Source organism: Cimex lectularius, unplaced genomic scaffold (genome assembly GCF_000648675.2).
Source record: "Cimex lectularius strain Harlan isolate CLEC.00 unplaced genomic scaffold, Clec_2.1 scaffold17, whole genome shotgun sequence".
NCBI lineage: Eukaryota > Metazoa > Arthropoda > Insecta > Hemiptera > Cimicidae > Cimex > Cimex lectularius.
Genome location: NW_019392640.1, coordinates 1,077,572 through 1,321,364, shown reverse-complemented (window position 1 = coordinate 1,321,364; position 243,793 = coordinate 1,077,572). Strand labels below are relative to the sequence as shown.

Genomic DNA, 243,793 nt, shown 5'->3' with positions numbered 1-243,793 from the left:
TGAGATTAAAAATGCTGCAGTTTATGGAATGAACAAAGTACAACCATTGGCTCTCTCTCTCTCAGTTTAAAAATTAAAAAAGAACATTCTTAGGCCATGACTGATTCAAATTTAGTTCATCCTTATCTTGGATATCATTTTTACCTTATACATATACTTCTTAAAGAATATTATTCTTCATTATATTCATGTATGAATATTCAAAACTAATCTATAAATTTTCATTCTTATGTGGTTACAAAGTTCTCCCCGTGTCATGTTTATTTGCAGTCAACAAGCGATTGTTGGTGATTGTTCGTACGACTGCCAATCTTTACCTACTTGTGCAATATTTCACAGCCATTTTAATTCAAATGATTGATTTTGAGCCGTATCACTAAACATTGTAATAGCTACGGGCACGAGTTGTATTCAAAAATCCAAGTTATAAAATTTTTTAACGTAGCAAAAAGTACGTCACAAATGTTAAAACTGAAACATAAGTTCAGATTATGTAGATTAGAGAAAATATTTCATTTTTTATATAAATCTCTTACCTTAATATTAAAATTCTATAGAAATGGATGGAAATAATAATAATAAAAATTTAACTTCCTTCTTTTTTTAAATATATAATTTTAGACTTTACAATTTGTACCTGTACATATAGTTTTGAGTATAATAATTAATAACAACTCTCATTGACGGTGGCAATAATACCAATGTAATAGAATTTCCTGAGAGAAAGAGAAAAAATGTAATACAATATGGATATTTCATATAAATTCTTATTTCCACAAATGAGGGTGAAATTAACATTATACTGTTAATCAATAACAATAATAATAAAAATTATTTGACTAGGCGAATGCTATAAAAAATTTAATAATAAAAAACCGAAACCAAAAATGGGATGTTGATATACAAATCCCAGTGCAATTAAGATGTACACCAAAATGACACCTCCCTGCTATTACATTGGCACAATGTATAAAATCAATTAGTATTGTTAAGTACAGGGAAAAAGGACAGTTTAAATTAAATAAAAATGATATATAAAAAATAATTTACTTCTTTTTAAAAATTTGTTCTGGGAATCGTATAGAAATGTTTCTAATAAAAAGGATGACCGGAACAATTAAAGAACCCTTCCGGCTAACCAATGAACCCTCATTTTTTTTTTTTTTTTGGGTTAAAAAAAAAGAGATCTGGATTCTAAACATTCACACAAATTTGATAGACATAGGTACTTACCGAGTGAGCAAGTTATATAAAATTACCAGTAGTACATCTTAATTAATAGCTTTTTAATGGGGAAAATACCTGCACAACAATAATTCATGATCAATATTTTTTCCTAAAGACATGTAATTTATTGCACGGCAATTGGAATAAGTCCTTCGAATAAATAAAAATTGAAACAATTAATATTCTAAACATATAACAAATTGAGTCGTTATAACAAAAAAAAAAAAAAAATTATGTACATAAAATATTTATACAATAATTCATTGTTAAAGTGATGTCTGTCACTAAGTTTTGTTGTACTGTGGCAGAAGTCAGTACAAAGAAAGACTTTTGTTTAAAAAAATCATTTAGTTAATAAGGTTCGCGAAAATGTTTATGATTCAATCAGTTTTGCAGTTTTCAAGACAATACACTCAACACATAACAAGAACACGGTGTAATTGCACTCGACATGAGAGTTTCAAGCTCTGGAAAGTGACACCAATCTAAAAACATGCTATACAGATATTTCATAGTTCATGTCATACACGCTCGCTCGGTCCGGAGTCGGAGTGGTGCCCCTTCTCTGGTCCTGGGTTGCTTGCATTTCCATAGAATCAGACATTTCCAGCGCCCTGACGAATGACATGGGCCGCCTCCTAGTGTCCTGGGGAGTGACAGGCGTCGTCATGTTTTTTCTTTTGACCTGTGGCGATTGTTGAGGCGGGTAGACGGCCACGCCACCTCTTGGCGGTGCTCCTTGGTAGTAGCCGCGTTGAGTCGGGCTCGTCGGATTAGACCTATAATGATGGTCATAACTTGGTATCCTCTGTGTTGTGTAGGTGTTCGGAGACGTGTCCTTCCAAGTGTAAACACCCCTTTGTGGTGAGCCAGCTAACTCTCTTATGTTATCGACGGTATTGTTAGTCCTTGCATAATGCTGGGACTCTCCTCGTAGCAGTTCTCCCTCTGAAAGAAAACGTCTCTGTGGACTCGCCTCACCTCCACCCCCTCTAAACTCGTAATATGTCCCACCAACTCCATTACCATTTCCCGAAACTCCTATAAAATCGGGCCTTCTGGGCTGAGTCGGCGTACCTGGATTGGACCTAGAATTTTTTTCGTTTTGATTTTTCAGACAATTTATCACTTTTGGGCTACTTAGTTGTACGACTTGATTACCTCCTAAGGGGACTAGATATCGCCAAAGGCGTTGGCACTCCAATAGCTTTTATACGCTGATGCATCGTCGGTGAAGGGGCCACTCCTAAGCCTCTTTCAAGATCTGGGGTATGGCTCCGAGAGCCTGCCATATCCATTCTACAAAAATAAAAATGCATAAATACACTGATAGATCTGGTTAAAAGAAAAAAACCCTGCCTAAATAAAAAATTAATAATGCAACACTTAGTGAACCCATTCTGGATGATGAGCATGATATCACACTGTTGTTTCGCTCTGTGAGGTACTGAGAGCATGGCATTAAGCTCACCCCACCACTACTCAGACATTACATGTTTTATATGCATTCAATCTCTTCACTTTTAGTCTGAAGTTCAAGAAGCATTGTGTTGATTAAAAGAGGAAACAACTGTTTCCACTCTCACAACCACTAAAAATAATTAGTTAAACAGCACACTGCTTCTATGAATTTGAATCTAAAAATGAGGAGTGCAGAGCGCGATATCACTTTCTCAGTACCTGAGAAGAGGTAGAAATAAGCATCATGTCACACTCTCAGTACCAACACAGTGGTGGGGGAAGAATGCGATATCATGCTCTCAGTACCTGTAAAGAAGTAGGGATGAGCATGATGTCACACTCTCAATACCTACATAGAGGTGAGGGAAGAGCGTGACATTACACTCTTGTACCTCAATGGGGGAATGGATAGCGCTGACTCTCCTGAATGGGTTATGTATTACCGAGTTGATGCAAAAATAATGCAGGTTTCTGATGTCTGTAAAAACAAGCTACAATTTAACTTCAACAAAATACATTTAATTGAAATAACTTCCAGTACTATCTAAACATTTTTGCCAACGCACAACCAATGCAACAATCCCAGGAGAGTAGAAACTAGGGTCTCTGGAATCGGCGAATTCCCAAACTGCATTTTCAAAGTTATTACGGCTGATTATTCGGAGATCGTGAGATGTGGTCTGGTGTACGTAGGTTTTAGAAAAACATTTTCTTTATCGTGCCAATGTTTCGATCTTTATCATCTTCAGGGCCTGGGATGTATAAACATTGTATAAATTTAACAAATACATGTAGGATGTGGAAAAAAATGAATTTATACAATGCAAAAAAATATTTTTTATATTCAATCAAAGTATTTCTACTCACTCAAAGTGTTTGTTTTCTGCGTAATTGTGACATTCTTGCATGTCGTGTTGAGAGTGCCAGTGAGATATTGCTGTTTTTTGTTTATATACGTTGAATTTTGAAGGGGTGGGGAAGGACTAAAAGGAAGAAAGACATTTTTATGTGAGGAGTCGGCTTCTTTGAGGTGAAAGGAGCTGATGACGGGAAAGACTGGTAATGGTTCAGCCAGATTATCCTATATAGACGGGGATAATTAGGGAAAGGGAAGCCAAATTGTTGAAAAAGTAGACTATGTAAAAATGTTTGATGTTTGGAATGTGATGATTGTTTTATATGTTATGTTTTGTGTGATGGGATGATGATATAAGTATGTTATCGATATTGAATTTGGTTAATGATATTGGCGTAGCTGCGACTAAGTTTACATGTGTCTTCTGTAATTGATGCTCTGTTTATCTCTGTTGATGTAAAGCATTTCTAAAAAGTTACATTTATGTTTGTTTTGTTCTGTGTGCAATATTTTTGGATTGTTGAAGTCAAAATTATGTTTGTGTGAAAAATGGTGGGTAGCGAGTGCTGTAGGATTTTGCTTGGGTTTTTTGCAATCATAGATATGTTGCTTTACTCTCTTATCCAGATATTGGGATGTAATACCGATGTAAGTTGCCAGACAATTTAAACAATTGATTCTTGTAAATCACGTCAAATTTATTTGTTACTGGTGTGGGATCTTTAATTTTGGCAAAAAGCGTGTGAATTGTTTTATAATTTTTGAAAGCTATTTTAAAGTTATCAGAAGAGAGAAATGTTTTTAATTTATGTGATTGGCCGTGAATGAATGACATGGAAATATATGCTGGTTTGTCTGTATTTGATCGGTTTAATATAGTATTATTAGTAATAGTGGATGGTGTTAGTGCTGAGTTGTTTCTAAAACCTATGTCACACCAGACCGCATTTTACGATCTCCGAATAATCATCGACTAACAGTCACTAATCACCACACACGTTATTCCGGCTTCTGAACCATTTCTCACACAAAAATTTGTTGAGATGTTTAAAAAGAGATAATCTATAGGAGAAAATCCAGTGAGTATGGTAAAGCTTCGTAACCCAACTCATGTAGTTATTCAAGTCCGTTGTGTTACATGTAGGCGTGCGTTGTTGTGAAGGAGAATAGCTGATTGATTAATACGGGCCATAAATGTCGCAGTTTTGTCTGTTAATTTCATTACAGTACTTTTCAGCAGTGATGGTTTCACCCGGACTGAGGAAGCTGTAATGAATGAGTCTTGCAGATAACCACCAGTGACCATAATTTTTTTTGTAAGCTTGGCTTTGAGAAGTGCCCTGGTTTTTCACTCTTATCTAGCTACTGTCCAGAATGCTGTCAATTGTCGTGTAATATACATTTTTCGTTACACGTTACTCTATGACAGAAAAGTAGATTATTTTTGTTCTGTACAGAAAGCATCCTTTTAGCAGTAGTTCAGATCATGCACTTGGCGAGCTTTTTTATTTTCTCAAGAGTCGAATTAGTCAACACCAAGTTCTTTCACCATTTGTCGAGTAGTTTTTGTGGGGTCAGCTTCATCTATAGACTTTAACTGGTCGTTGTCAAGATCAGGACACCGACTACCTTCTTTTCTTATCTCCATTCTCGAATTTTTTAAACCAACACTGCACTGTGGATTTATTTATGCTTTCTTGTCCCCAAATGCCCTTAATGTTTCGAGCGGTTTGCATTGCACTTCACCCAAGTTTGAATTCATAGAAATAAATTAGCTAAAAATCGCTCTAAGATTTCATTTTGTTTGAAGGAACAAAAGCGAGATAAATAGGCTTTAAAATGATGTGTATCCCTTAGCCTAATGGATTAATTTTGTTTACACAATAGGTATTAAAAGTGAAGCGAAAAGGAAAACCTGCATTTATTTTGCATCAACCCAATATTTCAACTTTTGGGATCCTCTTAAATACAGTACAAAAAGCAAAATACATACTGATCAAATAATAAAAAAAAATTTATCTACTTTGTTTTGAGAATACTCATGTATAGTAGAAGTAAGCATCGGGGACTTTGGTAACTGACTACCCCCAAGCTTATTCAGGCATATTTGTTCCATTCTCCCCACACTTTGCCAAATTTATTTGGTTTCAGTGCCATCACTTGACTTGAATTTGAAATGCAACTTTTCGCCACTATCATCTAGACCATCGGTACCCAAAATTTTTCTATTTCCAGCACTCCAAGTCAAAACAAACGTCTATCTCAGTGTGAATTTTATGATAATAATAGCAATTCGTTTCCAATTCAGAAAAGCACTGATATATCTAAATCTTTTATTTTGTTTGCAATTGTATTTAACTAATAACCAAAGCTTCTGACTTTCTTGTGAAATTGAAAAATTTGTCTTTTGAAAAGCAATTAAGCATTGAATAGCAAAAATATAAAAGTGAATATATTTTTGGTCAGTAATATAAAATGCAATTGCAGCTGTATCGTTAACATCCACATTGAAATTGGATGTTAGTTTTTAGGGTTTTATATAGAGGGGGTTCAGTTTATAGGTTTTTGTAAATATAAAAATAATACTTTTTATAGAAAATTTCTGCAGCACCCTTGTAGCACAGCCATGGCGCAAAGTTAGGGAATCACTGATCTAGAACAAGCACAAGGTTCTATTTTTCCATCCATGTGACTTATCTCAAACAAAGAGTTCCGATTCATTCTAATAAATGTGCCATTTCAAAACAAGTGGGAATAGTTAAAAACAATTCAGTTTCAGTTCATTGTACAGGTGTACAAAACACTCGAGGCAGCTTTGGAGTGCTGGAAGGTATAACAATCGCATGACTAATAAATAAAAGAATATCACGAAAATTATAACACCAAAAAAACAAGTCACTAAGGATTGGGACCCTTCAAATTTACGTTAATTTGAATTAATCAGATGTTCAATCGTTTTGCAATTTGATTAAACTCTGAAACATTTTTTTTCATGTGTATATGTACAAAATATACATATATTTTGTCTAATTTAGATTTTAAAATATTTTACCTTGTTCGTGGTCTTGGTGGATAGTTGCGCGGAGAATCTGCATCAACTGGTGGAAGGTAGAAGTTTGTCTTGGACCCATGCCTGTGAAGAGGAGGAGTCGGCTCGCAATCTTGCGACTGCGAAGCTGTCGGTTCCATCATTTCGTCACAGACGTCACGCCCCGGCGATAGCTACAAAAGAGAAATCGAACGTTTTTTTTTTTATTAAACAAGACAAATTCAGATTTTGCGTTATTAAATTATATCAACATGCATTGCCATTTTATAACTGAAACTAAAATCCCCTCCCAAAAAAATTATATATATTGGGGGGAAAAAAAAAAATTAAGCTAATGTGCAGAGCTTAACCGCCAAATATAGAATACCTATACTGCTAATCAATAAGCTCAGTGTACCCCCTTAAAAAAGCCAACTTTTTTTTTAAAGCATTATGCATGAGAGCTACAGTGGAGTCTGAAATATATAATGTAAACATACATCTCTTTCAGGTATTCTTTGGTGGTCTACGCCGGCATTCCCTTGCTGCACCACACAAAAACCAATATAGAGCCTGTATTTTTATTAGTAATTTTAATGTAAACTTATAATTTAACCACTAATCATTTTACGCTACATTATAAAATAATATTTAAGCTTGTTAAAGCTAAATCAAAATTATAACAAAAAAAGCTGTATTGAAAAAATGTAAGATAAATAATAATTCATTGTAAAATTGTAAGTTTATCAAAGTTAATAGTTATTTTAAAACTTACATCAGGTTATAAAATACTAGAAATAACTGTGGCTCAATGTTAATTAAATAATTTATCAATTATTTATTCTTATAGAATAATTACACATTTCAGGCTGTCAGTGGGATGTTGATGATTATCATGATGAGTGCAAGTGTGTTCACTGTTTCATATTTAAAATGTATAATTTACAATTTGTCCAGTTAAAGCATTTCTTATAACATTTAAATCTTTTTAGAATCCGATGCTCGGTAATAAATATTTATCTAAAGCTGAAGTTTACCTCGACAATTAAAAAAAAAAAATTCTGACGGCTTTGAATTTCACCTGGACACAAACAATTTCAACATTCTGGATATATATCTTGCTTTCTTGACTGATCAGCATTAGACAAGAGAAGTATATTAAAAAGAAAACAAAAACAATCAGCTCGTCCTGTCAAAAAAATCAAAAGATAAGTCACATTTTTATGCTATGTAACATCTACAACTGCATAAATTAAAATTTTTCATAGTACAATATACCGTTATTATTTTTCTTGGACAAGTGGCAAAATTCTTCTTACGTTACTTCAAACATTTCTTTTTTTCTCTCTCTAGAACATTTAACATATTTTTAAAAGTTTATAGCTAATGAGATTTCAAAACCAAAGCTAAAAATAAGTAAAATTATTAGAACGGGTACAGATCTCGTCCTCTCTATACTAAACTAAACTCATAAATTCATTATGGTTGAAGCCATCATTTTTAATACTGAAGTATCAAGAAATTTGTCGTGTTAATATAAAATAATAATAAAATACAACAGAAATAATGTAAACATTTTAGGGGCATGACCTCCCCCAGCATGATTTATTTTACTTGTTCATTGAAACGCTTTAGCCCTTTTGAGGTAAATTCCCTTCAAAATTTGGCAGGTATTATCGTTTTCAAGAAAATTAAGTAAATGGAAGGAGAAAAGCAAATAAAGTTGTATTTATTTGAAAATTTCACAAAAATAATTCATTATGTATATTTAAACATACTAACCAAAACAAACAAAAAATTAAATAAAAATTATAATAATGATGATTACTGTTTTATTTAGTTCAACTCTATGTACATACATACACCAGAGTTCAGAATTGACCAAAAAATATCTATAATATATAATGACAACAAAAATATATCGTATATAAAATTGAAGTCACTAGGCAGAGGTGAAAGAATAGAAAGATAGAAAGAGTAGAGGATTTGGAAGAGGAGAAAATCAAAATTAACTCATACCCCATGAAACACAGAAGGGTTTTACCTAAAAAGGAATGAATTGAAGAAGTTTGAGAGAGGCCATATGGTAAACAACAAAAGGGGGGAGAAAATGGTTCATGAAGAGGACGGGAAAACCGTGGGTAAAACCTCAGCCCAATAGATAGTCTGAGGGTCCACCTAGACCTCGTAAAATGCAAAAAACAACGAGAAAGACATAACTCGTTACAACTCCTGGGGGCGTCTAAGGCCGATCGAGATTGCTTGTCATTGGGCCTGGGTGCCTCCAAGTCCAAACTAGCTAACTCATCACGAGTCCCGAAAAGGTTGAAGTCCCGATGAAAACGATATACTCCACAAAAGCTTGACTAAGGTACTGAGTTTTTCCAAATTCGCCCTATCCTTGATTTTTTATATACATGACCTGTTAATTTTGCATTCAATTTAAATTAGTTTTCACCAGACAACTGAAATTTAACAAACTACGAATTTCTTGACTTAATTTCAACATAATGATACCTGGACATTTCGACATTCATAAAAAAAACTTTAAATATCATTGAACAATAAAAAATTAATTTTGCCCATCTTATTTCAAACACAACATGGATTAGAAAACTGCACAAGCTATTTAACAAAAAAATTTACCTAAAATTTTTCAGAAAATTTAATATTTATTTAAGCCAAATGTTTAATTTTTAAATTCCGATATCAAAATAGTTCTCATCTGTCATGTCAAGGTTTAAAAACTTATCTCACATGATGGTGATGGTTCAGTAAAGCATAATAAAAGGAAAGCGTAATTATGGGATTACGAATGACAAGCTATAAACATATTTTGCAAGAGTTGATAGATGTAGCAGTGCATTTGTATGAATTGGACACATCCTAGGCACTTGAATCAATCAATCATGCAATAATTTTTTTATTATCTCCAAAAAAATAAAATAAAATAAACGAATCCATGCGAGCCACTTTAAAAAAATACAATCTAACAAAGACTAATTGATGACAAAACTGCATTTAACGATACCTCTCCGTATACATATTCAATATTGTTATATTAACTGTGATATAAGAACACAGGGTTTCCTTAAAGTAATGACTTTTAATGCTGTTTTTGTTTTGTTTTTTAGGCTAAAAATTATTTCCCAGGTTGAATAGGGAAGTTAACTTTAGAAATTTTATCAAAGCCAGCTTGCACAAAGATATGATTGTCATTATTCGCTTTTCTACGATCACTTTGTTAACAGCTCTAAAACAAATTAAAGAAACTAATTTAAATAAGAAAACGGCATTTTCAATTACCTTATTGTAAGCATTGGGATTATTGCTTCGGACACCATTGCTGGTATCCATGTATGTTTTCACCTGTTGGCTGTCATGCGTTATCGTCGATATCGACGGACTCTCTTTTTTCTTCCCAGTGTATTTGTTCGGTTTCAATAGACTGAAAAGTAAAAAAAAGTATTTAAAAAAATTAATTAGAACTTTGAACAATTTGCGAAGATTTACCTGGGAAACTGAGGGCCGCACAATACGTAAAAGCAATTCGTCCAACAACCGTATGAAAACGGATTATAGCCACCTTTGAACTTCCCAGTTACTTGTTCGTTTGTAGTTCGGCCTCTTGCAACCAATACTATATGGAATCCCGTGAGGCCAAATATTGGAATAAATAATACAACTATTAATGACACTATGCCCAACCTGTAGCATTTAATTAAGGAAAATGTTTAAAATTATTAAAATATAAAAATTAAAATTTTATAAAACAACCTAAAAAGCAATTAACATAAGTAGAGAAGTTTGTCTTTAATTAAAAAAAAGGATACGATATGATTGATGTTAATTCATTAAGTTTATCCTTATGAATCAAAATATAAATTAAACAACATGTAAAAATTGATGTCATGTGAATGCTGAGAGTGACTAAGAAGAAAAAGAAATATCGGTAATTCCTCCTTCCGATGCAGTTGTTGACCCAAGGGCAGTGGTGGTCAAACGTCTGGAAAAAAGTTCGTTATTAGTCCGCCATATGTTTTACACAGTTGCCTCAACAACGTGAGTAAAATAAAATTAAAAAAAAAAAAAAAAAAAAAATCGACCAAATAAGGCAACTGTTACAATTTATTTTACCTCTATACAATGGTTGCACACACTGCAGTGCGAACACCTCGGCGGCCGATAAAATTTACACGTGACGCACCATTTCATCCTTACGCTTATACCGTTAATGTCAATGCTTTTGTAAAGAGGGGAGCGTAAATCATCTTCCCTATCTTCGTCTGGTGAGGCTGGAAAAACAAAACAAATATTCATATAAGTGGCTCAGTAGCATAAAAACAATTATGCATGAATATGTTATCAAAAATATACATTCAACTATATGCACATATAAATGAATCATTTATACATATGAGGGGATTAATTTATGAATTGATTTCCACACAAATATACATATAAATGAAAATATGCAATCACATATTTCATCTTTATTGATGTATTCAATGTCTTAAAAAATTAAATGTACTTTCATTAATTTTTATTAGTCCTAATTAATTATCGTACAATTTGATATATATTCGATTTGAAGATTATAAAAGAAACTCGCCGTAGCAAGCACAAAATTTCAAATAACCATTAATGAAAATCCATTTAGCCAAACAGTGCATAAATGCCTGTTAGCAAATGTCCATAGACAATCTTAATTGTCTGTCTAGCATTATGTTTAGCGGAAACATTTCCATTTACGGAAGATTTGAAGAATGCGGTTGAAATATGCACAGGAAAAAGGAGCAATTTTTTTTCCTTCAGCCCTTATGCAGCACCAGAAGTAAATAACATCATTCAAATTCTCTTAAACAATCACTGGTGCAGACCAGCAATAATATAGCATACTTTAAATGGAATATCATTCAGTGGCCTACACCATCAGATTTCTACAAATTCAATTAGACAATTGGACACGAGGCCCAAACTATCGCTCTCATCATAATTACTGTGATATGTGATGTATGTGTATATCAAAAAAATTGTAAAAAGAAAAAATAACCTTTCTGAAACCCTTCCAGGTTTGAAAAAGATCAATAAACTGCTTGGCAAAATATATCAATCTGTGCATGACTTGACAACATAGTCCATAATAATGCATCGTCGATCAATGTAAAGCCACATTATAGATGTATGGGGGATATGCCATAAACCTGGAGAGCCGAAAAAAGGAGTAGTATTACTCATTTGGTTAAAATTGTAAAATTTCTTGCTAAGGTCTGATGAACTTGAGCTAAGCGAATTCCAAAATTATTTTAAACAATTCTGCCAACTTTTTTGGTGGGTTTGGGTAATATTTTTACCGTCGGCCTCTTTCTCGATTCTGGGTGATTTCATTGTTGGTGCCGGTTTAAAGTTTTATAGTTTAGATATGTGTTTATATAATCTTAATTATTTACAGGAACGGACTGCAGGGGCAGAGTAGTTAAGGCGACCAAATCGAATTTGTCACACTAGCTATTCTAGGATCAAATCCTGACATAGCACTTGAAATTTTATTTGAGATTAATTTGGAAAAAGTATTGTAAAGTGGTTTGACCCCTCATCCATGACACTCAAAGGGCAGTAGCTTTCCAGTTGGCCAAGAATTATTAATTATCATAAGAAATAGCGAAAGACCTACATAACAATATAGCAGCCTTTCTTAAGAGTTTTTATTTTTCAAATTAGTTTATTACTCTTTAATCTCCTAAAATATTTTCTTGTTAAAAGATTGTTAGATTTATTTTTATCTCCATTCAAATAAAAACTACAATGGTAAAGAAACAATTAGTAATAGAAATCATTGTAAGAGCTGCATAATCGGAATGACTTCACTCTCTTATCTTTGTACATAGCCTGATTTAGTGACAAAGTTAACAAAGATTGGAGCTGTTTTAATATCAAAAGCTTTTGAAAATGATTTCCCCCTTGATATCTTTATTATTGAGGCAGGGTATGATTAAAAGAAATTACGGACATTTGTTATGGACTTCAAGTAAGTGAAAATAAATTATAGACCAATTTTTGTTGTAGTTGATTTATTTACAGCACAGGTGGAATTAGATGAGACAGCCTTCCCTGGGATATATTCCGTGATGGAGAAGAGTCTTTAAAAAAATGTATATAACTGACAACATAAATTAAAAAAAAAAAAAATCAATAAAAGAAGTCTGTAAAATTGTGATAATTTGATTAACTTTTCAAAATGAAGGGAAATGCCAATATCTTTCCTCTTCAGTGGAATATTTTGTCTTTTAATAACAGAAGACATGCCAGATAAAACATGATGGAAGGGCTATTTTGTTTCCTTAGAACTGACTTTTTCAATACAGACTATAATATAAAATTCGCGATGAAATATTTATGAATGAAGTATGTTTTGACTCACCTTTCGGAATGACACCGGGGTCCATGAAAGTTGCTAAAGTAAAATTTGCTAGCACAAAGAATGTAATCGCACCTTGCATTGCCGGTACCCATGGGTATTTGTGTATAAAGAACTGGCACCTAAACATACAGAAAAAATCATTATATAATAGAAATATATATTATAACTGTAACAGCTGATGACAATAACAAAAAATTTAATGCCTATTAAAAGTGACCGCATGAGAAAGTTTTTAACAGAAATTTGCTGAAAAAAGTTTGCTTACATACCTCAAAGTTCATCAATCGCAATTAAGATTTATTTTTATCCTTCATTATGTACACAATGTATATAAATTGTTTCAGACATCAATTGAAATTGATTTTATTTTCTCAAAATGCAAACATCTTAATTAATTCAAAGTTTATAATCATTTTTATGAAATTATCTATTTCAAAATAAAACAAAAAAGGTTTTAGATTGACAAAAGTTTAGATTCTAACTTAAAATAAGTAAGCAAAGTATAGTTAGGAAATAAATGAAAAATAACCAATTCACAAATAGCCAAATTGTGATCTATCAAATTAAAATCGAATAAACCAAATCATGCTTTAGTAGCTATAACTTACTCTTATTTAAATTATTATTATTAGCCTTACACTGATAATTCTTGGCATTAGGCAGTTTATTGGATTGCATACAATATACGTATTATGATGAATGGGAAGGAAAAAACTCGCTTTGAAAAATAATATAAAATTTCCAACTTTTATAATGTAAAATTGGAATAATACTATATTATTGCTATACAGTAATAGCTGTATTTTTAAATAATAACATTGCTTATTAGAAAAAAAAAAAATCTTAGTGGAGTGGATTAGGAAGCAATACAGGCAATGTACTTATAACAAAGATTTATTTAAACAAATTAGCCGAGAATTTTGTTTCTGTGTTATTTTGAAAATATTTCCAGGAGGTTAAAAAAAAGGTGAATTATTTTTTCGACAACATTGTAACAAATTTATACCAGGGACACAATAAACACATGCTTTAATGAATAGTCATAAGGCCCATTTGCTAATGTTTGAGATTAAAAGATTGATTCATTTCAAGAGAAAAACACGTACAGAATATGTACGGGTTAAAATTGACTTACACAACGGACATTTACAAAACTGAAAAGGCTAAAATTCTTTATAGTTTAAAGGAAATAAATTATAAGAATTATTGTACATTTGAACAATTATATATAATATAACAGTAATAAAAATATTTGTTCATTCTAAGCATAACAAGTTTTTGGCCTCGAGTAAAAGGCAGTATGAATTAACATGTCATGCATATTGAAATAAACTTATAACTTTGAGTTGCACGTCATTCATACACAACCTTGTGACCCAATAACACACAAGTGACTCCTTGTTTTGTACAACGTGCTAAATACTTTCCGTGAAATGACTTGCAATAGGGGGATTTATAAACGTTACATGTTGCAATGCGCTTTGATTGTTAAATATGTCTTCTTGAACTTAAAAATTTATATGAACATACAAATAAGGAGATATCAGTGACAACATATTATCATAAAGAACATCTACATGGCCAAATCTAGACAGTTGTTCATTCAAGAAAATGAAAATGTATGTTCAATATTATACAGAAAATCTAATTTTTAAAAAAATCAATGAATGGAGAAGTTATCAGTGATATGAAATTTGCATTTTCCCCTTTTAAATTAAAATTTGAGAATTTATTCTATGCATGAAAATACAACAATAAAAACTTTAAGGAGATCCTTTCCATGGACATTTGTGACATCGTTAATGTGATCAATGGTGAAAATAATGAAACAATGTCAGAACAACTAAATGATAGATCACATCCTTTACACTTAAAATCGATGACTGTAATCAGAAGTCAGAAAATTTTAGAAGAAAACGATGTATTCAGTGTTTTGTGAATCTATCTCTTGAAAAACAGGGAATTTATTTTTAAAAAAAATTTGCAACAGAAAGTATACACATAAAAATAACACTTAAAAAAAAAATAAAAATAAACACCCTTTCATTTTAAAGGATAAGATCAAGATTTTGAAATATGCAATATTATGTGATATATTACAGTAAGAAAAAAAAAGTAAAAAATAAGATTTTCTATTGAATTTATAGCCTGTAATATTTAAGACATCGAAAATGTGTGAGGATAATCGTATGCATGTAAATAGTGAGAGGGCACTATCAGGCATAGAGGCCAAAGGATCTGTCTAGAAAAAACCCATTGCCGTGAGTCAATACTTCCTTTTAAATTTCCACCTTTATTTACTCACTACATTTTTACTGTTTTTTATAAGTTTACATTTTTTGTTAATAAATTTATTAATCAATCAAAAAAATTTTGTTGCAGTTTCATAAATATAGATATATTGTTTATTCTTTCTGTATCATTTTTATCACACTGTTACAACAATCCATATGCCTAGAAGTATTTGTGACAATATAACATCATGATGATCATTTTCACTTTAAAACTGCCAACTCTAATCCATGGTAATTTAATTCAAGTGAAACAATGTCTTGATTTATAAAAGTTTATTTTTTTTAAATAAAAGTTTTACATAAAGAAACAAACAGGAAATTTGTTTGATTTACTTCAACGGTGGGTATAAATTGAAGATTGTCTTAATATTTTTTATCTATTAGAGTGGTTCTTTTGGGCCTGTCAAGGATCAGATTACTGACTACTGCTCTCTGGCTGCAGGAGTATCACAGAGGAGAGCGCTTAGACCAATCCTATGTATCCTTTACACAAATATCCTGACTACTGATCACTATCCTTACATCCTTTGTTGATGATTCAGGAGTACTATCCTCTGACCCCGATTCTACAGTTGCTTCGGAAGCTATGACATATCTCACTGATGTAAACAATGAAAAAACGAAAATCAATTCAAGCAAATACATTTATACTTTGAAGAAAATTTCCCATCACAATCTATAATAATAATGTTCCTATCCACAAATCTGACGGCGTTCATTACTTTGGATTCCACCTGGACTCACTCTTAACATACAACCAGCTTATATGACTAACAATTCCTAAACAGACGCTACATTCTACTCTACAAATGACCTGCTGTTGATCAAAAAACAAGCTTACAATCTGAAAACAAAGCGACAAAGAATGGAGAATATCAAACTGCCAAAGGACACAAAACACCTCTTCAGCAAACAGGAACTGAGAGGTTTGCTGTATAAATCCATATTCACAAAAATGGGATGAAAACCACGGTTCTCTGGAATTAATGGCACAAAAGAATTTTTCGCTTCGATATCCTGGATTCGCTCAAACCACTGCATTTACAATGCTACATGTATAAAATTAGCAATTGAGCTACTCCAAACGGCAAGACGTGTGCCAAACCGGAAAATATAAAGCATATAATTTTCCCATTCCCGTTCGCAGAATATGAAGTGGGAATATAGAAATTTTTCAACAGGGTGTATATGCTGAGTAATTTTGAGCAACCATTTTTCTTGCTTTTGTGAAAATGTGGAAGCGATAATGCATTTTTGAGAGAATGTGACATGGTAATTATGTGTAAAACTATTTATTTCATTGTTCTGTGTTCCTGGTTTTAATTAATTAGTTTATTTATTATATGATGTGTATGAGTACCATTGTTATATGCTTAAAGCAAAGCAATATTTCTAAAAATCTGCAAAGCACTACAACTGATTTGGACGTACATAATAGAATTCCTAAGACCTTAGATCAATTGTAAATTTCCATATTTAGTCTCCACTATCACCCTCCACACAGACCTTAAAATCCCATTTATCCAAAATTTAATTCCTCAAAAATTTACCGATTTCCAGAGTAAAGCGTATCCCCCCCCCCATAGTCTTGCCCAAGCCTTATGCAACAAATCCTATAAGCCGTCTCAAGCAGAAATGGGACATTTTGAAGGATAGTATCAACAATCAAGTAGCGAGTGAAATGTAATTGGATAATAATATTGATTACCACCCCTCAATACGATATATATCCTCAAACTACATGTTATTATTAGTAATTGCAAATTGTAAAACAGTCACAGAAGCACTTTAAACTTAAATTTTACCACTTGTGACAATATTTATTAAAAAATAAATAAATAAATAAAATAAGACAGAAGATACATCAATGACATGACATGATAAACATCATATAATTTAAGATGGTTACAAAATATGCCTTAACATAGCAAATCAATTTCTTGTTAGTTACATTCAACCTAAACATAATAAAATTAATATTGCATCATTTGATTGTTAGCTTGATTGGGAAAACAATATGAAGATGTTATCAGTGACAACAGAAAGACAGATCATATCCTTTAAGTTAAAAACTGATGGCATGAATCAGTAGTTATATAACTTGAGTTATATACAAATAAACAATGTCAATGGAATATGTCGATACAAATATTTTTGAAAACGTCTTAAAAATATATGAAGATATTAGTGTAGATCATAGATAAAATTTGAAAATTACACTTTTTTTTTAAATTAATATTAATTGTAAAAAATTAATAGTAAAAATATTGGCGAGACACCAGCAATAACAAGACAAAAGGAGGATGCTATGATTTTAACATAAAATTGGTGGGTGTTATCAACAGATGAAGTTAATGAAGCAAACTTGAAATTTCAAATTTTTACAACCTATCAAAAGCCAGGCAATACATGCAATATGTAAAATGACACTGATGAAACATTAGTGATAACATGATGGCATGATCATATCCATTAGATGTAATAAAATATATATTTTAAAAAAAAGAAAGAAAGAAAAAGATGAAGCTAATCAATGAGCCAACAACTAAAACTTTTTTTAAAAATCTTTGCACATAAAGTGAGGCAATGTCTTCAAATTTACAAATTATCTTTAAACTAACAATGGATATATAATTAAAAATGAATTTGAAGATCAGAATAAAAAAAAGTATGGAAGTTTATTTGCTTTTGTTTTGAAAAATTGCTTTGTCATCAACTTGAAGCAATCTCTAGAAATTCCAGGTTTTTTTTTCAACTTATAGATAAAATTAAAAAACACCAGACAATACATGCAATATATGTAAAATGACATCATTAGTGATAACACAATGACGTGATCACTTCCATTAAAAATAAAAAATAATGGATCTAAACACTGAATCCACAGCCAAAACATGTTTAATTTATTGTTTACATGGAATGTGAAGCAATCTGTTCTATTTTTCAATTTCCTTTAAAACAAAAACGGATATATTACATAAAAATTCTAGCGAAAACAAGAAAAAAATTAGAAATAAAACACAATGGAGATGTCAGCAATAACATGACAAAGGTTCATATCCTTAACGCAAAAATGGTAGCTGTTATCGACAGATTAAGTTGATTTGTTTTTGCTTTAAAAAATTGTCTTGTCATCAACGAAGCAATCTCTAGAAAGTCCAATTTTTTTTTTTTTTTTTTTCAACATAGATAAAATTAAAAACAAACACCAGACAATACATGCAATATATGTAAAATGACATCATTAGTGATAACACCATGACGTGATCACTTCTGTTAGACTTAAAAAATAAATAATGGATGTAATCACTGAATCCACAGCCAAAACATGTTTTATTTATTCTTTACATGGAATGTGAGGCAATCTATTCTATTTTCAAAATTTCTTTTAAAACCAAAATGTTAAGAATTCATATTGATTAGATTTTTTAAAAAAGAAGTAAAGTATGGAGATGTCAATGAAAAACCTCATGAATTTCATATTTTTCCCTGGGAAAATATGAACGTGGTGCATCTATCAATAGAAATATAACAGGTTTAATAACTTGATAATTTTTGACTATTGGAGCGATCCTATCAATAAGCAATAATGACATTTGTTGATTTAATTGGGAAGCTTACAAAAAGGTTGGAGATATCAATGACAATATGAAGATCACATTATCGTTTAAACTTTAAACCGTTGAGACTATAATCAATAGGAAGTAAAAAGAAAGAATGGTTTTTGAAGTTTTATCTCAGTCAAATGGAGAAAATGAGATAATTGATAGGGAGTATTTTTGTGTCTTGTGAGATGAGAGAGGAAAGACAGGGAGAAAAGGTCGATTAAAACCCGGCTGAAAATCGGAAACGTCCGTCGAGAGATAACGCAACGCGCCAGACCGAAAATAGACACCACGACCCTATCCAGATTTCTGGAAACGACCCCCTTTTAGATTTAGGTTACCGGACAAAAATATCAGAAGAAGAAAAAAAAAAGGGCAGGGCTTCGAGTAGAAACTAGGTCCACCAAAAAGCGTGGCCAGGCGGACCGCGGGGTTGTTTACAAGGAGGTAAACATAGTAAGTGGTTCGCAAACTTACGGGAAGTAGAAAAATAGCGAAGTCGTGACGAGTAGGATGGCCCACGCAAAAGTCGCCGGAATGTATCTCGTCTTCAAATTGCATGGCATTCTGGTGACGGTTTGATCGTTGGATGTCGGTGACAGAAGGGTGGCGGTGCCCTCTCAAAGGAGTTGTGCTCTTCCCGCAGAGTCGAAGTCGAACATGGCCGCGCCTCCTTTCGAGAAGGACGACACGGGATTAAAATCACGTCTCGCGCCCGCGGTGTCCGGGGTCCGCCTCGCCGACTACCAGCATCGCCGCCCGCTCCGCCCCAATCCCTGACATCCGATCGACGAGAGACCAGGCATCCGAACGAGAAACTCGAGACTTGGGATCGCGCTGCTCACTGAGACTCAATATGAGACGGAGAGATACACTTGATACCGACGACTCACTGCCATCTGTTCTACACAGAGAACGCATGAATAACCTCCGCTCCGTCTCCATCCGCCGGGGACGAGACATGAACATTTTTCCGTCCCTTCACCAATCTCTTACCCTAAATAATAATAACCATTAATCTTAAAGACCCTTTATTATTTAAATAACCATACAACAATGATTTACTAATGGATTGATTTTTCCATCGATATAAATAATCGATTCATTTTTATACATTTTAAGATTTATTCAAAACCACGTGATATATATAATGTACATGTAAAAAAAATATAATAACACGAATAAATTAAATTTTAATTAGAATATCAACCCAAGAACAGATCGTTTCCGTAGATTATCAAGCCTTGCAATCCATGTGAATTTCCCTCTATGATTTAAATTATTTTAATATTATGGGGGGGAGACATGCATTATTTTGTTTATTTATTTTAAAGGTACGATTAGGTCTTTAAGCCCTCTTGCATGTATGTTTAGATTATAAATAAATTTAGTTTTATAAACATGATGTACATGTATTAGTTGGGGTGTGTATTACACTATAACCTGCACTGCTACTGTAAATACGTCAACCGGTAGCCGAAAAACTATTAGGGGTTTAAACCCCCTCTCATTTTAAAAGAAATAAATTTAGTTTTATAAACATAAGTATGTATAAGGAGGAGCTGGCAGAAAACACCGCAATATGATTAAATTTTTACAGGCTAGTAAACTCATGTATCTTTAGCAGTCCGATTAACAGCAAATATAATCACCGGTCATCTATTTATAGTTCTATTAGGAAACTTAATTATTAACAGAGAATGTTACCTCTCAAGCATAATAACAATTACACAAATACTATTAATAATATTTGAACTTGGTGTATCATTAATTCAAGCTTATGTATAACTAAATGTGTAGAGGTTAGTGACTTAATCGATATCTGAATAGCTATGTATAACTAAAGTTCTTCTGTGGTGTACAAGTGTAAATACAGATTCACTTTGTATTACATTAATAATAAAGTCTGGGGAGGGGTATTGGAGCAAGTATTGTGCAAGGGATCTGTTTTAGGTCCCACTTTATTAAACATTTTCATAAATGATACAAAAGACATTAAGATGTAGCCCTGTATGCATGATACTGCATCACTATGGACCTCTAACCAGAAAGAGGTGTTTCAAATTACAATAAATTGTTGATAATAACAAACCCCTATTAAAAATGAATAATTAAGTGAAAAACATAATCGGTTATTTGAATTATGTCACTAATAGTACATCATGAATTTAATTTAGTACTCCAATCTGAAGGAAATGTCTGAACATATACATCATCTATAAGCTTGTAATCAGAAACTAATAAAATTAACAATTATTGATAAAAAAGAAAAAATAGTTTTATTACCTGTCCGTAATTTTTTGTTTTGTTTTATCTTTTATTATAATTTGTTATGGTTTTATGATTCCCACGTTAGCCAGCGCAATTGTATGATTGTTGCATTGTATATAATTTTTGGAGGAAGATGTGCATGAAAAAAAGGCCAGGGTCGACAGTGGGGAATTGAATCAGTATAACTTTAACCACTCGGCTAGTGCAGTCGCCCTATTTTCAAGTATAAAAATGATTGGAATAAAGGATTTTTACAATTGGTCAATGTAGGAAGAAAAATATTTACAAAAAACTTGGAGAAAATATATTTTTTATATGTCTTCTTTTGTACATTAAATACAGTCAATAAACAAAACAACTTCTATTTACAAACTTATTTTATAACGGCCTGAATGTTTAGCATTGATAATAAAATTATTTAATAATTAGTAATTTTTTACAAATTAATTATCTTGTGTAAGCTAACTGAGAGAGATCCATTAACTACAAATTGATTTGACCTAAAACTTTCTGTAATATTAATTTGAAAAATAAATTATGTTCTTTGGTTTAAATTTGCCAGTATAAATGTTCATATAGGGGTGGGGGAAATGTGGAGCAATATAAAAATAATGTCCTCTAATACAATTAGAGGTTATTAAAATTAAGTTGATACTGATAAAGTGTCTAAACATTTAAACTTTTCCAACGTAATTATTAGTTATAAGTATTTGCATCAGGGACTCTACCCAGCTTTCCAATGTTGCTGTTATTGTTGTTTTGGTTTTCAAGCCTCCTGGAATCGGATGAAAAAGGCGCTGCACCCGTGTCACATGGGATACTCGGGATCTGCCATCCTTGCGAAGAAAACCCCTGGAAGAATCACACATTGTTTTTTTGGTTTTTATAATCAACTGGAAACTTACATGATAAGTTGAAGTAGGCTGTGGTTTCAAAGGAGATGGAAGCTGCTCAGAGGACTTGGGCGATTGATCGCCGTCAAGAAGTGAGTAACCTGATTTACTCGCTATAGTTGGGTGGTAAGCATTCAAATCCAAAGATTGAACTGAGGCTATCTCTATCAAAACACAGTTGAAAAAATATTTAAATCTTTATTTATTAAAAAATAAATAAATAAATAAAATAAATACATAAATCAATTTTTAAAAAATTGGGTTGTCCCGAAATAATGCAAGTTTACAGTTATAAAATAAAAACAAATAAATTATTTTAATTTTTTTTTAAATTAAACTATCTTTTATCACTCTCAATACACTTCTCCCCACGTGATGGCAACTTTTATCTACCCTCTGAATAGAATTTTGAGTCTTTATTATTAACAAATTCTATAAACGCATTTTCTGATGTATTTTGATCAATTAATTGTTTATGTTGTAAAACATTGTCCAGGTGTCTGAAAAAATGGTAGCTGGTAAACGAGAGGTACAGAAAATGGGAAAGGTGACACAGAACCTCATAACCAAGAGCCAACAGTTTTCGTGTTGTTACATGTGAGACATGAGGCCAAGCATTGTTGTGTAACGAATCAGGCTTTTCTGATTGACAAAAGAATGCTTCAATAATGCAAATGAAGCCTACCAAAGAGTCACTATCACTTTTTTTGGTGAGTTGAGGGCTTTGGAAAATGTGGTGCTGCTTCTCCTTTGTTGAGCCACTGTACAGAATGTACATTCCAGAAAAGGTACATTTCTGTTTCGGCAAAGAAGTGTAGGGCAAACTTCAAAACTAACGATGATTTTTTTGGCGGTCGTTTAATGCATGAGGAACCTTTGGAAGAAGAATCTTTCGAGTTTTTTCACCTTTCCAATTGCCTTAATCTGGCTAGCGATGGTCAGTTTGCTAACTGAAAAATTCTCTGTAAGTTCCCGAACAGTTGTTCTGATATTTTCTTCAACGAAAGTTCACAGAACATCATCATCTAGGGAAGAAATCCTTCCATGACCTTCTTTGTCTTCAAGGCTTCAAGTTTCCCTCTACAAATTTTTTAAACCATCTCTGAACAGTACTCTCACTCACACTGCCAACGATCCAGACTTCATTAATGTTTCTGGTCATTTAAGCACCGTTTTTACCAAGTTTAAACACATAAACAAAATTACGTTAAAATCATGTGTTAACATCTTAGTAAAGTAAAGAGTAAAGAATAAAGACCTTGTAATGTAAGGCCTAATTTCAAATGGCCTTGTACCAATAAAAAGTAAATATCAAAATTTTACACCCGTTTGTCGTGCAATTCTTTGTTATGCAGGTCAAGTTTAGGGCTATCGCGAATATGAAGAGATAGAAAATGTTCACCGTTTTTTGTTCGTAAGTTGTTTGCCCTGCCATCATCAACTCCTAATTATATGTTGTATATTGAAACTGGCATAGAACTGTTGTTTGTTTATTCTTTAAGGTTACATTTTAATTTTATTTTGAAATCGCTTCAAGCTTCTGATTCTCGCCTGGCAAAAATCACATCACTTGAAGATATTAAGGGTAACATATCCTGGTTCAAATCATGGAATTCTCTGTGGAGAGGTATATTGTGGCTTGGTTCTCTCTGGATAATTTTGCAGCATGGTCTGAAATGTTTTCCAATCTTCTTCATATTATGGGGGCTCGTCATCGGGAGAGTTGTATTTCTCGTGCCATGGATTCAAATAGATTCCAACTCTACAAGGAGTTGAATCATTCCCTAACTCCTTGGAATGTTTTTTCTGCTCCAGTAAATGATGCTCCATTCTCTTTTTTTCGCTGGTGGTTTAAAATTCGAGGGGAGTTGTAGTTCCTGAATTTCAGGCCTTGGGTTGGGGGTACTCCTGCCACTGCAGTGTACTCTCTATGCAACTCAGGTGATTGTGAGGATGCATTTCATTTTCTCGCTAGATGGTCGGTCCTTAACGAATTGAGGTATCTGTATGTGGGTAAGGGTTTTCTGATGAGGGCAGAGCTTATAGCCCTTATTAGTTGGAATCCTTGCTTTGGTTCTTTGAAGTGTCATTTTTATTATTTTCAAAGCTTATCGCATTTCAATCTTGTAATTTGAAAATCCTGTAAATAATTGTAACCTCTGAAGTTGATATTGTAAATTCTCCTTTTCTTATAATAACATAATTATGTATATTCTTGGAATAGTAATGCAATCCAAACTCTAGCTGACGGTCTTAATACCATGCCTTAATAATACTATTTTTTTATTTTTAACTCTAAATTTCTTTCATTTTGTAAATAAAGTATATCTATCTAAGACCAAGTAATGAAATGCTACTGAGGTAAACAAACATTTTTGTTTGGAAGAGGGCTAAAAAGTGTTGACATTCGTACAAAATCCATCAACATAAACAATAATAAATCAAACATAAACAGTTAGGGGCGTCGGTGGCCGCAAGGTTTAGTCTTTGACACGGCGCTCATCACTGTAAGGTAAAGGTCCCGGCTTCGAATCCAGCGGCCCTGTATTCGAACCCGACATACTTAAAAATGGGCTTTTTTTTTCAAAAACACCGGCACCATGAGGGTTTATATGACCTCTGCTGTTGCGAACCCTCGTTAAAAAAAAAAAAAAAATAATAATAATAATAATAAAAAAACATAAACAGTTTATTATATAGAGGAACAATTGAAAGAAAACATGAAAACCAGCATTATTTTTCGGACAACCCAATATTTTTTTTTTTTTTTAAATATAAATCTCGCTGAACTATCAACAAAAATACACATCTACTGGTTCTTCCTTGCAAACTTGATTAAAATGACCCTCAATATTATGTATACATGGTAGCTGGTAAGCAGAAAAGTTTGTGTGGTTTTTTATTTGTTGATGTTTTAATATAGTTGAATCACATAATGCCAAGAGGATAATGTGCAAGTTCATAAAGAAAAAGTGCCTTAAACAGTTCACTATAAATGATAAAATATTGTCTTTATTATCTAAATTCGTGCCTGTTTATTGTATGAATTAAGCTCGGTACTAAGGCGGCCGAGATGGCTAGTAAAATTTGCACTGTGTTGGGTGGTGTAGGATTAAGTGAGTGCACTGCAGTAGTCCAAAAAGATTACTTCTGGGAATGAGGAAATTGAAGATGAACCGCAGTTTGGTAGACCTGTCTCGAATAAGCTGAGAAAGCTATCAAACTTGACTTGAGTTGGACACGTTTGGAGCATTAAAAAGTAGTGATGAAACCATTCATTTTGTGAACAATCATCCTAATAAATTGACCGACGGTAACAAGCTTCAACATCTAAATATTTGCATTTAATGAATTTCTCAGCATAATGTAAAAACGTTTTTTAACTTGTCACATGATGAAAAATAGAGTACGCCAAGTAACCAGGAGGTCATACCATTGACGTAAGAACCAAATATTCACCAATAAAATCGTATTTTGTGTTTGGTGGAGTATGGCATGTATTGTCCATTACTTCCTCCTGCCATATAGCCAGACCATCACCACAGAAATTTACTCAAGCCAACTGCAACGAGTATCTCTTGTCTTGGCCAAGAAACAACCTGCTCTCATTTCTCAATTTTCCATCAGGATAACACGAGACCTCATACGGCTAGAACAATGGTAATGCAGCTTGGTTGGGAAGTCCTACCACACCCTCCATACCTGGCCCCAGCTGTCTTTCACCTTTTCTTAGCAATATAGCACAATTGGGACTTTGATAATTGCCAACAGTTGGAGAATGAAAGAATGAAACTTTAAGTCCTGGGATCCAAACTTCTATAAGAAGGGTATAACTCATTGGGAGAAGTTTATAGACACCAATGAAGATTATTTCAATGAATAAAATATTTCTAAACTAATTTTAATTGTGTCAATTATTAAACCATTTAAACATAAAGTTTTTTGGTTACCCAGTATTTATCTTGTAATATTAACTTATTTCATATATCATAGTATATTACATACCTATTGATTGTAATGTGGATGTATTCAAATCCTCACAAGTGCTCGTTTCACCACCAGAGAGGTCAGAGAGGTCAAAGTCGTAATTGATAGATGTAAGCGTTTGGTCTGGCAAAGACGTCAAATGCCAATCTGGCGATTCAGGCGATTCTATTTTTGCCGGGGGCTTTACATCGGCTTCATGACTAACAATCTAAATCAGAATTCGGCTTAGAAAAATTTCTTTTTAAACATATTGACATAAAATCTGTCTATACTTGTGGAGCGAGAGGGGGTGGAAGATTAGGTACAAACGGGTCTTCAGCATCTAAGTCAGTGGGCTCTTTCAAAGGTCTCAGTTTCAACGGAATATTTTCCTTAAGTTCATTTATCTTATTCAACATTTCTTCCTGTAAAACAATATTTCTTAAAAAATAAACCGAAAAAATTATTTCTTTTTTACTCACCTCGAATTTCTGATTCTTTGCTTTTAGCATTGCAATCTGATTTCTAGCCACCTCCTGCCTTTTTCTTATATCGGCAAATATAACCATATTCTCATTCATTAAATGCATGCCCTTTGAATAATATTACAGCTAAATCACAAACACAATGTTTACAAAAATTATCAAATTAAAAACTTACCTCGCACATGATTAGAGCAGATTCCCAAGTACTTGAAGGCAAAATTTTCCCTTCCATGTACTGCTGAAATTCGTCTTCCGGCATATTCAACGATTCAGCTGTTAAATTTTCAATAAAAGAGACTGCACAACACTGTATAAAAAAAATCATGGGCTATTAAATATTTACTTTATTGTTAATTTTTAAATCATCTTTAATATTTTCACCAGGTTTGTAAAGTAGTAACCACCCTCTCCAGACATGAGGCGACTTGCATTACAAAATCTAACAAAACAAGGCACAGAACAACAATTATGTACTTGCATCAGATGTAACATCACAGACTTATTTTTTAAGTAATTAAATAAATTATGAATTTCTTAAGTTTTTTTTCTAAATATAGCTATAAAAACGGATGGAGGAATTACAAGGGCCAGGAACTGGTAGGAATAGCAAGAAGTACCGATTACTGATTTATATAAGCTCAAATTTACAAAAGCATGTACATACATACATGCGAGCACAGATCCTATCACTTCTCGCAGTCCACTGGCAATCCAAACTTTTCTAGTTTTCAATAAATTACACATTCATGCTGATAAATACATACAGTCTCAACACTCACTAGGATGCACAACAATATCAGCACTTTATATAATAACCCTCACACACTCTTAAATGCATTATTTCTTATTTACATACTCATTGCACCCCTCAACTAGGTGGTACACCCCTAGCAACTTTTCTCGGCATGATGGACACAAACACAGCCTTTAACCCACAGCAAGTGCCTGTGTGCCAACCTCACAGGCCTATTCTTTATCAGGTGAGGATGACACTTCTGTATGAGTCAGATCCTCCGAGGGCCACCTAGTTCAGTGCTCTTGTTAAATGTCCCTTACACGTCAATATTGATCACATAAGGTGAAAAAAAGAGTATTGACATTGATATTGAAGCAATATTGATTAAATCCAGATTTTCTGATTTCAGGGCGTCATTACATAAAAGTTCTCTAGGTATTCAGACAACACTTCTCTCCAACAAGAGCACAACGGAAGACCTATCACAACAAGACAAGATGAAGTACTACGACCCCTATGACAAGAGTTAAATTAATAATTTTTTCAACCAATTTATTCTATGTCCCTTTCAGGATTTTAAAGTCAGGGGACAAACTAAATACGAGCTAGTACATGTGAAAACCTTTATTTAAATTTAAACATATTGGTAGAGGGCCTTGGTGGCTGCAACGGTTTAGATGTTGGCATGGCGCTCATCACTGTAAGGTAAAGATCCCAAGTTTGAAACCAGCGACTCTGCATACGTACATACAATTTTTTGGGGGGCTTTTTCGAAAACACTGGCACCCCAAGGGTTCAAATAACTCATAGTTGAAATACCCTCGTTAAAAAAAATTAAAAAAAAACATGTCAGTAAGTAAAGCCCCTTCCATAAGCTGTAGCCTCAGAGGGGTCTTATTATCTTCATATATGTTTAATAGTCATAATTAACGGTATTATTTTAATTAGTTGTACTGTTTATCTGAGGTCTTGGTTAAGATGAAAAAGTTAGTGTCACGAGCAAGATTCAAACCCATCAACCTTAGATAAAAAATATAATTAATTAAACTTTATAACATAATAATCACAGGAGTAATTACTTCACTACCACCTCCCCACCTGGCCACTTCATAAATAGATGAGAATTGAATGTTGATTTCAACATGTGAAAATATGGCAAAAAGAGGAAAAATTTGAAAAGTTGTAGGTTGAGATGAGTTGGTATCTAAGTCGCGATAGCTCAAGTGATTAGAGCAGCAGCATATTGAGCCAAAGGTTGTGGGTTCGTATCCCACTAACACTAATTTTTTCATCTCGACTAAGATCTTAGATAAAAAGCATAATTAATTAAAAAGTTAATATCTTCTTTGGCCTACCTACACTCACTAGTTTGGGTAGTTGTATTTATGGAAGTGTGAGATGACAAGTCAATTAATGAATGATAAAATAATTAATGAAAATGTGATGAAATGCCATTCTTCCCAAAGAGGTGATTGGATAAAATAATAAAAGTTTAACATTTAACACACAGGCCTTAACACAAATTATTGTTGTACTAGCTAAAAACTTATTTTTTGAAATCAATGAGGATATCGGGATTTAATCAAGTTCTATTTTAGTTTTTACATTTTAATAATTACCTTGTCACATAATTAATGTTGCTCTTGAGACGGGCTGGATTTGCTTTTAAAACTATGAAAATTAAAGCAGGCAAAAATTCATCGGCGGATGCCGGGCCTCCAACGCATTTCTGCATCAACATCAGGATCTTCCGACAGCACCTTACCACACATCTTAACTTGTCCTGTGGAGCTTTTGCCGAATCCATCCCCAGCAGATCTAGAAAAGATGAACATTTTTATTATAGTATTGTTTAAAACCAAAATTTACACATGCCTGTTATTGCTGAATACACTAAGTCATGAACTTCTGTACTTGTCTCGCTTATCCTGCAATCTACATGAGTCGCACTAACCCAATTCAACTGACGTATTCTAAAATAAACCAATAAAATAATAAATATGGAATGAAAGAATGATAAAATGCATTATTGTAGACCTTTTTTGGATGTTAAGGTCTTTTTCTTCATCAGTCGTATTGGCGGGGCAAAACAAGGAATGGTAAAGGCAAGTCATAGCATATTTTTCAGTGTAGTCTAATAGCTGCTCCTTCTGTTCGTTAGTGACCCCTTAAAAACAAAATAAAAATAATAATTTCACTAAGAGATATTTTTATTATTACTTACCCGAATAAACTTGCTCTTCATCCATCCTTTTATTCAAGATTTGGTAAAAATTTTGTGTCCGCTCTGAAACATCTTCGATCGAAGTCATCGGATTTTCAGCCTCACAAATTATTTTTTTATAAAACGTTTTAATACACTTGTGTATGTCTGTTTCAACTTTGGCACCTACGGTGTTGAAAAGTTCCTGACAACTCTGATGAATCGCCTCAGCCTCTTTGGTGTCCGGACCGAACAGAGCTTCAACTCTGCCCTCTAATAAAATAAAGCATTTATAAATAATTTGTCCCTTTCTGTTTGTTTATATTTTTACCTTTGGAGTTTGGCGACATCCCGAATACTTTTATTTTAAGGAGCTTGTTTTTCTTCTCTGTTTGTAAACGTTTCTTCTCTTCAAATTTTGTAAATCCTGTCACGGGAGATTTCTGCTGTATCTCCCTGTTGAATCGGAACAATTTTAAGAGAATAAAAATTCAACAATTCATTTAAAAAACATACTTTTCAAATTTCGCTTCCTTTTCTCGCCTCTTTTGGATTTGCTCCCTGTTGCACTGTGAGCATAATCCATCCCATTCTTCATTGCCATAATATTCCTTACAGGATTTACATTTTAAGTATGATTCATCGATTCGTAAGCTCGCTTTTTTCCTTGCATACATTTTGAATATGTATTTCTTAATACACTAGGACTCCTATGGGGCAAAACAAAAACACAACCTAATACATTTCAAGTACATATGTATCTAAGTATATTTGATTGTTTTTTAATTTTTTTAATATACTTTTTATATGTATAAGATAGTAAAAAAATAAAGTCTATGGATGTATAAAACATACAGACTCATAAAATAGTTTTATTTCTAAAAATAATTATGAATAAAGCTATGTATTAAGTAACTGCTGTTGGTTTAGTTTACGTATTTGATAATTTATTATCTAACATTTTGACAGTATTTAAAACATTTCTTCCTGCTTTTTTCTAAGTATTCTAACACTTTCTCCTTGAAGTTGCATGATGATTATTGCAATTCTAGTATAAATGTAGATTATTGAATATCATATTTTCTTCTGCTCAGATGTATTCAGATGTATCTGATAGTGCATTTTCCAATGTTGTAGAAGGTCTATGACCCTGAATGTTGCTCTGCAGTCCATTAGTATAATAAAAATCTCAGGATTTCTTCTGCTTCTTTGTACTTACTTTTACAAATCAAATTTTTTTCAGATGCTGTTCCAGTAAAAAAAAAAGTAAAGAGTAATTCCTACCATACAGGAGGGCTTAACGTCCAACTACCCAACACAACTACACAATATTTTCTTCATATTATTCACAATTAAAAATCCATGTGTTATGGTGGGGTTTGAACCCAGGACCGATAGCAAATATGAGTCAGATGCCTTATCCACTTATTTGAATTCTTACATAATATTCAAATTTTCTTTTTCAAATTATGGCATTTCTTTCATCCTGTCTGCAAGTAGAAAGCAGAAGATCTGTGTCCAGTAAGAAATGACTTGTGAATTAAAGTATTATCTTCTCTCCTATTTATTCCATTCTCCTTCATGTTTCCTCTTGAATTGGACTCCATTCCTCCAAACAATTGATTGTGATATTTCTTCTTAGTATCTGCAAGGTGAAAAAACTGTGGTTTTGTCGTTTTGATCAAGCTGGTCCATACATCTAAATAAACATGTAGAGATTGTGTCCAGTGAGATATCATTGTTGTCAGTTTGTTGTAGAGAATCTGAAGTGGGATATCTAGAAACTAAGCTATTCTCACGAAGCATTCTTATGACTGTTTTAAAGCTCACCCTTACTTACAGTCCATTTGTAGTTGACTACCTATCAAGGAAACGTTAAATTACAGTTCCGTAGAGTGGTAAGAGAAATAAAACAATGTCTCCAGCCATTTTATTTTGTGGTTGTCCACAAATTCTCTTCGATTGAGACTTCTTGTAGCTCTAAACCACTGTAGACCATCTACGATGAACCTGTAGAACACGTTGAACACAGGACTTGGGTTACGTAAGGCTAATCCCATCGCTGGCCAAAGAATTTGCCTGGATGAGATCTTCTTGACTTAAAACCACGCTTTTAAGAAAAAAATAATAATTAATTATTCAAATTTATTTATTTGTTTAAACGAAGATTCACAACAGATTCACAAGATTCACAACTCTCAGGGTGTCAGTGTTTTTGAAAAAAAAAAGCTCATTTGTAAGTATGTCGAGTTGAATGCAGGGCTGCTGGATTTGAACCCAGGACGACATTAACCTTACAGTCATGTTTACCATGTCAATATGCTGATATCATCAAAACAAAAATTTCAAAAACCAATTAACTCATTCGACAAGTTGGCTCTAGAAATTAACTGATTTTTTTTTTTTTTTTTGTGTCTTTGGGTGTAAACACAATAGAACTCTCCAATTATCTGGATTATTAGGACCAGGCATGGATATTTTTTTATGTATTCTGTAGTTGAGTGCAAAATAATAAAAATAATTTTACTTCTGAAAAATATCAATAAAAATTATTTGTTTGAGGCCCTTCATCGTTTCCGTGCAGCAAAGACCCACATCCGTTTGACCATGAGAAGCTGAAGGTGGTCACACTCAGGCTGTCACTCCGTTCACTTTAAGTAATTGGAACACCTCACTAGATGAAAGGCCCTTATCCACTTCGGCAATAATTCATAATCATCTTGTTCATCCAATTCTGTCCCATTTTGTATAAGATCGTCATCAGTAAGAATGTGGAACCTGGGGGTCAGCATAATCACATGATAGCCGGTCGCTTCCTTTATACTGCTGAACATACAGGAATTTGATTAAAAATACCCCACATGTGCTATGTTGTTACTTTAGCACTCTTCTCCCTCTTTCTCCCCTTTTTTTCTTGTAGTTTCTCATTTCTTTTTCTTTCTGTACCTCATCGTTAGTTGAAACATCTTTCAATTTGGCCCAGGATCTTCTTAACTTTGTTGCTCCACTAAACCCCATGCTTGCGTGACCATGTATGTGCAGTCTTTAATATTGATTTTTTTGATGGACCACAATGCCTTCATTTCACCTTCTAGCAAAAGATTTCTTATCAGATTTCTTAGCCAGATGTAACAGCGTTTCATAATTTCAGTCACAGATATTGGTTGTAACAAACTGTGAAATAACTCAACCAACTATTTTTGTTTTGATTTCTCCTTTTAAAACTTAATTTTGTATCTTAAGAGGTATGGATGTTTGGAGTTTGGATAATTGGACTGTACCGGCAGTCAGTATGGTTTTGTTGATAATGTGATCAACAGAATTTCACCGCAGTCATGTAAAAATTGTCTCAATATAGCTAATTTAAATTAATTCATATATGTGTCACATTTCTATTTATTTCATAGAGACAAGGTGATTTAGATTTTATAATTAGTCTTAGAGTAAAAAAAAAGAGGATTTCCACGATTAGGGTAGAGATGGTCAGTCTAGAAGTCCATTCCGTGTAGAAAAGAGACAGAAAGAAGTGTGAGATCCTGAAAAGAGTTTTAAAAAAGTGTTGGAATCCCTAAAAAAGAGTGCTTTGGTCCACAGCAGATGAACTGTAAATATAAAGTAAAGTCTTCCAAATGGTCTGGCATACGGTTTGCATGAAATTATTGGTTAAATTTAAAAAGTTTTAATTGTTTGTTTTAAAATCTAAAAAGGAAATTTAATTTGTCTTAATTGTTATTTTCTTGTGTAATTAATAAATGATTTTAAGACGAATTAAATTTTATTATAAAAAGGCACCCGGTCAGTTTGTATTCAGGTTCGAACAAGACCTCTGGGGCTCTTTTCCTAATAAAAAGGATTCAGAGTTGGGCCCTTCTGGGACAGACCATAACATATGTATTTAGTAGTCATTGACCATATTAAATATTTTAATTAACACTTTTTTAAAATTTAAATTTGTAAGTCTACCACAATGGGTTATGGATGCCTTGAAATTATCTGGAATAATTACTTTGGACTAGGTGTCCATGTGATGTCTGAGTCGAGGGCCAGTGGATCCAGCGTCCAGGGGGCAGGGAGAGACAACCAGTGCCTCTTCATATATATATATTTTTTTAAATTAAATTCACGACAGTCCTTTTAGATGGATGTAAACGGCTAATTATACTTTTTATCTAAGGTCTTGGTTGTGATGAAAAAGCTAGTGTCATGAGTGGGTTACGAGCTCATGACCTTTAGCTATGCCGCTGCTCCAACCACTTGAGGTATCGGGACTTCTGGACTATTAATTAATTAATAACTAATTACTGTAATTTGCATCTCAGTTTCACTTATCTTTAGAACTGATTACAGGGCAACCTGGTTTGTACAATTTTGTTAAAAAATAACTTGCAATGTCAATTCTTTTGATTTCAATAATTGTTGCAATTTAAGATCACAGGCGATTGTCTCCAGTGAATGTTTATAATGAAATGTTTCTCAATGACAAGATCTTGTCAAAGTTGTCTTCTTTTGGTCAAGTGATAGATAAAATTCTAGGCTCTTGGAAATTGATTGAGTCATCAAAGGTAATAGGATTGTAATTTACATCTGTCTCTGCTTTCAAACCGAAAGAGAAAACGTGTTCGATTTTAAACGAAAACTAGGAGGGGAAAATAAGTTTTAAATTTTCAATATTTGTTTCCTCACATCTAGTAAATTAACAATATAAAAACCAAAAATACGAGTTAAATACCGTCAATTATTGTTGATCGTGTGGCATCGAGCCGAACCGGTTTCCTATCTCCAGAGATGATGAACCCTGGTCGCTGTCACTTTTGAAAAAATGTCACTGGAGGCCCAGTCATTCCGATGATGATCAGCTGGAGAGGAATTCCTGTGCAGGTTGATCCACCCGTGCGTGAACGATTCGAAAACCTTATCGGTACAATGGTGAATGGGGAGTCCTTATCGGCAGGTTGTTTCCTTTTCTCAGTCATGCATTTTTCTAGTTCAACAATCTCTAGTTTTCTTAAGTTAAATTTATCATTTTGTTTAATTACAAGCTTCTTCCTGATTTCGTAAGCAAATGTAATTTAAAACAATTAGGGAATTTTTGATGAGCTGAAAGATGTGCAAGCAAACAATTTGCTTCAAAAAGACCAATTTTCTAGTTTAAGCAAACTAAGATCCTTAATCAATAAATAAGGATACACAAGTCTCTCTCATCCAGGCAGAATAGATATCTTATTGTATTAAATAACTCTGTTTTTATTGGTGAAAGCAAAAACTATACAAAAGTTTCTACTACATAGCTGTGGTATACAGATAACTCTAAAATGAAGGAATCTGATCAGGTGGTTTTTATTTATGCCCAAAACATGAACAATCAAACACAAGGAAAGTACACCTCAGTTCAAGCTGAAATACATGCCATCAATTCTTGTGCATTAGACAATCTTAAAAGAGGCAAAAAAATCCTCATAAGATTGGATAGGCAAGCGAATAAAAACATTAGCATGTAACAATAAAACCTCATCAAAGTGCTTTTATATTTCAATGATTTTATATTTCATACTGTACAAAATTATTACAATTTATTTCATTTACTGGTTCAACTAATTCTCGCACTTTAGTCATATTACATATTTACAAAGAGCATTATTTTCATTAAATATGTATCTAATTATTGTAGTTTCAATTGTCTTTCAGCTTTATTTTGTTTCCTCTGCCTTATTTGGTTAGTAATTATGTATTTCATTTTTGTTGTTTAGTTTTTACTCTTTAATTGTATTTTTATATTTATCATTTTTATTTACCATTTATATTATTACCATGCATATACGTCCTTATTCTTTTTATATATATTATTTGTATTTTTATATCATTTATATTTTTTGTTATTGTAAAATGTCTTTTTTATAGTGGATTTCGATCAGTAAATAAATACAATTAATCAGTGAATGCATCCAAAATCTCCAACACCTGGGGAAAAACAACAACAACCTGATAATATCTTGGGTACCAGGATTAAAAAGGCAGGCTGACCAGAGGAAGATCTGTAAGACCATATATAGGCTGAACCTCTTCTTGGGATAATACAAACAAACACAGAATCCTACATCCCAGAATGAATCTAAAAAAGACAAAAGAGGCACAGTAAACTTATGCTAAAACATAACCTCATCAAGACTGGCAAATTCGTTGACACAGTTAGAAAGGGTTAAACTCAGAGGAGTGATAGGACTATTAACCAATCACTTGCATCTGAGAAAACATCTTCACAACATGGGTATATACAACGAAGATCCCATATAAATTAAGCAATGAGGAAGAAGAAATAGCAACGTATATCATCTTCAAATGTGAACCAATTACTCAATAGAGACGAGGGATGTAGCAATGACAGTCAGTGACTTAGTATTCCTTAAAAGAAGGATCAAACCGATAGACTGAACTAAGTAACTTGGAAAATACAATAAGCCAGGTCTGCAGTGCTTGAGTAATATAAACCCCATTTCCTAGTCTCCTTTCATCATAATCATGCTGGGTACATACTCCGCAAATTGTTATTAGCCTGATTTAGTCTAACAGAAGACTATACACATTTATATTAGTTTACATTATTGATAGTATTGACCAGCAGTTGTGATTTATTACTTTCTCACTTGTTGAGTTCCACGCCATAATCAAAGATATCAATCACACTTTTCATTCCTCACGATTATCTTCTTCATTCCGGTATCAACAGACTCCAAAAAATAGTTAATAACATTATTGAAGTGCCCACGAATAGGCATATTAATAGTTCTTTACAAACCATTAGGTCATATCTCCTAGTTATTTAAAATAATTAGATTGCTACTTTTGTCTTTTTTATTATAATTGAAAGTTTTAAGTCTATCTCTGTCTAGTAGAATAGATTATTTGTTCTGATTGTTTAGTAAGTATATAATTATAATAAATTAATGTTAGGTTTATACTCTATAAATAGGCTTTTAATAATATTGTTTTTCATTTAATCTTTTACAAACATATAATTTAACTAAATGTATTGCATTTTGGGCATCTATCTGTTTAAATAAATAAATAAAAATATATAAAAAAATTCGTTAGGATTAAAAAGAATGCCGTTATGCTGCTTATAGAACACTGAATGTTAAGCTGAGTGTCATCACCGTACAAATGACATTAGGAGAAATTAAGAACTAATGGAATGCCATTTAGGAACATAGTAAAAAGTAAAGGTCCAAAATAGAGCCTTAGGGTACACCAGCTGAAATTGAGAGAGAAGGTAGAATTTGAAATCTTTCCCCTTTCAGTTCTGACAGACAGATAGGAAAAGGTTTTTTTAGTTCGGGTAATTAAAAAAAATTAAGGAAAACTTGGATTATAATGTTTTTATTTGTTTCTAGTAATTGAGAACAAATAGGCCTAGTCTTTGTCATGACATCATGTTATGATCTCCACATGTGACGACATAGCTGTAAGGCTGTCCGGTTAGGTTTTTACAAATGCTAGAACCTTCCGAGAGGTTGGTTGAAAAATACCTTTTGGCCAAGAATTAAGAAGTGGAGTGAACTGTAGTGCCAGATTGCCGGCCTTTAATTTAATATTGTAAGTCTCTTTTTTTATCCGAATCTGAGTATAGTGCATACGTTATAAAAGGTCTAAAATGGGCCCAATATCCGAGTACGTATTCAAAAATGAATACAAATACCACGACACCCCTGATGGTCAGGACTGTTTCAAGAAACTTTGGTACGTTACGAAGTACTCAACCTTGTACGGTCTCGTGGGGTCTTCGATAGAGATCCTACTCAACTCGCACCCAAAGGGCTACGCTGCGACCTTCGCTCGATACGGATTTCTGACAGGATCACTGGTCGGCAGTGTGGTCACTTTCTCATCGACATCTTGCATGTTCACCAACTTGAGAGGAAAGGACGACAGGCTCAACTATGGCCTGGCAGGAATAGCCACCGGCGCGTTCAACGGGGCATGGATGAAGAGCGTTAAAGTCGGCTCGTACAGCGCTGTAGTCTTCGCTGTTGCAGGCATCGTCCTGAAGGATTTTGTCATTAACAAATGGGAGCTATTCCCCGACGCTGGTACTCCAAAAGAAGTTACCCATACCTACTCTTCATTCAGTAAGGATTTCACACTTACAAAAGATCCTGGCAGGACATGGAAGACCCCCAATGAAGTTTAAAAAACATAAAAGCCAGTTTTAAAAAAATGCTAGTAATCTGTTGTTGCAATTTAAGTGTACTGTTGTAAATAAAATTAAAACAAAATGATTTTGTTTTAATTGACCCATTTTTTAATTTTTTGACAATATTTATTCAACCAGTTTCCATTATTTTAATTAAAATAAACTCATTAAATCTTAACCCTTTTAGCGGAAAAGGAATTGATCTGAGAATGGATTGGTAAACTTTGTATGATGGTGTTTTTGTTCTTTTCTGACATATAATAATTAACAGGCCTTGTCTTTGTGTCATTGACATCATGTTATATGCTTTCTCCAAATGGAAGAAAAGGAACTGTACTGATAATATTCATATACATCCGTACATAGGTTGTATCCAACCAGTGATAGAAAATACCTTGATGTCACCTTACTGACATTACTTTGTTGGCAACATGATAAACAAAATTATGCAGGCTAAAAGGGATGCAATATCGCTCTAATTAGATAATAGTAGAGCTGTAGAACAGTCATGCCCTGAATGAAAACCGAATTGGGGGTTCAGCACTCTTTTTTTCCGATGTAGGATAAAATTTGACTATTCATAATCCTCTCCAAAATTTTGGACAAAATTGGAAATTGTCCACATGATAAACAAAAATTATTTATTTTGGTGAATTTTTGGAAATAGACCAGAGATTCCCAAACTGTGCACTGTGGCTGTGCTGCAAGAGCGCCACAAAAATTTTCTATAAAAAATATTCTTTTTATATTTACAAAAAAAAAAAAAACTAAATCCCCCTTTATAAACTCTAAAAACTAAGACCCTGGTGGCCATCCAATCTCAATGTGGATGTTAATGAGGCAGCTGCAATTGTTTATTTTATATTATTGGCCACAAAAAGTATTCACTTTTATATTTTGGCTATTAAGTGCGCAATCGCTTTTCAAAAGGTAAGTTTTTAATTTCACAAGAAAGTCAGTAGTTTTTTTTTAATTTATTTAGAAATTGTGAGATGTGGTCTGGTGTGATGTAGGTTTCAGAAAAACATTTTCTTTATCGTGCCGTTTTGATCTTTATTGAGATCATCTTCAGGGCTCAAAGTGTTTGTCTTCTGTGTAATTGTGCCATTCTTGCGTGTCGTGTCGAAAGTGCCAAAAAAAAGTCAGTAGTTTTGATTATTTATTAAATAAAATCACAGACAAAATAAATGTTTTAGATAAATTAATAGTTTTCTGAATTGGAAATGAATTACTAGTATTATCATGAAGTTCTCACTGGGATAGATCAAGATTTGGGGTGCCACAGAAATATTCCGATAAATTAAGGGCGCTGGAAACAAAAAGTGTGGGAACCATTGAGTTAGACAATGACATGCATTCAGATATTAAACAAAAATTTATTAAATGTGTAAGATGACGTAAGTGGAAGAATAATTGATAGGAATTGAAGAAGAATATTCATGCGCCACTACATCTGATTAAGCTCCAGCTTTAAGCTTGTGCAATTGAGAAAAAAAATTAAGCAAGGTAAAATTTGGATGTTTTTATTTTTTTAATATGTAATTAAGAACCAATTTGTCTTGTCTTTGGCTCATGACTTACACTGAGAATGTATTGATAAACTTTGCAAAATTTAGTACCAACAATAAAAAAAATGCAGTCAGGTTTAGTAAATATGCTGTCTATGTTGTGGTACAAAAATACATATTGACATTATTTTGTTGACAATATGATGAACAATTCCACTGGCTTATAAACATTTGCAATAACACTCTAATTAATAGGTAATTAATTAGACGTCTTACAGTTTGTGACTCACTGTAAGATTTTGTAAAATCTTTAAGCTTAGACTATTCAGCTAATATATTATTCAAGGTGCAATTTGGACTATAGTGTTTTTATTTTTTTCTGGTGTGTAATTGAGTATCAACTGGGCTTGTCTTAGTGTAATAACATCATCTAACACTGCTTAATTAATTATATATTAAAAACTATAGGATAAACATTCTACAGTTTTTCTCCAGAATGTCAGCCAACTGGCTGTGGTGAAACCAAGACTCATAAAAAAACCTGAATTTTGCTCGGTCTAAATGACAATTTATGCCAAATTTGGCCACCAGACCTGTACTCGTTGCCGTATCTTGATGATTACAAAAGATATTCTTTACCTTAAAATAATGGCATACTGAACCAGGCTATTTAGGGCACATTGATTCCTTTGTGATGATACAGAGCCATCCAAACTGTTCTGATTACATTGACCATTTTAGTTTTCATTTTGACCTTCAATAAGGCCACAATTTTAACTAAATCTATCAAGCTCAAAACCATAAAAGCACAAATTAAAGAAACCTTCATATGCACTTTGGATTTGCACAAATAAAAATAATCTACTTAATTACAATTTTTAATTAAAAATAACATTTGAAATAAAGAAAAACTAGCACTAAGAATAGTGCATTTGAATGATTTAATCATGTAATCAATATAAAATAAATTAGTTATGACAAGTCAAGTTATATTGTTTAGTATTTGCCCATTTTATAATCATATCAAGTTTATATTTAAATTATTTTTAGTTTTTAATACATTCAATTTGCCTATTTTAAATTTTTGAGCAAAGTTGGCTCAGAATATGCCATACTAGCTTTTACCCACGACTTTGTCCATGCAGGACTCTGTTTTAATGTACGTTTCTAGTGCAATGCAGGTGCTAGTACGACTTTCTAATATAATGTCTCGTTTCTAAAATTCCTCTCTTCTTCAGTTCACTTCAGTCTATACATGGTAAAAAAATGTCCAAATTAGTCCCTTAGGGATGTAATTTCAAAAAATCCTTCCTTAGCTGCTATTCATGTCATTATAGGAATGCATAGTCGAAATTTCAACCCTTTAGATCCAGGGGTTTGATCTGTGCGTTGTCTCACTCAGTCAAGGAACTGTTTTATATATAAAGGGTGGCAGTTAAGTATATACTTATCTGTGCCTAATTTTAGGCCGAATCATCGTAGATGTTTCTGCACCCTTGAGGCAAAACTGGATAAGCAAAAAACACAACTTTCCAGGATTGTGATTTTAAAATTTAGACCTTTGGTTAAAATTCAATTTTTGTAGTACCTTTTAATTTTTTGTTGTGCTCACATTTCATTAAAGTCAATGTATCGTAGTTGTCGTAATAAATAGGTTGTTTTAATTTATTTAAGTATATTTATTATCTCATTATGCATTGCACTTGCCAGTTATTATACCACCACGCATGCAAGTAAAATGTCCAAAATGTTGATGTAACTTTTCAAGCTCTAAATTCCTTCATTAAAAGGAAATGGTTTCCTTTTCAACTTAATCATTTTTGTAGTGACTTCATTTGGTCAAAATTTGATTTATCTAGTTTTGTCTTATCTCCAGATTCATGTGCACCAAATAATGGAAGTGTCATGCATTGGATCCATATAGGGAGCGAATAGGCATACCTTAAGTTACTTATCTCTTTGAAATATAGGGTGGTACTCCAAATGTAAGATTGAGTGATCTTTTGCAGATAATTGTTATATGTTATAATTGTTAAATGTTGTTATGCTAGATGTTGGGAGCTGAATGGGCTAACAACACTGTAGTATGCTCACTGATAGAAAGTTTAATTTAAATTAATCCCTAGTATAGGACTTCATATAAAGCAGCCAATACAATGAAATAAATTCAATTTTATTAACTCTGATATAAAAATTTATAAAAGTTTAAAACCCAACTACATTACGAAGGTCTAGTATATTTCCCCCAGATATGGAGCATAAAAACGGATGCTATAAAAAGAAGCGACATTACTAATACTGGTACAGGACCGCTGCAAAAGAAAAACAAAACAAAAAATTATTTAAACTACCACTAAGAAAAAATGAATATGACAACAATTACACTTTGATTCCTGGGGAGTCGTCGGTATAGAATCTCCACATCCCTGCACTGTTATCGCCTCCACCATGACGACCTCTTGAAGCAGTGCTTGAATTTGTCTTCCTGAAGTTTTTATTACAAATTTAAATTTAGTTTTGTAATTGATTATTAAATTTTGTTACCTATGCCTGGCACTATTTGTTGATCTCCCATTTTTACTCGATCCTTTGCTCGACACCGATGACAAGCCACTTACAGATGGCTTAAAAACATTAAAGTATTATACAATTAAACTTGTAACAATCGACTAGTTTGATAATAAAAAAAGATGAAGAGTAAGAGATTGAAAAAAAAGATATAATAAAAAAAAAAGTTGGCATAACAGACACATTCTTGCATCTTGAAAGAGACCATCTTCAAAACAAGACTTTTTTGATTCGAAATAAATAATAAATTTAGTAAAATAACAAGTTTACCTAATAAATATGGATATTTATGTATATTAATAATTTTAAAAAAGTTATGATTATGACCAATTTTGGTCAAGTTGGTAAAGTGTTAACAGTAAATTTGTATTCCCTATTTTAGTTTACGTACAGCTTTTGATAAAAACTCACCATTATTGCAGATAGTCATAAAATGCATCCGCTGTAATAATTTATAACCAAAATAATAAAACTTCCTCTCTTTTTTATTGAACAATCATAATAAATGTGGTGATCTAGTCACCATATGATGTGTGAAATATGAATAAAAATCATAACAGCACACAAAATCTAGAACTAGAAAGGATGTGAAAATATCCAATATATAATAAATATTTTGCTCAATATAACAAAGCACAGTAAAACTGCAATATACATAGGACTTGTAATACTACAATACAATACAAGTGTAAATGGAACATGTGAAAAATAGATTATTTACTATAATAAATAATTTCACATCAGGGGTGTGTTGAAATTAAGTGAATTAATAAATAATTATCTTAAATATATCTTCAAATTAAATGAAATATTAATAAAATAGACTTGATAAACATTCAATTTATTTACAAACATAAAAACTCCCTGTCCGTTTGTATATTCAATTAATTGTTATTTAAATCTATAAAATGGCTTTGCTGGTTTATAAATCCATAATGCAGCTATGGAAAACAATATTGGGCTTCATTATTCACATCTTGCTTATGTCTTTAACAACTTTAAAGCTTTTGCACGATCTCTGTGGTCCACTGAAACATCAATGCAGCACAATTAATCAGTAATATAGACTATTTTGCTTAATTTTGAAGTAAATTTGAACTGATAGTGTTGCCAGTACATTGTACAACTTAAAATTGTTTATAATTTAAAAAAATCTATTAACCTAATTGTTCTTTTTAAGATTTAGCTAATTTACATGATAATTATTGATCCACTATTTTTAATAAACCATTCGTTGTTATGCATTACTTGACTAATACTTGCAGCATGCTGCTAAATTTCTTTACAACACTTAATTAAACAAATTGGTTGACATAAAAAAACACAATTGAAATGAAAAAAAAAAAAAAATAGATTTCATATTTAGCAATTTAAAATGGTTTCTACATCTGATGGTGATTGTGTGTCTTATTGAAATTGTGATCGGCCAAGAAACTTTCTAAGATGAAAAGACTTACTTCTCTTGTAATACATCCTTTACTGGCTTTGTGAGGCAAACTTCACTTTGATACATTTGCTAAATACTTTGTGGGATAAACTTATCACACTTGTAGTACATTGGCTAGATACTTTCTGAGGTAAATTTATCACACTTCTAATACATCCACTGGTGACTGTAGCTTACTTGTTACGCTTGTGATAAATCCTTAAGATATATTTACATTCACACTTGAGATATGTTAGCTAAGGGTAAACTTATCCAACTTGTGATACATTCTGTGGTGATGTTGTTAACAACTTTACACTTGTGATATCTTAGCTAGATATTTTATGTGGTTAACTTATCCAACTTGAAATAACACCTACTGGTGACTGGAAATGGGGGGATAATTATACCTCTCCTAGTGACTTTGTGAAGTACACTTCACACTTGGGATACATTAGCTACATACTTTGCGCCAGTACCCAAGGCCAGTTCAACATAATGCCACCTTCTCGCAGACCAACATCCAGCATACCACACTATTACAACACTTGTGGTAAGTCTGATGGAGAATTTGTGCTAGCAATGTGAGATTTCAGTTGGTGACACATAAATTCTAAATGGAATTTAGGATGGGATATAGATTAAACCAAACATTTCCATAATTAAATATTGTGTTTTTACAAATAACACTATTACACATATATACAATCAGCTAGACAAGCAATATACAATTTTAAATTACAATAGTTTTGTATTATATTTTATATAAGAGACAGTCTTTATAAAAAAAAAAAAGAAAAAAAAAACATGATATGGCAGTTTTGATTATTTTAGTGTTCCAATCTCATTGTGAACAGTTTAAAATGTGGAGACAAGACACATAAATTTTTATATACTTTTTTAAAGCAAACGACAATTCATATTATTGTTCAAGTTAAAACATTTTTATTTTGTTACTTTTACGTAACTGCAATACTGTGTACTGACATAATTTTTGAAATTTAATCACAAAAATAAAAATAATTAAATAAAAAGACAAAATAAAAGTAACACAGTCTTTCAGCTATAACCTAAATGTCTTTAAATAATTATAACTATACATTTGTTATGAAAATTGTTCTAAATTAACATTTGGGTTAATGCCCTCCATTCCAATAAAAGGCTGGCAAATATAAATAAGTTCATTACAAACAGGGAAGTATGCACACATTTGACAATTTGGTTAAAGCATGGTATAAAAGGTCCTCAGTCAGTTTCTGTTGTTCTTTAAATGATTTTTGTTCATTTTAAAAGTTTGCCACTCAAACTCATTGTAATGAATCAGTTTGACGAAACTGACATAAAGGCCTGTTAAGAAGGGATGGTCAAGTTGGCCTCACTTCCATTGAGCCGGGGATCGTCTGCGTACATGTGATTGGTGGGCTGATCACCTTTCTCTAATGCTGTACAAAGAGAGATTAAATTAATGGAGTTAGAATTTTGTGACAAATAATCGTCAACAACAAAACAAAATTTTGGTTGAATGGAATTTGTGTATTGTAATTGAATGGAAGTAGTGTTTGTTGTATGGGTTTGTTTACACATTTATTAATTTAAGTAACTAGAAATAAAGTTGTAGTCACAAGGTAATTACGAGGTTTAATGAAAGGTGATTTTAAACAAAGGTATTTTAACTATGAGGTTATATGAACCCTCAGGATGCTGGTGTTTTTGTAAAAAAGCATGTCAGGTTCAAAACCAGCGGCCTTGCATTGGAATCCAAGACCTTTACCTTACCGTGACCATTGCGGCCAACGATGCCTATAGTATGTGCGTATATTGAATAATGAAGGATGTAAACCACCCTCCATCCAATTGTTATTTATCTTACAATATAAATATAAAATGTACTATTTGTGACTGCCTGTAAGTATGGTGATGATCATAAGATTTTTTAATAATACCACTACCTTCGCTTTCAATTATCGCCATCTCTTTATCTTCGATAATGTAAAAGGATGTGATGAGGAAACATATCGCCCCAATAATTTCTATGAAACATGTCGTGAACAGTGCGTATTGCAAAGTCCGGAAATCGACTTCAGTCTTGTTGTCTTCAGCCTGGACCATATTTTCAGTCTCTGTCGTCTGCTTCAGAGCATCTGAAATCTGTGGTAGAATGTTATTATTTGTTTGTTCAAAAATTTATCGATAGACGAATACTTACGACCCCAACTAAATACGGGCTTCCTGCATCACCGAGGGCATGAGATATAAGTATTTGGAAAGCTTCTGCAGATGATCGTCTTGTAGGGAGTACAACATACTGGAAATCATTTACAAATGTATAAGACAAATATTATTTCTTTCAACAAATATAGATGTTTGTTTGTCCAGAAAAAATTTGATTTTTTCTTTTTCATTGAAAATATTTTAACACTTACCAATGTTATATCAGCCACTATGGCCCAGTTAAAATTTATAAAGACTTGTGCCAGAAAAATTAAAATGTAGCATTGTAAATCATCGGGAGTGATTATAATGGAAGGAATTAAAAATGAAAGACTCAGAACGAGCGAAACTGAACAAACCAATGCATCAGCTTTTACACCAATGTACTTCCTTCCCTTGTTAGCTAAAATAGTTCCAAGAGGCACACCCACAGCTCCGGCAATCATTGCTGTCAGTCCAAAAATTGTAGATACTCTAGAAATAGGAGAAATGTAATTTCCCATACAATTTCTTCAGTATGATACCCTGCCAGCTAACAGCTAGCTATGCCACAAACATAACACAACCACACAGACTTTAAGAAAAAAAAAAAAAAAAAATCCATTCTAGCAAGACAAGTTCGAGGAAAGTCGAATGTACATTGGCTACAATTACAGACAATACATTGGTTCATTTAACTAGACCTTATGCATGGAACGTAACTATATTAGCTTAATACGCACTTAAATTAAACATTTTTCAAAAATTAACACTTTTGATTAACATCAGGATATACTGATGAATTTAGTGCTTGACAAGGATTAGTGTTTATCTAGTGTAAATAAAATCTATCATTTATTATTGCAAGATAGTCTTAGTAATGTAATTTCAACAAATTATTAGAACGGCGTAAATAAAGGCAATCGTTATCATTGGTTGTTTGAAGAAACATTAAAATTTTGAATATAGACACATTAGATAAGGTGCAAAATTTTATATAACTTTTCTTTTTATGCTGGATTTCTCTGTGCTGAGATTGTATTTTTATAATTCATAAATAAATAACATATAAAAAAGCTTGATACAAAAAATAAAGCAGTTTCCTTACCAACAGTATATCTGCAACAATGGCCCAGTTAAGGTTCAGTGAGACAGAACCTAAAAATACAAGGAAATAGACGACAGTGGTGTTGCTATTGGCGAGGACTAGGGCTGCAAAAATGAACGGCGCACTTATAAAAAGCCCGAACGAGCAGATGAGGGGGTCCGCCGAAGGGTACCTGTTTCGCATCCGCGTCGCTAGCATTGAGCCCAAAGGTACACCAACAATGCCCGCAAGCATGGATATTGCACCAAAAATCAGTGAGACTCTGACAAAAATGAGACGTAAGACAGTGATCAGAAAGCAAATGCGCTGAATTAGAAACTTTACTTACTCAGTGGTATTATCGACTTGCGATCTTGAGATAATTTTTTGGCCGAGGGCGATAAATTTGGGAGCCCACCAAGCCAAAGCTCCTGTTACAAAGGCTACACAGGTAAAACCAAGGGTTGAGAGCATAAAGCTCTTACTGCAAGAAAAAATCAATATTTACCAAAATAATTGTAAAATAATGATTGATTTTATCATAAAAAATTGCAAAAGTAACATTAAGAATTGTTCTTTAAGAACTTTTGGTTATTTTTTTTAACAAAGACATACAGCAGCCAAAAATAGTGAAATGAGAATGAAAGAAATTTCTAATTGTTTAGTTATATTATCATTATTAACTACTAAAAGTTTCACCAGTTTACTTACTTTTTTAATAGAGATTTTACATCTTTATAATAATTTCCTGCTTGGAGAGACCCACGCCCTTCTATTTCCCCTCTTGGAGGGTCTGACATTACAAATATGATGAGCAAGACTGCTATCAATCCGAGGCAGGGGGTGAACCTCAGACCGAACCGCCAGTTCCCGAAGAGTGAATAGCCGCTTGCTCCAGTTATGTAGCCAAGACCACTGAAATCAGATTATTAGAAATATCTATTATACAATATTGTTTTGTCTGTTGTTTACCTTCCGACCGGTATGGCAAAATAAAAGATGGCTAACATCTTGGAGCGAAGATCGGAAAGGAAGAGGTCGCTGATTATGGTAGGTGATATTGTTGAATAACTTGCCTCACCGATGCCAACCAATGCTCGGAAGAGCAAAAACAAACGATAATCCTAGAAAACCACAATTAGATCAGACAAATTTCATACAAAATTTATTTAATATTGAGGTTGTGAGGCGATGACCTGTAACTTGATTGTCTATGTATATGATAAATAATATTTCACAAAAATCAAGTAAGGTTTGATTGAGATAGAGGAAAAGTGAGAGATTGAGGGAGAAGAGAGGAGAAAATGATTGATCAAGGGAGGAGAGAAAAGGAAGAATGAGTGATTGATTAATTTGTAAGAAAGAAACAAAGAGAATGACTAACTTCAAATAATGAAGACAATTAAACATTTACCTGCATGAATGAGCCAATTAAAGTCATCAGAGTCCATAGAGCCACGCCAAAGGCCATAAGCCACCGACGGCTGTACCGGTCACCGAGGTAGCCAAAAAGTGGGGCGAAGATCATATAACTGATGACAAAAACCGTCTGCAGGAGGCCTCCATAGGAATCGCCAATGTTAAATTCATTCTGCACTTCCTTCAGAATGCCTGAGAAAATGTTTTGTTGCTTTTGAGAAAGAAAACATACGGTAATATATTATTATATTTTTCCCTAACAGCCTACTATGAGGGTACTCATGGAGGATCTTTGTTTTAGAGTAATTTTAAACAAAATTTATCTATCAACAAAACAAAAACAGTTGAAATCAACCCATCTCATATAATTATAATTGAGACTATTGGGTTATGAAATGTCTGTTATAATTATATTAGCATCCGAAGGACGTGGGTTCGAATCCCACTCATGACACCAACTTTTTCATCTCAACCAAGCTCTTACATAAAAAGATTAATTAATTGAAAGAAGCAATTTGGTCAATCAGACCACTAAATATAATGTGTTGTTAATAATAATGAGAGATGGGCAAGCAAATACCCTACCCTGTTATTGCCTCGATGATAGATATACTATGGCCACATAAAACTTAAGGTAATAAAATAAATAAGACATACGTGCATACAGATTTAAAAGACTAGTAAACTTGAAATGAACAAAATTATAACTTTAGCACCAGTCTTACATGAAGTAATGAACAGATAGCAATATGGGAAAAGTATAAAATAAATCACATTTGCGATTATTTTAAGGGAATTGTCTTCCACTAATGTGTACAAAAAATGTCAGACGGTATTTTTGGATTTATGGAGAGAAATTCCTACTTGCGAACTGAAGAACGCTTTGATAAATGGTCCTGGCCCTTTCATGATTAATGGCTCATGAAATCTCCCTAACCAAAACTCAGAGAAAAATATCTCAACAGAGGACGAATTTGCAGGCCGGAGATTGATCAATATTAATAAAAGTGTAATAGGCCAAGATGATGCGGATAAAAATCATTGCTTGTTGCTAATTCTCTATAATTTGTACGGTATAATAAAAAGTTCTTAATATATAAACCTCAAGATGAACACTGAAGTTGTTATTTATCAAAAAAATATAAATAAGTACTAAAAAAAGTATTGAACCAAGTGTTAGAACAGTGATTTTATTTTATTAAATAAAAAACAGTAAATATGACAAACTGAGTGTCAATAATTCATATCAGACATGAGAAGTGGTCTTTGGACGTTTGGACCTCCCCCTCGAAAGTGCTTCACAATCGAGACGGAAGCACGTGCCGAGACGGTGTTTTTGTTGGGCTTTTCCTATTTATTTGTGTTCAATGGAGAAGAAAGGCTTTCACTCGCATACTTGCCGAGGGGCGGATCGATTTTCGACAACCTTTGAAAGGGCAATATGTTTGTGACATACAAACACACGGGGTTTGTTTACACCGCTGGAGGGAAAAGCCGCGTGTCCTGGTCCTAGGGGAGGAATTACGATGAGTCACAGGGAGGCTAAAAGGACCGTGTCTGCTAGACTCTAAGGATGGGGAGCGATTTTACTCTGACTCAATCGAAAAGCTGAGTTTTACGGTTGAAATGCTAAATAATTAAAGATTCGCCTCTTTGGTCCATATGACAGAAGAAAAAAGCAGAAACGTGTCTGACGGGCCAAAACCAGTGTGTTAGGAAGTTCAAAATGATCAGAAACGACAGAACGAAAAAACAGAAAAACATTAAAGTAGAATTGGCAAAAAGGCTGACATAAGTGAGGCTAGGCGGACCAGAGAAGTAAATTTCAATTGACCGTCCGTTGTTCGTACGCCGTCATTTTGCTGAAGATAATAAATTAAACTTACACGTCTTACCAAGGACTATTAATATCTTCTTAACAGTATTGTCAATTATATTGCTTTGGGCCGAGTTTTACGGTTGAAATGCTAAATAATTAAAGATTCGCCTCTTTAGTCTATATGACAGAAGACGGAAAAATCAGAAACGACAGAACGAAAAAACAGAAAAACTTTAAAGTAGAATTGGAAAAAAGGCTGACATAAGCGAGGCTAGGCGGAGCAGAGAAGTAAATTTCAATTGACCGTCCGTTGTTCATACGCCGGCATTTTGCTGAAGATATGTAATAAATTACACTTAAACGTCTTACCATGAACTATTAATACCTTCTTAACAGTATTATCAATCATACTGCAATATATTACTGTAATAAATATTATTGTATTGCTTTCCAGCACATAAGAAGTATTTTAGTTGAATTTCTTCTTAGTCGGACTGGAATTCAAAGTAATGATAAAGCAGCAACGATTTATTGTTTCACAATTGATAAGACATAATCCGTTAGGAAACAAACATCTGTAAATCCATCAATGGTGTGGTAATTTACGATCGTTTACTTGTTGAACGTTTAAGAAAGACGTTTTTGACAATCTGAGTGGTTCGGTCTGCGCGTTATCCATCGCGACAGCCTCTGAAAACTAACAATTTAAACTTTTCGTAGCAAATTGAGAAATTTAAACAAAACTATATATATAAAAAAAAAGGTTTAACTCCGTGCAAGCTTTATAATTTATTTAACCAGGCGAGATATATTTAATGGTAATACAGTTTTTACCATCTACCCAGCACACTAGGATTTATTGTGGATTTGCTCCCAACTGGAGAAAAAAGTTGGAAATTAGCTAGAACTTCAAAGAGAGCTTAATTTGTCCTTTTTAGGAAGGGTGCGAAGATGCGAACCTTGTACAGATAGGAGTCCAATTTGAGTGCAGTTTAAAGCTTAAAACGTATACAAAAATCTTTTCAAAAGTTCAAACTATATGTTTATCAAAAATTTCAAAGCTTTCATAAAATTGAACCATTTTTATTTTAATTTTTTCTCATAAAATTCTGCCCTTTGTCAATTAAGATGTTCTTTAACAATTAAGAAATCGTCCATAATTAGTGAATCAATAAAGTGCATAAAAATTGATAATATTCTTCTTAGATATTGAATCCGAAAGATGGTGGGTAAAGAAGGCGATAACAAAAATGTGCAATAACGCAAAAATGCAGTATCTAGTTGCAGAAATAACGACATTTATTATCCCATTCTAAATGATTTTATTTTCAAAGTTTCAAGCTATACATCGAAAATTCTTCTTAAGGGGGTAGGTTACAAGGTATGTATGGCTCCAGAACGGCTTTCCCAGGCTATAGCCTTTTCCAAGCTAATGAGGGGCAGTTTTACAGGATATGTTTATGGTCCCTTCGAGTCATAATCGACATTGGTGATCTGTCCATTGTCCAATTTTTTTAAGGAGCATTTCCAAATATACAGTGCTTTTTTTTCATTTGGCTATAGTTTATGCCAGTAAATGGATTTGGGCGTATGAGTTGCTGCGAGGAACCTTTTTTTAGCAAGTTTATTTGTCCTTATTGCTTGAATTCCCATATGCCCGGGTACCCACTTTTAGGCAGTTTCAGACAAGTTTTGAGGCTTGGAGAGCCTTTAGAGCTGCCTAACTGTCTGAACGAATTATTGTTGCATCTTTGAGATGTTTATTATTTATTGTGGTCATTTTTCTATAGCTAGTTGAAAGATGGTTACGGTGGGTCCATTTGGTGTACAAAATTAGGCTCCTGTATATCCGAATGAAGTACGTATTGAATTAACAGTGCACATGACTTCAGGGAGAGTACTACCTGTACAGGATTAACAACTGTGTTGTCCCCGGTTCTAGTAGATCCGTACGCCTTTTTCACTTTAGCCCACGATTGGCAGAATACTGGAAGGAATAGGAGACTTATAGACTAGGCAACTGCAAATTGCCTGAACATAGGCTGAAATGAATTTTCTGACAGCTCTCAACAAACAGTCTCGAGGTTGAGTTCTCTGTGTTGTTAGCGACTTGGCACCTACCAGAATGACGCTGGCGATCATACTGCCTACCTTAGAGCCAGGCTTGGTTAAGGACAAATAATATATTACGTACGTTGTAAGTCAAGGGTTTGTTTTTGAAGATTTTTATTCTGTGCCTCGATGCTTTGACTAAATTTGAAGTCTTTTATTCATCTTGACCTCCAAGTAATTTACTGACTCTTTGGGCTCTCAAGTCAAGTATTTCCTGTATTTGTTCCTCAGAAAAAGCTTTCGTTTTCTTGAACAATAATACAGACCGCTGTGTAACTGTTTACATATAAGTTACCGTAGGTCGTAAAGTTTTGACGGTTGAGGTTCGGAAATCTGTAATATTTGAAGTTAGAATCCAATTTATTATTTTATGTTGAAATCCTATGAGATCATTGACAAATTTTTATTTTGCCCCTTAAATTAGGCCAATGACCTCATAGGATTTCAGCAGGAAATAATAAATCTATCTATCCATATCTAATATATCTAAAATAAATAATAATCCAAATCTAACAAATAAAACGACTAACGAATGAATTGTTAGAACAAATCAGGATCAAATCTTTTCGTATGGAAAGATTAATTATTAACTATAAATTACCTATAAAATCGTAAAATTAACTCATTTGAATATTATACAGTGTTTTATATCTAAAATAAATAATAATCCAAATCTAACAAATAAAACGACTAACGAATGAATTGTTAGAACAAATCAGGATCAAATCTTTTCATATGGAAAGATAAATTATTAACTATAAATTACCTATAAAATCGTAAAATTAACTCATTTGAATATTATACAGTGTTTTATTAGATTTCCTGGCTCGCTGGACCAAATAAATTCTTTTCAATTAATTAAGGTTTTGGTTGAGTTAAAAAAGTCACCGTCACAAGTTAAGGAGGGAATATTCAAAAGGTGGGGTTGAGATGGGAAGTTAGTGTCCGAGTGGATCGAAGTCACGATAGCTCAAGTGGTAGAGCAGCAGCGTATTTAGCCGAAGGTCGTGGGTTCGAATCCCGCTTGTGACGCTGACTTTTTTTATCTCAACCAAAACCTTAATTAATTGAAAATTATACAGTGCTTTAACCCAATGCCAAGGAATATTTTCCAGCTTGTAATTTCTTCACTCCTATTTTCTAATGTTAAATCTTCTTTAAAGAAGTTGTGACATTAATGATACACCATAAAGCAAGGACATGTTCTTAGCATTACAGTCGGTGACCGCCCCTTAGAGTGGTGTTTTAATCACCCTGAATGGGGTGGCCCTCGGCTGTAAATCATAATTTACCCTACATCTACCCATGTATCACAATTAGGCCATGAGAATTTATTGCAGCGGTGGTTTTAATTTTGAACAATTTCACGTATCGAATGTACACGTTTACACCCCTTTTTTTTCGGCAGGGGCTTGTGATGTTTATTTAAGGGATAAATTTACATCGAACAAACATGGGGGTGGGAAGGAAGAATCAAGGCGAAGCTTTAAAACTTGTTTTTTCTTTTTAACTACCCCTCTACTAACTGGTGTTAATAAATACCTACATATATTTATATAATAAATGTGGTAGAAAGAAAGCCCTTATCCAAAAAACGTACACTGTGCTCAGTAAAAGGAGATCTTTAAAATCATTGGACTGCCTGTTCTAGCTTGATATGCCCCAATTTAATCCAAATAAAAGTTAAAATGTAGATAAATCATGTTATATTTTTTCTTAGATTGTTTATTTATTATAAACCAATTCAAAAATTAATGTACTTGAATTTAATTGTGCTTCTATGTTTTTACTAAATTAAATTTTTGCCCTTGGCGTTAAGAGGGAAACTGACTTTCCAGCTTTGCAGGCTTTATACCAAAATATTCCAAGTAAAACAAGTTTTATGGGAGACAAAGAAAATATATAATACAAAATATTTCCATATTAAATATGTCGGTTTCGTTGGGAATAAATTTGTATTAAATTAAAAAAATAAAGCTTCATTTCTGCTAGGACTGGAGTTAATCAGATTCGGCTGGAAAGGGCAGGTTTGCTTTATTTAATCGTGTTTTATTAAAGAAAATATTAAAACGGAGAGATCAATCCCCTTTTCCCCCAAATCTGCCTCTTTTCTTCGAGGATTCGAGTCGGTTTTTCCATTTGTATGATAATTTAATTGGAGGCAGGGGATCGAACCTTAATTTGAACACAGTCTTGTGCGAATTGTTTAACAAATTTAAGTTTTACACTCTGCCAAGGCCAATTTTTAACCCTTACAAAACCATTCGACAGTCAGTTAAATCAGTTTTCTTGGACCAGTTTTTTCTTCACTTTCATGAAATAACAAACCTAGATAAAAACTGAATGCTATCTATTGATATTTGATTACAACAATATTCCAATGATTCATGGAATTTTGAGTTTTTATGTAATCATGTTTTTTTCGTGAGAAAGTTTACCACCACGTGATTCCTAGCCAAAATTGACTTGGGGTTTGTATAATACCATTTTTTTGCTAAAGTTAACCGTTTCCGAATTGAATGAGCGCACTATAGAAGTCTTTTTTTACGAGGGATCGCAACAGCAGAGGTTATATCAACCCTCGGGGTGCTGGTGTTTTCGAAAAATAGCCCATTTGTAAGTATGTCGGGTTCGAATGCAGGGCCGCTGGATTCGAACCCGGGACCTTTACCTTACAGTGATGAGCGCCGTGTCAACGCCTAAACCGTTGCGGCCACCGACGCCCCCCTCTAAAGAAGTTGATACAACCTGTATATATACCTCAAGTTGTCAACGCAGAATAGACACAAAACATACAATACATATATGTACATCACATTCACTACCCCGGAGAACTCTATATTACAAGGGGCGGGGTTGAACCCACCCATTCTCGCTAATAACTTTCTTTTACTCTCCAGGTGTCACACACCCACCCTAGAGAAATCGATTCTCCTCGGGGCGGGGTTAAACAACTCAAGTTAATAAATTACATTCATTCTAATAAATTAACATGAACACAACACCCGATACCAACATAGATGTCTGGCAACATTCACTCCTCAGAGTACTCAATTTGCCCCGGGGCCGGGTTGAACCACTCCAATCTCGCTAATAACTAACTTTACTCTCCAGCTCTCCCACACTCACCCCACAATATTCGATATTCCTCGGAGCGGGAATAATCCCCTTCCTTTCTCCCTAATAATTTACATTCATTCTAATATGTTAACATAGACTTAGAGTATGAATTTGCACTTAATTACTTTTATTGCTTTATAACTTAATATTCCATTATCTACTTTTATTTTTCAAGGAATGTATTTAGTTTTGCTTCTTTTTAATTCAATTTAATAAACGTAACTCAATAAAAGGTTAATTTGACTTAAGTGAATTGTTTATTGTCTGTCCCTGTTGGTCGTAAAAGAAAAAGCAATAGATCTTACAGCTGCACCTGGTTTATTTGATATTTCTGGGTCCGTCGTATTTAGAGATAAAAATGTAGGGAGAAGAGGAATTTTAATATTCTCAGTTTTTATCTATTTTTAATTTAAATGTTTTCGTCTGGCACATGGAAAAGATCGGGGTGGTAAAATTCGACACGACCCCAGGCTCAATTTCGCCGATTGCTTTTATACATCCTCATTTTCTTTCTCCTCTCCACAACGCTTGATTTAAATTAATTACAGAATGGTGGCGGATTGTGAGAGATCTCAGGTTATTTCCCGAGGGGGATTTTTTCACGTTGAGAATATTACGTTGAAAGGGTACGGGGATAAAAAAGAATGTTTATCCTCACAAAGGGTGGAAGACATTAAGGCAATTTTAAAACATACAAGGTTTTAAAAGTGAGAATATTTTATTCACGCAAGGATTCAACAATCGTGGTGTTCTGAAGTTGGTAAAAAACAAGAATTGCATATGCGCTATGCTAATCCGCTTGGAAAATTCATAGGGAATCGCCTAGAAAGCAACCCACGCAATCCCTGAAAATTTCATCTTCGTATAATGTTTCGGAGATACAAGTACGGGATTTTACGTTTGCGAGTGGAAATTTTTATTTTGGAGAACCAAAATTTTTTTCAATTTCTGCATGAATACAAACAAGGCTTCCTACCTTCGGTAGTTCGGAAAAAAGAAGTTGTTTACTTTTCTCACAGTTTTGTTCATGTTGTAAAAATAAATGCATGGGCATTTCTTACTATATTCTGAAAGTGATTACTATTCTACAATAATTAGCATATACTGATTTTTAAGTTATATGGGAAGACACCTGCTTTGATCCTGAATATGTTAATGAATTGAGGCCAGACAGGTAGAAAAATGAAGAGTTCACATCTTAAAGAAACCATCGGCATTTCAGTGAAACTGAACACACCAATGTCTAACATCAAATATGATTCTCAAAAAGCCGTAAAGTTGGGTCTTTGTTAACAATAAGTTTCGTATATATACACGTCCAAACTTGACGTACACACTTCGCAGTAACAATGAATTAACATGGTGACTGGCTGAAGAAGTTGAGATTGAGGGGTCGAGGGGAGGGAAAGAGGGATAGAGTGAATGAATAAATGAGGGTTAGTGTATGATATAGAGAGACAATATACAATAATAAACAAGATTTAGGCAGAGAAAAAGATAAATGGAGAATTGTAAAGAAAAAACCAAAATATACCCAAAATACACATGTACTGTTACTGATATTGCACATCGCACACATAATAAACAGTGATGTGGTGACACAGATTGTACAAGGTTAAGAGACACGCTGTCCATTCATCACTTTCGAAATCCAAATAGGCCAAATGTTTAAGTCAATGCATGACTTTTAAACTTAGGAAAATTGGACTTAGCGCACAAGAGAAATATTTAATCATTGCCAATTAGCAATGATAGAATATTTGCCATTTTGGATTGCACAAACACGTCTGTGCAATTTAAAATTTATAAAAAAACTCGTTATCAATTAATTATTGTTATCTGAATGTATGAAGCGTATCTACAAATAGCGTCGAACGATTAAAATTAATTTTAGCGAGATAAAAACGAATTTTTTGAAGCGATAATCAGTCTTGACTGTAATTAATTTCATTATTGAAATTTTTATTTTTATTACCCATCTCATTCTGTTAGCAATACACCGAGCTTTTAAACCCCCTGGTTTAATTAACTTTGCCAGGAATGTCTCACGGTATATTAACATTTTACATAGGCTGGCCCTCGCCAAGAGGGCCTTCTCTAATTAAATCTTAATAAACTCCATACCGACAGGGGGTTTAAAAGCTCAAAAAGCTCTTTGGGCTGTAATAAAGTGTACGTATGCGGGGAAACGAAAGTTGCTGGAAGTTCTCCTTAATGAAACTGTCGTTACAATGCCTGGGGGGGGGGGGAGGAGTTTTCTATTCAAGAAGTTTTAATCAGCAATGATTACAACGGACGGTTTAATATGTTTTGATAACGCTCGGTATAATACTAATCGGAAAGTTAAATTGGTAATTATCCCTAATCTTCTGCCTGATGCATCTGGAGAAAACGTTTTATTAATTGCTTAATATTAATAACTTGAGATATACTATTGACTGCCTATCATCGCTGGTTTGGTCTGTCAGAGGTGTTTTCGCATCTCGCTGCCTTCAATATTGTTTCTGGGGATTTCTATGTATTCGAGCTTTTTTGTCGTTATCTTCGTCTAATCTGTGTCTTTAAGGGATTAAGTCTTTTTTTTTTTTGAGACGACCGGAGACCACAAGAATAAACCTCACGACTTATCTGATTGATATTTGGGAAATCCAAGACCTAGTTGTTTATGTTTTGTTGTTTTTTTAAAATTTAATTATCTCAATATGAAGATAAATCATGTTCGACTTTGCCAAGGTAATCTTCAGTCTCTAAATTGAACAATATTATTATACCTCCTGAGTCGACGCTCTTATCTGTGTGTTTCAGTATTAAGTAAGATTAAGCTTAGGCCAACAAGTGGAAGTTATGCGGGTTTAAATGGAATCCCCGCGTCGTAAATCAAGTCGAATCAGACCTGAATTGAACTCGGGTGTTAATGAAAAGATGTACTTTTGAATGTGTTAAATGGATATGAAATGGAGGCTGTAGATAATGGAATCTGCCGTGAGGTGATAGGAGACGATTCGTCTTTTCGTCAACAAACGAAAAGCGAATCGTCGGTGAGCGAAGCACAATTAAAATTCGATTTGTAAATCACGTGTAGCATTTTTTAACATTGCTAGTAAATGTAGACAAATAGTAATAATTGATAACAAATGCAACCATAAAATTTGATGTGTATTCACTATTATTGCTTTCAGCTGTACTCCATAAATTATTTATTAAATAACAAAACATCCAATAAACATTATTGTCTGTGCTTTTGTTTAAATTTATCAACTCATATTCTACCTGTTCATATTAACTGTTTATAATTAATTTTTTGTAGGCAATTAATAAATAATTGTAAGACAACCGAAAATACAAGATAATTATGTACAAAATTTACAAATAAAGTTAATGAATTATAATTATTTAATTAGTTATAGGTTTATTATTAATTATTATTGCAAATATTTATGCAAACACGGTTGAGGTGGAAAATTGTAAGTAATGAATTAAACATCTTGCTTGAATCGCTCTATCTCTTTGTACCTCTCTTCTCCATATAATAATAAAAATAATAAATCTTTATTTGCAAGAATGTATATTACATATAAATTTATAACGAAAACTAATATTTTGGTACATCCCTGCCAGCTGTCAAAAAGCAAAGCTTGTACTAGACAACAGGAGTTTTTGGAGATCCTCAGAGAAATAAACAGAATATATCTTTACAAATGCATAATAAAAAACAAACCAACAAAGACAATACAGAACAAACGTGTAGTATGAAAAAAGTAAACAAATTTAAACTTGGCTTTAAAATATCTTAACTACAATTTACATTTTTTGAGATTATAAATTTTTTGCCTTCTTTGTAGTTTTTGAAATTTCGAATATCGATCCTCTCTTTATACACAAAAAACGAAGTGCCATATTTAATGAAAAATTATAATATTGCGTAGCCTTTACATTGTAAAATGAATTGTTTCTTGTTATAAGATTTAATATACAAACATGAACATTTAAGAAAGATTGTGAATAGATTCATTACTTTAAATTCACTCTAAGATTTTTCGTATTATATCTACTGTTTACGTAAAATAATTTTAAGAAGTGAGTTTATAGTTACATTCAGAGTTTTAGTGTAGCATTTATATTGCTTATTATCTATCGATTTATATTATCTCACATATTATATTTATATTATCTATTATCTATCTATCGTTCACTCCTATTCTCACTTTCACTCTCTCTCTGGCGCTCTCATCTAACTATTTATCCCTCCCTAACTTTCATGAACAATCTGACCTAATCAATGTTTAGTTTCTCTCTCTCATTTCTCTATCTATCTCTCCATAACTTTTCAATCAATCTGATAATCAATCTCTAATCTCTCTCTCTCCCCTCCATTATCTAAAATTCTCCATTGCCTACACTAGTTTATTGTATTTCAAATAAGACAAACCGATAAAGTTTCTTATTGTGGAGACAGGGCCAAATCCTTTAACATTGTGTTTTCAGAAGATAAAAAAAGTATTTTTGTTTTAAATTGACCTATTGATTGAACATCACGCATGTCTGACTAGTAAGTGTAATAAAAGGGGATGGTGGTATAGCTTATTGATTTTTTGCGATTATATTAAATTTACTAAATAAATTAATTAAACGTACAGTGTGCATTTAATTATTGTTGTTTATGCAAACTATTGACAGACCGTTTTCACGCCCATTCTAATTTTCAGTTCTTAGCCATTCTAAGGTTCAAACTTGGAAATAAAATAATTTTGATCAAGCCGAAGAAAAAGCTTAGCTTCAAATGACGAATATTCGAAGAAAGTTAAGACCACGATCAAGTTCAATCTTCAATCGAAAATAACTCAAGGTAAACCGGTGGAGAAAGCGCCTTGTCGATATCCCAGGCAAATTTTTCTTGTGTAGAGAAATTGGTATATGATAAGATCAACTTAGGCAGAATACCCTAACAAAAATTTAATTTTTTTATTTTATTGAGAATTGTACAAATCGCTATTTAACAGGCAGAAAAGAAGCGCTTGTGAAGTATTTGTGAGGTTTCTTCTTAGGGATCTGCGGGGTAATCTGTAGTTTCAAAAACCGCCATTGAAAAAGAGGTAGAACAACGAACAGTAAATGAAGACCGACCGAAATAATCGGACGTATTTACCCACGAAAATCGCCGAACCTTGAGATTCATCATCCCTTCTTGGGGTGGTACTTAGATCAAAAACAAGAACAAAAGATTTTAGTAAAGTTAAAAAAAGGGACCAATTTTGAAACAGAAACGAAAAAAGCACATTCACCCTCGGGTCTTTCACACTCCTTTCTCCCCGGAGGACAATGAACTCTACTCCGTGGGGAACCGTTCCCGCGTAAGTCGGGTCATTCGAATTAGTCTAAACTCAATTTTTTCACCATGCATAATTGCGAGTTTTATCTGCATTTGGGAAAAAAGGGTTTGCCAAAGGGTAAACCGACGTCCTGGTAATATTTCCCCAATTCAATTAAAAAGGTAGACCGAATAGGTGTGCCGGGCCGTTTCATTTGGCAAAAGGTAAGGGCGGAGGAGAATGGAAATTGGGCTTCTACTCAGCAATTAACTAAGTTAACACTCGTGTTTCTCCAGGATTGTTGTTAATGTTGACACCTTACCCTCCTCCAAGAACAACTTTTTGTTTAACTGAATGGAAAGGTTGGGCCGAGGAAAAACCGCAAACTTCTCATTTAGGAAGAAGGGAGAGAGAGAGAGAGAGAGAGAGAGAGAGAGAGAGAGAGAGAGAGAGAGAGAGAGAGAGAGAGAGAGGGAGAGAGAGAGAGAGAAGAGAGAGAGAGTGAGTGAGAAGGCTTGGACCGCTTTAAAATCCTTCCATAGTCTAAAAAAATGTAAATTTACTTATAGAACGCCTTTTGATGAAAGAAATTTGTAAATATTTTGTTTGGTATATATTTAAATTGGTCTGCATGTCTGCCTAAGACCCAACATTTTACTTGAACTTGTTCAGTGTAAAGGAGAGAGAGCCAAACTGACAGCTAAAGTGAGAAGAAAGAGAGAGGGAGAGTGAGAGAAAGTGAGTTGATGAGGTTAGAATTACATGGAGTACAATAACATACTGAGATATGGGATTGATAGATAAGTATGTAGGTTAGGAGAAAAATGAATAAAGAGGGAGGTTTTGATTCAAAAGAGGAAAGAAAGAAAGAGAAAGAGAGAAAGAGAGAGAGAGAGAGAGAGAGAGAGAGAGAGAGAGAGAGAGAGAGAGAGAGAGAGAGAGAGAGAGTTGATGAGGTTAGAATTACATGGAGTACAATAACATATTGAGATATGAGATTAATAGATAAGTTTGTAGGTTAGGAGAAAAATGGATAAAGAGGGAGGTTTTGATTTAAAAGAGGAAAGAAAGAAAGAAAAAAGAAATAATGAGAGAGAGAGAGAGAGAGAGAGAGATAGAGAGATAGAGAGAGAATGAAAGAGCTTGTAAGTGAGAGTGAGAGCTTTCAACTTTTTTCAACATATTCACTAATTTCGTGGTCCGCTTGACCCATTTTTCAATATAGTTCTTCAGTTTCCTTTCAACATTGTTTCAATATGTACTTTAATAGTTCACAAAATGTTGTATTGTCCCTATCATCGATATCTTGCCTATTGCTTACATTATTAGTGACATTGGAAGGCTGTATAAATTTTATAAACGGATTTTGTTGTTTACTATTTCTAGCTATCAATGAACGTCTTAATCCCTGACACGCGAAATTTTACGATTTCACATTTTTTTTAGATAATCTTCTCGGTTGTGTTAGGTGTAGTTACCAGCAATGTTTGTTAATTACGCGAAGAGCAGGCAGTTTCTGGTTGGAAGATAAGATCAATCACAGAGACGATTGCTGAGGTCATGATTCTCTGACTGTTGACATTGATTTCGCTGAGATCAAAGCGATTCTGTAGCGAAGCCTCCAGGTATTTTTGTTCAATGCCCGTGCAATAATTGTTGTTTACCGCTCCTCGGAATCTAATAACGAACTGTCCAGGATGGAAATCGCCCTTTATTTACAATGGAACCCCTCCGGTTAAGGCCCCCATCGCTTTCGACGCCCCTTATCCCCTACAGCGCCCAGGGGCCACATCGGCCAATTTCCTCAAACCATTGGGGAAGGAACTCTGTTCTTTTTTTACGGACGCCTTGGGATGAATATCTGAAATTGGTCGACGATATTGTCCGAATTTTCACCCGACAGGTCTGATAAAGTTACTTTGGAAGATGTATTCGATCGAACGGCGTATTTGCCTTGCTCCAGGGATCGGAATATCCCAGACCAATCTCACTCCATGCTTTAAATTTCATAAAATTAGGCGGCTTGACTTAAACAGGAAAAAGAACAACTTCACATAAAGTATATTGTATACAAATTACCAGTAAAAGCAAAGCTTATTAAATAAAGACTATGAAAAAAATCAAAATAAGAGAAGCATCCGATTATAAATTTTGTTTAACAATTTTCAATACGTATTAATTTTTCGTATTTTTCCAGTTCAAATTTCTGAGCTTAAAAAATTTCTGAATTACACAATACCTAGACTCAGATAACTCGAATTTGTAGTTATACTATGATATATTACTTATAGATTTGTAAAAATTTATTATTGATACTCGGTCTGTCTAATTTTTCGTCTTCTATGTTTTTCAAAATTTATGTATTATGAGATTCCTTCATGGGTCTGAGAGGTAATGAATCATCCGGACAGACGCGTTTTGGCTTGTCGCCATCTTCAATTGGTTCGTTTTGAAGAATTTCAACAGTTCAATAGTTCAGATAAGGAAAATATCCTTTTCTTTTCAATCAATCAATTGATCTACATAATTATCTCTCAATCTATCCACAATCTGACCTTGATTTTCTTTCTCTTTCTTATCTCAATCAATCAACATATGTTCTTTCACTCCAACGCTCTTTCTTTCCTCTCCTCAGAATCACACTCTGAATGTGTCTGTCTGCCTATCTCTCTCTCAATAAAATTTGAAGTGCAAATTTGCTAAAACGTTTAAGTGTAAAGCTTCGACCTGAACAACAACACACAATCACTCAATTTCATGTCCTCCTGCAACTCCTGCAAGAAGGGATTCGCTTACAACGTATGTAGAATATCCTGCACCATCTGTAAGTCCACTTTTTATTTTAAGTGCACTAATATTTCTCGAAATATCTTGAAAATAAAAAAAATTACCTCGATCAGCCCTGGAAGTGAGATATCTGCAAGCCCAATCCCAAAGAATTTAATACAAACATGGCTGACATAGCAGAACTCATTAAAAAGCTGAAAAGTTTTAAGAAAGACTAGACCTTAATAAATTATCCGATACAATCGAAAAAAATACCTCAGAAATCTATGAAATAAAAAAATGACCTTCAAAACTTCAGCAAACAAATAACGCTCATATCTGATAAGTTGAACAAGAATACCAAAACATTAGCATCACTACAATATCAATTCAATCTCCTAGAGCAGATGCAATTCGATAACTCGATTGAAATTCACGGAATACCTGTTGATAACAATAACGACTTAATTACACCTGTTTTAAAACTCCCTCTTTGATATCAAACCACCAAGCAAACCACAACTTGTCTTACAATACGAACAGGACTATCATAAGATTTATTCAAATGCGGATAATTAATTTTCAACAATAAATGTTTGTTTATTGGGATAAAAAAGTGAAACTATAAGCGATTTTGATTTAATACAATGGATCAAAAAATTAAAAATTGTACTCCTAATTATTTATAGGTCTGATAGTTTCACGCCTATATTTATACAGACTGGATGTAGGCTACGCTGAATGCCAAGAGAATTATTTTAACAGTGCGTGATGAATGCTACCACGTGGAAAATAAACAGAATCGATAATCAAACTGTGTTTAAATTATCGGCAATCAATTCAAAAAAGTTCTGGCGTAGCACGTATGTTGAAAAAAAAATGCTGGTTTGACTTTGTTGACATTTAGTCCACGTACAGCTAGAAGAGTATAGGACAAACTCCAAATACACGATTTGTCAAATTGATTGAAAGTGTAAAAAACAATGTGGTGAAAATTGTATCTATTGGACACATGGAATGACGTCAGAGAAATTTGCCTACAGAAACATTGTACATATGTGACGGATATGAAGCTGACGTTTATTGCTTATTTCCAGATCATTCTGACGCGAATATTGATATATGGAAGAAATGAATCGTAAAAGACCATTATAGACGTCAGGACAGGATTATCGGTAAGCAGAAAGGGGGAATTCGCCCAACTTCAACCCCCTGTCGGCTTCATTGGCTGCACACGCAACAGATCCCTCAGATAATCCCCTTCAACCGATCTTGTCACGGGCGCTTTATTAATTTATAAGCCCAACAGTGTTATACGGACGTCAGGAGCGATTAATGATCCTACAATGCTCGATAGCATTGGCACAAGGGGCGTTGCTCCCTTTCCAAAGGGCGCAGAGCAAACAGACCCGACGTGATCTACAGCCGATTACGGCAACAATTATCTCTAAGCCTTCGGTCAACTTAATTAAGCCCTGTGCAAGTCAGTCTCGAGAGACGGGACCGACGTTTCGTGTGATTCGTTATGGATATTTTTTAATATATTTCAACTAACGAGGAAGAATTTTCAAGATAAACTTTAAGAAATAATAACGTTGTTCGAACACATATTATGAGCATGTGGTTTTCGTTAAGGGTGCGTACATACATCAAGTCGGCTATTAAGATGCACGGAATGGGGTGAAGTTCAGGGTGGTTTTTTTTTCCTAGGAGTAAAATTTTGTGTAAACAAGCCTGACTAAAGTATATACACTCGCGTCCTGCTGTGGTAAATCGGTAATAAAAATGTCCCGGAAAATTTCCCGTGCCCCATCCATCCCCAGAACGCAAAGACACAGCTGTATCTTCCCCAACCCATCTGCTCTAACGTATTTAACTCGCTACACTGGTGTGCTGTTGAAATGGAAACTCGCAGAAGATGAAGAAGGGCATTACTTAAATTAATTTAAATGAGCAGACTCATTTCCAGTTTTCCCTTTTTTTACTTTTCCCTGCATATTTAAAATACTCAACTGCTAAAACACACTTTTTCCGAGGAAAACTGTTTTCACGAGTGAACGAGTCTGTAAACAAATTTTCTCCCTTCCTTAATATACCAATTACAGAAAGCGAGTGAAGATAATTGAAATTCAGTTGAGTGGAATTAGTCCATTTATAAAAAAACTTAAAAGCTCGAGTCATTACCACCCTTCTCGTATGATTTTCTCCTTAACTGATTAAATTAAATTTATGTTTTGAAACAATTCTTTTTGATAATCCATCGAGCATTTGGCTAAATCCCTTGGAGCTATCAGGATAAACCTGCCATCATAAATCCATGTACGTAAGATTATTGAATGACACGTACATCCATCCTTGTCGGCTTTAAAGGATGTATGAGGATAATATACCATTTTCTTGAATTCAACTGTTACGTCGAGAGTGAAAGGAAATGATCAAAGAAATGATTGTGTTTAAGCACACATATTTCAGGAGATTGAATTTTTGATTGCCCCATCATAAAATGTTCATATCATTTTGATACAACATGATTATCTTGTGTGACATCCCTTTTTAATCTTAATCCATCGAGAGAAACGCGTTAGACCTGTCTTTCTTCTGTCATATGAACAATAGTCGCGTGCTTCCCTATGACTAATTCTATAAAGGGAGGAAGCAAGCATGAAGCACGGAGGTCAATGGCAGCCCATTAACATTCAATTACGGAGGTCAATTGAATCAGGTGTTCGGGGGCCTGTTAAAAAACTTATCGCTCTTTGAGAAAGGTCGAAGAAGAAATGAAGTTATCATTGGAGTCAATTGGAATTCGACATTCGACATCAAAAACCAACCTTCAACAGAATCAACAAAGAAGAACGCGGGAGACAAAAAGCGGACATCCACTGAATATGTATAATTGCCGAAAGAGCCTGAAAAAATTAACAGTCATAAGTAGATCAGGATAATTGTAGACGATCAAATTACTCCTAAATTACAGAACTTGGCCAACATCCAACTTTACGAGGAATAACACATACGGCATACAAATCCACTGAGTCCGCAGTCTAGTAGAGGCGAAATGTGTACTTTTAATTTAACACTAATTACATCAAACTAGCCCACGAAGAAGCCAACCTTAATCAAAATCTAAAACAAGGACGAACGTGGGAGATAACAAGCAGACATCCACTGAGCATGGCTAAAAGCCGAAACAGACTGATAAAACTATTAGAGACGATCTGTGTATTTCTAAATTGACTACACTACGAGGCAAAAGAATTGGCCACCCTTAATATTTTTAATTATCCGTAAGACTATCTTCCTTCCATTGATTATCTTACGACAATATTTGATTTGTTTTAACGCACGAGGGGTAAATAAAAACAGGTAAAATATCCCACCTGTGTTTACAATTGGATTCTGTAGATAAATCTTTGAATAGTCAATTTCTTCTTTGTTGGTTTTCAGCTTCTAACACAGCTTCTAACGGACCGGACCGGTGGCTTGAGTTTTTTAAGTTATACCATTTTTAAGTTTCAAATTTGTTTGAATGGTGGTTTTAAGTGATACAAATTTGGGTAAAATTATAGTGGAATTATAGATGAAGAAGTCGAGCGTATGTGACAAGGGTGGTTAAGATTCTCGGAACAACTGTCCGAAGGGTTACTCAAGAAGGTCGTCATTTCGAATGTACTGTATAACCGACATCCCACCACTGGTGAGATCAAGCAACGACTTCAACAAATGTTAATGCCAGTTTTCACGCAAGCAGAAGACATTCAGAAGCTGGATAACGTGCGAGAAGCCTACCTGCCACTGGTTCACGACTTCTGACAATACTCGGAATATCTCGGTTAAGTTTCGCAAGAAATTGGTCTGAGCAAGATAGAACTAAAATCTTGTTTTCGGATGAGTCAACGTTTTGTTTGGGTCTTTTGACGGGCAAGAGAGGATTTGGAAAAGAACAGGTGATATTATCCCTACACTTTTACTCCGGAGAAACTATGGAGGTGGTGGTGTTAGATTTGTGAAGGCATTTCTATGGAATGTCGCACCAACTTGATCTGCAGTGAGGGTTCCCTAACAGCTGCGCGATACGTTGTGTTACATTGTATGTAGATGGAAAAATCAAGCGAATGTGACCAGGGTGTTTAACATTTCCAGATTTACATTACATCAATTGGCCGAGTAAGATTGGACTAAAATCTAGCTTTCAAATGAGAAAAATTTTGTTTGAGGTCTTCTGACAGCCGAAAGAAAAACAGGAGTGCGATAAATCCCAGCAACATTTTCCACTCCAGAAAAGCTATGGATGTGGTTTGGACTTTATCATCATCGAGGATTCCAGCAGCGCGATACATTGTGTTATCAGTTGTTCCTTACGTGCTATTAATGGGCGATGATTTTATTTTCATGCTTACGATGCAAGGCCCCACCGATTGTTAGTGACTACTGGCTTCAATTCAATGTTTGGAGTGGCCAGCATATAGTCCCGATTTAAACATTATCGAACACCTTTGGGATCAGTTGTTAAAGAGAGTAGAAAGCCCAGTGATGCCAGATAATTTGCAGGAATTAGGAATGGCGATGTTGGAGGGGCAAGAAATTATTACACAGTACTATATTCAAAACCTCATAAAATCGATGCCACGTCGAATGCAAGCGGTGATCAACGCGAGAGGAGGAAAAAGTCCGTACTGAATTGAATATTTTCTTCATTGTTTCCATAGCAACATTTTTGCTAAATTTGTTTTACTACATTTTGTTTTTTATTTAGCTACAGCTTATATTAATGATTGCAAGTATTTACTAAATTAAAAATACGAGGATGGCCACATTTTTTTGCCTCTAAGTGTAAATGTTTGTTATTTTTTGTATATTTTTATAGAATAGTATATGTCTTGGCATTTTTATAACTTTAGGATTTGTTGTTCTTGATGTTGATCTAAAACAGAGACTATCGCGATAGACAACAAGAAGACATCCCACTGAGCATGGCTAAACGCCGAAACCGCCTGACAAAATTAGTAGAAACCATCATCGTACGTCTAAATTGACTATAAATTACATCTAACTAGCTCACGTAGAACCCAACCTTAATCATGATTTAAAATAGGGACTGATACGAAGCACAATACACAGACATTCACTAAATATGCAAATGCGTTTATATAGTTGTTTTTGCACCATTTACAGCATAGCTTTGTTGAATTAGTTCAATGATTAATTAATAAGTCTCCAAGTGTAGAAATTGTCACACGGCGGACCTGGGTCGGACCTCAGCATTGCCTTGGATTTTTTGACCCTTCGTGATTCATCCAACGACTTTAGGTAATGAGGAATAATGTTGTTATTAATTTTTTAAAATTACATAACCATCTTAAAATTTAAATCAATTTGCGATACAGCAACAAACCTTGCCCTTAATTGCCAATCAATGGTCGTTTAAATATCTTGGCTCAGTTGATATCGTCGTAAGATTGTGTCGATTGGACAAAAAAAGTAATTTAGCTACAAATTGTTACTGAAATATATGGAGGAATGATAATTTTCACAATCAGTACCTTTCAATAAACACGACGATTGAGAAGATTTAAAAAAATATTTTTGCGTGCCTAAAATTTTTGTTGCTCTCCAGCCAATGCCAAGGTTATTGTTTAATTGGCTTTTGATTGGTAGTTTCGTTACATCATTATACTCTCGCGCGGTAACATTTGCTAAAGCAATTATTAACAGGTGATCTGCTGAAGTTTTGTTTTTCAAACACAAACTCTGTCAATTCGTAAAGGAAATTTATGCCCTTTTCGCCTAGTTTCCTGCTTAAAGGAAAAAGTTTGCTGTACTTGGCCGGACTTGTTATCCCAGATATTTTCACATTCCTATATATTTAATTTCAAGGTGGAAAATTTATCCAAGGACAAGCCGGTGTGTTTTTATCAGTGGTTAGTGAAATGGAATGGAATTATTTAATCCGCGACAAAGCACCGACAAGCATTGTTGCACTTGGACGTGTGCACTACTCTGTCTAGGAGATCAGTCTTCGTTTCTAATTTTAATAAGTCAGTTAGTAAGTAAAAAGGTGAACCTTTTTTTGTGGATGCCGCAATCTGTGTTTTATTTATGTTTAAAATATATGTAAAAATTTATGTCTGTACGGTTGATCGTTGAAAAAATGTAGACGAGGGATTTTTAACGTAGTAAACCAGTTATGAGTTATTTGTACTCTGAATTTATACACAATTTATCCTACTAACAAATATTTGAAAACTCCATGAGATTAAATAGATACAATTGGGATAAGAAATACACAGTTACCATAAAAAATACAAGAAATTAAATTCGAAACATAACGAAAGAATATTTGAGTGAAAATTATGTATTGGTTTAAATAAAAATAGTTTTGAATTATTTCCTATAAATAAAAAAAATATAAAAATATAAATAAAAAGATTAAATATTTTTGTTTTGTTTCCGCTATTCGAAACATTTGGAAATAAAGAGATAACACCAAGTTATTAATTTGACTTTTAAATACATATATTGTTTATTTATGTAACCCCAATAGGCGGCCTGAGAAGCTTTTCACTACAGCTTTTGTCTCAGCTACACACAAAATGATATGATTATGATCGAGTGGTGATTTGGAGATTTTTGTGCAAACAGAAGAGTGTTTGTAGTTCAACAGCTTTATGGCATCTTACGCAAAGCTCTCTTAGCTCTTATCTCTCTCACTCTTACCCTGTATATCCGTATTTTATTCTATCGACAATAATTCTAATCTCTTTCTTTTTTCTTCCCCCAACGTTCTCAATCAATCAATCTCAATCCATCAATCAGTTTATTATCCGTTTTCACTTTTTTTTTCTCCCAATCCTTATAATTAGTTCTCTCTATCTCTCTCAACCTTCCGATCTATCAATCTATCCACTATCTCATTAGCTTTTCTCGTAACTGTATCACAACCTCTTTTTCTTTCATTCACTTTTCGCTCAATCTTTTTCTCTTTCTCATATATCTATTTATCAATGAATCTACACACTAACTCTCTTTATTTGTCAGTTTGTCTCTCTACTTTATACTACACAAGTTCATCAAAATATTTACTAATTTGTCCCGTCAAAAGTCGTTCAGTAAATTTTTATTTTTGTTAGACAAACGGATTTTAAAGACCGTCCAAACTTTCCGATAAACCAATGCAATGCACACACTATAGTGTTCCATATAACATGCATTGAAAAGTCGAGTATGATTGATCACTCAAGTCGAGCGAACCAAATGTAAATTAAATTTTTATCCTTTCTACGAAAGACTGCCTTTGCATTCCATTGCTTGACCGATCCTGGAAATAAATTTTTAAACGATGGTTAACACGTTAATCTGGCTATAGGGAAAAATCAATTTCGACCCTCGGGGATAAATTATAGAAAGGTGCCCACGTTTGCTTCGACTCATTGAACTGTATCAATACACAATAAAAATCCATTTTTTATCCAACCAAAAGACATTTTTACAAAACAAATTATTATCAATACTTATCAAGGATTCCTGCCTTTTCCTGTGTTCGTTCGTTTCGAACGAATTGTCCATGAAAAACTGAACAAGAACGCCAACTATTAACTACGATAACTTTATCAAAATATACCTTTCGTTTATTCATTTATGGGATAACACCGAAAATGTAAAAAAAATATCGGAATTTTGTGCGTCAGGCTCCAGATTTGTCACAGAAAGACTCTTTCATGGTTCAATAATTTTCACAGGCTAAAATTAGTAAATTGAGACACCTTCAAATTTTCTCAAAACAACAGGTAAAGACGCAGTGATAATCCTTAAGTCCATGGTTGTATTTTACTCTTCTGACCATGCTTCGCTTGCTTACAAATAATTAAGCTTTGTCTTTCCGTGGGTGATTAACAACAACAACCGTGAAAGCTTTATGGCAAGTCTGTAACTGATAAGAATAAGTCAAACATTCACCAAAATTTGAAGGCTCAAATGTGTCAGTGGAGTCAATCATAATTCCTAATTAGTCCAACATCCTAGATTTGGTCTGGCTGAGACGTTTCAAATGCCTTTTAATTATTTGGGACTTCATAGATAACCAGACTAATCTATATGGTAATAGTTATTTATTTATACACTATGAAAGATTAAATTTTTACTGAATAGATGAGAAATTATATTTAAATAAATTTGTCACCAGTGCGTTAGTAAGTTAAAAAGACATAGCATTGACAACATCAGTTGAGAAAGTCCATGTTTGCAGCCTGGTATTGTCAGGGATCCTCAAGGTGTTTGGTGCAGTGTGAAAAAAAAAAAAAAAACAGGTAAGAGGTAGTGTTTTTATCGTTCATACCCTCGCATTATCGAGTCGGGCCTTTCACAATCCCATACCCCGAGAAAGGCTGAAAGGGCGGAGGAGTATGCTAGGGCTGCTGTTGACGTTTTTGAAAAGGCGTCACCAGAGGGGCTCGTCAGTTGTCAAAACCGGAGGGTGGAAAGGGAGAGGAAAAAACGTCTGTAGTATAAAAGGAAATGGCGAAGAAAGAGAAGTGACGCGGCATCAAATAAAATTTGGAGATTAACCCTTGAAGAATGTAGAATCTAGTTGGAAACCAGTCGGAACACGAAATGCATTAAAAAATACGCTTGCTTGGTCACTCGATGTATTATGGTACAAAATAGGAAAAAAATCACTTACCCAAATAAAATACTCCATATATTAAAAAAAATAACTAAACCCAACAATAAGAATACAACAAAATTTAGAGAGAGAGAGAGAGAGTTTGTTGAAGTATTCTTACAGATCATACCTCATCTATCAACTAGGGATAACAAAGCCGGTAATATTTCATCTGGGAAAGAGGGGAAATAAGACAGTGCCGTTCCATAGCTATTCGTTTTTGTCTAAAATACTTTAGAAGATTTTTGTTGTACCAACTTGATTTTATAAAGCCAATTTCTAAGTATCATATGACACATATGCTAAAATTCAAAACAGTCTAACAAAAGAAAACAATTTTGATAACTCAATAGTTTATCTCCCGTTATCACTGGCACTCGTTGGCATCGATGTTCCATTCTTCGGAATAGGTTAATCACAACTTTTCACTAAATAAAACAACAGACGATCAAGAAGATCCCGTTAAAATAACAAGGCCAAACTTTTTAGCTTGGTTTTAGCATTTGTAGCTATATTTTCCAATAAAACGCATATCTTAAGTCAATACTAGGTAACTTTTATCTAGTAAGCAAGGCGCTTATACTTCAAGTTCAAAGCTTCAGCGAATTTTAAAAATCAATTTAATAAAAACTTTGTCATCATTTGTGATTTGACAAGTAGTTCTGTTGTAAATGGAATACGGAATTCTTCTGTGGAAAATGACCAGGCGAAATAAAGTTTTTGGTTTTTGTTCGTGATTTTTCGTCTATTCGAAATTAAAACATTTTGGTGTCACTTATTAAAGAACGTCACTGTAATACTCTAACAGAACTTTTGTGGATCGAGTCATACATACTATATGTCCATTACTTTCTAAGTGCACTCGTACGTTCCTAGGCGCTTCTTCGCTAAATTCTTTCGTTATAATAATTTGCCTTTACGTGACGGTACCATCTGCGTGCTACCGTGGTGTGCCTATATCATTGCTTCTTGGCATAATCTGCACGTAACTCTCTATAATAGACAATTCTCATAAATTCTTGCAGAACCACTTTCAGCACGCTCTGAGTTACTCGACTGATGTTCAAGGGAATGAGTATAAGCACATTCTTTAGACAATTCAGCTAATTCCCAATAACCTGGGTCCAGCTGCTTTTTCTTCCCAGACATTGGAGTTGACAATGCATAAACATTAACAATGATTGAACTGGACACCTTTATGTCCTTTTCTTGTACACATAGTGCAATTTCATAGACATCAGCTTGAATGATCATGTCAACATTATTACGCAAACAAACATAACAAATATAATGAAGAATGTATAAATTCTAAGATGGAGTAGATAAAAGGAATAATACAATTCAGTTTATGCATAATTAATGCCATTAAGGAATGCTCCAAACGACCACGATCCCTCGGCCAGAAGCTATGTACCTTATTAAAGGATTCGATATCCGCTGAATTCGGATGCTAGCAGCAAAGGCCAAGACTTAATCTAGGGATGAGATTGTATCAATCGTTCGAATGGGAACCAATATCGAAAAGTATCAGATGTCCAATCTTCCTTCATCCTCTTTTATACCATGAAGATATCTTATATTAGCTCTACTCTTCCCTTAGATCTTGCCACCCTATAAATTACCGGCTTCTGAAATATCACGCACGAATCCCATTTCGTCCTTTTCCCCTGACATTTTTCTGTATTTCGCCGACTCGAGAAATAACCGAGATGCTGCATATATGCATACCGTTTATTCATAAGGTCCACACCAATCTCCGCCTCAGAAGTTGTACTTTTTATACTGTATAAATCAAGTCCTCCCGATAAGAATACATGAAAATTTATGAGGTTAATTTCAAAGAAGCAAGTAGGGAGATGGGGTTATTTTTCCGACGCTCAAGTACCCATAGCTTTTTTCGCTTAGGTTTTTTTTAATATAAAAACTTATATCAGCATATTATTTTGTCCCTGGGAAAAAAGGGCAAAGCAAAAGGATAAGCCATAGCGTTTCTCCCTAATTTTATGCGTTTTCCTCTAACCGAAGGTTTTCACTTTCTTCATTTACAATTAAAAAAAGGTGAATCTGCATATTTTCAAATGTTAAGTCAGTTTGAAGAAACATTACAATTAAAACAGAAACTAAATTATTTATGTTTTTGCTGGATGTTATTGACCTTTCATGTTGTCCATCTCGAAGTTACTTCGTTCTTTTTTTTATCTGCTCTTTCAACATATCGGGGCAATGTTAAATCGAGCTTCTTATTATGATTTATATCTCTCTTGTTATTTAATTTTTATGTAATTATTATCAACCGTTGAGTGTGGTTTGATTCAACGTCGGCAAATTCTCTTTTTTTTTAAGTGGGCGTTGCGCCATTTTAATCGATTGAGGATTTCTCCTTTGTCCTGACAAGTTTCATGGGGCTAATTATCGAAATTTTTTTAATTAAACTTGTTTCCGGTGGTATAAAGGCGGATAAAATATTATCCAGGGGATTTGGGAGCGAATCTCTTGTGGCTGGCATTATAAATTCCAAATGCGAACTGTTCACATTTATCCAATTATTCTGTTGTTTCAACAAATAATTCTTGTTAAGAAACTGTCGTAAACTGCCTTTAGGCCGTTCTCTTTCTGTATCTTCTATCTCTAACAAATATCGATTTTTAATAAGTTTTGGAAAAAAACAAAAACAAATCGGGACTAAAATATGGAATTTTTTTCTAAATTTAAAAAATGCCCTTTTGTTTATACAAAAACTTGAGTTCAATTCAAATCACTGACGAGGATTTTCGGAACGTGTGAAACTACGGTTCAGAGGCGCAGGTGTGTTTACATACCTTTAGAGATGCAAATTACACATGTACATTCAATTGAGTAAGCAGTCCATGTTAGCGGAATAAACATAGATATCAGCTGCATTAACAATCACCCTAATAATTAATAATAATAAATTTCGTAGATGAAATAAGACGAGACATGGGAAGAAAAATGTGGACAATGTCGAGAACTGATCATGTTTACAGAGAACAAAGACATAAAAATTATTTTGTTTAATCAAATATTCATCGTAACTTGATAAATTTCAATTGAATGCAGAAATGAACAACTGATAATGGAAATATAATTCGACACTCCTACAGCGAGAATAAACGGACCCAAGAGGTTGAAATATATAACCTTAATTAAAACCAGGCCACTTACAACGCCTTAAAAGTAGAATTATTTGCTTCGACCACCTTTAAGCGCTAATTATTCTAAACGTAAAAATTACATTTTTTAAATGTATAAAAAATTGTTGATTCGTGCAAAAAAATATTTTTGGAATTATTCTGAAAAGCGAAAATAGTAATATAACACTGTGTGAATCATGATCATAAATACTCCAAAAATAATAGTTAATTTAAACAAATATCAGGAAGTATTTATTTTATCACTTATATCGACCAAGTACAATACTCAAATAAATCCGTTAACTTATTACGACTTTTTTTTAAATTAATGCATTTTATCTGAATCGATTAGAATAATTTAAACAATTGGAATTGAATATTTTGCTTAAAAAAACTCTTGTTCTTTTTAAGAAGGGGAATAGAAACGGTTTAGCCTTTCTGTTGGTACCCTTATCGGACGATAATTCTCTTTATTTGCAAACGTCAAAGAATGGGCTTTTCCGACCGGCCCAAGGACGGTAGAACACTGGACGAATAATCACAAATGAATCAATTCTTTAAAATATAAAAAAATAATTAAGTGAAAGCTTTGTTCGGTTAGATAAAACGGAACAAGGGCTATTCTTAAGGCCGATAATCCAACAAGAATAACTAAAATTAATGTTTCTTTTTTTTCTTTTGAAATAAAAATCTTTAACTTACAACCGGTCTTTAAGCGAAAAAGATCCCAACATACCTGAAACAAAAGAAAACGATTAAATTATAATTTTCAACATTAAAAAAATGAATCAGTCTTAATTTAGCCCATAACTATTACGCCGTGACTGAAAATTAAGGCCTATGCATTATATTTTACGAATGATCAATGTTCATTTATACTTTCTCCCCTAACCCTTTATTTTTTCCCTTCAAAACATTCAGTTCTGCTCGGCAGGTACGAAGTTACGACATAATGCATAACCCGATGGTTAACATAAACTCTCTTTACTACAAAGAAAGAGAGAAAAAAAGATTTGCGTAATGACATTTACCAATACACTTTAAAAGTAATGCCTAATGAAAATATCACTGCCTCCGCGGTATTGCGTGTGATTGCTGAGAAAACAAAATAACTTTACTCATTCATAACGAGTTGAATTTTGCAATTGTCTGAAGATGTTTTGTCGAAATTTACAATCTACTTGTTTTTTTAATTAAGAACGGGTCACATCTATAAGACACATGTACGTATGTTTACGACATGATTTCCTTTTTCCCGTATTTTCCACATATGTTTGGCTAAACGAAGGTTGTACCGATGTTACACAATTTTAAGTCTTCATCGATCTATCTATTATCTCTCTTACTAACGATTTGAATTTTTTACATTTCGATTAAACTTAATTGGAGGTTTTTATTATGTTTCGAATTATTTAGCGGATAATAGCTTAAGCCATTTTACCCATTTTTTGGGCCAAATATCAATCAATTAATTATACTCTCATCGAACGTAGATACAACTTTTACATCTGCAAAATCAAGATCGTCGCAAATGGTGTACAAAGCTTGCGAAAATATCGTCAGTTAGCATTGGGCAAAAGATGCCACATTTCCTATGATAATAAATAAACTTGAAGGTGAAAACGCACGTGTTTAAAACGTCAAACCTGGCCTATCGGAAAGTACGTAATGCAAAATGCAGATACCATGGGGAGCTTTTTAAAGCAAATGCTAAAACCGCTAGGACATTAAATGAATAGGAAAAGATGAAGATCAAACCTAAGATTGAGATGAAATTAAAAAAGAAACGGAAGCAAGGAAGAAGAAAGAGAAGTAAGAAAAATGAAAACAAAACCGTGTCCAATGCTGGATGTGTGTATGTGTACAGGGAGTGCAAGGCCGATTGACAAAATAAATTTAACAAAAAATACATAACAAAAAAATATTAAAAAATTCTGTCAGCAGAATTTTCATAACAAAAACAAGGATAGAATGCATTCCACATTAAATCTTATTTATTATTATATTATTATTTATTATTAAAATTATTACTTTATTATTACTATTACTTTACATAGAAACCAGACGAAGAGACGAACGTTATAACACAGGCTCGAATATTTAGATTTTTAGGACTTTCGAGATTAAAAAATCTAAAAATGTTTCTGTGTTCACAATTTATAAGTGAAAGGGAAAACAAGTTATGCAAGGCTTCTGAACTTCCGAAGGATGTAAAAGTTTTCCTTTTTTTAAAGATATAATTACCTATTATTAACAACAGAGAGAATTTGCAAAACAAGGACAACATAACAAGACAGGGTATCATTAGATAAATAGTTTATAAAACGACAATTTAGTGTTGTACATGTGGTAAAAAAATATTTTTCTACTTTCAAACAAAAGTAAACTTTTTATTATCAGTACACTTTATTTAAGAAAATAATAAAACCGTCAACAGTGATTAATATGGAATAAATATTTATTGAAACTTAATTTCAAACTTAAGAGAAAAATCTGTTTTTTTTGTACTTTTGTCGTCTGTTTGTCATAGGCCCTTAATAATGCTCAAATCTCGCATATTATCCTTAGAAGACAAAATCATTTCAATTATGTTCTGTTCGTTTTAAGAACTCTTTCCGTAGATTAGCATTTGTACCAAGATTTAGATTTTTTAAGCCAGGAATTGGCTAAAACAAGTTTTTAAGTTTAAAAATTGCATAATGCTATAATATGTAAATTTTGAAATGACTTGCTTTTTAATCAAGATGTATTCAATACAAAAGGCATTAAAAAAAAGGAGGGTTACAAGACTTATGTAGATATATATAAAAAAAAAGAGACCGGGGGGACATAATTTTTCCATTTTTATGGGAGAGATGCTCTGTAGAAAAGCTTTTTCTTCTCACGATGACAATTTAAGAAGCTTTCAGCTTATGGTCCTTAAGATTGTACCGATTGTAAGTCGCAGACAATCTCAAATACATCTCGAAGCAGACGATACCCAGGGGTCTAGCTAAGCCGAGCCCTCCTAAAATAAACTGTTCCAATAGTTCCAATCTTATCTCCAAAAGGCTACCCACCCTTTGGACATGTTTATTTCCGTCGTACACACCTGTCACGTTTCCCTTTAAAAAAGAAGTAAATTTTTCCAAGGGACTGTTAGAATAGAAAGGTATCCATATGAAAAGGTTTTTTTTCGAATCATACATTATTGACTAACTGAACCATTATAACATCTTAATGAATTTTTATAACAATAAATTACAATAATCAATGCTTTTTCATTCACATCCTAAGTTCCGTTCGCCCATTCTTGGCCCGAGCACCGAAAGCTCTTGCGCTTCGCCAAGGAGGGGAGGATCGACAAAGAAAACCGGAAACAGAGATAATTGATTAAATCAGATGTAAAGGAGTGACAAATTGAGCCCACGAGATTTGAATTGGACGGATCGTCTGTTCAATTCTTACTGTAAGCCTATGCGACTCGGCCACCCTGTAGAAGATAGTGAATATTGAACTGACTAATTCGAAGAAAGTAAAAACCACCGCTGTCTGTCTTCTATTTAGAAAGCGCCTCGACGACCAATTTTAGTTTTAGGACGTCTTATCCTTTCTAGCTATCTTTGTGAAATCCACTGAGAAATAAGAATAGACATAAAGCGGAAGTAAGGTCAAGTAAAGGCTACAATGTACTAATATAGTCAAACCTTCTAAATTAAGTACCACTCGGACATGCTCTAATGACTTGTTTAATTTGCAAATTGAAATAAATTGCATTTTTTATTTAAAGTGAAAACCTTTGACCCAACACTATGAAATTTATCTGATGCCAATACTAGATTTGTTACGTAGCCGGGGTCATAAACAAATCTTGAAAATAATTGTGAAACAGGGTTGGGCTGTCTGCAGATAAAAATGGATAATATTTTGGACCGACTAATCTCGCTCGTCTTCCCTTGGCAATTAAACCAAGAGAAAAAAATTGGAAAACTCAGTTCGTGAGTCGTGATTCTTCGCTGCAGGTGTTTTATATTACTGGTCCTTCTACTTTCGCTGTTCCCAGGATTCCTCCCTTAATGGATTTCGCTGAAGAAAGGGAAACGGCTGCAGACCTAATTGATATTTGGCTGTCCACATCCTCGCTGCTGGACAATATCACGAAATTTATTATCATCTTAACCTAGCCTTTTGTTGTATGTCTTCCCTTTACGTTTTCTAGCGAAGAAAAGGTTATGTTGAAAATATTGCAGACCTTGAGGTATTTATTAAACAGTTCACCATATTTGCTGCAGGTGAGTTTTACATTTCTGATCCCTTTGTGTAGGTGAGTAATACTAAAGCAAGAAAAATGATTACAGGACTATGTCACTTTTTTTAAGCTTCTTGTAAACTCTGTTACGTTATTGTAACATACTGTAACTTACACTTAAAAAAATATAAATACAAAACCCAACAAAATTATTTCTGGCTATTATACTCTCACTTTTCTTTACGTGAGAGACTAGTAGTAAAACAAGCGAAAAACGTATTGATTAGTGTGTAGAGATTAGTGACCATTAATCGATAGTTATTCAGATATCGTAAGATGCGGTCGGGTGTGATGTAGGTTTCAGAAAAACATTTTCTTTATCGTGCCAACGTTTCAGTCTTTTATTGAGATCATCTCAGGGCTTACACAGATAATTACACAGAAGACAAACACTTTGAGTGAGTAGAAATACTTTGTTTGAATATAAAATATATTTTGCATTGTATAAATTCACTTTTCCACATCCTAAATGTATTTGTTAAATGTAAACATTGTTTGTAAATCCCAGGCCCTGAAGATGATCTCAATAAAAGATCGAAACGTTGGCACGATAAAGAAAATGTTTTTCTGAAACCTGCATCACACTCGACCGCATCTCACGATATCTGAGTAAGTATTGATTAGTGATTGAAAAAAAACAAAAAGAAACTAAGTCCTAGAGAGGCACTGCTTAGTCCTCTTGGCCAATGAACAAAGGAAGAATTTTGCACACGTCTACTTATTTTCTTATTAAAATAGAACTATTACCTAAAGTAAAAGCCAAATTAGTAAATATGTAAAAGTGACTTCCCCTTGCAAGCTGGTCATAATTCTTTGGGCCTACCTTTGTTGAAGGCTAATAAAATAAAGGAAAATGTAATATATGCAGACCTAGACTGCTTATTTGTCAGGCAGATGGTCAGTTTTATGATAAATTGTGAGGCGTTGGGTCGTCCTTTTTGTATGATTGTTTCCCTTCATCCTGGTCTGCCTATCCTCGCTAGTGTGAACTGCCTGACGGGTTTCGACATTTTGCCGCCTTCAGCAGAGGGTATAAGCAGGATGAGGCGCCAAGACAAACCGTAAAAAATAATAGACCAAATCATCGGAAACGACCAAACTATAGTAGTATAACATGTGCTCAAAATGTTTGGAATAATTCGTATTAAAAACAATTGACTAGTTCAGTTTAAATTTCTCATTTACAATCTAACTTAAGTGAGTGCAATAGTTTTTGCTGTTAATAATTTTTTGCTTTGTTTTATCATTAAATGTGCGCAATGCAGTACGTATATATAAAAAATTGACACCGAAAGACTTTTATTTAAAATTTTTAGTCGTGAACAACGGCGTCATAAAGAGTTTTAACTGTTAAAGGTTAAAATATGCCTTTCAAACGGTAATTTTACAAACCTAAGACTTCAGAATTTATTACCCATAAAAAGACAACTAGACTAATAAATCAGGATTAACTGCTTATTAGATGGTAATCGATTAAAAAAAAACCTCTTGGGCTCAAAAGCATGGTAAATTGAACTATAAAGATATTTCCCAAAGGAGCTATCCAGGTGTTTTTTTGAATGCACGATATTTTAAGAAATGAGATCGAACGGGCTTTGAAAAGGCCCGTGATGATCGGCGTGGTCAGTAGCGTTACTAATCATGGAGGTATGTGACCCCTGGAAGTACAAAAAAAAAGCTGGATGTAATTTCAGACACAAATGCCCCCTGAGTGTCTAATGTAAAAATACAAAGGCTTGACTAGACGGGACTTGGCGTACTGCGGGTGATCTGTACCGATCCCACCGGAAATGAAGACTTTTTTAAAAATTATTTTAATTATAACTGAGGTGATTGAACCTTTTTTCCGGCCGAACCAGACATAATTCCACGTTATAACACTATAAACACACTTAAACATCGGCTTCCCCTGGTATAATCAACATCATTGCTGGTACAATAACACGAAGAAACTAGTTGTCAATTTTTTATAATAATACTTTCACTGATTATGACAGATTAAGAGCGATGCTAAGCGGACCAGAGATCACAGTCTCAACTTGTTCAGTATGACGGAGAGAGAAGAGAAGAGAAGAGAAGAGAAGAGAAGAGAAGAGAAGAGAGAGAGAGAGGAAGAGAGAGAGAGAGAGAGAGAGAGAGAGAGGAGAGGAGAGGAGAGGAGAGAGGAGAGAAGAGAGAAGAGAGAGAGAGAGAGTGAGTGAGTGAGTGAGAGAGAGAGAGAGAGAGAGAGAGAGAGAGAGAGAGGAGAGGGAGAAGGAGAGAGAGAGGAGAGGGAGAGAGAGAGAAAGAGGGAGGAGAGAGGGATAGGGAGGAGAGAGGGAGAGAGAGAAAGAGGGAGAGAGGGAGAGAGAGAAAGAAAGAAAGAAAGAAAGAAAGAGAGAGAGAGAAAGAAAGAAAGAAAGAAAGAGAGAGAGAGAGAGAGACGGAAATAAATAATATTTATATANAGAGAGAGAGAGAGAGAGAGAGAGAGAGAGAGAGAGAGAGAGTGAGTGAGTGAGTGAGGGAGGGAGAAAGAAAGAGAGAGAAAGAAAGAGAGAGAGAGACGGAAATAAATAATATTTATATACAAGTCATACATCAACAACATACATACTTCAAAATAGTCTTCCATATGGCACTTAATTTGCTAGTACAGATGTATATTCATACAACATAATACGCATTTTTTTCTATTCTACGCAAGAAGAGGGAGAGGGAGAGAGAGGAAAAAAGAAAAAGTTTGAGAAAGGCAAAGTTTGTCGAGTCTCAACACTATGAAAGTATATTTCTGAAAACGAAAATAGATAGCAGGACTAAGCGTTTAGAATAGTAGAACAGTAGTGTAAGGCGTTTAGCGTCTAGCCACTAATTGTGTCACGAACAAAAAACAATTCAGCATAAATTAAATTTGAGTAATTAAATATCAAGACATTTTAATTAGATAATCGTCAATATTTTCAGAAAGAAGCTCTGCATCAAAACGTCCTGTTACGAATTTTCATAAAGAAATACCGGATCAAAACGTCCCGTTATGAAGATTGTCGGCAAAAGGATGGTTAACGAAAATTCGGCAATGCGAAAAAATGGCAAACAGAATTCTTACAATTGCGCGACTTTATACCGTATACACCGGTATGTTCGAGAGATGCACCTCCTGACCTCGATCCCGCAAGACGTGGAAGTACTCGACATTTCGGTCAGATTGTTACTACTTTGGACATCCTATAAGTTGAACTTGTTATTAAGCTTTTTTTGTTTATTCTTCATCATCCTCCGCCATAGAATGTATGTATGTGATGATCAAGACGACAGGACACTACAAAGAGGAGTGGCCATAGGAAATAATATAACTGAATTAACTTTTAAATCGTAATTATAAACAATTTAAATTAAATTCTGAGTTCCGGAATTTTCTTTTCGACCTTTTTTAGGTACCTGGACAAGAGAAGCACCAAAGTTTCTTTGGCCGAAGTGACTCCATATCAAAAATAAATAAGACAAAATTACAAATTATTTTCTAAATTAACTGATTGGTCCAGGAAGGTCTGAGTGACAAATTATTAAATTTATTGGAATGGATGTAATTTATTAGTGTGAAAGGAAGGGGTCATTTAACCCCACCCGGAGGAGTATCGAGAACTCTGTGGTAAGTGTGCGACGTCTGGGGAGTAAAATAAGTTATTAGCGAGAATGGAGTGGGTTCAATCCGGCTCTGAGGAATATCGAGAATTCTGGGGAAGTGAATGTGACTAGACCTCTATGTTTGAATCGGGCTGTGATATACATATATGTGTTGTATGTTTTGTGTCTACAGGATGTATCAACTTCTACAGTACTCATTTAATTCGCAAACGATTAACATTAGCAAAAATGGTCTTATACAAACCCCAAGTTAATTTTGACTAGGAATCGCCTATTTGGTAACAGATTTAACATAACTTTCTTATATAGCTGGGAAATGACACTAACCTTGTTATTTTAAATGAGAATCCCACATTTTTATTGTGCAATTCGATTCTAGAGCTTATTTATGCCACTTTTACTGAAAGGGAAATTTGATAGGATCGACCATTTCGGAGTTGCGGCCAGACTTAAATGTTTGTATCGGGTTGTGATGTAGAAATCAACAACCTGAGCTATAAAGGAGAGGCTAGCATTTTAGAAAATGGACGTAGCGTAAAATAAAAGCAGAAAGTCAGTAACCAGATCGAGACACTCAAATGGCTACAGCTTTTAAGACAAAACCAGAAAAAGAAGGACACATTGGGAAGAATTTTTTCGGTTTGTCCGAAAATTGATGGAGTGACCTGGCGAAAGAGAAAGACTTTAGAGTAACTTCAAATATTAAATATAAATTTTAAGAAAATTGACCACCTGGATATAATTCATGCGTTTCTACTTGTCCTCGACTAAGCCTATAATTAAGGCAATTAATATTTCCGTTTAACGAAATGGATTTCTCTTGGGAAAAAGCGACAATGCTCACAATAGCCTATTTCGCCTTGTCATTTCACCTGTTTTATTGCTGAATAAAATCCTAGAAATTAACTCTCAACACGACAGACAAGAATGACACATCTACATGGAAAACAAACACTTTGAGCCCTGAAGATGATCTCAATAATGATCGAAACGTTGGCACGATAAGAAAATAATTTTCTATAATTCTGATGAAGCCTGACTAACGACACGCGTGAAAGACAAGGCGGAAACAGTTGAAAACAAATCGGAATCGGATCGCAGATTGTTTATTTTCTTCATTCTGATTTGGTTCAATCCAATGATATTTGCAAATATGGTCACACAAACTGAATAACTACGAATTAGCATATTAGACTAAGTGGCTAAAATCGCCCCTTTCATGAAAATGACAATGAAAATCGTAAAAAAATGGAAAGAATCATTACCACATAATAATTACATACAATTATTTTGTGTGACCCGAAGGAATATTATGCTGGACGTCAAATCATAAATTGCAGGCCTTAATAATCGTTTCCTGACTTAAACACACATTGTTTAAGTTATCTTTTCATCTGACAAGGGGGCAAAATAAAATACACAATCCTGCTTATGCCTTTGTCAGCTATCACGTACACACACAACCCAGAGAAAACCTTATATCTTTAACAGGCTTTATTAAAAAAAAGCCTCCTTTCTGAAGACTTAATTAAGACAAACGGCTCCCGCCACAAGAACGGTTTCTTTATAAATTACACTACGATTTGTTACAATTGAGTTGATACTGATTCCTGATGCAATCTACGGCATCCGCCCATTCAATTTGTTAAAAAAAGACTTAGTATTTTAACTTGAAAAACTTGGATATAACTTACTTTCACTCAAAAATTGATAACTTCTGAAAACAGTAAGTACGGAAAATAGTCATCCTTTTCCTAAAAACTTTAATTCTTCTAAGACACATTTAGATGTGTAGTTGGATTTTTTCCTATACAAGTTGGTTTTGTCAAGAACGTTTCATTATTGATTTTACAATTTGGTGGATCTCTGCCTGATCTCTCGAGTCAGCCCCTATTGTAAATTTTGTAGATGTATAAATTTAGCAGTATTTGTCTCCCCTTATTCTAGCCAATTTTGCCCGAATCATTTTGTCATTTAGTTTTAATATTCAGAGAATGTCTGTCTGTTGTCTCTCGTATCACCCATATTGTAAATTCCCATAGACACTAAAGAACTAGTATTAATTTAGAAGTATTTTTATCCGCTTATTCTCGCCTCTTTTGGTATAACATTTTGTCATTTAGTTTTAATATTCAGTGGATGTTTGTTGTCTTGCATTAGCTCCTATTGTTAATTCTTCTATACATCAGAAACGTATGCTTAATTATACTATTAATTCAGCAAAATTGTCTCCGCTTCCTCTCGCCTCTTTTGATTCAGTGGATGTTTGCCTATTGTCTCTCCTTTCTGTTCCCTTTGCGTATGATGATGGTTGAGTTCTATGTTCTCTCTAGTTCTACGCACTTTTGTCTATTTTTGTCACATTTCAATTGATTTCAAAGTGACAATGCTATGATTTAGATTTCGTCATTTACGCCTAGAGTAAAAAATAAAAGAGAATAGGAAAGAGACAGTCGAGTCGGAGAGGTGAACAAGATTCCGTGTAGATGAGAGACAGGAGAAGAGTGCGATCCTCAAAAGTGTTGTATTCCCTAAAATAGAGTGCTTCGCTCCACTGCGGATTGACTGGAAATAGTGAGTACATATCCACCCTTGTTCTAAATGGTCTCGCAAACGCTTTGCGGTAAATTACTGTTTATTTAAATTTAAAAAGTTTTAATTGTTTGTTTAAAATTTAAAAGGAAATTTATTGATTTTAATTATTATTTTCTTGTGTGTTTAATAAATTGTTTTCAAACTTTAATTAAATTGTATTATAAAAAGGCACCTGATCGGCTGTATTCAGGTTCGATCAAGACCTCTGGGGCTCTGTTTCTCATAAAAAGGATTCAGAGTTAGGCCCGTCTTGTTCAATCGAGAACAGATCGTGACAAAATCACCCCTTTATTTTAAAGTCTGAACATCTCCAATCATCCTGGTTAGCCTATTCTCTCTGGGAGGCAGACATCTAGGGGTTTATCGCCTTGTCAAATTTGACAACTTATATACAGTTTTCAGTTTTTTCTAAAATATCATAAATTTGCTACTGATATAATAAAAACATCGTTCTTTAATTGAAAAACTTCTACACTGCTAAAATCAATATATCAAAATCTTGAATTGGTCAAGAAACAATGATTTTTTCCCCGTCAGAACACCGCGGAAACATGCGATATCGATTAATTAACAACTTCGAGTCCGAGAGCGTTGTTGTGTTTTGTGCTATTGGGTTGTCCGGAAAATAATGCAGGATTTTAAGTTTTCATTAAAAAAAATCTATATAAAATATTCTGTTTACGTTTACAGGATTACTCATNGTATGGGAAATTATTTTGATTAAAGAACATTGCTTTAAAGTAACTAGTTTCTTTTTTTTTGTTTAATACCAAAATCCTGCATTATTTTCCGGACAACCCAATACAATAACACAACCGTTTGGCATACTTGGGGGCCCCTTGACGTACATAAACCTAAATATACCGAGAAAAAATCCGACCGAAAGTTTATAATGACATAAATCACTTGGAAATGTTCTTTTATGGTTATGATTTTAACGAGCACATTATAAAAACTTTTACAGTGCGTCATGATTATTCCTGAAAATTAATGTTTGTGTGTGCATTATTATTTTTGCAAGTCACATGCTCCAAATCGCATATAAACGTAATCGAGATAAATATTATTTGTAATAAACAATAAAAAATAATATATATAATACGCAAGATACAGTGTTGATAAATGAGTCTTTAAAAAATATATCATTAATATACCGATGTTAAAATGTAGCAATATCCCCAAGGGATTTAAGCTCATAAAAACAAATTAAAGAAAAATATATTGCAGTAAATCCAAAATATTACTTTTTCTACAATTTAAGGCGTCAATGTGAGACTAATAGGGCAAAAAGCCTAAGTTATTTGAATCTCGTTTTAGCCGAGATGACGTTTTTCCAGGAAGATACGCGTAGACCAGTCAACATAGCGCGTCTGTATATTAGCGGTTGTCAACTCAAGAGACTAAAATTGGACAAAGTATAAATAAAATAGATGAGCGAATTTTCGCCTTGGCTTAGAAACCACAACCAGCCAGAGGACCAATTACGTCCGAATGCCATAAACAATGGATAAGATTATTCTTAAAAAATAATTTGCGATAAAAGTTTGGGGCTTTCCCGTTCCGAATAAAATCATCGGTTGGGGCATGTGGAGGAAAACGAAAGGTGGAAGTATGGAGTCGAAAATGAAGGTGAAGGTGACATTAAATCAACAAAAACATCATTTTTCCTGAAACTCTTGTAATCCAGGGATTCTAAAGTGTAAAGTTTAAAAAAAATTCAATTGGTTTTCAATTGTTTTATAACATGTAAAGAATGTTCAAATATAAAATGAAATAGTGTACTTTCTGGCCTAAAAACCAAGAAAGTTGGTGTTAAGCGGTATTTGTGATTTCAGATTTTGTCAGAACAATGGAAAACATCGTTTTAATATAATTAAAATGCAAGGACAGTACCTAGAACGATGATGGATGGATGGATGGGAAATTTTGCGCGTATATGAGAGGTCAATCATTTCAAGAACAAAGAGAGCCGGTTTCTACCGTGTTTACAAACCGTTCGGTGCAACTCACAGCTGAAAACCATTGCTCTCCACATTTTAAATAACAATAGGTCAAACGCGTTTGAGACATGTTTTGAGGCAAGGCCGTTTGCCCGGAAGGCAGAGAAAGGCCACTCGATATGACCCGCATATTGGAAAGGTGTCATGCTTTGGCGTAGTATTACAGGGGCAATTACAGCTTGCGCGATATAAAAACTGTGCTTAAGGAAAGAAGTGAATCTTTGAGCCTACCGTTTCCGTTTTTCGAGTAAATATTATATAATCTTGTATTGTGGAACAATATCAATATCCATCTTATGAACTGGTACGTTCATAACTTTAAACTACAAGCTGGGGGCTGCAATTACCTAGTTGAAATTTATGCACGAGGCCTAACTTCAATAGGCACGCTGGATAAGACTGAGGTCTTCAATCATAACAATTAATAAAAATTGCTTTAATACAAAAATCACTCTTTACTGATGTGAAAGATTTGAAAATTGCCCACATCAAATACAAAATGTACAAAAATTGTTTAATTATACTATTTTTGTGGGTCGATAGTTATTATGTTTGTTTTGTTCTTCTTCGAGAAGGAAATGATTTCTTCCACGCTCCATAAAACTAACGCAACCTGTCTGTTTTGAGGTGTTTTAAATTAAATCACGTTATTATTCAGCCAGTAATTACAGTTACAGTTTAATTAGAGATAATTACATCAGATTTATTAGGCTGTAAAGTAAAACTTCGGCGGCGTCGGGCAGGAATGGATAAATGCCACAAACATTTGTATAATCTGCAAAAAATGGCATTTCAGAGGAAAGAGTAAACAAAATTTCTATTGAATGATTCGCAAACGCCGATTTCCCTCGGATTGATACTGATAAGATAGTTATTTGTTTATACAAGGTTTTTATTAACAAAGGATGGTGTTGTAGTAAAAAACAAAATCAGATGAACACTCATATTTTCCAGACGACCCAAGGCTGGATTTTTTCCTCCAAATCGGATGTTTTAGCCCACGTCGACTTGAATAATCCCGGCTTAATTTATGTAAAATAAACCGAGGTGGAAATAATTCAAAAGTTGCCACGCCCATAACGAGAAGTGACCCCGGGTGGACTAGCAAGGACGCCCGTGAAGTTCAAAAAGGCATTGTTTCCACCTGACACAGGGACTTGAAGTTTATCAAAACGTTTGACCGTACAATTCACATGGGAGTTGTAAGTTGCCAACGGATATTCACCTGTGTGTACATGGCGTGATGCACGGCGACCAATAGGATGGCCACCCGTAAGTGCCGACTAGTGGCGTACTTGAAATACCCGAACGGCTATTTTTACGGCCAGACCGACCCAATTTATTACGCATTTCTGCCCTTAAGTAGTTGCGCTAATTAACAGACAAAAAATCATTAATCAAGAGTAAATTGACACCGGCGGTTGGGTGTTTTCTGATATGTCAAGATCCCGACATAGGTTCAAAATCGGCTTATCAAACATGTCCCATTAATTTGCAAGTAGCTAAGGACAATACAGTCTTTCGAGTGATTCAACATTAACGTGACGTGGGTGAAAACATCCGGCATCCACAATCAAAGCTTTCATTTTAAAACTTCCGCCCCTTACAATCATGCCGGATTAAAATATAACTCAATTGAAAAGTTTAATCAATGTTTAAACGTTTAACAGTTTATTTTCAGAATTGGCGTTCAATACAACTAATCTAAACAAAAATCGCGCTCACATACAATCAATACATATACATTTTCTTGATTGCGCAGGTTAATTATCTGCTATTTTGCATATGTTTGCACGCACGCTTGATTGATAAGCCATAAGGTGAAAGAAAACCAATCGAAGCTTTTTATTTTTACATAGTAAATATTCTGTTTTTCATTTTTTCCATATTTTTTGTAATAAGTTATCTCAGTCTTGCTAGAGAAAAGAACTGTATCAACTTGAGATCTGCCATGGGTTACGAGGGATCACACCGTTAAGATAGAAGACATAAAAGAAATGCAAATGGGGGAAAAATCCCTCTTTCAAGGAAGATAGGCTACTAGGCGAAAAGGTTGAAATATTCGGCCCTTAAATCAAATAATCAGAATCTATGGAACTACTATCGTCAAATTGAATTAAAAAATTAACCTTGTACTGCAGAACAAAACAGGCGATGCCAAGTCACCCTCCAGTGGGTCCAGGACACACGGTAATTGTGGGAAACAAACAAGCGGAAGCACGTCCAAGAATAGGAGCTAGCACATCGCTGATAGGGTCTTAACATTTATCATCATACGAATATACATTATACAAGTCGCGATGATTCAATTTCAGAATTAGAAGGCTGGAAAGCGTGATGTTTCATGATACGGCAATGCTACGAATATGGGTGTCAATGTATACATAGAATATGCATTAGAAAATGTTTCATGATCTCTAAAACCAACGTGCAAGTAATAAAACTCATATATGATTACTATGATCACCAGTTTATGTTACGTACCTAGGCTCAAAAAATGTATTGAACGGATATCATAAATATGTTGGAAATTTTTTTATCGTCTTTACAGGATGATTTATTTTGAAACAAAAGTATCATGTAATTTTCCTTTGATTAGTGATGTCCTTGGTTAGATTGTGACATGTAATGTATCTTTTTAATTGCCTGCTATTCTGTCCAATATCATCGAGTATTTTATTAAAATATTCCATCAATTACGCATTTACTCTATTGCGCGTTTACTATTTACACTAAATTAATATCTTGGCCTTTTAAATTTTATATTACGTCCGGCATACTATGACCGTGCTTGGTCATTATATTACAATTTGTAGTTCATTTTTATGGAAAACATGTTTATTCTTCCTGTTTTCTCTAGTTCAGATAGTTTTATTTGGATATTTTACTTCCACTCGATTCACACATCGAACTAATTATATGTGCTTTATTTACAGTATTCGTTGTTTACATTATTTATTAGCTCACTTGGTAGCAACTATTTCAATTTATTTGGTGTACTCCTGTTGAATGGTAATCTAGTTTTACTTACTGCTTGAGTGTTTTTAGCATATGCTTTGTTATGACCGTTTAGTTTTTGATCTTTCAATTGCTAATTGCGATATGATCGCATTGAATGTCTCAACAACTTGAACCTAGATCAATAAAATATAACACAAAGTTCGTTCCTACCTTTTTTTAAAAATATTGTACAACACACTCACTCCACCAATTACATTTCTAATAAGTTAGTTCCTAAGTTCGAAAGTTGCAAGATGAAATTAATGTTTTCTAACATAACAAACAGTAAATTATTGCTATTCCCAAGTATGTATAATGTAAAAAAATGAACCGAGTTCGTAAATCGGACTAGTTTGATTTAGGATCAGTTTAATACCGTTTCTGCAATAAAATATAATTTATGGAATTTCCTCCTATGGCCTGCAGTGTGATAAACCTATTGTTTAATAGTCACCAATCATCCTGGTCTCACTATCCTCGCTGATTTTTGTCAATTCAGAGCGTTTCAGTTTTTCGCCATCTTCAATGTTTCGGTGATATCACACTGGCGAAATGGTGAAACGCGTCTGAATTAATAAAAATTAGCGAGGACAGGCAGACCAGGATGTGATAGGTAACTATCAAACAATAAAAATATCTAGTTATTCAGATATCGTGAGATGCGGTCGGGTGTGATGTAGGTTTCAGAAAAACATTTTCTTTATCGTGCCAACGTTTCGATCTTTTATTAAGATCACCTTCAGGGCTTAAAGTGTTTGTCTTCTGTGTAATTGTGCCATCCTTGCGTGTCGTGTTGAGAGTGCCCTACGATTTTTTTACGAGAATATTTCAACTGCGAAGTTATATTAACCATCGGGGTGCCGGTGTTTTTGGAGGAGAAGAAGAAGAAGAAGAAGAAAAAAAGAAAAAAAAAAAGCCGATTTGTAAGTATACCGGGTTCGAATGCAGGGCTGCTAGTTCGAACCCAGGACCTTTAACTTAAAGCGATGTGCGCCGTGTCAACGCCTTGCGGCCACCGACGGCCCCGTTACATAAATTTGCCCTGATAAAATTTAATATGTACATATATTAAAGGAAATAACCAACTGTTAAGTAAATCTTATTTTAACTATTAAAAAAATCGTAATCTATACTCCAATTGTATGGCTAATAATTCAAATGTTTATCAATTTCAGCGAGATTTTTACTAGGCCTAATTTGGTTGCAACTCTCACTACCAAATCTGCAAGGATTGGTGGTCCAAACATTATTTCTAATACCAATTATTTGTAACTTTGTTTCATTACAATTATAATTTGAAATAACGACTCCACATTTTATCTATATACAACGTTCTACCTTTCTATTCACAATAAACGCTATAACACTTTTGCCTGTAGAAATAATACAATTGTATTGTTGTACTCTTTATTGATAAAATATTGAATTTAGTGTCGAATCCTGGAAACTGATTGTAATCTATGTAAATAGCCGAAAAATCTAACAGAGATTATGGAATAAAAAGAAAGCTTCAACTATGTTCTAAATTTATTTATTTACCTAATTATTTATTCACCTCCCTTAGATACGTTATGTAATGACTGGAATTTACAAATGACACGAAGGGAGTTGACAACCATTGTTGTTCTTCCAACTACACGCGAGGAATAATCCTAGTTTAGTAGGTCGCGAGGCCACCTTCTCTTCAGTCGTCTGGTGGGATTATAAGGGTGGTTTCTATTGGATAAGGATTGGGCAACTCAATGGGGGGCGAGAGAAGAGTTCATTGTGGAAAGTGTAACATGTTTTGGGGATTATTGTTTGCAGGAGAGGGATTTTTAAAGAATTGTGAATGGTTACGAAAAAGAGTAGTGACTCTACGACTACAGTTCTGAGTACTTTTACATTGGGAAAACTATATTCTTTGGATGTTGCCCCACAGTTCTATTCGGTAGATTGGTTTTAGTATTGCCGTGTAGATTGTCAGTTTGTTTTTCGTTGAAACGTTAGATTTGCGTCGTTTTGGTCGTGTGTGTTGGTTCCACATTAGCCTTGAGTCTAGATAGGGTAGCGGACGCAATCTGTGTTTGGGATCGGAGTATTATTGAGGACGTTGTTTGTATGAGGGTTTTGCTTCGAAGGGTGTATGATATTTATCTATTAATATAAACCTTTTATATATTCATAAGCCCTTGTAAATGCTTAAGTACAACAACAAATCTAAAGTTATAAAAATGCCAATACAAATACTATTCATATTAAAATACCGAAAACTCTCACAGACACGCACACTCACACACATATATACACACACACACAATTGGACGGTAATTTGTAACTTCGGATGGACAGATTTTAACAGTGGTTTAATGTAACTAAGTTTCCATTTGGCTGTAAAATACCGAAATCCAATGATTCAAAAATTCAAATTGATGATCCAAAAATAAAATGTAAAGGGAAAGCTAATGTCTCAGCATTCTTAAGAAGAACAGAAGGAATTTTGTCTGAACCAATACAACTAGTTGCCTTCAAAGATTTCATTGTTTTAACGACATTAGACAAAGATAATTGTATTAAGGAAAGATTTAAATTGCTGTATACATATGGGTGCTTTTGCTTTTATTAAGCTTTATGCTATAGAAAAGATGTATTTATATTTTATCATTACTAAACTTATTAATCTATAACATTCTTAAAGTTGAAAAATACAATATGCTTTACTATTAAACAATATCGCTCAAAAATTATCAGAGAATATTAGAAGAACTAATTTTCAAACAATTATCTGATAGAGTTTTGGAGGAATAAATGTACAATTTAAAAAAGAGAATTAATATGGTACATGGAGCGTTAGTATTGGTTAAGGGAATAAAAACTTTTAAGCGGAGGGAAATTTAACTTGTGCATAGGGATTGCTACAAAAAGGACTGAAAGGTGGACTAACAGCCAGACTTTAAGGAATTATGTTAATCCAGCTTCAGCTCCAAACTGGCCTGCGATATGTCAAGCTTATCTTTAACGTCTAAAAAGAAGAAACAAGGTCTTGGATATGATCCCAGGACGTGATGGTCACGAGAAACGAAATAGTATACTAACTTAGAAAATAAGGTGCAGCTGCAACCCATAATAAAAAGAACGAAAAACGAATTTCACAAGATTTAAATTGAAAAAAAAATTAAATTTGTCTCTCGATTAGCAGGATGGAACAAATGAACAAAGTTGTCGAAAATTTGCAGCACCACTCTTCTATGAAGAAGTAGAGATATTGCAACACGTCTTATGTGACAGTGAAGCATTAGCTCCGAGGCAATAACTTTTGAAAGGAAAATACACTTTTCAAATTGTAGATTATGGTCAATTGGGACTAGGAAGCAGTGAACAGGAGGGTTTTTCATATCACCAGACTGTAGTATAATTTCATAAAATATAGAGGTTTTTAGAACTTATCAGCAGGAAAAACAAAATATATCGTGGTTAATTTTGAAAATAGTAGTTTTGAAAAGCCTTTTTGCGATATGATTTTTTTATCATTTAAAATGAATATATAATTTTTCATTTAAAAACCGAAATTGATTTTGAAGCGTAACCCTAAAATTACCTGGATGCAAGCTTCCCATTTGGATCACTAAGTTGGAAATGAACAAAGCAGCGACCAAACGTTTGTCCTTTTTAGTTACAAATACGTTATGATTGTAATACGAAGCAATCGAGTAGTATTTCTTTCGAGCCGCCCGTATGTCAGCAGAACTGAAATTAGCAAGGTTAACGATTATCCTACGCTGTCAACTCTGTTAATATTATTTAAATATTCACCTAATGGAAGGTTTTGACTGTAAGAAACGTTGCATCTCACTTCGAATTGGAAGACTTCAACACGAAAGAACCGGAATCAGCGTGGTGCTTAAAAGATGAACAACTTTACTGTCACGGCCTATGGCGAAGGCATGTGGACAACTGTCTGGCATTCTTAAGAAACAAAATCGCAAAGGTAATTTAGCAATGACCGATGTCGAGAGGATGAAACATTTCCGGTCTGATTTTAACGCGTTTATTATATTTTTTTTTTCAGCTTTAGGAATAATTCTCGGTTTTTACAATCCACATCAAAACCATATGTCAAAATCTTTACGCTGAATCCACCAGCTTTTTTTTAAGTTATGTAATTATATAAAGATAAACTTAAAAAGCGTTAATTTTAAGAACAACATTGAACATTTTCAATGGAGAGAATCGTCTTTAGTCTTCACTCAATTCGACAGCTACCGCATCGGGCTCGACTACACCTGAATCTCTTGGAAAAGCTTATAAAACTTTCACCTGAAAAATTTAATTGTACTGAAATAGAACCAAACTTTAAAATCAATGCCAAAAAACAATAAACTTCTTATAAACCTTGTATTCTTAAGTTCTAAACAAATTTGTGACCAGTCGTACTTATGAACAGTCTGAGAAGTCTGCTCCAAACAGAGATCTGTTGACCAGATGTAGTCGATGAGGCATTATAACGTTATACAGTAATAAAGTCTTTTGTTTTTAAAAGCTTTACCGTATTATAGTCTCCTTTAAGACGACAAGACTTTTACAGTCTAATATAAATTAATTCAAATCATTTTTTAAACTGATTAACTCCTCCAATAACCACCACTGTACTATTAACAAGAATTAAATTCGTCTACAAAATTTACCTTAAATACATAAATATTCATCTATTTATAAATAAAACAAGTAGACTTAATTTAGCATTTATTTGAAAAAGCCATTTTTAAACATAGTTGGCTGAGTGTGTTCAATAAGAGATACGAAGAAGATTAAAATTTCTGTTTTTGTTTTCTTCGGTCGTGTTGGATTCCATTTGCGTTGTTTCTTTATCAAGGAATCAGCCAGGGAAGAAAGAAGAATTCAGGTTTTCATACAAAACATGCATTTCGCACGTTTCGACTCTTCTGTAGTCGTCTTCAAGGGGTATATATATAGGATGTTTCGCTATAAGATGCAAAAATTATTTTAATTAAGTCTTCAATAGGAATAAGTTTTCCTACGACACAAGTTCATTGGGAGGGATTGATCTTTCGTTCTCGAAACTTAATATATCAATCCTACTAAGCCATACCATTTTAAAGGTTAAGATGAACTAGTTTTTTTGTGAAATTCGCCAATCTCAGGGATGTCTTGTCACAGTTAGTAAATTTGAGAAATTATAAAAGATTTACCAATGTTGAATTTTTTAGGCCTGAGCCAGCGGAAGGGCAATCAGTTTTGCTGAAAGTGTTCAATAGACACTTTCTTTTAGAAAATTAAGCGCTCAATAAAATATACCCCGATTTCAATGAAAAATGTATAAGTAAAGGAGAATACATGGTTTAGTGAGAAAAAATCCTGTTTTTTTTTCAGAGAGGAAAAAAAGAAAGAAAAATGTATCTTCTGAATGGAATGAATTTATAAACCCGTTTTTGCGGCATTCTAATCCATTTGCAGCCTACTATTACCCAATTCTTTGCATGACATAGGAAACCATCTGAACATTTATTACCGTTCACAAAGCCTTTTAGTTGTGCGCACTTTTACGAATTTAAATCGAGAAAGGAAAGATGCGTGCGAGAAAGAGATGGATCGGTATAAAGATAAAAGGGGGAGAAAGTGGGAGTGAGATAGATAGTTAGATAGATAGATAGATAGATGAGAGAGAGAGAGAGATAGAGAGAGAGAGAGAGAGAGAGAGAGAGAGAGAGAGAGAGAGAGAGAGAGAGAATTTAATAAAGGACAAACGATCTCGACAAATCTGTTACAAGTTATCTTTAGGTGCAGTAGTACGTAGTTGATTCAAGTTTGCGCCCAGCCTAATATTGTAGGACGAACGACTCCGACAAAATTCTCATATGAGAACTCAGGTCGAACAACTTTCAACGAACTTCGAGAAAAAGTAATAATTACAAAGTAAACGGAGAATGAATAAGTAAAACTAAAAAATAAAGTAATAATAACAATGAATACTGAAAACGAACGTTTTTATTGTACACCAGTAGTCATAATGTTCTCAACTGACATGTTTCAGCTATGGAACAAATGCAAGCCTCTGTTAAAGTTTTGGATAAGTCTGTTCAAATTATAAATTATATCAAGTCGTGGCCATTGAAATCGAGACTTTTCACAATACTATATATCGATATGGGAAGACTTCATCATTCCCAGCTTCACCAAGCTGAAATTCTTGTGCGAAATAATTTTCACGATTACAGGAATTTGAAGTCTTATAGATAAGTTGATGGACCACAATGTCAAATTGTCCAACGTTTTCAATGATGAGAAATGACAACGTATACTATCGTATTTATAAGATATTTTCATTAAAATGAATGAGATGAGCCTTTCTTTGCATGGGAAGAGTACCACAACTTCCGATGCTAGACAACGTCAACGCCTTCAAAAGAAAAATCCAGTTTTGGGTTGAATCTGTTGAAAAGGAAGAGACGGACTGTTTTCTCGTGTTAAATCATTTTTTTTTAAAGAAAACAAATTGCAGCTTGCGAACAGCACGTTGATTGATGAAATATATGAACACATTTGAAGTTGGGAGATGTCCTTTTGACCACTATACAGTAGACATAAACGCTGCAAGACCGAAAATGGGTGGTCAAACCGTTTTCCGACAAAGCCAACCAATCTTCAAGTGATACGAATGTTTGATAGACATTACTTCAGACACCACCTTCAAATCTATTTTTGAGTCCCAAATTACCCCCATTTTTGACTCCGTCTGGAAAACAAATATTTTTAACCACTCGATGAAAGAGCAAAATGTGTTCTTCCATTAGTCACAAGTTATCTATGAGGATTTTCTATATATACAGCCACCAAAACTAAATACCGAAGCTGTCTATATGATGAACCCGACATCCGTCTCCAGCCATCAAAAATTAAACCCCACATCCAAATTTTAAGCTAAAATAACCTCCCTCTTCCCATAAATTCATTAATGTTCAAATTAATACTTTTGACATTGCCTCGAGTTTTACAAACCTATTGATACCGTTCTATCCAATTTAATTTTTGTGTTCCGGATTTTGTAAAATTAACTTAAAAGTATGTCAATCTAAAGTTTGTTTTCATAGTGATATCCCTCTCCATCACCTAATCAGGAATGGACTGGCTAATGCTAATTTATAAAAATTTAATTTACTACATATACTATAAACATCTAATTTTAAATACTTGAATGTGAGGGGTACGCCCTGGATTTTGTTCTGTGAAAAGAGACCGCTGGCTAAAAAGTTTGAGAAACCTTGAACTAAGTTGTCCGGAGGTCTCTTCCAATGTGAGCGCAGCTTAATGAAGGACAAACGACCTCTACAAATCTGTTCCAATGTGACAGCTCAAATCTTACATCTAAATTGTCCATACGTGCAATCGGTTCCGGTGTAAGACCAGCCTACTAAGTGAATGTAGCAGGCTCTTGCAACTAGGAGAAGAAAAACCACAAACAAGAGCCTACACCAAGGAACCGCTGGCAAAGCTGTGGGGGCTTGTTAATAGCCTGAAGCTGGCCAGTGAGTTATAATTAACAGAGATGCAATAGGCCTTGTGGCCGCCTCTCTTATCCCTATCCCTATCCCTAAGAGAATGTAGTTTAGTTGTTATTTTATTTATATTATTAAAAGGAAAAAGCCTATTGATTCTTCTTTTCTTCATTTCTTTGTGTTTTCTTAATCAATAAATTATTACCTTTAACTAAGTAAAACAACCAGCCCATTCATTTTTAAAATATGTAAAAAAAACACCTACAAGTAAGAAATAACGGCTAAACCACAACAACCACTTAATGTAGGTTAATCAACAACCGACAAATCTGTTCCAATATGAGAGCTCAGGTCGTAGGATTGATTGTAAGTCAGATTTGATCGTCCGCATAAGTCCTACTAGGGAGAAACTTTCCCAACCTATGGAATGTAATCAGCCCTCTCAAACCGACTTTAGTGACAAATATCTGTTCCAATTTGAGAGCTCAGGTCGTACAACTAAGTCATCCGTTGGTGCAGTAATACGTAGTCGGTTCAAGCGTGATACAAGCCTGAGAGGGTCAAACTTCTCCCACACATCTGTTATAATGCTCAAGTCGTACTTAGTCGATAGCAAGGCCAACCTAATAACGGCCAAACTGGACCGAAAAATCTGTTCCAATATCAGAATTAAGTCATACGATTAATTGTAAGTTATCGGTAGTTGCAGTTATAGTAGTCAGTTCAAGTGGGAAACCAGCCCACTGAAAGACAAAGGAACGTGACAAATCTGTTCCAACAGTAGAGCTTAGGTCGTACGTTGTTGTCCACAGTTGCACAAGGGTGGTATGAAACCGGCTTAAAGGGGTATTTAGTGAAAAGAGGGGAGAGAGAGAGAGGAGAGAGAGAGAGGAGGGAGAGAGAGAGAGAGAGAGAGGGAGAGGGAGAGGGAGAGAGAGAGAGAGAGAGCGACCTTATATCAATCAAAAACCTTATATAAANGAGAGAGAGAGAGGAGAGAGAGGAGAGAGAGGAGAGAGAGGAGAGAGAGGAGAGAGAGAGAGAGATTTTGTTTTTCAAAACGGATTAACAATCTCAGATAATCCTCGTCGAGAAACAACCTGTTTGAAGTACATGATACAACAAGTACATGATGAAGAACATGATCCAAAAATAAGAAGAATAGAGACGAAATTCTTCTTAAAGAAACTTTCCGTGCTTTTTTTCTCTAAAAGGAAACAAATAGGTAAATTTGAAAATAAGACACATCTGCCCCCAACGTCTATAAAACTTACGCGGATAACGGAGTTGGATTTATACATTAAATTAGATTATTCTAATAACTTAAGATTTATTATTTTCCCTTGGCTTTCATGTGTAATTTTGTCTTGTAACAGAACATCTATGTTCTCTTTTTTTGTGACATCCCGAATCTTCAAGTGTGCGTGGGGCGTAATTTGTTGCACTTAATTTATGAGCCATTCATACTTAAGAAACATTAAAAGAATAACAATCACTTTAAGTAAAGGATTTTTATTATTTCATATTTCGCGCTTTTTTAATTCTTTGAATATCTTAGTTGCCATATAAAAAAAATGTACGCTTGTGTAAAAAATATATTTATTTAGTGATAATCTTGACTTTAATTATTTGCAAATCGTATTTATAAAGTATGCCTATAATTTTTAATAAAAAATATCAATCCTTTTTTAAAAATAATTTTTGGGTGAATCTTCCATGTTGTTTTGATCCAGTACAATAACCTTCTTAAATTTAAAAACAATAAATGTCATAATAAACATAAAAGTTGGGCTTATGTTTTGAGTTTTGACGTTGTCAGTACTCAAATGGAGTGAAGTCGCCACTCTGAACCAAAACAGTGCATAATTTTTAGTTTTGATCGACCCGAGGTTGAATAGTTTTTGCTTGGAAACACTTGTCAACATGCAACATACAATTCAAAAGTTCCCAGGATGTAAATTTTAAAGAGGACAAGCAGTGGGAAAGCAGGCGGTGAAGGAAAACAGATGAACCTCAACATGACATACCTGCGATTGTGAAACGGTCCATGTAATTGATGAGGTTGACATAGCATAGGACGCCGATGGTGATCCAGGATCTAACAGAGACCGGCGGCCGGACGCCCTCGGCCGACTGGCTCGGGTTGAGGAGGCTCGGAACGGAGTCGACACCGTCGTCGTTCATCAGATGCTGCTGGGAGTTGTTCGCCGGTATGCTGACCGTCTCCATGCTGATCGCTTTCAACGAATACTTATCCGCGTACTTTTGAGCCGGCATGCTTATCGTCTACAACGTATCGGTACGGATAACGGGCTCCATCTAAGGAAAATCGCCCGCCCATCTTTCCCATCTTGGAGCGTGACGTAGCACGTGATACCGGAGCCCAGGCTGGCCAACGGCGTCGCTCTCATTTCCCACTCGCTACACTCAATGCCACCAACTTTTTCATTTGGGCGCAAATTTTGAAATTTTAAAATAGTTTTCATTTGACAACAAAAATTTTATGCAGCCATAGGAAGACATTAATTTTTGAATAATTAAATTAAGAGATTGTCTATAAGTTTCATACTCCAACACCTGTTAAACCAGATAATAACCATTACTTAAATGATGAATCTCTTATACTCGTTGAAATTTACGAATTCAATAATTTTACAAATTATTACAATACAATATTTTTTTGGCCCATTGTAAATCAAAAACCTACTCGAAAACCTCTGAAAACACTTGGATTTTTAATTTGCACACAAATTCTTTCAGAAATGTATGGTGTTTAGTGGCCGTTAGTTAATGATTATTTAGGGATCGTGAGATGCGGTCTGTTGTGATGTGGGTTTAGAAAAACATTTTCTTTATTGTGGCACGATTTCACACTTTCAGAAATATTAAAATACAGAAACACTTCATTTCTCTTGATTGCCCTACATTTAAATTCTCTTCGTCTGTTTTCCTTATTACTCCTCTCAAATCAATAATATTGAAATGGTCCATCACTGCTCTTGCAGATAATGTAATGGATTTTTACTTTCATTGTGATTATAACTGTTATGACAATATGGACACTCTCAAAGCAAGGAGGATATATTTATTAAAACATTTGCTCTCCCGCCATAAATTCCTTTCCTACATAAATTTCAATACTCTTGCCATTTGGGATTGCATAAAGATGTTAGGGACAACAACAAAACCACCTTGGCTGAAGGAAAGTTAATCAGTACACCTATCGACAACCCTTTCTTGGCATACCAAATTGCCAAAAATGTAAATGCGTCAGACTTGGCAACAGTGGGAATCTATCCCATGACCATGGGAGGCAAACGTGCTAACCACTCGGCTACCCCAGTTCATTGTATTCAAGTTGCATGTGAAAAATTTCATTAAAGGACCACTGCAGTGGCTACTACTAAACCTAGGACATGCCAAAACTCTAATAACTACAGGGGCACAAATACACTTTGAGCAGCAGAATCATGCCAGGATGAACAAGAATCAAAGGAACATAACCTCCGTTGGTCAAAGGTTGAGAGTCCTACTTCTGGGAGAGAAAAAGCCAAAGCCTGAAAGATACAAACAGAACCCCTTAACAAAGCTTTTGGATCTGCTAAGAATCCCAAGCTTATGAAATAGCTCTAGATAATAATGGGTATTGCACGATAGACCAATGTTAATTGCAGTGCAAAGAGGCTGATTCCTTTTAACCTTAATATTAACCTTAGTGTTTTGCCTAGCAATGGAATATATCCCAAACACTTAAAGAATTGTAAAAATGGTCTTTATTCCAACTACATGAAGGTTAATAACCCTTTTTACACAAAACACTTGAGAGGCTAGATAAAATTTACTGAAGGAACCTACAACAGTCCTTTTGAAGCATCACAAATGTTAACAAAGAACATCTTAACAAGAGAACAACTTAACTAGAGTCCTTTTGAAGCCAAAAATCAAGTCTTACCGGTTAACTATAAAAAATAAGGATTCACCAAACAATTAAGAAATAGGATTAGGAACTTATTTGGCTGAAGGAACCTGTGAAGATTCCCAAAAGAGAATCTTAAACAGGTTTATCTATAAATTAAATTAATTGTAAATATTAAGATTAAAAGTAGGAATATTTCATTAGGAAAGGGTATTGTGTAAGATTGGCAATTGCAAGTGGCCTGGAATCTCAGAAGCCGACCCCGCCTTTCTCGTAAACTTCAGACGTAAACAAAGCTGGCAAAATGGTAACAGCTGGATGTTGCGAAATGTGGGTCGATCCTGGGCAATCGCCCTAGAAGAATTTACTGTTGTGCTCACTAGTGGCCTTATTGCTCAACCCTCAGGATTAGCTAATGCCAGGACTCATCCAGAATTGCTCAATGACCTGGGGAGAACAAGGGCAGTCGGGTCACCAGGAAGCATAGCAGTATTTCCTAAGCATAACTGTCCCCCCACCTCCTCCTAGGATTGATTGATAAAAAAGGCAATCGAGTTCAGGCAGGTAGTCTGCAGTCAGTCAGTCGGAGAGTCCAGTAGAGTTAGACAGAGAGTCAAGTCAGTGCAGTTGAGTTGAATCAGTCAGAGAGTCCCATCGAGTAAACTAGGAGTTGAAAAAGTAGGGGCGGACAGTGGAGAGCTGTTGCAGTCGGGCCATCTCGGTAGGGCCCCCCCCCAAAGGGCCGTAGGAATAAGCCAGGAGTTGGCCAGGATCCGGTGAGAAGTTAGCCAGGAGGAGCCAAAGTCGAAGAGGAACAGGCCAGGATTTGGCGAGAAGTTCACCAGGAGGAGCCAAAAAGACAACGGTCAGAAATTCGCCCAAAGGAGCCGAAGTCGACCAAGAGTTGGCTCGGAGTAGGCCAGGTGTGGGCCCAGAGTAGGCCAGGATTGGCAAGAAGTTTGCCATGTTCATGTTTCTACTATGAATGCTGAAGTTTAAAAAGAGGTTAAATAGTTAGAAATTTACTTTGGCACAAACTCATTCTAGAACCTATAAAAGCCTGTCTTTTCTAATGTCGTACAATGTTGTAGAGTAGGGGTCATACCACTTTACAATATTTTTTCATACTATTCTCAATTATAAAAAGCCAAGGGTTGTGAGAGGAATAGAACTTCTAGAACTATGCTAGAACATCTAGCATAAAAATATGTGTCAAACACTCTAACAACTCATCTACTAAGGTTCACTATTTTCTATTAGTACCATTACAAAGGCTAGATGATTTTGAAACAAAAAAATATCAATAATCATACAAGACTGGTGCAACAATCTTCAGTTTATTTGTTAGGACTTTGTCCAACTGTTCTGTTTTGGTTTCTCAGCAGTGGTTGCTGTAAATGTTATTATTGTAAAAGTAAATGCTTCTTATAGCCTGGTATTACTAACTTTTCAGTTCGACAAAGCCTTTTTTATTATTATCTTTTATAAGGAGCACAGCAGATAATAAACCAGCGACTATCTATGAGAAAAAAAAGTATCAATTTTTGTTTGTAAAATTAAAACATGATATCTTACAAAAACAATAGATAGCAAAAAGACAACTTCGACTATAACATTTAAAGCTTTATTATCTCTGAATTTATCCAGAAATTCTTCATCTGAAACAGTACCATTATATGGGCTTATTTCTGGTATATTTTCAGACTGCAAATACAAATTGAAAAATTATTTAAACAAATTGATATAAATAGCCAATTTGATAGACCTTATTAAGAAATGATTTGGATGTTTCTATTTGCAACAACAAAACCAGGATACTGACACTGTCAGCAATGATTGACCATAAACGAATGTCATAACTGTACACTAGAATGCAAATGATATATTAATAATTTAGAGAGTAATAAATCTGTTAAGACAAAAATTATGAAAAATTGACATACCACTTTTGAACTCCAGAACCTATGGCCCAATGCCATACATACCATGTAGAGATACAATTATTAGTATTACACCGACTATGCCAATACTCCAATAAAACTCTGACTGGTTTATCTTATAGGATAGAATGTTAATCCATAGTTTTAAATTAAATATTTTCAGCAATGATGTTGCAGTGAAAAGAAACCCAACCCATTTATCTAAAAAATAAAAACTAATTTAATGTAGACAATGGTAGTGATTGGTAAGTAGTAAGTTGGTAAAGTAGACATTATTTCTCTAAATAAGGGATATCAACAACTTGAATATGCATACTATATACTGTATGTTGTTTTAAGTTAAATCAGGATGAGGCAACCCAATGAAATCTCACAATTTAAAAGCAAGTTTAGCATTATTGGATCATTCATTTATTTTAATTTAGTTAAGATGCCCCATTTAGAATTAAAAAAAACAAAAACACACATGTTAAAAAGTATTTATATTACAAATAATATAAAAAATCAGTACATATTTATTACATTAAGTACCTCTTCACATTGAGGTTAAGGTCAGAGCACTACCATGGTATTGTAATGATATAATAATACCAAGTTTCTAGTTTCTTTTTCTAAAATTTCACCACCATTTATCACCGTATTGAACTGAACTGCAACCACAAGCTGTAAATCTCAATCATGCTCATTCCTACTGACTGGTGGCATAAGTTCGTCGATTTGCATGCATTTACGAAAATACTTTTAACAAAATTATTCACAAATTTTGATCAACACACAACAAAATTTCTTAAGTTTATGTAACCATTTATCCCTAGGAGAATTAGCCATTGTTTGTTACGTATAGTGAAATGTTTGGTGGCCCTGAGAAGGGCCGTTGGAAATGATAGCAAGAAACAGATTAAGCGCTCTTTTCGGTCTTTTTTGGGAGAAGAACGGCTTGGATGTTGGGAAGGACACCACCCTGGGCGATGGTGACCCCGGAAAGAAGTTTATTTAACTCTTCATCATTCCTGACCGCCAGCTGAAGGTGACGGGGAATGATTCTGGTCTTCTTGTTGTCTCGTGCGGCGTTGCCTGCCAACTCAAGAACTTCAGCGGCCAAATATTCCATGACGGCTGCCAAATACACGGATGCACCCGCTCCAACCCTCTCAGCGTAGTGTCCTTTCTTTAGGAGTCTGTGGATTCTTCCAACTGGAAACTGAAGTCCCGCACGGGACGACCTGGTCTTTGCCTTTCCTTTCGTTTTTCCTCCTTTGCCACGTCCAGACATGTTGATTCGTTTACGTTCTTATCAAAATACTGAATAGTTCAATAAAAGCCAACCCAGGCTTAAATAGATACGGTACTGGATTCTGATTGGCTGCAGTTTAGCAGCTCCTAACCAGATTGATACAAGCGCCATCTGTTAGACGAACGTTCAGTTTCAGACCAGATCGCATCTCATGATTCCTAAATCATCTTTAATTATCGGTCACTTAATACTACACAGTTCAGGTTCAGGTTCTACCCCAATATGTGCGAAAGCCCGCCCTCGTATGACAGGAATTTAACATCTATTTATAGTTAAGTTGATATTAATCCTTTGTAAGGTATGATACAGTTTGACAAAAAACAATGATAAAAAATAGGGAGTTCATCGAAATATTATAAAAATAATTTGGTAATGGTAATAAAATAATGAAGTAGTTTAGAAAACATTTTTTAAATTTTTTGCCGAAGTACGATTTTATTCGGGTCATTTTCAGAGCCTTGGTGAATTACATACCATTGATGATAGGAAAAAATATAATACAGGTGTAAATTATGGATGGCTATCTACTGTAATAGTAAATATAAACTTTGCACCAAGTATTTCATACTAACATAAAGTGTTGTCAGTGGTGCCATATTAGTTTTGTGTTAAAATGTTGTGAAACGTGAATTTGTATTTTGCTGGTTTTAGATCATTGAGACTGAGTGGGGGACGCGGTGAATCTGGGAAATTGCTTTGATAATAGGCGGTTTTTTAACTCAGAGTCGATAATGGGGATTTTCTTGTCATTTGTCTTTGTGTAATTGGGTTGATGATTTTTACTTGGAGAATGTTTTGGGTAGTGCTGCTGCTTATGATTCTGTTAATTGTTTTTAGGGTAGTTGTTATGTAAGATTGAGTGAATATTTTTTAGATGAAAAGATTCATGACTTAGGGATATGATTTTGTTTAATAATTCTTAACCGTGTTTAAATTGTGTGTACGGGGTGGTGTGATGTTTAATTGTATATAGTTATGTCTATTTATTATATGTATCTAAAATATGAAGTCTTTTCATAGGACTTCGGAAGATCCTCTGAAAAGACTTCATGTTTCCAGCAGGTCGATAATCTAGTTCATCGTTATATCTAAAATAATTCATTCTTCACTAGCTGTGGCCATTTCATTAGTCGCCGATAATCAAATAGATTACACATTTGAAAAATGGCAAAAAGGAGGGAAAATTCAAAAGGTGGGAAGTTAGAGCCCGAGTGGATCCGGGATCGAAGTCACGATAGCTCAAGTGGTGGAGTAGCGGCGTATTTAGCCGAAGGTTCGAATCCCGCTCGTGACACTTTTTTTATCTCAACTAAAAACCTTACATAAAAAGATTAATTAATTGGTAATAGACCACTACTAAATATAATAGTTTAATAATAAAATTAGGGATGTCTGGACTACACTAAACCGCAACTCACGATCTCCGAATAAATTACGTTGATTCTTTATGAAAATCTACAAAAAATAACGTCTAAATTTTTCATAAAGAATAATTTATTTTTGTTTTAGTGAAAGCTTTTGGCGGCCCTGAAAAGGGCCGTTGAAAGAAGTAAACACAATTTACTTAGCGCTGGTATATTTGGTTACAGCCTTGGTCCCTTCAGAAACGGCGTGTTTCGCCAATTCTCCGGGAAGGAGAAGCCTGACAGCAGTCTGTATTTCCCGACTGGTGATGGTTTTCCTCTTGTTGTACTGGGAGAGACGTGAAGCTTCACCGGCGATCCTCTCGAAGATATCGTTGACGAACGAGTTCATGATGCTCATCGCCTTGGAAGAGACACCGGTGTCGGGATGGACCTGCTTCAACACTTTGTAAATGTAGATACCGTAGGATTGCTTCCTCCTCTTCTTTTTCTTCTTATCGGTCTTGGCGATGTTCTTCTGGGCCTTGCCGGCCTTCTTCATCGCTTTTCCAGTTGCTTTTGGCGGTGCCATGGTTGGAACTAGAAGACTGAATGAGGAACGAACGCCCCGTAACGTATTTATAACAAACCTGATTACCCCCACCACTCGCCTTGCCATTGAAATTCCGAATTCCTATTGGCCGCAAAGTGATTCGACATATTCATTGGTCGCAGAGTAGAAGTTGGAAATACGTTAAAACTATACCAACAGATAGCTCTAATGGTTATACATATTCCATTATTTGTGCAATTTCTCAATCAAAATAAAATTAATAATTTTATCATGACTATTTTTTAATGTTAATAAAAATAAGATCAATTTTTAACAATATAGTTATAACTTAAACAAATTAAAAGAAGTGTTTTTACCTTCCTGAGATTGTTTGCTGTACATAGCGAAATGATTTACATAATAAAAATTGGATTGTATTTTTAAGGATTTAATCTAATTTATCGATCTTACATTCAATCATAATAAAAAGAAAAAAATTGTTTACAAAGAAGTTTACAATAACAATGCCGAATGCCCAGTAACAACTAACAACCGTATACATAGTCTGTACAGTGGTTCCTTTAATTTTAAAACACATTTTGGATGAGAGGAGACGAAACAAAAAAATTTAACCTGAATCTGTTGGTGAATGACAATGAAAAAATTATTTGTTATAAAATTTTAGGAACGTATGCCATAAAGTGCTGATTCTTTGATTAGCTTTGATCTCTTTCTTTGTTAGACGATTCGTAAATGTTAGTTCATGGATCAAATTATTAATCCTTAAGGATCCTAGATATTTGTAGGTTTTTCTAGTAATTTTTGGTAATTTTGGAATCTAGCAATGTTAGAAATCCACATTGACCACTTACTTCAAGAGGATAATTACAAAAAATTTACTTGGTAGCCTAACTTAATATCTGTTAATTATGACAAAGTTTCCTGATATGTTTTAAACAATTTTACTTCTTACAAAGTTCCAATAATTGAATAAATAGTTTTACATAATTGATGCTAATTGCTATCCAGATTAAGCAAATTATCAATCTAATTTGAATTTTCAACTGTTTTATGCAATTTATACGTTTTTTTGTTGCTTAAATGAACAATCGTATAATTAAAAAACGAAAAATGGGCCATACTTAAAAGGTGTGGTTGGAAATATGATTAAATTTGTAATTTTAAAACAATTCTCTCAGAAAAAGTGCTGAATAAGTTAGAAATTTGTATTTGTAATTTTCATATGTTTTGTTTATAAATGTAGTAGAACACCGAACACATTTTTTAAAACATGGCTGAATATAATTTCTTAAGTTGTCCATATAAAATTAAAAAGATCTGAAACAAGAAACAACAAGACAAAACGAGGAAAAATAAAATGTAGAAACTTTTTCTCTCTTTCTCCCTCTTTCTCGCTCTCTCTCTCTCTCTCTCTCTCTCTCTCCTCACACGCACATATAAAGTAATTAAGTAATTAATTAAAAATTAATAATAATAGTAAATTAATTTAATTAAAAATACATATTACGCATCTACCTCATAACGAATGTAATAGATGGAAGGATTTGAAATAGCAGATTACGTAATACTAAAACGAAACAATTGTAGTAAATTTTACTCTGAAATTTATTCATTTAGCACATGATTTTGTTTAAGAAGATGAAAAATGCAACTAATACATTCTATTATCAGAGGGAGGCAAGAAGGACCACTTTAAATGGTTATATTGCTACAAAACACACTTTGATATACATAGGGATATATTTGTTTATCTAATAGATAATATATTGGGAATAAAAACAGATCTGGCGCGGTTATGTTGAAAATGGTTTAACCTAATTTTGGTCATGGGGAATAGAAGGGTACGTTATTAATTGCGTTAATTCCTTCTAATTAAACCCTTCTTTATCTAAAATTGTTTAGGATTGCAAAGAAGTTGAAGTAGTTTATTTTGGTATTTCAAAATTGGTTTGTATAGTTTAAATTCTCTTGAATATGCGACTAATTGTTCTTCAGTATAATCGCCTCACGACCTCGGTTGTCATCTTTGGGATTTATTTTACGAGCCGGAAACTACCGCCTGCGGCCAAATTTTCAAACGGACTCATAATAGAGAAATATTTCTTCAATTGTGAATGAAAACTGATAGTGCAAAATTAAAGAAAAGCTGGCAATCGATTAAAGACAAGTAGATGATTGTTTAAAGGAGGTGGAGTACTCTGGATAACAAGGTATATCTTCCTTAGAAAAAATCCCCTAGTGTAGAATTGTTGGATGAAATAGTGCACGAACTATTTAGGATTCGATTAAAATCGAGAATTTGTATAAAAATATTTTCTTCGTGGTAAAATTCCTAAGTAAAAAATAAAAAGAAACACTGGATAGTAGTTGGTAATGCATAATCTGAGATCTAGCGGGAGTGTTTTCGTTACGGTACATCCAACAAGTATATATACGCAGCCCCTGGTGTTGGAAGGACAAAATACGTTAAGGAACTGGTTGTCTACGTTCACCATGACTGAAACTGCAGTGGAAACACCCGTGGTAACTTCGAAGAAGGGAGTGAAAGTGAAGGCTACGAAGAAGGCTGCGGCCAAAACTGGGAAGCCGAATGTTCCTTCTCACCCGCCAACATCTCAGATGGTCGATTCTGCTATCAAGAATTTGAACGAGAAGGGAGGATCATCTTTACGTGCTGTGCGCAAATACATCGCTGCTCAGTACAAAGTTGACACTTCCAAGTCAACTCACATCAAGAAGTACCTGAAGAGCGCTGTCGCTTCAGGCAAACTTGTCCAGACCAAAGGCACTGGTGTGACTGGTTCGTTCAAGTTCCCGAGTAAGGACAAACCAGTGAAGAAACCTTCATCCAAGCCGAAGAAAACCACGAAAAGCCCTGCTAAAAAAGCAGTGGGTAAACCTAAAACTGTTGCTAAGAAGGTAGCGTCTAAACCCAAGCCGAAGAAATTGAAGGTCTCCACCGCTAAACCCACCAAGAAGACAGCTTCTCCCAAAAGGAAAGCACCAAAAAGGAAGTAAATTTTATCAAATTTATATTTACACTTGTGCTATTTTAAAGGCCCTTCTAAGGGCCAACAAATTCTCACTAAACAAAAACCAGTAATTTTAAATTTACAAAGATCGAGAGTACGAACTTCGAAAGACATTGCTTACTCGAAAATAAATTTGTGCGTGACTTGAAAACTGTCTCTGGGATTTTTACAATTGCCTTTTCACCTCAAAGAAAAAGACTCCTTATACAAAAATGTCTTTCTATACCGACTTCCTTCAAAATCCAACACAAATATAAAATAATATAAACAAATATAAATATAAAATATATAACACAAAACAGCAATATTTTCTTTGGTGTTTGATCAGCCTTCTCAGTTTAAAAATACTTTCCTAAAGGTAGATTGGGGATGAGGCCATGAAGACAGAAACAACATTTATTTTCTTGTCGAGCTTTGGGCAGAATATATGCCTTCATCAGGACTTCGAAAAAAATCGCTATATTATTATATCCGGCTATTCGTTATCTACACACGTGTACCTGTTCATATAATATAACGATTTTTTTCGAAGTCCTGATGAAGGCGATATATTCTGCCCAAAGCTCGACAAGAAAATAAATGTTGTTTCTGTCTTCATGGCCTCATCCCCAATCTACCTTTAGGAAAGTATATAAAACAGCAATATCTCAACACGACACGCAAGAATGACACAATTATGCAGAAAACAAACACTTTGAATTAGTAGAAATACTTTGATTGAATATAAAAAAATATTTTTTTGCATTGTATTGGGTTGTCCGGAAAATAATGCAGGATTTTGGTATTAAACAAAAAAAAAGAAACTAGTTACTTTAAAGCAATGTTCTTTAATCAANCATACAAATGAGTAATCCTGTAAACGTAAACAGAATATTTTATATAGATTTTTTTTAATGAAAACTTAAAATCCTGCATTATTTTCCGGACAACCCGATATATATTCACTGTTTTCCACATCCTACATGTTTTTGTTAAATTTAAACAATATAAATCCCAGCCCTGAAGATGATCTCAATAAAGATCAAAACTCAATTAATTAAGGTTTTTAGTTAAGATAAAAAAGTCAGTGTCACGAGCGGGATTCGAACACACGATCTTCGGCTAGATATGCCGCTGCTCTACCACTTGAGCTATCGTGACCTCGATCCACTCGGACACTAACTTCCCGTCTCAACTTCACCTTTTGAATTTTCCCTCCTGTTTACGCCAATGTAAATATTTTTATTTATTAATGGTTGGTTGGGAAATCTTATCCTTTATTATTTTAAATTTATCATTTTAAAAAAATTATAAAAACAGAAAATTTGTAAGGATCATGACGCTGGAGGTAGAAACAGGTCAATTTTCAGCAATCGTAGAAGGAGTGAGTCACTGCCTGGTCTTCGACCTGTACGTACGAACGTACATCAGCTGTCTTCAGCGAGTCTCTCCCGAGGACTCAACCCGTACGCACGAACGTACGTCAGCGGTCTCCAGTCTGTCGCTCTCTGGCTTCCGACGGGTACGAACGAACGCACATTTGACGTCGTCCGGCGAGTGGCTCTCAGACTCCAATCTCAAGCGCCAAATCGTTTGATCTTCACTGTCGTGAGTCGACAAGACCTTCGAACGTCCTTATTCTTTTAATTCAACATTGCCATTTTTTGTATTAACTTTCTCATAACCAACTCTATATATCTATATATTCGTTCACTTTGTTTTGTTTCTGGTCAGATTTTAGTTTCCGTATTTTTATCATAAATTGTCAGTTAATAAATTTAATCATCCAACGAATTATTCATTTTTTAACCTTAAGTCCTTTACAAAACAGCCGGCAACTATCCCTGGTAACGCCGGACTTGGAGGGTAGATATCCAATACTCACTCCCGCCGGCGTCTACGAAACATTGGTCCTCCGGGCCGGATAGTTGCGTAAGGGATTTAACGTTTGATACTATATTTTGATTTTCTGTGTAGTAGTTTTGTAGCGTTTAATTTTTAATTCTTTTAAATATTATTATTTTTTTTACATGTTCTACTATTTTTACATGTACTACTATTTTTTCTAAACGTTAACGTATCGCCCACTGTTTTGAAATATTGTAGATACCCGCAATTAGATATTATTTAAACGTTTATATACGCACATTAGTATTTCGTAACAACGGAATTGGTTCTCTGAACAAAGGAAATATCATGGTGAGTTTTCTTCCAATACAGCTCGATGAAAAAATAAAATTTTGGAAAGGAAACCTCCCTCAGCTTCATCATTTCTATAAATTTTTTAGTCAAAGGCTAAGGAATAACACATACCTCCACTTATTTAAAATCAGCCAGTATTTTAACTTTTAAAACTATATTATAAATTAAGACTTTCATTCTCGAAAATAAACAAATCAATCTCGTCCAATTCCCAATGCTTGTAAGTAAACCTACCCCAAAATTCATTCTTGCTCAATTAAATAAAAAGAACTGTGAACTCCCTTACAACGTTTTTTTTTTTTTTTTTATAATTTAATTTATTTATTTGTTACCTATACAGAATTGTATACCTATACAAATATGTACACATGCATGAAATATCACACAGCACAACACTAGCACTAATGCCAGCACTGCACCGGTAGGACACATGCTTTGAGGAGCCAGCCATTGCTGGCACTCAGTTTATATGATTAGGGATCAAGGAGGTCCCGAGGCCATCGTCGGTTGAGGCGTCGTGGTGGGTTGTCAGGATGGGAATGAGTGGATAGGGCTCGAGCCGTATGGTTAGGATGGTTTGAAAGGTTGGTATGGAAGGTTTGGAATCTGGACTGGATTAGTTCGTTGGCAAAAGGAATGTTGAGGTCTTTGTGGATAGTGAGGTTAGTGACATAATAGGGTGCTTTAACAATTTGTCTAAGGACTTTCGATTGGAAGGACTGGATGCGCTGGATATTGGAAGGCTTGGCGGTGCCCCACAATTCTACTCCATATGTCCATATTGGTCTTAGTAAAGTCTTGTATAGTGTTAGTTTTGTCTTAATTGTCAAAGTCGATTTCGGTCTTAAAAGTCTTCGTAGTAGTCCAAGTCTTGTATTAAGTTGCTGTTTTTTAAGTCTTGTGTGGGGATTCCACGTCAGTCTGCTGTCGAGATATAGTCCCAGGTATTTGACTTGAGTGGAAACTGGTATCTCTTTGTTGTTGATGTACAATGGAGGGCAAGACTGCTTTTTCAGCGTAAAAGTACACTGAGTGCATTTTTCTTCGTTCAGTCTTGTCCTCCATTTTTTACACCAGTCTTCGATAAGCTCAAGGTGTTCCTGGATGTTGGAGGTAGCTTGGACAGAATTCGAGTTGCAGGATAGGATTGCGGTGTCGTCCGCGTAGGTGGTGATAATAGTGTCAGGATGTGTTGGTAGGTCAGCAGTATAAATGATATATAGGACAGGACCAAGGATACTACCTTGCGGTATACCGGCCTGTGTCTGTTTGAGTTCTGAGAATTCATTGCCGCACCTCACTCTGAAACAGCGGTCAGTTAGGTAGGATTTCATTAAAAGGTAATAATGGGAGGGTAGGAAGCGCTTAAGTTTAAAAAGTATGCCTGGATGCCAGACCCTGTCGAAAGCCTGTGCTATGTCTAAGAACGCGCCCAGGCAATACTCTTTTTTTTCTAGGGCCGATGAGATGGTGTCGACTACTCTGAAGCATTGTTGGATAGTGGAGTGTTGGGGACGGAAACCGAATTGATGAGAGGGAATGATATTATAGGTGTCAAGGATTGGTATTAAACGTTTTAAGAGGAGTCGTTCTAGGATTTTGGACATTGCAGGAAGCAGGCTAATAGGTCTGTAGGATGAGATCTGGTTAGGGGGTTTGTGAGATTTAGGGATGAGAATAATGACGGAATATTTCCATAGGAGAGGGAAGTGAGTGGTTCGTAGGATTGCGTTATATATTGCGGTTAAAAATAGGATGGCCTTGTGTGGGAGGTTTCGCAGGATACTGAAGGTAATTAGGTCATGGCCAGCGGATTTTCTGCGTGGAGATTTGTGGATACGGTATTTTACTTCAGATGGATGAAATGGTTTCGGAGGGTGATGGAGAGGAAGTGGTATGTTAAGGTATTGCATTACTTGTTGTGCGTGAGAGGTATCATTTATGTCTTGATGAGGAGTGAAGGTGGATTCTAAATGGGATGCAAATAAGTTTGATTTCTCCTTGTCATCTCTGACCCAGGATCCGTTCGGTGATCGGATGGGGGAATTGACTGGGTTGTATTTTAATATTTTTTTGGTAGCGGACCAGAGGGAGTTATCTTGCGTGGAAAGGGATTTGAGGTATTTGTTGTACTGGGAGGAACGGTAGGAAGAGAGTTCTGTACGGACTAGCACAGTCAACTGGTTCAGTTTTCTTTTATAGGACGGGTAACGGTATTGTTGCCAACGCTTTCTAGCATGGCGTTTTTTGATTATAATGTCGCTTATAGGGAGCGGATATGGTATGGGAGATAATCGTTAGAGGGTAAGTTGTGAGTTCTAGGGGGGGATGAGGATTGTGCAATGGCATGTTGAATGGTATTGGTGAGTATTAATACTGCATCATCTACCTCTTGGGGGGATTTCATAGGAATGTTTAAATTTAAGGAGGAATTTACGTTTTCTTGGAAAAATTTCCAGTTAACTGTGCCATTCAAAAGGGATGGTTTTGTTGGTTTGGTAATTGGAGTTACGTTTAGAGTGAGGAGTACTGGGGAGTGATCAGAAGATAGGTCGTTTAAACACTGAATAGTTGGGGAGATGGATCCCAAGCCAGAGGCAACAAAGAAGTCCAATAGGTCTGGGAGACGATTGGGATCAGATGGCCAATATGTGGGTTGGTTAGGAGAGATAAAGGAATAATTATCTGTTAAAATGATATTTTGGAGAAGGCGTCCACGGGAATTTGCGATTCGGCTACCCCATTGCGGGTGCTTGGCATTGAAATCTCCCCCAGCCACAAACCGGCGTCCAAGGGAGCGAAAGATGGATTTTAATTGGGGAGGATATATGGGTACAGACGGGGTGCAATAAACTGCTGATAATATAAGTGGTGCGGAAGAGACGGGGAGGGATATTGAAGTCACTTGATGGGAGTTAGTGGATGTTGTGGAGTGAAGATTATGCTGTATGGATTGTCGGGCAAGGATTAATGAGCCACCTTGAGCCCGATTTCCACTAAAGTCACACCTATATGTTGTGTACCCTGTTATGTGAAAAACATGTCGGTCGCATAAGTGAGTCTCGGTGATAAGTGCTACGTCTATGTGTTTGTTTTTAAGTAGTGTTTCAAGTTCTTGTTTGTGCGTCAGTATTCCGTTTGAGTTCCAGAGTAGAACTGTGAGTGGTTTGGTGGGTACATGATTCATCGGGAAAGCTTGGGGAGGAGTTCACTTACAAGGGTTGTTAGGAGGGAGATGAGAGGAGTGATTAATGATTTAAAATCATTAAGGAAAGAGGTAAGATGGGGAATGATTTCCGTGTTTGGAGCTGGTGTAGTAGTTGGTATGGAGGTAGGTGCAGTGCTGGCTACATGAGCATAGCTGGAGGTGCGGGTCTTTGTGTTGGCCCAGACAGGTGGCGACGCCTTAGGGGCAGGTGTGTAAATGAAGGTCTCTCTGGGTGGATTTGCTGCGTTCTTGATTGTTGGATCTGGTACTGTTGGATGCGTCTTTCTTTTGGGAGGTAGCACTGGGAAGAGGGTCGAAGTCATCGTTGAGGGTTCTGGAGCTGTTGTTGCTTTAGGTTTGAGTGTCTCCTGTCTCAGCTTTCTCTGGGTTTGAAGCTCCCTGTGGGTGGTGCATCCTTTGTAATTAGCAGGGTGTGCCCCTCCACACAGTGCACACGTTGCAGGGATGTTTAGCGGCCTCGTACATTGTGTCGATTGATGTGGGCCTCCGCATCTGACGCATCTATGCGGGTGATTGCAGTATGTACGTGTGTGACCATAATCCTGGCATCTGGTGCACTGAGCAATGCTCGTGCGCATTCTGGGTTCCTCAACGTTGATTTTAGTGTATAGTAGATACTGCAGTTTAAATATGTCTTCACTATTTTTGTTTTTAGCGAGATCTACGAAGAATAAGGGTAAGGGTGTTTTTGAAATAGGATGCAGTACTTGATGCACCCTAATCACTGGAAACGTGTTTTTTATTAGTTCTTCCTTTATTTCTTCATTGGAAGTGGTCTGGTGTAGTCCTCTTATAACTACTCGGTAACATTTGTCTTCTTTAAGTTGATAACAGTGATAGTCGTAACTGTTTGTACACAAAAATTTCACTGCTTTGCGATAACTTTCGCTGTCATTTGTGTGCAGTAACAAATCATTCACACGAGATCGGCAGTAAAATTTGTCATTACCCAGTAAGACTTTTAATTGCTGACAAAATCGTGTAAAGTTCACGATGTTTTTTATCATAATAGGAGGCGGTTTCGGAAGAGATTTATCTATTTTTTCGTTCATTTGTGTAGTGCTCGTTGAAGTAGATGGTATTACAGGAGGTTGAATTGGAGAAGTGGTGTTCCTTGTTCCTTTTATTAATTTGTTTTTAGGGGAATTATTCACGCTCCCGCTTTTTTTATAGCGTCTTTTCCGTCGTTCCCTAGTGACACTTGTCGAAGATGTGTCTGATTCTAAGACTGTAAATTGTGCGTAAATTCCATAAAACCGTATTAAATTAAGAAAATATAAATTATATATCCAAAGAGATACTAAACATTTTTACCAAGGTGAATGATCACATTGGATTTCCTCATTATTATCTCCAGCTGATTGGGATAAATACACGGTGAAAAGTTAAATTTATCATTGATTAAAACAAAAAGAAAAATCATCGATGATGTGGAACAATTGCTACAACTCTATTAACGCATTTATTAAAAAATGATTTATTATACTTTTTAGTTAAAGTACAATCTAATTATTGAAAATTTAATAATAAATTTTATTGAATGAAACCAATGGGTGCCCACTTTGTGCTGAAATATTCATGGATTAGTTTGGAAATATTCTTTTCAAATCAAATATAAAATTAATTAAAACTGTCCTTTTTTGGAAACGCCATGTAAACTAAATTTTATGTATATGGTCGGGAACACTATAATGGGAAGAAACAATTTTTTTTTAAGATGTTCGTTCCTCTACCACCTTCCAAATCGAATCTAACCAGATTGCAGAACGATAGAATCAATACTAGTTATTAAAATTGTTTGGTTATTCGTTTTTAAATTTTATTTAACTTTTAATAAAAACATTCAGAAGAAGTGTTATCTTTTTGTTCCTCCTCACATTTATTAAATTACTATTTGGAGTAACACTTTGCAGACAGGTAATTAACAATACATTTAAAACGAAACCAAAAAGTTATCTATGGTTAAAATACCAAACAATAAAATTTTACATATATCCAAAATATAAGGGCGGCCTAACTTTTTGTCCCGGATCCACACATAAACGTGAATTGTCTTTACAATATATTATGTTCATATTACAACATATGGTTTAAAAAAAATTATTTCTTAGGTGAACAATATTAACTAAAAGCGAAAAAAAAGTTAATTTCCAACAAATTCCAATTTTTGTTAAAAATTGATCATTAAAAATTGATGAAACAATGTTAGATCCATTAAAATTAAATTATCTTATAATCCATGAAAAGAGTCCATAAAACACATGACTGTTTACTAGAAGGAGTGGGGATTAAAGCACCAATAGCGGTCCAACAGTGCTGTATAAATGCTACCCTCGGCAGGTGAAACCGTATCATTCCGAATTTAGCAGTCACACCGACAACATGACTGGTCGCGGGAAAGGAGGAAAAGGTTTGGGTAAAGGAGGCGCCAAGCGTCACAGGAAGGTGCTCCGTGACAACATCCAGGGTATCACCAAACCCGCTATCCGTCGTCTCGCCAGACGTGGAGGAGTCAAGCGTATCTCAGGTCTCATCTACGAAGAGACTCGTGGTGTGTTGAAAGTCTTCTTGGAAAACGTTATCAGAGACGCTGTCACTTACACCGAGCACGCTAAGAGGAAGACCGTCACTGCTATGGACGTAGTCTACGCCTTGAAAAGACAAGGACGTACACTGTACGGTTTCGGAGGTTAAGCCTTTTTCTTCTGCCTTTCTATCTTTCAACGGCCCTTTTCAGGGCCACCAATTTCATCACTAATTTAGTAAATATTATTAACGCCAGGATATTGTTTAATGAGAGAATTTATTATAAATTCATGACACCTAGCCTGTTTACGTTATAAAAAAAATTAATTAAAATTTTATAAATTGTTGAAGTCGAGTTGGAGCGGTCGAGGAAGAGTTTTAAAAAACACGAACCATTATAATTCCACAAGAATACCACCCACACTTAATGCCTAAAGATTACTCGAATAAAAGGTTAAACGTCGGCTAAAGAAATAATAACGTGTTTTCCTAAATTACCTCATTCTTGACCGCTCCTCACGATTTCAACAAATTATAAGTCACTAAACAACACATTTCACTCGAAAGGATTTTATGTTCGAAAATGATTTAAAGAAAACCTTTTAAATAAAGGGACGTTACATATTTTAATCTCGTAAGGAATAAAACAAAGACTATTTTTAAACTATTGTAACATTTTATGCAAAGAAATATTGGTGGAGATCTCTTACTAGGTCTAGGTAAAGTAAATAAGCTTAAAAACCCAATACGTTAAAGTTGGTGTTTCGTGTTAAATTGTAGTAAAACGTGAAATTGAAAACTTTTTGGAATCTGTATTGTATAATTTTTATCCGTCGATACTCTGACAGATAAAAACAGTAATGATAGGACTGACCAAAATAATCATAAACGACTAAACCAGATGTTCATCCCCGGGCCTAAAGAAATTTCTCAGTTTACTGTTCACATTCTGTTAAAAAATCTATGAAGGTATTCATTAATTTAGTAGTTGATAGGTAATTAATGTGTTAATAAAAACTTAAATTATTCCAGTCTATAGAATGGTTTTTAATTCCAGTTGCGATTTTTTTACAATAGTTTTTTGAATATGTGAGCATTGAATAAAAAAAAATATAGTGAGGCAAGGTTTCGACCCGTGACGACGTTATTTTAATGCTAGTGGTAGTTTTCAGTAGTAATCTGAAGTTCTACTGGCTCTCGTGTGGAAGTATTTTAGATCATGTCGTAAAGATAGCGCTGTAAGCCAATCCGATTCTGTGGCCAATCAGACAGCTAGGTTCTGCTTAAACTCAGGTATATAAATGCGCAGTTCAACTACGAGATCTTATTCACACAGTAGACTCTGAAGTGATAGCATCAAAAAATGTCTGGACGTGGCAAAGGTGGAAAAACGAAGGGAAAGGCGAAGACCAGGTCGTCCCGTGCGGGTCTTCAATTCCCGGTCGGAAGAATCCATCGTCTTCTAAGGAAAGGCAATTACTCAGAGAGAGTCGGAGCTGGCGCACCCGTCTACTTAGCTGCCGTCATGGAATATCTGGCCGCTGAAGTTCTCGAATTGGCAGGCAACGCCGCACGTGACAACAAGAAGACCAGGATCATTCCTCGTCACCTTCAGTTGGCCATCAGGAATGACGAAGAGTTGAATAAACTTCTCTCTGGAGTCACTATCGCCCAGGGTGGTGTCCTTCCCAACATCCAAGCCGTCCTTCTCCCAAAAAAGACCGAGAAGAGCGCTTAAGCTGTTTTTTGCCACCGTTTTCAACGGCCCTTTTCAGGGCCACCACACATTTCACTACTCAATTTTGATATATGTGTCCTAAGTGTTTACAAAAATATATATAAAATACTGATTTTTTTAGATTTTGTTTTGTTTTTCCTAGAATATGGTCATAGATTTAGACTAGTTTTCGTGGTTCGCTTGGCCAATCTTTCAATTAATTGGTCATAAAACTTGGAACCGTTTTTTGTTATTGAAATGTTGGTGCTGCAAACTTCCTCCGCGTACAATAAAACACAATGGCATTACAATATGCATTTTTCCGTTTGTAATTGAAAGGCAAAATTTTTAATATACTTCACACCAGATTGCATCTCACGATTTCCGAATAATCATCGACGGTCGTCACTTAATCACCACACATTTTAAATATAATTATTCCAATCCTTTAATCTAATGTTCCATATTTGCTTAAATAAAATATATGAAACTCCTTTGCAGTTCGTAACGTATTATAAAATTTTTGCCTACAAGTATTGTAGGAAACTAATTTTTCTTCTAGAAATAAATTCAGAAGTACACTCATTCAAAGCCTGGGATATAGTAAGTGTTTGAAATAATTCGGAGTTTTTCTGTTCACATTCATTCAAATTACGTCAATCATTATTTATAATTTTACTTTTTTATCTCAACCCATACCTTACATAAAGATTTATTAATTGAAAGAAGTTATTTGGTCCATCAGACCACGAACTCTAATGGATTTAAAATGCAGAAACGCAACTTTTTTTCGAAAAATCTCCATATTTGGAAATTTATCCCTGGGTTAAACCTAAGAATAAATAATAACCTAAGAATTAGTCAAGCGGACCATGAAATTAGTGAACCTAAAAATAAATCAATTCTAGATCTGCTTTCTACGTACAAATATCAGACCGAACACAACTTCGTAGTTTTCTTTTTACATGAAGGTCCAACTTTTGTACTGTAGTATACACTAGTTTAAGTGGGTAAAAATAAATTATTATGTCTCGGAGAAAACCTTGATTGTCGATTAGACAAGGAAGATCTGAAAGTATTTATAAAACTGCCAAATGCCTTATATTATAAATTTTCTAGTACACTAAAAAATCGACAAAACTCATTTTATTTCAGTTTAAATATTGTAAAATGCATTATTCTGGTGAAGTTCAAATTTGGAAATTATAAGGTTGACTTGAATCTACTTATTTTGAAACGAAAGTATTTTCTCACAATTTGTACTACACTTATTTTTTTCTGGTGCAAAATTATCATTGGCATAAATTAAAGTAGTTGTTAAATGACCGAATTCTACAATTTTTTGCGGAGCCCTCATTATTTTATATTTTACAATAAGTAAGGTTTAATTTTGTATGCTTTCAACACTGGCCCAAAAATAATCTAAACGAAGCGTGGTGTTCATAAAACTTTTCTTACTGTTGAAATTTACTAAAAAATTATCTACTTTGCTTACTGCCTTAGTGTTCAGGTAATACGTGCTAAAATAAAATTTCCATTGGAAAATATGACGAGAAATACAAAACTAAAACAAAGTTTCGACTATTTATCTGTTTGTAACTTTTCAAAATAAGTCTTTCATAAAAGTATGCATATGTTTTCATGTCCGGCGTGGCTACTTTTTAAAATAATCCGAAAGTTAGCATAAACTATAAAAACCAGATTTAAACATAAATATTTTCATAATAAATTTAATTTTTGTTAAATAAAAAGTACCAAGTCGATTTACCTCAAATGAGAATTGGAAGTAATTTGGCTTGTTCCTATTGGTTACAAAGTGGAGAAACGCCTGTTAATGCTATCTGTTGAAAATTACCACAACGAAGTTCGCTTGAGCTTAGCTACGTTGGTTGTATTTATCGACCAGGATCATTCGTCATCTTCAGTTGGCCATCAGGATGACGAAAAGTTGAACAAATTTCTCTATGGAGTTAACATGGCCCAAGGTGTGTCCTTCCCAACATCCAAGCCGTTCTTCTACCCAAGAAGGCCGAAAAGGGTTTTTAAACGTTTCTTTAGTTTTCATCGGCCCTTTTCATGGCCACCAATCATCACTTAATAAATTCGCTACTGATCCTTAGTTATCAAGCAATTTAATTTTTACAGCAAGGGTTTTTATGTCACTTTTATTGCAAATAACTTTTAAATTAATTCGATATCCGTCACATTTAGATGTCTGATTGACCAAATTACTTCTTTCAATTAATTTTTATGTAAGCTTTTTTTATTAACTTTTTTATTTCAACCAAAAACTTTACATAAAAATTCATTAGAGTTCGTGGTACGATTGACCGAATAACTTTTGTCAATTAATTAATCATTATATAAGGCTTGATTCAGATAAAAAAAGCCCATGTCACGAGCGGGATTCGAACCCATGACCATTGACTAAATACACCGCTGCTCTTTCACTTATCTTGACTTCGATCCAGTGTTATGGTGTGTTTGTTATTAATTTGGTCAAAGTGGAAATTATATGCATCTTTTTGATGTTTGTAGAATTTTTTAAAGCGTCTGTAGGTATTATCTTGTCAGCACTGAGTTTTAATTGGTGTAAGTGTTGTGTTAGTGTCTCACTGGCACTCTCAACCCAACATCTACACGGAAAACAAACACTTTGAATCAGTACAAATACTTTGATTGAATCTAAAATTTTCTAGCATTGTATACATTAATTTTTTCCTAAAATTTTCTAGCGTTGTATAAATTCATTTTTTAAAATGTAAAATTTTCTAGCATTGTATAAATTCATTTTATTTATTTATTTTTTTAATGTCAAATTTGTAGCAATGTATATATTAATTTTTTCACATCCTACATGTATTTGTAAAATTTAAACAATGTTTATAAATCCCCGGCCCTGAAAATGATCTCAATAAAACTCGAAATATTGGCACGATAAAGAAAATGTTTTTCTAAAAACTTACGTCACATCACACCGCATCTCACGATCTCCGAATAATCATTTTAATAGACCCATAAACCAACTGAAGTTAAAGCGTATAAGCTGCGATCTAGTAGAACGAACCGAAAGTACAATAGTGAAACTACTCTGCCACCAATCAGTGGTGCCGTTACTTTGCAGCCAATAGAGTTGTTAGAATTGTGCGTGTTCTTTGAGTGGAGGGGATGACTGGTGTTGTATAAATTCTGTCTCCAGGCTGCAGCTCGTCACTTTGGGTTTAAGCTTGTGAAATATGACACCTCCTAAAGCAACTGGGAAAGCGATGAAAAAGGCCGGCAAGGCCCAAAAGAATATCGCAAAGACCGACAAGAAAAGGAAGAAGAGGAGGAAGGAGTCGTATGCTATTTACATTTACAAAGTGTTGAAGCAGGTCCACCCCGATACCGGGGTCTCTTCCAAGGCGATGAGTATTATGAACTCATTCGTCAACGATGTCTTTGAGAGGATCGCTGCTGAAGCTTCACGTCTCTCTCATTACAACAAGAGGTCTACCATCACCAGTCGGGAAATCCAGACTGCTGTCAGGCTCCTTCTTCCCGGAGAATTGGCGAAGCACGCCGTTTCTGAAGGGACTAAAGCTGTAACCAAATACACCAGTTCTAAATAAATTGCTCCATTTGCGTTTTCAACGGCCCTTTTAAGGGCCACCAAAATAATTCACTAAAAGTATGTCAAGACTAGCAAATTAGTAGGAATTTTGAGTCACGGATTCAATCCTTTTTAAAAAGTTGTTTCCTGCTCACGTTAATTTGTTTCGCAACAAACGGATTTCGAGCCCTTTGTCTCATCGTCTGGTTGATGAGTTCTACAAACATGTCTCGTCATCAATTGCAAAAGTGAACCCGCCAATGCGACGTTCCAATGAGAAGCTGTTTTTAATGGCCCCCTTAATTTGAACGTGCGGAAAGCGGGAATATAGCGCAAATAACTATTACAATAATAAATAATGGAAGAATTAAAATGTAATGTATCCAATGTACATTGGAAATTAACAAAGATGGTTGTTTGAACTTTATAGACCTAAAATTGTCCATAATAAACAACCTAATAGAAATAGACGTATATAGAAAACCTACAACTACAGACACTAAGATATTCTTCCCACCCATGCTCCCAAAAGCCTGCTGGTTTCATTTGACTCATAGACCGTATGTTAAAACTTCCATTAACATCGGCTAACTATAAAAAAGAATTAAAAACTATTAAAACCATAGCAAAAAAAAACTCGGGGGTCTGGGCGCAAGCGCTCGTGACATCGTATCCTAAAACAAGGAACACTCAGCACAGAATAACAATAAACATATACCACAGAATAACAATGAGGACACAATTGATTATATTATAATTAATATATTTTATTCATTAAATGATTGTTACATATGTAATATTTAATATGTGCATCGCTGCACGATAGCCAGAGCGTAATACAGCGAGAGTCATGCCTCTAAGCACGCTCGGCTTAAATCGGTTACTCTCGGCTCAAGCGTAACAGGACACCGATCGTAACGGGACAAGAGTCGTACTTTTTTTGCGAATGCCTCCTAGCGTTACCGATTTATAAGACGTTGTCACGTCAAAAACAACGGGTATCTGGAAATATTTATTGATAGGTTGCTAGTTAAAAGAATAAAAAAAATTAACTTTAAAAGAATCAACAATAGGACAGCCACCCAACCATAATGAATCATTAGGTTTCCGTTGTTTGCCATACATTGGTGAATTATCGCAAAAAGTTAGTAAAATTTTTAAACAAGAAGGTTTTAGAATAGCTTTTAGAAGTACGTGTTCACTTAAAAACTTTCTCTCAAAACCTAAAGACAAGGTAGACAACTTGGCAAAAAGCGGGGTTTACCAATTTAATTGTTATGATTGTGATATTAAATATATAGGACAAAGCGGTAGAGAAATAAAAAAGAGAGTAGAAGAACACTTTTCGGAATTTATGGACCATATAAAAGAAACAAAACATAATTTCAATTCAAATTTAAATACAACTGTGTTACATAGTTTCAACAAAGGGAGAGAACTAGATTGGTTTGAGAAATTTGAAATTAAAAAATGTAAAATTGAACATGGTGATAAATGCATCTGTTTTATGGTGTGGATAATAAGTAAAACTCTTAACAAAACGTTATATATTTTCTTTAATGTTACATCAACACAGGATTTTTCACAATATCCCCAATCCCCCATAACATCCCCCCACGGGTGCCACCTTACCAACATCTTTGTACTTTCAATCCTATTGGTATCTGAGGGGTTTGGTTATGGTTCTCCCAGAGCGGGTAGTCATCCAACCCCGAATCTCCGGTTGTCCTCCGTCCGCTCCGACAGTCTGGGCCGTGTAGGTGTCGATTGTATGGCCGGTGTATCGTTTTGTGCTGGATGATCAGGATCAGGTAATGGTGGGCTGCTTTCAGTTGAAGGGTCCGGTGCAGATGGTTTGACTTTAACTCCCTCTTTTTGATTTTCCTCAGGCGGTGTGAGTTGTTCTGGGGTTTGGTTGAGATATGGCGCAGGAATTAGATTGAAGCGATTCCTTCTTACTGTACTCATAGATGTGTGCACTAGATAGGATCGTTGATTCATTACTTTGACAATCTTCCCATGGCGTTTCAGATCTGTGATCCAAACAAACTCACCCCACTGTATCTGGCTCAGGTCCTTTGCTCAGTGTCTTTTGTCGTAATGTATTTTGTATTGCCTTCTATATCTTTCTTCAGCTTTGGCTAAATTTACTGGAGGTTTTAACTCCCACATGCTGAATGGATGGGCGGTTGTCTCTCAATTTTCTGCCATACAGCATTTCCGCTGGGCTAAATCCATTCCCTATTGGGGTATTGCGGTATGTTAGTAGGGCTAAAGCCAGATGCTCCTTGTTTTTTTAATAGAGTTTTTGCGATCTTAACAGCGGCCTCTGCGGCACCATTCGCTTGATGGAATTGCGGGCTGCTTGAGGATGTGGAAAATCCCCAGTCTTTGGCAAAGATTTGAAATTCGGATGTCTGAAAACCGTGGAATTGTGTCCCGCTTCTAAGCAGACAAGTTGTGGGATTCCATATCTTGCAAACGTAGTTTTGCAGATTTTGATTATGTCTGACGCTCTCATTTTCCCTACTTGGTAGACTTCAAAGAATCTTGAGTAATGGTCAGTAATTACAAGGTACCATTTGTCGTCAAGTTTGAAGAGATCCAATGAAGCAACTTGCCAAGGGTAGACGGGAAACTTTGTATGCAGATAGGGCAGGATTTAAATGCCACCGATTACATGCGAGGAAGCGTACACAAAATCTAATCTATTAACCCTCGGTCAATCATTAAGTCACCTCGGGTTAAGGGAGAGAAAAATGCTATTGTGCTTAATCGACATCTGATAAGCCGAGTGCATTTGCAAGTAACGCTATAACTAATATTGAATAATATAATATATATAACTTGTATGAATCGACTTCCTCTTCCAGTTCATTGTCGTCCTCAGATGGAATTGGTTTACGAGACAAAACATCCGCAACGAAAAGATTTTTTCCGGGAGTATAAGTGATTTAGAATCTACTGGCAAAGTTTGTAAGAACGAGTAGCCTAACATCCTGTTATAATAGGTGGAAATCGAGTATTCTACCACACCCTAATTGAATGAAAAACTTGTTTTTGGCAGAGGTCACATCAACCCTCGGGTGTTGGTGTTATTGAAAAAAAACCAAACATTTGTAACTATGTCGGGTTCCAATGAAGAGCCGCTGGATTCGAACTCGGGACCTACAGTGATGAGCGCTGTGTCCACGCCTAAACCTTTGCGGCCAATTACATTTTTATCGGACAATAGTTAATTTATATACGCACAAAAATATTATTTTTTTAATACATTTATTTAGTGCTATCTGTACCAAAATATTTACTAGCAACTAGTACACGTACTTGAAAACTAAATAAATATTTTTCACATAACTCTGATATTGATACCAAAATATATTTTTCGACAGGAATTTTATTTCGTCCTGTATTTTCATGCGAAATGTAAATTATTTCATGCCGTTAGCCTATCACAGGTTTTATAAAATCCAATAAGATCAATGAGTAGTAACTAGTAGGCAAAAGCATTTATTTTTCATAGCCAGCAATTGATAAGCATTCCAATTTTTAACCGTTCCCTTGACTCCACAAGCAAAACAAAAATACAATTCAATTGCTAATTTTAAACATGTTAAGGTGAGCGGCCCCAGAAGAACAACCTAAGTTTAAAATTAGCAATTGATTTATCCAACAGCCGACTAAAACAAGGACATGAATAAAAAGACAATTCTATTGATTAGTGAACGGATTTGGGTGGCCCTGAAAAGGGCCGTTGAAAGATGGCAGAAACAACGATTTAAGCTCGTTCACCACGGATACGCCTGGCCAATTGGATGTCCTTAGGCATGATAGTGACTCTCTTGGCGTGGATGGCGCACAAGTTAGTGTCTTCAAAAAGACCGACCAAGTAAGCTTCAGCAGATTCTTGGAGAGCCATGACAGCGGAGCTCTGGAAACGCAAGTCGGTTTTGAAATCCTGGGCGATTTCCCTGACCAACCTCTGAAAAGGCAACTTCCTGACGAGAAGCTCAGTGCTCTTCTGGTACCGACGGATTTCTCTAAGGGCGACGGTTCCTGGCCTGTAACGATGGGGTTTCTTGACACCTCCGGTCGCTGGGGCCGATTTTCTGGCTGCTTTGGTTGCCAGTTGTTTCCTAGGAGCCTTCCCTCCAGTGGATTTACGTGCTGTCTGCTTTGTACGTGCCATAACTCGATCAAGTAGAAACGACTGTATAACCGTATATAAAATTTTGTGGTTCGCTATAGCTTATATAGCAATTTTTTGATAAAGGGAGGGGATTTTTATCCCTACCACAAACTCCTGGCGACCTCTGCTGAGTATAAGCAGCATTAGTCGAATCAAAAAGCTGCACTTTGAAAATAACTATTATAAACTATTAAGTAACATATCGTTATATTGTTTTTTATAATTATTAATCGTATAAGATTTCACAAGATATCTTACAATAATGAAAATAGCGGCTTCATGAACATGATAAATACGACCAAAGTAGCTAAGCTCAAGCGAACTTCGTTGTGGTAATGTCTAACAGATAGCACAAACAGGCGTTTCTCCACTTTGTAACCAATAGGAACAAGCCAAATTACTTCCAATTCTCATTTGAGGTAAATCGACTTGGTACTTTTTATTTATCAAAAGTTAAATTTATTATGAAAATATTTATGTTTAAATCTGGTTTTTATAGTTTATGCTAACTTTCGGATTATTTTAAAAAGTAGCCACGCCGGACATGAAAACATGCATACTTTTATGAAAGACTTATTTTGAAAAGTTACAAACAGATAAATAGTCGAAACTTTGTTTTAGTTTTGTATTTCTCGTCATATTTTCCAATGGAAATTTTATTTTAGCACGTATTACCTGAACACTAAGGCAGTAAGCAAAGTTGATAATTTTTTAGTAAATTTCAACAGTAAGAAAAGTTTTATGAACATCACGCTTCGTTTAGATTATTTTTGGGCCAGTGTTGAAAGCATACAAAATTAAACCTTACTTATTGTAAAATATAAAATAATGAGGGCTCCGCAAAAAATTGTAGAATTCGGTCATTTAACAACTACTTTAATTTATGCCAATGATAATTTTGCACCAGAAAAAAATAAGTGTATAGTACAAATTGTGAGAAAATACTTTCGTGTCAAAATAAGTAGATTCAAGTCAAACTTATAATTTCCAAATTTGAACTTCACCAGAATAATGCATTTTACAATATTTAAACTGAAATAAAGACAGTTTTATCGATTTTTTCTTGTACTAGAAAATTTATAATAAAGGCATTTGGCAGTTTTATAAATACTTTCAAATCTTCCTTGTCTAATCGACAATCAAAGTTTTCTCCGAGACAAAATAATTTATTTTTACCCAGTTAAACTAGTGTATACTACAGTACAAAATTTGGACCTTCATATTTAGGTATAAAAAGAAAATTAAATTGTAAATTTTGATTCGACATAATTTGAATGAATGTGAACAGAAAAACTCCGAATTATTTCAAACACTTACTATATCCCAGGCTTTGAATGAGTGTACTTCTGAATTTATTTCTAGAAGAAAAATTAGTTTCCTACAATACTTGTAGGCAAAAATTTTATAATACGTTAACTGCAAAGGAGTTTCATATATTTTATTTAAGCAAATATGGAACATTAGATTAAAGGATTGGAATAATTATATTTAAACTGTGTGGTGATTAGTGACCGTCGATGATTATTCGGAAATCGTGAGATGCGATCTGTTGTGAATTATATTAAAATTTTTGCCTTTCAATTACAACATGGAAACATGCATGTTGTAATACATTGCTTTATTGTACGCGGTGGAAGCTTGCAGTACCTATATTTGCAATTACAAAAAACTGTATTTAATAATAAATTTTTGTAAATACTTGGGAACACCAAGATCAAAATCGTTTAGTGAAATGTTTGGTGGCCCTGATAAGGGCCGTTGAAAACGGTCGCAAAAAGCAACTTAAGCGCTCTTCTCTGTCTTTTTTGGGAGAAGGACGGCTTGGATATTGGGAAGGACACCACCCTGTGCGATGGTGACCCCGGAAAGAAGTTTGTTTAACTCTTCATCATTCCTGACCGCCAACTGAAGGTGACGGGGAATGATCCTGGTCTTCTTGTTGTCACGTGCAGCGTTGCCTGCCAATTCGAGAACTTCAGCGGCCAAATATTCCATGACGGCTGCCAAATACACGGATGCACCCGCTCCAACCCTCTCAGCGTAGTGTCCTTTCTTTAGGAGTCTGTGGATTCTTCCAACCGGGAACTGAAGTCCCGCACGGGACGACCTGGTCTTCGCCTTTCCCTTCGTTTTTCCTCCTTTGCCACGTCCAGACATATTTGCTTTCAAATATATAGATTCGAGTTAGATCGTAGAATGAGAATGGTTCAACAACCGTGCAGCACAACTTATATAGTCACAATTCTTGATTCTGATTGGCCGCAGTATGTAACTAATTCGATATTACCGCCATCTATTGAACTAACTACGAACTACTAACTGTTTCTTCTTTTCATTCTAGATGTTACCATGTTTCATGTTTAAATAAGTACTAAGATAAAAAGTATAATTAATTGAAATAATTAATACAGTCAATTATGACTGCTAAACATATATCGATTAAAGTGAGAATAATAATAATAATCTCAATTAATTATAATTTTTTATGCATGGATTAATATAATAATAACAATACTTTATTAGAAATGAAACATACAAACAAATGTTACAACGTGTAATAAGCATGGCTAGTAATCGTCTTCTAGTTTATTCCATAATAAAGCTTATAATTGTAGATATATTATAATAGACTAAAAAAAAAAATCTTATTTATACATAGCAGAATAGTGAATGTAAAGGAATCGGAAATATGAAAAAACAATAGGAATTAAAAGATAACTGATTACTTCTTCAGTACTAATAGTTATTTTCATAAACTTGCAAAATGATTTTAACTCTACTCAATTTTTTATATTATCCAGACTTATTAGTCATTATTATTCATTTCTGATTACAGTACCCCAGTCAACATTGACAACCGCAGAGGTAATTGAATATGGAGATTAAGTGGCATTTAATTTATTTATTTAAAACATTCACCACAGACATAATTTATACATTGTTATACACTTCTCTTAATTTAATACTCAACTTTAAGCTAAGGATGTTATAATTATTTTTAAAAAATTAAGCTCTAGTTGTTTGCTATTTTACTGCCCAGTTTAAAATGCATGCATGAATGACGACTTGTTTAGAAGAGGTTAGTGAGTCTTACCAGCGTGAGCACGTTAAAACAACTCAGAAGTACAGAGCTTATATTTAATTCTATAAGATTTTGTCTACTAATAAAATGTAATTAAATATTTGATTTGTACATTTATTCTATAGTCTTGGTTTAGATGAAAATCGTTAAACGACTCTTAATTGAACTTTTGCTTGAGGAAGCAACAATTACAACATAACTAAATTACTATGCTTATGTGTAATTTAATAACACATACGACGTACAAAGGAATTTTTTATTATGTCCAAACGTCCTTATAGATAAGTGAAATCTTTTGGTGGTCCTGAAAAGTACGGTTGAAAGAGGTAAATACAGAACAGTTTACTAGAAATGATTTTTAAAAGGATTAAAACAGTTTTCTTGGAGCTTGTGTTTCTGGTTACAGCCTTGGTCCCTTCGGAAACCGCGTCTTCGCCAATTCTCCGGGAAGGACGAGCCTGTCAACTGTCTATATCCCGAGTGGTGTTGGTTTTCCTCTAGTCATTGGCGAATGAATTAATGATGTTCATCGCCTTGGAAAGATTTCGGTATCGGGATGGACCTGTTTCAACACTGTATATGTAAGTAGCATAGGATTGCTTCATCCTCTTCTTGGTCTTGGTGATGTTCTTTTGGTCCTTGCCGGCCTTCTCCTTACCTTCCACTGGGAAAGCTATGAAGAAGATATACCGAAATCTCTTCCAAGGCATACGGAGTTAATTTTCCGTTTCAATTAGCTACAATTTTTATTTATTATACTTTAATCTAAGGTCTTGGTTGGTGAATCATGACTACTATTGGATTATATCAATTTTTATATGGAATCGTTAAACATGTAACTTTTGATGACCGTTGAATTATAATTGTGATGTTTATACGGTGTGTGATGGAATATCGGTCGATGGTTGTTGGCATAAAGAATCATTAAACGTTTTTAACTCCGACCCTGGACAGGCCAAAAAAATAATTAGGCCGCTGATTTATTTTTTTTTTTAGACTACAAAATAACTCCAAAGCCAACGTGCCTACACATAACCACATGATATGAAATGCTACAACTCTTTAATGAAAGAAAGTTTTTTATATTAATCATGAGAAAAGGAATCGACGTCGCAATCACACAACATACGTAAGTATTCGTATTGCTTCATCAATCTTAATTAAATATTTCGTGGTCCGATTGCCAAAATAACTTCTTCCAATTAATTAATCCTTTTATTATATTTTATTTATTCTGGTTCAAATGAATTATAAAAATGATAATGATTGTTTAAATTAGTGACAAAATTTGTGGCCCTCAAAAGGGCCGTTGAAAATTAATTGGAACACAGCTTAAGCACGTTCACCACGGATACGTCTAGCGAGTTGGATATCCTTAGGCATGATGGTGACTCTCTTGGCGTGGATGGCGCACAAGTTAGTGTCTTCAAAAAGACCAACCAAATAGGCTTCCGAAGCTTCTTGGAGAGCCATGACGGCGGAACTCTGGAAACGCAAGTCTGTTTTGAAATCCTGGGCAATTTCCCTGACCAACCTCTGGAAAGGTAATTTCCTTATGAGAAGTTCAGTACTTTTCTGGTACCGACGGATTTCCCTAAGGGCAACAGTTCCGGGCCTGTAACGATGGGGTTTCTTGACTCCTCCGGTCGCCGGGGCCGACTTCCTGGCAGCTTTGGTTGCCAGTTGTTTTCTGGGGGCTTTTCCTCCGGTGGATTTACGTGCTGTCTGCTTCGTACGAGCCATTGCGAGCGAATGCCTTAGAACGATCCCGAACCTGCTTTTATAGTAGTTTTACACGGTTAGTGGGGGGGAGCTATAACAACGCTCTGTTGGATTAGTGGACAAGCTCACTCATTTTAGTTTCTCCATCGTCCGTATAGTAGAGTAGCGCTGCTGCTTTCAAGCAGATTTGCGCGGGGGTGATAGTGTGATACAGTCTATTGTACTAATATTGGATTGGCGTTGCGTCGGCTGTTCCGGAAAGAATTCAAAGTTGAAGTTGAGAATCGAAAGCATAACTGCTATATGATATATTTAAATTTCCTTTGACAAATCAAAAGAACTTTAACTTACTCAATACAACAGTTGAGATGTTCTACTATTATGTACAAAAGAGATTGAATAATAGTGATTACTTGTCAATCAGGAGAGAGAGAGATATGTAGTTTTATGCTGCTTAAACAGTTTATAAGAATATTGTTTAAAATGTTGTACATCCGTGGGATAGCACTTTACTAGGATTCGAAGATAGCGCCTTGTACGGCTCGTGTATATTGATAATTTGACATAAGTTTGCTTGGAACAACTATTCTTACAACAATCATATGAATATACATTTGTTTTGAGCATGTCTGTCATAATAAAGGCAATTTGTTTTTGTTAAAAAACAAATAAATAAAACAAGGGTAATTTTTCAAATTTTATATATTTAAAACATTTCACATACATTCAGCTTACATACATTTTATTGCAGAAATGATCATTTGAAAATGATATTGCTCATTATTATTCTCAAACACATTATTTTTACTTTGAATTTTCCACATTTAAAAGATCTGCAAGTGCTAAATAAGGAAAGAGAATTGTTGAGAAAAGAAAGAGAAATGTTATAGTGCAAATGGGATTGGAACAAATCAATAATTCAAAACTCATGAATGTTTAAGTATGTACAGTTTATTCTATCCATCCTCTATGCCCCTAGCTGTTATTTTATATTTGCACTCCCCACAGTTCATATCAGGCGCTGCAACAACCCTGAAGATCTTTGAATCGTTTCCTGTCAATACTTGGAATCTGGATGTAACTAAGTTTGACCAGACTAAGCCCAGAGCAGGCACAACCTCGTTGTTTTCCAATGAGTCTGCCACCTTTGAATATTTCAGTATTTAATAGTTATTTGCTTATTTGTACATTTTATTTAAATAGAGAAACTTTATTTCCCAATTACTCTTATAATTTAGGCTAAGTTAGAGCTTAGAGATTAAACATTTACTAATTACTGATTTATATAAGCTCAAATGTGCACATGCCACATATTTATATATATCCAGGCATCAAGGTTGGGCTCCAATGTTAACAACAGGTAGGTGATAGAAATGATGAATGGTGGAATGAGTGCGAAGTTGAATCCTTTTAAAAAAAAAGATAGTTCCTACTCACAATAAGTTGTTTTCCAATGATCCGGAGTTCAAGCCCTTAGCTCATCATCAGGTTGAAGGATTTCTACAACCTGATGATGAGCTAAGGGCTTGAAATACGGATTGTTGGAAAACAACTTACTGTGAGTAGGAACTATCTTCTTTTAAAAAAGGACAGGTAGGTGATTTCAGAACTAACACGATCAGTTCATAAATCCAAACCCATTCATACTCTCACTCACTCATACTTTATTTTCTATTTACATACCCATTCCCTGTTAACGTGGTGAAGTACTTTTGTGAAAGAATAATAACAAGAAAAGTTCAATAAAAACTTTAGAAATGTATAATATTTAGTGACCTTTAATTACTGATTATTTAAAGATTGTGAGATGCAGTCTGGTGTGATGTAGGTTAGAACCTACTGACTAAATTTCTAGGTTACAAGGTCTTAACTACATCACATCAGATCATCTCATGATCTTTAAACAATCAAAAACTTTAAACTTGTTTAGATATTTATACTTGGATCACAACTTGGAACAAAAGTTAAAAGTGTACCTGATTAACACACAAAATAGTGACATTAAATTTTCTGGACAAATTATGCAGCTCTGACCCAATGATTTTCAACTCCTTTGATCTTGCCACTAAATCATCTGAGCCATACTCAGCTCGGAAGACAGCAGTAATTGAATCTATGACTATAAGGCCAATGGATAGCGTTTTCAAAACATGTGGCAGCCTTTTCAAAATGCAATCTTTCAGACCTTCCTAATAAAAGAACCAGTAAAAAAATACGATCAATTGGTATAAACTAACAATATCTTTTACCACTTGGGGGATATGGTCAACGAGAATGTTGTCTGTGCAATTTCCTTCAATCTCAAAATTGCCCCTGGGAAAGTTGAGAACCATCTCCTGGAGGCGTCTGGCTGGAAATCTGTCCTCAGTACATATATATACGGCTTTTTTTCCAAGACCACCATGCTCTAAGGGGTACTGTACTGTGATCGATAATTGGAGGCAGAATTGTGTCTTTCCGGCACCACTCACACCATAAAGTTCGTTGATTCCCCTTGTTGGTATGCCACCACCTGTTTACAAAATTTATTTTATAAATAACATAAGCTCAAGGTTTAAACAAACCTGTAAGTTTATCGATTCCCTTGCAGTCAAAAGTCAGAGTCCTCCACTTATCTTTGTATATTCTTTTAGCTTCATTTACTGAAAACCAGATCTTGATTCACATTTTTTAAAACATATATTTTTCATTTAACAAACGAAAATAACCTGTTTTAAACCCTTGAGGAATGATAATATTGGCAGCAGCATTTTTAACCAGATGAATCTCTTCATCTGTAAAGTTCTCCATTTTTCGGAATTCACTCGAATCCATCACAATGATTTTTCGACTTGAGAGAAGGCCAACTGAGTTCACATACCAAATAAAAACATTATTTGTTAATAATACACTATTATAAAAAAAAGATCAAATCATAAAAATAATTTACTTTTTTTAAGTTTAATTGCCAAACTTTCGCTCAGCTCAGATGTATCAATATCATCCATGTCTTTGGTCGACTGAAATCATATGGTATCATATTTTAACAACATAAAACAAACCAAGAGATTTTTAAGGAATAATTTATTAATTGACAAATTGATGACAAAAGTGGCATCAAGAATTTCTCTGATCCAAATACAAAAAATCATCTTTGAAAAGAATATATTTCTTAATAAATCACCAAGTTTATATCACTATAGCATAAATATGTTACATTAATTTTAATTTTTGCTCATTGAGAACTTTTACACCTTTTAAATATATATTAGAAGATTATGATTCCCTGCAGTGTGCCCTGGTACCCAGACAGGGGTAATTTTGTTATTTTTGTCTGATAAAGCCCTAATGCAATCCCAAATGACTCTGAACTTTACCACCAATACAGTAATTACCCTTAGTGCCAACTGACTGAGTAGATCTCTATTCTTCTGTTAACAGGCACTTCAATCACACTGGTACAGTGTTCAATAGCCTATTTCTTTGTGTGTTAGAAGTGAAGATCGACCAGTGAAATTATTTGGTTGGTCATCTGAGGAAGAAAATACATAGGCATGTTTTTGATGTTTTCTTAATTCAATGACCGTTTACCTTATCCTCACTCAAATACTCTTTGTGTGAGACAGAGGCATGTTGCCCATATTATATGAATTTTAATCCTTGCATTATTTCCATAAATACCACCTCCTGACCAATACTCAGTTTTAGAGCCATTTATATACAAGATACGGTCGGCATAAATTGCGACCCCTTTCTCCCAGGTATTTAAATTTGAATTTTTTTTATCAAATCTGACTTTATGGGTCATGGCATCTCCAGAACCATGTTTCCCTAAAGCTCCCGGCGATTAGGCTATTAGTGTCAGTCTCTGCATTAACCTATGAATTATGGAACTGGTCTTTTCCTGGATAAATATATGTAGTGGTGTAAGATTGAGAAGGAATTCCATGGATCGTTCTCATGAGGCATGCTAGTCTCTGAGCAACACTGAGGATCCTGGCCGCCTTTAGATCTAATGTTTTTGTCCACCAAACCACCAATTCATAGGCAATCATTGGTTTAACAACTGCTGTGTTAGCCATAGTGATATCTTTAGGTTTATTCCCCAACATTTCCCCCTAAGAGGTATTTCATGAATCACAAATAAAAAAACTATTAACATTTAATTTGACAATATAATGTAATACATAATTTTGTATTTTTACAATTATTGTAGGTGTATTATTACATGAGGAAATTACAGTAAAAAATTACAACTATATACAATCTAATTTACAGAGCTAAAACACTTGAGTTTTATCAGATTAAGCTCAATTATTCATTTCACTAATCTGTAAGTCGATATTGTTCTGTATCATTTCAATGATGGACCTGCTTGTACTTTCCGGCATGTCTGTGAGATCACTAGGCAGCCCGAAGTGTCTACTGAGATTGGCAGGCTGGATTCCGACTTCTTCTCCAATGTATCGGAATTCTGGAGAGACACCTTCAACAAATTGCATATCCTTCAGCTCGTCCCATGTAAAGAGGAAAGAGTCATTTTCAGCTTCGCTGAACAGATTCAAGTCGACAAGTTTGACTTGCGATACCTTCCAAATGACATCAAATGCATAGCTGCTCAGAATGAATTCACCCTTGAGACTCTCTTCAAAAAATGACCGGATATCATTGACTATGTTACACTTATATTGTGGGATGTGTTTATGAAATTCGGATTTGTCCCTTTGGGTTATGGCGATCAACTGACCATCAGAGACAAAACACCGAAACTCGCTACCGGGATGTATGTCTTCCCACATTCTCAACACAATGACACAATCGAGGTCTCGGTTCTTGAACGATTCCAAATCCCGGGCGATTCTGTTCGATCCCTTGAGGAGAAGATAGATGTCCTGAAGGTTGGAACACTTGAGAGAATTGTTTGTGGCGATCCATGAAGCGTCATATGGTGCACTCCAGTTCAGCTTGACGAACACCTTACCTCCAAGTCTGTCCATCGCTTTTTTAAGGTCACAACTGAACTCAGGAAAGGTGGGCATCGGTGGGGCATCCTCGTCTTCGTCCTCACCGTCAGACTCCCAGGTTGTGAAAGTTACGTCGTCGACTTCGGACGTCTTCTTCGTCTCGAGGACGGCTTCTGAAGGTACCATCACTAGGTCACTTTTTAAGTAAGAAAGCACTTCGTCAGGCACTTTGACAAACTCGGAACGAGTGGTCCACCTTTTAAATTTCGGGTACCAGTTTTGAAAAGAGCAAGCATGCTTCTCGCAAATTTTCATTTCTGTTATTAACAATTTACTTTATAGTTTATACAGACCGATGAGGTCTTCGGCAGAAAGTTTTCCCTTGTATCTCAATAAAATTAACTACTTACTAATAAAATAAGGCCAGTCTTAAACCTGTATAAAATACAAAGAAAACACAACACACAACAGGTACTAGAACTATTTAGTAGATAGTGTATGTACTATGTAGTATAGACTATATTAGTATTGAATTACAGACAATAGAATATACAGAACCTTCTCCACGTGCTAGTTAACAGGAACAACTGCCATAACAGAACGTTTCCCCCCCAAAAAATACCTTTTCAAAAAGTTTTACATTAAGCTAAGTGTATTATGAGAATGAACCTCTAAAAAATAAAATTAAAACTTAAAAAAATCAGAGAAACAAATAATGAAACTAATTTGTAAATTTAAAATGTAGTACACTACTAATTGCTGATGTATATAAGTTCAAATCTACATATGTATGTACACACATACACACACGTACAGAGTTGAGTCTGCCAATTTTCACAGCCCAACCGCAATTCCAGTTTTTGTAATTTACAATAAATTACTGGCAGGCCTTAAGAATCACCCACGCAGGGTGATGCCATTCCCGGTTCAGGCTTCAGTCTTATCCATCCAACCACCATTAGATCTGGGTCTTAACAACTAGGTCATTTCAGAATCAAGACAGTCAGTTTGAAAACACACATATTGGCAGATAAATGTATAAAATGAATGTTGGTAACACCGGTAACTGTAGTAGAGCCGTAGAGGGAATTGTTTGTTAGTTATTCCGCCGACACCTGTTTGTGTATTGCTCCTTTTATAATTAAAAGTATTGTTCATGTTACTGCTCTTTTTATTGTTCCCGACAACAACACGTTCTTTCTTATTTACATACCATTCATTCTTTTAGGGTGCTGGTCCTCCATCACCTTTTACATCTATTATTTTAAAACCTATTGGAGGGTCAGTAGGTACTAAACATTCTGCCATCAACCCTTGCAGACTACATATTAATGCTAAAAGTACATACACTCTCAACACACACTATGGTACACAACACTATCAGCATTGCATACATAAAAGAACAATGTTTCCTCCAAGAAGAGTAACAAGGGACTGTTATGATTTGTTAAGTATAATTAAGTTGGCTCTGGCCATTAAGAAGATGCACTAGCTGGGCATTTGTCAGATTTTCTCAGTGTTAGCCAGTGTTTGATAGTTTGGGTGAATTATTGTCTTATTAATATTATATTGTTTTTTGTACCAATGTTTTGCCAATTTGTGGGTTTGTTTGTATTATTATAATATTTTGTTTCATTTCTTTTATTATGGATATATAATAAACCGTATTCAATATGTCTCAATCTTATTTTCATCAAGACCAAAACATTCTGTAATAGGACCCAGATACTCGCTGCTGAGTCCAAGCAAAATATACCTGGTGGCATTCTTACTTGCTCTTTTTATGAAGCCAAGGAATGCATTCTTCAATCAAGTAAATCACATATGCTATTGACATATTCACCATTTACAAAACATCAACATAAACATAAATTATTTTTCATTTATTTATTAATTTATTATACAGGAAAACCCAATTACAAATGAATATAAACATTAATAAATCCTATATTTTTAAATCCATCATATTTAATGGTCTGATTGACCAAATTACCTCTTTCAATTAATTAATTTTTTTATGTAAGGTCTTGGTTGAAAAATGGCAAAAAGGAGGGAAAATTTTGAAAAGTTGTAGGTTGAGATGGGGAGTTGTTGTCCAGTAGATCGAAGTCATGATAGCTCAAGTGGTTCGAGCAGCGGCGTATTGAGCCGAAGGTTGTGGGTTCGAATCCCGCTTGTGACACTAACTATGTTTTTAATTGGCCCTAACCTCTAACCCATGTAATGATTTAAATCATTTTTATTTAGAATAAATTAAGGTTTTTAGTTGAGATAAAATTTATTTAGAATATGGTTGAGATGAAACATAGTGTTATGAGTGGGGCAGTAATTTTTCATTTCAACCACACCACATCAAAATTATAAATCAGTATAAATATTATTATAATTCAAAATAAACCAGTGTTTTTATTTTGTCACTACTTTATGCAATAATATTCAAAAAATAAGTCAGCCTATGCTTGCACGGGTTAGTCTATCATCAGTGTGTTTGTGTGATTCTGTCAAGATAGGGAAGGTGTCTACAGATCAACCCAGTTAACTTAGACACACCAAGATGATCAAATTACAATCAGTAAGGATTATATTTGTTGTTAGTTACTAAATTTGTTGAAATTTAAATAGGTGAAAATTACTTTAATATCCTCACTGCTTTAGTCTGTACAGATAATTATTTGGAATTGTGAGATGCAGTCTGGAGTGACATAGGTTTTAGAAAACATTTTCTTTATCGTGCCAACATTTCAATCTTTATTGAAATCATCTTCAGGGCCTGGGATTTATAAACTTCGAAACATTGGCATGATAAAGAAAATGTTTTTCTAAAACCTACATCACACCAGACTGCATCTCACAATCTACAAATAATTAATTATACTTTATTTTTAATGTAGCATTTGTTGAGAGAAAAAATTTTTATGAATTAGTTATAGTTTTACGTGGCACTGACAAAAAGCTTTTGAAAGATGGTAAGGAAAAGAATATATATAATTTAATAATAATTAGGTCATAATTCTATCCGAAGGGTAAAATTCAGTAAAATAAATTTAGAACAAATGTTGCCAATAAAATCTATTTTATATGCAGATGACTATTTTTTATTATTACTTTCAATTATTAATTGATTTTTGAACAAATGCAAGTTATGGAACTGTGAGAATGGTGTGAGTTATGGAACATCTGGACAATTTACATACACTAAACAAACAAGTCTAGTGGTCAGGGCCTGAAGATTTAAAAATTGTTATATTTTGAATTACTGTTCTGTTATAAAATTCTACCCAGAATTAAAAAAATAAAATTAAAATAAGGTATCAATAAAAAAATAAAGAAGCACATTTGAACAAATGACAATTGCATTAAATTAATACTGATAAGTAGAATGATTATTAATTATTGATCAAAGATTTACTAAATCTCATTGACGAATTCGTTTAAATTGGTTAGGCGAAAAGATTTTATATTATTTGACAGGAAATTCTACAGGTATCTACCTCCTACAGTCTATAACGGAAGAGCATAGGTTGACAATGAACCAAATTGTGTAGCACTTTAATCAAATTTGTTTGTCGTCTGTTACTTCGACATTTACACTGGTGTTTATAGTTTCAAAGGTTTTAAAAATTCAACTGAGTGAAATGGGGAGCTGTAGAAAAAAGTAATTGATTTTATGTTCAGAGGATGGCGACTTTATATCGTTTTGCAGCAATAAACCTCACATTTAGACCTTTAAATGTTTTGATTTGGTCAATTTTTATTGATTACAATTTATTGATTGTTTATAAAACATATATAAACAATCCAATCCAACAAATCCAACATATATGAACACAAAACAGCAATATCTCACTGGCACTCTCAACACGACACGCAAGAATGGCACAATTACACAGAAGACAAACACTTTGAGTGAGTAGAAATACTTTGATTGAATATAAAAAATATATCTTGCATTGTATAAATTCACTTTTTTCCACATCCTAAATGTATTTGTTAAATGTAAACAATGTTTGTAAATCCCAGGCCCTGAAGATGATCTCAATAAAGNGTTTAACTAACAATTTATTACAAGGTTTTGCTCAAAATAGTGCATTAAGAACAAAAGATGCTTTGCGATTGTGATAAACGCTATGGACTGTACGCGACGTGTGCTTGCGTCGAATAGATGTGCACACCCCACCAAAACGTGGCAAGGCGTCGAGTGTGTTTCCGGCTTAAATTTATCATTAGAAATACTTTTCGTTTTAGTGAAAAGGGCTGTTGAAAGAAGTAAACGCGAATAAAAAAAGAGCGAGAGAACAACCAGTCTTGATAAAACTTTAGTGAGTTTTTTTGGTGGCCCTGAAAAGGGCCGTTGAAAGAAGTAAACTTAGTTTACTTAGCGCTGGTATACTTGGTTACAGCCTTGGTCCCTTCAGAAACGGCGTGTTTCGCTAATTCTCCGGGAAGGAGAAGCCTGACAGCTGTCTGGATCTCCCGACTGGTGATGGTTTTCCTCTTGTTGTATTGAGAGAGTCGTGATGCTTCACCGGCGATCCTCTCGAAGATGTCGTTGACGAACGAGTTCATGATGCTCATCGCCTTGGAAGAGACACCGGTGTCAGGATGGACCTGCTTCAACACTTTGTAAATGTAGATACCGTAGGATTGCTTCCTCCTCTTCTTTTTCTTCTTATCGGTCTTGGCGATGTTCTTTTGGGCCTTGCCGGCCTTCTTCATCGCTTTTCCAGTTGCTTTTGGCGGTGCCATGGTTGGAACTAGAAGACTGAACGAGGAACGAACGCCCCGTAACGTATTTATAACAAACCTGATTACCCCCACTACTAGACTTGTCATTGAAACCCGAATTCCTATTGGCCGCAAAGTGATTCGACATCTTCATTGGTCGCAGAGTAGAAGTTGGAAATACGTTAAAACTATACCAACAGATAGCTCTAATGGATATACATATTCCATTATTTGTGAAATTTCTCAATCAAAATTAAATTAATAATTTTATCATTACTATTTTTTAATGTTAATAAAAATAAGATCAATTTTTAACAATATAGTTATAACTTAAACAAATTAAAAGAAGTGTTTTTACCTTCCTGAGATTGTTTGCTGTACATAGCGAAATGATTTACATAATAAAAATTGGATTGTATTTTTAAGGATTTAATCTAATTTATCGATCTTACATTCAATCATAATAAAAAGAAAAAATTGTTTTTTTTAGTACTCCATTGAGCTCTAAAGTGGGGAACAAAAAATGCTCCGAAATGCAACGGTATCAATAAAAAATCAGCTGAAGAAGTTCACTTTACATTTACCTGAATCTATTATTTATTAATTACGACTTAGTTCCTCTCAAAATGTGTAGAGATTAGTGACCGTTAATCGATAGTTATTCAGATATCACACCCGACCGCATCTCACGATATCTGAATAACTATCCTCTCAAAATGTTGCCATTCTACCTGGACTCCAGCCGCCTGGGGCTCAGCGGAAATTTTCCCGTGGCTTCGCATTTCCAAGGCTTGGCGTCAACCTTTTTAAGGAAAACATGAACCCTCCAAAATTAATATAAAATAATATCTTACGTATAGATCAATAAAGGAAACAAAACACTTCTGGAATAACAAAACCACACGGACAGAGAACAAATTCTGATAAATTAAACAAAACTGAAGAATCCTTACCCTCGTACAAACGAACGTTACCTCTTCTGCTTACTCGAGCGCCGAGCCTCCGGAGCTGGGAAGTCGAAGGACGAAAGGAAATTTTTAAAAAAATTTACCCCACTTGTGCACGTTTGAACTTAGTTAAGGAAATATTTCACAATTTTTTGTTTAACGTCCGATTTTAAGCCATCATAGGAACTAAACCGTAAATAAAAGTCGAAAACGAACTTTAACGTATTTTTTTTGTTTTACGCCCAGACCTAAGAGAGATTTCAGAGCACAAACAAAATGTTATAATGATCTAATATAATTCTCTAATTAGCCTTCGGTTTTCTTTTTAATTCCTTACGAGTCTAAAATAAGTGTCCTTTTACTTTTTTTTTTAAAGGTTTTATTTAAATCATTCTCGAAAATAAAATTCTTTCCATGAGTAACTACCGCCAAATTTAGTGAGACGAATTGGTGGCCCTGAAAAGGGCCGTTGAAAGATAGACAGAAGAAAAAGGCTTAACCTCCGAAACCGTACAGTGTACGTCCTTGTCTTTTCAAGGCGTAGACTACGTCCATAGCAGTGACGGTCTTCCTCTTAGCGTGCTCGGTGTAAGTGACAGCGTCTCTGATGACGTTTTCCAAGAAGACTTTCAACACGCCACGAGTCTCTTCGTAGATGAGACCTGAGATACGCTTGACTCCTCCACGTCTGGCGAGACGACGGATAGCGGGTTTGGTGATACCCTGGATGTTATCACGGAGAACCTTCCTGTGCCGCTTGGCGCCTCCTTTACCCAAACCTTTTCCTCCTTTCCCACGACCGGTCATGTTAACGAAGTGACTGTCTGTACTATTACACTGTGAATGATTACCGGAGCTGCCTAGGGCGCAATTTATACAGGGCTGACGGATCGCTATTGGTCCTTTCGTCCCCACTCCTCGTACATTACATTTTAATTGAACATTGACTTGCAATATTTAATTCTTGCCTTTGAAAAATTTGAAGATTTATTAAATTAACTAATAATATGTTGGGTGGGAGTAAGTCGCATCTATCGTTCATCAAAAACAGCATGGCAAATGTTGAGGCGACAATCCCACCGAGCCAGCGTAATCACCGAGGGTATCTAAAGTCCTATATAAAACCGGCTTTGACGGCCGCGGATAATAACTTTTGATAATGTACTTAGTACCACGGAAAAGTCCGCGTCCGTCCTAAAGCCCGGGACTTAACACTCCCTCGGAGCCATAACGTCTCCGGCAGGCCATGAATGTATTACTGGTTTTCTGAGTCTCCGCGATTTTTTCCAGAAAGACATGATTATAAATTAACTTTACTCAAAGATTATTTATTGTTCCGTTTATACGTGTTGTCAACCAGCGAAAACATAAAATCTCGATTGCTACTTAAATTTTTCGAAAATATGACAATTCATTATGTTTAATAGTTTTAATTGACCGTATTAATTATACTTTTTATTTACTTCTTTTGTATGAGAAAGTTATTGTCACGAGCGGGATAAGAATCAAAGACCTTCGGCTCGTGACACTAACTTTTTCATCTCAATCAAAACCTTAGATAGTAAAAAATAGTAATATTAGATAGTGAAGTATAATTAAGTAAGATATGACAATTTTTTAAATCTTCTGGTTGGAACGGTCTTCCATAGGTGGTTTCTTCTTATTGTAAAGCGCAGATATAAGTCTAAATAAGATATTAAAAATTATCTACGAATAATCATTAAAAAATAACGTTTAATTTTTTAATCTACAGGCTTCGGGTTAGAAATGAAGTATTTTTAGATAAATACCCTTTTTCATTTTTTTGTACACGTTTCAACCTTTATTCGGGGCCTACCAATGAATTTCAATTTCCTGTCTTATTATTTTTTCCCAATCAGTACATGTTTTGTTAATTACTCACTACTTCAACAAATTATAAAAATAAATAAATTAATTGAAATAATATAATCTATTAAGACTCCTAAGAATATATGGGTTTAATTAAACCCATACATGTTTTAACTTAATAATTTTATTATTCTTCCTTATTTTTAATTTATTATGACTATTTAACTTATTAACTTTCTTGTTAATTAACAATCAAGTTCACATGTGAGGAGAGCAAGAAACCTCGTGCTTTTTTCCTGCTAGTAATTTACAAGCTATTTCAAAGAATGTTATATGTTGAATGTGCTATGTAACGGAAAATTTTGTTAGGAAAAACCTAGCCCCAATCCACCTCGTGTAATTTTTTCACGGGAAATAAAACTAAAAATTAAATGCAGGACAAAACCAAAAGTAATGGAGCAAACTGCAAAATTCTTCACGCACAAGCGACACATTGAATTGAAAGACGAAAGTTACTGTGATTGAATGATCGCTTTCACAATTACTTTTTTTAGATTTACCGCAGATTGAATAATCCCAAGATTTAACAAATTAGTGAACTTGTGGTGGCCCTTAGAAGGGCCTTTAAAAATAGTATAAGAGTAAACATGAAATTTACTTCCTTTTTGGTGCTTTCCTTTTGGGAGACGTAGTCTTCTTGGCGGGTTTAGCTGTGGTGACCTTCAACTTCTTCGGCTTAGGTTTAGGTTTGGCAGGAGACTTAGTCGCTACCTTGGTCTTCTTGGCAACGGCTTTAGGCTTAACTGCCGATTTTTTAGCCGGACTTTTCGCAGTTTTCTTTGGCTTGGTAGAAGGTTTCTTCGTTGGTTTGTCCTTCGCCGGGAACTTGAAAGATCCCGTCGCACCAGTGCCTTTGGTCTGGACAAGTTTGCCTGAAGCGACAGCGCTCTTCAGGTACTTCTTGATGTGAGTTGACTTGGAAGTGTCAACTTTGTACTGAGCAGCGATGTATTTGCGCACAGCACGTAAAGATGATCCTCCCTTCTCGTTCAAATTCTTGATAGCAGAATCGACCATCTGAGATGTTGGCGGGTGAGAGGGAACATTCGGCTTCCCGGTTTTGGCCGCAGCTTTCTTCGTAGCCTTTCCTTTCACTCCCTTCTTCGAAGTTACGGCGGGTGTTTCCACTGCAGTTTCAGTCATGGTGAACGTAGACAACTAGTTCTTCAACGTATTTTGTCCTTCCAACACCAGGGGCTGCGTATATATACTTATGGGACGTACCGTAACGAAAACACTCCCGCTCGATCTCAGATTATGCATTACCAACTACTATCCAGTGTTTCTTTTTATTTTTTACTTAGGAATTTTACCACGAAGAAAATATTTTTATACAAATTCTCGATTTTAATCGAATCCTAAATAGTTCGCGCACTATTTCATCCAACAATTCTACACTAGGGGATTTTTTCTAAGGAAGATATACCTTGTTATCCAGAGTACTCCACCTCCTTTAAACAATCATCTACTTGTTTTTAATCGATTGGCAGCTTTTCTTTAAATTTTCACCATCAATTTTCATCCACAATTGAAGAAATACTTCTCTATTATGAGTACGTTTGGAAATTTATTGGAAGGCGATCGTTTCCGGCTCGTAAAATAAATCCAAAAGACGAGAACCGAGTGCGTTAGGCGATTGTATTGTAGAATCAATTAGTTGGATTTTAAGGAGAATTTGAAATATACCAATCTATTTTCAAATGCCAAAATGAACTATTTCGACTCCTTCAAAATTCTGAACTATTTTACCCGTTGAAAGAAATATTTTACGAAATAACTGCGCAATTCATACAGTGCCATTCTATCCCCCAAGACCAAAATTAGGTTAAACTAATTTCTACGTTGTTCTTCTAAGTCTAGGCTTTCCTCCTAATATAATATTTACTAATTAAACAAATATATATTTATATATACAAAAATGTGGTTATTGAGAATTGAGCAGTGTGAAAAAAATTTTACTTTTAAAAAGCGTTGTGCTTTTATTAAATATTTCTTCTCGTAGGAAGATATGCTATGTACTGTGCACACTCATTTAAAAAAAGAAGCCAGAAATGACAGAAAAGAAATCTGAAATGAGTTTCTTACTTTGCTAGACCGGTTTTATTATTTTTATTAAAATCAGGTTGATGGTGTATTAGTATTTTTACTTAGGATATCATGGTATCTTAATAGGATATTTCTCCCCGTAAAGTATGCTGTTTAAATGTTTAAACGTATCCCACCTCATTACTTAGAATGTTAAACGCATTAAGCTCAAAATCAACTTGCAAATAATAAATCCCTTTAGTGTAAATATGTAATTTTAACTCCTTATGTAAGATATATCTTATTTATCGCCGAAACTATTCAACATATTTCCTCTGTTATATGTTTTTTTCCCTCTTACTTTTTATGACTATACTACATTCTGGTTAAAATCATTAAAATAAAAGTCAACAGGAACTATCGGGCAAGCGTGGATAAGTCAAATTCTTAAAATAATACCGCCTACTAAAATAAACTCTAAAATTCTTATGTAATAATAATTTTTTTTGTAAATATAAATTTATAAAATTAATATACAATAATAAATAAAATTGAAGGATCTGACTCTGATTTCAAATTTACGTGTGTAATTTCTACAGCATAGGTTAAGTAATTTATCAGTAACTCCCTAAGTACAAACGTTGCCATTTTCTTTACCATTATATTGTTGCAGATTATTTTAAGTTAAATATTTCAAAAAAAATTAATTTAATTTTAAAATTAAATAATTGCTTATTTCGTTCACAGACCCAATAGGCTCGAAGGGAAGAAAATTTGATGTAATCAGAACAAATTACTTTATTGCAAATGCCAACCGATGTTAGAATTCGGGTCAGGGAGTATTCGGGTTTCCTGTTCCTAATCTTTGGGAAAACAGGTTGTTCTATTGTATATAGTACTGATACTTTTGTAATGACAATGAATGTATTTGTTATTAGATATTTATAAGAGGGCCGGATGAAATATTTAGTACTCCGTTGACCCCCCCCCCCCACCAATTAGATTGTAAAATAGTTAGAAGGGTGATGGAGGAATTTAGAGTACGCCACCACCTGATTAAAAGGTATGTAGTTAAGAAAGAATGTATTTAAGAGTAAATGAGAATGTGAATAGGTTTGGATTCGGGGTCGTGATTGCGTTGGGGACTGAAATGAACTTGCTGTTAATAGCTCCTGGTGCCCAACCTCGGCGGCTGGATAAGAACCAGGTAAGACCTCGGACAACCCGCATCCGGGGTTGAGTTCTAGAAGCCTGCTGGAAATTTTTGTAAAGTACAAAAGCTGGAATTGCAGTTGGACAGCGAGAAGTGGCAGGCCAACTCTGTACATGTGTGTCCATACGTATGATTTGAATAAATCAGTAATAGTAATAGCAGGATGTTATACATTTTATATTTCCATATTAGATTCCATATTTCCATCCTCTCACGATTACAAACAATCAGTAAATAATAATCAAGTACATTATATACTACAAGAGATAACAGTACAAATTAAAACAAATAATAAATGTTTACGATAATTATGGGGAGTCAGACCAAAAAACAAAGGATAGTGATAATGACAATTAATTAAGGTTTTTAGTTGAGATGAAAAAAAGTTAATGGCACGAGAGGGATTCGAATCCACGACCTTCGGCTAGATACGTCGCTGCTCTACCACCTGAGCTATCGTGACCTCGATCCACTCGGACATCAACTCCCCATCTCAACCCCACCTTATGAGTTTTCCCTCCTTTTGCCATTTTTCAGAGTGGATCGAGGTCACGAAAGCTCAGGTGGTAGAGCAGCGGCGTATCTAGCCGAAGGTCGTGAGTTCGAATCCCTCTCGTGCCATTAACTTTTTTTCATCTCAACTAAAAACCTTAATTAATTGTCATGTATTAATTGGTCAAGCGGACCACGAAAGTAGTGAATTAATGATAGTGATAATATTGGAACAAAGGTGGCCAGTAAGTTACTACGTTCAAATATGACAACCGTTCCCGCCAATGGTTCTTCACAGCTCACACAAAATACTTAAGTCGAGGATGAGCGTTTCATCTATTCAGGGCAATCCGCAAAGAGAAGCAGCTTCCACCCTTACAACGTATCTCTGAATCTGGCTCCAAGAGAATAAGTCTCTTTGAAGAAATTGACCAACAAAGTCCAATCCATACCATTAATATATTGTAACAGAACTTTACAAGAGAGCTTCTCTACCAAATTATTTTTCCTTTTTTATTGTATTTATAAAGGTCATCAACCGCGTTGGGTCATTTTCCGCCTTAAAAAGCTTTCCTGCTGGGAAGCGAGTAGGCTGCAGCACATGGACTCCCCCCCGGTGCGATTATTGCGTAAAATAATTATTCATTTTGTATTAAATTTTTTTTCCAGAAATTAATTTAGTTTTTAAGGAAAGTTGAAGAAAATTTATATATTTGGTCAGGTCGTCACCAAGCGAGTCTGGTGTGGGTTGGAATTTCCATCTGATGTCTAGCTTTTTCATATTTGTTATAATTTGTCAAAATGTGCTTAACTGTTATCCTTTCTCTACAAACATCACAAAGCGAAGTACCTTTTCTGCCATGAGATAAGAATGAGTGAACCTAATTCTGAGCCTAGCAATGACAATTTCTTCGTGCCTGGAACCCCTCAGGATGAGGCCCAAGGTTTTTCGCAGTCTTTTACCTCCCTAAGTTTGACATAAGAAGTCGCTTCCCATTCTTAACTGCCATAGTTGCCAATACCTTCTTTTATGCCAATCTGTCCAATCGGATTTCGGTGTTTCTGTAACTTTATCTCCATCAAAGACAGCCTGGACGACGTCAAACGATCCACCTCATTATCAAATATTTCGCCTTGTCCAGGAGACCAACGAATACTACATCATTTCCTTGATTTTGCAACGATTCGACGAAAATAAAATGTCTTGTATTAATGCATGAACAGAAAAGTTGTTTTTGACAGTAGCGTCGACAAAGAATCCTTTTACTGGATGGTACTAATATAGTTACACACTTAGCTATTGCTATAATCTCAGCAGTACAGCTGCTACATACCGTTGGTAAACATATACTGTGAATTATACAGCAGACAGAGCAGGGCAAGTCGCCAAGAAATGGAACAAATCCTCCCACTATAAAGTTCACAGTTAATGTCCTGCTGATTGAAGTTTATAATAAGCTCTATTATTTGGGAGTGGGAAACTGTCTGAATTTGCCATTGCCGTGCAATGTTGATATTGCCACAAATGGACCGTCTAACTAGCTTCAAACCTTCCCCCACAGTTCAACTCTGCCGTTGTTCCGTTCTATGGACAAGGCTATGTTAATCTGCATTATATGCTTTTTAATGTAAAATTAATAATTGAAAAGGTACTTTCAAATCCATCAATGAACAAATTTAACGCACTACTCAATTTATTTAGTTTCAAATTCGTTTAAATAAAAAATAAAATTTAGTTTAAAAAATAATTCCTCAGGATTTGATCTGAAATCTTTTCCAGAGAATGAAAAGGCGCTTCACAGGCGTGATTCGTACCAAAAGGGGACATACACGGCATTAAAGGAAACAAATTTTTCTACATTTTTATTGAATTTATTTTATTATTTTTTGTTCTTTACTCAATAATTGTTTGTTTAGAATTAGATAATAAACGTTTTCTTTTTAAATGTCTTATTTTTACAACCAAACCTATTTTTTATATGAATAAATCTCTAATGAATAATCTAAATAGATTAAATTTTAGAGGTAGTGCGTTTATTTTGTCCATTAATGTAGTTTTACAATAAACAAATTTTATTGTAAAACTATTTGAAACATATAAATCAGTAATTTTTAAAATCTGATTATGAAGCAACACGAATTTTTGTATATACTATTTAAATGCAGTTAAAAATTGCATTTACGTTACATTTGTTGTAGTTAGGGCATGACCCTTGTACACCACCAACTTGTTACACTATAAGTCATTATCTATGTGCTTATAAAAATCACACCTATAATCTATAATTAATTAATATATTTAGTGATATGTTCGGTAGCCCTGAAAAGGGCCGTTGAAAAAGGTGGCTAAGAGAGAATTTAAGCGCTGTTCTCGGTCTTCTTTGGGAGAAGGACGGCTTGGATGTTGGGAAGGACACCACCCTGGGCGATAGTGACTCCAGAGAGAAGTTTGTTCAACTCTTCGTCATTCCTGATGGCCAACTGAAGGTGACGAGGAATGATCCTGGTCTTCTTGTTGTCACGTGCGGCGTTGCCTGCCAATTCGAGAACTTCAGCGGCCAGATATTCCATGACGGCAGCCAAGTAGACGGGTGCACCGGCTCCGACCCTCTCGGCGTAGTTGCCTTTCCTCAGAAGACGGTGGATTCTTCCGACCGGGAATTGAAGTCCTGCACGGCTCGACCTGGTCTTCGCCTTTCCCTTCGTTTTTCCACCTTTTCCACGTCCGGACATGTTATTAGTAATTCAAACTTCACTGCCTAGTGATGAGTGAGAGAATACAATGGAACAAATACCCTCCAGAAGTTTTTTAAACTTCGTTAATAGATTTTAAATTGGTTCCCCTGCTGTTATCGTGGTTTCCAGCGACAGCTGTTGAAATAACAGTAAATTAATATTTATTTGGTTTTTTTACATTAAAATAGAACTAGATAGTGTAAAAAGATTCATTATTATGGTTTTTAATATATTGTTTTTGGTTGGTTCAATTAACAAAATAATCACTAAGTTTTACAGTACTGATGTTTGGGTTTCCTGGAAAGCTAAAAGAAGTGACTGAGTATTTCTCATTGGCCCCATCCCTGATAGTTTGAGACGTATGCACATACAGTTAAATAAAAAAGGTTAAATAAATCTCAAGGCGTTTTGGTGATTTTATAGTTTTTATTGATTGAAAATTTTAACACTAATCCTTGAAGTAAAAACAAATTAAGATGAAAAGGAAATTTTAAATATTAAGTTTTACAGTCCTGATGTTTGGGTTTCCTCGAAAGCGGAAAGAAGTGACTGAGTATTTTCTCATTGGCCTCATCCCTGATAGTTTGAAACGAATACACATACAGCTACATAAAAAAGTGAAATAAATCCCAAGGCATGTCTTGGTGATTTTATAGTTTTTATTGATGGAAAATTTTAACACTAATCCTTGAAGTAAAAACAAATTAAGATGAAAAGGAAATTTTAAATATTAAGTTTTACAGTCCTGATGTTTGGGTTTCCTGGAAAGCTAAAAGAAGTGACTGAGTATTTTCTCATTGGCCTCATCCCTGATAGTTTGAAACGAATACACATACAGTTATCGCATGATCTTTATTATTACATTTTAAAGACTTAAACAACTGTCGCACAACACTCTGGAGGCAAAGTGAATGAATGTGAGAATGTAATTTATGGACGTTATGGAGAATGGAATGGACGTTTTATCCCCAATTACCCTCTATGAATATCGAGTACTCTGGAGTAGTTAAACTAATTATGTGAATGTTATTTATTAGCGTGAATGGAGGGCTCATCCCAAATTACCTCGAGGCGTATCTAATACACTGGGGTAGTGTGAACGAAGTCTGATGTATGAATGAAATTCGTTTAAAGTTGTAGATGTATCGACCATTTTTTTATGAATGATCTGGATGAAGAACAAAATTGCTTTCGACCTATTTATGTATTTATAATTGAAAATTAAAATATACCCTGAAAATGTCCTTAAAATAGGTCAAAAGATGGCAATAGCGATGAAATTTGTTTTATCTATAGCATACCGAGCTCCAGATTATTCGTGTATATGTAATTTATTAGCGCGAATGAAATAGCTTAACCCCCAACACCACGAAAAATATGGAGTTCTTGGGGTAGTTTGAACGAAGATATGTGAAAGTATAATTATTAGTATGAATGGACGGGCTTATTCCCTTTAATTAGAAGTAATTTATTAGTGCTTATAAAGGAGCTTATGAGTTCTCTGGAGTAGAGTTAATGTAAGCGTTAAGTTAGCAGTTATGAGGGGGTTATCCCCTAATTGCCCTGAGGAATCTTGAGTAATATGACGTTGGGTGAATGAATGAATTAGCGTGAATGAACATTATCCCCAATAACCGAGAATTATTGAGTACTCTGGGGTAGTGTGAATGTAATTTATTAGCGCGAATTGAGTAGCAGCTTATCCCCCAATACCCCGAAGTATATGGAGTTTCTGGGGTAGTTTGAATGAATTTATTAGCGTGAATGGAGAAGCTTATCTCTCAATGACCCCCTAGATTATTGAGTTCTCTCTCGTGTTAATTTAATTTATTATACTTACACTTTGGGATAGTGTGGATGACTATCAAGTTTCATCTCGCTTCTGTGTTTATATATATTTGTGTTTATTTATACTCAATTGATCAGGACCTGAGCTACAGAGAGGCTAGTAGATTAAAACATGAGAAAGACAAGAAAAAGAAAAGAAAGAGAGGGCAGGAGAGAATGTAGTTTGCCGGTTTTAAAGCTAACGAAACAAAAAAATAAGAAGAAAGGGAAATAAGTTTTCAAAAGGTAACTGGGGCAACTAACGGTGTATACGCAGTAATTTTTACTTATTTTGTAGAAAAAGACAAAAGACAACATTTGAAATAAATTATGGACACGTGGGAACGTTATTTAAAGTTTTGCCAAAATGAAAATATCCAATTATTGTTAACAACAGTACAAATGTTGTTTTAAACATAATAAACACTAAATTCTGAATAATACCTGATGAAGGCGCAATCTTGCAAAAAGTCAACGGATTATTAATTATTTTTAAGAGACGAGAGAGGTAATCTGAAAAGCAAAAAGTGCTTGTATTCCGACGACGGTTTATCGAGGAAAAGGGTGGGGCACAATGAGCCATGTTGGGTACAAACTACAAAGCGACATATATTTACGCAGTTAACATTAATAAAAATTATATATTTATAAAAAAAAATACAAACATAATTTAAAACTTATAATTTTATGTGTAGTTTTTATTCTGACATACATGAAATCGTATGGTCAAGTATGACGAGAGTTTTAACTACCGGTTTAAAAAAGCTTCTAAAAAAGCAAATAATATATTGTTTTATCCATCAATCGAAGATATTAACTGTCATAAATTGTGTTTTGAAGATTTGTAGAGAAAACGTTTTGTTCATGATGTTTATTAGTGAGGCCGAGCCGACCTCCACCAGCTGGTAACCTGGCCTATCGCGGAATTAGATTTTCTAACCACGATACCGAACCGATTTTTCTTTTGGTCAAAAGCCGGGTTTTTTTGTTGTCGTTTTAGTCGAATTTTAAATTGAAACAAAGGAGAATTTACGCCAGTTTCGCTTTCACAAGTTGGAACCTATGGCTACTTTAATCACATCCCGCATTATTTGTTGTCCAGGTATTTTTTTTTTTGCGACGTTCCTTATCACCGATGTGAGACGAAATATAATTTGTTTTTAAACAATTATTTCGCTCTTAACTTTATTTCAGGTTGTTTCTTCTCAATTTATGCATTTTCAGGAATGGCTTCATGATGAGTTTTAATCATTTGTTGAAAATGGTGTTTTACAGCGATCAATGAGTAAAAGAAAGCAGTTTTATGCATATACCGGGGTTCAAGCTACTCGTGTCAAACTTGTCAGTAAATTTCGCACCTCCGGATTGACAAAAAAGTTCGGATGAACCACGGCCGTATTCTCATCCATTTCGCAGATATTCAACATTTTTTGTTTTTCTCAGCTACCTACGGTTCTTATCATAAATAGCTCTTGAACTATTCATTTTTGTGGAAATACAAAAAAAGCAGTTATAAAAGCGATAAATTTCCTTTAAGAAGGCATCCTGCTAGAACTTCCAATTTAATTTTTAGTAAAAAAATCTAAATCTTTCAAAAATTGCTAAAATTAAAATTAGTAAAAATAAAACTAAATTTGCATCCTCATTGGAAAAATTCTCACTAGAGCTTGGCAAATTTCATAAAAACTTCTTTGTTTAATAAGTTTTCTAGCGGTACACTCTTTTGTTTAATTACATCTAACCAAAATGCAGAAATTCTTTGCTAAATGGAAAAAAGTGGTGATAATAATGTGAAAACAGGGCGAATGGGGTTAATGTAGTAATTGAACTTTTTGTCCTGGGTAAAACGTATACTGACTGCCAAGAACAAGAGCGTTATGTTGATGAGACTTTAGCTAAAAAATTTTGTATGTAGAAATAAAATACAATTTACACTTGTAGTTAAAGCAAATGGAATTGCTGAATTTCATAACATGGACTTAATTAAAAAGCACAAAAAGAAAGAAAAAATGAAACAAAACATATAAAAAAAGAGATAATAACCATATTGAACAACAAAGCAGAAAAATTGGACAAAATATCTTTGCTAAATACCTGCAAAAGAAAAAAAAAGCAACGATACAAAAGTTGAAAAACCTAACTTTAATATAATAAAAAAAGCACAAAAGAGAAAAAAATCAACATAAAAAAAACAAAACATAAACATAAACATCCGGAGCTGGAAACGAGTGATCGTCCTCACCTGATTGAGGATTGGCCATATGCGGTTGAGGGGCACCTGCTTTTGGGCATAAGGCCACGCATTTTTATTAATTATCGTGATTGGTGAGGGGTGATGGTGAAATGTAGTGTCAACATCACCCCTTCAGCAGTGTGTGAGCTTAAGGTCATGGTGGAATATTTGTAAAAGTACCTCATCGAGCCTAATTTAGGTTAGATTTTTAATATTGTGTATAGGTTGATGGAGGAATATCCAGTACTCCACCAACCAATCAGAATGAGTGCATGCATGAATTTATTTATGATTGTATTTATTTGTGGGACTGATTTATCAAATTTAAGCAGTATTAGGCTAGATTATATTTTGCATGTGTTTGGGACTGGAAATAACCTAGCTGTTGATAGCTCCCATCGAAGCCTAATCCCGTTGGAAGGGAAGCGACGATCTCCTGGGCATGGCTTAAAGGGAATACTAGCGACCCAGCCACCCAACCCCAGGTAGTGGGTGAACTCCCTGATGTATAGACACTAAGGTCAGCACATTGAGGAGTGAATCCCTTCTAGGTGAAAGTCTGAATAAACATAGTGAACAACTAAATTACATTGCATTTTTCTTTGGAATATTACATATATTCAAGTCTTTTGCCCATTAAATTCAGTTAATTCATCCTAGGGTCACTGATTTCAATAAAACTTTTTTAGATTAGATTGAAAAATATTAGATGTGTGTCTGAGGGTTCTGTCCAGTGAGAAAAATTAGATGTAAAAATGACCAACAAATTTCGTTCACATGACTGCCACTGTTCTCAGCTCTCTCAATCAATTTAAATTGAGATAATAAATTTAAATGAAGATTTTTAGTACATAGCAAACAGAAATTACTTTTACTTGTTTTATATTATGTAAAAGCACTAAGTTATTTTGTTTTTTATTAGTTGCAACAGAATTGCAAGAAAATGTATTGGAATAATTTAAGAGTGGCTGGCTTACAGAAAATGTCATTGGAATTAATTCCAATCATAAAAGTGTGCTTATGAGTCTGTATTTTAATTTATTGCCTTGAATATTCCTTAAATATTATGTGTGTTTCTTCTTAAATATTGTGTTAGTGACTATGAAATGTTTCTTTTTCAGCTGCTCGTCAGGCTGCACGCAGGTTTTTTTGCATCCATTCATCCAGAATTTTGGTAAGTACTAATGTTAATTGTATACTTAACATAATATTCACAACTATTAATATATTGAATACATTCGCATAGGGAAATGGAATTCGCATACACAGATACAATTTACCGACAGTATCCATCCAATTGAGAAATTATGCTGCCCCGTCGGAAAAAAAGGTATTCCAGAGGAATAAACCTCACTGCAACGTAGGCACAATAGGCCATGTTGATCATGGTAAAACGACACTAACAGCCGCTATAACCAAAGGTAAGAAGTAGAGCATAAAACATGTATTTAATTTGTTTAAAATTTTAATAATATATTAATATATATAAATATATTAATTAACTATTTACCCTGATAGTCCTAGCAGACAAGAAGCTTGCAAAGGCAAAAGGCTATGCTGAAATTGACAATGCACCAGAAGAAAAAGCCAGAGGTATCACAATCAATGTAGCACACATTGAGTACCAAACGGATAGCCGCCATTACGGTCACACTGATTGTCCCGGACATGCTGATTACATTAAGGTGCTGATTGGTAACTTCCGTAATAATTACAAATTCATGAAAAAATGATCTCATTTTAGAATATGATTACCGGTGCTGCACAAATGGATGGAGCTATACTTGTAGTGGCAGCCACTGATGGAGCCATGCCTCAAACAAGAGAACACTTGCTTCTCGCCAAACAAATTGGAATAAATCACATTGTTGTTTTTATCAATAAGGTAATATTATTTAAATTTATTTTATATATTATGTTTAAAAAATGGGTCCGTAGGTTGATGCAGCGGATAAAGAAATGGTTGATTTAGTGGAAATGGAAATACGAGAGCTCCTCTCAGAAATGGGTTTAGATGGAGACAATGTTCCAGTAATTAAAGGATCTGCTCTTTGTGCTCTTGAAGGGAGAGAACCTGAAATTGGTAAATTTTATTTTAAAGTTTACATATATAATTTTTGAATGAAGCATTCAGCAAAACAATTGAATATTGAAACAATAATCCATCTCCCATGGAATAATACATTCATGTTTGATATAATTTGAACAAATTATTTCTAATTTATTGCTATTTATATGTTATTGCTACCATTAATTATTAATATTAATTCCAGGTGCAAATGCGGTTTTGGAATTGTTAGATGAAGTTGACAAATACATTCCTACTCCTATTAGAGAACTGGATAAGCCTTTCCTTCTTCCTGTTGAGCACGTATACTCCATTCCTGGTAATTAAATACTAGTAATATTACTTGATATGCAGTTTACTGGAACTTTACTGCTTCTCAGGAAGAGGGACAGTTGTGACGGGGAGGCTCGAGAGAGGTGTCTTGAAGAAAGGCACAGAAGTCGAGTTCCTCGGCTTCAGTAAATCATTCAAGTCGACAGTCACAGGAATCGAGATGTTCCATCAAATCCTGGAGGAGGCTCAAGCCGGTGACCAGCTCGGCGCACTCATCAGGGGTGTCAAACGTGATGAAATTAGGAGGGGTATGATCATGTGTAAACCTGGCGCTATGACTGCTCAAGACCATATTGAAAGTCAGGTATAAACGTTTAATATTTTTACTTAATCACTGTTATCAACGTTTGGTTTGTTGGAAAAGGTTTATTTATTGAATAAAGACGAGGGAGGTAGGAACAAACCTCTAGTGCCATACACGCAGGTGCAAATGTTTAGCAGAACTTGGGACTGTGCTGTGCAAGTTACTGTCCCTGATAAGGAAATGGTAATGCCTGGAGAGGATGCCAAGTAAGTTTTTCCCATCGTTTATTTGTAATTTCTTTTTCTTTATTAAATATTTTTTGTCCTTAGGGTAGTACTTAAACTCATTCGTCCAATGGTCTTGGAGAAAGGACAACGGTTCACTCTCAGAATCGGATCCACAACAGTTGGAACTGGTGTCGTAACAACCATCTGCCAACAGCTTACTGAAAAGGAGAGGCTCCTACTTACAGAAGGAAAGAAGGCAAGAGAGAAAGCTCTCGCCCAGGCTGCTACTAATTAAATTTTATTAAAACTGCCCACAAAATCTTGTACAAAAATGTAGTTACATTAGCAGCCCAAGTATAGTAACATAGTTTTTTTCTTTTGTCTTGTTCTATTATACTTTTTTTATTTATAAAAATTTAAAAAAATCAGATATTTCATGTATTTATTCATTTCTTCCTGATTGACATATCTTCTTACCTGTCCTCTCCTCTCTAACTCAGATTATGATGTGAATGAATTTATTAATTTCTCACCTTACTTCACGTATGATCAGCACTTTTCGTTCTCCAAGTGAGTTACTGAGAGTGAGATCTCGTCCTCTACTGTCTTCCTTTTATTTTCACGTTGATAAAACTGGCGTTCTGTTTAAATTATTTTTAGTGCTAGTGAGTGTGAAATTTAGAAAACAAGCAACACACTGCCTTAGTTTGAACTATAGTGTAAAACTAAAGAGACTAGAGCACGACAAAAGCATCATGCTCGGTAACTGACTTGAGAGGGGTAACCGTGGTGGCAAGGGGGGTCAGTAATTCACTGGGGGATCAAGAACACACCTCAGAATCAACCCCCCCCCCGGCGTTGGCAGACCTTGGTCAAATCCTTCTAGCCACTGAAGTTAGGCTACAGTGGCTATCAACAGCTAGGTCATTGCAACCAAATGCATTCTTTCCTATTTGCACTCCATTTATTCAGGGTTGAGTACTTGATATTCCTCCATTACTTATTTTATCTATTCATTGGATATTGTATATCTATTAATTAACCTAATTGAGGGTTGATGCTTGATGGCATGTCAGGTGCCATACCTACCTACATGTGTATTGTATATCTATTAATTAACCTAATTGAGGGCTGATGCTTGATGGCATGACAGGTGCCATACCTACCTACATGTGTATTGTATATCTATTAATTAACCTTATTGAGGGTTGATGCTTGATGGCATGTCAGGTGCCATGCCTACCTACATGCTCTCTATATGGAACCAAGGAGTCATTCTCTACATGCCAGGCACACGTTTTTGGGTTCATACTGCCCTGGATCTTATTTCCACTGAGCATACTGCTTGAAATATTCTCCTCTGAGTGATACTGCTCAAATGTTGTGTAATCAGGATTCAATTCTCAGAGACTTTTACTAAGTGGCCACGGGGAGCTGTTAGCAATACGTCTTTACTTATTACATATAAACCCATTTGTTTGGTGGTATATATATTACGGTATGCATATTTCAGTTAATATTATTATTAATATTCAATTCTTTTTCATATCGACCAAAAACCTTAGATAAAAAAAAAAGTATGTTTAACTGAAACACATTTGATTAGGTTTTGATAGATAAGTAAAGCAAGTTTCTTAAATAACTATATTTGTTTTACACAAATTCATTTAATAACTATGTTTGTTACATCATAAAATGATTCTTAGTTATAGTTTTTGTAAAGAACAGGAAAACATGCATGATTAGGTTGAAAAAATGTTTATTAACTGTAAACATTTATTTAACAACAAATTGAACCTATTTATAATAAAATAAAAGAAAGCAACATACGAAAAGAAAATTATGTAGAAAAATCTTACAGGCAGTACCATCGCTGTTGTGCAGCCTCAATTTCTATAGTTAAGGGAGGGGGAGATGTAGGCAAATTTCTTACTTTATACAATAATATACACTTAAAAAGAGAATCATCGGGTATGACAAAGTAAGGCATAAAAATAAGTTGTAGTGACTTTGTTTGACACAAATTATAATATAAAAGAAAACAAGTTTACAACCAAATCTTAGACCAATCACGTTAAGTTTTATTTCAATTTGTTGTTTACAAGTCCTCGTCGTCCTCAGGGAGTGGTGTGTCTTTAGCTTTCTGAAAAAAGCGATGGAAAAAATTAACTACATCGATGATAATTGAATAAATCGTAGTTACCTGAAGTTCCTCTTCTATTTGGGTTCTCCATGCGGGATCCATGTTAACTTCAGGCGGTAAGAGAGCTGGCATTGCAACAAATTCAAGGTTCGGATCTCCGATCAGTTTCCTTGCAAGCCAGAGGAATGGTTTCTCGAAGTTGTAATTACTCTTAGCACTAATGTCATAATACTAGAAATAACAACAAATCAGAATAATTCAAGAAAGGTTAAAATATGCGTATCAATGAAACATAAAAAAAGTTTGACTTTTGTTGTAACACATGCAGTCTTGTCTGTACTTTTCTTTAAATTATTTTTTATAAATTACAAATTATTGGAATCTTTTGTCAACTGAAAATTACCTGGAGGTTCTTCTTTCTATGGAACACGATGCTTTTTGCTTTAACCTTTCTGTCTTTGATATCGACCTTGTTTCCACACAAAACTATGGGGATGTTTTCGCAAACTCGTACTAAATCCCTATGCCAGTTGGGTACATTCTTGTAAGTTACCCTAGATGTAACATCAAACATGATAATGGCACACTGGCCCTGAATGTAATAGCCGTCTCTAAGGCCTCCGAATTTCTCCTGGCCAGCAGTGTCCCATACGTTGAATCGGATCGGCCCTCGGTTAGTGTGGAAAACAAGGGGGTGGACTTCGACACCCAGGGTAGCCACATACTTCTTCTCAAACTCTCCCGTCAGATGCCGTTTGACAAATGTAGTTTTGCCTGTGCCACCGTCTCCCACAAGCACACATTTAAATGATGGCATTTCCTGGTCTCGTTCACCCATTGTTGTTTATTTATTTTAACTAAAAAATAAAAACTAACATTATCAGCGAAATGATGAAGTTTGTCAAAACAGCAGCTACTCGTAAGATGAATAATTATGCCAATTAATTTTCTTTCACAGCTAGTGGACATATATACAAAAATTTCAGCCATTCAAATAATTAATTTTAAAAGGCCTTTCAGTTAATTTCAAATACACAAGAATAAAATGATTAAAAATGTAATTGGACTGATCAATTAATAATGAGTTGTGTAAATATTAAATATAATATAAATATAATAATAAAATATAATATAAAAATAAATTTATATTTTATTATGATGAATGTCCACATGCAAAAGATCTTAAGTCGAGAAATACAGCAACAAGAGGTAAATATACTCAGACTGCTGTATGAATATTTGTCACTACAACTATTTGAATGGAGCAACTCTAAACAAGAAAACAGACACAATCTAATCAAAGTGAATGGAAAGTCCCCTTAGAAATCATGCCATGTCCCTTTAGGCTGCCCTTTTCATCCCTTCAAATAATAAGAGGGCGGAGAAAAAATCATTTAAAATCAAATGCATGATGAATTTGATAGCAATATTTTTTTTAAACAATAGGTTTTTATAAACTATTACATTACTCATCCTCATTACATAATTTGATAAAATTTTGTGATAGGGGATGGATAAAAAATTCCAGGGGAGACAGAGGGAATCGAACCGTGTGGGTCTAGTCTACAAGCTGAGTCTGATGCACTAACTACTACTTGGATACCACAATATGATCATACGGTCCTGATGTATGGATCTCTAAGTTGTATTTTAGCTCATGCGTGCATCACATACACACTGAAAATGGCAAAATGCATCTCACAGATCAACCCAGTGAAGGTAGACAGATTAAGATGATCGATAAGGATACAATTAATAAGTAGTTATTTATCACTGCATTGTAAAGGTTTGATTAACCTTAACAGAATTCTGTTCAATGTTTGGCAATTTCACAACAGAACAAAGAAAATTTAGAACATGGGTATAAATTGACCGTGATCCTTGCTCCATAAGATTGAGCTAAATATGCAACTGGATGACAATGAACCACAATGTTTTAAATATTTATTTTATTAAAAAAAAAAAAAATCAATTGTAAATCGACAATTTTTTGTGTAAAGGCAGGTTTACACTACGATTTATCATCTATTAACAGGTTATTTTCTCGTCCTTTTTCATATCACTTTAAATTTTTGCTTTGAATCTGAACTTATGAGATCTTTCATCCCAAATTCTGTATTTATTTGTTCATGGAAGAAGTTTTTTTTGAAGTCACAATATACCCCTCCCCTCTTAAAATATCTTGGAGGAAAGACAATCCAGAGCAAGATAGTAATGACTATTACTTCTATCAGGAATGTTGGTATTACAAAAATAATTTCAATCTGGACTGGACATGTGTTACATTGCCCGTTATTTTTCATTAAGTTCAATTTTTTGCACCATCATCACACAAATTTTTGTTAATAAACTTATTCATTATTATTGCATCACCACCTCGCCTACTTCATTCATGCCTATGATGAGGGACCAAATAAAAAAAAGAGGACAAAAATCAAGTGATACTAGAAATTTATCAAAGCTAGCATAACCCAATTTAATTAATTAATTTCACGCAAATCATCAATTGTCTGAGTGGGTAGTCAGTTCTAGTAAGATATGCAGAAATTAAAAAGAAATAGTCAAAATTACATAAATGTTATTTTAAAAAAAAGGCAAATATATGGGCGAAATGTACAAACGACTAAACACACTTGCTTTCAATTAACTTCATTTCTCCTCCGACTTTTGGAATTGAGTGTCATTGATATCTTGTTTGCTTAGCTATTGAGTGAGCAGAACAGCTGGGATGACAATGACAGCGAGAAAAACTAGCGTCAATATACTTTTTTCCAATTTCTTGCATCAAAAATGCAATAGGAAACTATTTCTTAGCTACTAGCTTGTTCCCGTATGCTGAATGAAAATAGAGATCAGATCAGTATGTTATGTGCTTGGTCTCGTTTATATAATTAGTCAGGCCGGATTGGAGACTGAGTGCCTCACCAGTACGATGTTTTCAATCTCACCCTCACTAGTTTATTATGAATTTGATCTCAGTCCTGTAAATGAACAAACTGAGTGGCGGCTGTAGCATCACCATATGTGATGCTATACTATTTTCCATTGCTTAATATTGCGAAATTTTTTTCAGGTGTTATAGTCGACATTTTGGGTGCTTTGAGAGCGAAGCTTTCATCGGGCATCAGAAATCAGGTCATTGCTATTGTGCTGGTTTAGTTAGTGGGTCAGCAGAACATCTCGGATGACAGCAGCAACGAAGGGAGAAGAGAGGAAAAACTGGGAGAATTCAGAATTCCTACCCAATGCTTCATTGTGACTGGTCATACCTTCTTTTGATGTTTGTTGTGTCAATATACTTTTTCCTTTTCAAATTGTGCCTTTTCTAAGTTGATAGTGAACTATCCCCTTAGCTAAGCACTTCTTGTTGCTAATTGTTTATGGAATGAAAGTACCAGGTAACATCAGTGCGTTGTGTTGTCTCAGTCAAGTTAGTAGTCGAACTGGGTAGACGCTTAGCTTGTCTCCCCAGTGCAATATTTTTATCTCTATCTCGTTAATGGTCAAGTTATAGTGTAGTCTCACTCTGCAATTGTAATGTATTTTGTCTTGGTCCAATGTATTTCATCAAACTGGCCATGTGGGAATCGAGTATCATTGGTATTGTGCTCGCCGGGTCAGGAGAACAACTGGGATGACAATGAGGGAAAAAAGCAAACTGGGAGAATTTAGAATCAATCTTATTCAAGGTTTATCAAACATACTTTTTTCATTTTCAAACCTTTTCTTTTCTCCATTTTCTTCATATATATGTTTTCTACTTCATTATTAAAGACTAACAAATGTGATAGTTCTTGTTGAAAAATGATCATTCATAATTACAACGTATTATTCTCACTCCGTATTGTGGAATGCTTCACGATTTTATGCGCCATCCTTGCACAGGGGCCATACTAATCTTCTCTGTATTGTTCCGATGTTAGTATATGTACTGCCAAAGCGAGTAGAACCATCCCTCTGTATTATGTCGATGAGTGATGCTACGTTCCGTCATGGAATGGAAATTGAATCCCCTTGGTCCAAACTTTCAGAGTTCATTCACATTACATCAAGAAGTACATTGCTGTTTACATACTTAGACTTACTTGATGCAATTTGTTTCAGGTAGGTCATAACACGTAAACAGGCCCTAATGCACTTAACTTCATTTCCCCTCTGACTAAAGTTTGTTGCTGATGAGACATGTCATGTTAAGCTAACCAAATCTTATACATAGAGACTAGAACTTATGAATCGCATGTATATAAAGACATGAAAATATGATATATTTTGTTGGAAAATGACCGTTTTTAATATAAAACTTATTATTTAACCTCCAAATCGGTGTTTTGTTAATGAGACATGCCATGTTCAACAGTGACTAGAATACAAATGAGATGAATGAATGACAACAATGTTAGTAACAAGAAAGCCGTGTCAAGTGACTAAATACTAAAATAAATAAAAACCATAAATACAGTAAGGACAATGCAATGTGCGGTAATGCCCAGCGTGCAGGAGGGGGCTTCGTCGTAGACACAAAAAATGAAGGAAGGTTGATCATAGACATGCATTTATGTTTTCTCCGGCGGAAAATCTGATTTTCAAATTAAAACTAAAAGTAAACTAAAAGACTGAAAACTGTTCCTTTCTTGGAGAAAACCTTAGTCAACTCCAAAGCGGGGAATCCTAACCAAAAGGAAGGACGGCATGGCGAACGCACGTTTCGAGCGTTCCGTTAAAAAGACAGAAAAGGAGCGCGTCGAAGGATCCGAGCTCGAAATTCCTTCCGGCTATTTGATTTTCAACAAAAATAAATGGATTTTAAACTGTAGAAATAAAAAAGACGATTCGGGGGAAATAATGGCGCCAGTTATAGCGTATCACAGGAAAATGGCACTAAGGCGCCGGAATAGAGAAGTTGTTTCGGGAGTTCTACAGGTCGGAGGGCGAAAAGCCAAGCCAGGAATTAAAGATTGGCCCTTAAAAAACGTGGGGAATGATTTTGAGCCGGAAAGAAGACGGAATATAAACGGGATTGACTCGTAAAACTCACCTCGTCTCCAAGTCGTTACGGTCCACAATGGCGTTTTCCAACTAACGACAAAAGCCGTACCGGACCGACGGGCGGAAACTGGCAACAGCGGCGGCCCCGGAGAAAGGTGAAAACAAATTCGTGCCGAATTAAAAACTCGGACCGGCAGTCGAAAGTAGAAAAAATCCCGATTTCAAATAAATCAACGGCAATTTTGTCTTTGACGAAAAGGATAAGAACGAGAAAGGAAAGCGCGAGCGTAAATAATGTTGTTTTGCGCACGCGCCCTGCAACTGACGGCAATGCAGGAGAGTATCGATTTTTACTCCTCCGCCGTTCAGTATCTGCCTAGTTAATGTGGTGATGTTGCTTTCTGTGAATAGACTGTGAATGGGTATAAATATCGTGCTGTGCGGTCCGCGTCCTGTTTAGTGTTTTCCCCGTGAGACTTTAAGCCCAAAAATGACGAAGGACAGGTTAGCGGCTCTAAAAGCGGTGAGTTCAATTTACGACCGGTGCCCCTGTTTTTACCCCGAGCTCTGACTTTCTTCATTCCACCTGAAACTGACAAAAACTCCTCAACCCCCTGAGCCGATTTCGGACAGCGGGACGAAGTACATTCGAAGGATTTACAACGAAAAGTACTGTCTTGGCTATGTAAATTTTTTTAATATGATCGACTGGAGCCCCACCCCTGGACGCACCCCCTGGGGTTTGAAACCCGCGGACGATTCCCCGATGTGTGAAGTCGCGCTTTTCCACTCGGCGGTTTTCCGACCCCCGTCAAAAAAGGGGACTGTAAATCAACAGGCGGGTCGACGTCTTGTCAAAACCCCCCTGGTCTCCTTACACACCGGACATCATCTTTGTACTCTGGAAAATGATGAATTTTCTGAAATGGACGATTGTGATTTTTTCAGGCCCAGAGCGACGATGATGACGTCCCGGACGAAGTCGCCGTCAACGTCGAGGGGCGGGACGGCTTCATGGACGAGTTTTTCAACGAGGTAAGTCCCGTTTATGCAATTTTCTATACTTGTGACTCACCGGAAAAGAAAATCGGCCTTCGGAAATGAAAAACAAAAATTCTTTCACTCTTGTCACATTAATTACACGATCTCGGAATTTGACGTTTTTCAAAATTTTCTTTTCACCGCCGTTTCATTTCACACGCGCGTTCTCGAATTTAAAAATCAATCAAAATAAATCGAACGATATTATTATAAACCGATAACTCAATTATAATAATTTGATTTTACATTTGAATTGTTATAGTATAAACATATAATTAACCATCCCTATTAATAGAAATTGATCCAATTTAAAAACAATTAAAACAAAAACTTTAATCGGAAAGTTATTGTATTTGAACAATATTCTTCGTCCGGAAAATGTCCGTTCGTTATTACCAATCTTTTACAAAAATATTAAAAGAAAAAAAAACCATTAATAGTTTCACTAAAATTCTTTCACTGTAAGTAACATTAATGGCTGACACGTTTATCAAGATTTGCATGAAAATTTAATGTTCTCTTGTGGAATTTTCAGTGTCATGTTTTGAGCGTATACTGTTCTTCTTTTTCTTTTGTTATTCCCTTCCATTTTTCTCAGTTTGGACAGTTTTTATTATGTATTAATGAAAATTGGTCCAAGTAATAAACAATACAAAAACTTAATCGGACAATTTATGCATGTGATGAATATTCTTAGCCATGAAAATGTCCTTTCGACTATCACCCATCTTTTATATAAGTTTTAAGAGAGAGGAAAGAAACCGTAATATTTTTATTGAAATTAACTTTTAATTAATTAACATTAATGGCTGACAAGTTTATGAAAATTTTTATCAAAATTTAATGATCCCATTTGGAATTTTCAGTATTATGTTAAAGTGTACACTTTTATTCTTTGTCTTTTTTATTCTCTTAAGTTCTTCTCGTTTTGGTCAGTTTTTACTTGTATTGATGAAAATTGATCCAAGTTATAAACAATAGAAATACCTAATTCGGACATTTTATTCATTTGAAGAATATTCTTCGTCACGAAAATGTCCTTTTGGCTATCAACAATCTTTTATAAAAGTTTTAATAGAGAGGAAAGAAACCGTAATATTTTTATTGAAATTAGCTTTTAATTAATTAATATAAAGGCTGACAAGTTTATGAAGATTTGTATGCAAATTTAATGTTCCCATTTGGAATTTTCAGTGTCATGTTTGAGGGTATACTTTTATTCTTTTTCTTTTTTATTTTCTTTCGTTTTTCTCATTTTGGTTAGTTTTTACTATGTTTAGTTACAAGGGTATGAAGTCGTACAGTATTACGTGACAAATTGATCTTCCAATTTGTATTGGATATTTTGTCATCCTGCGATATTTTCAAGTAGTTCATTTTTGTATTTTTATTAATGAAACAGTTATAAACAGATTTTAAAAATACGTAAAAAAACGCATATCACGCTTCCAAAATTGGAAAAAAGTTGATGCAGACGAACAATTTCTTTTAGGCAGAAAAATGTCCGTTCCTCTATCGTATTCTTTTAAGATGTTTTAAAAGGAAAATATCTATTGAAATTAACTGAATAACTTTAATGATAAACTAGTTTATTCAGCACTACATGAAGAAAAGAAATATTCTCACTTATAATCTTCAATATTCTGTTTGGGAAACATGTTTTTTTTAAACATTATAGACTAGAATTATTTGCTATTTTCAGAGCAGAATTTCAGAAGGCGTAGGTTGTGGACAATTGCTAGTACAAGTTAAAACAGGATTTAACAATACTTGAAAAATAGCAATCATGTTAAAACAATTAAATTTTTGAAATGAATTGTACCAGAGGTCGTACAGACATGAATGGTATTTAACATTTAAGCAACATTACCTTATGATGCTCTTTCCCTGCCTTTCCTTGCTTTAAATGTAACAAATTTATCGTGTACATTGCGTTTCATTATTGGTTCATTAATTATTGCTGTTTCTTTTAAAAATTATCCACATGTAGAAAAATCGTTTTGGTAGTTGAAAAGTCGATATCAGAAAGAATGTTATTCCTTAAGGAAGAGATTCCATTAGAAAGTACTATCTTGCAGAATGTGTCACAGTGCGGATCCTATTGCGATAAGTTAAGGATTTGAAACAGACTATTTATGTTTGCTCACACTATTTTTATAAAACTGACTAACTTTTGACTTACTGTTATAACTGTTTATTAAAAAATATTGATACATTAGAGCGTAAAATTGTTTTGGGTTGAACAAATCCGATTGACTCTCGATGGCTTTGAAGACATTTAATATGAACAATTTTTACCTTAAATTACCTGTAATTACTAAAATTACTTTTCTTTTAGACTTCACAAAATCCAAAAACGTTCTTAATTTGCCTAGAAAATAAACATAACCTGCTTAAAGGGATTTTCTTGGCACGATTTTCCATGTTGACCCATTGTTGATTAAAGTACGGATTATACAGAGTGATTGACAGACAACTACTCGTACTTCAAAGTTCGTCAGGTGCTTCTACACCTCAAATAAAAAAAATAAAGTTCGCACGAACCATGGTCCGATTCTCAACCGTTTTGCAGATATTCAGCATTTTATCTTTTTGTTCAACTATCTACGGTTTTTGACATATTATTTACTGGTGGCTGCTGAACTATTCATTTTTGGGGTAATCCGAAAAGAGCATTGAAAAGAGTGTTAAATTTACTTTTTGGAAAAGATTGTTCTAAAAGTAACTATATTTTCCAAAAGGTCAATTTCCTCACTCACCTCATTTCTAGAGCGTTAAATTTCTTTTAAGAAGGCACCCTATTAAAATTTTCAACTTCATTTTTACTACAAAAAAACCTAAATCTTTACAAACTTAACTTGCAACCTCGTTGTAAAAATTCTCGGTAGAGCTTGGCAAATTTCGTAACAACTTCTTTATTGAATAAGTTTTCTAGCGATACACCCTTTTCTTTAATTATACCGGACCAAAATGCAGAAATTTTACGAGGAAGAGGAGTCGCTGAAAAAACGGGGCGTGGGATTAATCTAGTAATTCAAATTTTCATATTTTTCCCCTGAGCAAAATTATTTACCAACTTTAACTTAATAACAAAGCATAAAGAGAGTAAAAAATTGAACAAACTCATAAAAAAGAGACAATGAACATAGAGAACAACCAAAACAGAAAAATATCTATACTATGCACAGGTTAAAAAAAGAACAACAATACAAAAGTTGTAAAATTCAACGTAACAATCAAACAAAACGCACTAAGAGACAATAAACGTAGTGAACAACCAAATCAAAATAATTACTTCATTTTTTAAGTTGGGTTTGTGTATTGTTTTTTCCCCTGTGTCTAGTGTAGATATTTTGTCTAATCTTTCATCTTTGGTTGTTCGCTATGTTTATTGTAGTTAAAGCTCTAAAACCCAATCTTAACATAATAAAAAAGCACAAAAAGGAAAAATTCCTTGCAATTTTTGAATGAACTGGTTTACTACTTAGATGTAAAACCATTTTCATATTAAGAATAATTATTCTTTCCGTAGAGATGTCAGTAGTATTCTAATAATCTTGTAGTAGGAATGAATTAAGTTTTTTCTATCTCACTGTACAACAGAATATTTATTGAAAAGTTTGCATGGACAGAAAAGCTGCTTTGGGTAAATTGAGTCGATGTTCATATTTATAATTAAAAAAAAAAATAATAAACGGGAAAACAAACAAAATCAGATGTACAAATGTTTAATCCCCCCATGTCTGTTATAATTGCGAGCACATTCAAGGAAAGACGGATCTGTAATTAAAATTGGTCGTTATACTTTATTGAAAATGTGATTAATGAACGCCGAAGGGAAAATTCTCGGTCAACCAGTGTTGAAAAAAGACCCCTCCCCAAGCAGTTAATCCACTCGGAAGGACTTTGCAAAAATTATAGACCTCGCTAAATAGCCTGTTCAAATTGTTTACCTTTAGGCATTTTTACCTCAATGAAAAGAAATTAGATCTATGAGGAGTCGACCTATTGCCTGAGCATTAATCACCTATCTGTAAATTACTCGTAAAGCTAGAGGGGCTCTCGTTGATCGACATTCGATCAAACTTGCAAATATCTGTCAAATTCAACTAGTTTACAACAAAAATTATATATTTTACTCTTGAGATATGCGTGGTGATGAACGGTAATGGGCTTGGTTGTTTTGTGACTTTTTGAGGGTTTTTTAAAAAGTTAAAAAATCACAACAATGAAATATGGCAGAGATTTGTTCACAAACCAACCACGTAAGTAAGGGGCCGATGAAAACCAGTCAGTTTCACTAGAAATACTACCATATATGTATATATTTATACAATATAATATAATACAATATAACAAAAAAATCATAATAATATTAAATACTAAATATTTATACAAAGAGAAGCGAGGAAAAGCTCATTTAGATTCTACAAACAATCAAACTAGATAACCAAACACTTCGGGCACACAACAATAATTAATAAAATAATACACCATTAGACATGAGGACTGACTACATGATCCCGGAAACACTTCAGCATTACACAAAAGACTTTACACAAAAGAAGAGAATTCAGGAGGACGTCAAATATAGCGTACGGATGGCTCAAAAATAAATGAAGGAACCTGATCAGGCGTTTTTTGAACAAACGCAAAACATTAGTAGTCAAAATCATTAGGGACGTACACATCGTTCTTTCAAGTTGAAAAACATGCTAATAACGCTTGTAGTTTAGACAATTAAAAGAGGTCATACTAACAAAAAAAAACCACATAAAATCATATAGGTAAGCAGATATAAAGCATTAGCATGTTAAGTACACATCAAAATTAGGAATGCATTCAAAGTCTACAACAACCTTGGGAAACAGTCTCACACAATCTTTGGTACCAGGACATAAGGATTTTTGTGTAATGAAAAAGCAGACCAGAGACACACTGGCCAGAGGTGGATCGCAAGACCTTATATAGTCCCTGCATGGATCTTATGATCTTGGGATAAGATGGTAAACAAAGACGGAATCTTCCATCACAGAATAGATCCTCAAAAGGCAAAATGAGAAGTGTAAAAAAAACAGGGATAGGAATTGTAGTCGTTGACCTGGTACTTCTTTGGAGAAGGATCGAGTCAGTTGCACTGAACTAAGGTACTAGGAGGCTGACGTGCTTGGGGAAAAAACAATCCACTTCCTAATATCCATCACCATCATCACCACTTAAGTTTGCGAAACGCGGATGGAAAATAATCGGAAATTACCAAAATACAAATGTTAAAAACTAGTAGTTCATGTAGATAATTTTAAATTAAAAAATCAGAGAAAGCCAATTTAAAAGAACAGAAAACGTTCAGTTCCACTGTCAAACATTTTAGGAATATATCCCCTTCCTCAGGACTTCGAAAATATTATTAATAATTCATAAGGTTAAATAAAAACATCGACTTACAATACTTACAATTATTTCACAGATAGTAAATTTCCAAGATGATAATAGGGCGAGATCTACAACCCATCCTTTCCATATCAGAATTCTGCTGATTTTTTTAAAACTTTCATTTTTAAACGGATTTATATCGTTATATCGTACACAAAATTTGAATTAATTTTCGGGTTGTTGACGGAAACAAAGTACTTTCAGAATATATTGCCTTAATACAAAGTACTTTCAGAATATATTGCCTTAATACAGACTTAAATTTTACAGTACGGTGAACTCGTTGTTAACCAAAGAAAATCCATTAATTCCTCCTTTATACGATAACGTAAAAGTGTGTAACGACCGTCAATTGAGAGCATTGCACACTTTTAGGGCTAAAAATTCATGTCAGATTGATCCCCATTGACATCCAAGTTGTGCGGGTTTAGTAGTTTAACATATGACATGATGTACACAGGGCAGATTTCATAAGTATTACTTAATACTTTCGTTTTAATTTTTTTTTTAATCGAGGGTTCGCAACAGCAGGTATTGCAGGTGTATCAACCCTCGGGGTGCTGCAAGGCCAGGCAATAAAGATTAAAATGTGGGCGTCGGTGGCCGCAACGGTTTAGGCGTTGACACGGCGCTCATGACTGTAAGGTCCCGGGTTCGAATCCAGCGGCCCTACATTCGAACCAGACATACTTACAAATGGTTTTTTTTTTCAAAAACACCGGCACCCCGAGGGTTGATATATCCTCTGCTGTTGCGAATCCTCGTAAAAACAAAATAATAATAATTTCGCAAGACTACAAATGTTGATTAATTACCTTTGTAATAATTTATCAACAATCTTGATTATTTTTCTATTTTTGTCGCTCTTAAAATCTTCCTTTGCTTCATAATAGATGGCATGTTATGTCATTAATTTTATTTCGTCCTTTATCGTCCTTTATGTACTTACGATCATATTAATCTTTAATCTTGTTTTCCAGGTGGAAGAGATACGGAAGATGATAGATAAAATACAGATGAATGTGGAGGAGGTGAAGAAAAAACACAGCGCCATACTCAGCGCTCCACAAACTGATGAAAGTAAGTTGATAATATTTTTCCTATCACTATGTAAAACTTTCAAATGACTTCAAATAACCTCATCGCCAACCATTTTCACAAGACAATGTACAATGAAAAGTCAATTTATTTGATTACTAAACTTTAGATGCTTTTCTTCCCCTTTACCTATTTTTATTAGATGACTGGTGAAATTATAATTAAACACCCATGTTTTGTCAGTGTTCTCTAAGATCATAGATTTTGGTTGAATGATTAAAATCGCTAAAATACGATAACCCCGGTTCGATTCAAGTCCTTCAAAGTGATAATTATTAGTCCAATAACAATAAAAGCCCCGACAACTCGTGAAATCTATTGTACGGAACGTAGATAGATCGGTATCATTAAAACATTGCTCGCTTCTCCAACAATAATGATTCAGATACAATATAGGCTTTATGAGACAAGTTAATTACAAGACCATTTAGGTCAATAAGGAAATTCCAATCTGGAAAAAGGAAACATTTCCTAACATTATTTTAATTGTTTCCTTAGGAATGGTATCGATGTTGGAACTTGAAAGATAACGTGCTATCATGACACAAAATACTTTTAAAAAAGTTAGACTTAAATTTTTATCGTTATGGTTATACACACAAAGTATCTGAAAATACTTTTTTCATAAGATGAAAAATGTATTTTTTTCATCTAGTTGGAGAGAGAAGAGAATCGTATCATGTTTTGCTTTTTGTTTACTCAAACAAACGTGCGTCGATCAGATTATATCGTGACTTTTCATGAAATATCGATACTTGAAAATCTGTCATTTGATGTGAATTGTTTTGTTCTCCGTTCTCCCTTCTCTCACACACTCTCTCTCACACACTCTCTCTCTCACTCTCTTTCTCTCTCACTCTCTCTCTCTCACTCTCTCTCTCTCTCTCACTCTCTCTCTCTCACTCTCTCTCTCTCTCACCTCTCTCTCTCTCTCACACACTCTCTCTCACACACTCTCTCTCTCTCTCTCTCTCTCTCTCTCTCTCGATTTAAATATGTTTTGTTTTTGATCATATTTTTTCTTAAACTGCAGCCATTGGAGCGCTCGATCTGATTACTCACTCTCTCACTCTCTGCTTTTACTACTTCCACTATGTCAATATCCTAAAATGCTATCCTCTCATTTGTACCTTGGAATTGTCAAATACAGATATACACATAAACATACATAATATAATATACATGAAACATCGATACACACATATGTACATGTCATATCACATCCTTTCACGATAATAAATTACATTCATTCCAGTAAATTACCTAGTATCCCTACTGGTTGGTGTAATTTTCTATGACCCACGAGCATATACATGGTTCCCTATGACTCACGGGCGGCCGAGTGACGTCCATTACATTCATTCCAGTAAATTACCTAGTATCCCTACTGGTTGGTGTAATTTTCTATGACCCACGAGCATATACATGGTTCCCTATGACTCACGGGCGGCCGAGTGACGTCCATTACATTCATTCCAGTAAATTACGTAAACACAACGGACACTACACATTCACTAAATACATTTAAAAATACGATTAATGCCCGCCGCCGTGCCCCAGCATTACGCACGAGCCTGACGATGTATCTATTTGTGAATATAATTGTTGATAGGATCATCATTTATAATGACTGATTTGGTAATTGTTAATGGTAATGTTAATTAACAAATTACATCAATTTGTAGTAGAAAGGTAGGTGAAAGCATCATTTTAACATGACATTTAAAGATGAGATTTAAAGAAAATGTTAATTACTCAGAATAACGCAATAAATAATTGCTGATAAATTAATACGATTTAAATTTAGACAGTATTACTGTTTTGTCTTATTATTATCGGTAGGAAGGAAATGTGGCCAGTTCAGCCATATTCTTCGACATTTTTATGTTGATAAAATTTTTCCACGTGAAATTTATTTAAAACAGTACGGGCCTTATTTACTCGGTAAATGAAAAAACTCCTAAATTTCTCAGAAGTGTTAAAGTATCTTTTAAGTCCCCAAAGAACTTTGTAAGTATTAAGCTCATTTACTTGTACTCGGTTGGGATTATGATAAAGCCGCTTGGAATTTTGAGAAGAAAAATAATGAGAAAATTGTTCACAGTTGAAATCCTGTTAAAGTTGAAACCTGCATTAAATCGATTTTATTTGTCTCTTTTTGCTTTCTTTATTCAACTTTAAAGAATTAAGGTTCAAATTCAAGAGGATTCACAAAGGTAGTGTTCCTTTTTTCGCGGAAAAACGCTCTTATGAGAATAAAGGAAAATTTCTCTTTGGGGAGTTTCACAAAGTTCCCCGGACTGGGGAAGGACGAAAAAGGGAAAGAGAAAGGGACGAGCTGGGTGGATGGAAAAACATTTTTCCGCTTTTCCATTTACAGGCCGGCTATCAAAAGGGGTTTAGCTGGCACAATGGCTTCAATTAGACTCCTTCGCCCTCCCGATAGAGCCCACATTTCAATGAATAAATAGGACCACAAAGCAGCCCACCGTTGTGGCGATAACACTATTGCGTTAATTTATATCCAAACATCTCGACATTTTCATTTAAAACAGTCTAGCCTGCAATATATTTAAAAAATAAATCAAGGGTCGTAAAATGTCCCTAACTGCTTCACTCTGACTTTTTTTAAATAGATTTGATTACTGGACTGACAATTTACTGTATTTTCATATAACCAGGTTTTACAGAGGAGGTTTACAAAATACAATACTGAAGAATTACAATATTAATGAATTCTACATATATTTATCAGGAGTGTTTTGCATCTTTTACATAACGCTTAACTTTAAATACGTATTAGCTAACTTACGGACACAACATATCAATTAACAACTTGAACCTTCGACTAAACAATAAAAAAAACAAGATGTACAAAAATCAGTGTTAAAGAAGAGAGCAAAAATAAAATCCTGGTTTGAAGGTTCAGACGCGTTTCGGCATTTCGCTAGCTTCAGTGAAATTGTAAAAATTAAATTAAAATGTCCCCCTTCATACAAAAGACCAAGTTTCAACACACTCAGTACAAAACAGTAAATTTCATTTATCCTTTACAAATGTTGAATAAAACAATCATATTTTCATTACCCGCGGTTAAGATAAATTAAAATCAATTGTAAATGTTATGGATTCTCAGACAACCTTATATTTTCATGAGGTTAAATACTGCAGTAAAGAACAGAAAACAATGTCAAAAACTAAAAATGTGCAAAACCGTGCAGTATTTTTAAAGTAAAACATGCAATAATCCTACTTCGTAAGTTACTGTAGTACACGTGCAAAACTTCACTAATCACTAATTAAAATCAGAGTAGTATTTGTAGTAAACACAAAAATTTTACTGTAAATAGTAAATGGGGTGAGTATGTAGATTCACTTTTTGTAAACGATGGTTCTAATCACAGAATTTGTAGTTTACAACTCTCCGGATTTTGAGCATTAAACGGTCATCACCAGGAAGCGAAATCTCAACTTTAACCTGTTGATGAGCGTTCAATGCTCAAATTCCGGATAGTTGTAAACTACAAATTCTGCGAGTAGAACCATCATTTACAAAGAACAGAGGGTTTTGGCGTTTCAACAGTCGAAAATCAAAGTAAATAATCACAAATCTATATGCACTCCTATTCGCAAAACTTTCCCTCTTGTCTATTTATACGGCACTCCAATTCCTCCAGCGAGTAGTATTATATTGGACTTTACTTAGACAAAGACTTACTTGGAATCCACACGAATAAAACTAGTTGACTTTACTTACCTTAGATATAAAATGCTAAAGACTTGACTATAGATCTAAACTGACAGTAAGTAACAAAAATGATGAATTAAATTAATCGCTCCAATTTGGTCTACGGATTTATTGCTCGTACCATTTGGTGGAAAAAACCTCCAGAGCTGATTCGAGGCATCCACCATAGTGGGCGCTTCAACTGCTTCGATTCCCACATAGCGCAGCGAGTTACACACAAGTTGGAAAATGCAAAACTGCAAGTCTCACATCTGATGGAATAAGCAAAGCTGCACTCGAGTCAGAGGGTACATTTGGATTCTAGCATTTCAATCTTAACAAAATCCAATCCCCCCAATCCAAAATCCTTCGTACAATAGTTGATGCTCTATTCTAATACCATCCATACTATCCACTCAAATCTCAATATACCCTTCGTCCCAAATCGTACCCACTCCCGCTACAATGAATTTCTCTCCAAACTATCATCTCGTGGCAACCCATTAATTCGCAACCTGTCCAGCTCAGCACTTCCTTCCAACCCTCATAGAAGGCTGAAGCGCACGTGGCCCCGCGACCATTTCATTGCGTACCATTAGGACTGTGTATGTCTATGGACTGCTATTGAATTCACGCCATAATGGCCAATTACACCCACTTTCACTGGATAGTGGACATTCAAATCAATCATACCAAACATGTGAATGTGCATTCACTATTGTGTATATGTATAACTTCGTAAATACATACCACAATTTTTGCTTGTTGCATTTAGTAAAAAAATTACTTTACAGATAATAGAACATTTTATATTAAATTGACTTAATTTTATCCCAGAATCAAATGGGTTTATAAGGCACTAAGCCCATGCTAACAAAATGTGCAAATCTGGTCTCAAAATTATAATGTTGTTACAATGATAAAAAACCCTAACCTTCACGACCTTCAAAGAGACATTTTCTTTAATTGCAACCTCATAAAATGTTTTTATATATTTTCTAATTAACATAATATGAGTTTACAACGAGAAACTAAATTAATTGCGATACATATTCTTAAGGATTTAAATTTAAAATACATTTTTTTTAGACAAAATGATGTCATTTTCATCCTCGAAATTTAAAAGTTTTTAACAAACTTTTCTCTCGTGTTGATAATGTGGGACCTCTTTAAGTATACTGAGTGAATTAGAAATATCTCCAGAATTGGCAGTCGGTTTCTGTAGCGAAAACGGTGGAAAATGCATAGCAGTACATTAGATTCTTTTCGTTATTGCGAACCGGCTGACGCCCTATGAAGAATGGCCCTGTTTTATTGGAATCTTACTTTCAGCTGTATTTCCCGAGTGCTCGTTACACCCGCCCTCCTCCGATCAATCATCTTTTACCCCAGAAGTAACATGACGATAATTTTTGTATTTATATATATCATTTAAATCATTGCCGAATAACAAACAAATTTGAGAAAAGGCACCAAGTAAAAGACACACATGAATAGACTTGATCATCAATCATGAAGTTATTCCATTTGTATATTTGGGCAACACCCAATTACCAACATAATGTAACATGTTAATCACTTAGGTTAATTGTTTAGTGACTAAATATCTGTTAATTGATTTCCCCTGCTATCTGCTAAATTCAATCCAATTCTTCAATCAGCAAATCCTCACCATCTGCTCTTACTTGAGGTGTGATATCGATATTTAAAACATCGAATGTTGTTTCATAAGTACAATATGCAATTTGAAAATATTTACGAATGTTGTTTATGTACACATCATATATAGACATCATAGAGGGGAGCAGTTGTGTATAATTGTTGTTATTTGGTATATATTCCAAAGAAAGAAGATAGCGAAGACATTTCCGCTTTAGACGTCTTATGGGTTTATATGGTTCTCTCGTAAAATCGGTATGAAGGTAGAGTTTATTGCGGAGTTATTTGGATTATTCTATAAGAATGATTTTAAGACCATTGCGAAGGAAATGGAAAGATATTCGATGCATTTACCAGTTATGTAAGGACTTCATGTTGGAAAGATTGGATACTTTGCATACTGGAATGTTTTCTGATACCATAATCTGTTTTAAATAACGTTTTGTAGACTTTCAATCTTTTTTGTGGATATGTTAGGTTGTGTCATTCTGCCAATTGTCGCGTCAGTTTAGGCCTTGCCTTTTTAGGTGTTTTAAGTTAACAGTGAACCCTTATGGAATTGTTATGTTTACCTATTGTACCCTGAGGAAGGCGAAATATATACGCCGAAAGAGTGGCAAACTTATAAAAGTTTTGTTCATTGTACCACATCCCGATCCACGTATACAGTCAATGAAATTATGTCATTGGCGATGGATGGAAATAGAATCGGTATAGCTAGGACATCTTAAATATGATGTATTTGAAAGATTGGTCTACGCACACTGTCCTGTTGTAGGACCTCGACTAGAAAGCAGTGACTAAGCAATCTGATCTTAAAGAATTGCCATGATAAATAAGAGTGAGAGAATTAAGTATATTTTTTTGGAAGCACATGTGCATTACATCTTGGTCGAGTGCTTATCACGTTAATAATGCTGGACAGATGGACTGTAAGAAGGTTGCACGAGTTTAACGATTGAATCATTCTCTGAAGAAGTTTCTTTAAAGACTTGGCAAAAGCAACATCTATGTGTAAATTCGATTTACAAGTTAATGTAGTAAAAAATGAAAAACGCGTGTGACGCGAAACGATTTTCAACAGTTCGGCGGTCTAACCCTCTTATATAATTATGAAAAGCTGCCTTTAACATGTAATGTGAGGGAATTTTACTCGGCAAAACAGGGGCGTTTATGAATAATGTAGGGACGATTGTTCAGATAGGCTGGCAGGCGTGCATTTCGTCGAATTGATACGCTCTTTCTGTGTGACAAACTGGACGATTTTACTGATTGTCCTTGTGCCCGTGATAAGATGAGATATTTGTAATTATCAGTAATTAAACATAAAAAATCCAATTTATGCGATGCACCTGTCTTTTTCGGTTTTTAGTTAAATTCGTGTTTTGAATATTTATGCATGTATCGAGTTGGAAATAAATTAAGTCACGAAACTATTTTCTAGTAATGTATTCAGTTTGAGTAGTCTTTAAACCTCTTCCCGACGGTTTGTGAGATGCGGATTGATGCCTCATAAAATGGTGGGCCTTTTCCTTTTACAGTGGCGTGACTGTTGGTAAGGGCTGTACAATTATAGATAAAATAGCAAAAAGGTTTTTAAAACGCTTCAACTCGTGTTTATCCATCCTTAATTCTTTCTTATATTATTCTCTTTCATCTTAATGCGTTTTTATATGTTAATCTAGACTTTGTTTTCTGGACGGCAACTGGATAAGCCTCAGCCATAGCTTCAGCGCATTCTGGCTGATGTCCCAGTGGGGGAATAGGACTTTAGCCAAGGGTGAACCGTCTTTCCAGACAATCGAATTCACCATGGGGCCACATTTATCTACCGCGGACGGAATTTTTGTCCTTGTTCCCGAGGAGGTATTGCAATGTGCTTCACAAACGGTAAATCGATTTTGGAAGTATCATAATCCATGACGGCTTGTTGTGTAATGTGTAATATTTGGAATTATCTTTAGAAATATTTGTGAGACATTACTAAACCATTAATGAATATAAGCTGTTCAGATTAGAAAAATCTAATGAAATAAAAGAAATTAAAAATATAATAGTTACAACTAGTTTTCTTTTAGCTAAGTCATTTTCGAAAATAGATATCTGCTTTTTCTTTGGGTCTGAATGACATGATGTTGGCTTTAACCAGCTTAGGCGGTGGTTTTATATGATTTTTTTTGTTAGTCTGGTGTTTTTTATATGTTAGTAATAAAGTACGAAATTGATGCTTCGATGTGACTTTGTCTGATCGGAAATGATCAAGTTCCCATTTGATCACTCCTTAGACCCCTAGAAGGAATCATAGTGTTTTCTATTTTAACAATTTAAAATAACCAAATAAAAATGTTTTGTTTTAATGTGAACAATTGTTCAATTTGTCACTGGTTAGAAAACCAACACCTAGATCCTCCCAATCAACCTGAATGGCTAAAGCAAGATCAAAATGTTATCTTAAAACTGTCTTATTTGGAGAAATTTAAATATACAACTGGGCTAACTGAAGGGAGATCCCCGAATTATTAAAAGAGTCGAGCTTGTACTCTGACCCAACATTTTGCCCTTTTCTCTTCGGCTGAGCTTAAGCCGGATTTATTCCATGTCGGGATAATGCAAAGAGAAAATGAAATCCATTCCTTGAAGATATATTACATACAAGCGAGTTATTTATATGACCTTAAACTCTCCCTTAGTATACAAACATTACACTTGACGCTACGCTTTTCTACCTCAGTAATGCATTTTATCATGTGTTAAAAGAATATGTATTTTGGGTCCCCTGTTCCGATTTTTGGAGGAAACAAGACAGATAGTTTTGTGTCCCCAGCGTGAGTAATGTATTTATTAACTTCAATATATAGAGTAAGAGAGATCGGATATTGAGTTCCCATCGAAACTCAATTAGTTAGTTATGAAATTGTACAGAGGTTGAAGGAATATCGAATACTCCACCACTCTAATGGAGTGAATGACTGGATCTAGGAACTGCATGCGTTGGGGGCTGTATGTCCTAGCTGTAGACACCCCCTGGAGCCTTGATTTATAGAGGGAACAGGGCTGTTTTATTATATGAAACTGATTGTATTGTATGTGTGAACGTGTAGTGTGAGACTGAGTACCCCAGTGACATCAATTACCTAATAATACATGAGGAGGTTGAGTGAAGGAATATCAAATACTTCACCCGAACAGAGTGAATGACTAGGAAAGCATGAATTTAAGAATGAGTGATGACTTACTCTCGAAGTTTTGATGTCACAAGAGTTCCGCTTCATGGCGTGTTCAGTGGTGGGTCTGATTCCATACAGTCTAAAAATTGGGAATAGGAAACCAACAGTTTTGGAAACGATCAAACTACAGGTTTATATCTCCGCCGACTTCATGAGGAAATGATTGAAAAACTATATTTAATTTTCTTTCTTTTGGGAATATACAATTTTCATAGTCTTCAGCAAATTGGAACAGTGTATATCAAATCCACCATTTTTTTTCTAAATCAAGGTATCCTGGATTTATTCTAGGATGGTATAGGGGATTTGAGGGAAGTGTAATTAAGTTTGGATCCCTGTCAGTTGACAGAGCAAATAACTGATACCGGCAGTTATTAATGTTTGGCAGTGACAAACCAAACTTCCCGTTGGCCGACGATACCGTCCGATTCGCCCGCCCACCTCAGTAAGTCGTTATCAGGCCACTACACCACAAACACGTACGGACCTGTATCGATCTTAGATTTTCGCGTGCGTTAGCTAAATGTTAATTGCATTATATCTCCTGGTATAAAGACTAATTGTATTAACTTTGCTGATCCGTACGTGACTTATTGTCAAAAAATTTAACCAATTTAACTTTCTCTTGAGAAAATGGGTTGCAAAATGGTTCAAAATAATTTTGACTGATTGTGTATTTTAAAGCAAAGGATGTTTTCTGTACCTCCAAAATGCATATCGTTCGTTTTTGTACGCCATTTTGTACCAGCAAATTGTATAAATTGCCAAAGAAGAACCGGGATCTTATTTGATTTTTGCTTTCTGGTTCGGGTTCCCAGGCTTTTTGCTTCTGTTATTCATTTTCCTTTGGATAATTTCATTCCATCTCTATTTCATTAATTTTTTGATATTTTTTACTTGTATTTTTTTGCCATTTGTTGTCTATTTTTTTTTTAAATGTTCAATATGCTTTTCTCCATTGACCTCTTGGTTGTCGAACATCTATCAACATAACTTTTCCAGAGCGACAAACTTTGTGCTCCTTAAGTTAGTGAGTAATCTTTTCATAATTTATCTCGAGATCTTTTTTTTTTCCATCCTGCTATATCTAAAACTTCTCCTGCGATTCCGTGAAAAGGGCAATCAGCGAATCTTAGATGTGTTTCACGCATGTTAATGTTGTTAACTTCCCATATCAGAGACAAATTTTCGGTAATGCAGTAAATAATGAGAGTCAGGTGAAAATTGGTATTATTTATAAACTAGTATCTTTAGACACAACAAACTTTAATTTCTAATTAAACTGTAAGCTATCAGTATCCTCTTGAGGCTTGCATGGTGATATTTAGCTTGTTCGTTCGTTTCTGATCATTCTGGTCTCGTTAGCTAAGTTATTATTATTATGCGTTAAAAAAATGTTGCTTAATGTTAATTTAGCTATCATAATAGACCAGACATAGAAAATAGCCGAATCGCGTCAAACAGATCAAAACAGAGAGACGAGGCTGACCTAGATTAATTGACTCGAATTATCAGTGTTAGAAAGTAGAGGTTTCAGAATTATGAAGTACTTTTATTTAAATAAATTTAATTTATTATTTTAATTAAAATAATTAGTAGGCAAGAGTGTTTAAAACTGTTGTCTTTAAGGGAGTTCTCCTTTGCACTCTTCCTCTACTGGAGCTTTACCCCAACATTTTACGAAGCTTGCCACTAATTTTAACCAATTCCCCCGCCTAGCAGGGTGGAAAATAAGCCTTAATTTTAGGTAACTGATTAGAACTGTGGGAAATGCCATTAAAAAATTAACATATTCGTGTTGTTAATGAACTGTCAGGTTTTAAGGGTTTAAAAATAATTTCATGCTACCAGTCTCGTCCATGAAGAGTCATGAGAAACCATAAAACAACAATTTTTTTGGGCTGATTTGAATCTTATAAGATAATTAAAGTTAATCCATCAAAAGTGTTTCAAGAATTATTATTTTTTGTAACACTTCTACAATAGATGTAGAAGGGAAAATATACCGACACTGCTATATTATGGGACGAGATGGTGTAGGTCTTAACAAATTCAGGACACGGTCTTAAATAAAATATAAAATAAGAACCCGAAGGTTCACGGTTTTCTGAGATAGAAGGGTGAATAAAAAATGAGTATAGAATCGGATCTTACACGCTACATCCAGGTCTCGACCCTTTAAAACAGCGGACAGCAATTGATCCTGGAAACGGAGGTCAATTGTGATCCCGACGCTGGGGTCAATTGCTCGTCCTCTTCACACAATTAGGTGCGAAGATTCTAATAATAGTCAAACTATTTCCTTAGATACATAAATAATACCTGTTTTACAATAACGAACCTTGCTGTGTTTTATTTCACCCCGAATTCAATGTAAAAATTCTACTAAACCTATTTTTACCTCAAAGAATTATTTAACTACACGGATGGATAAGTTTGACCAGGCATTTTCTCAAAAGAACAGAATGAAATAAGAATTTCCATTTTTCACCTAGTTATCTTTTTAGGTCTTGGATTATCTTACAGAAAATAGCCCGTTTCATTTTGAAGGCGAGAGATGATCAATTCTTGTCAATCACACGGCCTATTCCAATTGAAAGAAGTCATATTGTAAATAAAACTATTCCTTTTGGTAAGTCATTTTATTAGCTTTTATTATAATTTCAGCAATCGTATCGTAATTCCTTAGCAATATTGGTATTGGATTTAGATGTCGAATACAATATATTTTAGAAATTGAAATTGAGTTTTCTTAAATTCTTATTCGTTATTGAGGTCATTCTTAACTTTTGATCTTATCGAATGATATGAAAGAACGTCTAGCTGGCCGGAATATCTCGGGATTGTATCGATTGTAAGGCTGCAGCTTAAAACTGAATACATTTTCAACGGTGCCAAATAAATTGTTGTTTCTCCTGTGGTTGCATCATCACGCTGGGCCAAAAGGGACCAGACGTCGATGAAACTGACTTTCTTTGAGATTTCTTCTTTAGGCCTACGGTTTGATGAGTTCGAAGCTTAGTCGTTTACGATAATGGACAAGAACATTGGCTCTGCAGAATGCACTGGTTCACCCGATTCCGGTGTGTTCAGTGGAATAGTGAAGTGGTTCAAACGGACATAATTTTACATTGTGCTCAAGTGGTAGAGCAGCAGCATATTTAGCCGAAGGTCGTGGGTTCGAATCCCGCTTGTGACACTGACTTTTCTATCTCAACCAAAATCTTAATTAATTGAAAAGAAGTTTCATAAGTTTTAAGACTGGTACAACCCCCCCCCCCATAAATATTGGGTTGTCCGGAAAATAATGCAGGATTTTGGTATTAAACAAAAAAAAAGAAACTAGTTACTTTAAAGCAATGTTCTTTAATCAAAATAATTTCCCATACTCTCAATACATTTCTCCCAACGTGTTGGTAACTTATTAATTCCGTCTGAGTAGAATTCAGAATTTTTAGAATTGATAAAGTCAATAAATGCATTTTCCAGTTCCGTTTGATTTTTGAATATTATGTGTTGTAAGTAGTGGTCCAGGTGTCTAAAAAAATGGTAGTCAGTAGGCGAGAGGTCCGGAGAGTAGGGTGGGTGAGGCAAAGTTTCATAGCCAAGCTCCAATAATTTTTGTGACGTTACACGTGACACATGTGGTCGAGCGTTGTCATGCAACAAAATGGGCCCTTTCCGATTGACCAAAGAGGGCTTCATTACTGCCAATTTCTGATGCATGGTATTAATTTGGTTACAGTATGATTCAGCATTGATGGTTTCGCCAGGATTTAAGAAGCTGTAGTGTATTAAACCAAATGAAGCCCACCATACCGTAACCATTACCTTTTTTTGATGAGTTGGGGGCTTTGGAAAATGTATTGGAGCTTCTCCTTTGTCGAGCCACTGTCCAGAACGTCTAGTGTTATCGTAGAGAATCCACTTTTCGTCACATGTAACAATTCTGGCCAGAAATGGGTCATTTTTGTTTCGACAAAGAAGTGATGCACAAACATCAAAGCGCTGATTTTTTTGGCGATCGTTTAATGAGTGTGGAACCCAATTTTCGAGTTTTTTCACTTTTCCAATCGCCTTGAGGTGGTCAGCGACGGTCGTTTTACTGACTTTGAGTTGCTCTGCACCTACCACTGATCGCAGAACATCATCATTAAGAGAGGAAGGCCTTCCACGACCTTCTTCATCTTCAAGGCTGAAATCTCCCTCCCGAAATTTTTTAAACCACCTTTGCACAGTGCACTCATTAACACAACCCTCGCCCCAGACTTGGTTAATGTTTCTAGCCGTTTGGGCTCCGCTTCGGCCGAGTTTAAACTCGTAAAAGAAAATCGTACGAAATTCTCGCTTTGACATTATAAGGATGACTGAATTATTTCCAAGTAGCGGAATGCTACAGAGGTAAACAAACAATATCATTTGGAAGAGGATTAATAAGTGTTGACATTCATACAATGAGTAATCCTGTAAACGTAAACAGAATATTTTATATAGATTTTTTTTAATGAAAACTTAAAATCCTGCATTATTTTCCGGACAACCCGATAATTTATGTAATCGAAAAAGCTCAAAATTTCATGTACTGTTTTGTACGTAAATTTTCAATTTAACCCTTTAAAGGAGAAGGATCGTTTTAATATTTATTTCAACATATATTTGCCTATGGATTAGTTGTTTAATTATTTTTTAACTTATTGATGTTTCGTTCAGAGCGTGTCCTGGAAAATTCATTAATATGTTCTGTAATTTATAAGACGAAAATCAATCCCAATATCAGTTGTTACTGTTTGAACTCACCATTATTCTATCTTATTAGAACATTACTTTTTAAACTCTTATCCATAACAGTTTAATTTAGGAATTACTTCTCTTTAGTAAGTGACTACTACATATGTTTTTAGACTAAATGTAAAGAGATACACCGCAGGTTCCTTTTTCATGTAAATTTCAAGTACAGACAAACATTAATTTAAACTTGAGCTTGGAAACGCTTTTTGTGCGTATCTAGAAAACACAAAAACCGTCCTTATTAAATATCTCGACTGTGCGTTTTCGGTTGCGAGAGGTTTGGAGGGTTCTCTTTATTTATTTATTTTAACATTTGGTCGTCTCGTGCCTTGAATTCGCTTTGTCGTCTATTCACTCAAACCATCCGCAAATGATACTGGAAACTCAGGTCACGTACAAAACTTCCCTTCTCCAAATGAACGAGTACAAATGTTCACCAATGTTATAATCATGCGCTTTTTATATATAGCTAGTTGTGGTGTATTAGGGAAAAAGTTGCAGGTTTTTTTTCTGTACAACGATTAGTTTAAAACTGCAGATACTTGTTCTGTGTTAAAAACGCAGTCGTGCGCCAAAGCCAAAAACGTGAGAATGAACACAACCTGTGAAACAGGTGGGCACGAAATTGATTGCCTAATCAAACGTCTAACTCTAACTGGAGTTTAAATGGACAATGTCACGAACTACGTAAATTTTATTATATCAAAGTTTGAAAAACTTAATCCATAAAGAGGATATTATATCTGAAAATTATGAAATAAAACAGGTAGGCATTCCTTACTCTAAATCCCTAAATCCTTTTATTATCACTTGAAGGTATAACATCTCAGAGCCCATTGTCCCTAATTTATCTACCATTTGAGGACTTTAAATGTTCAATTAGCGAGAAATATAAGTAAAGTAGTTTTCTTACACCACCCGGTCGTACTTTATCTTCCATTCGACCGGTGACCTTTAAACAAGCGAACCCTGATAAAAGGTTAGCCGCATTAATATTCCTCACCTTTGTGTTGTAATGAATTTATAGCCGAAACCTGAATGCCAATGTAATAAGAAAAAATGCAAAACTAGATAATGTATATTTTTAAGCCTCGAGAGAGATCAGCTTTTAGCAATTTTCTTGTGAAAACCATTTTTAACGGTGGTGTATCTTTAGCCCGGGGTGTGATAACGATGAGGTAGAATGGGTTTACAACACGGAGACTTTAATATATTATCTGATATGATTCTTTCCAGTAATAAGGACTTTAGGAAAGGGCTGTGGATTCAGGTGAAGGTAGACTCCGGATCGATCGAGGCCGTGAACCCTCTCTCAACTCTTTCTCAGCAATCTTTCAAACCTTCATTTGCGCTTTTCCCTTTCGACAGTCTGCCTCCGTCTAGCCAGCCGGCGCTTGTTGCACTTTTTTCCTCTACATTTAACAGGGAAATAATGGCCAGCTTGGTTTACTTAAAATAAAAAAATTTACTGCACAATACAAGCTTTTAACGTGCAAACATGGAGTTGAAATTATTATTTTTGTTATATCTGATAATGTACTTACACAATTAACAATTTCTTTTCTGTGAGTACAAAAAAGTTAGAATCTTTTCGTTCCGTTCCTTCCTTCGTTTTTTATATATTCTCGACAAAATCTTCTGGTTTATCTTAATGGTTACGAACACTCCGAATCAAAGTATGGTCTTGAGGAAGAAAGCAAATTTAGTTGCTACTGCCAGCTTTCGGCCTATTTTAAGGTATATGTCTACAGATTGATATATTTAGGTTTTTACAGGCTATCTCAAATTTCCCTCAAGACCAACTCAAGTCCCTACAGTCTGTGTTCAAAAGTCCTTAACTGTTTTCGCTTTTTTTCGAGGAGTTCGTTCCCAGATTTCTATTCTCTTTCACACCTTTCTACCCGATAGAATCAAGCTATGATTAATTATGTTATTACACTGCATTTTTAATATAATACACAATGAGATCTATAATGTTATTTTGATGATTAGTTAAGTTCGTAATGCTGCGTTTAAAGTACATATTACTCATACTCAATACTTTTGAGTATTCTTAGAAATTAAATCAAGAACATGATTTGGATTAGAACTGAAGGGCACCGCTAAACCTTTCAACATGAAAAGAATTACTGTCTTTCCAATCCATAGTCTTCAGAAATATTATCAAAGCTCCCATCTGTTTCCAACACTCCCCTCAACAATGCCCTCCAAATACCCTTCGTTAAAAATCCCCAACAAATTTTCCTCAGCCCATAAAAAACTATTATCATATCCTAGCTCATTAGCCCGATGCATGTCCAACCTATCTCTACAACCCAGTAAGGCGACTGAAGTGGGACCTTACCAGTTGTACGTAACTAACTATTCAGAAGCTGGAAGAGCAACAATAGTTGCTGGCTCTCCTAAGGATGTAGTCGATATATAATATTGTATTTCATTACCTAATATAGATAGTTTGTAAAGATGGCGATAAAAATACATTTTTTAAAGATATAAGTTGTGAATAAATGTAGAAAGTATTAAATATAAAAAAATGGTAATTTTTATATTATCGTTGATTTGATAATTGGAGGAATCTTTGATCTATCATGCTTTTATGAACACGCGAACGTCGAATATCTTCGACTAGAAAAAAAAAAGAAAAAAGAAACGGTTTCAGTGGGAAAATTTGATTTTTAAATATACCCCTACGATCGTTGCAAATGGTTTCGACTATAACACGATAGGAATCGATAGAATCCTCAAAATTGCCACTGGACCCGTGACTAACCATGTTAGTCCAATGTAACCCGTCAAGCTAATTTGGAACGAAACGACCCGAGTTTCTTCCCATGTTCAAAAATTCGAAGGGATAATTTCAAGCTTTAAGTCTTTTCCGATCCAATGTATAAGTTATCACAATGAGAAAAACACATTACAATTTAAATTATTTAAGTAAAGTAATTTCTATCTTACAGGAGGACTTAACGTCCAACTTCTCCCGTTGGTTGTCGCGGAAGATGGGTCAAACAAATTTACAGTACATTTATCATGCTATGCACTATCGATTAAAAAAAAACCATGGGCTACGACGATTGGAACCCAGGACCGGGTAGTAGTTAGTATTAATACCTTAAGCTATTATTGATGGTGAATATTTTCGTAGTCAAAAAAGGGGTTGTTTGATCAATATTGTTTGTTTGACGTTTTATAAAAGGCAAATATTCTTGACTGAATTAATTAGTTAATAACATGTCAATAATTGCTTCCTAATTAGCAAGAAATGTGTAAAATCGATCATTAAATAATCGAACTGTTGCATTTTTATATTAATATTTTGCACGAACAAAATACTGTTCTTGAAAATAGGGGTCATCATACAAAGTTAATCTTGTTAAATGTGTTAAAAGTCGAGAAGATTTTGTGACTCTTGCGTGCTATTTATGCAACTAATAGCATACTCGAGTACGGTCAGTATCTATTAACTGGCGTGCAGATATAATATTATGTACTTTTTTGTAAGGGTTGGTTTTCGTTTAATTACCATGTACATGCATGTAAAGGCTGCATGAATATCTTAATAAGCTGCTTAACGGTCGGAATAATGTTTTTATATCATCTATAAGCTCCATTTCCTAAGTAGATAGGTTATATAGTTGTTTAATTTTTTAACATGGAGGATGCTGGTTTACTCTGATGTGTCTCCTGATTTTCTCAAAACGCCTCAACTTGTTTATATTCAAAAACAAAGTAAAACATTTTTTAACATAAGCGCACTTTCAAACATGGCAATATTTAAAGTTTTTTTTTTCAATTTCTTAAAACAGTTGAACTGATTCACTACATTTTCATTTGCAGATTCGTCAAGTTCATACGTTTTTATGAAAAATTACGAAAATCATTTGAAACTCCGGTTCAGAAAAATGTTAGAGATTACAAAATAAATCAAATAATGATTGAAAACTTTGCTTAGCTATTGACTTTCACCACGAAGGGTTGTAACTCCATGATTTGCTGACCCTAGGGTCAAAACCCTCAGGGGACCGATATACCGTTGAGTCGCTTGTTTCCCCCTTAAGCCAGATGCCCAGGAGATCAACCCTGCCAACCACATAGCCCTTCTGACAGCTAGGTCATTACAGCCCCCAGCGCATGCAAAATATAATCTAGCCCAAAACTAACTAATACAATACTGCCGCACAAATTCATTCACACTTATGCACACCACTTACTCCGATTGGTCGGGGATTAGTCGATATTCTTCCGTTGACCTATACACAATATTAATAATCTACTCTGAATGATGGCCCAGGACATATTCTACAATCGACCTTAAACTCAATCACTGCTGGCGGGACGATGACGCTATATTTCGTTATTATCATGGACCATCAGTCTCTCATCACTCACACTAATAAATACACGCCAACACATAAAACAGATCTATCTAAAACACGTCGAGCAACCTTCCGCATACGACAGTGCGCTGACTTCGGCTTAGCTTTGTAAAATTTGTAATATGATAAAGATAGAATTAGCATGTCCATGGTGAGTTGGCCTTTATTTCAGTATAAATAAACGAGAACAACTGATCTGACTGTTTTCTATAATGGCTTATTACAATTCCATCAATAACATGAAAAGGTTCTGCAACGTTTTAACATTTAACATTAAATGTAGATTGTCAGGTTCTTATATTAATTATTAAAAAGATGAATAAGTGAGAATGGTCATGCACTCATGGTTATTCCCGTAGACCATTTTAAACCGAAACGTCATTTCTAACTGACAGTGGCTGAGATTCTCACGAACAAACCTCGTCAGTTTTTATTAGAACAAAGTATCATGCTATTAAACAATTTTCTGGAAATTTATGATGATACGAGTTATAGGATTTGTTTTTGTACACTTTAATTAATTATTTGTTTGCTTATTAATCTGAAATTTGAACTACGTAATTTTACCATGTTAAATTTGCACTCAATTGTTCTGGTTTGTTCATTTCGATTAACAAAGGCAAATGATTTTGTTTAAAACCAACTAAGGTAACGAAATACATTTGTCTCGCCCAATATATTGGGTTGTCCGGAAAATAATGCAGGATTTTGGTATTAAACAAAAAAAAAGAAACTAGTTACTTTAAAGCAATGTTCTTTAATCAAAATAATTTCCCATACTCTCAATACATTTCTCCCAACGTGTTGGTAACTTATTAATTCCGTCTGAGTAGAATTCAGAATTTTTAGAATTGATAAAGTCAATAAATGCATTTTCCAGTTCCGTTTGATTTTTGAATATTATGTGTTGTAAGTAGTGGTCCAGGTGTCTAAAAAAATGGTAGTCAGTAGGCGAGAGGTCCGGAGAGTAGGGTGGGTGAGGCAAAGTTTCATAGCCAAGCTCCAATAATTTTTGTGACGTTACACGTGACACATGTGGTCGAGCGTTGTCATGCAACAAAATGGGCCCTTTCCGATTGACCAAAGAGGGCTTCATTACTGCCAATTTCTGATGCATGGTATTAATTTGGTTACAGTATGATTCAGCATTGATGGTTTCGCCAGGATTTAAGAAGCTGTAGTGTATTAAACCAAATGAAGCCCACCATACCGTAACCATTACCTTTTTTTGATGAGTTGGGGGCTTTGGAAAATGTATTGGAGCTTCTCCTTTGTCGAGCCACTGTCCAGAACGTCTAGTGTTATCGTAGAGAATCCACTTTTCGTCACATGTAACAATTCTGGCCAGAAATGGGTCATTTTTGTTTCGACAAAGAAGTGATGCACAAACATCAAAGCGCTGATTTTTTTGGCGATCGTTTAATGAGTGTGGAACCCAATTTTCGAGTTTTTTCACTTTTCCAATCGCCTTGAGGTGGTCAGCGACGGTCGTTTTACTGACTTTGAGTTGCTCTGCACCTACCACTGATCGCAGAACATCATCATTAAGAGAGGAAGGCCTTCCACGACCTTCTTCATCTTCAAGGCTGAAATCTCCCTCCCGAAATTTTTTAAACCACCTTTGCACAGTGCACTCATTAACACAACCCTCGCCCCAGACTTGGTTAATGTTTCTAGCCGTTTGGGCTCCGCTTCGGCCGAGTTTAAACTCGTAAAAGAAAATCGTACGAAATTCTCGCTTTGACATTATAAGGATGACTGAATTATTTCCAAGTAGCGGAATGCTACAGAGGTAAACAAACAATATCATTTGGAAGAGCAAATGAGTAATCCTGTAAACGTAAACAGAATATTTTATATAGATTTTTTTTAATGAAAACTTAAAATCCTGCATTATTTTCCGGACAACCCAATATTACGGCATGAAGCCTTAGCGGCATTGACGGTACAAAGTTGTGAGCTATTTCAGGTCTGATTTGATCCCATTCTTATAATACAACAGTTTATAGTTCTGTGTTGAATCAGTTTTATTTTTCGTACCTTTAAGTCCAGCAAGTATCACAAATGCTCTATGATGTTTATATCCGGTGATTATAGTGCAATGTTGATTTGTCTCCGAACATTATGAAGCAACCATTCCTTCGTTTTATTGGTGGTGTGCTTCGAATCGATACCTTGCTGGAAGATAAATGTGTCCCTGATCCCCATTTTTGTTCTAGTTATGGCGCAAAATGTCAGCACACTTCTCTGCATTCATGATACCTATGATGAAACATATGTTTACAACTCCATTCCACCACATATTACCTCAGAAAACGCCACTGGGTCCCACTGATGGCTTAACATTACTCGTTTTAAATGCATTATATGGTTTTCTTCATTTAAGGCGACGTCAGAGCCGAAAATTTTGTACTTGCTTTCATATGAAAATATGTTCTTCCAAAAATATAACCGTTCATTTATGCAGGTTTTTGCGATTGCCCTCTCAGATAAATAGTTTCTTTATTTGAACTATGCCATAATAATTAAGGCTATGATAAGATAATAATATAGATATAAGATACGCTATAGGAGGTTGACACACGAGCCCTGTCCATGTCCGGCATGGAAAAAGAGGTTGCTCCTAATTGAAGGGTGCAACTCTGGCTCTAAATAGAGAGCGTGTAGGGATGCCACCCGATACGGGATACGGGCTTGAGTACGGCAGCGCGTATCGGGTTCTCCTGTTTTTGGAGGAAACAGGGTTGTTTTATTGTATATAGTACTGTGTCTAGCTTGTGTTAAGAGTGAATGTATTTATTGGCATGAATGTGTGGTGTAACTGAGCTGATGATGGAATATTAAGTACCTCATCTAAGGGTGCAAACCTAGATGGAAGAATATCGAATACTCCACCACACCCTAATTGCGTGATGGTATGTAAATAGGAAAGTATGTATTTAATAATGAGTGAGTGTGTGAATGGGTTTGGATTTAAGAAGCGTTGGGTGCTGAATTGACTTAGGTGTTGACAAGGGCTACTAACAACCGAGGTGGGTGTTCCTCGAGGCCTAACGTCAATTTACTGTGAATTACAAAAGCTGCAGGTAGACTGCGAGAAGTATACGCTTAAATCCATAATAATCAAAACTGTGAATTACTGTCTGCATGCTGAAAGTTGTGTTAGAAGTTAATGCAACCTCTAAAGATATCTTATTATTAATTCGTTCAATTTATTGCCACCAAAAATTAATAATGTATGCTAGTTTTTATATAAATGCAGTATCGAGCAACCTCTAAAACCTTTCTCCACTTGATGGCCGCTCAGAACGTCGTTTGTTTAGGACTGAACCCTTCTCATTGTTCTTTATTTTACCATTATTTATCATTTTTATCTTATTATTAATTCGTTCAATTTATTGCCACCAAAAATTAATAATGTATGCTAGTTTTTATATAAATGCAGTATCGAGCAATTAATCTTTACATTTTTGAGATTTAAGAGAAAAAGTGGTATGTACCAATACTTTTTTGACCCGTTGTATTTGAATTGTTGTCAAATATCTTTAAAATAAACCATGTAAAGCGTGTTCTTTCTTGGGCGGTGTCCGACAACTGCAACTGAGTCATTGTTCCGCTTTGCTGTCGTCATATATTCTTTTAATTTCTGTAATTTTCGTTTAGCGTAAATATTTCGCGAATTATTTCTCTCTCGGCTTGGAGTTTCCCAATTATTCTTAGAAGTGGCTCATTAAGGGGATCCCGCAACCGTTGTATCGAGTCAAATGACCAGTTAGTACTAATATACGTGAACGACCTTTCGAGTTTTTCATCCCAAACCCTAACGTGTTCAAAATGTCTATTCGAATAATTTTTACGATTTTTACTCTTGATTGTAAGAACTACTTAATGAAAGCCCTTTTATACGTTCCTTAAGTATACTATTTTAGTATTCTTTCTTTTTACATTTTTTCCACATTAATTGACTTCTTAAATGCCAAAGATAAGCAAAGAGGCGGAGTTGCTAGATAATCTGTTTAAACGTGCCTTGGTGGAGAACTGGCTAACCTGTTGCCAATGAAGAGTGTGGTATTACATAGTTCCGAAATGGCACACTTGCATCATAAATTTTCAACTTTAACGCAATTAGCACAGCTTGCGTTAGAACCCGAATTTAGAGTATTTCTCGCAACCGTCATATTGAGTTAACATGTGTTATATTTTTTAAGTTTTAACAATATAAATATAATTGAACTACCTTTCGAGATCTTATGTCTAATGAGCTAAAATGTTATAAACAGTTATTCGTAAGCCCTTGTTCGGGATTAATAAAGATTAATTGATTTATCTTTAAATGACAAAATAAGTCACAATTGCTAAATTAGAAATTAATTAAGAGCCAGTTCCATAAAGTTCCAGAGTTTTTGCAATTTAAAATTTATAATCTCGTTTGAGTAATAATGTTAAATATATATATCACAAAATTAATTCTTAATTTAAAAAATAGGATATGTACTAATGACGTTGTTTATTCATTGATAATAAATTATCATAGACTCAATGCGTTTTGACAGTAATAAAAAATATTATGTAACTGTTCTTGATTTTCAACATTCAAGGGATATGATAGTTGACAGCCTAATCTTTCCTTCGGGTTGATATATTTAGATCGAAGGTGGGCTCTCAATGGGATATAGGCATGGCATCTCAAGATAGAGTTCATTAATAAATCGATGTTCTAGCAATACCCTTGAATCTCAGTTGTAATGTTTTAGCAGCGCATAACCTTGCATTATTGTATTATTATTCTTTGCTTCATAATTGGGTTTCTATCAGCTAGGTAAGTCTAACCAGACCAGGTTACTCCATGACTCGTATTAAAAACAATGGACTTTTGACATCCTATCTTTCAGAAAGACTGTTCCAACTTAAAATACAAGACGAACACTCTGAGTTGTGTGAAATCAACGCTGGCGTACCACAAGGTAGCATCCTAAGCCCCGTGCTGTACTTGCTGTGAACAAGTGACCTACCACTGATGGAAACATTTGGAAAACAGTCACATTTGTTGATGACACAGCTGCCCTCTCATTCGAATGTGTACATGCATCCACGAACCGACTGCAAATTGCAGTTAACAGGATGAATTGTAGACAAACCAATTCTCTTCAGTAGTAAATTAGCTCCTTCCCAGAATTCAGTAAAATATTTATGATTTATAAACATTTAAATTGGAAAGCTTATATCAAAAAGAAAATAAAGTAACTTGATTTCAACTACCGTCAACTTTATTGGTTGCTGGAATGGAATTCCCGGCTGTCAATACAAAATAAAATAATGATTTAAAATGACATAGTAAAGCCTACTGGATTTATGGTATACAACAGAGGGGTGTGCCAAAAGAGCAATACCATCATAATACAACGGTTTTACGAAATATGGTAGATACTCCTTGGTACGTTCGCAAAAGTACCTACAACAAAAGAACGATTGGAATTTTCTTTGTTCCAATATTCTAGCTCTTATCTTGTTAGGGACGAAATAAAACACGTGACGGGAATCCAGGAGGGTCGTACATGATGTGACATATTGGCAAATGAGGAAATCCAACTTTTCTGAAAGTCTGAGACGAGGCGGCTTTTCCCGGGGCAACATTGTTGGTCAATTGTAAATTCATGAGAGGCAGAACTCCTGAAAGGTATGACGAAGAAATAGGATCGAACCCATTGTTAAGTCCTTTCTTTTCAAACGAGGCCGCAGGTATGAAAATAGAGAGGCAAAGTTCAGCTTGATTGATGTCAAAAGTTAAAATGATGTGCGAGGCGTGTAAAGTTTGATTTCTATAAAAAACGGAACTCGCCATCACCGTGTCCAATTATGCTTACCTATCCACAAGATTAGATTAAAATTTACCCGGAGAGGGAGCTGGCTCTCGTTTCTTCGGTGAAGCGGTTTAAAACCAAGCGGCCACGAATGCCGCAGGGAGTGAAGTATCTGATGTAAGCAGGTATAAATAGGCTTCTGAATCAGAGACCTTGTCTATGGCCGTGAGAAGGCCTTACACTCGTCTGCAAGTATTTTCCCAGAATTTGTCTTACTGGGCCCAATTATGATTATTCAAGACTCGCCGTAAGAAATTGTATTCCTATGCAATCAGACCTGCCTGAATGATCTTGCATTCTTTAATAAATAAAAATGTGTGGTGATTAGTGACCGTTAATCGATAATTATTCAGAAATCGTGAGATGCGTTCTGGTGTGATGTAGGTTTCAGAAAAACATTTTCTTTATCGTGCCACGTTTCAATCTTTATTGAGATCATCTTCAGGGCCTGGGATTTACAAAAAATGTTTACTTTTAACAAATACATTTAGGATGTGGAAAAGTTAATTTATACAATGCAAACTATATTTTTTATATTCAATCAAAGTATTTCTACTCACTCAAAGTGTTTGTCTTCTGTATACTACTACTAAATACTAACCAAAAACAAAAAAAATTTTAATCCTCAATTTTTAATAACGGATTTACTTAAGAATAGTAAACATGAAGATTGCTTATTTTGTAACCAAACACCTTTTCTCGTCTTTTCTCCATTTTAATCCAGTTGTATTCTCTTAAACCATGGAAAGACATCATCTTGAACCAGAAGTTCGCAATATTATTGTGTGAATGAGTCGTCGAGGTCACCTGCAAGTGGATATTGCAGAGGCAATTGGCATTTCTCAGAGCATGGTCTCACGGGCTTTAGACCGATTCCGAGAGACTGGAAGTGCCAGTAGGAATCTGGGCAGTGGATCTCAGTGCATTACGACGCTAAGGGAGGACAGACATACTGACATAGCTGCCATAGTACCGGCCTGATCCTAAAAGAAGTACAAGATGGCCTTTATCAATATCGTATGCCCCTTTGAGACGAACTGCAGCAACAGCCCGCACGCTACCAGCAACGCAAGAGAATATGGTGCAGCGAGCGCCTAGAAGAGAACACCAATTGGAATGCTGTTATGTTCACTCATATGTCGCGTTTTTGTCTGTTTAGTGATAGCAGAAGAAGATGGAACTCACCGACAGAAACGCGACTCATCAGTAAACATAACAGCATTTCATTTGTTGAGTATCTGGAATTGGGGTCAAGCCCGGGAGACCCCGCTCAGAGAAACACCAGCTGCCACTGCGATATCCACTTTCCGGTGACGTCGTTGACTCACTATAATATTGCGAACTTCTGGTTCAAGATTAAGTCTTTCCATCTTTAAAGAGAATACAACTGGATTATAACGGGGAAAAGTCGAGAAAAGGTGTTTGTTTACAAAATGCGTTATCTTCATGTTTTTTATTCCTATGTAAACACATTATTAAAAATGAGAATTAACAAATTTTTTGTTTTCTATTTTGCTTTATCCAAGTAAGAAGAATATATCGGTTAATCTAATTAAAATGAATAGAAAAATAATAAATTACAAATATTTCTATTCCAATTTGCAATCTAAATGGTAACTCATAATTTATTTAATGAAATTGCTGAAATTATAGATCAAAGTTATGAAATGAATATCATTAATCCATATGTTTAATATATGGAATGAATCTAATTTAAGGTATGCTTCAACATTTCAGTTGTACGTAGAAATTGCCATATCGAAAATTGTCCAAAAGTCTTATTGGAAAATGGCAAATATGTATTTGGAATTTTGGACTTTGAATTTAACATAAATTTGCGTTGTTTAGCCACAATTCCGTTGTAATCTTTCAAAGCATTTTGACGTATTAGTTTAGTGAAAAGAGTGTTTATCATTAACGGGTGGGATTTTGTTGTAGCATTTCACATACCGTGTGTTGAGGGCATAAGGACTCCTATTGTTCTTTATCTGCATGGAAATCGTTGGATAATGATCAGCCTTATTCGGCTCAGTTTCTCGCTTTAGTGCTGTTTCCTCACATCCTCAAAAAAAAAAAAAAAAAAAAAAAAAAAAAAAAAAAAAAAAAAAAAAAAAAAAAAAAAAAAAAAAAAAAAAAAAAAAAAAAAAAAAAAAAAAAAAAAAAAAAAAAAAAAAAAAAAAAAAAAAAAAAAAAAAAAAAAAAAAAAAAAAAAAAAAAAAAAAAAAAAAAAAAAAAAAAAAAAAAAAAAAAAAAAAAAAAAAAAAAAAAAAAAAAAAAAAAAAAAAAAAAAAAAAAAAAAAAAAAAAAAAAAAAAAAAAAAAAAAAAAAAAAAAAAAAAAAAAAAAAAAAAAAAAAAAAAAAAAAAAAAAAAAAAAAAAAAAAAAAAAAAAAAAAAAAAAAAAAAAAAAAAAAAAAAAAAAAAAAAAAAAAAAAAAAAAAAAAAAAAAAAAAAAAAAAAAAAAAAAAAAAAAAAAAAAAAAAAAAAAAAAAAAAAAAAAAAAAAAAAAAAAAAAAAAAAAAAAAAAAAAAAAAAAAAAAAAAAAAAAAAAAAAAAAAAAAAAAAAAAAAAAAAAAAAAAAAAAAAAAAAAAAAAAAAAAAAAAAAAAAAAAAAAAAAAAAAAAAAAAAAAAAAAAAAAAAAAAAAAAAAAAAAAAAAAAAAAAAAAAAAAAAAAAAAAAAAAAAAAAAAAAAAAAAAAAAAAAAAAAAAAAAAAAAAAAAAAANTATATATATATATATATACATTAAAACATGTTAAAACCGGCGGGAAAAAAATATTTTCTTCACCACTCGGTATTTTGTACAAATTCTAGGAGATAAGAAAATGAAGCCTTCGAATTCCGTCGACGGGAAAATTACAAACCACGTTTGTCTCCTTCCTCCTCTTCCGTCTTTCGCACCGGACGAAAAAATAAATAAACAGTTGGAAATAGAACTGGTAAAAGGGAAAGATTTTTAAAAAATCGGCATTTTTTGCAATTACTGTCTTTGATTTTATTGGTATAATGTTTTAAAAAAGTGAAAGGATGAACTGGGAGAGAATGCTTACATTTCGTAATGAAAATAAAACAAGAATACCTTCAAGTGGATTCCCGGACATGAAGAGATAGAAGGAGATGAACATGCTGGACCAACTAGCAAAAAAGGCATCTTTCTCACCCATGTGATGGTTAGAGACCAGAACCACAACGAAATGCACCGGAGTATTGCGTAAGTTGGAACGTATGAGGCAAGATAAGAGATTTATAAATCTCTCAAAAAGGAAGGTGAAGGAACTCCTCTCTCCCAGAAGGCAGGATTTGAGGAAACTTTTAGGCCTCTATACCGGCTACCTCTCAACTATAATTTGAAGAACATGGGCAAAGCAGAGACAGAAACACACCGACTCTGTCAGGAGGAACGAGAGACATCGGAACATATCCTTTGTGAACGTTAAGCGTAGCGCGGTTATGACTTTTCTCACACCAAAGGATATCCTCGATGAGGCACCAAGGAAAGTGCTTAGTCTTATAAGAAAAAGCACACTTTCCATGGTATGCATATAATTTATAGGGATTCCACAATAGAAATACTTAGGTCGCAGTGAAGAAAAGAATTGTAATAATTTTATAAATCAAACTCCCCCCATTCCTCAGGATACGCTTTTCTTCCGAATCCGTCATTTGGGAGATAAAAAGGAAATCCTTTACCTTTCGAAACAACAAATATTGATTGATTTGACAAATTGAAAAATGGTAAAAGGAGGGAAAACTCATAAGGTGGGGTTGAGATGGGGAGTAGATGTCCGAGTTGATCGAGGTCACGATAGCTGAGGTGGTAGAGCAGCGGCGCATCTAGCCGAAGGTCGTGGGTTCGAATCCCTCTCGTGCCATTAACTTTTTTTCATCTCAACTAAAAACCTTAATTAATTTTCGAAACAACCTTTATTAACGGCTTAAAATCCACAAAAGAGGTATCTAAACAGACGAATTTTTTCTAAGCATTCTAAATTTCTGAACGCACTGCTCAGTATGGAAAAAATCAGTGTGGTTGATGGCCCCGTAAGAGGACCAGAATCGACCAGAACACCACAGTTGCACGACTGGCTGGTGGTCTTTAAACGATTGGTCTGCTGTACTTTTTAAGGATGAGTGCAGATTGCTCTAAGAAAGGCGTGAAAGAGTGTGGAGAAGGCAAAATGAAAGGTATGAAGTCTAATTTTTTCCAGAGCCAACTTTTCAACGTAGCTCAGTGATGGTGTGGGGGAGAGTCGCACATAGTTGGTTGTTGTTAGTGGAGGGTCCTTGACGGCCACTCGCTATGTGGATGAAATTTTGGAACATCATGCGTTGCCTACCCTAGGTGAAATCAGCGACAATCCTATTCTAATGCACGATAATGCCCGTCCACATCTCGCTCGCATAGTACAAACAACTTCAACAGCATAACATCAGGGTCTTAGTCTCGCCAGCCCGTTCTCCGGACTTAAAGCCCATCGAACGGCGTCGATGGCCGCAACGGTTTAGGCATTGACACGGCGCTCATCACTGTAAGGCAAAGGTCCGGGTTCGAATCCAGCGGCCCTACATTCGAACCCGACATACTTACAAATGGGCTTTTATTCAAAAACACCGGCCCCTGAGGTTTATATGACCTATATCGTAGTTGAAATACCTCCGTTAAAAAAAACAACCTCAAATAGGCAATAAGAGCACACACGTCACTTCCTGATAAACTCCACGTTCTTGAAAGGTCTCTTCTTGAAGAATGGCTAACCTCCAGCAAAGAGACATTTCCAGACTGGTAGAAAGTATGCCGAGGTTTCTTCGAGATGTAATTAAGGCAAGAGGAGGAAAAACGTAAAATTGCAATGTTAATTAAAAGTATAAAACAAAATTTTATCTGTCCGTCTTTTTTTTCATTTTCCTTAGTAATTTACTTTTTTTAAAACTTTGTTAGACAAATACTCAATTAGGAAACGTTAAAAAACCTGAAACTTTGATTAATATATAAAAATATATACAAATCAATTTATATTACAAGTGGATGGAATTTTTTTACCTGTTAGTGTATACGGACATGTTCACGAATTTTCTTGTAGAAAATTGTTTAACTCTGTTAATATTTGTATTAAATAACATTGAATTTAACATGTAAGAACACAAACTTATGTTTTCAATCAAAAAACCATTTGTCTTCTTATAATATACTGATATCCACTAGCACAATTTTGTAATGAGACTAGTTTTATGATGGAATAACTAACTGTGGCAAAAAAATTAAAACTGAAAGGCAAAAATGGCCAAATGAACTACTTTTACTCTGAAACTATGGATTAATTTTTTAGAAGGGTCCGTTCTCAGATTGGACTGGGCCCCGGCAGCTGAGGAATATTCGATCGAGGGGCAGTTCTCGCCACTCTCCGGCATTCGCCGACCGCGCCACCACCCCACGGCAAACATATGCAGCTCCGCCAAACTTGTCCAGGCCAATATTTGCTTTCCGACGTGCCGATTGGGGATCAGGATCGAAATAAATATCCACCCACCTATCATGAAGTTCAAGGACACGCCTTTTCCTTTTTTCATCACACGTTTATACACATCGATTGAGCTTAATTTGTCTGAATTCTCTTTTATAAGGATATTTCTTTAACCTAACAAACCTGATTTTGCATCCCTGTCAGTTTATCGTATACTTTTGTCTCCAAAATGATTTACCTTCTTACGTATTGTAATGTACAGCTCGACATTCGGAAGTGCCTTTGAATATCATCCATGAAGATGATTTCTATTGCCCCTCACCTCCTTCGAGGTAAAGCTGTAATGCCCTGACCTCTAACTCGACATAGATCAGGCTTTGACCCCTGGTATGGGGAAGCTTGAGGACATTCTGCCTTTTAGGGCCCGATGCACCAGCTTGGTTTAAACTCAATTCAGTACTGAACAGAGTTTAACTCAAAAATTGCCGTTTTTCAATTTTTCTTGAACCGAGTTCAAACGATGATGCTGGTTCAAATCTGAACGACCGTGGTTAAACGGAGATCAGAGCTAAACGTCGTCCATTTCATAATAATATAACCTGTTAAAGGCGTGTTTTCAAGATTCAACTGTTGATGTTTTTGTTTACAATTCCAATAAAAATGTATTAACTTTTGATTTGAAAACCACTGATCTTTCTTAGGCAATGTTCTTAGACGATTGGCTTAATTTTGTTGTTCTAAAAAGGAATAGTCAGTCTGACAATTTGTATTTCTTTTGCGCTAGAGCTCAACGCATTTTATCACGCATATCTACTTATTCTAATCAAGTCGTGTCCTAATTTGGCCAAGTATTTTATAAAATCATAAATTTTGTGCCAAAGAAAGATTTTGCAATAGTAGATACGGTAATTTCCATTTCTTTAACAATAGAAATAAAGCATTTTCCCGACGCCTATCTATATTTCTTATATGTACAATATATAAGTCGATTCCAAAGAAAGTAATGCTTATGACAAAATTCTATGTTTTAGCAAAATTTTTTATTACTGCATTACTACTACTATAAATGTGAACAACTTTTTTTTTCAAAGACGCTACCTAGCATTGCCTGGTAATCCGAGGGAAAAGGCAAACATCTAGATTTTTCAGTAATAAATCAGGCAATTCAAAAGTTAAATAATACTTACGATAAAATTCTAACAATTTTAGCATCAACTTCAAATACAATTGATGCTTATTTTTTTTAATGTTGTTTAACTATTTTACAAGAAACAACTAAAAACTAGTTAAACTAAATCTGAGCAACAAAACTTAATGTAAGAACGTGCCATAATACAAACCTGTTAGTTAGTAAAAGAAATTTCATTTGGATAATATATGACTACAAGGGTAATCTAACGGATGAAGTTTTAAAAATAAATGTAGATGAACAACAGATGACGAAGAACTGGTAGGCACATAATTGGCATGTGTACAAAGGAAGGGTTTTAAGAACCAACAAGCCCATTTTCACGAATGAGTCAATGATGGATTCTTTAATTGATTCACAATGTCAAGGAAAATGTCTCAGACATATCTGAGGAATAAAATACTATACGGAGACTACAATCAGTTTTACCAACTCGTGATTGAACTAGGATCAGTTGAACGGTGGTCCCTTACATATGGTGCAACGTGCCCTTAATGACTTAGGGTAAAGGGCGGCAATCCACCAAATAATTCATCTTTCTCCTTCTTAGATTTCCTTCATATTTGATGGACTGACGCCCTCTACCCTTGGTCATTATTTCCCCAAATTTACACCATCTTTCTCCTTCTCTGGCTCTACATTCTGACTTATCCATATATCTGATTCTCGGTTTACATACGTTATCTCTCATCCTAACATTTTCACTTTTCCTTTTTCCCAAGATTTAGCAAACTCCTACAAGATCCCCTGGTCCAACTGACGTTACCAACAAAATTCTACAGATACATAAAACAAAACCTCCGCCAGTAGATTCATCAGATTAACGATTAAACAGATTAATCGTGAACCTTAATTAATCAGATTAATCGTTAATGGTTGAAATTAATCTTTACTCGTTAATCAACATTAACGATTGATTGATGAATACTTAATTTCGCTAGAGTCGTTATCATATCGTTTTGTATTAAGCTATGATCTGCTGAATTTTTGTATAATAATTTTCAGCTTTAATTTTATTTGAAGTTTTCGATTTTTAACTGTAACTTTTTAGTATCGAATTACACATGAAAACACTGTTCACTTGATTGCTTAAATTTGCTTTGATAGGATGGCGGGTGAATGTTACTTTTAGAAAATCCTTATTCAGTTGATCTGATTAATGATTAAAGATTAATCACTATATAGATTAACGATTTACTTTTGTAATTGTTAATCACAAACAAGATAAATTATTAACTTTTTAAATCGTTAATAGTTTCAAGATTAATTAATTGTTAATCATTATTAATTTCATTCGATTACACCAACTCTGCATTCAAACAATTGAAAATACTTGTGATATTTCATAATGGGGTCTGTGGACGATGAATTTTTGATATTTCTATCCTGGCACTCAGGCCAAAATGATCGAAAAGTACCGAATTGTTAAAACGACTACTTCACAAACGATATACACTTACAATAACCAACAAAAAACAATACTTTACCCTGCTCATACCCTATATGCACATAAACACATAAGGACTTGAAATGTAAGGAACAGCCACGTTCCATTTCTAAGCAGACGCTAAACCCTTCACGATATAAAATCCTCCGAACAATAATACTTAACTCCCTTTTATGTCTTCATTCCGACCTAAATATCCCATTTGTATGCGATCTTACTCAATTCTTTGCAAACAAAATTCATCCCGATACTTTCACTATATTACGAAAAATGGAAAGACAAAAAATGGAAAAGGCACTATTTATTCATAATTTACATACTTTTATAGTAGTGCTGGGTGGCAGTTGAAGTTATAAAATAATTAATGATACACACAGTAAAACGCACGCTCACATTCAACAATTCATTTATGTATGTATGACTCACACTTCTAACACTATGTTCCTGGTTCAAAATTTATTATTGTGGGTCGTTATGAATATATATTTAAGTACATCTTTCCTTCCGTTCCCTCTACTTACTTCAAATAAATCATCTCAAAACGTGTTGCGCCGTTGCATGTACATTCCATAAAATCCATTTTTAGTGCTTTGATTCAGAAGATTTACCCCAAGCCGGAGCAAAATGTTCCGAAGTGCTTTTCTTTTACAGGGAAATTCCTATTTTCTTGTTTTGCTTATGAAGCGTTATCCATGTTGCTGAACATTTCATTTCGTGACTAATGATTGTTTTGGTTAAATATGTACAGTTCATTTTCTAACAGTGTTTTCTCCAAATTTAGGATGTTAAAATGTACAATTGCAACGTACTAACATTGAACTATACAACATTATTAACAACCACACAAACACACGCATATATTGTTGTGCTTCACTGTACTAACAATAAGAATAGAATGAATCTTGAATAAAAACATGTTTAGAATTTCAGCAAACTAAGCAAAGGATTTGAGGAAAATCAAATAACGATTGTCACACTGTCACAATAATTTGTAATAAAAAATGCTAGTAGATATAATTGCGAGAATCAATGTCACAAGTTTTAATTTAAGGGAATTATCAAATAAATGCGAGTTATCAGTTTTGGTTAGGCGTTCCGTGATGTCCTCCGAAACCCTCGCTAGAGTTGACTGTGCAGTGCTCTTCCCGGTTCGTGATATGATAAATTGATAAAATGTTCGAAGATAAAATGCGATTCAACGATGTTCGACTCGTTCAAATCTTCAAAAATATTACCGTGCAAAATTCCTCATTTTGAGAGGTTCTTTGACGGTCTGATCGATGTGGTAAAACATTATAAAATTAGAGAGAAGTTTTTTACTTTTGTTGTTATTCTTTCATTGTTGTATCTACAAATAACGCTCGGTTTTTTATATCACGTAGTTCTTTAAAATACATTCTGTACTTTAGATATTAGCATTGTTTTATTACCAATTTATGTTTCTTGATTTACCTAAATAACAACCCATATCTATAGAGCAATCGTGAATTATATAATTCATGCATAAATAATCCATTTGTACATATAAACAGTCTTTTTATTATAATAGAAAAGACATGAACTCCGTAAATATAAGCCTAAAAGGCGTAAGCACATATTGTTCGATAAATAATCAACATGTGTTAAAAGGAAATGTATGCCTGCCAACGTACCTGGTTATCCAATTGCCTTGATAAATAATATGTAAATAGATGTTCTTGTCTGTTAGTTGGTTTGATTTGTATAGCGTGTTCTTGAATAAGACTTATTGCCTTATTTATTTATTTAACTCATGTACCTGCCCATTGGACTTAACTCGAAGTGTTGTTACTCCCCGATGTGCTGGACTTATGGTGTACCTCAGGGGAATTATGTGGGTCGCTAGTATATTCCTTGAGCTAGAAGCCCAGAAGATCGTCACTTCCTAACCACGGGGTTAGGCTCCGACGGACGCTTTCGAAGACGAATAAGTACATTCATACCTATGTATAATGTACTCATTCTGATTAGTCGTTGTAGTACTCGATATTCCTTCATCGACTTAGATTCAATATTAATAATCTAAATTAGGATTGATCGGATTTTATAAATATTCTGCTAATTACCCTTAAAACACACACACTGTTGGAGGGGCGATGGTGACTATATTTCACTATCAGTCCCTCACTACTCACACTAATAAATACACGCACTCAAACAAAACACCGTTTTTTACCCTCAGGGTGCCGGTGTTTTTCATTTGTAAATATGTCGGGTTCGAATGCAGGGCCGCTGGATTCGAACCCGGAACCTTTACTAAACAGTGATGAGCGCCGTGTCAACGCCTAAACCGTTGCGGCCACCGATGCGCCAGTTGTTTAATACCTCTATTGTTTTGTGTAATGTCTGGGGTTTTTTTTAATATGTTTTCCCCTAAACTATTTTAGGTTTAATGTATATTTTAAGATAAAATGCTTATTATATTTAATACATCTATGTGAAAAAAGTGAATTATGCCCTGGATCCAACCGAATACAACTGTGTAAACACATACTTTAAATCAAAAATTATATATTATTATAAAATGCATACTACATACACGTTTATTGGATTAGCTAAATACGAGGAAATGTCAATTGATTAACTGATGTCGCCAAAGCCTTTTTCATGTAGTAATGTAATAAATTATTATTATTATTAGTTATTATTAATTATAGTAGTATTTTATTGATTATTCGAAAATCGTGAGATGCGGTCTGGTATGATGTAGGTTTCAGAAAAACATTTTCTTTATCGTGCCAACGTTTCGATCTTTATTGAGATCATCTTCAGGGCCTGGGATTTACAAACATTGTTTAAATTTAACAAATACATGTAGGATCTGGAAAAAGTAGCATCTCACGATTTTCGATTAATCATCGACTAACGGTCACTAATCACCACACACGCAGTATTTTATTAGTAAATCTTAAATATCAACTAGATTTAGCAATAATTCTTATATGTTTTTTATTAATTATTTAATTATTTTTTATTGTTATATTAGTGGCAAATTATATTTCTTAATTTATTTGTATTAACAAGAGAAAACAATGTCTAAAAGCGTTCACGATGTTCCAAGATTTAATTCCGGCCCCCACCCTTGGTTCAATTAATGCTCGAAGAGGGCTCAAGAGAAAATAGGTATTTTGTACCGAAAATAGCTTTTTATCGTAAGTGTGGTTTATTGGGGGATGAAATTGGAAGCTGGGGTTTTACCACTGGCTGTAGATTTCATCGTGGCGAGATCATAAATTTATTTTCTTCCAGGGTCTGCTGACCTCATTTGGCGTTCTAAACGATCTTTACTCTCCTGAGCAATTTTCGTTTCATTATTATATAAATGAACACCAGTTTGAGACTTTTGGGATTGGCGGTGTTAGAAAGAATGTCATAAACAATATTAGTTTTAGTCGCAAGGGAAAAAGCCTCGCCATGTTTTTCCAGAAATATATCAATTATTTCTTTCAATTTTTTTCAAGGTCAGCAAATTGAGTTATTGAGTATTAAGAATGCTTTGTGATTTTTTCGTTACAAGTTGTGGAAGAAATCACCATGTCGGAATAGAAGGCCACTATTTTAGATAAGTGTTATCAGTAACTATGCAATTCGGTGTCAGGAGGAGCTTGCAAAGGAATTTTTGAACTAAAATCAACGAACGTTACAAAACAAAAAATGAAACCTGTTTTCAATGCATGATTAACATTATAAGTTCTTATTGTCTAAGGGATTAGAAATTATTAAAGAAATTTTATAATTACTCTGTGAACTTAACGGAAAGCAAATCAGCTTTGGTTGGTCATGGCTTTTGTCATCTACAAGTGTACGGATTATGATGTTTTGTTTAACCACCGAAAACAATGTGTGTACCTTTTAATAAAAATCATAACACGAGGACACATATTCTTAGCCATGTTGAATATAGAAAAGTGAAACATAATAGAATTAATCGGGACGGTAAAACTTTTCCCCATTACGAAAGATCACGTGATAGTTCAAAGTAATAGTTAGTACATTCCGTCTTTTGAATATTGACCCGGACTAAAAGTTCTTAATTTAACCCAACTTGATTCATAATTAAATTAGTTTATTTTTTCTGCCAAACTTTGTGATATTGTCCTTCTTGACGTTTTCTCCTTGGATATTTAACATTTTATTTTTTGCAATTTTGATTATTAATTTTAAATCTACTATATTGTTATTATTTTTCTCCTCACCAGGTGTGGTAGATATTTCCAACCTTATTCTTAGTTTTAGATTTAATAACTGCTTACCAAATCTAAATTTATGATTATTATTTAACTTTTTTATCTCAACTAAAAACCTTAATTAATTGAAAGATTGGTCAAGCGGACCACGAAAACTAGTGAATTATTATTTAACTTAGAGTGCCGAAGAATGACAAAGTATCGTACTCTGACTCTTCAAAATGACTTATTTAAAGTCATGCCTGATGACCAACTATGGAAGGCGGCGAAAAAACGAAATCAGTCTGACTACCAAAATAGCAAGATTACTTGGATCAAAATTATACATGATTCAGTTATTGGTTTATCGTCCCTCAGGAATGCCTATTTCCGCAAACTTTAGTGTCTCTACTATTGTCTTCTTTTGGGAGTTGTCTTGTAGATGTAGTTTTCTGGGTGTATAATATTCTGCCCCCTTTGAGGGCTTTTGTATTCCCAGTAATGTACTTACAGCACATCGCTGAGTCCTAGTTCATCAAGGAATTTGATTGTTAGGCCCGGTTTCAGTGGTTGAATTTCTTCTACAGTTACCGTGTACATACATCACAAAACTCTTACTCTCGCGGCTAGTGTAACACCATAATTTGTTAGTATGTGTTGGTGCCTCCTCTGCTTCCTTGGAGAATCTGCAAGTGTCATGCGGGATTAAATCAATCTTCCTCAATTCCCCGTTCAGTCCGCAGTGCCCTGTTAAGAATCCTGTGGAAATTGGAAGTTTTTCCTCATTCTTTTGATCCATTCTGTTGCTTCTCTCCTTCCATACTCAAAAGGGGTTCTTGGATTGTATATGTCCAATGAGCGCATCCTTTGTTCCTTCATTTTCATCCTACCTTTTGATCTAATATACTTATTGATGACCAATATGAAGACTACCATTAGCAATAAGGAGGACCATCATGCAGTATAAACATTTATTTGCCTGCTTTGGCCTGGCGAATAGCTTGGTACAAACCATCTTTACACCAACGGGCTAACATGTGAATCTTTATACCACAAAAGAGATGTCCTGTAATGAGAAATTTTTATTCTTTTATAACACATAGCTGTCTGTATATTTATACTAAACTTCTTCAAAATGCAGAGGAATATTTGTAATTTATTCTTATTCTGTGTTAATTAAATTAACCGGCGAATGGATATTGCAGTCAGTTAACGTGTCGAGGGCTTTAGCCCGATTCCGAGAGACTACAAGTGCCAATAGGTGACCTGGTAGTGGATCTCAGCGCGTTACTATGCTAAGGGTGGACAGTCATTGCTCATAGGACCCACCAGTTCCTAAATGAAGTACAAGGCCTTTATCAACACAAACGATTCGTAATGCCGTAACGTAAACGAATTGTATGCCCCTTTGAGACGACCTACAGCAACAGCCCACCACTAGCAACTTAGCAGAATATGGTGCAGCGAGCGCCTAGAAGGGAACACCGATTGGAATGCTGTTATGTTTACTGATAAGTAAGTTTCTGTCTGTATAGTGATAGGCGCCGAAGTGTCTACCGAGAACAGGGGATGCGTTCAATGCCCCCGTACAATTTTCTTACTAGCGTTTTTCTAAGCTTTAATTTTATCAGCTAATGGTCTCCCTAGGTCTCCTAAGCGTTTCGAAAGAACCAACCATTCCTTTTCATTCTTTTAAAGTCAACATTTGTCGGGAAGGAGTCATGATAACATTAGCCTGAAATCATTAAAATAAGGTTGGATATGTTAACATATTCACGGATACGCTCCAATTCAGTTAATAATTTTGAACATAGAGGTTGTTTTAACACTCAAAGATAGATAAGAAAAATGTGATCTTTCATAGGTTTCTAGGTTCATTAAAGGCTGTCGTTATAGTCTTGAATCTAGTATTGCGTATGATAACAGTGTCCTTGTCCTTTATTGAGAGTGTACCCTAAGTAGAGGTGTTTAAATCTATAAAAGCCGCGGGATGAAACTGTCCTGTATACGGAGATGCCTCCAAAACAGAGGACATATCGGAGTATATGTACATAAATTGGAAAAATCAGACGGTTGTTCCATATCGAATATTGCATGGATGGCAGCTTTTTTACACTAAGAGAAATTATTCATTATTTAATTAGTGTTCATTTTTAACCTGCTTATTCTGACTATTTGATCTGATTTTTATATATCATAAAAACTCAGCTGTCGTTATTTTGTAAGTAGGAAAGAAGAATGTACGGTTTATACATAAATATATACCGTTTAACTTTTCAATGTGTATAAAATTTGAGTTGATAATCTCGGTGGTGAAAAATAAACGTTTGCTACCGTCACATTTGCATTAGCATTAGCATTAAACCATGATTAACACGTACGTCACAGATGACGTTAAAACACCTCTAATCCCATCCTTCGTAACGAGGCTTGTCTTAATCTCGGATAAGCCTGAACTTGTGAGACGACCGGAAAGGCCGACCGAAGAAGAGGGGTTGCCGTGCCTCCACCCACATTTCTTGATTAAAGGATCTGGCGATATCCGCTTCCCTAATGTTTGTTTTTACACCTGTATTGTAATGCAATGGACGTTAAGCTAGGGTGTATTAGTTCCGCCCCAGGTTCACCCTTCTACCCTAATCACGATGGTCAGGAGGGGATCGATTTTTGGCCCTTTGGAGGGTTAAAAATTGGTGGTTATAACGCGTGATAATCTTTTTATGTAATTAGTGCCATGTTGAAAGCCGCAAGTCGGTTCTAATGTAAACTGACGGAGAATTTATAAAATTTCGCTTTTTTTTTTCTCCTTAACATTCGATGAACATTTTAACTGTATCATTGAATATTATTCAATAATATTTTCGTTGCATACTCAGTATCATATTTAATTTTAATCAAGTACTTTTAACTGTAATCATTTCTCTTCATCGTGCCCTGTTAACTGCGTCTATCAGACTCTTTAGCTTTTCATAAAATTCGGTAGTTGACCTTCGTTTATTTTTGTTGGTCGAGTTTCTTTATAATTTTATAAAAGGTGGAATCAAGAGGAATTAACCGAAGGTGTGTGGTAATTCTCTAAGGTAATTAAAATATTTTTATTAAAAGGGCTTGGCTGACAGAATATTACACAAAGCCACCGTTGAGGATAGTGAGAAGCCGTAACACAGGCCAAAACGGCGAGGATAGGCGGACCAGTATGATTGGAAACGAACAAAGGTTCATCATCATTCATTCCGTCGTAAGATAATGAAACAATATGATCTTATAATAGATTTATTAATTGGTTATTGCGATCTTCCTAGGCTTTCGAGCGTAAGGGGCGGTTACTTTGGAAAGTTTATTTTGTATGAAAGACCTTTTTATTGATCAATATCGCATTATTTTTAGACGGATTTAATACAAAAGTTATTACCACATGGTTTACAATTGGTCTCACTTGTTTGTTAAGAATTGTCGAGCTCTTCATACTTAAAATCAATGCCAAATGAAATATGTTATTAAGTAGGCTGAACATTATAATATTTTTTTATTTTTTTTTATATTATCCGATATTTTCTTTTATAGTTCAAGCATAAAAAAAGATAAAATACATAGTTTAATAGAAGCCAACGGCGACGTACCGTGGGGCGTTGGGTAATAAATTAAGCTCATCCGACCCGGCGCTCCGTCTCTTCTAAACCCGCCCGACATCCCGACGTTTCATTTTCCAAGTCCGTACAAGGTTATATGTTTAAACAAATAATAATTCGTACAACGAACAATTATTATTTTAACGATTGTGCAATTAATTACGTACTGATTTTTTTTCTTTATCTTGTACTGTTAATTACGTACTGATCTTCATAAAAGTAAAAAAATAAATTTTTTAACTTTAACCAATGTGCAGTTAATTACGTACGTTCATAAAAGTAAAAATATTTTTTTTTACTTTAACCAATGTGCAGTTAATTATGTACGTTCATAAAAGTAAAAATCATTTTTTTCTTTATCCATTGTGCAGTTAATTGCGTAGTGATATTCATAAAAGAAAAAAAAATCCTATTTTTTTTACTTTAGCCAATGTGCTGTTAGTTACGTACTGATATTCACAAAAGTAAAAAAAAATCAATTTTTTAAATTTAACCATTGTGCAGTTAATTACGCACTGATGTTCATAAAATAAATAAAAAATATAACTATTGTGCAGTTAATTACGTATTGATATTCATAATCGTAAAAAAAAAGAAAAACAATATTTTTACTTGAACCATTGAGCAGTTAATTAAGTACTGATATACATTCCAAAAAGTCAATTTTTTACGTTTTCCTCATTCTGTGCCAATTTCTAATCTACTACATTTGACTGAAGAAAACCTGAATTACCCACGTAGCTCAAAGCCGTACTTGCAATGATTAAACTACCTAAAAGGACATTTCGTTATTTCATGAATTTGCTAAAGACGTCAATAAGTTTAATGTAATAAGTTATCTTGATAAGTTCTCTTCATAGCTTTTAATTAAAAAAAAAAACACACACACACACACAAAGACCCAGTTGTTATGTGAACAATGGACTTTCCCTATTGGATTTGTTTTCCATCAACTTTATTAGGCTAATACATAGTACAGAAAAGAAACTCAATTGGTTCAAATTTCCTAATACAAAGGAAAAATATATATGTTTATACAACTTAAGTTGGTGCTATATGCCTTGAGGTAAATCCAAGAGGTACAAGCAATACAAATAATGAGAAGAGAAAATAATAGGTTAAGGGGAAATGTAGTGAATAGGGAACATAAATTACCAAACGTAAAGAGAAAAAAAATAGTAATTATAATGTGTGGTGTTTAGTGACCGTTAGCCAATTTGGAGATCGTAAGGTGCTGTCTGGTGTGTCGTACGTTTTAGAATAACATTTTCTTTATCATACCAACGTTTCTATCTTTTATTTTTTTTTAATTTTTTTTTTTTTTAACGAGGGTTCGCAACAGCAGAGGTGATATAAACCCTCAGGGTGCCGGTGTTTTTGAAAAAAAAGTACTTACATTTGTAAGTATGTCGGGTTCGAATGCAGGGCCGCTGGATTCGAACCCGGGACCTTCACCTTACAGTGATAGGCGCCGTTCGATCTTTATTGTGATCGTCTTAAGGGCCTGGGATTTATAAACATTGTTTAAATTTTACAAATACATGTAGGATGTGAAAAAATTTATACAAGGCTAGAAAATTTTAAATAAAAAAAAATGAATTTTTACAATAATAGAAAATTTTAGATTTAAAAAAAGAATGAATTTATACAATGCTAGAAAATTTTAAATTAAAAAATGAATTTATACAATGCTAGAAAATTTTAGATTAAAAAAAAGAATGAATTTATACAATGCTATCAAATTTTAGATTAAAAAAATGAATTTATACAATGCTAGAAAATTCTAGATTAAAAAAATGAATTTATACAATGCTAGAAAATTTTAGATTCAATCAAAGTCTTTATACTTCGTAATTATAGTAGTTAAAAGTTGTAAGAGTGGTTTTAAAAAAATGAAGTGAAAAACTTAGAATTTTCCTTTTTAAATAGTAGTACTAATTTTTTTTTTACTGTTCTTAGCCATATACTCAAAGAGCTGACTTATTTAGAAAAATTTTGGGGAATTAGTTCACATTAATTTGATCTTATTAGGGACTTAATGGAACCACTTAGGGCCTTCATTCAGAAAACAATTAAACATGAACGTTAATTTTGGTTGGGACAACACCCTGTTTATAGGACATCTCATACTACATTTAATTTTTTATATTTGACGCTATAATTTCCCCATCTATTGAAAAAGTACCACAAGGTTCCGAAAAAATCTGGTGTTTGGGCACGAATAATTTTTCTGTATGACTTTTATTAGTTTTTTAGCATTTTCATATGCACTCCCCCAGCATACGAAGACTATTGAATTTACGATTGTTTGAGGATATAATAAATTTGAAATACAAAGGAAATGTTACATTTGTAGAAAGTAAGAATTTCTTACTCCATGCTGAAGTCGTTTGTGTACTAAATCAATAGCAGTCGTCTATAATCACGTCTAGATATTTAATTGCATGACTTGAACCACCTTAACACATCTATCACATAGGAGTTTATCAAAGCATTGGAGACAATAGAAGGACGTTTAGGGTCAGTGTGAATCGAATTCTGGAGATTAAAGCATATGAACTTGGATTTACTACCAAGCTATAGTCGAGTATAAGCAAACCATTTACTAAGAAGTCTCATATCAGATTGCATCTATTTTTCTTCGTCTTTCCATGATTTGCCTGAGTAATGAGCGGAAATATCACCTGCAGAGGAAATTAGATCCTTTTAAATGTTCAGTGCACAAAATCTCGTTAACTTAAACTAACAAGAGATTGTGTGGAAGTCCATTATTTATTTTTGTACTCGTACTCAGGCTACTTCCAATACGCACGCATTGGTTGTGTTCAGAAAGATACGAGTGGAACCATTTCTTAAAATGGAATCTTAAAACTCTCTAAGAGCGTTGTTCTGTGAGCAATAGAGTCTCTCGTTTGGATTTTTTTTTTCGTTAAAGAATTTTAATTATATCCAGTTTTGTTCATCTACGTTCCGGTTTGATACCTCAGTTGATTCACAGCAAACTATGTTTATACAAATTTGACTACTTTCGCCTAACTATTTTTGTAAGAGATATGTAGGTCATAGAAGAAAAATAACCGTTGGCATTTGCAGATTGTTCTAGTTAGTTAGATTTTTTTTAACTTAGAACATTTGTTCCCACTTTTCATATTTTGTGGGGTTTTTCGGTTACATTAACTTATGCTTTTAAAAGAACATAAATATACCTGCAGAAACATAAATAAAGACGCTGCTATCAGCCGATGTTCCTTTCATAAGATCGTAATCGTTTTGAACGTATCTAGGTTTAGAATAAATTAATCCATATTTGCTTAGTGGTCGCAGTTGATCATATTAATTATTTTAATTAATTATTCTTTTTATCTAAGGTTTTCATCTTAACCAAAAATCTTAGATAAAAAGAATAATTAATTAGTTAACATAAAATTGAAGATAATTTAAACAGTTTATTAAGTGCGATTTTTTATTTTCTGGGTAATTTTTTAATTTAAAAAAATCGTTTAGAAAAATTCATAACAAACCATTAGATGCGGTCTGTGTTAATTTACATTGACTTAACTCTGCTGAGTTCAAATAGTTTATATCTTTCTCCAATAGTTTTAACGGTTCGGTTTATAATTTTCTTTTAGTGTAAACTTTAATTTATTAAGTAATTTTAAATTTACTTATATAATTTTAGAAGTTATTATATTAAGAAACGAAATGGCGAAAATCTTCGCGTTGAGTCGCTTCGCCTGCCTCCCACCAGCAACGTGTGCCCTTCTCGTTTACATGATAATTGAGCAAGTTTTGCGGAACCCCCTTCCCTCGGAAATGAAACAGACGAGATCCAACACCATTTGCGGCCGTTCTCCCCGACTTTAAATTTTAAATCTGAAGCTTAGTGTTATTTATGCTCTCCGGATATTAGGCCCTTTATATATAATGTATAATTTTAACACTTTTCCCACCACTAATCGACACGTTTCTTTGTTTCAGAGGTCAAGCAGGAGCTAGAGGATTTGATGGCGGAAATTAAAAAGACAGCGAATAAAGTCCGTGCCAAACTTAAAGGTGAGTGTCCCCGTACATGGTACGTACAAGAACAGGCTATAAATTGTAATTTTTGATATGCGACTAAGTTGGAGCTTCCATCGATTTGGACGAATCCTAGCTTTGGGTTGACGTCGGGCGAATGAACCCGGTTTATTCTTGTTATGGGTTCTTTAGGTACTATTGGATGAAAATGAGACTAGTTTCTTAGGTTTCTTTATTGATTTTTATACGTATTGTCTTCACGATACACATACAAAACACTGGTGAAACATTAAAATAATCCTGTAGAAAGTTGCGATAATAATTATAATGTATGGACTGATGAGTCCAAATTTACATAACTAAACAGTAGTTAAACTAAAAAATGTGAGAAACAATGCCAATAGACCTTAGAACAACACTGAAAGTATGAAATACTTCCTTTGTCTTCGAAATGAAATTTCTCTGGAAATACGCAGCCAATCTAATGTATCAACAGCGGTGATAGGTGGCCCTCGGAGGATCTGACTCATAGAAGAAGGGTCATTATTACCCGATTAACGATAGGCCATGCGAGGTCGACACACGTGTGCTTATATGTGCCCGGAATGTACAGAAAGTTTTCTCGATCTCCCATCTAATTGAACAATTCCTTAATTCATAAAGCGAACGTGTAAGAATGGCACCCAATAAGAGAATTGTGCTTGAGCACGACAGCGAATATGTTCCGTTTTTTGACCGTACCAGAGTTGTTTAATTATATATAGTACTGATAAATGTATTGTTTTGTGCCCGCTAGTGTGTGTTGAGAGTGAATGTATTTATTACTATGAACGTGTAGTGTGTGACGGTCGATGGCGCGATGGCCTCTGGAACTTCATCTCAGTTGCTGGACGGATAAGACCGAAGTGACACCCGACTGCCAACACCTAGCATGGATAATTCTCGAGGCCAGCCGGTTATTTATTGTAAATTAAAAGCTGGAATTTGTGTAAGCATGTGTGCGTGTATGTAAGTCCACCTGTGTGCAGATTTTTAGTTTATACAAATCAGTAATCAGCAACCAATCTAATCGTTCTTGGTTTCGTTTTTTGTATTAAAAAATCTTTTTTTTATTGTATCAAAACTTCCTATGTCTTATCAAAAATAAGTACTCAATTACCTAATACTGTAAGAGAAAATAATGTTTAGGGGAACACTGTGGAGTTAACATATAAACGTTCTTCATAAGCTTTCGTTTTCGAGGAAAGTTTGTGTTGGATTGAAGTAGAGTCACCCTGTATATTCCTTCTATCAAATCCTTCTAATTGCTTAGAGTATATTTTTACAAGAAATTTAAGCCATAATTCCTGATCCTAATTGTGGGTAATAAACGAAAAGAAATCTTTTTATACGCACGGAACGTCAATCACATCACAATCTATACCTCTATACAAATCTTAGCCTTTCTTTTGTAAAGAAAAATTTCCATTGGAGACAACTTTAAAAAAAAATCTTTATTTTCATACAAACAATTTTAATTTCATAATGTTTGGCACTGAAATACTTTCTTATTTATTTCATATTAATGGTTTTTAATAGTGCTTTTATTGTTTTCTTTAATTTGGCAACTTAGTTTCTATATTTTGTCTAATTTTACGCTTTATGGAAATACGTATAAATTCTCATACTTCAAGAATTTAACTTTTCAAATAGTACAGAACTAAATCAGTTCCATTTTGAAATAAATTTCAAAAATTTACAGATCCTTTTAATTTGTCGATAAGAATATTTCAGAAATAAAAACGTACATTACCTTTGTTTTACAAAATTTTTGAAAGGCTTACCCTGCCAAAACTTCTACAATATTTATCACATAAAATTCCTGTTTTCCAAATTGGTTTCTGCCGCCCGCAACACTCATGCTAGCAGCTCCCTAGAGTAATTTATACAATTTTAAAAACACGAAAAAAGAGAGACATGTCAGCCTCTATTTGTCGACATGCAGCAGGGCCTTTGATAGGGTCTGGCAGTCTGGAATTCTTTTCAAAATTAAGGAGGAGCTGCCGATTGACCAATAAAACTCTCATCAAACAATACGTCACTTGATAACAAGATCTATCCATAGGGGGTTTTGCAGGGAAACGTCTTGGGGTGCCTTTTCTTTACTTGTGCTATCTCCATGACTTCCCCAGTTCTAACTTGACAAGCCATGTTTTTGCAGATGATTTTGCTATACTAAGTAATTGCAAAGATGGTCGAACAGAGTAAAAACAATTACAAAATATTGTTTATAAAATTGTTTACTAGAATAAAAAATGGTGTATGAAACTAAATCACCAAAAATCTACGTGAGTTGCATTCACGCCTGTCGCAGAAGATTTGAAACGACACTGAGTCATGGATGCATTTCGGGTACCTTATCATTTCTCCGTCCCATTAGGCAACATGCGTCACTTTTCTTGGAGTCTGCAATTGACTCACAATTAAAAAGACTACAAGTCCACCAAAATGGAGTAATACCGATTATCACGAATGCGCCTTGGTATATTCTGATCTCTTTTGTGGAATTGTATCGATATCTTATAACTTGTATATAACTATTCACTCGAAATCTTAATTGATTTTGACCCATGACATGTGAATTTGAAAGGGTGATAAGGAAACATGCTGACCTTGCCGTGAAGATAAATTTAAAAGTCACAAAACAATAAAATTGAATTGAAGCATCAACTGAACTTTAACATTTTGAACCATTCAACTGTCTCCTATTCACTGTGTTAAATATAATTTTGATCGTATTGTCCCGTCGTTTCAACCATTCAAAAAGTGTTAGTGTGCGTTAGTCCAATTCAATTCCAATTCACGACATCAATTCCAATACGCTTAGTGCTTAATTACTTTATATTACATAGTTCAACTTTCTACAGCCGGCTTTGCGTACTTCCATAGAAGTACGCACGCGCAAGATGGTGTACACGCATTATGTATTCCCCAACCATGGCATATTTCGGGACAAAAGTCCCTATTGACTCAGAGTAGTGTTATTAAACCGTATTAAATTGATTCTTGAAAAAATTCCCCGGATGTCAGCAGGAGTGGGGAAGGAGGATAAGTGGGAAAAATCCCCGTGGGTCGATAGGCCGCTTGAGACAATTGTCTGGGTTGGATGGCTTCTAGATCTATTGTTCTTCCTTCTTGAATTGACTTTGATGAGGGGGGAAGAGGCTAAATCCGGTGAATAGCGGCTTTCCACTCACGGCACACGACAGATGGACAACCCTTTCCACTACAAACCGTGCTCCTATGATTCTTATTATCTTATCAATTTTTCATCAAGATTATAGCATATCATTTGTTCAAGATGTAAAATATTGCTCTTTTCTTCAATGTACTAACGACTACCGAAAATCGAGTACAATATAGATTAGACCCCGGCGTTAGCTTATTTATTAAATAATCTAACTAAAAATTTTATTGAGAATAATTTAATTCCCTTAAAAGTTTGAAAGAGTGATGGTATTTTAAATAAAATGATAGCAGGACGGTTTTTAAATCTATATTATCTTTTTGGACATGTTTCCTTCATGCCACTAATATCAGAGTTGATAAGCCAACCATGCTGTAATAAAAATCATAAGCCTGTGAAAATCTAAAAAATTCCATTTTTTTTTAACCGGGGAAATTTTGACTGAAAATCAGGTTAAATGATGGATAAATGCTTTGCTACCTGTATATAGTAGGTGTCATCCTTCAGATACCTGAATATGAAGAAGTTATCCCTTTTTTATTTCCATTGAAAGAAAAAAAATTAAAGCATTTAACCAGATCAAACAACAAAAATTAGAGAATGTCCTCATGTTAACAGGCTTATTTTATTTTATTTTCGTTAACTGTAATTATTTAATTAAATTCATTGGAATGTAGTATAAGATTAGGGAAACATTAGTACACAGATTTTTCAAATTTTATAAATGCTTGTCACTCTATTTATTTTTGTACAGGATAAGGGCTGAAGATGATTACAATGTAATTGAAAAGCTTTCCAAATAAATAAATAAACAGTTAAAACACCTACTTTTTCGAATTTTTTATATGTTTCACCAGTTTTAAAATTTTTTTTTTTGCATTTTGAGTACAATTGGAGCAATCGGTATTTCATATCTAGTACAAATAATCGAATACATCAAAACTCAACACCTCTACCAGTAGCTGAAAAACTAAATACCAGTTAAAATACCTACATTTTCAATTTTTTAAAAAAATATTTTAGTTTCACCAGTTTTAAAAAGTTTTATTGCATTTTGGGTACAATTTCTGGAGTGATCGGTATCTGAGGCTTTATTGATATTCAACCTTTGTACTCCATTTTTTTTTTTTTTAATTTTTAATTCGGTGTTTTTGGGAAAAAACCCCAAGACACAAAAACTTTTAATTTTTGTTTTGTTTTTCACGAAGCAAAAAATTCTCATTCTAACTCTTCAGGATAGTGGGAAAGAAAGAGGCTTTAAATGGCAAGATTCTCTACATGTAGCGTCTTTTTTGGAAGGTTTTTTTTATTCTGAATTCAATGGAGATGAGGAGTTGGTGTCCGAGTGGATCGAAGTCACAATAGTTCAAGTGGTTAGAGCAGCAGCGTATTGAGCCAAAGGTCGTGGGTTCGAATCCCGCTCGTGACACTTCACTTTTTCATCTCAACCAAGACCTTAGATAAAAGAATAATGAATGGAAATACCAAATTATGTTGAATTTGATATGTAATAGTAAAGATTTTTTTAAAATATATTTTATTGAAGAGAGCTTAGCGCCATCGAGAGGTCTCTTATTTTGTGATTCTCATCCATTAAAAACCTGACAGTGTTTTAACAGCTTACAATCAAAGTTCCTTGTGTTTTCCAGTAATCGAACAGAATATCGAACAAGAAGAGCACACCAACAAATCGTCAGCCGACTTGAGAATACGGAAGACTCAACATTCGACCCTCTCTCGAAAGTTTGTTGAAGTAATGACTGAATACAATCGCACACAGACAGACTACAGAGAGCGATGTAAAGGCAGAATACAAAGGCAGTTAGAAATAAGTGCGTATCGCAAGTTTTTTATAAAAAAAGAACAATGTTAAACACATTTTTTCCCCTTTAGCGGGTAGGACGACAACCAATGAAGAATTAGAAGAAATGTTAGAAAAAGGCAATTCTGCTGTGTTCACCCAAGGTGTAAGTGCAGAATGTTTTGTCAGCTCAGGCCTTGTCTAAAATAAAATTTGTTTATAGATCATAATGGACACACAGCAGGCAAAACAAACATTAGCTGATATAGAAGCTAGGCATGCAGATATAATAAAATTAGAAAACTCAATAAGGGAACTCCATGACATGTTCATGGACATGGCCATGCTTGTTGAAAGCCAGGTATGTGTGATAAAATCTTATTTGTCAATATTGATCATAAAACAGAAAAAAATTTGAAATGAAAATTGGAAGCCAAAGCAGTTTTTAATCTCTTTATTTGGCCATATATCAAAATAGTAGTAAACATTCACATTAATAGAGGCTTGTTTATAAGTTTAATAACAAAATTGCAAGCTATTTTATTTACATTTTAACAAGTTCATTGTGGCTGGCCAAAATATTCCAACTATTGAGCTGGCTCCACTACAGGAAGGTCTCAATGTGTAATAAAATTAATTTTAAAAAAATGCCTGGGTGGATGAGAATTGACATTCTAGCCTGCATTGAACATGTTAACATGTTACTACTGAATATTTAAAAATATCAATTCTCTTTAAAAATTGTTTAACTTTTAATTTATAGTTACCAATGTCACAATAGTGAATATGTTTTGCAGGACAACAGTTCAAAATATAATAATAATAAAAATTATAGTACATCCTGCAAAAAATTATGCTTTATATGTATTTGTAATGCGAGAAAGTGTAGATAGTAATTAATACATGTTTTTATGAACCCAGTTCTCAACAAATTTAATAGCAAATATATTTAAAGCAAATTAGATTAAAATTTAAATGGTGGGAGTAATCTAAGTTATGTAATTTTGGACACGGCCGATCATATTTATTGCTTTTCTTTGCTGAATTAATTGTTTTATGTAGCACTCTAGCAATTCTACTATATATACAAAAAAATAACACGATAACATAAAAATGAGGCACTGGCATATTCTTCAAAGAAGCACTTTTTCTTGTAATTTTACTAACAATAAAAGGGACCAATTTTTAAATAAATGGTGTTGGGAATTTACTAACAAAAACCTGTCTATTGTCTGTTAATGCTTGGCTTAGGGAGAAATGATCGACCGTATAGAATACCATGTTGAGCATGCAGTGGATTATGTGCAAACGGCGACGCAGGATACAAAGAAAGCGCTCAAGTATCAAAGTAAAGCTCGCCGGGTGAGTGTCCGAAGCAAATTCATCTATAAGTTGTGTACTGGGTGTGTAGCCACCCAGTTTTGTTTGTAAAAAATTTTATGTTTTCTGTCTTTTGGTTTAACTTTTCTATTTCTTCAAGGCCGATGTCCATTTTGTTCACATGATCAATTTTCTATATTGTTTTATTGATTAATTTGTTTTATTTTATTTTCCTTTATAACCCTTTTCTATCTCTCCTTGGCGTTGTATTTCTATCTTTTTACTAATTCACATTGTGTCTCATGGTTTCAATGCTACTTATTAAAACTGACATGTATAACAAAAATTTAACAATGGGTTGTGTGTGTGCTTGTTTGTTGCGGTGTATTGTTGTTTTTTCGGTGTTGCTTGTCTTGGTTTCTCTCTGCCCCTTTTTCCACCTCCTCCACCCTTTTTCCAAATAATCCAGGGAGAACTCGTCGACCGAATCGAGTACCAAGTGACGAACACGAGCGAAGCCGTGACCCAGGCAAGGGAAGAGCTTGTCATAGCAGAGAACTACTCTTCAAAGGCACGAAAGGTATCTACAAACAATTTTCAATATCTTTACACTTAAATACACAGTAACTAATCAAATCCGATGAAAATAATTTTGATAAATTTTTGCACATTAAAAGCTTATGTCTAGATTCCAAAGGTTCATATTTTTTAAATTTATTTATTTATTTATTTATTTTTTTTATTCAGTTCATTTCATTGTGCAATCATTTATGTCATTTTTGCACAAGTTAGTGTAATTCATGAGATAACACGACAATTTCAAAGAAAGATCAACTTCCATGAAATAATAGTTCCGTCAGCATCATTGGTCATATGCTAAGGTTTGTTTTATGTTAGAATCCCTCCCTAGCATGTTTTAGATGTTATCTTAATTCTGTTTTCAGTGTGCACAGTCTTGCAATGGGTGTCTTTTTGATTGTCCCATACCATCTTCATGTTTTATTAGAATAACTTGTACATAGCAATTTTCGACACATTCCTAAATGCCTTGAATAATACTGATTAATGTGCAAAAGTATAATTATTACAATAAATTTAATTTGTTACAAATAAGTTTTGAAGATGTAACATAAAAAAAGTAATAAGAAGATTATTTGAAAAGATATTCCCAAGTAACGTATATAATATTGTAGTTACAATAAATAATCTTGTATGACTTTTTATGGGCAACTTTTGATTAATGTGCAAAGAAAATATTTGAGAAATCTATATTAGTATTAATGGGGTCAGTTGCAGGGTAATGACAGTAAAACCATTTGTTGTAAATTTTACAATTTTTATAAATATGTTTTCCATTAAAAAAACAAATCTAAACATTGATTGTAACAAGTTTTTTTCTTTCTCTCTTTCTAATGGGCTTTTTTTAAATATTAATCAGGGCAATCATTTGTTTGCATTGTGCTTTTACAAGCATACAATTCAAGAGTATAGAATTTGATTTAAGAAAACTATGTCTTCATCATAATGTTTTAAGAAAAAATTTACAATGTCATGCGACATGTCTGTTTATTAAATCTATTATGTTTAGTGGTCTGACTGACCAAATTACTTCTTTCAATTAATTGTTCTTTGTATGTAAGGCTTTCATTGAAATGAAAAAGTTCATGAGCTGGTTTTGAACCCACGATCTTCGGCTCAATATGCCACTGCTCTAACCACTTTTATCACAACAGCTCAAGTGGTTAGAGGTGCAGTGTATTGAGCTGAAGGTCGTGGGTTCGAATCCCGTTCGTGATGCTAACTTTTCCTTTTTAACCAAGACCTTACATACAAAGAATAATGTTTACCTTAAAAGTGCATGTTTAGCATAATGAATTATGAAATAATAATAAAAATAACATAATTGGGACAAAAGTCATATCATGCTTAAATATTATACATGGTGAGTTTTTCTGTTCCTCCTACATATATATATTTTATTAGGGCGTTTTTGTGAAAAAAAACCTGAGACATAAATTTTTAGTTTCCTTTTTTTTTTTTGGTATAGTTTCTCATAAGCCAAAAAGTTTTGGCATAACTCTTTAGGATAAGTAGAAATGCTGTATCTAATGTTTTGATGGATTTTAGAAATTGAGTTTTAAAATTTTCTTGTTGAATGTCCTCAGTTAAGTTGCAGTATTTTTTAATTTTTGCGCTAAGACTCTAATTCCACTTCTATAATCCTGAATGCTTTTTTTATTAAAATTTATAACTTATGTATCGATTCACTCTTAGTGCAATTAAAAAAAAAAAAAAATAGAATTAAGAAGAAATAATTAACAATAGAATTAAATGTTACTTTACTTAAAATTTGTGATAAAAAAAGAACATATCTTCAAAGAAAGTGTTTAACACACACACACACACAAACACAATATTATGAATATAAATGAATCACATATTTAAATTAATGCCACTGAATTCCCATTCCTTTGTTTATTCCAATGCATCTCCTCACTAATTGATATGTTTTACACAGGAAACTAGTTTTCATGGTGTAAAACAAGTGGAAAATAACGCAAGTCACATATGCATTAATTTTATTTAGTGACAAACACTTTTTATTAAGATAAGGTAAAATTTTGAAAATTCTTTTTTTTTTTTTTTTACAAATTTTCTTCAAAATATTTTAAGCTATATACAATACAGTGATATTTTAAATATTGCTGGAGTGATTTATGCCAATATCATGTTTTTCAATAGAAAACGCACTTAAGAATACGATTGTTAAAAAAAAGTTAAAAAATTAGAAGATATGCATTTCTTCTTAGCAGGACATTACATTTACTTTCTGTATATTTTTTCAAGATTTTTGATGCTGAAATCAATGGTGCAATCTGTATTGAATTAGGTGTATCCGTTCTCAAGTTATTTGCAAAAAACTTTTTCTGAACAGTGTTTTTTGGATAAACAAAATCTTCTCCGACTTCTCCAGCCATTCATCACTTTATTTATTTATATTTATCATTGTAATTGATAGTAAATAACATGCGCAGGTTTCCTTGGATGTATCTCATGAAAGTTCAATTCAGCCTGGTGCAAAAGTGGTTCAATTTTACCACCAGTTTTATTTTTTATTTATTTATTTTGCAATGTGCGAGACATTTTTATGATTTGCATAGTCAGTTGAAGAATAAAACTAAACTTTAGTGTGATGTTAAATATTTATTAAAACATTTTTTTTAGATAATTCAAAAGCCACATAGGCCAACAAACCAATTTTTTAAATTTATTTATTTAGTTTTTTTTTTTTTTTTTTTTTTTATATTTTTGGATGGAAATTTAGATTAGACACCGGGNTTGTTTTATTTTTTATTTATTTATTTTGCAATGTGCGAGACATTTTTATGATTTGCATAGTCAGTTGAAGAATAAAACTAAACTTTAGTGTGATGTTAAATTATTGAAATATTTCAATCTTTTTAGGATTCAAAAGCCTCAAAATTCAATAAATAAATTTTTTTTATTTTTTTATTTATTAAACATTAATTTCTTTAAGTTTGTATTTTTGGATGGAAATTTAGATTAGACACCGGGCTAGACAAAAAATAAAAATTTACATGTCTTGGTATTTTTAAATTTTTACTTCTTTAAAATTTTAATCATTTTTTAAAACGCCCTATACAAAAATATGTGTGGAGGAGAAGTTAAACTCAACCTGTATAGCGATAATTTTTATTAAAAAGAGTACTGGCTGAAAATAACAGTTGGGATGGTCAACGTTGAAACGTTTCCATCTATAAAAATAACTCTTCTTTTTTTGTATGTGTGTTAATTTTTACATAATTAATACTACATTATTTACACTTACTTTTCCCAAAACGTTATTCTGTTTTGAAAAAAAAAATCCCTAACATTTATTTTTTATTTTGTTCACAGAAAAAAATCTACATTTTCATCTGCCTGACAATAACTGTGTTAATATTAATAATAGTTTTATCCGTCATATTTCTATGAAAGTCCAGGGAATGTTGGACAAGGAGGGTTTTTGGAAACGGTGGTCATTTCAAAAAGCTTTATCCGGTTAGGCAGCAATTTGAAGCGAGTAAATTTTATCTTTACAAAGTGAGCGCCATTGTCACATATCTAGGTTCCTCGTTTTCCATTTCAAACCAGTGTAATGAAGCCTGTTGTAACAGATTTTTTTTAGAGCGCCACATCTTCTTACCCTATGTATAATTGTAAATATCCTACTTCGGCAGTGACAATAACTCATATTAGTCATTAAAAAGAAAATTGTGTAAATCAACTCTCTCCTTGTGTCATGTCAAATATTTTGGATCAGGTACCTCTAGTTCTCATGCATTTTTTTTTTAACACTGAGGACCTGTAATAGAAAAAAAACCTTTCCTTTGAACTAAATGTTAATTGTATGCATTTAGAAGTAAGCTATTCCATTTCAAACCATTTTTTTAAATTATAGTACCCAAAGTATCTGTTCAACCCTGTACAATAAAAAAATGATATTTTAGTTATGCTTGTACATCTGTAAATCTGAATGTGACCAATACCTGGCCTGACTGTTTCAATTGATTTCTATAGTCTTACAATACTAAACCAAAGTAATTTTATTTATTTATTATTATGAAACCTTATGTGTTTATTATTTTGTAGTTAAAATATTGCTATATTCATTTTTCAAATATCTGTGGTTTTTCATTTTTGGTTATTGTTAAAAGAGTGAGTATTTCAAACAGTTGACAATTTAAAGTTCACATTCAGGTTCGACAGTGTTGAACATGAATTATGTGGTACCAAAGATATGCATACTGTTACATGTTAGTTGATTCGAAACGTTTTCATTGTGAAAATCTCATTCTCTCACCATTCTTCTGGTGAAAACTCTTTGAGATCTTTTCTTCACCTTTGAGATAACAAAACGCACAAAACTATATTTAAAATGCCATATAAGAGTATCCACATTCTGTCCGTTTACTATATATTTTTTCTTTAAAGACAATTTGTTTCCTGTTAAGTTATAAATGTATTCATTATTGGATAGTTTGTTGTTGCTCTATAAGATTGTTTTATTCCTTCTGAAGGGACTGTTTTTTCTTTCGTTACAATGTAAGTTAAATACTAGGCGTATAGGCATATATTTTTTTATGCAATTAAAAACAATGCTGCCCTATATTATAATTATTATTAGTATAATTTAATTTAATAAAATATTTAAATTATTTGTACACAAAAGTTGTGAAAACATGTTAGTGTAAATAAGCATGATTTTAGATTTAAAAAAAAATCAAGAGTATGAAAATTGTCTTGAAAAGCATATAAATTGGAAATAATTTATTTCAAATCAGTTGGGAAATGTAGCGAACCGTTTTGAAACCAAATGTACACAATAGGACCAAATAAACAATTGAATTACCTAGAAAATCCCTCTAGGTAAACCGTAAGTGAAAATGTATCCGGGGTGTTCATTAATTTATAATACTCTTATGATGTAAGTATGTAAGTAAAAGGTATTTGGCAGTGAAACATTAAAATATATATAATGCAAAACACCCCTTTTATATATTATGTTGTCTGTCTCTAGTTGTACGTACGTTAAGAAAATAATGTTATTGTAAGAGCAAGGAAACCATGAGTAGCACAAGTGGAAATTTGAAGTTACTTAAACATTAAAAAGAAAAAAGTGGAAGACAAAAGGAGACAGAATTGGTGTTCTCCTATGGACTTCTGTCTATAGTGATTTTACTTTCATTTTGCTTGCTCAATCAAAAAATATGAAAAAATGACAGGGTGAGCAAAAAAAGTGAAATTAAGTATATGCTTAATCAAATAAATTAAGTGTGGATGCAATACAAGTTATCAGAGGTGCACTCTAACATTGAGCACTGGATTGACTATTTCAAAAGATTATAAATAAATTTACCTTTTTTCCTTGTCACTTTGGAGTAATAATTGTAATTACCTCAGAATTTGATTAACAGAACAAAAAACAAATTGTTCAAGGAAAAAGAAAGTAAAATAACTATATTGTTTTGGAGACAATTCTGTGCGGTGTGCCTTCAAAAAAAAAGAAAAAAAAAAAAAAAAAGCATGTACCTAATAAACAGCTGAATAACATCGTCAATTGATCAACGCCAACAATTTTTAGTAATTTTAGTGGATTAGAAGTCAAAAGGTTACCAAAATAATGAGCTCTACTATAATTGTTATGTATAAATTATTTAAATGTTGCAATTTATTCAAAACTGAACTTAAAAAATATTTTTAGCTTTAACCAATTATACGTTAATAATAAACATTAATTCTTATCACCTTAAAAGTGAAAATATAATTTTTTCTACCTTAATATAATTTTTCAAGTGTATTATTTCTTTATTTTTAATTAAAAACAAAATAAATAAAACTCACAGGCTGTTCGTGACATGATTCGGTGGCCTTTAATGATCTCATTTTTTTTAAACTGTCATAAAATAAATTATAGATTCATAACACTAATAAAGTGCATAGGACTTTATCAAGTCACCAAAGCATGTTTAACAAGCCACCTTATCGGCTTTGCTTTAAAAATTTTAAGCTAATTTCTTTGGTCGTTTCTTAATGCATCTTTTACTTTCTTTGAGCAGAAGAAGATTATGATCTTAATATGCCTTTCGGTACTTGGGCTTATCGTCGCGTCAACCATAGCAGGCTACTTCGGTTTCTAAAGAAGTGAGTATATTTCTTTCTTTTGTCTCTTATTTGTATTGTTCACACCAAATTGAAAACTTTCAACAACCGAAGCCATAGACGACAGCAGAATTTTCATTTTTCTTCTGTATGTGTGTAATATTAAATCTATTGCTGAGGTTAGTGAAAGTTCTTTAAAAAAATCATTATTCTGTTTCTGACAGGTGTGTAAATAAATATTTTTGATCAGTTTTTTATTTATTTTATTTTTATATTACAGTATTATAGACAATACATTGTTATGCACGTACAATACATATATAATATAATAAAACAAATTTACATTAAAATAATACCAATTTAGCATTTTGTTCAGCTTAACAAAAAAAATAAAAGGTTACATATTAATTATTTTTTAATGTGCAATTCTTCAGCAGCAATCCCAGTAGTCTCATTTTTAAAAATTTGTGTCAAAACAGAACAATTTGTAATCAAAATTGAACAAACAGCTATAATTTATTTAAAATGTCACTTAATAAAGAACTGACAGCTACCACTTTTTTTTATAAACAATTTAATGCCTATAAAGTGAATTTTATTTATTAATACTGAAAACAGGTCTTTTCTTTATATTGTTGTTAGTAAAATTATATTTTAATGTGATTTTTCTAGATAAACCTGTGAGAAGATCAACTTACAGGGAAGAGAAACTCTTCTAGTCAACATCATTTACTCATATAGTCTATTAGCTACTGTATTAGTAAGTTTTTGATTATATATTTTGCATAAACACTATAAAAAAAGGAATATTAACAAGTAATAAATTATTGTACAGGTAGTTTCAAACATGCATATATATTTGTATGTAACGTACAAGAGAGAAAAAAATGAATTTCTTCCTGAAACAAAAATTAACTTTATTAATGTTTATGTACTTAAACATTTTTTTCTAGTAGGTCTAGATTTGTTATTAATAAAAAATTGATTCCAAACAACAAAAATAGGCGGAGCCTGCTGGTGTGAAACTATTTGAAATGATAAAATGGGAGGGCGATTTAATTTATTGTCATTGATTCCAAATTAAACTCCCATAGTGCCTTCTTATTTGAGCGGTAGTTTTTCTTGCTCGTCCCCCCTCCCCCAAATAAATAAAAAGTATATGTGTGTCTTTGTAATGTAGCCATTGGATGTTTGAATTTTGTTGTTCTATTTGTTGGTCTTGTGTCTGAGGGCTTCTTTTTGGTTATTCTAAATGAAGTTAAAAGTCATTACTTTCATTCTTATGGATTAGTTTCTTGACGCCCTGAATTAAAAAAACAAAAAAATCAAAAAATGCAAAATAAATACAAAAATTGGATAAGAGAGTAGTTTTAAGGCACATTAATCCCTTCCCCTCCCACATTCACGGCTCTTTGTATAGCGAAATTATTAAATTTAGGTGCTATACATTTTAAATCCCCACTGCCACGATTATATTTATAAACGGGAATTGTTTTGTATATACAAGTGGTATTTTTTAAAGAAACTAATTCTAGGATTTCAATTGTACGCCAAAAATCTTCATTATCCCAATATTAATTTTATATTTCACTTTACTCTCCCAACTTAACGAATCCCAGTAAATTTTTGAGAGGAAGCAAATAATATAATCAGCCGAAACTGTAAATACAAATTATACATTGATCTTTTAATAAACTTAAGGACACATCACAGTACAAATTTGTCGGGAGCTTATTATCTAGAACAGCTCTAGCTTGTACTGTTTCACTCCTTTATTTCGAATGTTTTACAAAATCTTTCTACTTGATAATTAATATAAAAGATGATATTTTGAGAGGCGATTGTTCGCAGCCTCATTGAAAAGTTTTATAAATTCAATTTAAACAATTAGTCGTTTAAAGAAAGCTTTAAAAGTAAAAAACCAAATAAATAAGAAGTATTTTAAAGACAGTCAGATTAAAAAAAAGAAAACAACAATTTATCTATCAATGCACAAAAATAAAATCATGAGGTGATGAACTTGAATTTGGCTCTTCCTTTTGTCACATATCAAGGGCGAAAGTCAAATAATGACTGAAGTCCTTTTATTGTACAGGTTAAAATCGTTTGCTGTTTGTTCAATTTACCCACCACTTTCTCAACAACTGGGTCAAATATCCTACCAACTCCATATCTAAAGAGATGATACAATCTTTTAATTTGGCATATTACAAACATATTATAAGCTGCAATGAAAAAATTAATCTATTAATTGAACTGGCAAGCTGAATCCCTCAGCTATGTGTAATTTTTTTTCTCTTTTTTTTTTTTTTTTTGGCAGTCACTCTTAATTGGAACTATGATCTTAAGTTGTTGATGTTCAGAATTTAAAAGATTTTTTTTTAACTCATTTTATGCAGAATTGGAAAGAAAAATAAATGAATAAATTGAGCAGGGACGTACGATGTACAAATTTATCGACAGTTCTTAGCTACCCGCATAGAAAATGCACCACTTTCCTTCTCCAGGCATTCAAACAGCCCTTTTCCCTGCAATTTTATCAGACAATAATTCAACTAGTAGCTATTTAATTATTGACTAATCTATTATTTACTTTAGCCTTTGAAAAATTAATTTGTCGAGAAAATGGCTGACTCTGCCTAAGAGGAAGGACGGTTTGTGAAATTGTAAATCTGAAAACACCACAAATTAAATTTGTGTCATCTCTCTGGAGTCAATTCAAAACTGAGAACAACGAAGTCCTTCTTTTAAAAATAAACGTCGTGTAAATAAAACAAAACACTAAAATTAAGAGTGAATTTATTGAATAAATCGGTGGAGATTTTTGTATAATTTTGTACCATCTTAAGTGTCTGGGCACTTCATTAAAGGCAAGAACATGTAGCAAAACCGTAGTTTCCGTCTCTTGTGTGTATGTAATACATAATATATTACATCAGGATTGGAAAAAAAAAAAAAAAGGCATATGCCTCAGCAATAAGTGATTAATTTAATTGAAGTGTTTGTCTTTACTATATTTATATGTGATATAGATATTGGCCTGGCACCATTTCTCCGTGGTAATGAAATTTTTTGTGATATAATTTGTCAAGTTGCATGTAAATAACGTAGTTTATAGGCAACATTGCTTCTGTGACATTGTATATTCAATGAAAATAAAATTTAACGAGTAGCAAAATTGGATGAATATTTGCAACGTAATATCATGATTGAAAGTGGGCGTTTATGTGAAACATGAAACTAATTTGTTACCCTAACAATAAATTTTTAAAAAAATTATTCAATTTTAACGTGTATATAATGAACCTTTTAATCAATATTATCATCAAATGAATTGTCGATAGTTTATTAAAATGACGTTATTTATCTTTGCCTAGTTGAAGCATTTGTTTTATTATTATAAATTGTATTTATTACTATAAAGATTTAAATATTTAGAGTATAATTTTTTTATCTTCATTTCTATTTATTTAATTCTTTTTTGAAAATTCTCTTTTTATTAACGTTTAAGAAAAAGGCACTTTTCAACGTGATGTGAAAGCTTTATCGCAATAAAACTTATTTAAAAAAAGAAAATTTAAATTGTAGTTTGAGAAGAGAATTTTACAAAAAAAAAAGGAAGAAAATGTAGATAATAATATATTAAATTAGTGTATTAAAAGTCTATTTATTAATTTTTTATTTATTTAAAAGTAAGTTTTTCATATAAATTCAGACTGAATTCTTGATTCACTGAATTGAAAACCAAAGTTCTCGAATTCTAAAATCAAGTACACATCATTTTCAAATTGATTATTCTAATCGTTGCAAAACGATGATGTATTTGGTGCCCTTAGTGACAAAGCAAGAAAACTTAAATTGAAAGTTAGAATTTTTTGTTATCTTTTTGTATTTATATAATAAATTCTCACTCGCATCCGTGTTTTTGTAGGCTTGATAAAGAATAATTTATAACTGCTGTAGGTTGAGCATTGCATTATCCTTTTTGAATTGTGCAATGATTTTTTTGACACAATTTCTTTCATACGTAGTGACTTAGGCGTCCTGTTAGTTGTCAACTTGTTCGATGATATATAAAAAATATATTTTTACAAGAATAATATTCATTTATAATAAATTTTACATTTTTTGAGTACTTAATTTTTGTATTTGTAGTCAACACTTTTGGCATGACTGTGATAGTATTAAGGTTTTAATTGTTAGTCAAGCACACAAAACTCAACAGCAATTTGCATTTTCTGAATTTTGTTTTGTGTTTACAAATGGACATTCCTGTTGGGTACTGTGTGCGATATTAGATCCCACGACTATCTCAGTTCTGCATAAGAATTAACCCAAAATCTAATAATTTATATCCTGTTTCAGTTTGATCATAAGCGTATCTTAGTCATTTTTAGCTTTCTATCTTTAAAAAAAATGTTTAAACTGGCCTATAGTTTTATACGATGTGTGTATATAAATGTGTTTAAGCGCAGCAAACGCTGTTGTAAAGCACTGGTGTGTATGTCAATAAGAAAAACAATATTATTTAAAAAAAAGTGATATAAGATTTCCTTTGTTTATAGACCTAGTCACAATATATATAAATAAATTTATAAAAAAATATATATATGTATGTATCTTAACAGTAATTACTTTAGTACACCAGTCGGTTTCACCGTTTAATTTCCAAATGGTAGCTTTATGAAAATTTCTTAGTACAGTATTTTCTTTTTATCATTTCTCTAGAAAATAGAAACTGGTGTTCTGAAGTTGTAAATCTAGCATGTTTTAAAAATATTTTAGCTATTCAGAATACATGTGAATTCGTTATGATTGTAACGAAACAATAACTCGATTATATTGTAACTCGTATATATGTATAAATTTGACATTTTTGTTTTTGTTTTTTTTATTAAAGAAAAAATTCATTATTGCTACTTCAAGTGAGATTGTCTAATCCAGAAAATGTGGTTAGATCAGTAACACTATAATAATTAAAATAATAATTAAATAAAAAGTATATATTTCTCTCTCTCTCTAAATGTGCCCCCTATTTTCACTATAATAATAAGGCAAAGTCCTCTTCCCCTCCCATAATCATTCATTCTTTTAATGTTTACAAGGAGAACTAATTTTTATGATAGTATGCGAATGATTAAAAAAAAATGTGCTGTCATAATAATATAACGCAAAATATATACAAAGTGAATTATATAACTATTCATAAAAGCTAGCTCTCCTCCTCTAGTTATGTGTTGCCTATTACACACATAACAGCTTTGTTACATGTCGTATATTTTAGCAACAAAACCAAGCCCAATCGCCCTACAAATTATTATGAAAATGATCATTAACATTGTATGTTCTATAAATGTAGAAAACATTTAACAGAGATTATGGGAGAATGTGAAATGTGGTCAAAGTGTCCTATGAAATGTAAAAATGAAAAATCTCTTTTTAATAGGGTTTAAATAAAATAAAGAAGCCATTGTTGTCTTTAATGAAAGAAACATGGAAAACAAAGAAGCACAAAGTCAATTCAATGTAGGCTTGTTTTTGTTTTGTTTTTTTCTTATGAATAGAAGATACCTCATATTGTCTGTTACCATTTTAGCCCTGTTCATCTTCCACTGAACTGTTTGCTTTCCAATGTGTTTGTCCATAATAAATCTATCATTTAACATCATCCGATCATAGTTTTCAAAACGAAAGAGAAACAGTAGATTTTTTATTTATTTCTTAGCACATCTCACTCACCGACCTCTGGTGCCAAAAGCCAGACAAAAAATAGCATAATAGCTAATTATGGAGTTCTTTTTCTTTTTTAAATAAAATATTTAAAGTTAAACCATTTCTTTTAAATCCCTCCAATCATTTCTGTTTTCACAGACCAGACACTATTCTTCAGGGAGTGATGGTGAGTTTACTAATTTTTAATTATTTTTAGTTTACTAATTTGAATTTAATATTTTAAGTTTATTTTCTCTTTGAATTTTTTGAGAATTATTCTATCTGTTGGCTTTTCCGTTTTTGGTGATTAAATATGAATACATGGTTGAAAAAAAACAAGTGGGATGATATATTTGTTGGGTGCCTCTGTACTTCACTATGGTGGACGTATATCCATGGTGATATTGCATTATCTCCTTTTGTGAATGTCTTTTCTACCTTCACATTATTATGGACCATTTAGTGACATAATATAACCAGGAGTGTGGGTTCGATGTGTATGAAGAAAAAAGGTAGTGGATTGCCCATCATTTTCTCTTTGGCTGAGCATGTTTGCAACATTGGTTACATTAAACCCCAATTTATGTCTATTTTTCCTATCCTACTTATGGCAGAGGTTGTATCAGTTCACAGTGATCGCCATTTTTCATTCATCTAGCTTCTCTACAACTCGGCAGAGGTCGAGCGGAATGGTCATCCATTGTGGCTGTTGAAGCTTGTGAAGCGATGGTGCTGTCGGCGAGTAAGCTGAGTTTTGTGGATTGCATGATTATCCAGGATTTTTAGGGTTGGATGTTTTCATATCTGGCATTTTTCCCCTCACATTTATTGATGGTGAGGATTCTGCACTATGGTGCCTTCTGGATTTTACCCGTGTCATCTTTTGGTGGTAGAAGCTGTTTCCTAATTGCTTGGGCTGTGATATCTGGAGAAGCAGCTTCCGAATTCTGAAAAGTTAACTCACTAGTAAATTAACAAGCTCTTTGTTAAAATGTTTTAAAACTTGAGGACAACTCACATGAGTGCCATGGCTCACATTGTGCACATTTTGGAGCAGAACCGATGTACATACAGTCCACAAAGAATATCAGTTATTAAGAGCAATTGATAAACACATCCACATAGTACAAATAAAAGCGAAATCGAGGGATAAATTATTATTATTTTAACAAGAGTAGTCGTGAGGTTATATGAACCCTCTGAGTGCTGGTGTTTTGGAAAAACCCATTGGTTTTTGTTGGGTTCAAATGCAGGACAACTGTATTTGAACCCAGGATGTACAGTGATAAATGCCGTGTCAATGCCTAAACGATTAAAGCCCCCCCTTTTTTTAAACAAGTTTATAAATATGAAACTGTAGTTTTCACCAATAAACACTGATTGCCAATAAAGTATGTTTATTTACAGATAAAATTCATAAAACAAAATTTAAATATATATTAAAAAACTTAGGATTGTTCGTTTATAAATTATGTTCACAAAAAAGTTGACTAGTTTATAAATAAAAAAATATCAAGTAACATTCAAATAAAAGTGTGATTTCCATCATTGATGTTACAGATTTTTAGTTTTCAAAATAATTTTCATGGTATTAATGGTCAATAAAAGTTTTTGTCATTTTTTTAAATGGTCGGTATGATAGGACAAAGTAGGGCGTCATCGGGGCTTGACACAATTTCAGCTGGCTTGATCAGTTTATAGTCATATAGGCCGTTTGTACTGACATTTTCAGGCCCTTTGAGAGCGTTGGCCCTGATGAAATGTACGATGCTCCTGATATCGATGTCTGGTGTCAGGTAGGCCTTGCCCCATGTCAGCACTGCAAAAGGCTTAAAAGAAAAAACAATTGAAATGTCAGTTTGGAAATAAGTTGTAATATGTTTACTGTTTCTAAAGGAAGGTCGTTATAAGGTGTGATGATGTGCCTCATCAGGCAAGAGCTCACGACTGTCTTTAGTATGTTGACGAGGAATGGCTGGGCACATGGGTGGTAAAGCATAACTACGCCTCCATGCTTAAATCGATAAAATGTTTTAATTTATTATTTACTAGCCATAAAATGATTTTTTATTCTTATTTACCTCTAAATTGTGGACCCATCTTTGTGGCGGGAGGTATTTGTATTCACCCCATCTCGCCCAGACTTTACGGTGTGGTCCGCTGTAAAACAAAACACTTCCTTAAAGAGAATAAATATATAATATAGTTTACATACAATAGAGGAGGTGATGTGTTGTATTCCAGCGTTCTGTTCATACAAGCGTGTCTGGCCTAGACATAATAAAAATATATGGTAAATAGATGTCATTTTTCATGTAGCGTTGATAAACGTACCATGTACATTTGTGGGATTCTGGCAGTCCTGATGATAACATAAGCGCTTCGGTCTGGAACCAGGTACTCATTCCTCATGCATATATAGTCCGAATAGGAAGTAGGCCAATCTAATGTTATGTTGGTCTAGCAAATTAAACCAAAATTCATAAAATGACCATGAGACAAAGCGATATTATTTACTTTTCCATCGTCGCATTCTGGGTCAAGTGTGCTCATATCCTGTAAACGTTCCTCCATCACTTTGGAGTATTTGTTCTGTGGGCTGTCTGGTACTTTCTCAGGGAACCATCTCCCATGCCAGGGTCTGAAATGTGCAATGATGCCCAAGGGACTTTAAATTATGCTTGCAAACTTATGGAAAAATAATTATCAAAATAAACCTTAACTCTTTGCCTAAGTACTTATAAAGCAAGAGCATCTAATATTGTGAGATTTTCTCTTGGCCTGTCGGGTGATATTGTAATTTGGTCATTTCCAATCATTTTGATCTGCCTATCAGATGTGCTTTGTTCTCGCCGTCTTTAGTGAAGGTAGTGCGATTCCTAATAGTGCAAAATGATCAGAAAGACGACTAACTTCAAACAGCTAGTATATTACAAGTCGGTTTTCACAATCAACTGTTTTTACTACATTTTCCACTGCATAAATGGTTACACATCGATGTCGTAACACATCATGAAATATTGATTGCCTTTACGTCATAGAAATATTTAGTCATTAGGGAACATCTTGATTTTGTTTTAAACCAAATTTTTCTTTTGTTGAACCTTCCAGGGACTTTATGTATTTACTGTTTACTGATTTATATAAGCTCAAATCTACCCATGCACGTCGTACATGCTGTACAAAGTTTACCGCATTGCTTTTTGCAGTCGACGGCATTTCCAGCTTTTGTAATTACAATACATTACCCGCAGTCCTTGAGAATGAATTACCCACCCCAGGTGTTGGTAGTCCGGGGACAGACCTTAATCTTATATGTTCAACCAGGTAAACCATTGTGGCCATCAACCCCCCCCCCCATTTGTTATTTATTAAAATATTGTATATATTGTTTTTTTATTATTATTATTAATTTTTAAAGGCGTTTGTTTTTTTATTGTATTTGTTTTTATTATAAAATGTATTCAAAAGGGGGAGACCTTTTAGATTAGGTAAATTTAAAAAACATCCCTTGCCTCCTTGGGTCTCCCCTTTTAGGGCAAGGCCGAAGGTAGCCATAAGTACATAAGATCCCCTACATTTGTAAAACGTAGAAACTAATTCCTGGTCTGCCAAGTACAGAGTCTCTCTTAGGTATTGCACGGAGGTAGATGGGAATTTTAAAAAAAATTGACCTTGTACTACACATTCACGCTAATACATATATTCACTCTCAACACACACTAGGGACACAAAAACCATTATTACCACATACAATAAAACAACTCTGTTTCAGGATCAGGGGCCCAGATACTCACTTCTGTGCTTAAGCACAACTCTCATATTATTCCTACACACTCTATACTAAGCCAAGGAATGGACCCTTAAATTCAATGGGACTCATTGAGCAACCTTTCTCTACATGCAGGTCATATCCTTAATCGGGTGAGAATGATCCTTCGAGTGCCATCTATTGACAGTCACTTGATATATGAAACTTTATGAATATACTAGTGTTAAGTCCAGAGGAGTAATTGTTGCAATAAGCACAGAGAAATTTTGAAAATTAAGTGGTAACCAATTGAATAGTTTAATTCCTTATTTGCTTATTGAAGTTGTATATCCATATTCCTTATCTCAAAGATTTGTCGACAAATGGCCTGTAAATACAAATTCGATAAGACTTGACAAGTATACTCAGCTCCTTTCTCTTCATGCTATTTAGAAAGAGCATGGTTGACATGTTAAAAAATTAGTTCAGGGGCTTTGCTATGTTTTGTCTAATTTTGTTGCTTTCCAATTTCACTAGAAAATAGGAATTGGTGAAATTCAAAAACTTACCATGTTTCAAAATGTTCTAGCTATATAGAATACTGAATTTTTTTAACTTCATTATTAACAATCATGAAAGAACATGATTATATGACCTAGTGTTAAGTGAGATAGACAGGGAAAGGACAGTGGTGTTTGTGAGGAAGATTTTTGACTGGAGTGGAAACACTTAAGACATGATTTCCATTCTATATAGTTCCAGTTCAAGAGCTTGAAGAGACATGTAAAGTTTTTATTTTTTAACGTGAATAGAAGCAAGATTTTTTAGTTGTTTTACCTGTATGTCAATTCTGTCATTTTTGTGTACAGTTTCAAGTATTTGTTTATTTACGGAAGTACTTTACAATCTGCCACAGGAAATGGAATTTGATTAAGAAAAAGTGGAGTTATCTCCCGATCTTAGATTTATATAGGCTTTTATTTATTCTTATGTGGCTTTTAAACAATCGTGGTTCTAAAATAAGGAGGTGGTTCTTAGAGGGCTCGAGGCTTGAGGAGATTGCAGACTCGTCAGCAAAGACAAATCATGCATTATATTCAACTAAAGATGTCATAGAAAAGAATCAGAAAAATTTCATGGATAGAACTGGAAAACTTACTAAGGAGCTGAAAAAATACTCACTTTATTATCACAGTTCCTCATTGTTACATTCCTTGGCTGCAATATTAGGAATCAGCATTAAGCCAGAAATAAGACAGATATGGACAATAATCCAATTATTCTCAACAGTTTATTAAAAGCAATAAAGTATCACCTGTAACTTTTTTTTTCTTTGAGAGGACTTTGTTCGTATTGGTCATTAAGACTTAAGTCTGTACAAGTCACTGGTACAGCCTGGCTCCAGCAGATCAAATGTCCTGCAAATCATGGGGAAGTGGCAGCCCCAGGCTGGAAAAGAACGCTTGTGACTAATACTTTTAAACTTGACACCCCCAAGCCCAAGGAAGATTCCTTGATCTCTGAGTCTAGATAGCACCCCGTCATTCCAGTCCAGACCGACCAGCACCTGAGCCACCCAATGGGCATCGCAACACCAACATTAGGCACCAGCAGAGGAAACAATTATTGAGGGGATATGAAATTACATTTTATGTGTGTTAAGATGTTAAAAATTCGATTATTTATGTCGAATTATTGCCTTGCATAGATTGGAGGTCTTTGGAGATTTGGTGGTGGGCAATGTACACTTGTAACTTTACATCATTGTTAAGTACCTACTTTCAACCTTTGCGAATTATCATTAGTAAACTAAAATACTTTGACAAACGACATGTAGCTTCTAACATAAGGCCTTAATAAAGATATGTAAAGCTATTTCAAATAATCATAACTTTCATTTATATGTAATTGTTGTTTTATGTCATGAGATACAATTTATGTATATATATACAATGAGATACAATTTAAAATATTGATGTAATATGTTTATCCAATTCTTTATAAATTCTGTTGCAGCATTTTTAAATAAATATATTAACATTTTTCAAATTTTATTCTTATGCAGGACCAGGAAATGCACTTACTCGTCCAAAGTCGTCCGTCTGCCTGTTGCTGCAAGCCGATCAAACAGGTTGGCTTCTGCTCCTGGATTCAGCAGAAGTGCCAAGCAGAGAACAGCAAACATCAAAAGCATTCTTGTTGCTAAATTCAGTATTGCTGATTGCTGACTTGTTGAACAATAATTTGTTACAGGAACCTCCGTCGAAGCGACATGTTGCCTCGATACAATGACGTCACTAAACAAAGCCCTTGGAAATGTCCAATCTTGTTATTGGCAACACAAAACTAAAAAATTAATTTACTTTTTAATTATTGTTTATTAATTTGTTTAATACATAAAAGATGTTTTGTCTAGCAAAATAAATCGTCTTGATCGTCAGTTTTGATCATTGATATTTCATACTAGATGACATAATAATTACTATGTTAGCACTGCAATACACCAGTAAACATTTTCCAGTCAAAAGAAACGTTTTTTTAACCAACTGAAACCTTTTTTCAAGCAAATGAAACCTAAAACCTGATGATAATAATTATGCAAACGTATGTAATACATAATAATAACAACGTTATAGTAATAATAATTATTGATGGTTGTTGAATTGAATGATTAAATAATAGTAATAATAATAATTACTGTTGAATATTAATATAAATTATTTTAATTAATTATACATTTAATCTAAGTTCTTGGTTGAGATGAAAACGCTAGTGTCACGAGCGGGATTCGAACCCACGACCGTCATCTCAACCAAGACCTCAGATTAAAAGTTCAATCTCCACCTGAGAAGGAGCAGAGCGAGGTCAAGAGCGAATATACAGAGTAATTCATAAACTATGCGCGAAAATCAAGATGATTGTTCAGCTTATTTGCAATAAAAAATATTCTATACATTTTTAAAAATTCTCAATAGTTTCTGAGATATTTATAAATTAATTTCTTTTCTCAAAAACGCTGTTTTTTAAGGTTAAAACCGTAATCATTTTTTTGCTCTTTAAGATATTAGCTTGAAAACCATGTGCTTTTTTCCCTAGGATAAAATGTTCATTAGAGGAAAAATAGGGTTTGCATAAGAAAATCAATTTTCTTTTTATTTATTCAGATTGATAAAAAAAATAAAAAATAATAATTGTTCAAAATAAAATAACGTCCCGTTTTTAAGAAAAATACAAAATTAGTGGAAAAAATTGACAAGAAGGAGAAAATCCGCCTTAATCCTCTGATTTGATATGGCTGTTGTGTACATAAAGCACATGGTTTTAAAACTTATTACATGAAGAAGTTTTTCTTACTTGGATAGCCCATACTTGACAATTGCTCAGGTTTAAATGTAGATTAATTAAAACTCTAGCTGAAATGACAATAATTGGATTGTTTCATGATTAAACACAAAATGCAATGCTTAAAGGAATCATTTTAAAAACTCATTTATGACTATGGTATATCCAATGGTGCAATCAGATTTTCTATAACTTAAAGATCAAAAACGTTATGACGGTTTTAACCTAAAAAACAGCATTATGGAGAAAAGAAATTATTTAATAAATATCTCCGAAACTTTGAATTGAGAATTTAAAAAAAAACATACAGGATATTTTTTGTTGCAAATAAGCTGAAGAATCATCTCCTTGAGTTTCTAGCATAGTTCGTGAATCACCCTTTGTACAAGAGAAGTTATTACGGTGTCTTAACTCCACGAAATGTCCCTTCAACGTTCATTTTTAATAATGGACTACGATCATAATACAACGGAAATTATTGGAATCCTTCTCATGCACCATAAAATACTTCTTACCTACCGATGCTGAACCCACATGAACTCTACTTATCAAAAATTAAAGCGAAGATGTCAGGAGGATGTTAAGTGATTCGACCACCAACGTGAGTGATCTTGCAGAGATCCTCAGTTGCAGTGTCAACACAAGCACAGACAGCACCGATAGCGTTTTGGAGTTAATATTTAAACTACCGGCAGCTACTGCAGGAAAACCTCTACATTAATCTTACTATACACTACCGATATAAAAACCGACCCCCCTCGCTTTTGCACGAAGTTTTCAATTGGTCACCTTCCCCTTCGTCCGATTTCTGAACCGTTTTCGAGTTATTTTTGGCCAAAAAACGTTGTTTTTACGTGCTCATGGGAAATCCGATTACTCTCTCTACCGATTTTACCATTCATAAACCTATTGTTTCAATTCGATATTCGAAGCCCAGCTGCCGCAAAACCTGTGAAATAGGAAGGAAATTTTGAACTTCCGTGATGAGGTAAACAATTGGTTATCGTCAGAGAAGCATTCCGCATCCCAAAAGGTCAACGTAAGAAAAATAAGAATTGTCGCTTCCCCGCGGCCCCGGAACAAAAGTTCTAAGGCGTAAAATTTGCGAAAATATGACTGTTCAAAATTTTATGCATTCTTGAAAATCGGGAGAGGGTTTTTTTTCTATGAGCACGTACAAAACCACTTTTTTGCCCAAAAATCGCGAATAACTCGAAAACGGTTGAGATTGTGTAAAGTGTAAGATAAATTGAAAGTTTATTAAAATTTCCTATCGACTGCTATACCGCTCTTAGACGATTTCCTGGCTCCACAGATCAATTTGATGTTTTCGTAAAACGTGCACAAATTAACATTTTCCCGAATTTTTGAATTTACTGATGAATGACTGGAGCTAGGAAAACATGTAAACAAGCCATCTTGTTCAGTGTAAATTATTCTAAAAAAAAATCGACCTAGCACAGGTCTGTGACTTAAAAGGCTGAGAAAATATGCATTTCCAAAGTTGGCCATTTTATCCTGCAAAAACCAGGTGGTCGGTTTTTTTATGGGCATTGTTTATTGAATTTAATTGAACTTGAGTTCTAAAACTTTAAACCCTATTTTTTGATGCATCGTAAATATATAATTGCTAACATTTCAATGACTGGTGACTTTTACAAAACGGCCAAATTTTTGGATTTAATGTGCTGAAAATAAGGT

At 34.2% G+C, this 243,793-nt stretch overlaps 24 protein-coding genes and 1 non-coding gene across 33 annotated transcripts; 7 read left to right on the top strand and 18 right to left on the bottom strand.

The window, feature by feature from the left end:
- Positions 1-595: 595 nt before the first annotated feature.
- LOC106672246 (palmitoyltransferase ZDHHC5) lies at positions 596-19,880 on the bottom strand. The gene is made up of 9 exons (XM_014403522.2): positions 19,370-19,880; positions 12,994-13,112; positions 10,710-10,867; positions 10,406-10,578; positions 10,086-10,280; positions 9,879-10,020; positions 6,597-6,766; positions 2,389-2,526; positions 596-2,315 (listed from the first exon to the last, which is right to left on the bottom strand). Exons 1-9 carry the CDS (start codon positions 19,456-19,458, stop codon positions 1,724-1,726), a joined length of 1,776 nt encoding a protein of 591 aa, XP_014259008.1. The 5' UTR covers positions 19,459-19,880; the 3' UTR covers positions 596-1,723.
- Positions 19,881-21,538: 1,658 nt separating this feature from the next.
- Positions 21,539-34,386, bottom strand: LOC106672265 (rab5 GDP/GTP exchange factor). Its single transcript, XM_014403553.2, has 14 exons — positions 34,176-34,386; positions 29,963-30,156; positions 29,778-29,902; positions 29,468-29,719; positions 29,281-29,410; positions 29,119-29,216; positions 28,863-29,061; positions 26,889-26,946; positions 26,683-26,814; positions 26,505-26,615; positions 26,316-26,447; positions 26,062-26,251; positions 22,069-22,220; positions 21,539-22,015 (listed from the first exon to the last, which is right to left on the bottom strand). The coding sequence occupies exons 2-14, from the start codon at positions 30,121-30,123 to the stop codon at positions 21,860-21,862; spliced, it is 1,896 nt and encodes a 631-aa protein (XP_014259039.1). The 5' UTR covers positions 30,124-30,156; positions 34,176-34,386; the 3' UTR covers positions 21,539-21,859.
- Positions 34,387-36,931: 2,545 nt separating this feature from the next.
- Positions 36,932-37,716, top strand: LOC106672180 (NADH dehydrogenase [ubiquinone] 1 alpha subcomplex subunit 11). The gene has a single exon (XM_014403385.2). The coding sequence runs from the start codon at positions 37,095-37,097 to the stop codon at positions 37,629-37,631; it is 537 nt and encodes a 178-aa protein (XP_014258871.1). The 5' UTR covers positions 36,932-37,094; the 3' UTR covers positions 37,632-37,716.
- Positions 37,717-41,304: 3,588 nt separating this feature from the next.
- Positions 41,305-42,315, bottom strand: LOC106672189 (protein transport protein Sec61 subunit beta-like). The gene is made up of 4 exons (XM_014403395.2): positions 42,122-42,315; positions 41,687-41,766; positions 41,526-41,627; positions 41,305-41,454 (listed from the first exon to the last, which is right to left on the bottom strand). Exons 1-4 carry the CDS (start codon positions 42,122-42,124, stop codon positions 41,364-41,366), a joined length of 276 nt encoding a protein of 91 aa, XP_014258881.1. The 5' UTR covers positions 42,125-42,315; the 3' UTR covers positions 41,305-41,363.
- Positions 42,316-42,569: 254 nt separating this feature from the next.
- LOC106672247 (protein spinster) lies at positions 42,570-100,173 on the bottom strand. 5 transcript variants are annotated; one of them, XM_014403528.2, is made up of 10 exons: positions 94,072-94,164; positions 93,857-94,005; positions 47,828-48,024; positions 47,386-47,537; positions 47,125-47,328; positions 46,763-46,897; positions 46,435-46,696; positions 45,343-45,441; positions 45,083-45,284; positions 43,790-44,578 (listed from the first exon to the last, which is right to left on the bottom strand). In XM_014403528.2, the coding sequence occupies exons 1-10, from the start codon at positions 94,104-94,106 to the stop codon at positions 44,487-44,489; spliced, it is 1,527 nt and encodes a 508-aa protein (XP_014259014.1). In that variant the 5' UTR covers positions 94,107-94,164; the 3' UTR covers positions 43,790-44,486. The 5 variants fall into 5 exon arrangements, with proteins under 5 accessions (XP_014259013.1, XP_014259014.1, XP_014259011.1 ...); XM_014403527.2 differs by lacking the exons at positions 43,790-44,578; positions 93,857-94,005; positions 94,072-94,164 and adding exons at positions 42,570-42,738; positions 99,800-100,166; XM_014403525.2 differs by lacking the exons at positions 46,435-46,696; positions 93,857-94,005; positions 94,072-94,164 and adding exons at positions 45,560-45,821; positions 99,800-100,173.
- Positions 100,174-104,187: 4,014 nt separating this feature from the next.
- On the bottom strand, positions 104,188-105,175 carry LOC106672183 (histone H2A-like). Its single transcript, XM_014403388.2, has one exon. It carries the CDS (start codon positions 104,899-104,901, stop codon positions 104,527-104,529), a length of 375 nt encoding a protein of 124 aa, XP_014258874.1. The 5' UTR covers positions 104,902-105,175; the 3' UTR covers positions 104,188-104,526.
- Positions 105,176-106,452: 1,277 nt separating this feature from the next.
- LOC106672186 (histone H2B-like) lies at positions 106,453-107,051 on the bottom strand. Its single transcript, XM_014403392.2, has one exon. It carries the CDS (start codon positions 106,942-106,944, stop codon positions 106,483-106,485), a length of 462 nt encoding a protein of 153 aa, XP_014258878.1. The 5' UTR covers positions 106,945-107,051; the 3' UTR covers positions 106,453-106,482.
- A 2,258-nt stretch (positions 107,052-109,309) lies between these two features.
- On the top strand, positions 109,310-109,933 carry LOC106672188 (histone H1C-like). The gene has a single exon (XM_014403394.2). It carries the CDS (start codon positions 109,333-109,335, stop codon positions 109,855-109,857), a length of 525 nt encoding a protein of 174 aa, XP_014258880.1. The 5' UTR covers positions 109,310-109,332; the 3' UTR covers positions 109,858-109,933.
- Positions 109,934-117,404: 7,471 nt separating this feature from the next.
- LOC106672184 (histone H4) lies at positions 117,405-118,024 on the top strand. Its single transcript, XM_014403390.2, has one exon. The coding sequence runs from the start codon at positions 117,664-117,666 to the stop codon at positions 117,973-117,975; it is 312 nt and encodes a 103-aa protein (XP_014258876.1). The 5' UTR covers positions 117,405-117,663; the 3' UTR covers positions 117,976-118,024.
- A 1,102-nt stretch (positions 118,025-119,126) lies between these two features.
- On the top strand, positions 119,127-119,590 carry LOC106672182 (histone H2A-like). The gene has a single exon (XM_014403387.2). The coding sequence runs from the start codon at positions 119,171-119,173 to the stop codon at positions 119,543-119,545; it is 375 nt and encodes a 124-aa protein (XP_014258873.1). The 5' UTR covers positions 119,127-119,170; the 3' UTR covers positions 119,546-119,590.
- Positions 119,591-122,743: 3,153 nt separating this feature from the next.
- On the top strand, positions 122,744-123,180 carry LOC106672185 (histone H2B-like). The gene has a single exon (XM_014403391.2). The coding sequence runs from the start codon at positions 122,761-122,763 to the stop codon at positions 123,133-123,135; it is 375 nt and encodes a 124-aa protein (XP_014258877.1). The 5' UTR covers positions 122,744-122,760; the 3' UTR covers positions 123,136-123,180.
- Positions 123,181-126,851: 3,671 nt separating this feature from the next.
- LOC106672214 (histone H3-like) lies at positions 126,852-127,325 on the bottom strand. The gene has a single exon (XM_014403453.2). The coding sequence runs from the start codon at positions 127,303-127,305 to the stop codon at positions 126,895-126,897; it is 411 nt and encodes a 136-aa protein (XP_014258939.1). The 5' UTR covers positions 127,306-127,325; the 3' UTR covers positions 126,852-126,894.
- Positions 127,326-129,051: 1,726 nt separating this feature from the next.
- On the bottom strand, positions 129,052-129,491 carry LOC106672216 (histone H2A-like). The gene has a single exon (XM_014403456.2). It carries the CDS (start codon positions 129,460-129,462, stop codon positions 129,088-129,090), a length of 375 nt encoding a protein of 124 aa, XP_014258942.1. The 5' UTR covers positions 129,463-129,491; the 3' UTR covers positions 129,052-129,087.
- A 2,183-nt stretch (positions 129,492-131,674) lies between these two features.
- Positions 131,675-132,149, bottom strand: LOC106672213 (histone H3). The gene has a single exon (XM_014403452.2). It carries the CDS (start codon positions 132,128-132,130, stop codon positions 131,720-131,722), a length of 411 nt encoding a protein of 136 aa, XP_014258938.1. The 5' UTR covers positions 132,131-132,149; the 3' UTR covers positions 131,675-131,719.
- Positions 132,150-132,793: 644 nt separating this feature from the next.
- On the bottom strand, positions 132,794-137,671 carry LOC106672211 (DNA repair protein XRCC3). 2 transcript variants are annotated; one of them, XM_014403451.2, is made up of 7 exons: positions 137,611-137,671; positions 135,039-135,108; positions 134,818-134,955; positions 134,674-134,751; positions 134,359-134,621; positions 134,086-134,298; positions 132,794-133,254 (listed from the first exon to the last, which is right to left on the bottom strand). In XM_014403451.2, the coding sequence occupies exons 2-7, from the start codon at positions 135,094-135,096 to the stop codon at positions 133,066-133,068; spliced, it is 939 nt and encodes a 312-aa protein (XP_014258937.1). In that variant the 5' UTR covers positions 135,097-135,108; positions 137,611-137,671; the 3' UTR covers positions 132,794-133,065. The 2 variants fall into 2 exon arrangements, with proteins under 2 accessions (XP_014258937.1, XP_014258936.1); XM_014403450.2 differs by having other exon boundaries at positions 137,463-137,653.
- Positions 136,233-137,470, bottom strand: LOC106672160 (cell division cycle protein 123 homolog). The gene has a single exon (XM_014403356.2). It carries the CDS (start codon positions 137,365-137,367, stop codon positions 136,399-136,401), a length of 969 nt encoding a protein of 322 aa, XP_014258842.1. The 5' UTR covers positions 137,368-137,470; the 3' UTR covers positions 136,233-136,398.
- A 3,548-nt stretch (positions 137,672-141,219) lies between the features above and the next one.
- On the bottom strand, positions 141,220-141,830 carry LOC106672215 (histone H2B-like). Its single transcript, XM_014403454.2, has one exon. It carries the CDS (start codon positions 141,796-141,798, stop codon positions 141,424-141,426), a length of 375 nt encoding a protein of 124 aa, XP_014258940.1. The 5' UTR covers positions 141,799-141,830; the 3' UTR covers positions 141,220-141,423.
- Positions 141,831-143,171: 1,341 nt separating this feature from the next.
- LOC106672217 (histone H4) lies at positions 143,172-143,580 on the bottom strand. The gene has a single exon (XM_014403457.2). The coding sequence runs from the start codon at positions 143,529-143,531 to the stop codon at positions 143,220-143,222; it is 312 nt and encodes a 103-aa protein (XP_014258943.1). The 5' UTR covers positions 143,532-143,580; the 3' UTR covers positions 143,172-143,219.
- Positions 143,581-145,159: 1,579 nt separating this feature from the next.
- LOC106672187 (histone H1C-like) lies at positions 145,160-145,804 on the bottom strand. Its single transcript, XM_014403393.2, has one exon. It carries the CDS (start codon positions 145,755-145,757, stop codon positions 145,209-145,211), a length of 549 nt encoding a protein of 182 aa, XP_014258879.1. The 5' UTR covers positions 145,758-145,804; the 3' UTR covers positions 145,160-145,208.
- Positions 145,805-150,620: 4,816 nt separating this feature from the next.
- On the bottom strand, positions 150,621-153,476 carry LOC106672256 (histone H2A-like). Its single transcript, XM_014403541.2, has 2 exons — positions 153,352-153,476; positions 150,621-151,215 (listed from the first exon to the last, which is right to left on the bottom strand). Exon 2 carries the CDS (start codon positions 151,075-151,077, stop codon positions 150,703-150,705), a length of 375 nt encoding a protein of 124 aa, XP_014259027.1. The 5' UTR covers positions 151,078-151,215; positions 153,352-153,476; the 3' UTR covers positions 150,621-150,702.
- A 306-nt stretch (positions 153,477-153,782) lies between these two features.
- LOC106672255 (elongation factor Tu 2-like) lies at positions 153,783-158,442 on the top strand. The gene is made up of 10 exons (XM_014403540.2): positions 153,783-154,009; positions 156,262-156,314; positions 156,387-156,561; positions 156,659-156,825; positions 156,885-157,025; positions 157,079-157,223; positions 157,414-157,527; positions 157,589-157,845; positions 157,906-158,051; positions 158,115-158,442. Exons 1-10 carry the CDS (start codon positions 153,970-153,972, stop codon positions 158,305-158,307), a joined length of 1,431 nt encoding a protein of 476 aa, XP_014259026.1. The 5' UTR covers positions 153,783-153,969; the 3' UTR covers positions 158,308-158,442.
- Positions 158,443-159,774: 1,332 nt separating this feature from the next.
- LOC106672259 (GTP-binding nuclear protein Ran) lies at positions 159,775-165,453 on the bottom strand. The gene is made up of 4 exons (XM_014403544.2): positions 165,191-165,453; positions 160,559-161,012; positions 160,216-160,386; positions 159,775-160,155 (listed from the first exon to the last, which is right to left on the bottom strand). The coding sequence occupies exons 2-4, from the start codon at positions 160,991-160,993 to the stop codon at positions 160,111-160,113; spliced, it is 651 nt and encodes a 216-aa protein (XP_014259030.1). The 5' UTR covers positions 160,994-161,012; positions 165,191-165,453; the 3' UTR covers positions 159,775-160,110.
- Positions 163,996-164,105, bottom strand: LOC112127737. Its single transcript, XR_002910702.1, has one exon. It is a non-coding gene; the product is annotated as a U6 spliceosomal RNA (small nuclear RNA).
- A 36-nt stretch (positions 165,454-165,489) lies between the features above and the next one.
- Positions 165,490-230,110, top strand: LOC106661404 (syntaxin-1A). Of its 4 annotated transcripts, XM_024228535.1 has the most exons (10): positions 165,490-165,664; positions 166,090-166,176; positions 172,596-172,695; positions 216,239-216,313; positions 221,153-221,335; positions 221,397-221,470; positions 221,528-221,665; positions 222,556-222,666; positions 229,245-229,329; positions 229,960-230,110. In XM_024228535.1, exons 1-9 carry the CDS (start codon positions 165,632-165,634, stop codon positions 229,323-229,325), a joined length of 882 nt encoding a protein of 293 aa, XP_024084303.1. In that variant the 5' UTR covers positions 165,490-165,631; the 3' UTR covers positions 229,326-229,329; positions 229,960-230,110. The 4 variants fall into 4 exon arrangements, with proteins under 4 accessions (XP_024084303.1, XP_024084311.1, XP_024084307.1 ...); XM_024228543.1 differs by lacking the exons at positions 229,245-229,329; positions 229,960-230,110 and adding an exon at positions 226,543-228,709; XM_024228539.1 differs by lacking the exons at positions 222,556-222,666; positions 229,245-229,329; positions 229,960-230,110 and adding exons at positions 223,094-223,204; positions 226,543-228,709 and having other exon boundaries at positions 165,491-165,664.
- A 6,269-nt stretch (positions 230,111-236,379) lies between these two features.
- On the bottom strand, positions 236,380-241,092 carry LOC106661403. Its single transcript, XM_014384759.2, has 7 exons — positions 240,835-241,092; positions 237,517-237,640; positions 237,334-237,459; positions 237,215-237,270; positions 237,081-237,159; positions 236,885-237,013; positions 236,380-236,828 (listed from the first exon to the last, which is right to left on the bottom strand). The coding sequence occupies exons 1-7, from the start codon at positions 240,942-240,944 to the stop codon at positions 236,622-236,624; spliced, it is 831 nt and encodes a 276-aa protein (XP_014240245.1). The 5' UTR covers positions 240,945-241,092; the 3' UTR covers positions 236,380-236,621.
- Positions 241,093-243,793: the final 2,701 nt, after the last annotated feature.

Bases quoted from the DNA above. Each gene is read 5' to 3' on its own strand.
- LOC106672246 (XM_014403522.2), bottom strand. From the start codon at position 19,458: ATGCCATGCAATTTGAAGACGAGATACATTCCGGCGACTTTTGCGTGG. The intron at 10,868-12,993 runs GTGAGTCAAAAC...TTGTTTTTCCAG, and splicing joins CCCCGGTGTCATTCCGAAAG to CCTCACCAGACGAAGATAGG. The intron at 2,316-2,388 runs GTAATCAAGTCG...AAAAAATTCTAG, and splicing joins ATATCTAGTCCCCTTAGGAG to GTCCAATCCAGGTACGCCGA.
- LOC106672265 (XM_014403553.2), bottom strand. From the start codon at position 30,123: ATGTATGCAAGGAAAAAAGCGAGCTTACGAATCGATGAATCATACTTA. The intron at 29,411-29,467 runs GTAAGTAATAAT...TTTGTTTTTAAG, and splicing joins TGAAGAGCAAGTTTATTCGG to GGGTCACTAACGAACAGAAG. The intron at 26,616-26,682 runs GTAAGTTTTTAA...TATTATTCAAAG, and splicing joins CTGCTCTAATCATGTGCGAG to GGCATGCATTTAATGAATGA.
- LOC106672180 (XM_014403385.2), top strand. From the start codon at position 37,095: ATGGGCCCAATATCCGAGTACGTATTCAAAAATGAATACAAATACCAC.
- LOC106672189 (XM_014403395.2), bottom strand. The intron at 41,628-41,686 runs GTAACAAAATTT...TAAAAACTTCAG, and splicing joins ACAAATAGTGCCAGGCATAG to GAAGACAAATTCAAGCACTG. The intron at 41,455-41,525 runs GTAATTGTTGTC...TTTCTTTTGCAG, and splicing joins GACTCCCCAGGAATCAAAGT to CGGTCCTGTACCAGTATTAG.
- LOC106672247 (XM_014403525.2), bottom strand. From the start codon at position 100,049: ATGCCGGCTCAAAAGTACGCGGATAAGTATTCGTTGAAAGCGATCAGC. The intron at 47,329-47,385 runs GTAAACAACAGA...ATCTGATTTCAG, and splicing joins TTTGCCATACCGGTCGGAAG to TGGTCTTGGCTACATAACTG. The intron at 46,898-47,124 runs GTAAGTAAACTG...TTTTTCTTGCAG, and splicing joins GTAAAATCTCTATTAAAAAA to TAAGAGCTTTATGCTCTCAA.
- LOC106672183 (XM_014403388.2), bottom strand. From the start codon at position 104,901: ATGTCTGGACGTGGCAAAGGAGGAAAAACGAAAGGAAAGGCAAAGACC.
- LOC106672186 (XM_014403392.2), bottom strand. From the start codon at position 106,944: ATGGCAAGGCGAGTGGTGGGGGTAATCAGGTTTGTTATAAATACGTTA.
- LOC106672188 (XM_014403394.2), top strand. From the start codon at position 109,333: ATGACTGAAACTGCAGTGGAAACACCCGTGGTAACTTCGAAGAAGGGA.
- LOC106672184 (XM_014403390.2), top strand. From the start codon at position 117,664: ATGACTGGTCGCGGGAAAGGAGGAAAAGGTTTGGGTAAAGGAGGCGCC.
- LOC106672182 (XM_014403387.2), top strand. From the start codon at position 119,171: ATGTCTGGACGTGGCAAAGGTGGAAAAACGAAGGGAAAGGCGAAGACC.
- LOC106672185 (XM_014403391.2), top strand. From the start codon at position 122,761: ATGACACCTCCTAAAGCAACTGGGAAAGCGATGAAAAAGGCCGGCAAG.
- LOC106672214 (XM_014403453.2), bottom strand. From the start codon at position 127,305: ATGGCACGTACAAAGCAGACAGCACGTAAATCCACTGGAGGGAAGGCT.
- LOC106672216 (XM_014403456.2), bottom strand. From the start codon at position 129,462: ATGTCTGGACGTGGCAAAGGAGGAAAAACGAAGGGAAAGGCGAAGACC.
- LOC106672213 (XM_014403452.2), bottom strand. From the start codon at position 132,130: ATGGCTCGTACGAAGCAGACAGCACGTAAATCCACCGGAGGAAAAGCC.
- LOC106672211 (XM_014403451.2), bottom strand. From the start codon at position 135,096: ATGGATGATATTGATACATCTGAGCTGAGCGAAAGTTTGGCAATTAAA. The intron at 134,956-135,038 runs GTAAATTATTTT...ATGTGAACTCAG, and splicing joins GGCAATTAAACTTAAAAAAA to TTGGCCTTCTCTCAAGTCGA. The intron at 134,299-134,358 runs GTAAAAGATATT...TTCTTTTATTAG, and splicing joins TTGACCATATCCCCCAAGTG to GAAGGTCTGAAAGATTGCAT.
- LOC106672160 (XM_014403356.2), bottom strand. From the start codon at position 137,367: ATGAAAATTTGCGAGAAGCATGCTTGCTCTTTTCAAAACTGGTACCCG.
- LOC106672215 (XM_014403454.2), bottom strand. From the start codon at position 141,798: ATGGCACCGCCAAAAGCAACTGGAAAAGCGATGAAGAAGGCCGGCAAG.
- LOC106672217 (XM_014403457.2), bottom strand. From the start codon at position 143,531: ATGACCGGTCGTGGGAAAGGAGGAAAAGGTTTGGGTAAAGGAGGCGCC.
- LOC106672187 (XM_014403393.2), bottom strand. From the start codon at position 145,757: ATGACTGAAACTGCAGTGGAAACACCCGCCGTAACTTCGAAGAAGGGA.
- LOC106672256 (XM_014403541.2), bottom strand. From the start codon at position 151,077: ATGTCCGGACGTGGAAAAGGTGGAAAAACGAAGGGAAAGGCGAAGACC.
- LOC106672255 (XM_014403540.2), top strand. From the start codon at position 153,970: ATGGCTACTTTAATCACATCCCGCATTATTTGTTGTCCAG. The intron at 154,010-156,261 runs GTATTTTTTTTT...TTTCTTTTTCAG, and splicing joins CCGCATTATTTGTTGTCCAG to CTGCTCGTCAGGCTGCACGC. The intron at 157,528-157,588 runs GTAATTAAATAC...ACTGCTTCTCAG, and splicing joins GCACGTATACTCCATTCCTG to GAAGAGGGACAGTTGTGACG.
- LOC106672259 (XM_014403544.2), bottom strand. From the start codon at position 160,993: ATGGGTGAACGAGACCAGGAAATGCCATCATTTAAATGTGTGCTTGTG. The intron at 160,387-160,558 runs GTAATTTTCAGT...TGTTATTTCTAG, and splicing joins ATAGAAAGAAGAACCTCCAG to TATTATGACATTAGTGCTAA. The intron at 160,156-160,215 runs GTAACTACGATT...CGCTTTTTTCAG, and splicing joins AAATAGAAGAGGAACTTCAG to AAAGCTAAAGACACACCACT.
- LOC106661404 (XM_024228535.1), top strand. From the start codon at position 165,632: ATGACGAAGGACAGGTTAGCGGCTCTAAAAGCG. The intron at 165,665-166,089 runs GTGAGTTCAATT...TGATTTTTTCAG, and splicing joins GGTTAGCGGCTCTAAAAGCG to GCCCAGAGCGACGATGATGA. The intron at 166,177-172,595 runs GTAAGTCCCGTT...CTTGTTTTCCAG, and splicing joins TGGACGAGTTTTTCAACGAG to GTGGAAGAGATACGGAAGAT.
- LOC106661403 (XM_014384759.2), bottom strand. From the start codon at position 240,944: ATGCTTTTGATGTTTGCTGTTCTCTGCTTGGCACTTCTGCTGAATCCA. The intron at 237,271-237,333 runs GTACGTTTATCA...TATTATGTCTAG, and splicing joins GAATCCCACAAATGTACATG to GCCAGACACGCTTGTATGAA. The intron at 237,160-237,214 runs GTATGTAAACTA...TTTGTTTTACAG, and splicing joins AACACATCACCTCCTCTATT to CGGACCACACCGTAAAGTCT.